The sequence below is a fragment of the Myotis yumanensis genome, unplaced genomic scaffold (assembly GCF_028538775.1).
Source record: "Myotis yumanensis isolate MYYU_CA2020_CCGP unplaced genomic scaffold, mMyoYum1.0.hap1 SCAF_21, whole genome shotgun sequence".
NCBI lineage: Eukaryota > Metazoa > Chordata > Mammalia > Chiroptera > Vespertilionidae > Myotis > Myotis yumanensis.
In genome coordinates, this window is record NW_027223772.1 from 7,880,176 (window position 1) to 8,168,533 (window position 288,358).

The 288,358-nt window shown below is 41.3% G+C and overlaps 1 pseudogene; it reads left to right on the forward strand.

Moving 5' to 3' along the window:
* Positions 1-167,971: 167,971 nt before the first annotated feature.
* On the forward strand, positions 167,972-168,677 carry LOC138998917 (glutamine amidotransferase-like class 1 domain-containing protein 1 pseudogene; annotated as a pseudogene).
* The last annotated feature ends 119,681 nt before the right edge of the window (positions 168,678-288,358 follow it).

Consider the following 288,358-nt stretch of genomic DNA (forward strand, 5'->3'; position numbering starts at 1 on the left):
GGCCTAAACCAGCAGTTGGACATCCCTCTCACAATCCTAGACCGCTGGCTCCTAATTGCTCACCTGCCTGCCTGCCTGCCTGGTCGCCCCTAACTGCGCCCCCTCCTGCTGGCCTGATTGCCCCTCACTGCCTCTGCATGCTGGCCTGATTGCCCCTAACTGCCCCCTCTGCCAGCCTGGTGGTCCCTAACTGCATCCCTCTGCCAGCCAGGTCACCCCAACTGCCCCCTTCCTGCTGGCCTGGGCATTCCTAACTGCACCCCCACTGGCCTGGTCACCCCTTACTTCCCTCCCCTGCCAGCCTAGTTGCCCCTCACTGACCCTGCCAGCTTGGTCACCCCACGCAGCCTGCTGTTCAGTCGTTGGTCATCCCTCTGCTGGCCTGGTCATAGGCAGCCATCTTGTGAGGGTATGATGGTCAATTTGAATATTACCTCTTTATTATATAGGACTCAAGGCCTTTTTTTTATCTGGTCCCTGTCCAACCTTTTTAACCACGTCTCCCAACAGATTATCTGGGTTCAAATCCTGGCTCCTGTCTCTACTAGCCATATGACTTCCTCAAGTCTCTAACTATCTCTCTGTACTTCATCCCTCTCCTGTAAGGGAGCAATCATAATAGCACCAATCTGCAGGCATGTGAAGATTACACATATTGAAGTAACCAAAGTGCTCATAGCAGTGCCTTGTATATCATCACCCCTATACAAATATATGTCATTACTACTAGCCTTTATTATCATTACATGATCACTCTTCCACAGGATTCTGTGGAATACACTATTTGAGAACTTCTTTTTCCATCCCTTCCTTTGTCCATGCTGTTCTTGACAGACAGGTAAATAGCACTCATTCTTCATGGTTTTTCCTGTAAATGTCTAGGAAGGCCTGAAGTCAATTTTTCCTGCCTCATTGAACTTTTATGTAAGTGAGGAAAGACAAATATACAAGAGGTTAATAACTACATATTTTATGTCTGGTGTTAATAAGTGTTATAGAGAAAAATAAGGGCTGCTTGGAAGGATCCACAACTGTGTTAAGGGCTTCTGTGTTCCAATAGTATTTTGTTCATCTGTTTAATGAATTATTTTGTTCTATTATTAGACTATAAGTTCCTGGGTTTAATTTGTTTCATATCCCCAAGGGATCGTCATTTTGCTGAACATATGAAAAGTATAGAAGGTACTTAATACACACATTAAATGTAAACATGAATGCATGCATGAAGTATGTGTGATATTTGTAATATAAATAAATATGTGTAATCTTGGCCTCATTTATATTTATAGTTTAGTTCAGCATACAAAACCTTGCAATTATATTATCATGATAATTTTTTCCTTATTGCAGAGATAGTAGAAATTTAAACTCACTTGTTGGCCTCACTCTGAAATACCTGACTTACAAATATCTTTTAGAGAACTACCACTGGGAACTCAACTTCATGTAAGGCTAGTAGAATTCCTCTGCATCATAGCTAGGATGCGTAGGAAGCTCTCTGCCATCAATAAGATGCCCTTGTCCTTTTTGTACATCAAGAATTTCAAAAAGCCCATTCCATACACTACAAGGACTTCTTTCAATGCATCAGAATCTACCCAAGTTCCATCTATAAGTGGTGCCCTGAAGCTGCTCCGTATGAGCTTTTTTTAGAAAAAGATGCTACATGTGATCACACTATTGTTATTATGTCTAATTCATCACATTATATGTGAAATGGGCTTTTTAAAGCTCTGCTGGGGCCATCACCACCTTTCACAATGCGGTTTCTGTGGAGTAATTTCTTCCAATTGTCAAACAGCCAATTTGCAAAAGGGTGTTTGGAATTCTGCCTGTTCATTAATTGGGCTTTTGTCTTGAAAACCTCCCTACTTCATTCAGTCCTTCATCCAATTCAACATCCAATCTATCTTCGGAGACTATCACAACACCCACAACAGAGCAGGCACTTAACAAAGGTAAATGAATGACAGAATAAGTCCTAGAGCACATTTAACATTGGAATGAAATATCGGAAGACTGGTTCTCACTTTCACAGTGTTAATAGCCAGGATTCCTTTAGTTAGCAATTATAGCAATTCTCTTTAAACTCATGTAGGCAAAAAAGAATACATTTATTTAAAGGCTCAAGTAACCATGGAAAGGGATGCAGTCATTTCTAAGGAATCAAGTGCCCCCGGGACTCTCTCTCTCCTGTCCTTGTGTCCATTTCTCCCTCTCTGTTGGCTTTGTTCTCTCAGACACGTGACTGTCAGCAAAACAAGGTTGGCCATTCCCTCCTTTTTTTGTTCCTAAGAAAGGGATCTGATTCACCCATCTTGGGTCATGCACTCATCTCAAGATCAATCATGGTAATTGGTCCTAAATAAACCGAATTGCTTTTTCTCTCCTAATTCCCCACCCTTCATTTCCAATTGTCTACTTAGGAAATGAATTAAAACTGAAAGATTAAAAGCTATAGGTTCACATCCAAACTCATCTCTTTTTCTCCATTATTTTCTTCTTTTTTAATCATCTATTAATAACACCATAATACTAATAGTCTCCTGGCCACCTGGACTTGAAATCTATCCCCTTGTCCCAAATTTAATTAGGTTCTAAGTCATTAGCTTTAGTTTTCACCAGGCCTTTCTGCATCTCTTCCCTCATTTTCCTTTCCATTCCTGCCTCTTTAATTTGAATGTACTTTATCCTTTTCCCAAACTAATGGAATAATAGCCTTCTAATTGGGCATTTTGCTCCCATTTTTTTGTTCTAAGCCAGACTTTCTCTTATTATGAGAACACCACTTCACAATAAAATTCAACATCAAATCTTGTTCCAATTGAGATCCTCTCAGTGGCTTCCAATGGCTACTGAATGCACAAGAGAAAGCAGGAGCCAAGGAGTGGGTAGGACACAAGACCTCAACACAATGCGTAGGAAGTCAATGGAGAAGAAAGTGTTAAAGAGGTCATGGTGGGCAGATGTCAAATGTGACAGGAAGGTGGAAAAAAAACAAAAAAAAAGATGACTCAATTCAAACCTTAAGTTTAGTTATTAAATAAAATGATAACTTATACATTTAATGGTAAAGAGACGCATTTGAGGGCAGTTCCCCTGGGGGCAATTTCACAAGAGACATGGTCTGAGTTAGTGAGTGGTAACAGGTACTGTGACCAGATGTAAACCATATGCCCAAGTACTTGACAGGGGGAAATTGGGCAACAACCATTTAAGGAGAGCCTACTGGGAGCAGGGGTGGGGGTAAGGGAAGAAACAAAGATGAGTGACAGCCAATCCTGCCCTCAAGAACTTTCCAGTCCACTGCGTCTCCTGGGGACTGGCCTCATGGGGGCTGTATATTTTCAAAGACCTCCTTTGCATCCGTTTTTAAGGTTCCCCACTTCCAATGTGGAAAACACTTATGATCCCTCTTCAAGATACTCTAGTGGTCTTCTAACTCGTCGCTGTTTGCACTGTCTGCAGAATTTATCTCCCAGTTCTTTCACTACGTGCTATTGCTTGTGCAGAGCAGAAGGAAGAGTTCAGGGTTTTGGACATTCTAATTGCTAAGATACCTTCAATTGACAAGCCAGACTATAAATCTATGTTTATTTTTTTCTTTTAAAAAAAATCAACCATTTAATGTCTCTGACCCGAGTTTTTTATATTGGGGTGCAAGTGAGTTTGAGGACCCTACCATTCATGTGTAACGTACCAAGTCTGACATGAGCCATAAGTGCTTTTCCAAGAGGCAGCAATGATGTCACACCCTCTCCTCAGTCAATAAGTCAAAGGGAAGCCACTGGCCTATCGGACATACACAACCAGGTAGAGACTGATGGTCAAAGTGCTAAATCCAAGACACAGTTTCAAGTCACAGGCAAGAGAAACAGGAGCGGATATTATAGATCCTCTGTTTAGAGAAGCTCTTGATGACAGGAACTGATTATCTGAGAGAAGTAAACATCTTGCAAGATTAAAAGCAAGCTCCCTGGTTCTCCAGGGCTCACATTCTAGGAAGGAAAGACCAGCGAGGCTAAATGTTGACAGCGATGGTGGGGAAGAACGGTTCAGTATACTAGTAATTCAGAATCTTTGGACCATGCTGTTTTTGCTTCACTTTAGTGGTTCATTACTGTTGGGGGCGAGTTCCCTGATTATTTGGGCATTCTGTCAGCTATTTCTTTGAGGTCAGCCTTTGGACTCATTGTATTTCTTCTATAAATTGTTATTGTGAGCGAATAGCAATAGGTTTTATAGGAATGCTGATGGATTTACTTAATTGTGGGTTCTGCTACTCCTTTATTTTTCATCCATGGAGCTTGGCAAGCAGACACCATTATTAGGGTCATTCCTTTGCCATTCAAGGTCTATTGTTACCATCATTCAAAAAGTAATACTTTAATAGTGGGTTCCTTCATCCTTCTAACCACGGTAGTTATCGGGTTTCAACAAATAAATTTGGGGCCCATCCTTTCTCTTACTTTCTCTCTTTTTTTCTTCCCTTCTTTACTTTCTTTCTTATCTTCCTTCCCTCCTCCCTGCCTTCCTGTCACAAATATTTATTGAGCACCTGCCTGGTGACACAAGGGTATCAAGATTTGCGTCAGGGCTAATCCCATAATTACTTTATTAAATCTCTTTGTACCTCCATTTCTCCCTTTCGAAAAGAAAGCCTTTCCCTTTTACCATCTCACAAGTTTATTGAAATGCTTTGAGGAGGATTCAGAGGTTTTGGAAGGAAACCAGTTCAGTGGCAATGGCCACGAAACCAGATATGTTTAGTTTAAATGGAGTGTCTGGAAATTGCTCAGAACAAGATTTCATTGGTTCATAAACTCTGAGAAATTTTTGTGAGAATGATGTCAGAAAACTCATAATGGACCTGAACATGGAAATAATTGACCAGCAGACTAAATCCAGGTAAACACAATTTACCTTTTAGAAAAAAAAAAATGCCAAGTACTATAACTGTATAAGTTCCTGATAGAAATAAACAGGCTCTAAATTCTTAAGAAAACAAATTTAGAAAATCACTGGTGGCACATGAATTTGGCCCTTAGCTCCAGCCAAGGATCTCTGTGGGAAAAGGATGGAGAACTGACTCCAGGTAACCTGAGGGGTCCCCACCTGACAGCCCCAGGGGGAATGGGGGTTGGGCTCATCAGCACAGAGGGATTGATAGCAAAACATCTTCTAAAGAAGCAATTTTTTATCCATTTCCAATTCCTTTTTTTTAAATCTTTATTGTTCAGATTACATTTGTTCCTCTTCCCCCCACCCCCATAACTCCTCTCCTCCCAGTTCCCGCCCCACCCTCCGCCCTCACTCCCAACCCACTGTCCACATCCATAGGTGCACGATTTTTGTCCAGTCTCTTTCCGCATCTCCCACTACCCTTTCCCCCCCAAGAATAGTCAGTCCATTCCCTTTCTAGGTCCCTGATTCATTATAATCACCAGTTCATTCTGTACATCAGATGATTTATTCACTTGATTCTTAGATTCGCTTGTTGATAGATGCATGTTTGTTGTTCACAATTTGTATCTTTACCTTTTTCTTCTTCCTCTTCTTAAAGGATACCTTTCAGCATTTCGTCTAATACTGGTTTAGTGGTGATGAACTCCTTTAGCTTTTCTTTATCTGTGAAGCTCTTTATCTGACCTTCAATTCTGAATGATAGCTTTGCTGGATAAAGTACTCTTGGTTGTAGGTTCTTGGTATTCAACACTTTGAATATTTCTTGCCATTCCCTTCTGGCCTGCAAAGTTTCTGTTGAAAAATCAGCTGACAGTCGTATGGGTATTCCCTTGTAGGTAATTGAGTCTCTTTCTCTTGCTGCTTTTAAGATTCTCTCTTTGTCTTTTGCTCTTGGCATTTTAATTATGATGTGTCTTGGTGTGGTCCTCTTTGGATTCCTTTTGTTTGGGGTTCTCTGTGCTTCTTGGACCTATAAGTCCATTTCTTTCACCAGGTGGGGGAAGTTTTCTGCCATTATTTCTTCAAATAGGTTTTCAATATCTTGCTCTCTCTCATCTTCTGGCACTCCTATAATTCTGATATTAGTGCACTTGAAGCTGTCCCAGAGGCTCCTTACACTATCTTCACACTTTCGGATTCTTTTTTCATTTTGCTTTTCCGGTTGGGTGTTTTTTGCTTCTTTGAATTTCAAATCTTTGGCTTGATTCTTGTGCTCCTCTGGTCTGCTATTGGGTATAATATTCTTTATTTCAGTCCGTGTATGCTTAATTTCTAGTTTCTTTATCATAGCATCGAGGGTCTCAGTAGTTTTCGTGAGGCTCTCCTCAAGTTTATTGCAAGCCCTCAAAATTGCGTTTTTTAGCTCTATATCCTCCATTTCTGTCATGTTTTTTTGTCTCCGCATTTTTTATGCTTTCTTGGTGCACCCACTTGTGGTCTTTGTGCACAGTCTTGTTCTAGTTAAGCCTTGATTGTTGTAGTTAATACTAGAGGGATTTGACCACCAGGCAGACTGGCTGTGGGAATCAGCTGTGGGAAAACTTCTGTCCTCTGGGGAGGTGCTAATCTAGCCTTTGCCTGAGGCAATCCAGCAAATGGCTCTGCGCAGGGCTTGGGCGGGGCAGGATCAACAGGGCAGGTGGAGGGAGCGGTTATGGCTGCTCTCAGTCCGTCCCCAGGGGCTCTGCCTCTCTGTCCCAGCAACCGCTGCAAACCTCGGAGGGACCGTAGCCAGACAGTCCTGCTTCTCCCGTTTGAGTCTGGGTCCCTAGAGACTCACCCGGATCTGGAGCTCAGAGTCTGAGACTCCCTCCTGATTGAAAACGACAACCGTGCCCTCAGCCACCAGCCCGCTTTGCACGCGCACCTCCGTTCCTTTAAATTTTCCACACTGCGCCTCCTCTGAGCCTCGGAATGCTGTTGTCTTTCCTTGTAGTTGAAGAGTCTCTCCTCAGCCAGCCTTCCTGTGGTTCTGGGTGATGTCCGTTCTGTCTTTTAGTTGTATTTTTGAAGTGGTTGTTTGCGGCAGCAGTCTCTGGTGTTTACCTATGCCGCCATCTTGGTCAGAATCTCCAATTCCTTTTTTATAGTTTTCCTACAGAAAGGACATTTTGATAAAAATTTGCAAAATGAAAAAACCTGGAAGCAAAGCATAGAGCACATACATTTAAAGAAGATTGAGATGTGTTTTGAGGAAAGGAATAAAACTAAAATTTAGAGAAAATGATCAAATTTGTGATCACATCAGTGAATTTAAAGTGAAATCTTATTTCACTCCTAGCCTATAGCCCAGAGATTCCAAAACGTTCTCAGTCCGTGGCAGCTTACTGTCACAGTAATGTTTTCATAGCATCTCTAGGCACACAGTTCCATGTATTAAATAGGTTGAAACTCTTTAATAAATGTGTAGCTACTTGAAAACTAATAACCATAATGTTTTTATTTCATTCTTAAATAATCATAGCACATTTTATTGGTGGGATGTGAGTACTTGTTAGTCACAACAAATTTTTCAAACTGGACTCCATCGCCTGCCTCGTTTCCTATTCCACATTATTCCACATCGCTATTATGTGTTTCTTGTCTCCCCCTCCCACCACCACCAATGTACCTAAACAAATTCCCAGCATAAAGTGAGTCCTCCATAAATGTTCACTAAATGAATCCATAGAAGCATTGGAATTGGAGAGAAATAGATTTCCATCTGGCTTTGCTATAAACCAACTATGTGACCTTGGATTTAACCTTTGAGTGTGGGTTTTTATTTCTGTAAAACAGAGATAAAAATGAATGACTACCTGGATTATTGTAATGATTAAATGAGTAATTAAAACAGCAGTGTCTGACATTTGTAACTTCTTAATAGGTAATATTTTTAAATATTTAAAATACTAAGTATTTAATTATTAAATTAGTATTTCAGTTTTCTTTCATTGTCAGAAAGTATTCTAGAAGGCGAACTTTTAAATCTGGCAATACATATCTATAGTCAAAATTCCAAAGGAAAATAGAGTATTAGAGTTAGATGTAAGGGAGGGATTCCTGGAAGGTCTTTTCTAGATGAGAATTCAGAAGTAAAAATAACAAAAAACCTAGTTCAAATCAGACGTATGCTTTTCAGCAGATTTTCTGCTGCTGAAACTCTCTGGTCTTCAGTTTCCTATTACGTGAGAAAAGATAATAATACTCTCAAAGGGTGCTATTAAGAAAAGTAGAAGAAGTAGTCTCCTTCATCCTTTCTAGAGAAGAGGCAGGAATGCTTGCCTGGTGGGATTCTGGGTCCCAAGGCTGGAGGCTTAGAGACTTCTCAGCACCATAAATTAGAGTGTGTGGGGACCATTGCTGAAGGTAGTATCCGGTGGGTTTCTTATTCTGTCAGAACATAGGCTGTCTTAAATTTGGCTATTTACCGGTCATAGTTTGGTTTGGAATACAGAAACCACTCTAAGTATTTCACACAGAAAATAATTTAATAGCAAGTATCAGAGACTCACAGAATAATTGGAGGGGGTGACAGCAACAGGAGAGTGAAGGTCAGGATGGCCCCTGCCAGCTCTCAGCCAGCTCAATGTACAACAATCACAGGGAACTGCCGTTGTTGAATCATAGGTGGACACCCCAAAACTACTGTCAATCCCACAGGCTGCTGTCTGCCGGAGGCCGCAGGCCTGCTCACCACTGCTGGAGAGGAAATACGGCTCCTCCTCCACCTTCCAAACATCACGAGGGACCCGGTCATTGATCAGAACAGAAGCCAGGACCCTGATGGCTGGGAACTATGGGAAAAGTAGTTGTCAGGCTTCTACAAGACTGGGGAGTAGGCAGGAGGGTGCAGGAATGCTCATGAGAAGTCAGCACCAAAGACGGAGGGCGAGGAAGGAAGGACACACCTAGATATGAAGACAAGCGTGTCCAGTGAAGGGACCCACGGGCAGAGCTAAGACAAAGCCTGCATCAGTTGGGGGCTGACTGGCAGCCTCATCTTCCCTTGAGGAACAAAACAGGGAACCATCGGTGGCAGTGCAGGTAGGTGCTGGACTCCTAGTTTCTGTTAGGGATCTCCCTCTTGCTATTCAATACTAAGGACACGAGGCCGAGGAAACCAGCACTGTTGTTTCTTCCCTTCCGGAACTCCCCCTTCTAGCTGGCCTGTGAGCACCTCCCTCATCCTCCAGCCATCCTTCCTTTGTGTCCTCTCTTCCTTCCACTTCTCGAGATGCACGAAAGCATGGAATCCATCCATACCTCGATGCACTGAGCTTTTCTTTTCCAATTCAAAGCAGGTTTCACCAACTTCTCCTCATCAGCTTGCCTTTGCCGGGCTAAAACCTTAAAGACAGGTTTGTCCTCCAGCTCCCTATAGTGCGCTTCATCTGGACTCAGTAGTAGATGTCAGATCTGAACGATCTTTTCTGCCGTGAGCCCGGAAAGAGTGGAACCATTTCTGTCAGATGCTTTTTTTTTTTAGCCTCTGTGCAATCTGACTGCTCTTCTTTTAGACAGAAATAAACTGGGATGGGAGAGAAGCCACCTGGTCAAAGTCACACAGACAACACATGGCATAACCGACTGGAAACCAGCTGCTCTAATGTGTCCAGCAACATGTGGTGAGGACAGAGGAGGGGCCCTCACGAATATTGGCGGTGAGCAAATCCCTTCCATTTCAAAGAGCCCTGTACACTCCAAGCATTAAAATCAGCATATTGCAGTCTGGAACGTATCCATTTGGAGTAATTATACCTTCTCCACAGTAATAGTTTCCTTTGCAATGTGGAGAGAATTAACTTTTTAAAATATCACGTTCAGTAATCCTGTAGGCATCATAGTCACTGAGTGCTTGTTGTCCGAGGCACTGATTGGCTGGCCAGACCTCTCATGTGGTCCTCTAAGTGGTGAGGACTACGGAGCACTGATTATGAGAGGAGAATGTTGCAGGCAAATTATGTGGTTTCACAAAACGAAAGCAGCAGGATCAGCCCAACTGCTTTTGTAAAGGGTCAATTCCTCCCTTTTGAAATTTGATTTTTGAGTTTCTATTGGGTTCCTGGATAGTTCTTTTCCACAAAATGAATACTTAGCTTAGCCAAGATTTTTTTTTCTACTTTTGCTTCATAGTACATTGTTTTTTCATGAAAAGTCATCAAATAATGTGCTCCCTGCCTCTTTTCCTCGGGGATGAATTGTCTTTTTCAGTTTAAATCTGGCAAACCTAAGGCTTCTCATTTAGCTCCTTTGGAAAGGGGCCAGAAGTGATGTTTTATAAATTCTTGCCACAGAGGCTGCTGCTCTCAGTCACTTTCCATTTTACGTCTGATCCCAGAGGGCACAGCCTACAGCAAGGAGTGCCTTGAGACGAGAGGGCACTCAACACCATTGTGGACCATCCACATCCTCTGCGGGAGGTAATTCCACTTTACTGATACGGGAATTTTGGACTGGAAAGTGCAGTGTTCCCCTGGGCAGGATGGCTTCCCGGGATTCTTTGTCTGTCGGAGTCCAAGAATGAAACCACAGGCAGAAGACGGTATAGCAAAGGTGGAAATGTATTGAAGAACAAGTGCAGACTCCCACGTGGGGAGGGGGAAAGGGTCCCACAGCACAGACTCCCCCATGGGGAGGAGGAAGAGTCCCACTGAGTTCCTTTTCCCCTCGGATTTATAAAGGCTACAGTTTTTGTGCTGGATATCCCCTCTGATTGGCCACTATTCCCCTTTGATTTGGTCACTATAGCAACTCCTGAGCTCAAAGGCCAAACTTCACATGGGACATGTGAGGCCTCCTTCTTTATTTTGTAAATATAGACCTTTGGCTACTCCCAGTTCCCTTATCTTATGGAAATGTAACTTCTGCTGGCTCCCTGATTCCTTGCCTTACGGAAATGTAACCTTTGTAGATCTGTAGCCCTGTGTTTCTTCCATGGACCCCCTTAATTTAAAAAATTCCCTAAATTTGCCTATTTCACCCCTAAAAATTCCTATGTCATTACAATATTACCATATATTTAAGGTCTGTAAAGCCTAATCCTTTTGCACATTCATGTTTAAACATTAAATAATAATTGCATTCCAAAGAAAGTCACCCTTAAAACACACAGTCTTGGGAGGGGGTAAGAATCTCTTTGGGAAAAAAAATGAGCAGAAACTGAAGGGAAATAGGAGGAAAAAGGATCTTGGAAACTATTTTCATTGACTCTGCAAGAGAATAGAACCCAATGGAATCCTGCTGATTTGCCCATAGGTAATTAGTGTCCTCTCATCCTCTCACAGAGTGCCTCGCTGGTGTTGAAGGAACATCCAAAAAGGAATTATAAAATGGGCTTAAAGTTTGCTATCTTTTCCATTTACAAATGTTAAAGAAATTAAGATGGGTTTTTACTGTGTTGCTAATATCCATCTACACTAATAAAAGAGAAACATGGTAATTAGCGTACGACCGCTACCATTCCCATTGGCTAATCAGCATATCCTTATGCAAATTAACTGTCAGCCAAGATGGCGGCCGGCAGCCAGGCAGCTGGAAGCGAACATGAGGCTTGCTTGCTCCAGTGACTGCAGACTCCAACATTCCCCGCCTGATTTGCTGGCCTCTGAGCTGGCAGTTTGAAACATTCTAACAAATATAGAAGGCCGGGATCTCAGAGCTGGAGTTATACATTGTTTCGATTATAGAACGCTCAGCAGTGGAAGCCTCAGAGCTAGAGCCAGAGCTAAAGCTGGCCCAGAATAAAATAAAAAAAAGAGAAAAAAAAGGAGCAGTTGGGAGCTTCAGTCAACAACCACCAGCCTGAAAGTAGCCCTCAGCCCCTCACCCAGACTGGCCAGGCACCCCAGTGGGGACCCCCACCCTGAAGGGGGTGTGACCAGCTGCAAACAGCCATCATCCCCTCATCCAGGCTGGCCAGGCACCCCAGTGGGGACCCCCACACTGATCCAGGACACCCTTCAGGGCAAACCAGCCGGCCCCCAGGCCTCTATCCTATATAGTAAAAGGGTAATATGCCTCCCAGCACCGGGATCAGCAGAGCCGCGAGGCCTCCTGGCACCAGGTCAGCGTGACAGGGGGCAGAGCCCAAACCCCCTGATCGCCCTGCAGCTCTGTGTATGACAGGGGGCGGGGCCACAACCTCCCTATCCGCCCTGCTCTGTTCGTGACAGGGGAAGGCACCCCAACCCCCTGATCAGCCCTGCTCTGTGCCTGATAGGGGGGAGCTCCCCAATCCCCTGATCGCCCTGCAGCTCTGTGTGTGACAGGGGAAGGCGCCCCAACCCCCTCCCCCCAGGCCCTGCTCTGTGTGTGACGGGGTAGAGCCATAACCTCCCCATTGGCCCTGCCCTGAGTGTGACAGTGGTGGCGCCCCAACCCCCTGATCAGCCCTGCTCTGTGGGTGATAGAGGGCGGCACCCCAACCCCCTGATCTGCCCTGCTCTGTGTATGACAGGGGGTGGTGCCCTAACTCCCCTATCAGCCCTACTCTGTGCGTGACAGGGGGGAGCTCCCCAATCCCCTGATGGGCCCTGCTCTGTGTGTGACAGGGTACGGAGCTGCAACCCCCCTGATTGGCCCTGCTCTGTGCGTGAAAGGGGGTGGCGCCGCAACCTCCCCATCGACCTTGCCTTGAGTGTGACAGGGGGCGGTGCCCCACCCCCCCAATCGGCCCCACCCTGAGCATGACTGAGGGTGGCATCACAACCTCCCAATCTGCCCTGCTCTGTGCATGACAGGGGGCGGCGCCCCAACTCCCCAATCAGCCCTGCTCTGAGCCCGACCAGGGGCTGCACCTAGGGATTGGGCCTGCCCTCTGCCACCCAGGAGCAGGCCTAAGCCAGCAGGTTGTTATCTCCTGAGGGGTCCCAGACTGCGAGAGGGCACAGGCCGGGCTGAGGGAACCCCCCCCCCCGAGTGCACAAATTTTTGTGCACCTGGCCTCTAGTCTATATATATAAAAGGCTAAGCGACCATCCAACCGTCCGACTGGCCGGTAGGTATGACGTGCACTGACCACCAGGGGGCAGATGCTCAACGCAGCAGCTGCTGAGCTGTGGTGATTTGGCAGCGGTGGTTCTCGGGTGATGCACCCCAGAACCAGAGAGGAGGGAGCCTGAGTCTGGGTGCGTCACCTGAGAACCACCGTCTTGCAATCCGGGACCCCTCAGGGGTGTTGGACAGCCGGTTTCAGCCCGATTCTTCACAGACCAGGCCAAGGGACCCCACCTGCTGGAGGGACCCTGCTCACTCTGCAGATGCCCTTTGAGCTGCAGGGCCACCCCAGGTGCGGCTGGCTGGGGAGGGACCGTGGGAGGTTGGTTTCAGGGTTTGTCCAGCCTGTCTCGCCCAGTCCCACCCCACAGGCCACCTTCTAATTAATTTCCTTTCAATGTGCACAAATCCATGCACTGGGGCACTAGTAGTAATATAAAATTGGGAGAAAATTTGGTCACAGTCTTAGAAGACACAGCCCTTTTCTCTATGGAAATACTTGTGTGTCCTATGAATTCCATCTACATAAACAAATATTTAACATTTATACTTAATGTTTTTATCAAAACTCCAGCATTTTAGTGAGATTTGTGAAAATATATATAGGAATAACAACCCTCTGTATCTACAAAATATAACTTAAAAATATGTTGCTCATTGAGTTTTTCTTTTATTAATAAAATACATATATGTTAATTTATGGAAAAATGGCATTATTAGAACAAGTTTGTAACTCTCAACCTCTCCACAACAAATGACTGAAATGAACAAAGAAATATTAAAATGAGGAAAATGATCTACTTGTTCACAATAATGAAAGCATTCTGTGATAATTATGTCAAAATGTTGAGGAGTAAATATTGCCACATAAAACAGACCTAAATAGTTTAAAATATATAAAAAAAATTGATGTTATATTATCTAAGTCAATACCAAAATCATCCTTTAGTTCCCATTATGTATAGAATAGAAATAAAAGAACATTTCCTTAACATGACGAAAGTTATCTGTCATCATACTTAATGAGGGTATTCTTTTTTTATATATGTCTTTTTTTTATTTCAGAGGTGAAGGGAGAGGGAGAGAGAGATAGAAACATCAATGATGAGAAAGAACCATTGATCGACTGCCTCCTGCATGTCCTGCACGAGGGATCAAGCCCACAACCCAGGCAAGTGCCCTGACTGGGAATAGAACCAGTGACCTCTTGGTTCATGGGTCAATGTTCAACCACTGAGCCACCCAGGCAGGGCTACTGAAGGTTATTCTTAAACATTTAACTAAATGTAGGGAAACAAAGCTAAAAAATAACGAAAACCACTAGTAAATGTTGTTCTGATAATATTACCCTAAACAAGAAGAATTTTAAAAGGAATAAAGAAATATAAATTTGGGGAAAAAATGATATTTATCAGATGATTCAGGAAAGATTACTAAACAATAACAACAAAACTATTGGAACTAAAAAGAATGTTTCATAAATACTTGTTCCAGAACAAACAGACAATACAAATAGCTCTCTCACATCTGAGTAATACCTACCTTTTCCATTGCAGCTTCACCGACAGTCCTGCATGAGGACTACAGAAAACCCTCCGGCAGATGTGCCTCACTGGATTACAAAACCCATTGCACTGGGAGAAGGACTAGAAACTGAGCATTTAGGAACAGGGAGGATATTTAAACTTCACATATCCTTTTCTATTATTTGAATATTTACTGTGTGTAAAGACAACATTTTCATTCAAGTTGTGTTTTCTATTCACAAATATAAATATATTTAACATAAAATATTTTAATTCCCTATGCACACCCCCCATTCGCTTTCAATATATTTCTGAACATAATTGATGCTTCCAGAAGATATTTCATGATCATACTTTGGCTTAACCTACACCTTTGTATATTATCATGATTCCCTGGGAAATGAGAATCATAATTTGAGAAACACAGCACTAATTTACTTTCAAAATGAGAGTTTCCTAATTCAAGTGCAGTTTATTGAAATATATAATTGGATCTTTGAAGAATTCCAAGTTTAATTAAAATAGGCATGCTTCTAGTTGTTTTCGTGCTACTCTTCGTTTGAGAGAGAAAATAAAAGTATTTTTGATCATTACAGAAGCCAGGTTAGAAACTTTGAGCCAGCCTGTTGAACAAAAGAAATAAAGAGACTTTAAAAATAATCTAGCCAATTATATCTTCAATTAATATCTTTCAATATTAGAATACCTCCTAAATACATAATTTAATTTCATGGACTGATGACTTTCTTGGAAATACAGCCTTGTATAGTGTGTAATTTTTAATAGTCAACTTCTTTACAGGATCAAAGATAACATTTTTTAAAAAGTTTAACCATTTTTTTGTTGTCCTACCATGTCATTCTAAAATTATAACATTTTGGTCTGCAACAGCATTTGGAATCACAGGCTTTAGAATTTTCATAGTCAGGAAAAAATGTTATTTTGGCTACAAGGTGTCTGTATATTATAATGTCAAGGAGAGTATAAATTTGTAAAATGAATATGCTTACTATCCTATCTAATAAAAGAGAAACATGGTAATTAGCCATACGGCCACTACCCTTCCCATTGGCTAATCAGTGAGATATGCAAATTAACTGCCAGCCAAGATGGCGGCCGGCAGCCAGGCAGCTTGAAGCGAACAGGGAGGCTTGCTTGCTTCAGTGACAGAGGAAGCCAAGCTTCCCCGCCTGCCTTGCCGGCCTCTGAGCTTGCAGTTTGAAACATTGTAACAAATATAGAAGCTAAACAAAACCCCAGAAACCGGCTTTAGTCAGCCAGGCTTCAGCCAGCAAGACCACGCAACATTGTTTTGAATACCGAAGGTAAACAAAGGCCAGAAACCTGCTTTCAGCAGCCGAGCCTCAGAGAGAAAGCCAGCTCTCAGCTCCAATGACAGGCATAGAAGGTAAATAAATGCCAGAATAAAAAAAGAAAAGAAAAAAAGGAGAGGTTTGGAGCTTCAGTCGCCCACCAGCCTGAAAATGGCCCTCAGCCCCTCACCCAGACTGGCCAGGCACCCCAGTGGGGACCCCCACCCTGAAGCAACAAGATGGCGGCTAATTTGCATACTGAAGGCAGGCAGCAGCAGGCAAGGCTGTCTGCAGTTTGGGACTCAGATCTGTGACCCTGCCAGGCGGGGGGCAGTGCTTGAGGCTGTCCGTGGTCCCGGGACCCGGATCTGTGACCTGGTGGGCAGGGGGGCAGCACGGGAGGCTGTCTGCAGTCCGGGACCCGAATCTGTGACCCTGCCGGGTGGGGGTCAGTGCTTGAGGCTGTCCATGGGACCAAGACATGGATCTGTGACCCTGCCAGGCGGGGGGCAGCGCTTGAGGCTGTGCATGGTCCTGGGACTCAGATCCGTGACCCTTCACGGCGGGGAGGCAGCCATCAGCGCCCAGGAGTGACTGCACAAGATCCGCCTCCTGACCCAGAAGGTGCAGGATCGCAGGGACAGCCACCGTGGCTGGCCAGACTGATGTCCTCCTGGCCACACCACAGGGGTTTGAGGATCTGCAAAGCCAGAGGCCTCTGGTGTGCACACCCCACCTGGCATGCAAACATCCCCCAGCACACTGTCACCCTCCCACACCTGCAACAGTTGCAAACCAAGGCGTGCACAAGTTCCCCCCGTCTCTCCACCGCACTTCCATCAACCCGGCATGCCTAACACCCCACAGGATGTGCACATGTCCCCTCTGATGTGCTCACGTCCTTTGGAGAGTGTCTGGGTGTTCTGGGTGCTGAGGGTCCGGCGCCTGTGAGATGACAGTGAGAGGGTCGAATGGTGATGCCCTGTTCCCACGGAGGCCAGTGCAGCTACGAGATCACCTCTGGGGGGTTAATGCAGGTGCTGAGGAAGGAGCAGGTGCAGACAGACACACCTGGTGGGCACAGGCGGCCCTCTCTGAGGTGCCTTCGGTCAGCGTTCAAGATCAAGAGCCCAGAGGCAGAAAGGAATTCCGTCCTCTCAGTGAAACACTGGGATAGTCGGGGCGACTGTAGAGGAGGAATGGCACTTTGGGTGCCAGCACCCATGAGTAAAGGCTGCCCTGACTGAGCCTTGCTTGCTTGGGGCCTAGCGCACTCCTGCCAGGCAGTGGGTGACAGGACGTGCTTTTCTGAATTAATGAGAGAAAACATTGATTCTCCTGCTGCCCACGAATGTGGAAAGTGAAGTGGGGAGACATGTGGGGAATGAGCAAGGGTCCCTGTCTGGGGGTTCCAAATCTGCTGTTGGTTTCTTTCACCACTGACTAGAGATATACAGGGTGTCCCCCCAAAATGTATACACACTTTGAATACCTACTAATTCCAATGGTTTTAAGCATAAGAAAGGAACAACAATGGAGATGTTATCTGTTAAAAGTGTGGGCACAAACAGATAGTTGGACATTCCCTGAGGGGTCTCAGATTGGAGAGGGTGAAGGCCAGACTGAGGGGCCCCTTCTCCCCCCCCCCCCCACCCCAATGCATGAATTTCATGCACCAGGCGACTAGTTCAACAATAATAGTCAGATTTCATATACCATTCTAACACTTTGAGGGATAAAACATGCTAAAAAAAATTATGGAGGATATGGATGACGAAAGCTAATCCAGCCAATAAACTCTATTAAACATTATAAATCACAAGGAGATTTGGAAAGTAACTTATTTTCTAATGCTCATTGTTAGGGTTGCCAAAGGAGGAACACAAAAAAGAAAAAAGGAGTAAAGGATTATGAATTTATTAGATCATCTGGAAAACCAGATTGGCTGAGCCCCAAAATGGCCCCAGCTCCCAGGGACTGAGAGTCGGAGATTTTAAAGGACTCTAGGCGGGCTTTTCTGGGCATAGAATTTTCTGGGCGGGTCCTGAGGGGAAAGATAATGGTCTTAGCAAGTGGAATGTGGTCCTAGGAAGTGCTAAGCAAAAAGGAATGTCTGTTGTGAAGTAGTCAGTTCCCAGGGAGGGGTTGTCCATTCAATTATTTGATCAGGCCTAACACCCATGGAGCATTTATAATCATAAACCACATACTAGGCAACAAAGAAACCTTCTATGATACCTGAGATCGAGGTATGTACCCTTGACCAGAATCAAACCCAGGACCCTCTGGTCCACAGGCTGATGTTCTATCCACTGAGCAAAACTGGCTAGGGCTTTTCTTTTCAGTTTTAACTCACAAGTACATCCCCAAATGCCATCAATTAGTTTTTAATTTTTTAAAATATATATGAATTTATGTATTCTTTAGTACTTGGATTCTTTATTTTATATTTTGTTTGTAAAATTTATTTGTGGTGCTGCATATTGCTCTAGCACATTTATTTTTATTGATTATACCATTGCAAAAATACCATTGTATGAAAAGTCTGCAAGTTAGTTATCCAGTTTTCTATTGATGGATTTGAGTTGTTTTGAGTTTTTAACAATGCTTCTAGGAACTTCTTTGTACATATTTCCTAACATATGGGCATATATTTCTCAAGGATGCACTCCTGAGATAGTAAAATTTCTCAGTTATAAAGTATGCATGTCTTTATATTTACAAGAAAATGCTCAACTATTTCCCAAAATGGTAATACCAATTTGCAGATTATCTAGCAGTGTATGAAAATTCCCAATGCTCTACATCCTAATTTTTAATGTTTGCCAATCTGGTGGCCATGGTTTTAAATTTGACTTCTTATTGAAGTTAAGCACTTTAACCTATGTTTATTTATCGTTTAGATCCCATTCAAATATTTGGTTCATATTTCTATTTTTTTTTACAACACGAATTTGTACATAAAACTTCTATGTGCAAGTCTTTTATTGGTCATATGTACTCTAAATATTTTTTCCCATTCTTTGGCTTGCATCTCTTTATGATATCTTCTGCTGATGAATTTTACAGTATTTTGATTTAGTATTTTCTTTAATATATAGACATTTTTGTCTTGTCTAAAATATTTTCTATATCTCCTAGATAATAAAGATAGTCTATATTATCTTCCAAAAGCTTATAGTTTGTATTTCCCATTTAGATCTGTATGTGCCCATTATTGATTTTGTGTATGGTGTAATATGCCCTCACTCCTTTTTTCCATATATATAACTACTCCAGCACCGTTTATTAAAAGGCTCTTATATACTTTACTAAATATGCATACTTTACTAAGTATGCCTGGGTCTATTTCTTGTTCCTTTATTCTGATGCATCTAGCTCTGCATTAATACCTCACTATCTTAAGTACTGTAGCATTATAATAAATCTTGAAAATTAATAGGGAAAGCCCTCCCACCTTGTCTAGGCTTTACTCTTACATTTAAATTGACATTTTGATTTGGATTGCAATAAACATAAATCATTTCATGAAATGAGACACCTATTAATAACTTTCATTTGTGTCTACCTTTTCTCTGGGGAATTACTTACTAGGAAAAAATTGCTCTCTATTTAATCTTATGCTTTAAAGACTCTCTATCAAAAAGGTATGTTAATTTTCTTGTTGATGTATTGCAAATCTGTGTTCTGAAACTTTTGATCCATTAAAGAAATAGGTTAGATTTTACACCGCTATTCTAATATTGACACTTTAACAATATTTGCCATATTTAAAATGAATTATTTTTATGTAATAATGATTTTAGTGAATTTTTCTTAATCGTTGATCTTGTAGGTTGGGGGGGGGGCAATTTATGTGCCAAGTTCTGCAGAATAAATTTAGTTCCTGATTTTTATATATATGAAATATTACACAAAACTGAGAATTGATGGAAACAACTTATTTGAAAGCTCAGAAAGCATATCTGAGTTAAGTAATGCAGGAATCTATAGCCTCCATTAATAGGTTTTAACATGCTTATAATATAAAATTTGGAAAGCATAGAGAAATGAGAACAAATAAAAAATCACCCAAAATGATTTCAGTGAATTAACAATTGTTAACATTATAATGACCTGAATTTCTTTATTGGTTTTATATGCAGCCAAATATCTCTATCTCTTATATGTCTATATATCTCAAAATCACATAAAAATATTTTTTCAATAACTGTCACCAGAGATCCTTTGTAGGTTTAAGAACAAATAATTTCTTATTTCATTTCTGTGTAATTTTCTTTGGAGCACAGGAAAAGATGAAAGACTATTCAATTCACTTTCGGAAACTAGAAAAACCTTGAAGCCAAACTATGACAATCAGCAGAAGTAAATAAACAGAGACAAAACTCATTAAGGAAGGTAGAAGGAAAATTTGTAAATGAAATAGCAGAATATAGATTTAAGCACATATTAAAAGACTAATTTACCAGCTCAAGTAGACTTCATCTCAGGGAAGTTATGATGTCTTAAAATGAGAAAATGTATAAATATATTTCACAATACCATCAAGTCAAATGGAAAAACAAGAAGGCTGAGAAAGGTGGCCAGATCTATTCCAAACAATTTCTACACGGAGCCTTTGGATTGATGAACAGAAAGCCAGGCCCCTGTCCCAGGGGAATCAGCAAACATGTCCAGAAACTAACCAAGCCCCATACTGGGCTGCCCATGCCCAGTCTCTTCTCCACTTCCTGTCATGACTGCTGGCCCAGAGCCGATGGGATAGATGTGTATAAAGCAGCTTGAACAGACAGGGAACCCCAGGAGAATATTTTTAGGTAAATACCATATCCAAACGATCTCTTCTTCTTTAAGGATGAGTAACAGAAATTGTAAAATGTTATACTCTGTGAGAGGAGATAAATGCAGCAATCAAGTAATATAAAAACATAGTTTTATAAAATATAAACTCTATAAAATAAGAGATTAAAGATGTCACAAGATAAAAAAGTATAAGATAAAAATCAAGGCTGGCTTAAAGAAGGATATAATTTTTAAAATTATATATAAGTATTAATTTGAATAACTTTAAGTTATGAAAAGTAATTTAGAACACTTTAAAGAAAAAGAAATTTAATTTTTATTTATGAAATATAATCACATTTTGGGGGTATTATATTACAATATTTTTGCTATGTATGTGTGAAGAAGACATGACTGTAAATATAATGAATATAAATACAAATATTTTTTTATTTTCACATATACTAATATGCCATTTAATGTAACATCGTTTAATGACTCGATAACAGCTTTTTGAAAAAAATTGAACAACATTTAATGTAAAGAAAACATTTTACTGAGAAAAACACTGTCTGTTAATACATACTTATAACATTTTCTTCTTTTGTAGCACAAAGTTTGAATCTAAACCTCCTTCCCATTCATGGTTTGGCCACAGACCATGGTGTAAGCATCTTAAAGGCACATCGCTTTTCCTCATTCCTGATCAGGTGCTTGAACTTTTGAGGTCTTTATGATCACTAATGCAATTTCAAGGCAAATTGAAGATATTGGAGTTTCAACTCCATTTCCATTCACTAAAAACCTAGTTCTCTCTCTCTCTCTCTCTCTCTCTCTCTCTCTCTTTCTCTCTCTCTCTCTCTCTCTCTCTCTCTCTTAATTGAGTAACAGTGCCAAATACTCTTGTGGAATCTTGAAAGTCTAATGGAAGATTTTGACAGATGTTTTCTGGCACCTGAGTAACATGTTTGAAAAATCCAGGATCCTTTCTTTCTAGCTTTATTGGAGTATAATAGACAAAGTTGTATATATTTAAAGTCCACAAGGTGACTATTTGATGTACATAAACTTTGTGAAATAATTAATACAATCAGGTTAATTAGTAGATCCATCCTTTTACATACTTACCTTTTGCATGTATGTGTGTGTGTGTGTGTGTGTGTGTGTGTGTTAGGAATACTTAAGATGTACTCAAAGCAAGTTTCAAGGATCCTTTTTAAAGTGACAATTTCTACTGCCTTTAATTGTATTACTGTCTGTGCAACAGGCTGTCTGCTATATGAACAATAACTTTTTAATGTTTTGTCTCACTGTAATATTTTGGAAGTTATTTTTATCAATCATTAAGAATCCATACTTAACTTTAAATATTTGAGATGCCACCAATGAATATAATTGAAGTGATAATCAAGTTCCCCTGAGACACCTCAAGGTTCCCATGTGGGCAGATGACAACCATGTGTCAGCTCACTCCTGGCTTGGTGGCTGCCAAAAATCTGTTGACAGCAACTGTTAAACACAGCATGATTTCAGAAATTTGGACAAATATTCACCTTTGAATGGAGTGTATATACTTCAAAAATAGAGTATATATGTACTTTCTATTTTTACGAAAGTGATGTCACAATGGGTATGCTTTTTCATTTTAAAGCTATTCATTGGAAGTGGCTTTCCATGCTATTAACTAATCTTTTCAAGCATTATGTTTAATAATCTACACCAATAAAAGAGAAACATGGTAATTAGCATACGACTGCTACCCTTCCCATTGGCTAATCAGCATATCCTTATGCAAATTAACTGTCAGCCAAGATGGCAGCCGGCAGCCATGCACTGAAGCGAGCAGGGAGGCTTGCTTGCTCCCGTGACGGCGAACTCCAACCTTCCCCACCTGACTTGCTGGCCTCTCAGTTGCAACTCTAAGCAACTATGTACTATGTTGCAAATAAGAAGCTAAACAAAACCCCAGAAACCAGCTTTCATTCAGCCGGGCTTCAGCCAGCCAGACCGCAACATTGTATCGATGTTTTCAGCAGCGAGGCCTCAGAGCTAAAGCTGGCCCAGAATAAGAAAAAAAGGAACGGTTGGGAGCTTCAGTCACCCGCTTCCAGAAAACAGCCCTCAGCCCCTCACCCAGACTGGCCAGGCACCCCAGTGGGGACCCCCACCCTGATCCAGGACACCCTTCAGGGCAAACCAGCCAGCCCCTACCCATGCACCAGGCCTCTATCCTATATAGTAAAAGGGTAATATGCCTCCCAGCACTGGGATCAGCATGACAGGGGAAGGCACCCCAACCCCCTGATCGGCCCTGCTCTGTGGGTGATAGAGAGTGGTGCCCCAACCCCCCTCTACGGGCCTTGCTCTGTGTATGACAGGATAGAGCCATAACCTCCCCATTGGCCCTGCCCTGAGTGTGACAAGGTGCAGCGCCCCAACCCCCTGATCCACCCTGCTCTGTGTGTGACAGGGGGCGGTGCCCCAGTTCCCCTATTGGCCCTACTCTGTGCATGACAGGGGGGAGCTCCCCAACCCCCTGATAGACCCTGCTCTGTGTGTGACATGGTACGGAGCCCCAACCCCCCTGATGGGCCCTGCTCTGTGAGTGACAGGGACCAGTGCCCCAACCCCATGATCGGCCCTGCTCTGTGAGTGACAGGGGGCAGCGCCCCAACCCCCTGATGGGCCCTGCTCTGTGCATAACAGGGGGTGGCGCCGCAACCTCCCCATCGACCCTGCCTTGAGTGTGACAGGGGGCGGTGCCCAACCCCCCAATCGGCCCTACCCTGAGCGTGACTGAGGGTGGCATCGCAACCTCCCGATCCACCCTGCTCTGTGCATGACAGGGGGCAGCGCCCCAACTCCCCAATCGGCCCTGCTCTGAGCCTGACCAGGGGCTGCACCTAGGGATTGGGCCTGCCCTCTGCCACCTGGGAGCACGCCTAAGCCAGCAGGTCATTATCTCCCGAGGGGTCCCAGACTGTGAGAGGGCACAGGCCAGGCTGGGGGACCCTCCCCCCCCCCCCCCGCGAGTGCACAAATTTTTGTGCATCGGGCCTCTAGTCTATATAATAAAAGCCTAAGAAACCATTACGGCAGAACGACCAGAATGACCGGTCACTATGATACGCACTGATCACCAGTGGGCAGACGCTCAACACAGGAGCTGCCCCTAGTGGTCAGTGCGCTCCCATAGGGGAAGCACTGCTCAGCCAGAAGCCGGGCTCATGGCTGGTGAGTGCAGTGGTGGTAGCAGGAGCCTCTCCCACCTCCACAGCAGCACTAAGGAGCAGTGAGCTGAGTGGTAAAGAGGAGCAAGCAAGCAGGAGATAAGGAGCGAGGGGTCCTGGACTGCTAGAGGGATGTCTGACTGCCAGCTTAGGCAGACATCCCCCAGGGGGTCCCGGACTGTAAGAGGGCGCAGGCCGGGCTGAGGGACCCCCACCCCCAGTGCACGAATTTCGTGCACCGGGCCTCTAGTGGAATAATATTCATTTTATGGTTATGTCATATTAAAAACACTTTTTGGTCATATTAGTTGTGTATCATTCTATGCTATTATAAATAACAGTGAACTGTATCTAAATCTTTGTGAATATCCAGGACACTTTCCTCAGTATAAATTACTAAGCTCTGGGTCACAGCATATACATGTCTTTGTAAAAAGTGTTAATACAACCCAGCCAGTTTTGCTCAGTGGTTAGGCATTAGCCCATGGACCAAAGGGTCAAAGGTTAAATCCCCAGCCCGGTCCAGGCCATGAGGGAGCTGAGGATTTAAAAAGATACATATGAATGAATGCCTAAATGCCCCACAGAAAAACTGTACCCTATCTTTCTCCTTCTCTTTCTTTTCCTTTTTCTTCCACTTTTCATCTAATTGCCACACAGCTCCAGCTTTGCCTCCTCTTAGAAGCCTTCCTTATGTTCCCTAAATGGTTAAGTGATCCTACTTCTGCTCCTCTGTAGCATAAGTTTTCTCACTCTGTGTATGTGTGTATTTATAAAAACCCTCATTCTAGCCCTAGCTGGTTTGGCTCAGTGGATAGAGCGTCAGACTGCAGACTGAAGAGTCCTGGGTTTGATTTCAGTCAAGGGCACATGCCCAGGCTGGGGGTTCAATCTCTAGTAGGGGGCATGCAGGAGGCAGGCAATCAATGATTCTCTCTCATCATTGATGCTTCTATCTCTCTCCCTCTCCCTTCGTTTCTGAAATCAATAAAAATATATTTTAAAAAATAATAAAAATAAAGACCTTCATTCTAAACAAAGCTTGAGGCCACATGGTGTGTTTAATTAATTGTTTGCGGTTTTGTGTCTTTATCTGGAGTCTGAACTACTGCTGGCAAAGTCCCTGGGTTACTCATCTTTGTATCCCCCGCACCCAATACAGTAATTTCCAGTGTTTGTTGAATGCATTCTGGAGGGAACAAATGACTGCTTTGGTTTGTTCTTTTTCCACTGTTATATAGTTTGTTTGTTTGTTTGTTTCTTTCTTTCTTTCTTTCTTTTTTTGTTTTTAAGTTTCCTGGGATCTTAAATGACCTGAACATATTAATTTCAAAAAGAAAGGATATGATTATATAGTTTTAAGCTTCTAAACTCATATTCCCTCAATTCAATACTGTAGTATGCTCTGATATTAATGTAACCACTGCTAACTGTCTAACTCAAACAGTCAGAAAGGAGAAACAAAGAGCTTATACACTTGCGTTGAGAAACTTTAACATTTATACTCGAAGATGCTGTTTTCCCCAAGCAAGCAGCCATGTATAAGAATTTACACAGGATTGAAGCTCACATCTCCAGCCCTTCTGCCGTAGTGAAATAGTCAGCACTTAAAATGTTACCATAAAAGCAGAGTGGCGGTGTGGAGGAATGGACTCCTTTCTTGCCTGTGCGTTGTGAGATGGCTAGGTTGCTGGTCCTTTGTCTGGGCAGGTGTCTCCAGCACGGAGTGTCGGGAGGCCTGGCAGGACTGGCAGCGCCTGACAGGCCCGCGTCTCAGACCTGCAGTTCCTGAGCAAATTGGTTCCAGAATCTCCCCGAACGAATCCCGAGGCCGAGACTCGAGGCAGCCGCGTCAGTTAGATTATTCTCCTCCAGCCCTAAGGCAGCCGGTTCTCTGGGGGCTCTCTGTTGACATGCTGCACAATTAGCCTCAAGTTTGAAAAGGTGAAGGAAGTGAATTTACTACATTTTTTTTTTTAAAAAAAGGATTTTCATCAGCATTCCTCATAGCAGCATCAGATTACGTGAATCTAAATCTAACCTTTTCCGTGTGGTAGCTACTGAATTTAGACGATACACTAAGTCCCATTTCTTCATCTGAAAATGGGCGTGACAATATGTACTCTTGGAACTGCTGTGTGAGTGAAATGAGGTAACCCACGTAAAGTTCTTAGGATGTCGCCTGGCTCGAATTCGGGCTCAAGACTGTGAACTTTCAAGGTAAAGAATTCTTTACATTGTGGCAACTGAGAATAATGACCTCTATGATCATTTGGAAAAATCGTTTTACATGCAAATCTGTCACCACTTAGGCCTAGCACATAATGTGTCTACATCTCAGTAGAGCCCTAGGCAATCCTTAGGGAATAAAAACAAATGTGCATTGAAATTCTGCCCACCTCAGCACTCTTAGTTTTATTTTATTATACATATGTGTAACATTTATGCAGCTATCTCTTTTTATTACCCAAGTAAAATATGTTCCTTATGAAAATTTGGAAGACACACAATATATCCAAGATCCAGATGTAAATAGATGACATTGATGTATTTATTCTTCTAGTCCTTTATGAATACATAAAATATATGCATATAAAATATAATTAAGATTATGCTATTCTTATTTTTATTTTTCATTGAATATATTTTGTGAAGAATTTTCAATATCTTTAAGTATCCTTCTAAAATTCTGACTAAACAAGAGTTTGTTTCAATAATCTAATGTTAGACATTTAAATTCTTCCTAATTTTAATCTGTTATAAATTATCTTCCACTGAATGTGCTTTCACACACATCTTTATTAAATAAATGGAATTAATGGTTCCTAAAGAAGCGTAAGATTTTTCTCTAATACATGCAGATTTACCTCTATAAGTATTTCTAATAAATTGTATTCTCAACAGTAAAATATAGGATATCAATTTTTTCTCACTTCTGCTAGAATTGGGTATTAACATGTAAACATTTTTTTGTCTTCAAATATAGGAGAGGCAAAATCATTTATACTGCTTTAAATATTTTTTAGATATTTTGTCAGGGTATATTACATTTATGCATTTTTTTTACTTAAAATATTTATTATGTGCCTATTTCATCTCAAATTTATTGCCAACAAAGTGTTTTATTTATGCATCCACTTATTTATGAGCATTTATTGAGGGCTTGCTTTTGTATTTTTCTTTTGTATTTTCCTTCCTGTGATATCCAATTTTCTGTTGTAAAAATTTTTATTGAGTTGTTTGATATTTCCATGAATGCTTTATAAAAATTCTTAATATAGAACACCAGTTCTTAATCTACCATTGAGTCTTCCATTATTTTTCCAGTTTAGTATGCCTGTTAAAAATAATTACTTATGAGTTAGTATTTTTATAAAGGAAATACATGTTTAATGAAGTTAACATAACTAATTGACTGACAATAGATTTGTGTTTCTTCTTTGTAATAAAACTCTATTGGGGAGGAGGAGGAGAAGCAGGGAGCTGAAAACTCCTATATAGCCATAAGCTTGGGTTTTTTTAAAAAAATAAAACTATATTATTATTATTATAGCTTTTTCCAGCACACATGTAGGAATTAGCCTAGTTTCTTCAATTTTGCTGGGCCCACTGTACGCCATTTTCATTTTGCAAAATTTATCCTCACACATACCTGGGATATAGGTTTGATTCCTGCCCTGATCAGGGTTCCTGCAGGAGGCAACCAATCGATGTGTCTCTGTCACTTAGATGTTTTTTTTTTCTCTCTCTCTCTTTCCTCCTTCCTCACTCCCACTTTCTCTCTAAAAACAAACAAACAAACAAACAAACAAACAAACAAAGAAAACAAAACACAAACAGCAATGGTAATAATATCCTTGGGTGAGGGCAGGAAACTATATTTCTTCCAATTAAATATTACTTTAAATCTGGCTAAAGAAAACATGGACTTCTGTGTTTCTGAAAAATAATTGTTGGACTTAACACAACTGAGTGTTAAGATTCCAGAGCTCTCAATTATTTGCTGGGTGACCTTGGGCCTGTAACTGTGGTTCAACTCTCACAGCTATAAAATACAGATAACATTTTGTTCACATACTATTTATTTGGCACATAGGTGAGATGATATAAAATGGTGATTAATGAATTAGAGCATGAAAATTATGCTAGAAGTTTCTATGCATACAGCCTGGATCAGAATATCAACTTGGAGCCCATTTTCTATGTCTTCGTCAAACAGTTCTCCCATCACTCTGACACGCAGCGCCCCGGGGAAGAGGTATGGACCGATTGGCATGGGGAGCCAGGAGCCTCTGGAAGGGAGGAAACGGAGATGCTGAGTCAGAGTGAGGGGGTCTGCTGGAGGAGGCCAGCTGAGGGGGAGGAGGCCTAAACTAAAGTGGCATTGGCGTGAAAACAGAAGGGCTGCAGACTGGTTCCAGCACTAAATCTGAGAGTGGGGCTGGGGTACCAGAAGCAGAGGAAGAATTGCATTTTGAGGAAGTGACTGTGAATGACTTTAGCTTTACCTCCAGAGACCCAGCTGACTTGGCATGAAATTTTCTATGTTCAGAAATGGTCTGTCTTCTCTCTAAGATCCATCATGTCAGGGCAGGAATGTGTACAAGCCCTGGGAGAGGGGAGGCACTGGGAGCCCAGTTTCCAGTGTATGGCTTTGAGTACAACCCTAACCCAGCGGTTCTCAACCTGTGGGTCGTGACCCCTTTGGCGGTCGAACAACCCTTTCACAGGGGTCGCCTAAGACCATTCTGCATATCAGATATTTACATTACGATTCATAACAGTAGCAACATTACAGTTATGAAGCAGCAACGAAAATAATCTTATGGTTGGGTCACAACATGAGGAACTGTATTTAAAGGGCCAGAAGGTTGAGGACCACTGCTAACCCTTGGGGACAAAGCTTGCTCCTGGCAGTAAAACTCTCCCACAGGGACAATTATGCAGATTATACTTTGCAACTTACAGAAAAATGCCCCTCAGAAGCCTCATGAGATGACTGATGTGTAGCTTTCAAAAGAACCCAGCTCGCTGCAGGCACAGCAACAGTCAATGGCAGCAGGAACGTTTGCTGAGCACAGCACTGAGGATTCTCTTCTTTAGTCTTTAAAACAACATCGTGCTGGATACACATACAGTGGAATCCTACTCAGCCACAAAAAAATAGGATCTGTTTCCATTGGTGACCACACGGATAGAGCTCGAGGGTATTATGCTAAGTAAAGTAAGTCACACAGAAAAGGACAAAAACTGTATGATTTCACTCACATGTGGAACATGAAACAAAAACAGTAACAAATAAAACAAACTCATTGATACAGACAACAGAATGGGGCTTACCAGAGGGTAAGGGGCGGGGGGCGGGAGGGGCGGGCGGAGGATAAGAGGAGGACGAACTGGGTAAAGTGGACCAAATATGTGGTAGCTGAAGGGAACTAGACTTTTGGTGGCGAGCACACAATAGAGTATACCGATACCAAATCATAATGTACACGTGAAATTTATGTTATTAACCTATGTAACCTCAATAAATGTAATAAAAAACACAAACAAAAAACCAGCATTATGAGATGGCACCGTTGTTCCCATTTTACGTACGAGCACACTGAGAGCCAGCCAGGTTGAAAGACTGGGAAGCAGGCCGGTCTCACATGTCGCCCTTGTGCTCTGCTGCCTCGATCTCCTGTATTGATCCTGCCTTTGACTTTCAGACAAGCCAATACGTGAACTGCGGCTATTCCCGGGGAAGATTTCTGCTGTAGAAATTTGTTTTCGCAACTGGCAGCAGCAGAACTCCCATCCCTAGGGGTCTGAGCTTCATATTCTATTCCAGGTTCTCAAAGCCTATCAGGTTTAAAAACAACCTGGGCTTCTCGCAGCGGTGCTCAGAGTAGCGTGCCTGCACTGAACACTCCAACACATTTGCAAATAGCACCGCGCAGGCGGTGTATCACTGAGCAGCACCCCCAGGCAGCTACTCGATGGGAAAACTTTGCTTTTAAAAGGCCGATAGACCACCGATGACTTGCTGTCAATAAGCTCTGTTATGTTCAGGGGCTTCTCTAACACAAAATCCAGGGCTTCGAATTGTTGAAACTATGCTTACGGTCTCCAGGGGTCCTACAAACGCAGTGTGGTGGTTACAGTTAGTGTAGATTGATTTGGCTGCCTTCGTTTTCAGCTTATGAAGTTTTCCTCATTCTAAAGAGCAAAATGTGAGGAGTCCTGTAAAGAGCAAAATGTGAGGAGTCTCTGGATTTGACTTGGTTTAACTCTGTCTCTTCAAGCCGAGCCATCATCTTTTCAACAGATATGCATGCCAACAAGCACAGACCTGCTGTCTATGTATGTCTATGTAGCAGCTCCTAGGAGCTTCTCCGTTCTGAGCAAATATGAATCTTGTAGCATAAAGTGAAGAGATTCTGTCTCAATGGACTATGCTGTGAAAAGCCGGAGAGAAATACCATTTTAGTTTAAGCACCAGACTATGAATTTTACTTTATTTGAACTTTGCTTAAAACCCCAAAGAATAAGACCTTTTGAATGTTTTAGTTAAGAAAACTATTAGAGAATTTTGCAGACACTGAACAGAAAGGTATTTGCTATTGAAGATACCCTAGAGTAAATAACGCAACATCTTCTAAAGCTCGGTACCCACAAAAGGAAACATTAGAATAGAAAGCAATAATGAGTAGAATATACTGTGATTGTCTGTATTTATCCGTGTTCAGGAAGGTAACGTTTGAGGAGGGTAGGAAGGCTGCCCTTGAGACCTTAATGATAAATAACAGGTGACCTATTTATATGAGAACTGTTGCACCATAAATAGGCTTGAATGCAATAATTTTTGCACTGCAGTGATTCTGACTCCACAGGATTCTTATGAGCATGCCACAGAGTAGCATCTTGGTGAGTCAGAAAAAAATGAATAGGTTCTTTGAGATAAAAAAAATTTCTCTGAGTATAAACTTCTGTGAGTCAAATAGAAATAAAAGCAAATCTGAAAGATTGGTGTATAGAACAAGAGGGCAGAGGCATTAAAATTTCAGAAATAACCTCACTGCAGTGGCGCCTGGGTATACTTGCTTTACAGAGATATAAATCATTATATTTCATGTTGAAAGAGAAAAGTATTTAATTACTGCTATTTATCATTGATGGGAGCATCTGTAATTCTGTGATACCTATGAGAGGTTGAAGTCTCCTTATAAATGATTATGATTATTAAGCACATGTTTTCTAGTGTAACCCAATGAGGAAGACGATTTTAGTGAGAAATTTGGCCAGCACACTCCTATGTGAGGCAATATAGACCTTCAACCTGGGACAGAATTTCTTGGGGAAGAGTCGCTGGACTTGCCCCTTTAGGTAAATGTAAAGTTCACACAGATGCCCTCCCTGGGAGAAAAGATGTGCTAGGATCTTTTATGAGCATTTCTACCTTTTCTCTATTTCCCTGGGCAGGCAAGGCTGTATAGGTGAGTAAATTTCTATCAGGACAAAAAAAAAGAATAAGATAAAGATTTGGATCATTTCTCTTGTGAGATTTAATTTTACCTTTTTCTGATGGTTGGTACATTACTAAATGGACAAGGAGGAAGTAGGAGGAACTATTGGGAAGCTCTTGCAATAGTTTAAGCAAGAGATAATGGTGCTTTGGAACATGCATTTAGTAATGAATATAGAAGATGAGGTCAGATTTGGGGTAGATTTTATTCCAAAAACTAAGAGAATTTACTGATAGAAATAGAGGAGATGAATGTAAGAGAGGAGGTAGTGAGAGAATTTTTAAGAGAACTCAATGGCTCTGGTTTGACCAAGTTAAATATGTGATATTCATTATTCATCTTAGTGGCCATTTATCATATTATCTGGCTGCTCAACCTTTTGACCACTGTTCTCATGCTTTTGCATTATTTTATTCTTGCAATCTCATCTCCAAAGGTAATAACTGAAAACTTACTTTCCCTGGCTCTACTGTATGCCAGGCATGTGACCTAAAATCCGGCCATCAAGTGCACCCACGGAGACTTGGACGTAGAAGAAGCAAACAGCGTGTGGACTCCATTTGTCTCTGTCTCTGTGAAGGAGCAACATCAGGTGTCTGGGAATCCAGTGCCCAGGCCCTGGGAATATGCTAAGATGCCTGCGTTCTGAGGCAGCGCAGTGGTTGTTGGAACAGGACCATGGAAGTGAGATTTGGTATTCTTCCAGTCCCTCAGCCTGACTTTCTACTATTCCTAGAAAGTCTATGAGCTATTTAAAATCCTTTAGTAAATTGTTTTAGCTGGAGTGGAGTCTATTGTTTGCAGCAAGAATGCACACGCGCGTGCGCGCACATATACACACACACACACACACACACACACACACCTGGCAGCAGCCCACATGGAGATGTCTAGCAATAGTTTGAAACTCAGAGGAGAGGCCAAGTTAGAGAAAAACATTTGAGGGCCATCAGTATATAATTGATATTTAGAGCCTATAGTTAGAATAATTCATGAAGAAAGAGACCATTTATAGAGAAAACAAGAAGTAGCTAGAGGTCATATCATTTAAAGAACTTAGAAGAGCCAGAAAAGAAAACTTAGAAGGAAAGGCAGTTGAAGTCAACTAACCCCTCCCCCCGCAAAAAAAGAACACCCACAAACAGCTGGATGTGGATGAAGCCCAGAGAAGAAAGTGTTTTAAAAATGACTAACATTCTGAGATTATGTGATAAGAAGGAAGAACACCTGTTGAGTAAAAGGAAAATGATGGACAAAAATGTGGCCCACACTATGGCTTAGTGTTCGCGTGGCTAAGAATGAAGGGTCTCCGGAATAAGTTATTGGAACATAGTGTCATGCTTTGGAACAAGGACTGATCATGTTTATGATCTAAAAGAACTAGAACCATGAAATTCAAGTCTGTAGTTCTAAGGGGTGCTGACATAACTCAGCACACCATTGCATCAGTGGACATGCATGCTCTGTCCTGTCCTTCAACAGAGCTTAGCAGCAACTCTGGTAGGTGTGATGGAAACCCTAGGGTTGGGGTACTGACCCAACTTCTCAGCTCCCCGCTATTGTCATTGCAAGCAGGACTAATCCCTTTAGAATGAAGCAGCTGCAAATTCCTAGATAAGTTGTGGTGGAATTAGAGACGAAGGTTGATTTAGTCTTAAGAAGGAGATGCTGAATATCCTGAAAATTAGGACAGAGGGCAACTATTTATCAAATAATTGTAAAATAACAATTATTATTATTGTAATAAAAATAGCAATTAGTTAAAAAAATAATTGTAAATGATGAGACCGTATGCATTTGTATCCCAAATTTATAAACTGAATAAAACTGGTTTTACTCAATTGTAAACTTCATAAGAAAAAACTTGAAAAGCACAGAGTTACTTAAATCAAAATGGAAATGTACAGATATTTTATCTGCTTCTATCCTGTCTTGGGTATAGTCAGTCTTTGTTCAAAGAAAAGCCACTCATTTTACTACTATAACCTAAGTAAAGAGCATAACCAGAGATCTGGAGTGTGAATCTGACCAGCAGGTCTGGTTCTGGCTCTGTGTTCACCTTCCCCAACCCTTCAGTGCTGGTAGCATGTGACTGAGGAGGGAGTGAGCACCCCCACCTCCTCAGTGCCTTCAGCTGCTGCACCCACATCTCTGTGAGTTCTTCTATCACAGCCACAAAACACCCACCTTTGCGTTTGGACATTGATTTTTCCTGAGTCACCAGTGTCAGGGCCGGGAGCAGGCTGCCCCAAGATATTCGATAATGGCATATTGATTGTTTTGAACTAAAATCACCGGAGAAGCAGCACAAGCAGGAAGAGCTCTCTGAGCCTCCTCTGTCTCTCCGAAAGCAGGAAATAAATCTCTGTGACAGGTGCCCTCCCTGCTCCTGAGGGCTCAGGGACAACCTGGTCCCAAGAGTTAGAAGAACCCGGAGTAGGAATCGTGTACAAACCTTGTAACACCTTTACTGACTTACTACCAAGCCCACACTTTCTTTAGCTTCCCCACTTACAAATACCCAAACCTGCTTAGATTCCTTTCTAATGAGCACTTCCTTGGTCCTGTCAATTTCTCACAAATGTATTGTTTCTGTGTTTACAAAGTATAAAAAGGTGCCTGATTCAATCATTTCTTTGAGCCTCATTTTAAGATCTGAGCACCATATTGTGATTCTCCCAGATGCATGTATTAAATTGGTTGGGTTTTTTTCTCTTGTTAATCTAGTCTTTTGTCAATTGTATTATAGCTAGTCCATCCCCAGCACCAGAAATGTGAACAGAGTTTGCTGTGAGGAGGGTGGAAGGTTCGGAGTGGGCCGGGATCATGCACCTATGACATGAGGCCATAATGTATCAAAAGAGATTTTTATTTTAGGCACCTAGGTGTAGGTGGGCTGAGTCCGACAAGAAATCAGCGGAGAGTGAAGGTGGGGGACAGGGTTTTATTAACTTCTGCTGGCTGCAAGCCGTTCTGCTGAAGTACTTGGTTCCAATGAGACATCTCTGGTGTTTCACCTCAGTGCTTCATCTCCAGCCAGGGAAATGCAGTCTTCAGTGAAATGAGAAATGTGCTCTGGAGACAGAGGGGAGCTGGCTTATGTAGACAGAAGTCCCTGCCCTGGGCCCTGATTGGTTCATTCTCATGCAGAGGAAGACTCAAAATACTTGCATATTGATTGGTCCTAAAAGCACTGTTCTGATTGGTCAGAATGGAGCTGTTCTGATAGGTCAATGGAGATGTTCTTGTGGGAGCAGCTCCTATTGAAGGGGGATAGTTTTGGTCCTATTGGTTGAAAGAGGATTCCAGGAATTCCTTTAGAAGGGCTGGCTCAGAGAGCAGAACACAGTGTAGGCAGGCGGTTCAATGCAGGAAGGAAGTAGTTCAATGCAGGCTTTTCCCTGAAGTTTGGTTTGCATGAGAGGCCCCAGTGTAGAAACAGCCTCTAGGCTCTGTTTATTGTTTGTTTTGTTTTGTTTTAATTTGAGCCTAGTTAGCCACCAGGAGTCCTTCTTGTAAGTATCTTCTTTCTCGGGGTCCACAGATTCATAGAACAGGTGTTAAATTTTATTTATAAATGAAATCAAATACTTGAAAATAAAACATTACTATATGAAAATCTGTAAAGATAAATGTTGAATCAATTGGACTTAGATGATCTCTTTGGGCTATATTTTCTTTTTGTGGGAATTGTTATAACTCAGTTAATTAATTATGCCTATGGTCCAAGTGATCAAATAAAAGATTTAACAGATGGATCTGATTAGTCTTAAATGAACTAGGCTAGCCTTTCTTTGGAGAAAAAAAATCATGTTTTTATAATTTTATATATATATATTTTATTGATTTTTTACAGAGAGGAAGGGAGAGAGATAGAAAGTTAGAAACATCGATGAGAGAGAAACATTGATCAGCTGCCTCCTGCACACTCCCCACTGGGGATGTGCCCACAACCAAGGTACATGCCCTTGACCAGAATCAAACCTGGGACCTTTCAGTCCGCAGGCTGACGCTCTATCCACTGAGCCAAACCGGTTTCGGCAAAATCACATTTTTAAAAATCATTTGAATTTCATGTGGCATAAGAAAGTGGGACTTATTTCCCATTAGTTAGTTAGTGATGGGGGTGAGGAGGGGTGAACCTGGCAGGTACATTTAGCTACAGATATTTAAGCTGCCAGTTGGAATTAGTACAGCTCCATATAGGTCAGGAAAACCATGAAGCACTTACAGACACGTCCTTGCAGTAAACAAAAACATAACAATACATAAAAAAGGAAGCACTCCTAACTCATGGTTTAGAAATGAAGTGCTAAAAAAGAGGTCATGTTACATTAAAGGCAGCAGAGAGGAAACACAGAGAACTAATAAGTTCAGCCTCAGGGCTGATCTGTCTTCAGTGTACGATTACAGGCAAGTTCAAGGGGGAAATGTGTTTTTATGGGGCATTCCTCTGGAGTGACATTCCCAAGATGGATGGTATCAATTCTAGTTATTCTGAGAGTAGTGCACTGCTGGCTGCCCTTATAGAGATAACCAATGACTCCCAACCTGAGTTCTGCACTTATAACTTATGAGACCTTAGATAAGCCATGTAAACTACAGGCACCTATAGAATAGTTACAAGGATCTGTCTCTTACAGGATTACTGTAATCATTTAATTAAATGCCATGAAGAAAATACTTACGATAATACCCAACTACTGTATTTGATAGACATTTATATTAATCTCCTATTGTTATGTGACAAACTACCACAAATTTAATGGCTTAAAATAACACCCATATATTAGCTCACAGCTCTGTAGGTCAGAAGTCCAGGCAGGCTTATCCAGCTCTCTGCTCAGGGTCTCTATAGCTTGGAATCCTCTTTCAAGCTCATTCCTTGTGGTCATCCTAGTTACTTTGCTGGCTCTTGGCTGGAGGTCACTCTCAGCTCCTAAAAATCCTTGCATGAGGCCCCTTCTTCAGTATTTTGACTTTCTATGACTTCACCTTCTTGATCAACCAGAAAAAATGTGTTATTAAATAGCTTGTGTGAGCAGATTAGTCCCACCTTGGTAATTTGCCTTTTGATTAACTCAAAGTCAACTCTAATTATCTTTGCAAAATTCCCTTTGCTAGGGAAGGTTTAAGTTCTCATCATATTCACAGTCCCAGGTATTAAGTTTGGAAATCTTGCAGGAACATTTTAGAACTCTGCCTATCACAACCTCAATGTTTCTTTGTCTCCCTCTCCTATTTCTAAGAGGAGCAGAGTCCTGTGTTGATTTTCCATCTTAATATTATTTGTAAAAATATCCACTGTCCACACAGTTCCTGCAAGATGTGGGAAATTTAGAGTTGGCATCTCAAAAATTCAGGCTGAAGGGTCAACTGATGGAACTGCTGAATCAAGAGGGATACTCATGTTCAAGTAACAATTGCTTTGGGATTAGTTAAAGTATCAAAATATCAAAGATAGAACACAGTGGAATTAGGGAGGGTGGATCTGGACCCCACTACGCCATTAAATCAGTAGATAAAATTAAAATGCTCTCAGGTGACCATGAGAAGTCAACAACGGAGATAGACACCCCCTCTTCTATGTTTGACCACAAAGCCCTAAATGTTGGAGGTTAGGACTTCTGGTAGCCAGCCATCTTTCCTACCACATGGAGGAGCCCAGGAGAATGATATTACCAGGCCCTTTACATGTATCTCCTCTGTTAATGCTATTTATCTTTGTGATAACCCTTTAAGATTTTACAAATCATAACGCAGAAGTCTCAAGAGGTAAAGAGTTATCTAAGATCTCAGGTTGATAAGGTGGCAAAGTTGGCTTTCAAACCTATTATTTGTCTCACTACAAAAACCCATTTTATTTAAAGAATGTTATGCCACCTTCCATATTGGTTACATGAAAATGAGTACCTCTCTTGAGTGAAATGTTATTTAAATACATATTTATTTACTGAACACACACAGACACGTGTATATGTGTAAATGCACATCTTTCCTCAACTTATTGGTTAAAAAATGCTTAAACAGATGAGTCTAGAGTCATAGAAATCCCAGAAATATTACATTGTTACATGATTGGCAGGAAAATTAATCAATCTTAACTCAACATAATTGGTTGAATTTTCATCTCTTGACTTGAGACCAATTGCTATTCAATCAGTGGCAATCCAAGCCTGTTCAGGTTTTACCTTTCATTTGCAAACCCAAGTTCTATGAATAACTTGAGTGAGTTATTAGAGAACATTATGCTTCATCGCTTATATCAGTTAAAGATTGGACTTGAGTAAAACTCTCCAGAGTAAAAATTTCCAGCAGTGAAGGTACTATAGCCATATAATATGGAACCAGAGAATAATATCTGAGAATTCTGGGTCTGCTAAAACCATGATGAAGAAGTGCTTCCTTGCTATCTTTAATAAAATACAGCAATGCTTCTTTGCCTGGAGTAATTTCATCAAGTAATCTTTTCTCCCACTAATCACAATGGCCTTGGGAAAATCTAGAATAAGCTCTAAGATATGTCTTATTCAATGCTGTATCCCTTGAGTAGTTTGGCAAATGTAAGCTTCTCAGTAAATACCTATTTATTGAATGGAATTCCAGGGAATTTTCTAGCTACATGTATAAAATATTCTAAAATTTAAACCTACCTCTAATGATTTCAAAATTATTAAACCTGCCTTTATAGTTCTGTGTTGAATAACTTGGTTCCCTGAGTTAGGAGAAGCTTTGCTCATTTTAATTTACTTTTGAAATAGTATGCCAAGGAAGAAACCATCATGTGCACACTATCTTCAACATGCTCAATAAACTGGCTTATTTGTCTTAGCTTTGTCTGTCAGAAGGTCCTCTTTCTCTAGAGTTTTGGTCACTTTTCTATATATTTCACCTTTGGCAGATTGTGGCTGTCAGGGAATTGAAGCATTTCATTGAAGTTGTCAAAATTATGTGGCTAGAGTTGTCTGTACTTTAATGGCTGTGTGCTATAGAGTGATAGCTTCCATTTTGTTTTTCATATTGGTCATTTCTATATCTTTTTTCCTGTCAATTCTACTAGCAATTTGTCAATATAAATTATCTTTTCCAAAAATGAGATTTGTGTTCATTGAGATTTTTATAATTTCACCTCTGTACAATTTTATTGATCTGATCTTATTGTTTCCTTCCTTCTAATTACTTTGGGATTAGTTTGCTCTCTCTGGAGATGGAAGCTTAGATTATTGATTTGAAATCTATCCTATTTTCTAATGTAAGCATTTAATGCTATATACTAATATTTTACTCTAAGCACATCTTTAGATGAATCCTACAAATTTTAATATCTTGTATTTTCATTCTTGTTCAGTTCAAAATCTTTATAATTTTCTTTGAGATTGCCTCTGTGACTCACTCATTAGACTCAGTTGACAGATGGTGTTAGTTCTTCTATATCCTCACTGAGTTTCTGTCTACCAGTTTCACCTGTTTCTGAGAGATGGATGTATTAAACTATATTTTGAATTCATCTATTTCTCTTTAAATATTTCCTTCTTTCTCCCTTGTTAATTTGCTTTGCTTTGAAGTCTACTTTTTTCTGATACTACTGTAGTTACTTTAGTCTCCTTTTCATTAATGGTTGCATAAAATATCTTTTGCTACATTTCTTTTTTACTTTTAATATACCCATGCATTATATTTGAAGTGATTTCTTATAGATAACATATAGTTGACTCATATTTTGTTTTTAATCATTTGTGACAATCCCTGTTTTTCAATTGATATGCTTAGACAGCTTGTACTTACTGTAATTATTGATATATTTTATAGGTCTTCCATTTTATTACTTGTTGGGTTGTCCCCTCTGTTTTTAATTCTATTTTTCCTTGACTTTTTAAAGATTATTTGAAGATTTTTACCATTTCTTTTCGTTTTTCTTTTAGTTTTTTCCTGTCTTGGTGTATTTTAGAGATTTTTTTCTAAAGATTTATATATATATATATATATATATATATATATATATATATATATATACCCAAGCAACCATTATGATGAAATGACTGGAATGATCAGAACGACTAGTCAACCAGTCGCTATGATGCGCACTGACCACCAAGGGGCAGATACTCAACGCAGGAGCTGCCCCCTGGTGGTCAGTGCGCTCCCACAAGGAGAGCACCACTCAGCCAGAAGTCAGGCTCATGGCTGGTGAGAGCAGCTGTGGTGGTGGGAGCCTCTCCTGACTCTGCGACAGCACTACTGAGTGGCAGCAGCAGGCACAGCAGGCTGGGATGAGCACAAGTGGCGTGGAACCCGGCCCCAGTTCTGGCTCCTCCCTGGCCGCCTGTCGCTTGGTACACTGCTACATCCCTCGGGGCATGTCCGACCACCAGTTTAGGCCCAATCCCTGCAGGACAGTTGGACATCCTCTGAAGGGTCCTGGATTGCAAGAGGATGCAGGCCGGGCTGAGGGACATCTCCCCACCCTCACTAGTGCAAGAATTTTGTGCATCGGGCCTCTAGTTTACTTATATTTTCACAGACTATTTAAAATGAATATTTCCTGCCTCAAACTCAATATAGAAAACTTACCACCATATAGGTCCTTGAGTTTCCTCCTTTTATGATGTGGTTGTCATGTGTATTACATCTTATATACATTAAAGTAAAAATACTACACAATGTTTTAATTTATGCTTTCAGCCATCATATATATTCTAAAGATCTTAAAGACATTAAGCACATATTCTTCAATTCTGTTACTCTTCCTTCATTTCTGAAGTTCAAAGTTTCCCTCTGATATGACTTCCCTGCTTATTAACAACTTCCTTTTGCATTTGTCTTAGAGCGGGTGTGCTGACGGTGAATTGTCTTAGTTTTACTTTTTAAACTTATTTCCACTGGATGTAGGATACTGTTGACAGTTGTTTTCTTTAAAGCCGATGTGCTGAGTGAGGGGCCTGAACATTCAGTGAGCTTCCTGAGTTGTTGGCTGTGTGGGCTGGAGCGGCCTGAGACATTGGTCCTGCAGCGAGATACTCCAAAGCCTCATTTAAAAAGTTTGGGTCCCCACGAAGCCCTCCTCAGGTTTACCAGGAGATCTGGTAGGAATGGGACTGATGGGCTTCTTTGTTTATAAAATCAGGTAAAAGAAGCAGAACTTTGAAAGCTTGGAGTCCTGCACCTGCTTATGGTCACCACTGACCAGCTGAACCTGGCGTGCACAGCAGGTGGAGCATGGGCCTAGCTGTAAACTTCAGCTCAGTTAGATGGAAACATGGGACACGCCATATATTAGAGAAGTACCATTTCCTTGGTGGCATTAATAAATAAGTATACTGGTAAAACTAAAACAAAACAAATAAAAAAAAACACTTGTCATTCAAATCACTGATTGAGTACATATAATATGCTATTTTTCTCTGACTGCTTTTATTAATTTGGGGGGAGGATGGAGAAAGGGGTTGTATTTGGTTTTTAGCAGTTTGATTATATGTCTAGGCACAGATTTCTGTAAGTTTATCATGTTCAGGTTTTACTGAACTTTAAGTACTTATAAGTTTATGTGTTTTACTTATAAGACATTACTTCTTTAAATATTTTTCTAAACCACCCTGATTATTTTCTTCTGGGATTCTGATGACATGAAAATTAGACCTTTCCACATCTTACCACAGTTCCCTCTGGAGGGAAGTTTTTTCATTTGTTAAAAAAATATATATTTTTGTCTTGGTCAAATTAGATAATTTCTATCCACCTAGGTTCAAAGTCAATGCTCTTCTTTCAGTCATCTCCATTCCGCTCTTCAATCCATCAAGTGCAACTTTAATTTCAGTTCTTGTATTGTTCAGTTCTAAAACTGCTGCTTTGTTCTGGCATATACCTTTTATTTCCAGCTAAAATGTTCTATCTTCCCATTTGTTTCAAGAGTGTTGTTCCTTAGCTCTTAAACTATGATTATCATGGCTGCATTGAAAGTCTTCCTATCATAATTCCAGCATTTGGTCATCTTGGATTGGTGTATGTTGTTTGTCTTTTTCCTTGTCAGTTGTTGAGATTTTCTTCATCCTGTATAAAATATCAAGTAATTTGTATTAAAATTATGCTATAGATTATTATATTAAATATAGTATATTTATAAATGCATGTCTTAAATATGTATTAAATATTATGCTATTAGATTAGTATATCTTGTTTAAATCCTATGGAAAATATTAATACTTTCCTTTGACTTAGCAGGCAATCAATTAAGTTAACTTGAGACCAAAAGTTCTAACCCACCTCTTGTGGTCTGTGATTCCAATTTCAATTCATTTTTTTACAGTCTGTGCAGTGTTATGTAAATCTATTTTGATTGTCCAGTCTGGGGTCTATGCAGTGTTCTACTTTGTATTGCTGTTACCAAAGCTTTGGTATTTGTTTATGGTCAGATGCATGCTCTTGGGAATTAGCCCTGTCCTTATATCTCTAATACTCTCTAGGTCCTAAAGGCTCAACTTCTAGGACTAATGGCTAAAATGTAGGGCTTTAATTTGCTTTTCTGCCATACATTCCAACAACTGAATATGCCTCCAAAACAAAACAGTGGGAAGATAGAGAAGACCAAAAACAGTGAGAGTCTTTTCAGCAATGGGCTTGGATGACTGCATGTCCAATGCAAAAGAATCAAGTTAGATCCCTACCTCACACTGTTTCTCTATGTGGTGATTAGGGGACAAGTTGTCTGGTTCATTGTCTCAAATATAAATATGCAAAAATATTTTGAACCTTCCAGTCTCCTACCTAGGCATGGAGGTGGAGTGGTGGTAAAATATGCTGACCTTCTAGGAGGTAGGTGCTTGAGAGGAGCTCAAGGCACCACCATTCTGTGTGAAGACATCCTGGAATTCCACCATGTGCTATGCACTGTGGCCCTGAACACTTTCATATTTTTCCTTTTTTTTTAGATGTGTTCCTTTAGTTATGAATTTTTCACCTTGGTTGTCTAGAACTTGTCCAGTAAATTTCTCCAGAGAGTAAAATTTTGGAGAAGAGAGTAATTACCTGGCTTTCAGAAGTAAGAGAGATCAGTGGTTCTAACTGCTTATCCTATATTGTTTTCAACCAATTTCCTTGTTTGATCCTTGACCTCTGGAGAACTTTGTGCCTCCGAGTCCTGGGCACAATGTTCAGGGGGTGAATATGCTCACTCATCATTAGTATTGCTATATGGAGACACTTAGGTTGGGTTCCCTGCCTTAATAAACCAGTTGTATTTTTTCATGTTCTTCCCAAGTAGAAGTTTTTGTGTGGTTTTTTTGTCTGGTTGTTTTTATTACTGTCTTATTTTCTTCAATATTTGTCTATATGGACTTAAAACTTTGTTTTCATTCCTGTGATATAATTTAGTGTGTTCTTTGGAGAGAAAGAAATTAAACAAGGTTTTTCAATATGTGTTGTTTAATGAGAAGTTTAATGTATTGTTTTATTTAAATGAATACAAGATAATTTAGTCAGAACTTATAGAAAACCAAAAAATGTCTTTGTCCTTTGTCTTAGACATTATCTTTCCAAGTTAGATAATGCAACTAAGAGAATAATGATAAAACCACCTTCTCTCAGGCCTCTGAGGAGGTCCATGGAATGAATGAGTCAATGAGAGATAAGTCCCTACATCTGATGCATTATTTTGGGTGAGATAGTCCTGTGAGAAAATGGCTCTGTTCTAATTGAAAAATTATGTGAGACTAAATCCATGAAAGGAATAAATTATGATTACAGATATGATTGCTAAAATTTGCATATCCTTTATGTTTGAAGGGCATCTTAGTACTCAACCTGACCCTTGGACTTTTCTTGGATAAGAGCCTTGGCGGGAACCCAGCACAAGTAATTTATGGTTTAAGAGTGGTGATTTATATCACATCCATCATCTTCTACCTCATTCCAAGGGAAGAATCCCCTGACCATGAGAGAATCCTGGCCCAGGACCAGGGAGCAGCGCTGGTGTGTAATACTCCAACAGCCACATGATAGAAGTGAGTTAGGTTAAAGTTAAAATAGGGCACCATTCATGCATTTGGTTGTTTTAGGAGCCATGTGCAACATACCAGCTGAAGCAATGCAAACTCTATGAGAAATCTCGATAGTTATTTCTGGTTGCCTTAAGCATCTCTGTTCTTCTAGTCCATTAACATGGAAATAGAGTTAATATGAGACTTGTTTGCAGGGGTTTAAACAAAGCATTTCACTTTCAGTCACCAAAATAGAGCTATTTTAAAGCTGTTCCCCAAGAGTAATGACAATGAAGGTCATGGGCTTCAGCAGGGAAATTAGCAAGTACAGTGATGTCTGCAGCAGGTTTGCAGAGCATTTGCCTCTGAGATAAAACCTTGATTTTTATTTTCAAGGATATCCTATAGTAGGCAAAGGTAATGCAATTATTCTCAGAGGAAGTACACAGTGATAGAACAATGGGAACACCTAAAAGGTGCCCTTAACCATTTTCATATAAAGGGAAGACTGAAAAGGCTCTGTTCATTCATTTATGTTGTCGTTATAAAAGGCCTTGGAAACTAAGGTTCATGAATGTAAATTGCTAGGGAAGCGTTGACATAATAGATGGAGGAGAAAATGTTCTTCAAAAAATGTTTCTACAAGCACAGCTTGGGTATAGAGTTCTTTGAAATGTGTGAATATTGGTGTTCAAATCTGAGTAGGAGATTTTTTTTTCTCTTGGGCATCTATTGGACATAAATGAGTATTAGACTCTGTACATCTTGATATTTTAGAACAGTACTATGTGTGTGATGTCAGTGGTGCCTGAGCATTTATAAATTTTGATCATCATATTTTACACAAATCGTATTCCAGATCTTACTTAATGTTGTTAAGATAGATTTCCAGGCAAAATGGACACAATTTAAAACATGATGGCAAATGTATAAAATTGTCTATTTTATTTTCTAAGTATCCATACCTTTTATTTAATTTTCTAGTTTATGTTGCAGGATGAATTAATGGGCCATATTTCCCAGAAATAAGTGGGAGTGGGGTTCTTGGGGTAATGCTGAAGTAAGCATTTTCAGAAGCCCCCATGGAAGGGAGGGATGTGGAAAAGGCTTTCTTGGCATTGGAGGAAATAGGCCTCTGTGATCCATCTTCAGCATAGTCAACTTTTATCAGAAACGGTTACTGAATTCCCCAGGGCAAAGGGAGAGGGTATAAAAGCAAAGAACTGTGTAGTGAGCCAGCATCAGGGTGGAAACCCCCGAGTCACCCAGGATGAAACACCTCGCACCCACCTCAACTAGATGGGGAGGTGGAGATAACTAGGAAAGGCCTCAGCCCATCTTTTTTTAATGGCCCGATGGGAGACAATCAGACCCAGATGATGTATGAGGAAAACTATTAACTCCATAGCACTCAGCCAGTGAGGAACCGGAGGAGGGACTCTCGCACCCCAGGGAGAAATAGCCTGTGATCGCTGCTCTGTGTGCACCTGTTCACCTGAACACCCACTCTTGCAAGAATGTATGAAAGGTCTCGTTTTTGCCATACTTCTGTCTCTGAGTCCGTTATTTGAATTCAGACAGGTGAGCATTTGTCACAGTGAAGTGACATTTCTCAGGTTCCAAAGTCCCCTGCCCCTACAGCCAGTCCTAGAAAAAGTGCAGCTGGGGCTCCAGCAGAGCCAGAGGCAAGGCCAGTGCCCAGAGCTTCCGTTCCATGTGGCAGCAGATGTGGTTCAGCATTCAGTCCAGATTCAGCCCATCAAGCTATTGTGAGGAGTCCCACAGGGTTGTGAGCCATGTGGGCACAGGAAAGCACAGCCCCAAGCAGCAGGAGCCCCAAGAGGACCTGGTGGGTGTGTGAGAGAGAGCAAGGGAACGCTCATTGTTTGGAAGTTTAAATATTTAGGTTTCATGTGCTTTCAGTGGCCACGCCCATCCTGGCCACTGACTTGTTTCCAGGTGTGATTGACAGGCAAGCAGGTAGGCACCTTCCCACATCACTAAGACCTTATTGGGCATGTGTCTATCTGGTCTTCCATTTCCTGTTAAATAATAACCAGGTTATTACAACAGCATGAATTATAATAAAATAACCACAGAAAAATATCTCAAATTCTGTACGTCAATTCTGTAGAAGCTTGATACCATTTTGTAGCAATGATTGTAAAAATAATCAGTTATAATCATTAATGTATTTTATCCTAAGTAATATTGACATGTATCATGCTCAAAAAGTAATATTTGCAATTGAGATTTAAAATATAATTGGAGTGAAATTTACTTTGTAATATGTCTATTGATTTTATATTTTAAAATATTGTAGCTGGAAAAAGTAGCTGATGATAGCGTTTACTTTACTGGGTTGTTATAACATTGAGCTGACTTAGTTCATTGAATAAAAGGGGACATCTGTAAGCCTTTCAACAACAAAGATAAATGTAAAAATAAATAAATAAAAATGCTTAAGACAGTGCCTGATGCATAGAAAATACTCAATAAATTATACTTATTATATTACATGTATTACATAATTTACAGTATATCTTAGCTTCAGTTATAGTTACAGTTGATTATAATTTTACATTCCACCCCTGAATTTTTTTGGTTCTTGTTCAACTTTCCTATACTTAGATTAAGATCTTAATCTTCATTTACAAGTCTAGAATGACATCTTTCATCCCAGTAAATACTTCTTCCACATTTACAAATGTTATGAATGCCTTAACAATTCCAAATGTTCTCTATAACTATGATCTGGTTGTTGGGCCCCACACAGAAAAATAAAAACTTACAGAAAATCACCAATTAAACCTATCACAAGAGTAAATGCATTTTTTTCAAGGAAATGTGTACGATAAACAGTGTTTTACAATATAGTTTTGCTTTAGCATTTTCTTTTCAGATTCTCTATTAAGAAAATGTTAAATCAAAAACAAATTTTGCTAATATGAGATTTTTCACACAAAATGTTTCTGATAAATATCAACAGGCATAGAAACTTATTCAAAGATTTATTATTAGATGTTTTATCCCCACATACAAAAGTAGAATGAGTCATACTCCTCAGACTTTGTTCCTATAAATGTCATAAGTAGTGACATTAGTGGAGACCAAATTGTCAAACCAAGGTCAAAGTGAATTTTGGATACAATAACACAATGACATCGTGATCTCCATTACTTTAGATTCTCTTAAACATTAACCCATTTCTCATTGACCTTCTCATTCAGTGGGAAACATAAAAGGCTGTGCTTAAGATTTTATCTGGGACTATTATCTATATGTATAAAAGGCTAACATGGAAACTGTCCCTTTGGGAATTTGACCAGGAGACCGGGAGTTCAATCGCTTGCTATGATGTGTGCTGGCCACCAGGGGGTGGCGAGGAGCTAAGGAAGGCCCTGGCCAGCAGCCGGAAGGAAGGCCCCAATAGGCCCTGATCACTGGCCAGGCATAGGGACCCTAAACATGCATGAATTTTGTGCACCAGGCCTCTAGTATTAAACCTAAAACTGTCTTAATTTACCTACATGTGGTGCTTCCTTTATAAAGTGTTAGTGAGTCCATGGTTCTGTAAGGAAGCCATAAACCATGTGACCTCAGTAATAAAAAGCTTTGATTTGGGGCTGCTGGTGAGAGAGAACATAGACATTTTCAAGTTTCAGAAATTCTTCTTTCAGGAGATTACAGGCTTAAAGGATCTCTTTGGAGAGGGGGTCCATTAAGTATAAAGCAGGACACAGATAAAGCTAAGATAAATGAGGTCCATTTTCCAGAAAGAGTGTACTGATAAGCTCAATAAGTTGTGAATACCTAGCCCAAGTTAAGATTCAAGTCCCTGCCGAGAATCAGATATAAGTCAGGAACGGAGGGAGCGCTCTATTGATAGAGGCCATGCACTCATGCAAGAGACTACTAGTAGGCTTGTAAATAAGCTCCCCAAAGACTCCTGCCAGACACACAGGATTTGGAATTAAGTCAGTGAGCCTACTTCTGAGTACTACTAACACAGTTGACATCATCTCTACCACTCCCCAATTGAGGTTGAACTGTTCAGATGCTACCAGATCTAGGCCATACCAACAGGTAAAGGTCTCTCCTCTCTCCAATGATCAGAGGAAAGGATCGACAGGTAGTAGGATTCCAAAGGCAAGCCCAAGTAGAGTCTGAATATTTTATTTTATTTTTTTAAAATATATTTTATTGATTTTTTTACAGAGAGGAAGGGAGAGGAATAGAGTTAGAAATGTCAATGAGAGAGAAACATCGATCAGCTGCTTCCTGCACACTCCCCACTGGGTATGTGCCTGCAACCAAGGTACATGCCCTTGACTGGAATCAAACCTGGGACCCTTGAGTCCTCAGGCCGATGTTCTATCCACTGAGCCAAACCGGTTAGGGCCAGAGTCTGAATATTTTAGAAGGTGCCTCATCAGAAAATGCTGAGTTTGGTTCCATGGTCTTAAATGCATCAGAAAGCACCTCCCTTCTCTTCTAGAATAAGGGATTCCAATGAATGTACTTCCTTTGAAGGCCTTCACATTATCTTGTGCAGGAACACTAAACTTGAGAGAACTTGATCTGACTTCCTGAATGGAACATGCTCCTCACCCCATCCTCACTGCCAGGAGGACGGAGACTAGTCCATTCTTCTGGGGTCGGCAACCTTTGTATTGTCCCCTACAGAACTTAACAACTGAGTTTAACTAGTTAACTGCAAAATAAAAAAATATACAACTGCTTCAGTCCAGAATTGCTCTAGTGTAGGTTTATCAAATTGTTAATTTAACTCCTATCTTCATCATCTAGTCCCGTCTTTTGGGGGAAAGTAAATAACGCTGCCAAATGCTGAGCATTCACAGTCTTGCTCTCCAGTGTATTTTCCCCAGGAATTGGGCTTCTTCCCCTATGCTTCTCTTATACTCAATAGAGTGTACTTTAACCAACCCTAAAAAGCAGAAATTGACACCCACATCCTCAAATCCCCTGGCTTTCGAATGGGCACATCTGAGTTTACTGAGTTTTGGCTGCATCTTGCCCTTTGTTTTAGGATTGCCTTCTGTGTTCCTGGGCTGGCTGCCTGGGTTAGTCTGTGTTGAGCAGATATTCTCCTCATCTTTATTCATATAGAAACCAGCATTTTGACCAGAGGAAGATTTACCTTGAGGCTAACTGAGCGTAAGCTTCGGGGCCTCTCACTCACCTGGTCCCTGTCAGAGCTGAGAACTGACAAGTGTTCTACATGGAAAAGGAACATTCTGATAGAATCAGACAGCATTTCTATGCAAGCAATTCTGGTCACTTTTCCAAAAAGATCTAAGAAGAAAGAGCAGAATCTCTAAGAACCCAGTTATTTCCTGTGATTCCTTTTCTTTTCTCAATAAATAGTCAAGTTCGTACCTAATTTTGTATTATTTTCTGCAAGAGTGTTCCCCCACCTCTGGCAAATAGCTTAAGCTTCAGGTCTCACAAACCCTGCATTCAGCCCTGCTTTTTGGCATTACCCTGTTATTTTTGCAGCCTGCAATGTTCTTGCCTTGTTCACTGGTGGGTGAGAGGTGGGAGGATGTCTCTTGGTGTTACTCAGTTCACACTTGGGAATATATTAGCTGTGCAAGAACTCACACTAATTGTCCAAACCTCCAATAGGTTTGTCCGGGACAGTCGCTGCCTCTCCTGCTCCATAATTGGCTCAGTGGTGACTTACATTTTCTTGTTGCTAACTTGCTTTTTTTCTTCTTCCTGGCCTATTTAGCTTTTTATTTCTTCCCCATAGAACACTCTTTGATGAGAAATGTTACAAGAAAATCGTTGTGACTCTCATAATCCATGAAACAATTAATTAAAATTCATGGAGCATTCCCTATAGCCACACCTTTCTATAGGAGAAGCTAGTTAGTTCCCCTGCATCAACAATTTCCATATCTTTATAACACAAGCTGCTTAAATATGCAGAGGCAGTCCCCCTTCTGGGCTCTGGTTCATCCCAAAACTGAATTCTCTGACTGACTTCTTCCATAAAAGACAAAAGCTGTCAAATTAGGTAAAAACAGAACCCAGCAATGTGCTGCTCACAAGAAAACTTGCTCCAGACCAAGTGATAAAGGATGGCTGAAAACAATGGGGTAAATCAAGAGATACCCAGCAAGTGTAAACACGGGAAAAGGCAAGAATGTCAACGCTTCATCAGAAAAGCTTAGATATGATTCAAGACAGTAAACCATGTAAAGAAGGATGTTCTTTTTAAAACTAGTTTTATATGTTTTTAATGATTTCAGAGAGAGGAAGGGAGAGGGAGAGAAAGAGAGAGAGAATCATAGGTCAGATCAGCTGCCTCCTGCACACTCCCTCTTGGGGATGGAGCCTGAAACCCGGGCATGTGCCCTGACCAGGAATCGAATCATGTCCTCCTGGTTCATAGGTCGATGTTCAAACACTGAGTCAAACCAGTCTTGCAAGAAGAATGTTCTTAAATTGAAATAGGCACAACTCATGTTTCTGTCACAATCTTAGCCCAGTATGCATCCGTATAGAAAATATATTCTGTATTACAAATGTAAGGGAAATTGATAAAAAACGAATTGCGTTATAAATCTCACGAAATTATTTGAAGGTTAAAGGCAAAAGCAAGTAAGGAAAGTGATAAACTATCATATGTGTGTGTACATCAAGCATGTCAAACTTGCGGCCCATGGGCCACATGCGGCCCACAACGAATATTTTTTGGCCCAGCCAATATAAAGGTATATAAGACACATTTTAATAAAAAATTCATAACTTAATTTTTACAATATTCTGTTATACAAAATTATTAATAATGAACTACAATGTTCACTAATGACTGATTACTATAATCATGTTGCATCCATTTCCCTTACGTGCCTTACATGCAGGCGCACCATTCTCTCCACTAATACTAGCAGCGAATATTTTAGCAGCCGATTGCCAAGTCGTTAATCTTGTACTGACTTGTTTGGTGTGAGCAACAGGAAATATTTTGCTTTCGGAGAACAAAAAAAATAGTCTTATTTGCTTTACGATTATTAATTTGTGCAGTTATTCAGTGTCTGGTAAGTTAACGTTCAAGAAAAATTATTCATTTTTATTAAAATGTTCTATTATTTTATGTTAACGATGACTCATTTATTTCAGCCCCTTGTATTCAGCATGTCTCTATAGAAATAAACTTACATTTCTATGAAAATTTAAGCTTTTGTTTTTTTGAAGCCCACTTAAACTTAAACCTTGTGTATTTGGCCCGTACGTATTAGCCTTTGAGTTTGACATGCTTGGTGTACATGTATCCATAAACACATGTACATGTATATGTATTATCCATTTTTCTTATACCCACTTATGAAAGAATATCATGTATTTGGTTGAAAAGAGAGTTTTACATTTTAAAATAGAGGTTTCTTAGGTAATATTCTCTGATAATAATCAAATCAAATCAAAACTACATTGTAATTATATTGCCAAAAGATCAATACCCTTACTATTCATGAATCAAAAAGAAAATGACAAAATATATAGAAACAAATACAGCAAAAGCTTCATTCAGAGGAAATGAATAGCTTTGCATACTAAAGAAGATAGACTGCAATATAAGTAAATTAGTACTAATTTTTAGAAATTAATACAAAACACAACAACAAAAGAAACCTTTAAGAGATCATAGGTAATGATAAGACATAAAATTAATGAAAAAGAAAAAATTGGTTGAAATAAACTATAAAGACAAATTTATAGTCTCTTTGAAAAGACAAATAAAATAGAAAAACTGCTATGAGCCTAATTAAGAAAAAAAAGGTAAAAAAAATGTAAGATTATAATAAGAAAGGAAACAAAACTATAGTTACAAGAAAACTAAGATGATAATAAGAAATCATCATATGGGATATTAGATAACAAATTCAAAAATGTAGGAAAAAATTTTTATTCAATTTGACCTGAATTCTAAATTTTAAAAAATAGAAAACTTTTTTTTTAAGAAATGAGATTTATAGATCTACCCTTCAAAAGGTACCAATACGCAGTGGTATTAATGTCCCATGAGTTCACAGGTGCTGAACAGATATTTTCATGATGTTTAAATTATTCTTGGCCTGAAAGAATAAAAGACCCTTATGTTACTCATGAAGCCAGCATATTTCTAATGCCAGAAACAATTTTATTTTTAAGGGAAAAAAATACCACTTATTTTCAATGGTACAAAAATGTTAGAAAGTGAATCTGGTAATATATTTTAAAAATACATAAAATTTATTCAAGAAGGATAAGATTGGTTTATTATCATAAAATGTATCAGAGATTAAATAAGAAAAGCTTATGGTTCTATCCATGCATACTGAATGTAATTTTATAAAATTTAACAGGCATTTAAATTTTTAAAAAACTGTAAAAAAAACAGTGCCACAAGTGGGTTATTTAAATATAGATTTTTTTCACCCAAACAAATTGCAAAACACTAATCTAGAACTAGTCAAGGATACATCCCAGAATTTCATTGCACTCTTTTCCTTGGTAGCTCAGTTTATTGTGATGGGTTAGCATTAATTGTAGGGTAAGGCACTTATAAATATCTTCTTTACCCCATCTTTATTAAAGATTACATTTTCTCACCGCGATTCTGGAACCTACTATACTTTTACGTAGATGAAACTTCTTTGTCTCTGAGCCTTGGAGGGTGATGTGGAAATTACTGAAATTCAATGAGTCGCAGTGTCTTTCTTTGGGGAAATGGGCTTCTGGGAGAACTGTCCCCATGAGTCATTTTCAGCAGTTGCTCCACCCATTTCTGTTGTACAGGTCGGAGACCAACCACTGCAGGGTTAGCATTTTTAGTAACAGGGTTCTGTGACTGCTCTCATGGACCCACACCGTGCTGCCCATTTGACTAAGTCAATTAAAGCACCTGCTGATACAGGGACATTGTGCAGTGCTTGAGAGAAGATGGGAGAAATCCACCACAGCAGCTCCTGGGTCCTCTAGAGTGCACCTCATCCTTTTCCAGAAGGCAGGGCTGCGATCCTGGCCGCAGGACAGCACCCTGAAAAGATGTTCCTGGGGGGGGGGAAGGGGTGGCAGTGCGGTGCTTCCTGTCTTCATGCCAACCACGATGTGCCCAGCTGGCTCACACTCTACTTCATCACAGACAATAGGGCGCAAATTTGAAATGTAAACCAATAGTTATGTCACCATGAAAAGACTGTTTTCAGTGCTAAGTTTAAAGGCTTCATTTGTTTAAGTCAATTACTTGGTGACCATCTGGAGGGAAACCTGTAGAAGCTGGAGAAAAACCAGATCCTTGAGGAGAGCCCAGGTTATCCTCAGGCTGCAGCTCTGTTAGGGAACCGGCTCACCAGACTCTGCTGTGAACTGGCCCAGCTGCATGATGGCTGGGGCCCAGGGCCACAAGAAATCAGGGCCCCAGTGATGAGTGCAGAAGGCAATATCCCCTTCCCTCCAAGGGATTGAAACCTCTGCTCAGAGAATGCTTGGTACTGGGATGGAGTGGACGAGAGGCTCTGCCAAACTACCAGCCAAGGGCCCACTGCACCGCTAGCCTGGTATGAAGACATTGCCCTCATGCCCTGCCCTGGGACAGCATGGCATACTCTCAATTCTGATGCTCCCCACATGTACACCCAAGTCTCCAAAGGGGAGGAGGATGCTGAAGAGACACAAGCCTACCCTTACCTATGTGAGTTGGTCAGTGCTCCTGGTAAAAACTGAAAGAGCCTCGAAAGAGGGAAGTGGAGCAAAGCCTGGATCAACGAAGGGCGGGGGGGGGGGAGGGCGAAGCAGGAAGCCAATAATCTATTATAAAGAGACTAGAGGCCCGGTGCACAGATTTGTGCACATTGAAAGAAAATTAATTAGCAGGTGGCCAGTGGGGTGGGACTGGGCCAGATGGGCAGGACACACCCTGGAGCCAACCTCCTGTAGTCTCTCCCTGGTCTGCCCTATCTGGGGCGGTGCCAGGGTTCTGAGGGCGTCTGCAGAGTAAGTGAAGTCCAATAGGTGGGATCCCTCAACCTGGCCTGAGGCAATCGGGCTGAAACCACCAGTCCGACATCCCCTGAGGGGTCCCGGAGTGCAAGACAGCAAAGTTGTAGCTCAGCAGCTCCTACTTTGAGCATCTGCTCCCTGGTGGTCAGTGTGTGTGTCATACCTACTGGCCAGTTGGCCATTTGGCCAGTTGGCCCATTGCTTAGCCTTTTTTATATATAGACTAGAGGCCCGGTGCACAAAAATTTGTGCACTCGGAAGGGGGGGTGGGGGGGCAATCCCTCAGCACAGCCTGTGCCCTCTCATAGTCTGGGACCCCTTGGGGAATGATGACCTGCTGGCTTAGGCCTGCTCCCTGGGGATTGGGCCTAAGCTGGCAGTCAAACATCCCTCTGGCAGCCCAGGAGCCCTCAGGGAATGTCCACATGCCAGCAGGGAGCAGGCCTAAGCTGCAGTCGGACATCCTTAGCACTGCTGAGGAGGCCGGAGAGGCTCCCACCACCACCGCTGTATTGGCAGCCATCAGCCTGGCTTGTGGCTGAGCAGAGCTCCCCCTGTGGGAGCATAGTGACAACCAGAGGGCAGCTCCTGCATTGAGCATCTGCCCCCTGGTGGTCAGTGTGTGTCATAGTGACCAGTCATTCCCAGTCGTTTTGCTGTTAGGGTCAATTTGCATATTAACCTTTTATTATATAGGAGTGCCTGGCCAGCCTGGGTGAGGGGCTGATGGTTGTTTGCAGGCTGGCCACAGCCCCTTCAGGGCAGGGGTCCCCCCTGGGGTGCCTATCCAGCCTGGGTGAGGGGCTGATGGCTGTTTGCAGGCTGGCCAAGCCCCCCAGCCACCCAAGCTCCCAGTCGAGGCTGGCTGGAAGCAGGTATCTGGGATTTATTTGTCTTCTATAATTGAAACTTTGTTGTCATGAGGGGAGGCCACAGCTGGCTCAGGGCTTGCGGAAAGCTTGGCTTCCTCCATCACCAGGGCAACCAAGCCTCCTGCTTGCTCCAGCTCTGTGGCTGCTGGCCGCCATCTTGGTTGGGTTAATTTGCATATAGTCACTCTGATTGGCTGGTTGGGTGTGGCTTAGGGTATAGCGAAGGTACAGTCAATTAGCATCTTTGTCTTTTATTAGTGTAGATGAGGAAACTTCAGGTGGCAAGACCATGTGTGAGCTGAGACTCCAAGCCTTTACATGTGTCCCACTGTCGCATTGAACTTTAATTACAAAACATAAATTCAAAGATAAAATTATTATGAAGTTCAAGATGGCAACTATAGAGCATTGAACCCCAAACATAAGCCCTTCTTAGCATAGAGACCTGTGCAACTGCACAGCAGACACATCATGCTGGCAAATGGGCAAGTTCCCTTAATATGGGAGATGGTTGTGTAAGTGAAACAACAACAAACTGAGAATAGGAGCCTTTAGCAGTGATTGGCTTGGTCATTAACTATGCTGTTACCCAGGATGTCATTGAACCTCCATTTCCCCATCTATAATAATAAAAGTGTAACATGCTAATTAGACCAGACATCCTCCTGGACGTCCTTCCAGACAAAGCCGGGGCAGCAAGGGAAGCCCAGGTCCCAGGTGCCTGCTGGTGGCTGGAGGGAAGCAAGGTGCCAGAGGGAAGCCGGTGCCAGCAGCTGGGGGAAGGAAGGCCTACTCTTGCATGAATTTTGTGCATCAGGCCTCTGATCTATAAAATAAGAAGCTTTTCAAGTTCTAGTGCACTAAATTGGAATCTCAAGGAGTGAGACCCAACAATCTATATTTTTACATAACTCCCAGTTCTTGCTACCCCAAGTGTGATACACAGACCAGCAGCGTTTGTATCCCCTGGAAAAGTGTTAGAAATGCAGAATATCACCCCAGAATTCAGTATTCATTTTCACAACATCCCCAAGTGATTTGAATGCACATTAAAGTTTGGGAAGCACTGATTTTCATGGTGAGCCAGGTATCAGAGCCGTCAATGTAGAATATCTCTAAGGCCTCATTCAGCGACCAACATTATAATTTTACACAACAACTAAACACCAACAGCAGTTAGTGCTTGCATTAGGGAATTAGGTAAATTCATTAAGAAGGGTCTTGCTTTCACTTATGTTTTAAGTCTGAAACGTGTGTTTGTTTAAATGGTTTTATTCTGTTTTCATTACAGTCCTTAGTGAATGTTTACTCATACTAATTGACTTAATCTTTCCACTGTGTTTAGGAAAAAAGAGGAAGGGATTTTATACTAATGTTTTTATCTACCAGTCTCTGCAATTTAAGCATAGTCCTCCCCTTAAACTTAAGGAGGTTCATTTACTAAAATAATAACTATGTTAATTTTAGGACAACTCTTTGCCAACATCGGACTTCAATTTCCTTTCAGTTTTTAGCTAGAACATGTATGTTATGTTCTTCAAAGCAAACAGATTGTATTAGATGAAATTTTTGCTGAAATTTTATCCTGTATCAATCTTTGAACAAATATGCTAATTTCCATGGAAACTGGAGATAAGACTGACCAATTTTCCATATTATGCATTTTATACTCAGAATCTTTTCAGACTGCAATGCATACTGACTATAGGAACCTCATAGTCCTACACATTCTTCCTAGCAGACCCTATATTATGTATTTTTCAGCATGAAAAATATCAGGAAGCAATTTTTTCTCTCATATGACTTGTGTTAATTTAAAGAACAAACATTTTTCTAAGTGACATTGACAAAAGGCATGAGATGATGAGTTTTCAGCCAGTCAGGTCTTAGCGTCTTAATTCTTTAATTTTGAAGCTTCTTGGAGTCTGAAATATTTCTCATAATAGATGTAAGGGGAAGATCATAAACAATTTGCTAAGCAGCATCACTTTGCATGAGTTATTGGCTCTGATTCCAGGGAGTATGGTGGAAGACTGGCTTACAATGGAATGGGTTCTGTTCTTTCCTGGTTCATGTTTAAGCATCTTCTTAGAGGATCTCAGATCTGCCATGTAGCTATCATAGCCCAGAAGTCTTCTAAAAATTTGAGTACATGTCCAATGGGTTGAAATAGTACCTTTTTGAACCTGTTCTCTCTCTCCTTACCTCAAATACAGATTATTGGGTATAGAGGAGTAGTAATTGGCAAAAGATTAGAGAGAGGGTCAAAAAGACCCTCTACCACTGCTTTTTGATATAAATGAATTGATGATTTTAAGGTCTGGAAGTTATTTCTCTCTATACTGCTAGAAAATACAAGTGGGAGCAGTATCACCCTTATCCCTAAACAGCCGGAGTCTCTGCCCCTCCCTGGCCATGATCGTGCCCCTTCTTCATGAAATAGAGCATCTACAGGACCAAATGGATGTGGCCCCTTACAGAGCTCACACGCCCGGGCCCCTTCCTTTTAGACCAGGCTTTAGATTCCTGGGCAACTGAAATTCCCACCCAGACTGTCCTGAGCCCAATTCCAGAGTCTGTGTGGGCCTGATTTGTTTGTTGTTCCTGTTTTTGCGGCGGATAGCAAAGTTTGTCTGTGCTCCCCCAAGCCAAGTGATGCCAAGGGGTAGCTGTTGGCAGGGAGGACTAGGATGGAGCATGCTACAGGGTCCAGAGTATCTACACCATCAGGCAAAAGACCCTTACGTTGCAAGACAGAGCCACGTGTGGGAAAAGAAGGATGGTGTGTGAGCTCCATCTTGGGGTGGAAATCCAAGGGGTCCAAGAGTTCTCCATTCAAAACTGACGCTGTGAAGGTAGATTTCTCAGGACACACGGATAGAATCTGGAACTTGAAAGTATCAAGTGTGTGTTTGAATTTCTGCGTGGCACCTGTTAGCTGAGTGACTTTGCTCTAGTTCTTCAACCTCTCGGAATCTGAGCTTCCTTGTTTCTAAAACGAGGATAATGATGCCTAGCACAGCAGGTTCATTTTACATAACAAGTGAATACGAGGTTTCAAATAAACACCTGCATGCAGGCTGTTCTGTGATGAACTATGTCTATATACCTCTCTGGAGAGACAGGTTCTTAGATTCTTAAGAAGCCATAGGTAATATTAAAACATATCTTGTATATCAACTAATCTTTCAATTTAAGACTTTTTTGAAGAGTTTACCTACTTAGAGGCACTAAGCTTCTCCTGGTTAAATTTCAGCTTTAGAACAAGGAGTAACTGCCATGACATAGCCTGATTGGACTTGCTCAGCCTTATTCTCCAAGCCAGTGGTTCTCAAAACATTTTGTCCTCGGGTCCCCTTTGTAACTCTTAAAAATTAATAAGGATCCCAGAAAGATTTTTTGTTTAGTTGGGCTGTATTTATCAATAATTACCATATTGAAATTAAAACTGAGGGAATTTTTTAAAAAACAATACAAGAGAACATCAAATAATTCCTCCTATTTTAGTGACTCATGGAACTCCATCTTTCGTCTCTCATATTCTGTGATGGATTTTAAATCCCAGTTTACCTGCTTATTACTGTTTCATGGACAGAGAAATCCCAAATAGAAGTTACATGGAGATTCACATGCTTCTCTTAACCTGAATCATCACACCTTTACTGAACACAAGTTTTTAAAATGTATCTTTTTATAAACATACTGAAATGTTAACTAACGATTGTACTGGACAATTCTTATCACATGTCAGAGCATTACCTTTCACTATTTACAGTGCTCACCTTTACACCTCTCCACTCTCTTTATTGATGAACACCTGTACTTCCACGGGCTTGATCTGCTATATTACTTACAGCTTATAGCTCCACCTAGTTCTGCTCCTCACATCCATCCCCCACTCCCTCCTCAAGTAGCCACTTGAATCATTGCTCTTAAAATGCATGCCTCTTGCCCTAACCGGTTTGGCTCAGTGGACAGAGCGTCGGCCTGCGGACTGAAGGGTCCCAGGTTCGATTCCGGTCAAGGGCATGTACCTTGGTTGTGGGCACATCCCCAGTTGGGGGTGTGCAGGAGGCAGTTGATCAATGTTTCTCTCTCATCGATGTTTCCAACTCTCTATCCCTCTCCCTTCCTCTCTGTAAAAAAATCAATAAAATATATTTTTAAAAAATGCATGCCTCTCCCAGCCAGTTATTTTTTCTACAAACTTTATTCTATCTACCTTTTAGGCTAGATGTGGTGAATTGTGCTTGTGTCTTCAAGGTTACACTTAACTGCATTTCAAAATCTTCATAGTTGTACTAGAGGCCCGATGCACGACATTCATGCACTGGGGGGGGGGGGCGGGGGGGGTCCCTCAGCCCGGCCTGTGCCTTTTAGCAGTCTGGGAGCCCTCGGGGGATGTCCCACTGACAACTTAGGCCTACTCCCCATGGGGTACGGGCCTAAGCGGCAGTCGGACATCCTTAGCGCTGCCCTGGAGGCAGAAGAGGCTCCCGCTACCACCGCTGTGCTTGCCAGCCATCAGCCTGGCTTGAGGCTGAGTGGCCCTCCCCCTGTGGGAGCGCACTGACTACCAGGGGCCAGCTCCTGCATTGAGCATCTTCCCCCTGGTGGTCAGTGCACATCATAGTGACTGGTCGTTCCACCATTCCATCAATATTACCCTTTTATTTTATAGGATAGTTTGATTAGAGCTGGCCCAAAAGAACCTGTCTGAGATTCAGAAGGTGGAATCTTCTAAATGAAAATAAAACAATGGGAACCATTACTATCATTGCTATCCATACAGACACTACCAATAAAGATACAGATTATCCTAACATTCCAATGGATTTAATAGGAAAGATACTGTAGATATCTACACTGCCTTCAGGATATTGCAGGAAATCAGTGTTCTCAGTGGATGTTATTTGCCTAAGTCATGTGTTTACCAAGCAGAAGTTCTCAGTTATTGTAGTCTTTACTAATTCCTGGTCCACCCAGGGTTCTATAGTAATAGCCAGCATGTGAGAATCTATTCAGGGACATACTGGAAGAGGAAGGCCTGGTACACACTGAAGGCAGTTTAGGAAGAAAGTTTTCTATCTGTGATCCAGTGAGAGGTGATACCACAGACTTCCGGGCAGGTTTATGCCTCCAATATGTGAGTAAATAATTACTAAAATTATCATAAATATTTAAACTATTATAGCCTTGAGAGTTACTAACTATCCTTAATGCTACATAATGTGAAATCAAAAAACTTCATAGGAAATTAAATGTGCTGAATATTTGTATAGTCTTTGTCTGACCTGAATCCTGCTGTTTATGCAAATGAAATGAGAAGATCGCTGTACTAAAGTCTTATTAAAATAATCTGTTAAAATAAGAAAACTTTCCACATTAATAAATACCATCAGCTTGTGTTATAAACTTACAATTGTCTGTAGAAGGTGCCTGATAGTAAATTAATTAAATCTCTGTTCCATTATGGTGTCAGCTAATGTGGAAACCCATTATTTATTTGGCACTAATTTAGCCCAGTGAATTAATTAGAAAGAGCATGGGAAAATAGACGCTTTGACATGAAAATCCAAACTAAGACAAAGAAGCAAGATCAACTAATTTATTTAATGAAGAGAGATAATGACACTATTTTCAAGGGGGCTTTTTCTCTTCTTGACCTTTGACAACAACACAGGCAGACAGCTGTGCAGAAGAGGTCAGGGAACCAGGGTGTGTTCTCAGGGCCTTTCCTGACATCACCTTCTCCATAACGCACTCTCGGAACCAAGTACATTTTCATCAATCCCTGACCCGGACTATGGGCTATCAGACATGTGGTCTCTGCGAGGGTTGGAAAGGAAAGATCCTGTTTGTGGCTGAAGCAACATTACTATTTTGTGAACAAAAATCAGCCTGGTCATACCTAGTGGCTACCTTAATTCCCAGACAGTGTGACCTAAAGAAAATAGTACTCAGGGCAATTACTGTTTCTGCCTGCCTCAAGGATCCAGGAAAGCCCAGAAAAATTAACAAGAAAAAGTTTTCAGTTCATCTCATTGGCCAACAGGGATGGTAGCATCAAACTGGAATTTGAAATATTTTCTTCTCTTTAAAAGTTTACCAGATTTGAATTTTCTATGGATCTTCATGAAAAGCCGAGATAAGTTCTGCTAACACGCAGCATGATCACCTCTTACTTAAAGTTCTAGCCAATCCAAAGGACGTGGTAAGTACTGACTAGATATCAGCCACTGGCCTGCAGGCTCCTCTTGGTGGGGAACTAAGAAACCCGCTCCTCTTCCTCAGGGAGCTGTCCGTGATTGAGGAAACACATACTCCCCTGGATCAACGCTCGGCACATAGGTAGCCACAGATTTTGGTTTTGGTAAATAATGTATAGGAACATGTAAGCAGGCCTAATTTAGATTGAGGCATTAGGGAATCCTTCTCTCAAGAAATTGCATTTACCTTAAAACTTGAAGAATCATTAAGGATTATCTCAGGTGCAGAAATTAAAGAGGAGACTTTTTAAAGAAGAAATGAGTTGTCTAAAGACTTTGAGGCTGTATTAAGGATATTTTAGAAAGTCCAGTAAATTCGTTGAGAAATGGAATTGGAACCATGGGCCAGGTGGGATCAAGGAGGCGTGTTAACATTTGTATTTTATCCTCAGGGCAAAGATAAATGGTCAGTGATTTTAAGGATGAAAATGGCATGATCAAATTAACTGTGGACGGAGCGGGGAGGGAGGGGAGGAGGAATGGAAAAAAGCACATAAGAGTTTTCAACTCAATTGTCACCTCAAGCCTCAGGCCAGCCATTTTCTCAGAGGCTTTTTTGGCGTCAATATTTCCTCCTATTTTAATACTTGGGTTTTCTCTATTTGTGGTGCGTGGCTTTTTAAAGCAAGAAATGGTCAGAAAGAAAGGTTCAAATATAGCTGCCCCCACATAGGCTTGGCAATTCCACAAGCACCACTTCGTATTTCACCCTTAGCGCGATGCGAAGGGGGATCCAGAAGAGAAGACTACAGGTTTGTTGTGTTTCGTTTTCTCTGAGGGAACAAAGATCTATTAACAACATGCTATTTGGCCCTGCCTGTTCTTTCTTCATGATAAATCACTGCAGCAAACACATAAATCAGATATTAATAGATTGAATGTATGCCAAGAAAGTAACTTTTTATTCTAGTGAAAAAAAATAATACAGCAAAGAGTTGGAGTCCAAGAAACAATTCCCTTTAGTGATAGACCTCCCACTGGTCACTGGAAGTTCTACCCAGTCGATTGCATATGATTGAGAAAATTAATGAGAGCTCATGTTTTCACTGAATTGAAAACACAAAACTTATCACCTGAGGAGTCTCACATAAAATTTCTTTCACAAGGAGGTTTTTTTGTTTAGTTTTCTATCTAAAAACCAGATTCAGGTCGTATAAGGAATTTCAACAATGGCTTTGAAAAAAAGGAGGAAATTAAATTTCTTTTGTAAGATGACACTTTTAAACTGCTTCTCAGTGTGCATTAATGCCCCCAATTTTTATGTCCATGATCCCTTAGTAATCTCTGATTAATGAGAACATAAGTTATCATTCAGAATGTGGATTTGGGAGGTAAAATTTATATGTAATTTCAATTAATGAAATTGCCTTCCTTTTTTCTCTGCATTTCTCTCATATGGTCTACAGTGACTAAAATTGTAGATTCCTTAGGTATTGGTTGGTTTCCCAGGGAGTCTTGGGCATTGATGCTTCTTCTTCTGATTAATTTGAGAAATAATATCTGATACTATTACCACTTAGAATCTGAAACATGGGGCAGAAGAAAGGGTGTGATTCCCCTGCCATACTGCATGTGAGTCTGGTGATGGAATGTAGTGAAGAAGCATGACTCAGACACCAAACCCCAGTGTCCCGGCAATGCACATGTTCATGTGCTCCTCTTCGTATGTCGTGTTCACTGAGCTAATATTTATTTAGTGCTACAACCGTGATAGATAGATTGGGAGACCCAGAGATAAATCAGATTCTACCCCTCATGAAGCTTACATTACAAGAGGAAATTTAATAGATGGTAATAAGATGCCATAAATAATTGTAAGTGATGTTGTATAAATAAGTGTTATGGGACTTAAGAGCAGGGGAGTAATTGCTTCTGGCTTAGGGAAACTAGCTAACAACATAAATAAGAAATTATTATATCAAAAGTGAAATTTGAATCAAATGTAAGATTTCAACCACGTGGTTGTTCTAGCAAAATGGTTCTCAATTTTTTGTTTTGTTGTCGTTCTCAGAAACACTTTACACTATTGTAAATTATGAGACCCCCCTATGAAGAACTTGTTTTTTAATCCTCGCCTGAGGGTACCTTATTACTGATTTTAGAGAAGGAGGGAGGAAGAGAAAGAGAAGGAGAGAGAAAAAAGTATCAGTGTGAGAGAGAAACAACAATTAGTTGCCTCCCTAACACACCTCCACCACAATTGAACCCACAGTCTAGGGATGTGCCCTGACCAGGAATCAAACCCAGCATATTTTGATGTATGTGATGATAGTCCAATAGCTGAGCCACCCAGCCAGGGCAGGAGCCGATTTTATATAGGCTATCTCTATTGGTGTTTTCCATATGAGAAACTGAAACAGAATTTTCAGAAAATATTTATTTACTGATTTATTTAAAAATCGACCCATTACATGCCAACATGATTAATAGTTTATTAAAAATATATCTTCTGTCCCTGGCCAGTGTGGCTCAGTTGGTTGGGCATTGCCCAGTGCATCGAAACCCCTGGTCAGAGTACATGCCAGGGTTGCAAGCTTGATCCCCAGTTGGGGGCATGCAGGAGGCAGCAGATCTATGTTTTGCTCTCACTTCAATGTTTCTTTCTCTCTCTCTCTCTCTCTCTCTAAAAATCAATAAAAATGTCTTTTAAAAAATATATCTTCTGAAACAAAAATTTAGAAGAATTACATTGTTTTACATTTTTTTGTAAATCTCTTTAATGTCTGAATTGAGAGAGACCGCTGAATTGCTATGTACGCTCTGCATTAAATCTGTCATGGTATATTGTTTCTGTTAAAGTAAATGATTTAAAAAACCCAGCTTCAAAATATATGTAGTTGGCAAAGGGAGGAATATTTTAACATCCTTTTCAGATCATTTGTATGTTGTTCTTCAATGCTACACAAAACCTCAACAAGTGACTATGGATATGTAAATTCCACAAACATTACTTATTCCTCAGCCACAAGAGAATAGTACATATCTCTAATATAGAAGAGAATGCAGGATGTTACTCAGTGGTACTCTCCAAGAGAAGCCAAAAGGAAGAGGAACATTGTCCATAAATGGCTAGAGGTGATTCAGAGGAATCTGCCTCTGAATTGAGTGCCTTCTCAACTTCATGCATGTGATATTTAGGTATCCTCCTTCTTTTAGCCTACTACATTGTGAAACAAATACACTAGAGGCCTGATGCACAAAATTTGTGCAAGAGTAGGCCTTTACAGCCCCAGCAGCTGCAGCCCCAGCTTTGTCCAGAAGGTCGACCTGACGGTTGTTTCGCTGTTCGGCCGTTAGGTCAATTTGCATATTACAAGTTTATTATTATAGATACGATCATCAGTTAACTCTGCTTAAAACTTTCAAATAGCTACCCCTGGCTTCACCATGGTTCACTTAAAAGATAAAGGCCATATTTCTCAACATAGCATGCAAGTCTGTCACCTAAATTCTTCTTCCTTCTCCATATTTGTCTGCTAACCCTCCAGGCTTTGCCACATGTGCAACAGCAAGCTCCTTCTGCTGCCTCTTCTCCTCCCCCTCCCAGCACCATGCTATTGCTCACCTGTGAATTTGTTCATGGATCTGTCCTTTATGTGGAGGTAATTCTCCAGGAACCTTAGACATTCAAGGGACACCATCTGCCGTGATATCCACACTGTCTGTCATCTGTCATTAAACTCACTATTTACAATGCATTGCCTGCCAGTGATTTATTTATTTGGCTCTATCTGCCACTGCAGTATGAATGTCTTGGGGACAGAGAATGTGTAGTAGGAATGTTTATACTCTAATGCCTGGAACAAAAGTTGGGCACATAGTAGGCACAAAAACTGTTTGTGGAAATAATGCACCATTTTCCTTTTTAGAGTTTGTTTTCAATGCTCATATTTGACTGACTTTATACACTGCCCTTCTAATATGACAAGTGCTTCTTCAGTCAGGAACCAAATGATTACGGAGACAAATCGCCGTGTGGATAGCTGCAAATATAAAGAACTTGTCAGTAAACGCCATAGCACTGTAGTGCTTGTTTTACTGTCAGAAATGGCTTCCTGACATAAAATGATCAACACCTCTGTTTGCAGTGCAGAAGAGAATGATTCATACTTCTTGTTATTATACTAATGCACGGGGAAAGCAATAAAAATTCCAAGAAGCCATAACATGCTCACAATATCATAACTTTCTCTCATTACCCAGAAGTTAATGGATCATTACTCCTGATATGTATTGATTCAGGCTGACAGCATTGGAGTTTACATTCACTGTCATTCATATCGTTTGGTCAAATAACTGTTATAACCACCTTAGTGCAGTCACCTACGGAACTACTCTAGACTCTGTGCAAACACTGTACATTTTACTCCATGCTGATTGCACACTTGCTCTGTCCAAGGTGCTGAGAGTGGAAAGAACTGAGGCTCTTGTCTAAAGCCCAACAGTTTCACTGTGCTAAACGCTGTACAATTAAGCACTACTCATTTCATCTTCACAACAAACATGTGAGGGACTTGGTGTTATCACACTCATTTTATAGATTAAAACGCGGAGGCTCTGCGGGGTTGACCCTGATCACCATTGCTATGCAGGGGACACAAATGTCCCCAAGCACATGTCTGGGTCACAGCCCTCACCTGCCCTTGCTGGTCGCTTGGAGGCCACTGCTGCCCCATCTGTTTAATCCCTCTGCTGAGCTCTCCAGAGACTGCTGAGCTGCCGAAGGTGCAAGACACCAGATTGCCTGATTCTCTGCTCTCACCTGTGAGCTGTCCCTTGGTCACTCCCACAGGCATCATCACTGCTCCTGTGCCGGTGCTGAATGTGGGTTGCTTCCACCTATTCAATTCTGTGGAAGATGTCTTCTTTCTGTGTAATGCTGATTCTCTTATGCTCATGACCGTCCTGTTCACCCACCTGACTGCATCAGCTAGCACTAATTTACTCTAATGTCAACCGCCCACTATTGGTCTTCATTTCCCTCTAGAATCCAAGACCCTCTCATCTACAGTACAAAACAAACCCTCTCTGGACACCGTTAGCTATTCCTATTCCTCATTTCCTTCCCAGTCAAGATACCTGAGTGCACTCAACGTCTCCACTTCACCCCTCACTCAGCTCGAAAATCATAGAAGTCTGCTGCGGTTCCACCCACCTGTGCTTTTGTTCAGGCCCCCAATTGGTGTGGCTGCTAAGTGAAAGGACTCCCCAGGTCCTTATTTCCCTTAGATCTTATGCAGCCTCAATACTACTGATTACTTTTTTATTGAAACTCTTGCTTCCCCGGGTTCCTCCTCCCATGCTCATGCTGTGGCCAACATGCTCTTTTGGTCTTGCCATCTGAACATGATGTGTATTATACACCACCAGCCTCTACTCCCAGGTCTTTGCTGGGCTGACTCTCTTCCTACTTTTGATCTTCCAGACAATTCGTTTCCCTAGATCATTTATTTAGTTGGCCTTTCTCCAGTCCTCCCCTCTCATCTCTGAATGTTCTCAAGTGTCACAGGCCTGGCATTCATTCTCCTCTCTTTGCTCATTCAACAGCAATTTTTCTGCTCAAAGGAACTTTTTCATAATAACCAGCGAGAGGTGGTTTTCCATGACGCCTCCAAAATTAACCACATTTAAAACTTTCCTACTCAATACTCCTCAGTATTTATTCAGCCTTTGTCTTACACAGATTATTACACTAAAGCTATTTCAAGTATCGTGTGCTGTCTGGGTTGGGCCATGCATCTCTAACAGAGAACCTGTCAGATTTGGTGTGGTTTTAGCACTTGGAAAAAGGCATTGACATGAGATGTCTATGATAATGATAGTGATTTATCATAATAACCAACCATGCTCCCAAGTGACCAGATGACTGTTTGTCTATAACTCTCTTGTGAGTATGGGCCCAATTTTTCAGTCACAGTCATGTTCAAAATAAGAGTCAGCTAGAGAGGAACAGGAATAATAATACATGTTCATACCTTCTCTTCTTAATTCATAATGAAAATAGCAGAGATGGCCCACGGTTGCTGACTTTGGAAGCATTCATGAGTTTATCACCTAAAAACAAACCATGAAAAAATTTATGTTTCTCATTTCCACTTAATATTTCACCTTCCCCTCCCCTTCCTCTCCTTTCTATCCCTCTTTCTCCGGAGGAAGAGTTCTTTTTAAATTTTACTTTATTCCCTTTAAAATTTTTAAGTAAAACTACTTCCCATTGTTATGTCTATATAGCTCAGAATTTTAAAAAATACAACATGAAAGACAGTAAAAAGTCTCCCTCCTGCCCAGAGCCACTGTTACACCATCCATCCCCAGAGACAAGTAATCCCACTAGTTTCTAAGTCTCTTCCCAGCAGGCGCAAGCACTAAACTCCCTGGTGTCTCCCCAGAGACAGGAGCTCTCTGGAAACCACTGATGATTTTTCCCTTCACACAGTGGAGTGGTCTGTGCTCCTCTTAGCTGCTCCATCCCGGCCATAAGAGGACACACATGAGGTTATACCCAACCTCTTTAGGAATGCCCTCCAGGCTCCACCGCCTTAACTTTTCTTCTGCACCTACTTGCTTAGCCTTGGTGGCCAGTTTTTCATCCTCTGAGTATAGCCCCTGTAGACTAATGCTTGCTTTAAGATGGGGGGTTGGCTCTTTATTTTGGCTTTGATCTCTGGCTCCTGACTTTTATATCTCTCTTGGCTCCCAGCTCTGCAGTTCACAGGCAATTTTGACACTCCTCCATGCTCAGTTCTAACTCCTGAGACCCCCTCCCAGTCTAGGGTCCTATATATTCACTTCACTAGGAATAATAGCCTTTGGGCCTTAAAGGCCAAGTCCAGGTAGGTGACCTTGAAAATATCATCTTGTGCCTACCTTTTTTTTTTTTTATTTCAGAAAACGCAGGCTTTCTTCTTCCACCCATGCCTTTGTTCCATCTTGTTTTCTTGTATTTTCTTTCTTGTTCATGCCTATCTCTTACCAGAAATCTCATCCCATCTGGACTAATTAATTTAGGTTCCTCTCACATGTGCACATGTTAATTAAACAGAGGTTACAGTCATCATGTTATGGATTCTTCCCTCAGTGGAAAGAAATCTCTATTTTTAAATATATTTGTATCAATTTCAGAGAGGAAGGGAGAGGGAAAGAGAGATAGAAACATCAATGATGAGAGAGAATCATTGATTGGCTGCCTCCTGCACACCTCCCTGCTGGGGATCGGCTCATAACCTGGGCATATACCCTGGATTGAAATAGAACCTGGGACCCTTCAGTCCACAGGCTGACGCTCTATCCATTGAGCCAAACCAGCCAGGGTGAAACCTCTATCTCTTTATCCAATAACTGGCTAGCACGCCCCTGTGACCTCCACCAGAAACAGAAGCTTCGTCAGTCACATCAACAACATGCATGTCAGGAGCACTCACCTGTACCTCAGATTCTCTTACTGTCAGTATTTGGGAGCAAAGACACCGCAAAGATCGTGTCAAGTAGCTGATGCACTGTGAGCTCACACACAAAAGTATCCTTTCAGTTAAACTTTTTATGTCAAGCAAAAGAGTAGGTGGGCTTACCAGGGTTTTCATAAGCTAGGACCACCAGCTCACAGAGTTGGGGACCTTTGCAGTATTAAACAAAAAGGTTGATGGTAGTAAAGCAGTGCTCTCTGGGCAAATAACGAATGTCAAGTAAGTAACTAGAAAGTGAAACTGACCATGCCCTCCTTGTGAAGTGAATTAAGTTGATTACTATTAAAATACTCTTGTCATATAGTCAGGCAGCATTGGCTGTCTCTCTGAGAAAATTATAATTCACTTTTATAAGACAGCCATAAAATACCTCTTGTTTGTTAGGATGGAAGTATGGGTGCTTTGAATTTTTTAACAATTAAACTACGCGATGTTAGAAAATTGGCTTCTTTTTTATTTGTGGGGCTACGGAATCTTATGTTTATGAGTTAGATCTAAAGGCTTATTACAAAGCTAAAAATGTACCCATAATTTACTATCATATGCATAGCTGGAATGAATGACTTTATATTCTACAGTATACATTCCACAGTATAAATTTTGTCTGTGACTTGAGTTGCCAAGATAATCAAAAAATTATCTATATTAAATGTCTGATGAAATGCAAGCTGAAGTCTTCTTGTGAAGGGTTTGATCATAGTTCCTTTAAACTTTGAATCAGAAGGGAATAAGTAATAATAACCTTCAACAGAAAATACCTACTGAATACCCTCGATGTGTAAGTCACTCTAGAAAACACTAAGGGTAAAATATATATAAAGCACTAAAAGGTGTGGGATCTAGTTGGAGACCTTAGATGTAATGTCCCCATTGCCCCTCACAGGTGACGATGCCCTCAGAGAGGAGACTGACCAAGAACACAAAAACTCTGCAGAGTGGCACTGAAGGCCCGAGTGAGGTGGGAAACCTAAATGTGGTATAATGTATAGTATAGTTTTTTTTCTTCTTTTAAATATGTTTTTATTGATTTTTAGAGAGAGAAGAAGGGAGAGGGATAGAGAGAAACATTGATGAGAGAGAAACATCGATCGGCTGCCTTTCATATGTCCCTATTGGGGATTGAGCCTGCAACCAGGGCATGTTCCCTCTTGCTTCATGGGTTAATGCTCAACCACTGAGCCACACTAGTGGGCACCATAGTATTATTTAATTTTATCTAGGATCACGTGAAGCCCAAGTGTCAGAGTATAGAAATCAAGTTCTATAAAAAACAAAAATAAATTTGTTATATAAATTTCCTGATATTATAAAGATACTTTAGTGCCATCTTTTAAAAATTTCTATAGCTGTAGGAACACAAGTAAAGCAGTAGGTGAAATTTGGGAAAGAATATAGGAACAAGGATTCTTCTTTCTTTCCCATTTGACTGATAGGCTATTTACTAGTAAACCAGATTTCTCAACATAGCTTGTCTTCTCATCTGTAAAATGGGAATAATCTTTGCTTGCTTTTTCAGAACACAATGGAATAAACAATTGAGATGACTATTTGAAGACATGTTGTTACCTACCTAATAGTAAGACATTTCCTTTTTGTGCTGATTTTTTCTATGATTAGAAAGCTTGTTGAATTTATCTCTGTAGTCATCTTAACACTGGTTAAAAAATGCATATAAATTCCACTCCTAGCTATATTTCCAAAAGAATTGAAAACATATGTTTATGTGTACACACATAAAAATGTATATTAAATGTATACTAATGAACATAAAAGCATTATTAATAATAGCCCAACAGTGGGAACAACTCTAATTTTTATCAACTGATAAATCAACAAAAATGTGGTATATTCATGCAATAATTGTTATTCAGTTATATCAAGGAAGGAAGTAACGATTTATAGTACAACATCCTTGAAAGCATTATGATAAATTAAAGAAACAGTTAAAAAGACCACATATTGTGCTATTTCATTCATATGAAATGTCCAAAATAGACAAATTCACAGATACAGAAAGACAAGTAGTTGCCAAGGAATGAGGAGGGAGGGAAAGAATAGGAGGGACTGCTAATCAGAATGGAGTTTCTTATTGGGGTGATGGAAGTGTTCTGCAATTAGCGGTGATGGCTGGACAAAACTGTTAAAATGAAAATCCATTGAAATGTACACACTGTGGATGAACTTTGTGATATGTGAATTCTTTCTTAGTAAAGCTTTTTTAATGCATACAAACCACCTTTTCAAAAAAAACCACACACACACACACACACACAAAAGAATACTTGCCATTTCAGTGACATGAAGGGTAATACTTTCAGCAATAAACCAAAAAGTGTTTTACTAAGCAATTTAGCTGTTACATTTGTACTTGAATTTCAAAACTCATCATCTCAGATGCAGAAACAAGCCTAAAGAACTCAGGTAGGTTCACTCGGTCATTAGTCAACACAGGAAGGAACCAACCCTGTACTTTGTTTCACATTTTCTTAATCCAACCTTCTCAAGAAGTTTGAGAATTATTTTTATTTCCAATCTCAACTGCTCAGTAGCCTTTATAGACCCATATTTCCCAGGTTTTCCTGTTACCAAGGGCTGATTTTGACAAGGTTAAAATTTGGATCGAGTCAATACAAAATGTAGATTAAGGTGCTAATTTTGAAAGAGCAGGTCCTTGTGAATGGAACAACTCAATAATAATAGAGCACTTCAAGCATTCCAGGCATTCGTCTAAGTGTTTTCCTTAGACTAATTCATGTAGTGCTCTAAGATAGATATTGTTTTAAACCTGTTTAAAAAATGAGGACATCAAAACAAAGAGAAGATAAATGGCTTGTCCAAGGTCATCCATCTAGTAAGTGGCTAGGCTGGACTTCAAGTTCAGGTGGGTTTGGAGCTTGAAATCTGAGCTCTCAATCACCATTCTATATACCTCTTACATAAGAAGCAGTTTCTGCCCTCAAGTAAATCCCATTTAGCTGGGGACACATAATGTGTCTAGTAGGAGAGAGGAAAACACTTCAAAGAGCCAAATTGGGAGTTTAAATAACCAACGTTTTAAAGGCCTTTTTATTCCTTCCTAAGAACTTTCAAGAATATGATCTTATTTGATTTTTTAAACATATTTCTACAAGACACAAAAGGACTTCATGACTTATTCACTGCCACAAAACAGCTTACCTCTGCAGCACTAACTAACATGATCCACATCTTCATCTTAACTTTATGTGCCTCAGGAATGTGAGCACAACGTTAGCAAAAATGACTCAAGGAGTTCTGCGCTAGCTTGCATTTCAGTTCTCAGAATTCCAAGAATTCAACCTACATTCTGTCCTGCACAGAATGAAACTGGGGGTGGCTGGCAAGTGTGTTGGAAGTGAGGTATGGTGAGCTTTGGAAGAGTCAAGTAAATGGAATTGTGGGGAGCCGTCACGGCCATGGCATACTCAGGCCCAGGGCACCTTATGTGCCATGCCAGCTCAGCCTGGTTCAGTGACGCTGAGTGGGGGTGGTGAAAGGCTTAGAAAAGACAGACAAGAGAATGAAAGCTGGGTTTCAGTGAGACGCTGCCCTCTCTGATGGAAAGAGACAGCAACCACAAGCTGTGTCTTTATTTTATAGCAGATGCCACGAGGCAAAGTAGGGGCATGATCAATATGTTTACAACATTCTCGTGGGTTTCAACCCTACTCAACTACATGCACCTGAACTATATCACTCAGGCATGTGGGGCCATGTGTTCAGACCACAGGCTCAAGCTCACAACTATATCTGTTGGCTATAATTGTGCTGGGAGGGCTCTGCCATCCAAGCTGGGACTTGCATGTGGCAATGAGAGGACTGTGCCCTCTCAGTAGTCCAAGGCTTGAATCTGTCCAAAACACTCTGGCGACACCCCACATGGAATGACTGAGAGAACCAAAGTAGGAGGACTGTGCCTGGTAGGTAGGCCTAAAAGTGGGGATTTCACAATGAGTGCAAGCCAAGCTCTCAGGGCAGTGGCCTGGCAGGAAGAAAAAGAGCAGGACGAAGTCCAGGGAGGATTGGATGAACATCAGGAGGGCTGTGACACTGTGGGCAGAAAATGCAGGCTTCGGGCTTTGCTCTTTGATCCGAAATCAGCGTAGATGATGCTGTGAAGTTTTGTTTAGATGCGATTAACATTTAAAACACTAGTCCTTTAGCAAAAAATAATACCTTCCCTAGTGTGGGTGGGCCTCAACCAGTCAGCTGAAGGCCTCAAGAGCAAAGATGAAGGTTCCCCAAAGAAGAAAAAAGTCTCCTAAAGGCTGCGACATAGAAACCCTGCCTGAGTTTCCGGCCTGCTGCCGGGAGGAAGTCAGACTCAGGACTTCAAAGTCAAGTCAGTGAATCTCCAGGCTTTCAGCTTGCCTACAGGTGTCAGACTTGCCAGCCCCGAAAATCACACGAGCCAGTTTCTTGAATTTATCTCCCTGTCCCTCTCTCTCTCTGCCTAGATAGTTTGATATAGGCAGATAGGTGTATATATATTGATAGATCTTACTATTTCTCTGGAGGACTAATAGAACTTACTAAAACTCATGATCTCACAGATATTATTTAATACTAGAGGCCTGGTGCACAGGATTCGTGCACTGGTGGGGGGCGTGGCCTGCAGGGATCAGCCCGCTGTGGAAGCACCGCTCATCCCTGTCAGCTGAGCGGTGCTCCCACTGTGGGAGCACACTGACCACCAGGGGGCAGCTCATGCATTGAGCATCTGCCCCCTGGTGGTCAGTGCACATCATAGTGACTGGTCAACCGGTCGTTCCGCCGTTCAGTCGCTGGGTTTTTATTATATAGGATTTCTGAGCTTCTATTTCCTAATTCAAAAAATCAGCATAAAAATAACACACATAGGATTCACATAGGGTATGATAAGTACTTATGATAGTGCTTGGCACAGTAATACTCAATAAATAATAGTTGTAATTATTTTGATATAACTAAATCAGGCTTTGCTGATTTATTCAGGTGAGCTTTTAACTCAGGTGGTATTGACCAGAAGGACATTATAAGTATTTTAAAACTCTGCCTATTTTTTCTTATGAAATACATTATCTTAGTTCACTTAATTCAATGGGAAATTCACATGGTCATCTTTTATGTGTCGGCCCTATGGTGCCAACTGGTACAAACATGAATCAGATACGTGTGTCATCACAGACACAGACAAGCTAATAACTCTATTAGAGTTTCACGTACAGTTCTATGCGACGAAAGATGGGAGCAGCTCATTCTGTGAGAGCTCAGATGGTGGCGGAGAAGGGAAGTGCGAGGAAAAGCTATAGAATAGACACACCATTCGAGCTGGGTCTTAAAGGAAGAGTTGGGGCTGGGCACACCATGTGGTCATGGTGGTGGCAGCAGAGGCAGGAGGCCTTTTTTGATAGAAAACATGATTTTCCACTTATTGTGGATAAAACCAGGCCTAAACACCCCCAATGAAGGGCCAGCGTCATTCCCGCCAGCTTGCTAATTGAAAGACCATCGTGTACTCATATTGCAGATAGGTGGGCAGGAAGGAAACAGGAAAGCAAGGGCTGTGATACCCAGGGCCTTCGTGAGAGGAGGAAGCTAAGAGTGTACCTTTTGTTTGGCTCAAGTTGTCAGGCTGAAGCACCTGGGAGATTAGGGCTGAGGGATATTTAGACAGACAAAAGCCCACGTCCCCAGGACTTTGGCAACCACTGGAATTCCCTTCTGGGACGTGAGGGTAGTTCCCAAGTTGAAAAAAAACCCAGAGGAAGCTGGAGGTGTCATCACACTTCCCCGGAAGGCAGTTTGAAACAGTGCAATGCGTTTCAGAGCCTCCCTAGAACAGAATAAAAATAAAGAGGGCTGCAATTTAAATGTTAATATCTCATCACCTTTTATGTTTGGGAAAAGGGGGTGGTGGCAGATAATGTAGCAATAAACCTAGGTCCTGACTGCCCTGACTCACACATGGGAGGCAGCCTCCCAAATGCCTCTCCCTGCCACTTGGCAACATCAAAGCAGAGGTGGCGGGCCTGGGGGCTCCCGGTTAGAGCCCAGATTGCAGCTTGAAAAGAAACACCCTCTGTAAAGGGAGGCTGGTGCCTCTGCGGTGCCCAGGAGGGCAGGGCTGGTGAGGCAGCTGGAGGACATCTGGCATTTCCTGGCCACATGCAACGCAATGAAGCTGTTACTGAGGACAGAACCACTCCATCCGCGCAGCTAATTAAATTCTCAAGGACTCACTACAGCAACTCCAGAGGCTCCTAGACCGCTTCTCAGTCGTAGTTTGAGCAATTCCAATGCTGCTGAGTGGCTAGAGAGCACTAAAGCCCACACCAGAGTTTGCGCAGGCTGCATCAGAACCCTGGAGGACGGTCAAGGTTAGGGAGTGTGAGCAAGGGACCAGGACCACTGCTGCTGTATGCGCTGTGTGTGTGTGTGCAACAAGGTGTGATTAGCATTACTAGTGCTGTCACCAGTATTCCTTCATTCTTTGTAAGGGTTACTTACTGAATGCCAGGCGCAGTTCCAAATATTTTACAGGAATTTACCTCATTGAATCCTCACAGGACTGAAACGTAAACTACAGGATGTGGCAAAAATAGGTTTAAAGTTGTTCCTATGGAAAATAAGACAGTAATTCTTGAATAACAATACAAGAATAAACTGGGTTTCCCGTACTCACAACTGTAAAACTACCTTTGCTCACCCTGTATATTATAGGTCCGATTATTCACCACATTTTTCAGATGAAGAAACTAAGACATGAAGATGCCCAAGATCAAACAGCTGATCAGCAGTGGAGTCAGAATTTGAACCCAGGCCCTCTGGCCTCAGAGTCTAAGCTACTATCACTGCTAATCTCTGCTTCCTCCATCCCAGGCAGGAGACCTGGAGAGTGTGCATAAGGATAGAAATGTCTACCCTAATATCTCCTTTAAATATTGCCAAAAATTCATGTCCTCTCTAATTTGTGACGTTAATGCTGCCTTGGTAAGGGGCACACTCTGTCATTCCCTAAGGAAAACTAAACCTCAGGGAGCACTTACAGAGTGACTTAGCTAACATGTCAACAGCCAGTGGAGAACTGGATGTCGGAGGAGCTTCGCCTGGGCTAAATGGTCAGCATTGGCAAAGTAGCAGAGAACTGGTCGGCGTTACCAAAGTCAAGTTTATTGCTTAGTTCACAGGTGTTTTTTTGTTTGTTTGTTTGTTTTCGTTTTTTAAAAATTTATTTTATTAATATTTTGTTTGTACAAATCAATTATTTTTTAATTTAAATTCTTTATTGTTTAAAGTATTACATGAGTCTCCTTTTGCCCCCACTGACCTCTCCCTGGCTGCTCCCACCCCCCAGCACATGCCAGCGCCCCCTTACTGTCTGAGTCCATTGTTATGCTCATATGTATGCATACAAGTCCTTTGGTTGATCTCTTATCCCCTCACCTCCCACCTTCCCTCATAGGTTGGACAGTCTGATTGACGCTTCTATGACTCTGGTTCTATTTTTGTTCATCAGTTTATGTTGTTCATTATACTCCACAAATGAGTGACATCATGTGATATTTGTCTTTCTCTGACTGGCTTATTTCACTTAGCATAATGCTCTCCAGTTCCATCCATGCTGTTGCAAATGGTAAGAATTCCTTCTTTTTTACTGCAGCATAGTATTCCATTGTGTAGATATGCCACAGTTTTTTTAATCCACTCATCTGCTGATGGGCACTTAGGCTGTTAATTCAGTTTTGTCAGGAGTCACCAGGGCAGGCTTCTGAAATGTTCTGCCCTATTTTATTCCATTTTTTTTGCATGATCTATATTATGCTACAAGGCTTCAGATATGTACTCACAGCAAGGCTTTATAGGCATAACATGCTGTACCTTTTCTCAATACAGGTAAGCAATACAGGCCTTTTTGACTATTATAAAGAAATGTCCAATGATACAGCCCAAATCAACTTTATGTTTATGTCGCTCTCCTCTGTTTCTGAGTTTATTTTACATGTATGCTCTGTATGAATCATGTTGGTGTTTAATCATCTATTGTTTTGACCTATAATGCTATTATTTTATGTTTGTATCCCCCACGTTTGCCTTATGTGAGACCTGGGTATTCAGTACATTTTTTAATCCTCTCTTCTCTGTTTAGGAAATTCTGCACCCAATGTTATCACGCTGTGCATATTTGTTAAGAAGATATTACAAAATTTCTTATTTAGTCTATTGAGTATTCTACTTTAAGAGATTTCCTAGTGTTTAATGGTTATGTGTTCTCAGAATCATATTTTCTGGGAAAAGCTTATAGAACAAGGGGATAATTTCCCCCCGCCCCCAAGTTTAAAAGAAATCACCAGTAAATCTATACATTTTAGGTATTTGGGGACAGGGGAATAGATGTGACAGAATACTTTCATTTTTCCTAAATTATAAATCTACTGAGATTTTTCTACTTGAGTCAATGTGATACTTTATATTATATGTGTTAGTTAAACTTTGAGATTTATGAAACTAAATTTGAAATGGGAAAAGACATACTCCTATTTCAATTGACTTTTTATATATTATTGTTAATTTTCTTGTTTTAAATTTTATAAATTTGTGTTTTACCCTCTATGGACTTAATAATTTTTAAAAATTGAACTTTGCTTCACCTACACTCATGATAACTTTCAGGAATATAACAAACTTTGCCACTAGCTGAATGCTCTCAATGCACAGGTAGGAATCTACTGAGTATCTCTAAATGGCTAGTAGTGCATTTCTATAAACTCTCAAGTGTCACGCCTCTCACATCTGGTGGAAACCTCACTGCTCGCAGACCATGGAGTAGCCGCTGCTAGCAGGATGCAGAGCAATCAGAGGCCCGGAGGATCCTGGAAGTACTTTGTCTTGCATCCTTGTTTAGGAAACTCTCTGCCACTTCCCATAGCCTGTGTGTTATAGAAACTTTACTCTTTTAAGCATATCTTTTGTCATACTTCTGTCAAATCATAGCTCTATAGAACTGCTTGCTCAGTGTCTCAGGCACTCATTCTTGCTCTCCCTCTCTTTCTCTCTCTCTCTCTCTCTCTCTCTCTCACACACACACACACACACACACACACACACACACACACACAGTTGTATTACTCAGTTCAGGCTGCTTTATCAAGATACCACAGACTGGGTAGCCTGAACAATAGAAATTAGTTTTCTAACAGTTCTGGAGGTTAGAAGCTCAAGATCAAGGTGCCAGTAGTGCTGATTGCTAGTGGGACGTTTCTTTCAGCTCACAGGTGGCACCTTCCCCTGGTGTCCTCTGTTTGTATGGGAATATCTGATGTCTCTTCCTCTTCTTAGGAGGACACTATTCCTATCAGATACAACCCTACCTGTGTGGCCTAATTAAACTTAATTGCATCCTTTGAAAGCTCCTCTCTAATGCATTCAGGTAGGGCTTCAAAGTATAAATTTGGAAGGGAACACATTCAATCCATAACACACATGCATGTACGCACACAAATGGCTTGCGTGCGCTATGGTGTGAAATCACCGTTGCCTATAAACCAGAGCTGAGTGGTCAGTAAAGGCCCAGCACTCAAGAAATACATTTCAATACAATTTCTGTATGTAAATTATCAAAGCTACCTTTTTGGAACTAGAAAGAGATGTGCCCTGAAATGCCTAGATAACATAATTTTCATGAACCATCTTCTTACAGTTAAAGGGGATTTCTGCATGCAATTGGCTCATGATTACATGAAAGGGCTCTTAAGACAAGTTGTCACTACCAGAGATAGCTGCTTGGAGTCTTAGCTTGTATCATCCATTCCATAGGAATTACTTTCATAATTATAATGCCCACATAGAGCTGATGCAAAATAAACTGCACTGACTTTTCTTTAGGGGCTCGGAGGTCAAAAACAATGCAATGGTATCATGCTATTGACTAAAAGGAGAGGGTTGGAGGGTTAATGTCTTTCAAGAATTTAACTTAATAACTTTCCAGTGTGGAACCATGAGAATATGTGCCCAGAGAATCAACATCTGAGAACAGCATGAGATAAAGACCTTAAGAAAGGAAGAAATGTATTATCAGTTTAAGGTTACAAGCTTTTGGGATGAAAATGCCCTTTTGACATAACATCTCCCCAGATGAAATTTTTTTTACAGACAGAAAAATGAATGGTATTTTATTAAATACAGCATGTCTGACTCAGAGATGTATGCAAATTGCATTGGAAATGAGATCAATATGTATTTCCAAAATATACTGATTGTAACAAACACAAAGTGGTTATGGGCTTTCAACCAGCTAAAAGGAAAGAAAAAAAGCTGTATATGGAATATTAGCAAGTAACTTAAAAGTATTGTGGAATAAACCATTTTAATATTTGGTTTATCAGTGAAAGTCTTGAAATTGATGGTATTTGGCTCACTAAATGAGGTAAGCAAACATATTTTAACATAATGCTGGAAGTATGTTTTTCCTCTGAGTTGGTTAAGGTTTTTTGAGTTACCTCATAGTTTAATTATTTATAAAATATAAACAAGACCATCTCTACAGATAAATCATTTTATAAACTATATACTGGTATGCATAAACAAAATTCCACAGCCCTACTGCTATGATTCATACATCTATCCATTCATTCACCCCTGAACCAACTTGGAGTATGTGGATGCCCAGATACATAATTTTTACCCATCAGACCTTTATAGTTGGGACATAGATGCAGTGGATGGTTGGCAAGAGAGAAAATGAAAAGATAAGCAAAGGCAAGATCTGTAAGATATTCTAAGCTGTTTAGACTTTGTCCTGGAGACACTAGAAAGCTATTCAGATATTAAGGAAGAGGTGATACAATCAAAATTACATTAATAAAAAAGCACTCTGGCTGCTCTGTGAAGGATTGGAAGGGAGCAAGAGTGGAAAGCTGACTAGACAGGTGACACATGTCTCTTATCATGTGAGACTAACTGAGACAAGTGTGGCCATAGATATAAAGAGAATTTGACAGAACTGGGAAATAGTATCTAGAGAACCTGGTAGTTGATTAAATATGTGGGATGACTCAGAGGAGTCAAAAGTAACATGAATAAGCTTAAAGAAGCTCTTGGTCACTTCACTTATGTTTGCGTGATGAAGGTGAGGTCTTCTCTAAAGGGGGAGAGGAAGGGGAGGGGTTGGAGGTTTAAAATAAAGAATCAGGAAGTTCTAACTACAGAAAACTAGAAAAGACTGCTGGCAGCTCTGAGGGTCCAACTGAGGGTTAAAACAGCCAAAATAAAACAGTTTGGAGAGGTAAAAAAGATAAGCAAGGCAACAATATGCAATGTGAATACAAAGCAAAAGGAAGTAAGGGAGACTATTAATATCAGATGAGGTAGAAATTACATAAACATGAGCAAGAGGTCTCTTTTAAATTTTCAAATAAAAGTCACCATTCATAATCTAAAAACATAAAACTAAAGCACTTTGATCAATTTTCCCAATACGCTCATGCTAGGCATGGCTTTCATGTGACTTTGCCAGCCAGCAAAATCACTAGCATCCATTAATCTTAAATATATCATTCCTGTTCATTTCTACATGTCGGCTCTAAGGGAGAGGTTGAGTTTACAGGAATCATATATTTTAGAGTATTTACACAATCAGAACATACAGATTTTTTAAAGTATAAATTGCCAAACCATATGTGAGAACTCTGAAACACCATAGAAGAAATTTTAATGAAACATAGGAGTTCACAGAAATTAGCAAGAGACCGATACCGGAATGCTGATACTCATTTACATGATGCCTATCAACGGAGAACATTGAAGAGAATAATTTGAAAACAAATAATAGATAATAGTACTTGACCACTTGCTAGGGCAAGACTGTAAGATTTTATATGTTTAACCCACTGAATCTGTACAAAGTTTATATAAGGAGCTACTATGGTTATCAACACTGAACACAGGAGGCATATGAAGCTCAGACCAGTTATGTAACTCACCAGGGAACAGCACAGACAGAGCTGAGCTGACATGTGTCCTAAGCCTCTGTAAGGACTCATTCACTCACAGTGAGCTGTCCTAGGCCCAATCAAACATCAATGCAGATATTTGCATTGGATCAAGTGAGGGTATTACTGGCCTCAGAAAATGGGTGGGAATCTGTTCCTTTCCTTCTGTTTTCTGTTAACTCTTCTTTACAGGTTTAAGAAGATTCTTCAGTGAAGTCAATGTGGGCATGAAGATTTTCCTTAGGAGTTTTTAAGTGACAAATTCAGTTTCATTCACAGCTATGAGATGGCCCCAGTTATTGCGATCATCTTGATTTTCAGGAGTTTGCAGATTTTAAAGAATTGTTGTATTTGTTTTTAAGTTGTTGCATTTATGAAGATTAATGTTTCTAGTATTCCCTCACTATTCCTTTAATGGCTATAAGATTTGTACTGATATCCTCTGGTTCACTTCTGATTGGTGATTTGTGTCTTTTCTCTTTATCTTTGTGACCTTACACCTCGTATCAAATTTATCAGGTTTGTTTGTCTTTTGGAGAAACAATTTTTAGTTTCAGTTATTTTCTCTATTACCTTATTGTTTTTAATTTTATTGATTTCTACTCTTATTTTTATTATTTCTCTCCTACTACTTACTTTAGGTTTATTTTGTCCTTTTTCTAGTTTCTTAAGCTAGAAATGTAGATGACTGATTTGAGGCTTTTTCTCTTTTCTAATGTAAATGGTTAGTGCTATAAATTGCCCTCTCAGCACAGATTATGCTGCAACCCACAAAATTTGATGTTATATATATATATTTTTATTTCTATGTATTTTTTTAATTCATTGAAGACTTCCTCTTTGATTCATGGATTGTTTCAAGTGTTTTGTTTAATTTCCAAGTGTTTTGTTGATATTCTTGTTGTCTTTCTGTTATTGATTTCTAGTTTTATTCCATTCTGGTCCGAGAACATACTCTGTATGGTAAATATTCCACCTGTCATAACTTAGAATGACAATAATGCATTTAATGGATGTGGAGCTCCAGAGAAAAAATGCCAGAAAACAGAATAATAGTCCGATAGTTTGGTTAATATTGGCTATATTTGATAAGGACATTTGAAGAAGAGAGAAGCGTAGAAAAGAATTGACTGTCTTACAACCAGAAATGAAAAGAGACAGGAAAGTTCAGAAACTTTCTCATTTCTAATGGGTAAAGGATAAAACTGAGTAGGCATGTGGGCAACAAAGGCTGATTACTATTCAGCCTTGAGGCAAGAATCAAATTAACCATGGGGCCAGCTATCTGTCTCTAAAATCTCTAAATAGATTAAGCTGTCAAAGAAGAAGGAAGCAATTAAGGTTTTGGCTCAGTAAATCCTTTCAACTGGATAAAATGACTTGCAGAGCCATAGTAGAAAACACAAATAAACCACAATTCCTTTTCCCACAAACCCAGAGACAATTAAATTTCTTTGGGACGCAGCACCAAAGGCAGCTGCTACCTATTGGAGGCAATTAGCCTTGCATCTAAATCAGTGGTTCTCATCCTTGGCTGCACATTAGAATCACCTGGGAATCTTTTAAAATCCTGATTTCTGGGCCCCACCCTCCTGAAATTCTGTTTCTTTGTTACTAATGTTGTGGCCCCACCCCATAACAAAGAAACAGAATTTCTGGAGGATGAGGCCCAGAAATCAGGATTTTAAAAAGATTCCCAGGTGATTCTAATGTGCAGCCAAGGTTGAGAACCACTGATCTAAATGGAACCTGCCGTTCTGAGTAGTTTGTTTATGGTACTTCAACAGGTGATTTGGGAACTTTAATTTTTTTTTTTCTGCTTCTTACATTTTATAATGGATGGTGCCAAAACCTTCAGTCTCATCATTTCTTCCCACATTCAGTGTTGTAGAAAGGACTGCAGGGAAACAAAAAATGAACATGAAATAAAGGACAGTGAGTGGAAAAGAGTGAAGAGCTACAATATAAATGCAAAAGAGTTGCTGTTTCAGAAAAAAAAGGAGGAGATAGCCTGGGAGAACTGCCTGGACGTGTTGCAGATAAGCTGCCAGGTGGCACAGGAGAACAATCAGCCGGGCGCTCAGAGGAATCAGAAAAGGACCCTTTATTGCAGATGCACAGAGCGGTGACTCAGGGAGGTCAGTCTCCAAAGCCTGAGCGTCGAATGTGGGGGGAGCTTTCCCTTTGATCCCCTTCGTTTCTTTGTCTCCCAAATATGGACCAGGATTCGGGACTTTTCGTGGACTTTGCAGCCCCCGTGGGTCGGAATGGGGGAAGTGAGATTATGACCAATGGCCCCGCTGGCGCCAGCAGTTCTCTCTTGTGGGGGCGGTGCATGGTTGATGACCCTTGTGAAATGGAAGGATTCTGGGAAGCAGGCTCTGCAAGGCTGGACAAATGATAAGAATGGGCTTCAATATGTACTATCAAGAATGTGTGGCCGAATACTGGTTGCTGGGCGCAGATCAGATTGCTATCCCATCCCCACCCCCAGTTGCCTTATATTCCCCTTCAGAAGTAGTTTTCATATCTCCACAGGGAGGAGAGAAACCATTAGGAAATGGTGGGGCCTTTGTATAAAGAGACTTCAAACTTTGCCAGAGATGTGTTGGCTGAGGATGGGAGAAGACAAGGACAGTTGAGAGTGACAAATGGGAGAGGAAGGGATGGGAAAGGAAGCAAAAGCAGAGCCAGAGGAAGGCACTGAGCACCATGTTGCCATTGGTTTTGGATTTCCTTTCCTTCGTTCAACAGCCCGTCACCTGTGCACAGCCCAATGCCCAAGAGTCCTGGACATTTTAAGTCCTTGAGCAGAGTACCTACTTCCTAGCTCAGGAATATTTAGAACTAAAGTGAAAAATAGAGAGTGAGTGTTCTCCAAGCAGAACAAAATCATTCATGAACAAGAGTATGAATCATGTAATGAAAGTTATAATTATCTTCCTGTATGAAAAGCACTCATGATCCAACTGATGCTATTAATTAATATTACCAAATTGTGTAATTAGTAGTAATTTTTATACTGTAAAAACTTAGAATCATAGAAAATTTGTATTCTTTCCTATTAGATATATTATTAATTGTATAATCTCTAAAAATTCTATCTTTAGCTACTAAACCTCATCATTCCCAAATGATATCAAATACCCTTAAAAGGAGCAATGGCAGATAAACTTAATTTTCAGCTTAAAAACAAGATAAGTATTCATAATAAAGGATGAATAAATACCCTTGTTAAATTGATCTAATGCTTGTCATCCAATGTTAAGCCTGTCAATGTTCAACTAAAGGGGCAAACATATGGTTACTGATATAGATGATAGATAGATGATAGATAGATAGATAGACTTTTAATATACTATGCATTTCATTTCATCTCAAAGTCAGAAAAATCATCATTCTTGCTTGCAGATCAAATAATTTTGGTCTATCATGAAAATTGAAACTGTTATTTTATAAACAGAAAAATGCATCAAAAATTTAAGGCGGTAATATATACTTAGAGTAATATTTGTTAATGTATCATAAGTGTTATTCAATAAAATATGAAATATCTAATATTACATATTTATTAGCATAAATCACACCAACTGATGCTTTCTCATTCTTAATTATCATACAAGCAATATAATCCAATTGATGGGACATAATTCAAATATGAAAAAAATGTCATTCACCTAATCAATACTGTAGATGGCTTTTTCTTCAAACCTTAGTAGATATGACAATGACATGATTCACATATCCAAGAGGGTAATTAAACTGCCACATTTTAAAATCAAATTTAGGAAAAAACCAATTTAAAACCTCAATTTCCAGAAAAGACTGAATGGCTTAACACACTGAATGTGCTGAAATATTCAGAAAGTCAAGTTCTACAGGAAAGGAAGGTGTATTTGTTTCCCATGGTTGCTATGACACGTTACCACAAACTTACTGGCTTAAAACAACACAAAATTATTATCTTACATGTTTGGCATTCAGAAATCTGAAGTGGTTCTTATAAGGCTGCAATCAAATTGTGTTTGTTTTTATCTTTTATAAAAGATACCCCAGTTCCTAGACCATAAAAGGAGATGACTAAATGAATATAAACCTGGAGGATACTAGGAATCACTTGAAAACCAAAAATCACAGGGTTCTTTCTGATGCCATTTTTCTTGGCTAAAAGGAAGGCTGTTAGAAGATAACATAAACGAGAGAATGAGCAGTTTAAAATCAGAACTGTGAGACTGTGCTGAACGATTTCATGCCCTGGTCTCAGTAGCACTCCTGAGTTAGTCATAAGTAGCTTCATTAGATCATATGGCCAATCACAAGTACCATGAATATTTCTTCCACACTAGTCAGGGTGGATGGGTGTTTCCAGGTGTGAGCTCAGCCTCTTCACTTCAGGCACATCTTGCTCCTTCCTAAAATATCAGTATTTCCGAGGGTACACACCACCCTCAGTGAATGGTGCATCTTTCTCTTACATGTGGAAATATTTAAGCATTTATAGGCAGCTGGTGCTTCTGGCTAGGAATTTCACACCTCATTTTGAAGCATGGCTTTCTTGCCATGAAGTTATTAAAATACAAGGGAGGTATGTGGAAGAATTAGTGGACCAAACTGCGGATGCCGGGGCTGACCAGCAGCCCCTGAACTATGGATGAGGAGATTACTCTGTGGAAGAGAAGGCTAAGGGACGGGCTGACTGAAGGTGCCGGGCAGCCTTGATTGCTTGCCTCATTAGGCTTTTATTACAGTTTTTATCTTTAGATACAATCAGTAGGGTGAGTAATCTTGGGAGGACGCATGTGTTTACATTGTCCTCTAGGCGAGGGCATCCAGGGATTAGGCATAAGGATTCCAGTAAACACCTGGGATACAGGCTTGCTTGGAAAGGTCAAGGAATAATTAGGGGTGCTACCTTCGGCACTCCCCTAAGTCTCCCCTAAGTCAGAATTCCAATAAATAAGGCAGGCGGCCTTCCACACACTTCCCTTTTATCAGAATGTCCTCCTTACAGACTTTACAATCAAGTCACATGTTTCCCAACATGCTGATGGCTTGTGTCTGTCTCCCTGAGATTATTATTCCTTGATGTTCAAAAACAAGTGTTAGAGATCTGCCTTCCCAGAGCACACAAGGACAATGGTGTGACTACAGCAAGTGCCAACAAAGGTTTGGTGAATGAGTACACACAAAAGTAGGCATTGTTTATTTACATGTTGATTTATTTATATTTCTCTTGCTATGACTGACTCTTATATCACAGATTAAAACAGTAACATTGCTGAGTCACTAAGTGGACCTTTTCTTCTTTATAATCCACATATATAAACTTCAGGGGCTTTGAGGAATGGACAAGCCAGTACCTGATGTCCTCAGCCTGAAAAATTCATACCTAGAAAATCATGGGATTAGATTGAAGGATCTGCTGCCCAGGTCCTGAATACCAGAATTATGTTAGAGTCATTATCCCCATAAGCAGCCAACTGTTTTCTTCTCTGAGGACATCCCTAGAATGTGCATACTTTACAGTCACTCCCAAGTCTGAGTGTAGGATTGGAAATCTAAAACAAACAAACAACGAAAATAAAAACCCAGGGCATGGGCCTTTAGCCAAGTAAAACCTAACCAGCAAGCAATAGCAAAGAGAGTGAATGATCATGAAAGGCATTTATATTTATCTTATTTGACCTGCAAGGGACAGAATTTATTGTAGGAAACCCACGGACATCTGACAACAGTTTATCTAGAGGACCAGGTGGGTATTAAAGCCTTTGGGATCTATATTTCCAGAGTGATACCTGGTTGATTAACTCCATGGCCACTACTACTTATTATCCGTGAACTTACACATTTCCTAGAGCAGAGGTAAGGTTCCATAGGAAGTGGGGAGTGGAGGTGGTCTCATTGAATCAGCACCTATTTGGTGGAATAAATGGACGTTTTCAGAATGTCCACCAGTTTCTCCACTAACAAGACAAAGAGCACCAATTCTATCGGCAAGTCTGCTTTGGATACACCAAAATGAAAACAGGGTAACTACAACTCTCCTAGGTCCTTGTTTCACAGATCACACTACATCCCACTTGAGTCTGCTCAAGACCTTGGTGCTAACTGTAGAGAATTACAAACATATATTTAGGACTCAGTTACTTTTTGGCTTTACAAAAAAGTTCTAATAATGAAGATTAAACAGTGCTAAAGTGATCTGAATTTTTTGGGGGAAAATAGCTATATAAATGTATTGCAACCATTAAACCACAGCAGACAATCACTACTTTGAGTACAAGCAATATACCACTATGATTAATGTGTTTATTCTTTAACCTACAAATCAGAATAGATGTGCTAATTCCACAAGAGTAATTCCTACAATAATAGGAACTGGTAGATGGTTTTACCCCTTCAGTGACTAAAATAATAAAATTGTATTACCATCACTAAAATGAAGCATTTTTATTTACCCAATGTAAGGATGTTTCTCATTTCTACCTGAATTACTGGTTTTCAACGAGAAAATTCCCATCTAACACTTGACCGTGCTAAAGTTCTTGAAAATAAAAGCAGGCAATGCCTTTGTTATAAAGTGTATTTATGAGCTTCTTCAAATGCAAAGATGTTTATATCAGGCTTTCCACTTAGCATAACTTTAAATTGCAACCTGGTTCTGGAATAATGGCCAATATCTCTCCTCAACTACAATCTCACTTTCCTTCAAGGAAATTCTCAAGAATCTGTGATAATCTAGTTTTGCTGTTTCTCCTCTTATGGGTTGTCCCAAAATCTTAGTGCATTTATATATGTTTGAAATTTTCCATTAATGATTTAAATATATAAAAAATTAGGTAAAGATATATTATTTATAAACACTTGAGAATGTAAAAGTGGTCTTACAGATCCTGTGAGAGAAAACCCTTACTGTTTCTATCATAAAATTGTGTATATGCAGCTTATAAAAATCTTGTTCTTTTTAGGCAAATATTTACCGACTCAAGCATATTGTTTAAATAGAAACTATTTCAGATTTTAGTTTGTGAAAACAAGTTCCTTCCACCAAAGACTATGTGTGGTCTCACAATATATGATTATGAAAGATGCTTTCATCTCGATATTTTATTTTCATAACCTTTAATTAAACTGCGTGTCATAAAGTCTGAACCCTTTCGGTTTTACACTAGAGTTATCTTTTCTTTATAAATCTTCTTAACTGATTTCATTTTTATACCTACAATAAAAAGCAATGCAAATTGAAAAATGCAATGTCCATCTTGGTGAGCCCGGGATAGCTAGTAATTTGCTTGGTAAGTGAAGCAAAACATTTAATGACTTACCAGATTTTATATTGTGACATAAATTTTATTAGATTTGAATAATAATGGTGGGCAAATCACTTCCTAAGACTTTTTTTTTATCATAGTAAAGGAGCCATGATAATCCTTCATTGATTCAAAAATGGTATCTATTTGTCACTTTTGACAGAAAGCTAAGTCAAGTTAGGGTGTATGTAATGAGCTTCCCCTAACCATCTTGAATGTCTGTATTAGGGAGGGGGAAAGTGGAGGAAAAACATGTCAGTGAATAGTTAAGGAGGGTGACAAGAAGTTCGAAGGATTGTTTAAAAAAGTACAATGGAGGGCAATGTATTGTGTTGAGTACAAGCCAAATGTATTTATGTATAAGCATACATTAATGTAAAGTTCCACGGGCTTTAGATGAAGAAAACTATAAAATGTACTCTAAGGTATGAATTAGATATACCTATACAGGGAAAGTAGACCTTGTTTGTGGACAAGAATATTAAATATTGTAAAGATGCCATTCATCTCAAAATACTTTAATAGTTTAATCTGAAACATAGTATATTTATACAATAACAAAACGGAGGAGGGAACATCATGCCAAATATTTATGAAATAGTATGATTTAATAAGTATATAATTGGTTATCTCTATAAAAGAAAAAATGTCTAGGTCTTCATTAAAGAGTTCTTTGTGGAAGAAATAAGCCATAAGAATAGTGGAAAACTATAGCTGCAAAGAAACTAATTTCTAAATTTAAGAGTAATGGAAAATTATGAAAAAATGGTTAATATGAATATTATAATCTTCAGAATATTAAAAACACCCCAAGAAAACTAAGGAGAAAGTGAGAAAATACCTATAGGGTACAAAGGGTCCTTACCTTAATATAGAAAATGCTTATCCAAATTAAGAATATGGCTAAAATTTCAATAGATAAATTGGCAAAGTAGTTAAAAATTTATCTACAATATTTGAAATAGTAATGGCTAAGAATATGTTGAACTTGTAATAATTTTAAAAAACTAATTGAGTCGTAGCCAGTTTGGCTCGGTGGATGGAGCATTGGCCTGCGGACTGAAGGGTCCCAGGTTTGATTCCGGTCAAGGGCATGTACCTGGGTTGCGGGCACATCCCCAGTGGGGGGTGTGCAGGAGGCAGCTGATCGATGTTTCTCTCTCATTGATGTTTCTAACTCTCTATCCTCTCCCTTCCTCTCTGTAAAAAATCAATAATAATATATATATATATATATATATATATATATATATATATATACTAATTGAAATAGCATTAGTGAGCCATATTTTAAGGAAACTGACTTTCTATTGAGATAGTTAAAGGAAAAAGGTTTTAAATCTATAGTTTTTACAAGGGCTTCAGATGTGAAGTGATTGGAAGTCAGAGCACATCCACATATTTTACCTCATGTAGACATCGCCGTACTTGCCCCAGGGCTCTGCATACTCTGCCTCACTCACTTATGTGGTAGATATTATTGAGCGTTTATTGTATCTACCAGAAAAGGAGCAAACAAAATGCAGGTGGATCCCTTCACAGAAACATAATGGACAGGAATGAACTAGGATAAATGGAGGAGTTACGGGAAGCTCAGTGAGAAAACGATTTTCAAAGGAAGACTAGAAGGAGATGAGGAGTCAATCCATGTAGAGGTAATTCTGGGAAAAGCATGCCCAATAGAGAACAAAGAAAGTATCAATCAATGCCCTGAGGCCATCACTATCTTTTATGAAATTTCCCAAGTGCTCCAATCCTTCAACCAGGATTAAGACTGCAAGGGTACCATTTTCAAGAGACTGGCCTTAGTCTGACACAGCTGAAAACACTTTGAAAGAAATGCAAAGAAGTAGATTGTCTGAATATTTCCACAACCCAAGCATAATCAGGACTGATTTTATGGTTCAAAGGGACAAGTGTTACACCTTTTGCCATTTCTTCCATGTCCCATAAAGACATTTTTTAAATGGAGGAACATGAAATCAGTTTTTATTTAACCTAAGGTTTAGAAAACCTCAGCCAGATCATTCACCAAGTCAACATCATAATAACATGGTCTTGGTCCTAAAAATATATTACCCTATAAATAAATGCTATCACATACAAACCTGATGCATATAGTGCTTGTGTTCAGTATGAGTATCAGTGATGGGCATATCACTGTGGGTATCCTCTCACATACCAGTAGGTAGACAAGGAGGCGATGTGTGGACAGAAAGAAACGTGGGTCAATGACAGTCACGTCCCTGCTACAATTCAATGGCCTCTTCGTGAAGTGGTCTTGATAGAATATCAGTTTTAGAAAACACTTCCAAAACTTAAGCAAACAGCAAAACTAGACATTTCCCTTTGAATTGTGTCTACTTTGCATTTGAACCACAGGTCAGGAGTGTGACATGATAGATTCGAACTGAGCCCTGGGGCCGTTCCTCTAACCCTAGTCCCTGTCCTGCGCAAAATAACGGGGACACTGGGGTGGCCCATTGCTGACCGCCTATTTCACTGCCTAATTAGGAAGGTCACACATGAAAATACTCCCATCTCTGCCCTCTTTTAACTACATGATTATTATATTAATTCCATTTAGTTTATTTAAATCCATGGCACATGTTGAAGATCTTATAGCATTTTATATCTATCTTGCAGTTCAGCCACAAAATTAATTACTAAAAGGTCAGCCTGGTGCTAGGTTTCATTAATTTAATTATGAATTGCTTTTCTATTCACTATTGAGTGACTAAAATAATGCAATGTAGAATAATGTTATATAATAGCAAAATCATTATTAAAGCCATAATTCAATAAAGTGTGCTTGTTCTACTATTCTCCTTCTCGCCAGCTTTATTTCACTGCAGAGTAAAAAAATAAAGATAATACCTGACATTATTTTCATGACCCTCTAAACATCAGCAGGTACACAAAACACAAAAATTAGAGAAAACTTTTTATTATCTTGAAAATCCAGTCAGTTAAACTAACATCTAAATCTCAAATCAAAAGTTTTGCCATTTTTCTGAATGATCTAACCCAAACATTCTACATAAGTCAATTTCCTCATTGTAGCTGTCCTCCTTGGAAATATAAGTATAAATGTGTGCAAAGAATAAACAGTTACAGCATTTTATTATTCAACCAAGTTGTTCCTATTTTTTGTGACTTCTTTGTGGTGTAAGCCCAGTAGATTAGGTCTTTTTGTCAGCTACCAAAATCCTTAGAAATGCAAATATTAGATTATGATGTAGATCTCTCTCTCTCTCTCTCTCTCTCTCTCTCTCTCTCTCTCTCCTGTATCTATACCCTGTATCTATATGGTAGCCCACCTTTATCCACAGTTTTACTTTTCATAGTTTTAATTACTGGCAGTCAATCACAATCTGAAAATATTACATGGAAAATTTCAGAAATAAACAATTCACAAATATTAAATTGTGCACTGTTCCGAGTAGTATGATGAAATCTGCCACAGTCCTGCTCTGTTCCACCTGGGATGTGACTCATCTTTTTGTCCAGCAGATACACACAGAGAGATGAGTCACGTCCAGGTCCTGCCCACTCGTCACTTAGAAGCCACCACAGTGATCAGATCAGCTGTCATGATATTGCAATGCTTGTATTCAGGTAACCCTTATTTTACCAAATAATGACTCCAAAGCAAAATAGCTGGGATACTGGCAACTCCGATAAGCCAAAGAGAATCTGTTTCCTTGAAATGAAAAGATGAAAGTTCTCATATTAATCAGAAAAGAAAAAAAAATTGAATACTAAGGTTGTTAAGTTCTATAGTAAGAAAGAATCTGCTGCCTGACTGGCGTGGCTCAGTGGTTGAGCATTGTTCTATGAACCAGGAGGTCACAGTTCAATTCCCAGTCAGGGCACATGCCTGGATTGTGGGCTCTACCCCCAGTGTGGGGCATGCAGGAGGCAGCCAATCAATGATTCTCTCTCATCATTCATGTTTCTATCTCTCTCTCTCCCTTTCTCTCTGAAATCAATAAAGATGTTGCTGTTTTTGTTTTTTTAAAGAATGAATCTGCTATCTGTGAAATTGAGCTAGTTTTCTGTTGGACCTCAAACTGTACTAGTAAAAGTTACAGGCACAGTGCATGATAAGTGCTTAGCTAAGCAGGAACAGACATTACATTTGTGGAATGAAGAGATAAACGGAAAACATGTTCTGATTGACAGCACGTGTTGAGCCTGAATACGGACACTTCAGTACGGGATTCCCTGAAGGAGTGATGCCACATCATTGACTGCAAGTAAGGACAGTTCCACAGACCCAGGGATAGACTTGGCATTGTATCATCTCACATCATCATAAGAAGAAGGGCGTGTACAGTACAATAACATATTTTGAGAAACAGAGAGCACATTCACATTACTTTTATTACATCATTTCTTATGTGTTCTTTCTACTTTATTATTGTTGTTGTGAAGTTCTAATCATGCCTAATTTATAAATTAAATGTTGTCATAGATATGCATGTATAGGGAAAAACATAGTGTATATATAGGGTTTGGTACTATGTGCATCCACCAGGGTCCTGAAGCATATGCTCCTGAGATAAGGGGGGAACACTACTGTATCTCTATAAATCAATAACCCCCCTAAAATATATATAAAATTGCCTTTGGTTGTTATAAAGCTACAAGGAATTTCTGGAATGAGAAGCACATGTGAAGTTGTTTGAAGAGGAAAACTACTTCCAAGGTGTGGCAAGGGGAAGTCCGGTTGACTCAAAATGTGGGAGCAAATTCCAGAGAGCTTCAACTGTGGGAATGGCAGGAACCTGGCACAGGTGCCAGTGGGCAACTGGCTTCGAAGCTGTGACAGGAACATTTACACAGGTCAAAGCCGCCTCCAACTCTCTCTCCTTTGGGTCAAGTGACAATAAGCAAAGATATCTGCCATTAGGCATGGGTCCTGAGTGTGGAGACAAAGGTAACAAAAAGAACACAGAGTCCCAGGTGCCTGGTGACACCAGAAAGAACTGAGAACACCCATGCCAGGAGGCCAGTAAGTGGCACGCACTGGGCAGCAAGCACATTATTACCGGACTGGGTTGACTGGAGAAGAAAAGTCACCTGAGTGACAAATCAAGAATAAAAAAGCCGCAAGTAAAATGGTTTTCTCTGAGCCTTGCTGAGCTGTTACTCTGAAACCAGAACCAGGGTGGAGAAAGAACTTGGGGAAGCTGCAACTGACAGCATAGGTCCTGGAGAGGCAAGTGGTGTTTGTCACGTGTCCACTTCACTAATCCTGAGTGAACTTGTTGTTGGGTAAGACCCAAGATTCATGTGATTCTTCTTTCACGATCAGATCTTTGAAATGAATCTCCGTGTCCTGTCCTTGAAACCTGACAACAGTTCCCATCTGTCAGAAGAGGAAACAGGCAAACAGCTAATGAGTGGTAGGCCAGTGCTCCGAAACACGCATTCCTAGCCCGGAATTGCTGCCTGGAAACATTTCGAAGCCAAACAAGATCTACACAAGTTAGTAGCCAAAAAGGAAGATATTTGAGGAGTTTTTTTGAAATGACATTGATTTTTCTCTGCTGAGAATGAGTGAGATGGAGTAAGGAGAGGACTCAGGCCGAGTTTTAACTACTGAAGAGCTATCCTAGGAAATTAGAAAGTCAATAAAAGTTATGTTAAGGTGAGCTGCAAGCCAATAAACATTTGGACTCCAAATAGATTTTCTTTATTCAGGCTTTTCTTATCAGATTCAAGTTAATATATCTTCAATTTGTTCTAGCTAAAAAATTCTTTGATGCTTTGAGTAGCAAAACAAATATTTTCTTGTAAGATTGTGATTTATTTAGTTCTTGTGAGGATGTTAAGCTTTTATATTCTCTGATATATTCTTATGTGTCTGCATGAATGACCTTGAAAGGACTGAAAAGTCCTTGAGCTGCAGCACTTCTCAGTTAGTGTGTACATTCAAATAGGTTGTTTGACCTTGACTAGTGCCTGGGTTTTTTTTGTCACATAACAGGCTCTAGGATTTTGCATTTAGAATATTTCCCTTCAGCAATTCAGAAATGTACAGATGTTTTCTATTTCTCCACTTTCAGGGCTTACTGAGATCTATTTAGAGATCAAAGATGTGGATTATCTGATTAGTAAGAAAAGACCTATTAATAATTAAAATAGATTTATTTAAAACAAGAATAACCATAAACCCTATTACTTTTAGGAGCCTGTGTTTGATTACATACCTGATGAAGGAAAACTATATTATGTACCTTTTTCAATGGATTGGTAAACAAATTATACTATTGTTGTAGTAATTAGCAAATATATTAAAACATAGATTTACTTTTTGGCATTTAATTTAAGCACATTTTATTTTTAGTTACCATTATATTTTCAAACTAAGATATCTTTTCAAAATGAGATATTATACCCTGCTATTATTTGAGAACATCTAAATATATATATATATATATATATACACGCACACACACACACACACACACACACACACACACTGTGCAGATGAGGAAAGCAAAGCAGAAAAGATTTACTTCAGCCCAAATAGCATGTTTAGGTCATCATCACTCTTACTTACATTTCTAAATTGAAGTAAATTTCATTTATTTAGGCAGCATTTATAATATAGCACTTTGAAGATAAACAAATGCCATGATCATTTTCCAAAGAGGAGGCAAATTGGTTTTCTAAATAGAAACAGCCCAACATGCCAGTCACGGCATCTTGTTTTTGACTTTGCTGCTGATAGAGTGTAAGTCCCCAGAGTCCATGATAATGTTTGAAGTGTTGGAACACATTTTTTCCATTAATTCTCTGGTATATCACCACCCACATCAGATATGCTTTCCTGCAGTTTGCGGTGAGCTGTACCCGATGAATTTAAATAGCTCCGGGCTTGTTGTCCTTCCTGAGAATATCACACATCTCACTCCTACTAATTGAAATTGTGAGGTGAGGGCAATCATTCCCTCTCCCGATACTTTGTGCTTAAATATCCAATCGTTATGAATAAATAGGCTGCCGTGTACCACATGCTGTGTCTCCCAGCAATCACAAAAAATGAGGCATGGGGAGGGGTGGGGGTTGTTTGGTTAAGTGCAGGCGTAAAGCCAATTAAACTGGATCAACCTACAGAATCACAAGATTTAAAATATCTTATGTAAATACTTAGGAAAAGAAGATAAGGCTGTACCCTCTTAATGACTGTATTCATTAATTTAACAAATATTTATCAAGCAAGTACTTTGTCAACACTGATCCAGGCAAAGCATCAGGGAAGCAAAGAGAAAACCGTCCCTATCTTCATGTGGCTTACATTAAACTAAATATATTAGACTAGTGGCCGAGTGCATGAATTCATGCACATTGAAAGGGAATTAATTAGAAGAAATATTTTAATATCGCTATTCGCCTTCTCTTTAATAGAAGTGTCAGAGATTAAAGAAAATTAGTAAAATGTATATGAAAATAATATATAAATTTATTAATAAACAATAGCAACATGATATAACAATAAAGACATGATATAAAAACAACAAAAACAGGATATAAAAACAACATTGATACAAACAATGGCTAATAAATTGATTAAACTTACTCTAATATCTCCCTGTACACCACATTAAAAGTAAAAACACTTTCAAAGTGCTTGACTAATTTCCCTTGTGATGAAGTATTTACAACTTTAATGTCACATGTTCTTCAAACTTGAGAGAAAGCAACATATAACTGACCGTGTCCAAAAACGGGTTCAGGTATGAAAATGCCTACTCTATCTAGAGTTTGTCCTTGTGATTTATTAATTGTCATCGCAAAAGCTGGCATCACGAGAAACTGTCTTCGAATTAATTTAAATGGGAGGCCAGTGTCAGTCAGGGACAAATTAATTCTTGGAATCAGAACAACCTCTCCTTCCGCAGATCCTGTTAATACTTCAGCTTTGATTATGTTAAGTCGCAATCTTTTGATAATCAATCTAGTACCATTTACTATTAAGATTTCTCAGTAGCATGATGATTGCACCTACTTTCAATTTTAATTTGTGACACGGCATTCCCAAAGGAGTAATACAATTAAGAAATTCAATGGGAAAATTTTCCTTTTCGGTATCATTCATTGAATTGATCCAATCATCACTCAAATAGATGTGAAAATCTCCATCAAATATATCCAAAATTTCTTCATTTAATTTATGAGCATGCTCATTTTTAGGACAAAGAATTGCACGTTTAGATGTATATTTAATATTATCTATAGATATACTATTTTCAAAGGCAGCTTCAATAATAGATCTGTTACAAATCATTTCATGGGGGATTTCAATAATATCCATTCATAATTGAAAACTGCTATCAAGTTTGCCATCCCCAGGTTTTATTATCCATCCACTATAAGCAGAATCATCTGATCTCATATTTGCTTTAACAGACAACTCTCTGAAACATCCCCAAACACTACAGTACTTTAAACTCTTTGTACTATGGCTGATCGCATAGCATGTGGCATAACACTGAGACATTGTCAAAAAGCCCCTCCAAGAAGGAGAACTTTCCCACCAAATGCAACATTCAAATTCATAATTTCTCTTAGTAATCTATCTATGGCATTTATAGCATTACTGGATGCCATGGTGCATTCATCAATAATGAGAACTTGAGCCTTTTTAATGGTTTTAGCAACTTCACTCTTTATATCGAGTCTAGAAATTGAAGTTTCATTTAATGGAATTGGTAATTTGTATTGGGAATGAAAGGTTCTTCCACCGAGAAGTGAATTTGCAGCAATCCCTGTAGATGCTGTGGGTAAAACAGTACCACCATGACCTCTAATATAATGTATTAAAACTTTATAAAGATATGTTTTTCCACTACCACCTGGACCATCCAAGAAAAAGTATTTGGGGTGTACAGTTTGATCTTCGGTGGTGGAAGTTATAGTCTGAAAGGCTGCCAACTGTTCATCGTTCAGAGAATTTATCAAAACCTCTGCCTGTTGTCACTCGTAAGAGTCATCACATGTAGTTGTATTTGTTAATAAAGGATAGTGTGGAAGTTGGAAATGCGAACATTTCATTCCATGCAATGTGAATATTTCTTGAGTTTTGTTAAGAGCATGCATTTCACAGTTCACACAGGCACCTTCTCTTTGGTATAATTTCCAACAAGAATCTTCAATAAAATGAGATTTATTCTCACCCCATAATTTGTCTGCATCAGAAGGACATCCAAACACGGTCTGGGGTTCAGGTGAAAGGGAATCTGGGCTGTCAGGGTGCGGAGAGCAAGCTGACCAGTGGCCGATTCCATGAGGAACAGGGCTCCCACCTCCCTGTTGTCAGGGTCTGGGGTGTGGGTGCCGACAGCAAGGTCTGGGTCAGTGCTCATCATAGCTACTGCTGGTTGTCTGGTCATTGGTTGTTCTGGTTGTTATGCCATAAAGGTCACTGGGCTTCTATTATATAGGATATTTAAGTTACATATAAAGTAATAGAGGTAGAAATAGAGTAGAAAAAATAGACGTCTGTCTATGGAGAAAAATGAGTCAGGACTTGATCTAAGGGCAGGTGAACATTAGGAAAGGGGCTGGGAAGGGCCGTGCAGAAAGGGTGACATCTGAATAAAGCCTGAAGTGAATCACATGGAATAGCAGAGGAGGAGGGTTCAAGAAAATGATAAAGGCCCTGAAGCAAGTGTGTGCCTGGGTTGTTCAAGAAACCACAAGGAGAGGAACTGTATTCAAGGAAACTGAGTCAGAGAAGAGACTGATAGGAGGTACGGCCAACCAAGTAGGAGCAGCTTTGCACGTGGGGCCTGCAGACCATTTTAAGGACCTGGACTTTTATGGTAATAGAGACAGAAAATCATTGGGAGCTTCTGGGCAATCGTTCGACAGGGTCTGTCTTGAATTTTAATAAAACTACTCTGACTTTGTGTTAAAAAATAGATTTTTAAAAAGAGCTAGGTAGGAGCAAGGGAGAACAGTGGTGGGGCCTGCTCTTCCTGTCTTGTGCCCCAAAGGGTGACCTGCATGACATATTGAAATGGGAAAATTGGACTAGAACAGGGGTGGGCAAACTTTTTGACTCGAGGGCCACAATGGGTTCTTAAACTGGACCGGAGGGCCGGAACAAAAGCATGGATGGAGTGTTTGTGTGAACTAATATAAATTCAAAGTAAACATCATTACATAAAAGAGTACGGTCTTTTTATTTTTTATTTTTTAGTTTTATTCATTTCAAACGGGCCGGATCCGGCCCGCGGGCCGTAGTTTGCCCACGGCTGGACTAGAATGTGTGGTGTTCCCCTGGGCAGGATGACTTGCTGGGCTCTTTGTTCATTAGAGTCAAAGAATGAAACCATGGACAGAAGATGGTATAACAAAGGTAGACATTTATTCAAGAACAAGTACAGACTCCCACATGGGGAGGGGAAGAGTCCCACTGAGTCCCTTTTGCCCCAGTTTATAAAGGCTGCAGTTTTTGTGCCTCAATATCCCCTCTGATTGACCACTATTCCCCTTTGATTTGGTCACCAAAGCAACTCCTGAGCTCAAAGGTCAAACCTCACATGGGACATATGAGGCCCTCCTCCCTTATTGTTTTCCTATTCCCTTTGGGCTTTCTTCCTCCGTCTTTATTTTGTAAATATAGACCTTCTGCTGTTTCCAGCTCCCTTAACTTATGGAAATGTAACCTTTTGCAGCTCTGTAGCCCTGTGCTTTTCCATGGATCCCTTAATTTTCTAAAATTTCCTAAACCTGCCTATTTCACCCCTAAAAACTCCTTTCAATATTAACCACTAACTGGCTCTTTGGTTCCAGCTTGTATGGAGTTCAACTAATGGGAGACATTTACAGGGGAGTAGAATTTATGTCTATATTACCTTCTCCTCCTGCTGTTTCAGGTGCTGCTGGTTGTCTGTGTCCATCCACCAGGGCCAGAGTTCCTGCCAGAGACCCTCTCCATTTAGCGACTCCTCCTATTTCCTGTAACAACCGCTTGGGTTAGGATGGTCATGTGCTCCTGCCAGGCTAACACTGGGGAATCGCACTCTTCCTTGTTGATTTCCTGATCTCTGCTCGCACCTTTGTAAATAGCTTTTTAAAAATTAAATCCTTCTTAATTATTCATATTTGCCATCTGTTTTCTGCTTGGAATTGCCTGTCATCAGTAAAGGAGGCCCTGCCATATTCTAAAGAGATCCGATGGTGACTTGTTCCTGGGTGATAGCACTGGACGTGGTGAGAAGTGTTTGAATGATGGACATGTTTTGAATCAGAACCTGCTGCATTTACTAATGAATATAATGTGTGGTGATGTGTACAAACACCAAGATTTTCATGCCTAGATTTTTGGCCTGAGGAACTTTAATAACCATTTGATACCATTTGGATATACTCTCTTGAAATTTGGGGGAGAAAGCTGAGCTACAGATATAACATTGGAAGTTATCAGTATAGAGATGATTTTTATGCCTTGATGTAGGATGAGATTACTGAGGGAGTGAGTCTAGACAGAAAAGAGAACAGATGCAAAGACTGAGTCCTGGAACAGCCTGATAGTTAGAGACTAGGTAAATGAAGAGAAATCTGAAAAGGGGGGAAAAAGAATTGCACAGAGGTTAAAGGCATTCCAGAAGGTTATGACATTCCTGAATCCAGGTTATTAAGAAACCACAGGCAACAATGAATAGACTGTTCAGTACATTTCTGAAAAACTAATGCTGCCTTTTAATGTAAAATTATAACATTTTAAAATATACATATACAAGAGGCCCAGTGCACGAAATTTTTGCACTTGGGGGGATCCCTCCACGCAATCCAGGAGCCCTTGGGGGATGTCTGACTAACGGCTGAGGCCTAAGGTTCCTGCCACCACCACTGCACTCACCAGCCGTGAGCCCAGCTTCTGGATGAGTGATGCTCCCCCTGTCGGACCACACTGACCACCAGGGGGCAGCTCCTGCATTGAGCGTCTGTCCCCTGGTGGTCAGTGCACATCATAGCGACTGGTTGTTCCACCGTTTGGTTGACTTGCATATCAGCTTTTTATTATATAGGATATATGTGAATTAAAGGTTTAGCAAATGGATATTTTAAAACTAAAATCCACAAGTAATAATGGCATTTTAATTACATGTATTTCAACTGTCCTCACTCACCTGAGACTGTGAAAATCTCACAGGTAGTGTGTATCTAGACATATTTGAATCTTCACAGTTTAATACCTGCAGTGACACCTACAGGAAAAACTTATGAATTTAATGGTATAAAGGGGGGGAGGTGCTGCCCATTAGCCCCAGACGAGTTAAACAGTGAGGAACAAGAAAGGCCCCTTGGAGCCCATATGAGTTTAGGAAACATATTTGCATCTATTGCAATTAATTTAGAAAAGAATTTCAGGTAAGCATAGCAACTGTAGACTATTTTGTATGGCTTTAAAATTCCCAACTGTCCACGTCATTAAAAATATCTATTTAAAAAAACTAGTAATTAATTTACCTAAGTAAAAAAAATTAATAAACTTACTTTCTTGAATTTTAATCGCTACATAAATGTTTTGTCTCATTGGAAATTTCACTTTTTATGAAGTTATTAATTAATATTTCAAAATGCTCATGTGTGCCACATATCTGTAATTAAATTATTTTGCAGAATGACTATCGCTGTGTAAAAGATTGGCTTCAAAACTTAATTCAATGCTAGATCAGTGAAGTCTCTTCCTCAGGGGCTGGGCATGCACAGCTAGCAGGGATCATCAGAGGCAGAGAAGAAAACTTATATCACTCGATGACACTAGTGTTAATCATCTGCACAAGTGCCAAGGTGACTAATCAAACACCGAATATGCACAGTCCTACGTGAAGGTTTTGACTGTTAATTTCCAGTGTTAAGAATGCCGTTCTCCAGGGCACCACTTTAATTGCATTTAATTTTACTGGAAATTTGAGAGAATACCTGAGATTTTCTGATTACCCTTTTCATTATATTATCTGGTACCCATTTCTCCATAGAATTACAGTTTCCATGAGTTTTAGCTCTACCATTTTTAGGCTTCTAAAATTATTTACTTTTACTATTAATAGTTAATGTAATTAATTGACATTTTAAAAATTATTTTTTTGTTCAGGGCTGCTCTTTATTTCTCTTACTTTTCCTGTAGCCAGTATTTTTGCTAGTAAAAAAAAAAAATCTTAATCTTCAGATGTCTAGAAAATTCTCTATTTTAACTTAATTGTTGAGTTACAGTTTATCTATACTAATAAAAGAGAAACATGCAAATTAACCATCCCTCCAAGATGCCCACAAGCCATGCCCACCAGCCAATGAGGAGCGAGTATGCAAATATACCCAACAAAGATGGTGGGTTAATTTGCATACACAGGCACCAGGCAGCTGGGGGTAGAGCAGATACTTCTCCCGTGTCACCATGGCGACACAGGGGAAGTTCCAGCCCTGCTGCTGCTTGTGCGCACACAGGCACTGGGAATCCGGGTGTGGGGCAGCACGCAGACGCCGGGGAGCAGGAATCTGGTTGGGGCTTCCCCCATGGCGTCATGGTGATGTAGGGGAAGCTCCCGCCTGGCTGGCTTGAGCACACAGAAGTCGGGGAGACGGGTTTGGGGAGGGACCTTCCCCTGCATCACCATGGCAACACTGGGAAAGTTCCCGCCCTGTGGCTGCTTGCATGCTCTCTCGCTGGCGCAGGGGGAAGCCAGGGACAGGGTGGAACGCTCGAACACCAGGGAAGCTCCTGCTGGGCCAGCGCATGCACAGGCTCCAGGGAACCAGGGCAGCGCCCTGGAAGCCGGGAGTGGGGCCTGGACCTTCCCCCGACCCACTGGAGTGCATGTGCAGGCACAAGCGGAAGTTTTTGCTCCACAGCCGCTTGCGCGCATGCCAGCACCAAAAGGCCTGTGTCCCTGGGACAGGCTTCCTTGTGAGCCAGGCCAACCCAAGCCTGTAGGCCAGCACCTAGGCCTGGAGCAGCTGGGGTCCTGGAATATGACAGAGGGTGCACATTGGGCTGAGGGGCTCCCCCCCACCTCACTGTGCACAAATTTTGTGCACCAGGCCCCTAGTATAAGTATAAAACTATAGAGATCATATATCCTTAGCTTTTTTTTGACTGACTTATTTCTCTTAGAATAACGTTCTCAAGGTCTTCCAGTCTTGAATGTTGTTGGCTTCCATAAGACAGTACAGCCTCACTGCTTGGGGGTGGAGTTTGTTTTGCCCTCACCATAATGGTGACTCCTGACCTCCATGGGGTCCCTCCTGGGGATCAGTCACAGAGGGAAACAGCAATTCTACTGCAACAGCTCTTGATAATGTGCTCCTGGACCCAACTCCAAGGGCAACAGGAGGTGAGTTTGGGGAGTCCAAGCAGTGGCAGGGCTCTGTGGTTCTGTTTTTTTGTCTGAAACACCACCACCAGCTTGACAGTGCAGAGGCCCATGGCAGAGCCCCAAGTTCTGTCAGGTGTCTGCTGACTCAGACACTGTTCACTCTCTCATCACTCCCTGCTCGCTCTGCTGGGCTGCCCCCCGAAGGTCTATGTTCCTCCCAGCCTCCTAAGGGAAATGCCTGCTACTTCTGGCGTTCTCCCCTCTCCCAGCTGATCCATGAGCTCCTGATGCAGGGATTCCTCTGTGGCCATCTGTGCTTTCCTTCCTTCTCAGCTCCCTGTTTATTCCTGGTTGCCCGCCTTTAGTTTTTTCAATTCATGGAACTCTCAGGTCTGTATCTGTGTTCAGCAGGGGTTTCTTTGTTCAATTATAGATGGCTAACTTGTTGAAATCTCAGGAGGAGAGGAAGATGTACCCTTATGCTGCCATTCCTCTGACGTCACTCTGTGTGATAATTTTTAAGCATTCTTTTTCTTCATCCTTGATATTATTGTCTACTTTTATGTTTAAACCATTCTTCATATTTTTTGTCTTAAGTAATATGAGGAATTTCTATACTTTTAAAGATATTCTGAAGCTCCATTAAAATCTGTCTTGTTAAACATTTGTTTATTCTACCTGTAGATTTATTTTATTATTTTATTTTTATTTATTTTATTTTATTAATTAAATCTTTATTGTTCAGATTATTACAGGTGTTCCTCTTTTTTCCGCCCCCATAGCTCTCCTCCACCCAGTTCCCACCCCACCCTCTGCCCTTACCCCTCCCACTGTCCTCATCCATAGGTGTACAATTTTTGTCCAGTCTCTTCCTGCACCCCCACACCCCTTTCCCCCCAAGAATTGTCAGTCCATTCCCTTCCTATGCCCCTGGTTCTATTATAGTCATCAGTTTACTCTGTTCATCCGATTTTTTATTCACTTGATTTTTAGATTCACTTGTTGATAGGTATGTATTTGCTGTTCACAATTTTTATCTTTACCTTTTTCTTCTTCCTCTTCTTAAAGAATACCTTTCAGAATTTCATATAATGCTAGTTTGGTGGTGATGAACTCCTTTAGCTTTTTCTTATCTGTGAAGCTCTTTATCTGACCTTCAATTCTGAATGATTGCTTTGCTAGGTAAAGTAATCTTGGTTGTAGGTTCTTGCTATTCATCACTTTGAATAATTCTTGCCACTCTCTTCTGGCCTGCATAGTTTCTGTTTAGAAATCAGCTGACAGTCGTATGGGTGCTCCCTTGTAGGTAACCTACTGTTTTTCTCTTGCTGCTTTTAAGATTCTCTCTTTGTCTTTTGCTCTTGGCATTTTAATTATGATGTGTCTTGGTGTGGTCCTCTTTGGATTCCTTTTGTTTGGGGTTCTCTGTGCTTCCTGGACTTATAAGTCTATTTCTTTCACCAGGTAGGGGAAGTTTTCTGTCATTATTTTTTCAAATAGGTTTTCAATATCTTGCCCTCTCTCTTCTTCTGGCACCCCTATAATTCTGATGTTGGTACACTTGAAGTTGTCCCAGAGGCTCCTTACACTATCTTCATAATTTTTGGATTCTTTTTTCTTTTTGCTTTTCCGGTTGGGTATTTTTTGTTTCTTCGTATTTCAAATCTTTGACTTGATTCTTGGGATCCTCTTGTCTGCTGTTGGATCCCTGTGTATTATTCTTTATTTCAGTCAGTGTATGCTTAATTTCTAGTTGGTCTTTTTTCATATCCTCTAGGGTCTCACTAAATTTATCGGCGGTTTCCAGAAAATTCTTGAAAAACCTTATAACCATGGCTTTGAACTCTATATCCAGTAGTTTGCTTTCCTCCATTTCTGTCATTTGTGACCTGTTTCTTTGTCTCTGCATTTTTTATGCTTCCCTGTGTTGGTAGAGTGGCTTTGTGTGCTAGGTGTCCTATAGGGCCCAGTGGCTCAGCCTCCCCAATTACTTGAGGTGGACACTCTTGGTGCACCCCCTTGTGGTCTTTGTGCACAGTCTTGTTGTAGTTAAGCCTTGATTGTTGTAGGTATCACTGGGAAGAACTGACCTCCAGGCCAATTGGCTGTGAGAATCAGCTGTGTCTGCAGTGGGATAACTTCTGTGCTGAAGACACCCTTCTGGGGCAAGACTTTCTTCAGTGGGGCTTTGGTGCTCTCTGAGTCTGCCTGCTGAGTGTGTTCCTTATGGATCTGAGGAGTTATAATCTGGATGGTCCCATTCTGACCACTGGGTACACTGGCTCTTGGATCTAAGGAGGTGCTAATTTAGCCTCTACCTGAGGATACTCAGCAGGAGCTATGAAGACATCTGCGGATTCCCCTTCCTTTTTTGGGGGTTTGGAGGTGCCCAGATGAGGCCCAGCTGTGAAGCAATGCAAGCTACTGTGGGGCCTTGGGCCTTCTATTGGAAGTTCTGGGTCTGTCTGGCCCAGCTGCAATTTGTTAGGTCATTTTCAGATTGCAAAGGGCCAGGGCATTCATATGCAAAAGCTTCTGCAGCAGCCTGGGTGGGGCAGGGTCTAAGAATCAACAGGGTGGAGCAAGCAGCTATGGCTAATCCTCAGCCCTGCCCTAAGGGGCCCCGAGTCTCAGTGTCCTGGTAATTGCTGCAAGCACCTCTGAGTGAAAGCAGCCCTCAAGTTCTGAGTTCTGCCTGCTGCCAGACAGTCCAGTTTCTCTCCGTATGAGTCCTAGGTCCGCAGAGACTTCCCGGAACTGGAGTTCAGAGCAGTCAGGAGCTTGTGATTCCTTCCCGATTCAAAAAGACAGCCGTGTCCTCAGGTGCCAGCCCCTTTCTGCGCACGCTCATGCCTCCATATCTCTGCACTTTACTTCTGCAGCTCCTCTGAGTCTCAGTGTGCTTTTCTCTTTCCTTCTAGTTGTAGAATTTCCATTCAGCCAGCCTTCCTGTAGTTCTGGATGATGTCCGTTTTGTCTTTTCATTGTATTTTTGAAGTTGTTGTTGGAGGCAGCAATTTCTAGTGTTTACTTATGCCGCCATCTTGGTTTCTCCCCTATTCTATCTGTAGATTTAAGTGTATATTTTTCCCTAAGAACTTTGGTCTTTCCTGAATTCTTGAAAAGTCTCATACTCTTTTTCCTTAATTTTTTATTTGTTTGTTTGTTTGTTTTTGGTTAATCCTCACCCAAGAAATTCTTTTTCATTGATTTTTAGAGAAAGTGGAAGGAAGGAATGGGGAGAGACAGAGAGTAAGAAACACTGATGTTAGAGAAACAAGTCGATTAATTGCCTCCTGCATGTGCCCCAACCTGGACCAGGATGGAGCCTGCAACCAAGGTATGTGTCCTTGACCGGAATCGAATCCAGGACCCGTCAGTCCACAGAGTGATGCTCTATCCACTGAGCCAAACCTACCAGGGCCTTAATGCTTTTATTTTAATCAAATATACACAGTCACTCCAGTATTAAACCTCATATGATTATACAAGGATTCCTGTGAAAACTAACAGTTGCTCTCAATGACCTATTCTTCTTTTCCAAAGGAAACTGCCTTCCCCTCTTTTAGCAGATTATTTTAGTATTTGCCTCTACATCTTGTAATATTTCTAATTGATGCCTTCAGTTTCAAGCATTATCAATATTGGCTTGTCACTTGTCACTATAGAGGGTGACAATTTAGCCTTCCTTCCTCCATTTGCTGTCATCACTCATATACACATAACCTGATGTGACAGACACACCCTAAGATAACCCACTCTGATCAGACCCTTATGTAATATCCTCCCCAAGTGTAGGGAGAACCTGAGACTGCATCTAGGCCACAGCACATACATGACAAAAAAGAAGGATTTTTATTGATGTGATTAAGGGCCCAAATCAGTTGAATTCGAGTTTATTAAAAGGAAGAATATCCTTGATGATTGGTTTAATCAGGCAAAATCCCTTAAAAGAGGGGCCAAGGCAGACCCTGAAAGACATATAAGTTCTTCATTGACCATGAAGAAGCAAGTCACCATGCTTTCTAAATGCACAAGGAAATGAGCTCTTCCAAAACTCTGAAGGAATTGAAAGTGGGTCTTTCCTTAGATGACATGCAGCCTGGCCTACACCTTGACTAAAACCTTCTAAGACCCCAACCAAGGGACACTTCTGACCCATGGAAACTGTGAGCTAATAATGAATATTCTTTGAAGACACTAAATGTACGATACTTTGTGCTGAACTATAGAAAACCCATATTCCTTCCTTTATTAAACTCCCAAATAGTTTGGGTCTCATTAATATTGAGGATTCATATAATTATAACATGCAAGTGCTTTTTATAACTATGCCACCTTTTCTTACTGCAGAGGAGCTAATCATTGCTCCCCTTTCTCATTTGTACTTTATTCTTACTTAATTATTTTTCTTTTTTGCTATGTTTTTTTTAGTTGTCTAATTTTCCTTTTACGAAATAAAATACATTAAGTATTTTATCAGTTTCATTGTCCTGGATGTTTTCCAGAGATTTTTTATTTGATCCAATCAGAATTGATTTATCTCTAATCCTAACACATGGCTATCATGCTGTTTCCTCTGTTCATGATCAACTAGAAGATTCCCTGGCTTATTTCATGTGTTGCATATGCTGTTTTCTAAATCACATGTACTCCTCTTTCTTAGCTTACTACCTTGTTGGGTGAATCATGTCTTCACATGCTTTGTACATTTATTCTACCTATTAAATTCATTGAAATTTTGGCTGGGTATATAATTATAGTTAGAAATAATCTCTCTTTAGAATGGTAAAACCTAAATTGCTTAGCTACCTTTCAGTTTTGATACTGGGAAGAACAAAGCGATTTTGATTCATATTCTATATGTAGCCTACTTTTATTTTCCCACCCTGTAGAAAAACTAATGAGACATAAATCATTAAATATTTGAAATCTGAATTTACACACAATATTTTCTTACTACAAAAAAAAAACAAACCCTGCTTGTCTCTTATTGAAAATCACCTATATACAGATTTTCAATTTCTTTAAATCTGAGTGAAGTACTTAGACTATATATTACTAAGCTTACCAACAGGTAAGTTTAAAAAGTGCTTAATAGAATTTTGGGCTCTAGGAGTCACAATTAAAATAAAAATGTCTCTTGAGTCCAGGGAAAGAGAAAATGAGTCTCAATATTTATAGAAGTGCAAATAGAACAATACCATGGAAAATTTAAGTCACAGTCTATATTTGTCAAAAATAAATTAATAAACCACACAACTTTACTAAAGAGAACTTATGGAAATATCTCAATGTTATGGCTCATTCTTCCATTTTGTTTCTGAGATCTTAAATACATTCTAGTGAGAGGAAAAATTATCGTTTAGTTAACATCTTAAAAACAATAAAAATGGCCATTGAATGTTTAAGGTTTATTTCCTCCAAAACAGAGAATTAAATAAGACAAAAAAGAAAGTGTTTTAGTACTAGTAGTCACAGGGATATCAAATACAGCATGCGGGATATAGTCAATATATGTGAGGACGGGCGGGTAATGGAAATATTGGGTGAACACTTTATAAAGTTGATGATTGTCTAACCATTATGTTGTACAGCTGAAATGAACACAAAATAATATTAAATATAAACTGTAATTGAGAAATAAAAATAGAGGTAATTGTTCATTAGAAAAAGCATAGGAATACCAAGTATGCATACCATAATTTGGAAAAGTATTTAACTCAATAAAAATGCAGCAAAATTGTTGTACGATTATAAGGACATATACATATATTTCTTTTTTTTCTTTAAAAAATATTTTTATTGATTTCAGAGAGGAAGGAAGAGTGCAGAGAGATAGAAATATCAATGATGAAAGAGAATCATTGATTCGTTGCCTCCTGCACACCCCAAAGTGGGGATTGGGCTCACAACCCAGGCATGTGCCCTGACTGGGAATCAAACCCGGGACCCTTCAGTCTGCAGGCTGATGCTCTGTCCACTGAACCATGCCAGTCAAGCTATATACATATATTTCTATATAATTTTTAACTATGGAGAAGAGAGATGAGATCGATCCATTTTCCTTTACAATTCTGACACCTAACTACCCTATGAAAGTGTTTGTAGGACTAGTTAATACTCATAACTGTGGATCAAGGGAGCTGTCAGAAATTGGCATTGGGGAGAGCTGGAGAGTAATATTTTTTCATTTGTATAATTATCATCACTCTAAACTCAAGGACCTGTTTATGTGACCTAAAGAGATAAGCGTTCATAAACAAACTAGAGATCTTTGAATAACAAGTGAAAACATCTTAATTTTGAACATATGTTTCATGGGGCAATGATTACATTGGGTCATACTTAATTATGTTCTGTATCTAAAATATTGTTTGTTATATAATTGAAGCAAAATGGATATTTGTAGAAAAAATCATTTCAATAATATCAGACCTGATAGAATTAACTTTCAAGTTTAGCTGGAATGACAATCAGATAGGGGCCATAGAATAAAGTTGTTGTTTGTTTTTTCCGTTTTGTTTTGTCTTTTAATTTAGTCAACTTCTACCTTAAACCTGTTGTATAAAACCAAAAATAGCTTTTATACTACAGTAAAACAAAATCAACTGGAAAAACAGAACACAAAGAGCAAACTGAGAAAGTATCCTATCTAATAATAGACAAATATGGTAATTAACCATACCTCTGACATGCTTCCCATTGGCTAATCAGCGCGATATGCAAATTAACTGCCAACCAAAATGGTGGCCGGTAGCCAGGCAGCTGAAGAGAATAGGAGGCTTGTTTGCTCCAGTGAAGGAGGAATCCAAGGTTCCCCACCTGCTGCTGCTGGGCTCTGAGCTTGCACTCTAAGCAACTATGTTGCAATTATAGAAGCTAAACAATTCCCATGCTTTCAGCCAGCCAGCCGAGCTGAAGCTGCAACAGTGTTTCAATTAAAGAACCCAAACAAACCCAGATACCTGCTTTCAGTAGCCAAGGTCTCAGAGCTGGAGCTGAGCCTCAGAGCTAAAGCTGGCTCCCAGTTCCAGTGACAGCCATAGAAGGTAAATAAATACCAGAATAAAAGATAAAAAGGAGAGGTTGGGAGCTTCAGTCGCCCACCAGCCTGAAAACAGCCCTCAGCCCCTCACCCAGACTGGCCAGGCACCCCAGTGGGGACCCCCACCCTGAAGGGGGTGTGACCAGCTGCAAACAGCCATCATCCCCTCATCCAGGCTGGCCAGGCACCCAAGCGGGACCCCCACCCTGATCCAGGACACCCTTCAGGGCAAACCAGCCGGCCCCCACCCATGCACCAGGCCTCTATCCTATATAGTAAAAGGGTAATATGCCTCCCAGCACTGGGATCAGCAGAGACGCGAGGCCTCACACCTCGGGATCAGCGGAGCCGCGAGGCCTCCCAGCACTGGGATCAGCGGAGCTGTGAGGCCTCTTGGCACCAGGATCAGTGGAGCCTCCCAGCACCCGGATCAGGGGAGCATCAAGGCCTCCCAGCACTGGGATCAGCGGAGCAGCGAGGCCTCCTAGCACCTGGATCAGCTGAGAGCAGCGAGGTCTCACTGCCCCAGTATAAAGCGGAGCCACGAGGCCTCCCAGCACTGGGATCAGCAGAGCTGCGAGGCCTCCTGGTCCCTTTAGCAGCATGACAGGGGGCAGCGCCCAAATCCCCTGATCGCCCTGCGGCTCTGTGTGTGACAGGTGGCGGGGCCACAACCTCTCTATCTGCCCTGCTCTGTTCATGACAGGGGAAGGCACCCCATCCCCCTGATCCACTCTGCTCTGTGCCTGATAGGGGGGAGCTCCCCAACCCCCTGATCAGCCCTGCTCTGTGTGTGACAGGGGGCGGTGCCCCAACTCCCCTATCAGCCCTACTCTGTGCATGACAGGGGGGGAGCTCCCCAACCCCCTGATCGGCCCTGCTCTGTGTGTGACAGGGGGTGGCATCGAAACCTCCCGATCCACCCTGCTCTGTGCATGATAGGGGGTGGCGCCCCAACTCCCAAATCGGCCCTGCTCTGAGTCCAACCATGGGCTAAACTTAGGGATTGGGCCTGCCCTCTGCCACCCGGGAGTGGGCCTAAGCCAGCAGGTCATTATCTCCCGAGGGGTCCCAGATTGTGAGAGGGCACAAGTGGGGCTGAGGGACACCCCCCCCCGCCAGTGCACAAATTTTTGTGCACTGGGCCTCTAGTTCTATATAATAAAAGGCTAATATGCAAATCAACCGAATGGCAGAACAGCCGGTTGCTATGACGCACACTGACCACCAAGGAGAAGACACTCAAAGTAGGAGCTGCCTCCAGCCCGCAGGTCCCAACCGGGAGGGAGGTGGGAGGTGGGGGGCAGGGTTGGCAAACAGGCAGCACCATGCCAGCCAAGGAAGGTACCAGTAGGGGCCCCCTAATTGTCCTTCCAGTCACCCTGCGGAGGAAGGCGACTGGCGGTGGAGGGCGGGGTCAGTGGGTGGGTGGTGCCAGGCCAGCCAAGGTGGGTTCCAACGGGGGCCCTCTCGATTGCCCCACCAGTTGCCCCACACATCGGCCCTGATTGCCAGCCAGGCCTTGAGACCCTACCTGTGCATGAATTTCATGCACCGGGCCTCTAGTCTATATATATAAAAGCCTAATATGCTAATTGTCCCTCCGACCATTTGACTGTTCAACTGGTCACTATGATGTTCACTGACCACTAGGGGACAGATGCTCCAACCAGTAGGTTAGCTTGCTGCTGGGGTCCGGCAGATGGAGACTGGGTGAGACAGGCTGAACACACCCTGGAGCCCTTCCGTGGTCCCTCCCTGGCCCTGATCATGCACTGGTGGGGTCCCTCAGCCTGGTCTGTGCCATCTTGCAATCCAGGACCCCTTGGAGGATGTCGGAGAACCGATTTCGGCCTGATCCCCACAAGCCTCTAGTTTGTAATAAAATGATGTTTACATACCAAAATCAAAATACAAGAAATAAAATAGCAGGATGAAGATGGCTGTCTTAATAACAAAATGCACAAAGACTGGGGACACATAATTCATAAAAAAATAAAAATAAAAAGGATGTTTAGTATTATTGGTAATCAAATCAATTTTGAAATATTTTTCACATATATCAAATAGGCAAAAATGAAAAAGCCTCTAGTGGCAGGGTCAGAAAGAAAAGGCAATGCCATCTACTGGTCTTAAGAGAATGAACTTGTGTATCTCTATGGGCAAATTGAGAAATCATTTTAAATACATCCAATATATAAGCTGACTAAAAAACTGGATTAAAAACTAGTGATGCGGTAAAGAAGCATTTTTTAAATCATAAAAAATAAAAACAAATACTTCAGAAATAAATTTATGAAAGTCATGATCCAAATATAAAACAAACCACAACAAGCATGACTTAGTGACATTGTACGACTACATTTGACTATAATTCAAGATTCTTCTTTGAGCTTCACAGGTTTTGTGGCTTATAATTATATTTTGCGGTTTTTATTGTTCAGAGTCCAATCATAATATGAGTTTCTAATTGTGACTGATATTTACATAATTACATTGCTGTTCATTATTTATCAAATCTGAGATGAACTCTGAAGGCAACTCCTAGGAGAATTATTTACCATAATAGAACAACATGTAAGAGTTATAAACTCTGATAGCAGAATAATGATATAGCTGAGAGAAACTGTCAGGAGAGTGCAGGAGGTTAAGATAAAAACCGTTTCTCCTTATTTTGCATAATGAGAAGCCAATAGTTAGGGCTCAAAGTTGACTAAACACTGTATCAGTTAATAATGTGCTGAAGTATCAATTACAGGAAAACAAGGGTTAAGAGTAATGAAAATATGCCTTGGCTGGTGTGGCACAATGGTATAATGTTGCCCAATCACCACAGGATTGCAGGTTCAATTCCAAGTCAAGGGCATGTACCTGGGTTGCAGGTTCGTTCCCAGGCCTTCTGGGGTGCATGCGGGAGGCAACCAATCCATGTGTCTCTCTCACATCAATGTTTCTCTCTCTCTCCCTCTCCCTCTCTTTCCATTTCTCTCTCTCTGCCCCTCCCTGCCTTCCACTCTCTCTAAAAATCAATAGAAAAATATCCTCCCATGAAGATTAACAAAACAAAAACAAATGAGTAATGAGAGAATACATGTGAGTGTGTCTGCCTCAGTCCTGAGCTGGTACACTTTTGTCTACAATGTCATGGTGGGAGCTATCTTTCTTCTCTTCCAGGCCACAGAATGGCTGCTCCTCCCAGCTTTATGTCTATATTCCAGACAGGAAGAAGGGGACACAGCCAAAGCTGAATAGAAAGTGGGTATCGAATAAGTGTTGATTAATAATATCTGCCATAGTGAGGAAAATAATATTTAGTAGGTAATTTAAAGTCTTCAAAGTATTATTGCTAACAACACTCAGAAGATGGATGCATAGCTAAACTGAGCTAAAATACCTCATTATTTGTGGTAGGGAGTAAAAAATAATCTCCTAGATTGAAATATTGTGAAATACAAAAAGTAACCATAAAAATTAAAAACAGAATCTGAGGCACTTTCTCCTTAGAAATGGAGATGGAGTGTTGGAGAGTTTTGCTGTTTATCCCATTAGTTCATTCCACAGACACTGATTGGTTCACTCTTATGTCCAAGGGACTTCCCCAATTACTGGGGAAGCTCCAAGGATGAGACGACAATGTCCTTCCCTTCGTTTATACTCTGAAGCAAGTAAGACCAAAAAACTCCATATAATCTCAGACAGTGCCAATGGGATAAAAAGATAGAAAGAGATACATTAGGCATGATTTAAAATGGAGATAGTAAAGCTCTCTCGGAAGTGACTGCTGAGTAGAAATGGGAATGAAGTACAGAAGTGAGCCTTGTGGAAAAATTCAGCTATAGGGAGAAGTTGACAAGTCTGTTGCACCTCAGAGTATGGGACAATATTTGCTCAATGTTTGAAAATCCAGAGAGCTGATTCCCAACTACTCTGCCAGGAACGAATGAGGTTCTAGTTTTCCTGTTATAGATCAAGCCTGTCAGAAAAGCACTGATCAACTTTATCCAGGGCCATGAAACATCCTGTGGCAGGGCTGATCTTGAAATCATTGCGTTAATACAATTTCCGAGGACCTAAAACAATGTCCATTCCAATGTCCTGTAGTCCAGGCTGTAGCTGACAACAGAATTCAGCGTTTACCCAGGCATCATGCAACTCTAGCTAAGAATAAGCAGAAGCACAGACTGGCGAGAATAATTTAGGATTTTAGTCTGGCCTAAAGTTTTGGACTTTGGACTTCTACTCATAAGGGCAAGACAGTTTTATTTCAGATTTCAGATTTTGGGAATTATAATCTTTACCCTCAGTTTGGAAAGAGATGCTATTTTTGAACTTGAGTTTCTTCTAGGGGATTTAATGAATGCCAAGGACAAATTTGGAGTGACTGTTATTGTGTTATGTTGGTGACAGCATCTATGTGTTTCATCATAGCAGTCATTCTCAATGTAGAACTTCTTATATGATACAGTGGACAGCATGTATATATTTTGGATGAGACATAGAATAAAGTATAACATTTCAGCCTATGACTCATGGACATGGATTTAATAACATATTCTTCTGAACCACGCCAGAGAATTGCTGGAACCACTACTCTCTGAGTGGTCTGAACCACTGCTCAAAGGCCTGGGAGGAATGAGCCAAAGGAGCAGTGGTTGGTATTGAGGGAGCGATCTCATCAAGTTGGGAAGTAGACTGTCCTGGGACTGAGGATTGCCCACCCCTGGAAGGGAGATGGGCAATGGCCCCACTCTGCCTAACAATGTCTTTGTGATTCAGGCCAATAGGCTAAACTGTGGTCGGCAAACTGTGGTTCTTTGGCCCCTTGAGTGTGGCTCTTCCACAAAATACCACATGCGGGCATGCACATAAAGTGCGATTGAAATTTCATGGCCCATGTGGAGAAGTCGGTATTTTGTGGGAGAGCTGGTGTTTTGTGGAAGAGCCACACTCAAGGGGCCCAAAAGCCGCATGTGGCTCGCCAGCCGCTGTTTGCCGAGCCGCAGTTTGCCGACCACTGGAAGAGAACACAATGTTGGGGAGTGTTGGAATGGAAAGCTTCTCTCATCAAGGGAGCGGAATTGTGGCGACATTCCTGCTCTTGCACGGCCCTTGACTCTATCATGACTGGGAAGTAAGGAAAGAATAAACTAGGTGTATTTGCCAGAGCACTTCTCATTTCTCTCCTAAATCCACCAAAGACCTTCTATCTTTCATTTCTCCTGCAACCGGTCCCTCTGGTCTTCCTTGGCCCAGGGATTTCACAATTTGATTTTTGTTTTCATCTGCAGCGTACAATATTTATAAATAAGTGAATTTATTGTAATGCAAGGTAGTTTACAGCAGTACACAGTGTTTAGAACTCAAAGATGTAAACAACTTTCTCAAGTCACAAAGTGGTAGAGCAGAGATTTAAATCTGATCCTGTCACCTACACTGACACAGAAAGAGCCGGTTCTCCTGCAGGAAGCTTTCCGAACAAGGGACATGCTGTCCAGAACTCTCTTCTGCGATGTCTACCTACCACTAGCAGAGCAAAGCCTTGTCTTCCATTTTAAATAGAGAGGAGAATTTTCTGAAGTGGCTAATATATATATACTAGAGGCCCAGTGCACAAAATTTGTGCATGGGTAGGGTCCCTAGGCCTGGCCGGCAATCAGGACTGATTGGGGCCTTCTGGCTGCTGGCCAGGGCCTTCCTTCCCCTGGCTGCCGGCCTGGGCTTTCCTTCATTCTGTGCTGCCCCCTGATGGTCAGCACACATCATAGCATAGCAAGCGGTTGAACTCCCGGTCAGTTGAACTCCTGTGGGGACAATTTGCATATTAGCCTTTTATTATATAGGATGAAGTATCATATGTACAGGAAAACTAGGGCAGGTTTATATTAATAAGTCTCTTGAGGACTCACAAGACATTATGTAGGATTCCTAGGTCAGAATTTGAGTTCATATTCTGTAATGTGTTGGCTCAGGGAGGGCCTCATGATAAACTGATGAGAGACAGGCTAGGTTCCCAACAAACATGCTTGAATTCCTTCCCTGAAATGTTGGGTTCCTCTCTGCTCCCTGAGGAGGATAAGCCTATCCTGCTCCATTGCGACCCTCCCCACTTTCATCAAGACATCCTTGGTCCTCTGCAATATTCCCAAACCCATACTTCAAACATGTCATAATCTTAATTCTAGAAAAATGGTGTAAAAATTATGTAAAAACTTGTAAAAGTTATGTAATTGTGCTCTTTTCCTTCGTGCTTAAAAATAGACATAAGTGTTTATGGGAATTTAATTTCTTTTACATTTTATAACCTGATTCTGTGTATTACTATGCAGAAATCAGAGAATATGTATGGAAATAAACGAGATGAGATACATCTTCAACACTTCAAAGAGCCTATTGCCTATGGCAAAGTTAAGGCAAGTCCAACTGTAATATAAGTGGCATAATATGTAAAATATCTTGAAAAAATATAAATCAAATGCTATAAGAAATCAAAGAAGTAAAATGTGCATGCTATTATAGGAATTAGTAAATAATGTTTTTGATATTTGTCACTAGCCTAGTTAGGTAAATAAGATTTCAATAAGCAGAAGCAAAAAGAGAAAAATCTTAGTGAGAAAAAACCATGAAGATAAAAGTAAAAAAAGGGAAAGTAAAATATGTGTTTGTAAAACCTTTTAATGTGGTTGAAGTGTGTGTATGTGTGTATGTGTGTGTGTGTGTGTGTGTGTGTGTGTGTGTGTGTAAGAGAAATACAAAACCAATGGAAGTCTATGAAAAGTTTTTGTGTAGGAAAATGAAAGCTTTTGGGGTTGAGGTTAAGGAGAGATTTCCACACACTGAAAATATTACATTTTCCAGCCAAATGTGGCCATGTGCCCAAGTTCTGGACAAGGAAATTTAAGCAGAAGTGTGAATATCTCCTTAGAAAGGAGAGCAGTCCTATTTCATCCCCTTCCTCCTTCCTGCTGCCAGGAACACAGATACAGTGATATTTGCAGAGCCATAGAGGGTGTGATTTGACCTTGAGAATACATAGGAACTAAGGAATAAAATAACGATCCTAGTTTTTAGATGCTGTGGATCTCACACAATCTGAACCTTGAGTTCCTACTTTTGGATTATTCTTAAAGATGAATAAATTTCTACTTTTTTCACACCATTGTTGTTGGTGGGTTTTTATTTGGGAAGGTGGGTTCTTGTTATCAGCATCTGAAGCAAATCCATGCTAATGAGATGAGTACTTAGGAAAGTCAAGTGGGAGAATATAGCTATTTTACCACCAATCTGAAATTTAGAAAACTCAGCAGGAAAAAATTGTACTTTAGAAATGTCAGAATATAACAGAAGGAAAATACTTACGCTGTCCATCAAAAAGAACATAACTAGGGGCTAGAAAAATTGAAAAAAAATATATGGTATTTAATATTAGGGTCAAAATCTATTAAATTTATTTCCAATGTCTATATGAGTTGATCAGCTTTGTTCACTGCTAAATGTATCTGACTTCCATTCTCCCACCCCACTGATTTTGTTAACGTTGTGCATTTCTTTACAGTGAAATATGAAAATGATGAAAAACAACTATTTTAAAAGAGCAACATTTTGTTAACAGAAAAAGTATTTCAGTGGCATCTTCGCTGCCGTCACTATTTTCATTTGCAAATGTCATAGCCTCTTAGCTTGAGGAAGAACAAGTGGAAGGGAGGAAATGGAAAGAAAAGACTCTGCCCGCAAAGCCTGTGAAACACACTGCCCAACCCACACTCACCCTCGCGTGGCAGATACAGAGAACACTGTCCCTTTCTCTTGTCCTGCAAAAGCACGGGGGATTTATTCCAAGTACTTTATTCACCAGACAGAGCACACACCTAGGAGTGAGGTTTAGAGTCCTAGCAGGATCCAAGACCAGAGATAAATAAACATCACAGCCTCCACCCAAACAGTCGCTCTTCTTTCTGGGTGAGTGTGAATTGAAGCACTTTACGAGTAACAGTTTGACATCTGTGACTTCAGAGTCTGTGTGTAATTGACAGTGAAAGAACAGTGAATAACCTGTATCATTTAGGAAGATGCCCATTTTCTATAAGTTCATATAGAAGTATTTTCCTGGTGCTTCCTTTCCTTGATCTCTTTGATAAATTTGACAGCACTGGCTCCTTTTCCATCACTTTTTCTTTTCTTATCTCTGATGGAACGATCCTTCTCTACTTTCATTTTCTTTCCTAACATTGCAACTGCAACTCTGTCTCCTCCGCCCACCTTCTAATTGTAGCTCATTCTTTCATTAAGCCCTCCCTCTTAAGGTTTAACCTAGACACCTCCTTTCATCTTTCTACCTAAACTCACTTGGTTCTTTGGAAATTTCATCTAGTCCCATGGTTTCAGCACTGGCATTTACATGAGTGATAGACACTCTAACGCCTACTGCAGGTAATACTCTAATACCTGTCACAGCTCTTGCCTCTTCTGTATACTATGATCTTGTATCTCCACCTGCCTGCACAGAACACTCCATGGAGACTCACCAACACTGATTCCTTAACATGCGCAGTTTCCCAAATGTGTACACCCCTTGACCCACTATTTCAGGTAATGGCAACAGTAGCTCTTCAGTCATTCAGGCAAAGGATGCTGCTGTTCAAAAACCTTCTGTAACTTTCCATTGGAAAAAAAATCTTGAAATACTATTTAATATTCACATCTGCCCCAATATTATCAATTTTATGTCTAATTTATGCCATTAAAGATTCCATGCACTACAAAACTGAATACTGCTTCCCTGGCCACCCTGTGTTCAGTTTCCATTGTTCTATTAAGAGGGCTCTCCTCCCATCTCCATTTGCCAAAATATCCATTAGTATTCACATGATGTCAAATGCTCCCTTTACTAACATTGCATAAACAGAAGTAAAACTCTTCCCATTCTTCTTTTGTGCCATTTAACACTATTTTCATAATTATATCTTGAGTGCATGTCTTCTCTTTTCACTACATGGCCGGACAATAAGTTTTATAAGACTGGATTTATATTTTATTCATGTTCAATTCCTTTTTTCTGCAGCTCCCATTAAGGAACCATACATACAATTAATCAATCTGTATTGAATGAATAAGTTAGTGATTGAGTAGAATGAATTAAACAAATTAGAAAAAAATCAGCATGAAGTGCTCCAATGAGAGTGTTGAAAAATGTTCCATCTTATCCAAAATACATCAGACAAAAGATAAACAGAGAGTTATGAGATTTGGGTATCATGAGTCATATTGAAAAAATATTTCTAAACTACTTCTTCAAAACTAGATATTCCCCACTAATGCTAATTTTCTACATGGTCATGTCTAAACTAGAGGCCTGATGTACAAAATTTGTGCACTGGGGAGGTAGGAGGGTCCTTCAGCCCACCCTGACCCCCTCACAGTCCAGAAGCCCTCAGAGGATGTCCTACTGATGGCTTAGGCCCATTCCCTGAGGGCCTAAGCCATCAGTAGGCCTCCCTCTGCAGGAGGCAATCTGGCTGATCAGGGGAAGGCACTGCTCCCATCACCCCACTGCTGCTGCCACTGCTGGCCGCTACAGCTGCCAAGGTATTTTCATCAACACGGATTCCAGTCCCTTCTCCACAAAAAAAATGACAACTTTCTTTAGGCATTTTCAAGATGTGTCTTTCATAGGCTATGCCATTTATTTATTTATTTATTTATTTATTTATTTTTATTCTCACCTGAGGATATTTTCCCATTGATTTTTAGAGAGTGTGGAAGAGAGAAGGAAAGACAGAGAGAAACATCAATGTGAGAGGGACACTGCAATTGGTTTCTTCCTGCATGAGCCCTGACCTGGGCCCAGGCCAGGGAGGAGCCTGCAACCTAGGTACATGACTTTGACCAGAATCGAACCAGGACCCTGCGGATGGCAGGCCAAGGCTCTATCCACTGAGCCAAACTGGCTAGGCCAGGATATGATATTTCTTAGGCCCTCCAGCAGTGAATCTTCATTTTTTTTCTCCAGGAGTGAAGTGGAAAAACCCTAGATCACCTTCTTAGATTCTTATTAAGCAAGTTACCAAGAACACTGTGAGTAGCGTACAAGGAGCTTAGCCAATGAGCAGTCAGAAAAGGTGTTTCCTCTGCAGCTCACGCATAGAGGTGGGACTGCTGGCGAGGGCCTGCCCTCGGCCACAAGCGGGCTCTCTCCCTCTCCCTCTCCTTCTCCCTCTCCTTCTCCCTCTTCTTCTCCTCCTCCCACTCCCTCCGGCCCACTCTCTCTAAAAAACAGTGAAAAAATATCCTCTGGTGAGTATTAAAAAACAAAACAAAACAAAACAAAACACAGAACAACAGGCCTCCTCCTTGGAGATGCTGAATATGTAGGCCTGAAAGAGAATTCTTGGCTCTGTGAAGATCCCTACATGAATTTTATTAACAATATTCGGAAAGTTAGCCTAAGCCACACCAATGATTCAAGTTTGTGCTTTTCTGTGTTCCAGGGAAGAATCAAATGATCTTTTGTTTTATTGTGTCAAAACAAAATTTTGGATGTGTTAAATACATAATTCTTATTCAAATACATAAGAGCAGATGCAAAAGTTCTGTTTAATTCAGTGAAGAGACTGGCAGGATGATAATGCTGTTCAAAGGAGATTGCCAAAGAGGAAAGCCTGAAGTAAAACTGCGAAATTAGATACTATCTGGCTAATGTCCAATAGGACAATAAAACCATCACTTTTTGAATTGGTGTGTTTTCTAGACAGAAATTAGTTACATCTTTAAAAGCCTAAAAATTCTTTTCATCTTCTCACTTTGCTGATCATTATATTTAATGTTCCAGGGCCGTAAAATGTCAAAATATATGGAACTTACTTAATTGTAAATACTGTGTCATAGAGTTATGTGTTCCACAGAAAAGGAAATGATCATTCTGTGGGCCTCTAATGCCTCCATTATACTGAAGGGACCTGCTGTCAAAGTTTTACTCCGGGCCTGCGATCGGCCCGGGAGGCTCTGGGCAGGCCCAACTTTGCCTCTCAGGGCCCGTGATCGGCCAGGGAGGCTGTGAGCAGGCTTGCCTTCTCCTCTTTGTCTGTGCTCGGCTGCAGAGGCTGCAGGCAAGCCCTCTGTCCCTGTCCATATCCACTCAGGGCCTCACTTGCAAGCGCAACCTCCCCCTATCCAGTCATGACCCGTTACGGCATTCTGAGCTAATTTGCATATTACCTCATATATATATCTCCAAGAAAATATAAGGTTCTTTAATATTCATATTATCATAAAAGCAAAAGATAGATAGCATTCAGTTAGGATCACAGCATGCAGTAAAACCATCTCACAGTCTAATGTAACTAGTTACTGTCACAGCCCAATGATATCATAAAACATGGCTGCCTTGTTCACCATTGGCTCCCGTAGTGCCTTGCACAGTGTCTCACACATAGTAAGTAATAAGTGCATACACACCACATAATATCACTTTAAGTAAGGAGTAAAATGACTTCTGATTCTCTACTCCTGTTCCCCAACAAAACAGCCATTATAACAATTTTTCACAATTATGTTTTCATATGCTTATATACTTCATTTCTACATGCTTTTTCTTTCCCTCTCTCTTCTTCATCCCATAGAAATGTTTTAGGCACATGAAACAATGTTATTCATCTAGAAAATAAAGTTTATTGAATGGATGAATGAAGTTAAATGTGTTTGAATCTGGCTTTGACTTTTAATTACACTGATATATCTGAGATGAATTTTAACATTCTAACATTTGCCTTTCTTTGAAAGACTTCTATTTCAAGTGTTGAAATTAAATTTCCTTGAAGGAAACATACACAACTCATTGCATAAGCATGTAAAATGTAATATACTTTCAAAGTATCTCTTCTCCAGTCGTGGATGGATATAAGCTCTGCCTTTATGAGCATCGCTCACATGGGATTGAGTACGACACAGATTGTAATGCTTCATTTCTTCACCTCCCTTCCATTTCCCCACTCAGAGCAATTTTAATTATAGGAGCCATGTTGACTTCTCTGAGGAGAAATATACATTTCAGTGTGTCAACTGCTCTAGCAGAAACGTGATTGTTTCTTGTTCCTTCTTTAACATTTCTGGTTCCCTGTCATGTATTTTTAAAGATTTGACAGTCCTATTGCTTCAGGCTGATCTGTAGGGCTGCTGTTTATACTCCTTTTGCTTCTGAATATCCAAGAATTCAGTGACAGACCTTGGCTCAAATGTGGTAACTTTCTATAGCAAACCAATTTAATAGTTTTGAAATATCCTTCACTTTCAATTTCCAACTGGAATAATAATTTGAAATGCCAGAATAAACTAAGAAGATTGACCACCCATAAGATTTTATGCAACCTTCTTGTAGCAGATACAAAATGGGAAAATGATAAATCCTTGTGGGGTTAATTTTGTGTGTCAACTTCACTGGGCAACGGGGTGCCAAATATTTGGTCAAACATTGTTCTAGGTATATCCATAAGGGTGTTTTTGAATAAGATTAATATCTGAATAGTTAGACAGAGTAGAAGACAAAGGCTGACCACTTCCTCCCATAGTGAGAATTCTTCTTCTGGACTTCACCTGGGACACTGGCCTTCAGACTTGCACAGAAACATTGGCTCTTTTTGAGTCTCAAGCTGGTGGCTTTTGGACTGAACCCACACCATCAGCTTTCCTGGTTCCCAGGCCTTCATACTCGGATTGGAACTACATGATAGCTCTCCTGGGTCTTCAGCTTGCCAACTGCAGATCTTAGAACTTGTCAGCTTCCATCACTACATGAATTAATTTCTTACAATAAGGGTCTCTATCTCTGTCTTTCTCTCTCCATCCTATTGGTAGCAAAGTCCTCTTTTCTTCTCTAGATATTTCTGTTCCAAATTTTAAGGTCCTAAATATGTGAAACATTATTAAATCCTATAAGTAAAATAGTACAGTGTAGTCTTTCGTCACAAATAAAAACTGTCAGACTCATGAATGAGTTAGATAGACCTAAAACAGATCACCTTACCTATAGGAACTAGACCATATGAAAAATAATAATCTTAAGAGATTATGGATTATTCAGTAATTGTTTTGGGGTCCAATATCAAGTTAAATAAGAGACTGCACTAAGTTTATAAAAGTACACATACGTGTGTGTGTGTGTGTGTGTGTGTGTGTGTGTGTAATGTAGCATTGGGTATAATTAAGGATAGAAAATATTTAGCTAGGCCTGAGACATCATAGGACCTGTTAAATGTGAAAATGCAATCACAGAAAAATTGACTCATAGACTTGAATTTGGAATTATGAAAGTTTAATATTTTTCTATCATAAAGCACCATAGACCTGAAGTAAGCAAATAGGAAAACATGATACACAAGAGCTAAATAGCCTTAAAATATGTAGAGTTTAAATAAATAATATAGAAAACTCTTAACTATTCAGTATAAAAGTGTTCCAAAGATCATCATGATAAATTTAAGTGTTAAACGTGTGAAAACATACTAGTTTCTTACTTATTACAACTAACATTAAAGCTTTCACTCCTTACTGTCCTATTTTTTTGTTTTCTTTTTCTTCTTTCTTTGTACTTTTGTTTACACATTTTCAGCATTGAACATGCATTACTTTTTATGATTAAAATCATAAATTATAAAGATTGATACATTTGACTAAAATGTTAAAGTCTTTCTTCTTCAATTGACAGCATAAAAAAGTGAAAAACAAGGCAAAACTGAAAATATTTAAAACACTTGTAGACAAATATCATATTTTTAGAAAATATAAAGAATTCCAAAACAATAGAAGAAAAACAGAGAAAGAGACCAAAGACAAGAAAAGAAATTTCACAAAAGAGGGAAATTTTATTTTGACTCGACTGGCAAAGATTAAACTTCTGACAATGCTGCATTTCGGTAAGGATATGAAATTAACAGAATTCTTAGTCACTGTGGGAATGTTAATTGTTTCAATAACTCTTGTTAGTCAAATTAGAGTTATCTTGTATGTAAAGTTTCAAACTGTGCCTATGCTATCACCTATCAACTCCACCCTTAGAAATCTCTTCAGATGAACAAGAAAGCATGTACAAGAGAGAGCATAACAACTACACTTGTGATAGAAAAATACTAGAAACCAGCTGAATAATCATAGAAAGGACAATAAATAAAATGTTATGGTATGTTCACACAATAGAATAAAAAAGAAGTGAAAATTAGTACACTAGTATACATGTGAACATTGAAACATCTCAGAAAACACCTATGGTAGACTGAAAAAGCCAAATACAAATACCATATGATCTCACATGTGGAATCTAATGAACAAGATAAACTGATGAACAAAATAGATCCAGAGGCATGGATACATGGAACAAACTGACAGATCTCAGAGGGGAGGAAGGTAGGGGGCACTGGATAAAAGAAGGGGAAGATATTAGTCAAAGAACATATATGCACAGCCCATGGACACAAACAGTGTGGTGAAGGCCAAGAGAAAGGGGGGATGCTGGTTGGAGGTGGGTAAAGTGGGGGCAGGGGTGCAATGGAGGACATCTGTAACAGTGTCAACAACAAAAATAAAATTAAAAAAATAAATGAAGTACTTATGCATGATATATCATGATAAACCCTGGAAAAAGTACATAAAGTTAATAAAAGCAATGTAAATATTTTTAAAAAGCTAATACCGAAGAATTCATATAGTTTAATACCATTTATCTGGAGTTCATAACAACATTAATATTATGCTTATATTAAATATGTAAATTTGGAGAATCAAGGGCATGATAGACATACATTCAAAATAGCGTTTACTCTTGAGAGAGGGAGGGAGGCAGGAAAGGACAAGAAACAGCATAGAAAGGGTTACAATTTCATTGGTAATATTCTTTTCTTTAAACTTGATAGAGGGTACACAGATGTTTATCATTTTTTAAATATATCATCTAATTCAGCATATATCCTTTTTAAAACTGTGATTATTTCATAATTTAAATGTACACACAACAAAGACACGAAGAAAATTATTCTACTTACACAAAGCAAGAAGATTAACCTAATGATAAAGATAGATGGAAGCTACTTTGATGTCTGTAGATTAAAAAGGAGATATGGGAAACTTTTATGAAAGAAACAAGAAATCTGTTGGATAAAAAGTTCTTTTTCATGCTCTGAATTTATTCCACTTTAGTAAAAATTTTACTATCATACATAATTTAATAGATAATCTAATAATCACAATTAACAAGTTCAGAGATACATTGCTTTTACATTAAAAATCAGTTTATTTTTGCCATAACCTGTTTGGCTCAGTGGATAGAGCATCGGCCTGCGGACTGAAGGGTCCCAGGTTCGATTCTGGTCAAGGGCATGTACCTTGGTTACGGGCACATCCCCAGTAGGGGGTGTGCAGGAGGCAGCTGATTGATGTTTCTCTCTCATCGATGTTTCTAACTCTCTATCCCTCTCCCTTCCTCTCTGTAAAAAAAAATCAATAAAATATCTTTAAAAATGAATTTAAAAAATCAGTTTATTTTAATAGCCAGTAGTTTTATTCCATTCTGCAGCCCAATAGTAAAGTGCATCATTGTTTTGCTTCCTGGGTCCCATTATTGAAGTCTGATTTAGTTCCTTAAAATTCAAATTCATACATCCCAGCAGAATCATTACTTTATTTATGTCGTTTGAGATTATTTATAGTGAGTACACTTCTCTGCTGTTTTCTAAGCTCTTTAAATCACATTTGATATTTCTAATTCCAGGGTCCCGGGTTCGATTCCAGTCAAGGACATGTACCTGGGTTGTGGGTATATCCCCAGTAGGAGATGTGCAGGAGGCAGCTGATCAATGTTTCTCTCTCATCGATGTTTCTAACTCTCTATCTCTCTCCCTTCCTCTCTGTGAAAAATCAATAAAATATTTTTTTTTAAAAAGAATTTTTCAAAGAAAACCATCTTATTTAATAAAGAGGCAATATACAAATTGACCTTCATGCCCTCACAAGATGGCTGCCTACAACCAAGCTGGCAGGGGGGTAGTGAGGGATGACCAAATGACTGAACAGCAGGCTACATGGGGCGACCAGGCTGACAGGGGTGCTCTGAAGGAAACCAAGCCAGCAGGGGGGACAACTGGGAGTGACCAGGCCAGCAAGGGGGGCAGTTGGGGGCAACCAGGATGGCAAGGGGGGCAGTTAGGAGCAACCTGGCCAGCAGTGGGGGGCAGTTAGGGGCAATCAGGCTGGCAAGAGGGTCAGTTAGGGTCGACCAGGCAGGCAGGTAAGCGATTAGGAGCCAGCGGTCCAGGATTGTGAGAGGGATGTCCAACTACCAGTTTAGGCCCGATCCCTGGGGGCAGTCAGACAACCCCTGAGGGTTCCCAGATTGAAGAGGGTGCAGGCTGGGCTGAGGGGACCCCCCATCCCATGCACAAATTTCGTGCACTGAGCCTCTAGTCTAATCTATAATAATAAAAGTATAATATGCTAATTAGACCAGATGTCCTTTCCGACAAAGCCGGGGCTGCGAGGGAAGCCCAGGTCCTAGGTGCCAAAGGGAAGCTGTGCTGGCAGCCAGGGGAAGGAAGGCCTACTCTTGCATGAATTTTGTGCATCAGGCCTCTAGTATTATATAAAGTCCTCAGTTTAACTTTGAAATTCTTTACTGCAGAAATTCTCAGGATGAGCAAACTATCATGTGAGATTTTAAATAGAGTTTATAATTACAGTTGATCTTTGGGAGGTAAAAACCTATATTATGTTTCACATGTGTTTCCTAGAATAAAACTTTCTTCACATGTGAATAAACACTGAACATCATATTCAACCTCCTATGTACCATTTTTATGTGAGTTGAGTTCTGAGCTTGCAGCTAGGTGCTCAGGTACATTTGATATGCGTGCATGGCCATGCACCACATGGACCTGCATGGCTTTCCCTTGAGCACAGGCTCTGCAGGCTGCTGGCAGCCCTCTGGGAGGGGTTTGGTCCAGAGTCTGGAGCATTGCTGATCTTTCCCCCCAGGTGCTTTCTTCAATGGAGAGCCACCATAATAGTCTCAGGCATGAGAACAAATAACAGGACACACAAAGGTAGAATCATTCCCTTGCTGTTTTACGAAGGCAGTGGTTCTTAACTATGATACAGATGAAATAATCTATGGTGCCCTGGCTAGTTTGGCTCAGTGGACAGATTGTTGGGCAGTGGACGGAAGGGTCCCAGGTTCGATTCTGGTCAAGGGCACATGCCTAGGTTGCAGGCTTGATCCTCAGTAGGGGACGTGCAGGAGGCAGATAATCAATGATTCTCTCTCATTATTGATGTGTGGTTTTTTTTCCTCTCTCTCTCCCTCTCCCTTCCTCTCTGAGATCAATAAAAACATTTAGGAAAACCAATCTATGGTATTTCTGAAAAATACTGAAGCCCAGATGCCAGTTCTAGAGGTTTAATTACTCTGGGATGTAGCAGAGGTGATGGTAATTTTAAAGTATTCCAGTGAGTCTAAGGGCAAACAGGGTAGAAAACTACATATCTAAGGTGTGAAGAAACAATGTGTATATTACTACCACACAGATTATTTAGAAATGTGTTTTTTTCAATAGCAATGGCAAAAAAAGATGCTTTTCTTTTTTTTAAATTTTGTTTTATTGCTCAAGGTATTACAAAGAGCATCACATATGTCTCCTTTTTTTTGCCCCTTGACCTTCCCCCAGCCTCCCCTAACCGCTAGTGTCTTGTGTCCATTGGTTATGCTTATATGCATGCATACAAGTCCTTTGGTTGATCTCTTTACCCCCTCTCCCCCACAACTCTCCCTGTCCTTCCCACTGCAGTTTGACAATCTGTTTGAGGCAGCTCTGCCTCTATATCTATTATTGTTCATAAGTTTATAGTGGTCTTTATTATCCATGAATGAGTGAGATCATGTGGTATTTTTCCTTCATTGACTGGCTTATTACACTTAGCATAATGCTCTCCAGTTCCATCCATGCTGTGGCAAATGGCAAGAATTCCTTCTTTTTTATAGCAGCATAGTATTCCATCGTGTAGATGTACCACAGTTTTCTAATCCATTCATCTGCTGATAGGCACTTAGGGAATTTTCAAATCTTAGCTATGGTAAATTGTGCTGCTATGAACATAGGGATGCAGATATCCTTTCTGATTGGTGTTTCTGGCTTCTTGGGATATATTTCTAGAGGTGGGACCACTGGGTCAAATGGGAGTTCCATTTTTAACTTTTTGAGGAAACTCCATACTGTCTTCCATAGTGGCTGCACCAGTCTGCATTCCCACCAGCAGTGCACGAGTGTTCTTTTTTCTCCTCATCCTCTCCAGCACTTGTCATTTGTTGATTTGTTGATGATAGCCATTCTGACAGGTGTGAGATGGTACCTCATTGTTGTTTTGATTTGCATCTCTCCAATGATTAGTGACTTTGAGCATGTTTTTATATGTCTCTTGGCTTTCTGAATGTCCTCTTTTGAAAAGTGTCTATTTAGGTTCTTTGCCCATTTTTTTATTGGATTGTTTGTCTTTTTCTTGTTAAGTAGTATGAGTTCCCTATAAATGTTGGAGATTAAACCCTTATCAGTGATAATATTGGCAAATATGTTCTCCCATGCAGTGGGCTTTCTTGTTGTTTTGTTGATGGTTTCTTTTGCTGTGCAGAAGCTTTTTATTTTGATGTAGTCCCATTTGTTTATTTTCTCTTTAGTTTCCAATGTCCTAGGAGGAGTATCAGTGAAGAAATTGCTCCGGCATATGTCTGAGATTTTGTTGCCCTTGGATTTCTCTAGTATTTTTATGGTTTCCTGTCTTACATTTAAGTCCTTTATCCATTTTGAGTTTATTTTTGTGTATGGTGTAAGTTGGTGGTCTAGTTACATTTTTTAATGCATGTATCTGTCCAATTTTCCCCAACACCATTTATTAAAGAGCCTATATTGAATCCATTGCAGGTTCTTGCCTCCTTTGTCAAATATTAATTCAGCACATTGGTTCGGGTCAATTTCTGGGTTCTCTACTCTATTTCATTGATCTATATGTCTGTTCTTGTGCCAGTACCAGGCAGTTTTGAGAACAGTGGCTTTGTAATACAGCTTGATATCTGGTAATAAGATCCCACCTACTTTGTACTTCTTTCTCAGGATCGCTGCACCTATTCGGGTTCTTTTTTTATTCCAGATGAATTTTTGGAGAGTTCATTCTAGGTCTGTGAAATATGCTGTTGGTATTTTAATGAGGAGTGCATTGAATTTATAGATTGCTTTGGGTAGTATGGACATTTTAATGATGTTGATTCTACCAATCCATGAACATGGTATGTTCTTCCTCTTCCTCTATCTCTTTCTTCAGTGTCCTGTAGTTTTCCCCATTTAGGTTTTTTACCACCTAAGTTAAGTTTATTTGTAGGTATCTTAAATTTTGTGGTGCGATGGAAAATGGGATTGCTTTTTTAGTCTCTCTTTCTGTAAGTTCTCTTTCTGTAAGTATAGAAATGCCATAGATTTCTTGGCATTAATTTTGTATCCTGCTATGTTGCCAAATTCATTTACTAAGTCTAATAGTTTTCTGATGGAGTCTTTAGGGTTTTTTATGTACAATATTATGTCATCTGTGCATAAGGACAGTTTTACTTCTTCTTTTCCAATTTGGATGCCTTTTATTTCTTCTTCTTGTCTAATTGAAATGGCTAATACTTCCAGTCCTAAGTCGAACAGGAGTGGCATCCCTGTCTTGTTCCTGTTCTTAGGGGAAATGGTTTTAGTTTTTGCCAATTGAACATGATGTTGGTTGTGGGTTTGTCCTACATGGCTTTTATTATGTTGAGGTATGATCCTCCTATTACCACCTTGCTGAGAGTTTTTATTCAAAATGGGTGTTGGGAGCTGCTGAGTGGCTGTCCTCCTCATCCCTCTAGCCCCCCAGGGAGGCCGCCCTCAGCCAGGACACTGTGGGAGCTGCAGGAGGAAGGTAACATGACTTTGGGAACGGAAGTTGGATGACGCAGGGAACTGCACCTCTCTGTGTGGAGCACACGTTATGAACCCCTTCTGGAGCAGGTCTGCAAGCTCTGGATGCAAATAATCTGACAGTGAAGAGAAGACAGTGACCGGGGCCGGGAAGACCAGCCCTCCACGCACGGCTCCAAAGAAACAGCTGCCTTCTGTTCCCAAGAATGCTTTGCCCATCAGGAAGCCCAAGTCTCCTGCACCAGCAGCACAGTCAACCAATGGCACCCACGCTTCCTACGGACCCTTCTACCTGGAGTGCTCTCTCCTTGCAGAATTCACCTTGCTGGTGAAGCAGAAGCTGCCGAGGGTCTGCTCTCAGCCTCAATCTCTCTGCTGGAGCCTGAGATAAGTGTCGCCTGCAGAAGGCATTTTGTGTGCTGGCCCTTTAAGAGGACACCTGATTTTTCACTAGACCTCCAGTACCTCCCTGGTGGATGAAATCTCCACTGATTTTTACAGGCAGTTGCTATGCTGCTGCCTCTTCCTAGGTCTGGTGCTCTGGAATGAGGGGCTCAGTGAGGGATTGAGACACCTCATTCCTCAGGGGATACCTTTGTAAATGACATATTCCCGAAGGTCCTCTACTGCCACACAAGGGTGTGGGGCCCGCCCTTTTCAGGTGTCTTTCCTAACACCCTGGGTTTGGCTGTGTCTCTAACCCTTGGTTATAAGGCTTATGTCCAACTAGTCTTCCTTTTCTTGTTAAGGTTGCTTGTTATTTAGCTGGCATTCACCTTTGGTCCTGGGAGGAGATGAGTGTACCTTCCACCTACTCCTAGCCATCATGCATCCCCGACCATCTGTGTATCTCCTGTGGTGAGGTGACTGTCCAGATCTTATGCCCATTTTAAAATTTTTTTTCTATATTTCCTAATTGTTCAGGATAAAGAGTTGTTGCTGTTGTTTTTTAATGCATTTGGATACAGCTTCTTTGCCATATCCTGTCTTGAAAACACTTTCCCAGAATCTGTGGCTCATGTGCAAATCGGTGAGAAGACTCATGCCCATGAAAATGTCCTCCTCTGAACTTTCTACCGTTCCCTCATCATCAGAGGCTTTAAAATTTTAAAAACTAAACAGTGTACTTTACTCCATAGATGAGTGATACAAGTATAACATTGAAAATATGACATTAATATTATTAGAACTATCAAAGTCATACATGCATGACACAAAAAATCAACTCAAGGAGTAGATAGATTTGGAAGTCCCACCCCAGAGGTGACTTGACCATCACTTGTGGACTAGTGTGTATATCTCACTTCCGCCCCTCTCATGTCTGTCACAGGCAGAGTCATAGGCACATATGTAAGCTGCCAGGGTTCAGGAAATTTGGAGAAGGCTGTGCGTAGATTAAATGGGAGTCCAGAGACAAAATATAATTTTGAAAGGCATATGGGGGTCAGAGGAGCCTAGTTTAAAGGAAACTAAGATCTCCTCATCTCAGGACCCCATGCTTTTTATTAACACAGATTGTCCTGAGGCGAGGCAGAGATATACCCTTCAAAGGGTCAGGGTTCCATATACAGAGTTCATTGTCATTTTGGGGAGAATTAGCCTACAGCTGTTCAGGAGTTTGGCCCGTAGGAGGCAATAACATGTACATTAAGATGCCCTGAGTTGTCTGGCAGCAAATGATCAATGTAACGTATCCTATTCAGGTTTGGGGAAATGCCATCAGCCATTCCCAGATTCAGCCCTGCTGTCATGCTAGAATTGGCTTCCGGCATGTCTGCCTGTTGAAATCAGATGTAAGGGGTTTAATGGGTGAGATGCTCAATGCAGACAGTTGGTCCATGTGTCTCATGTGAGAGGACCCCTGAAGTCTTCATCTGTTGACACGTAGAGACCCCTGCACCGAATTGAGCACCTGCTCAGCTTCCCTTGTCCACGTGGACCAAGATTGGTGGTCCCATCCCCTCTCCATAGACCTCAGAGCTTTTCTGAATTCCGGCCTATTTCATCAATGCTCTGACGGGGAGTCTCAAGAACACATCTCTGAACAAATTGTGCAACAATTTCTGTGGGGGAACCACGCAGGGGGAACCCTGCCAGTGCAGGTGTGCCCCTGGGGGACTTTGGCAGGTCCTGCACACTGTTCTCCCAGAGGAGGGGCTTTCCCCTTCCTCCCCAGGGCATCTGCTGGGGTCTCTGCTGCCTCACTTTGTCCCCAGGGCTGGTCCCCACCAGCCCAGAAGCCTGATCGGGGTGGTGGGGCATCTCTGGCGTGTAGAGGCCTGTGCACTGCCTCTCATGTTGGAAGTGCATGTGCTTGCCCTTTGTCCCTTTAGAAAACACCAAACTTTGAGAGTTTTCTGCACCACAGGGCTGACACACCTGGGCATAGTGTTGTGTGGAATGCTTTCCAGCTTGTGATATGTCTTCCAAGATTTCTGCATTTTCCTAGTTGTTTTGGGCACAGGAAGAGACAGCCATTGCCTGACTGGCTTCTGGCCCTGGGGTCACACTTAGCGCAGTGGTCTCTACCCTGAGGTGATGCACATGCTTACTGAAAGGGCTTTCTTTCCTCCATCTAATCTCTAATCCATCTATGAATTCCCTTTTAATAGCAAAAATGTTATTTCAGATAAAAACAGATAAACATGTGAGCTGACACAAAGAGCTCTTATTGTGAAATTCCTTTTCTCAGGAATAGGTAAGGGGCAGAGACAGGAATCAGATCAGGGGCAAGAGGAGTGGGGAGTGAGTTCTGTTTCTGCAGGGTCTCCTTTTGGGATGATGGGACATCCTGCAACTAGGCAGTGGTGATGCTCACACAGCATCATGACTGTCCTTCATGCCCAGGAATTTAAAAATATGAACAGTAACATTTAAAATATGAACAGTAACCATTTGAAATATATTTATTTATTACTTACCATGGATTATACAATGGGAAAATTAAGACTAAAAACATAAATAAGAAATTAATAAAAGAAGATCCCAAATAAAAAAAATAGAAACATAACCCAAATCACACAATTGAGAACAAATAAACTAAGTAAATAAAAAATAAAAAAGAAATTATCAAGAAACTGTGATGATGAAAGACGGTTTTCCCTTGGGATAGGGCGAACACATTTAAAAAGCGGGGCTCCAGGGAGGGTTCTTCATCCACTGGTGGTGCGTCCTCTGTTTCCTCTGGGGCCGACCCTGACTTGCCTGACTGGGCTGGTGCTGGAGTTGGGAGAGGAGAGAAGATCACCCACGTGCCTGTATTTCCATCTGTCGCCCAAAGACAGAACACTGGGCACATTTCAGGACCCACCACAGGATGTGCTCCCCACCCGCAGTCCAACAGATACGTGGTCTGAGGCTGGTCTTTGCTACTGGCCAGGCTCTGGGGGTGCTCTGGAAACAATCCCTCCCCAGAAACTCGCCTGCACTCCCCCCACCCATTTCTTCCCTACTCCCCCACCCCCCACCTCCTCACCCTTCTGCTCTGCCTCATTGGGCTCTGCCTCATTGGGCTCTGCCTCATTGGGCTCTCCCTCGATGGGCTCCAGGTCTTCCCTCCTGGTGTTGATCATTGCCATGCTGGTGTTCTGACTGACAGGCTTTGAGTTTAGAGGTTTGCGGATCCTGGGCTGCTCCGGTGGAGGAGTCCTCCTCGATCCACCCACGGGCCCTGGGTCCCCAGGGCCCCCAGTGGCCATATTCTCTTCAGGCCTCTCCTGGCCCTCGGTGGACTGGCCCACCGTCCAATCAAGGGGCCAGGGGTCTTCCTCCACCACCAGATGCTCCACATTGACCTGGGAGTAGCTCTGCAATGACAGTGACCAGCAGCAGGTCAGGAGGCCTCAAGCCTGGCCCCAGTCCCTGTTGCTGCTTCTGCCCCCTGGCCCTTCTGCTCCCGGATCAGGCCCAGCCCTGTGTCTGCACAGACCTCCACCCAGGGGAAATGAGAGTCACCTCCAGGGGTCAGGATAGACCTCGGGCAGAGGGCGCCGCTCACACTCCACGTCCACCCAGCCAGCCTTGACCTGGGGGGCAAACATGACTGGTCCTGACCCCCCAACCCAACCTGTCCTTATTCCGGGCAGGCCCTTCCCACCAACACACACACACACACACACACACACACAGGAGGAGGGGCAGGGCTGCTCAGGTGGGATCAGAGTGGTGGTCTGGCCTGAAAACAACTGCCCTAAGCCTCCCTGTGTTACCGCCGCATCCCGCCGAGCAAAGGGCCACAGGCGTCGTCTGGGCTGGGCCCGGATCCAGCGGCGGGCACGTCTAAACACACTCTCATCGCTGCCTCTCTTGAGGCCTTGGCCTCGGCACACGGGGAGACAACAGCAAAACATGCTGTCCTCTCCACTGTCTCTGTCCGAGTGAGACGGGAAGGGGCAGTTATAGAATGTGGTGCGTGGTTACCATTGTTCTGTCAGGCTCCATCGTCAGGAAGTGAGGTCACTGCTCATGTCTGAGGAGATGCTCAGGGTAGGGGACCCAGAGGTGACCTCACTTCCTGACACCAGAGCCCAACAGAACAATGGTAACCACGCACCACATTCTATAACTGCCCCTTCCCGTCTCACTCGGACAGAGACAGTGGAGAGGACACAATGTTTTCATGTTGCCTCCCCGTGTGCCGAGGTCGAGGCCTCAAGAGAGGCAGCGATGAGAGTGTGTTTAGACGTGCCCGCCGCTGGATCCGGGCCCAGCCCAGACGACGCCTGTGGCCCTTTGCCCGGCGGGATGCGCAGGTAACACAGGGAGGCTTAGGGCAGTTTTTTTCAGGCCAGGCCACCACTCTGATGCCACCTGAGCAGCCCTGCCCCTCCTCCTGTGTGTGTGTGTGTGTGTGTGTGTGTGTGTGTGTGTGTTGGTGGGAAGGGCCTGCCCGGAATAGGAACAGGTTGGGTTGGAGGGTCAGGACCAGTCATGTTTGCACCCCAGGTCAAGGCTGGCTGGGTGGATGTTGAGTGTGAGCGGCGCCCTCTGCCCGAGGTCTATCCTGGGCCCTGGAGGTGACTCTCATTTCCCCTGGGTGGAGGTCTGTGCAGACACAGGGCTGGGTGTGATCCGGGAGCAGAAGGTCCAGGGGGCAGAAGCAGCAGCAGGGACTGGGGCCAGGCTTGAGGCCTCCTGACCTGTTGCTGGTCACTGTCATTGCAGAGCTACTCCCAGGTCAATGTGGAGCATCTGGTGGTGGAGGAAGACCCCTGGCCCCTTGATTGGACGGTGGGCCACTCCACCGAGGGCCAGGAGATGCCTGAAGAGAGTGTGGCCACCGGAGGGTCTGGGGACCCAGGGCCTGTGGATGGATGCAGGAGGACTCCACTACTTGAGCAGCCCAGGATCCGCAAACCTCTAACCTCGAAGCGGCTCAGTCTCAACACCTGGATGGCAATATTTAACACCAGGAGGGAATACCTGGAGACCATTGAGGAAGAGCCCAATGAGGCAGAGCCCAAGGGTGAGGAGGTGGGGGAGGGGTGTAGGGAAGAAATGGGTGGGGGGAGTGCAGGTGAGTTTCTGGGGAGGGATTGTTTCCAGAGAACCCCCAGAGCCTGGCCAGTAGCAAAGACCGGCCTCAGACCACATATCTGTTGGACTGCGGGTGGGGAGCACATCCTGTGGTGGGTCCTGAAATGTGCCCAGTGTTCTGTCTTTGGGTGACAGATGGAAATACAGGCACCTGGGTGATCTTCTCCCCTCTCCCCAATCCAGCACCGGCCCAGGAGGTAGATATGGCTCCTCCTTTACCAGCTGATTCACAACATGAGGAGCAGGATGCAGAGCCGGAGGTGTGTCCTCCTCCTGAGCTTTCACCACCTCCAGCAGCCTCTCCAGCTACAGCTGTAGAGTCAGGACATGAGGAGCAGGATGCAGAGCCGGAGGTGTGTCCTCCTCCTGAGCTTTCACCACCTCCAGCAGCCTCTCCAGCTACAGCTGTAGAGTCAGGGCCGGCCGCAGACAAACCTGAGTCCCCACCACCAGTGGATGAAGAACCCTCCCTGGAGCCCATGGAGGTTCCTGCCTCGGAGGAGGAGCTGCCTGTGGAGGGCCCAGCTCAAGGACTGATTTTTGAATGTGCTGTTCCTGTCCCAAGGGAAAACCATGTTTCACCCTCACTCTTTGATTTCTTCCTTTTAGTTTTTTTTTTATTTAGTTTATATGTTCTCAATTGTGTGATTTGGGTTATCTTTTTACTTTTTTTATTTGTGGTCTTTCTTTATTTTATTATTTGTGTTTTTAGTCTTCATAATTCCATTGTGTAATTCATTTTAAGTAATAAATACATGTAATTTAAATGGTTATTGTTCATATTTTAAATGTTATTTTTCACATTTTAAATTCCTGGGCATGAAGGACAGTCATGATGCTGTGTAAGCATCACCACTGCCTAGTTTCAGGATGTCCCATCATCCCAAAAGGAGACCCTGCAGAAACAGAACTCACTCCCCACTCCTCTTGCCCCTGATCTGATTCCTGTTTCTGCCCCTTACCTATTCCCTAGGAAAGGAATCTCATAATAAGTGCTGTTTGTGTCAGCTCACATGTTTGTCTGTTTTTATCTGAAATAACATTTTTGCTATTAAAAGGGAATTTGTAGACGGATTAATGATTAGATGGAGGAAAGAAAGCCCTTTCAGTAAGCATGTGCATCACCTCAGGGTAGAGACCACTGCGCTAAGTGTGACCCCAGGGCCAGAAGCCAGTCAGGCAATGGCTGTCTCTTCCTGTGCCCAAAACAACTAGAAAAATGCAGAAATCTGGGAAGACAAACCACAAGCTGGACAGCATTCCACACAACGCTAGGCCCAGGTGTGTCAGCCCTGTGGTGCAGAAAACTCTCCAAGGTTGGTGTTTTCTAAAGGGACAAAGGGCAAACACATGCACTTCCAACATGAGAGGCAGTGCACAGGCCTCTACATGCCACAGATGCCCCACCACCCTGATCAGGCTTCTGTGCTGGTGGGAACCAGCCCTGGGGACAAAGTGAGGCAGCAGAGACCCCAGCAGATGCCCTGGGGAGGAAGGGGAAAGCTCCTCCTCTGGGAGAACAGTGTGCAGGACCTGCCAAAGTCCCCCAGGGGCACACCTGCACTGGCAGGGTTCCCCCTGCGTGGTTCCCCCACAGAAATTGTTGCACAATTGTTCAGAGATGTGTTCTTGAGACTCCCTGTCAGAGCATTGATGAAATAGGCTGGAATTCAGAAAAGCTCTGAGGTCTATGGAGAGGGGATGGGACCACCAATCTTGGTCCACGTGGACAAGGGAAGCTGAGCAGGTGCTCAATTCAGTACAGGGGTCTTTATGTGTCAACAGATGAAGACTTCAGGGGTCCTCTCACATGAGACACATGGACCAACTGCATGGAGCATCCCACCTACTAAACCCCTTACATCTGATTTCAACAGGCAGACATGCCGGAAGCCAATTCCAGCATGACAGCAGGGCTGAATCTGGGAATGGCTGATGGCATTTCCCCAAACCTGAATAGGATACGTTACATTGATCATTTGCTGCCAGACAACTCAGGGCATCTTAATGTACATGTTATTGCCTCCTACGGGCCAAACTCCTGAACAGCTGTAGGCTAATTCTCCCCAAAATGACAATGAACTCTGTATATGGAACCCTGACCCTTTGAAGGGTATATCTCTGCCTCGCCTCAGGACAATCTGTGTTAATAAAAAGCATGGGGTCCTGAGATGAGGAGATCTTAGTTTCCTTTAAACTAGGCTCCTCTGACCCCCATATGCCTTTCAAAATTATATTTTGTCTCTGGACTCCCATTTAATCTACGCACAGCCTTCTCCAAATTTCCTGAACCCTGGCAGCTTACATATGTGCCTATGACTCTGCCTGTGACAGACATGAGAGGGGCGGAAGTGAGATATACACACTAGTCCACAAGTGATGGTCAAGTCACCTCTGGGGTGGGACTTCCAAATCTATCTACTCCTTGAGTTGATTTTTTGTGTCATGCATGTATGACTTTGATAGTTCTAATAATATTAATGTCATATTTTCAATGTTATACTTGTATCACTCATCTATGGAGTAAAGTACACTGTTTAGTTTTTAAAATTTTAAAGCCTCTGATGATGAGGGAACGGTAGAAAGTTCAGAGGAGGACATTTTCATGGGCATGAGTCTTCTCACCGATTTGCACATGAGCCACAGATTCTGGGAAAGTGTTTTCAAGACAGGATATGGCAAAGAAGCTGTATCCAAATGCATTAAAAAAAACCTCTTAATCCTCAACATACAGAAAATTTAAAAAAAAAAACCCACAATTTTTATAATGGGCATAAGATCTGGACAATTGCCTCACCACAGAAGATACACAGATGGTAGGGGATGCATGATGGCTAGGAGTAGGTGGAAGGTACTCATCTCCTCCCAGGACCAAAGGTGAATGCCAGCTAAATAATAGAACAAGCAACCTAAACAAGCAAATGAACATAAGCCTTATAACCAAGGGTTAGAGACAAAGCTACACCCAGGGTGGTAGGAAAGAGAACTGAAAAGGGCTGGCCCCACACCCTTGTGTGGCAGTAGAGAACCTTCAGGAATATTTCAGTTGCAAAGATATCCCCTGTGGAATGAGGTGTCTCAATCCCTCGCTGGGCTCCTCATTCCAGAGCACCACACCTGGGAAGAGGCAGCGGCATAAAAACTTCCTGTAAAAATCAGTGGGGATTTCATATTTGTATCTTCTTCCATTTCTTTCTTCATTTTCTTATATTTTCCCAAGTATAGGTCTTTTTTTAAAATTTTGTTTTATTGCTTAAAGTATTACAAAGAGCATCAAATATGTCTCCTTTTTTTCCCCTTGACTTTTCTCCTGCCTCCCCAACCTCCCAGTGTCCTGTGTCCATTGGTTATGCTTATATGCATGCATGCAAGTCCTTTGGTTGATCTCTTACCCATCCCCCCCCCCCCCCCCCCCCCGCAACTCTCCCTGTCCTTCCTTCTGTACTTTGACAGTCTGTTCAATGCTGTTCTGACTCTGTATTTATTTTTGTTCATCAGTTTATAATGTTTTTCATTATCCATAAATGAGTGAGATCATGTGGTATTTATCTTTCTCTGACTGGCTTATGTCATTTAGCATAATGCTCTCCAGTTCCATCCATGCTGTTGCAAATGGCAAGAATTCTTCCTTTTTTACCACAGCATAGCATTCCATCGTGTAGCTGTACCACAGTTTTTTAATCCACTCATCTGCTGATGGGCACTTAGGCTGTTTCCAAATCTTAGCTATGTTCAATTGTGCTGCTATGAACATATGGGTGCATATATCTTTTCTGATTGGTGTTTCTGGCTTCTTGGGATATATTTCTAGAAGTGGGACCACTGGGTCAAATGGGAGTTCCATTTTTAACTTTTTGAGGAAACTCCATACTGTCTTCCATAGTGGCTGCACCAGTCTGCATTCCCACCAGCAGTGCACGAGTGTTCCTTTTTCTCCTCATCCTCTCCAGCACTTGTCGTTTGCTGATTTGTTGATGATAGCCATTCTGACAGGTGTGAGTTGGTACCTCATTGTTGTTTTGATTTGCATCTTTCTGATGATTAGTGACTTTGATCATGTTTTCATATGTCTCTTGGCTTTCTGAATGTCCTCTTTTGAAAAGTGTCTATTTAGATTCTTTGCCCATTTTTTTATTGGATTGTTTGTCTTTTTCTTGTTAAGTAGTATGAGTTCCCTATAAATGTTGGAGATTAAACCCTTATCAGTGATAATATTGGCAAATATGTTCTCCCATGCAGTGGGCTTTCTTGTTGTTTTGTTGATGGTTTCTTTTGCTGTGCAGAAGCTTTTTATTTTGATGTAGTCCCATTTGTTTATTTTCTCTTTAGTTTCCAATGCCCTAAGAGCAGTATCAGTGAAGAAATTGCTTTGACATATGTCTAAGATGTTGTTGCCTTTGGATTCTGCTTGTATTTTTATGGTTTTCTGTCTTACATTTAAGTCCTTTATCCATTTGGGGTTTATTTTTGTGTACGGTGTAAGTTGGTGATCTAGTTTCATTTTTTTATTTTTTTCAAGTATCTGTCCAATTTTCCCAACACCATTTATTCAAGAGACTGTCTTGACTCCATTGTATGTTCTTGCCTCCTTTGTCAAATATTAATTGAGCATATTGGTTCGGGTCGATTTCTGGGTTTTCTATTTTATTCCATTGATCTATATGTTCTTGTTCCAGTACCAGGCAGTTTTGAGAACAGTGGCTTTGTAATACAGCTTGGTATCTGGTATTGAGATCCCTCCTACTTTGTTCTCCTTTCACAGGAACACAGCAGCTATTCAGGGTCTTTTTTTATTCCAGATGAATTTTTGGAATGTTCGTTCTAGGTCTGTGAAATATGCCGCTGGTATTTTAATGGGAATTGCATAGAATTTATAGATAGCTTTGGGTAGTATGGATATTTTCATGATGCTGATTCTACCAATCCATGAGGATGGTATGTTCTTCCATCTGTTTATGTCTTCCTCTATCTCTGTTTTCAGTGTCCTGTAGTTTTCTGTGTTTAGGTCTTTTACCTCCTAATTAAGTTTATTCCTAGGAATTTTTATTTTTTTGGTGCAATGGTAAATGGGATTTCTTTTTTAGTCTCTCTTTTTGTAAGTTCTCCATTGGCGTACAGAGATGCCATAGATTTCTTGGTGTTAGTTTTGTATCTTGCTACTTTGCCAAATTCATTTATTAAGTCTGTTTTTTTATGTAGTCCTTAGGGTTTTTTATTGTACAATATTATGTCATCTGTGAATAAGGACAGTTTTACTTCTTCTTTTCCAATTTGGATGCCTTTTATGTCTTCTTCTTGTCTAATTGCAATGGCTAATACTTGCAGTAATAAGTCAAACAGGAGTGGTGAGAGTGGGCATCCCTGTCTTGTTCCTGTTCTTAGGGGAAATGGTGTCAGTTTTTGCCCATTGAGTATGATGTTGTCTGTGGGTTTTTCATATATGGCTTTAATTATGTCGAGGTATGATCCTTCTATTCCCACCTTGCTGAGAGTTTTTATCAAAAATGGGTGTTGCTGTAACCAGTTTGGCTCAGTGGATAGAGCGTCGGCCTGTGGACTGAAAGGTCCCAGGTTCGATTCCTGTCAAGCGCATGTACCTTGGTTGTGGGCACATCCTCGGTGGGGGCGGGGGGGGGGGGGTTGTGGGAGGCGGCTGATCGATGTTTCTATCTCATCGATGTTTCTAACTCTCTATCCCTCTCCCTTCCTCTCTGTAAAAAATCAATAAAATATATTTTTTAAAAACAATGGGTGTTAGATTTTGTCAAATGCTTTTTCTGTATCAGTTGATATGACCATGTGGTTTTTTCTCTCAATTTGTTTTTGTGATGTATCACATTTGTTGATTTGTGGATATTGTACCATCCTTGCATTCCTGGGATTAATCCTACTTGGTCAGTCATGGTGTATGATCTTTCTGATATACTGCTGGATCCGATTTGCTAGGATTTTGGCATCTATGTTCATGAGGGATATTGGCCTGTAATTCTCTTTCATTGTGTTGTCTTTATCTGGTTTTGGTATGAGGATGATGCTGACTTCATAGAACGAGCTGGGACGTGTTCCTTCCTCTTGAATTTTTTGGAATAGTCTGAGGAGGATAGGTTTTAGTTCTTCCTTGAATGTTTGGTAAATCTCCCCTAGGAAGCCGTCTGGCCCCGGGCTTTTGTTTGCTGGAAGCTTTTTGATGACTGCTTCAATTTCTTCCATAGTTATTGGTCTATTGAGATTTTTAGATTCTTCCTGATTTAGTTTTGGAAGGTTGTATTTTTCTAGGAATATGTCCATTTTCCCTGGTTCAAATTCAGTGCTGCCCCCCTGCGTGGGCATGGGGTCTGGTCGCAGGGAACAAATTCAGTGCAGCCTCTCTGCTAGGGTGCAGGGTCTGGTCGTGGCAAACAAACTCCCCTGGTCTGCACCCCCAGGCTCAAATTTAGTGCTGTCTTCCTGTGTGGGCACAGGACCCGGTCGCAGAAAACAGTCTCCCCAACAATGTGCACCCAGGCCCAAACTCAGCACAGTCTCCCTGCCTGGGCATGGAGCCCAGTCGCAAGAAACAAATTCCCTGAGTTTGTGCACATCCAGATTCAAACTCAGCCCTGTCTCCCTGCCCTGCGTAGGCACGGGATCTGATCCCAGAAAACAGTCTCCCCAAGAATACGCACCCAGGCTCAAATTCAGCACAGTCTCCCAGCCCTGTGTGGGTGTGGGATCTGGTCACAGAAAACAGTCTCCCCAAGAATACGCACCCAGGCTCAAATTCAGCACAGTCTCCCAGCCCTGTGTGGGTGTGGGATCTGGTCACAGAAAACAGTCTCCCCAAGAATGTGCACCTAGGCTCAAATTCAGCACAGTCTCCCTGCCCACGGAGCCTGGTTGCGGGAAACAAACTTCCCATGTCAGACACCAAGGCTCAAAGTCAGGCAGAGCTGCTGCTGCTGAGTGTGTGCAGAAAGCCCTATTGTGCAGCCCGGGTCTGGCAGTTCCTATGCCGCTGCTTTGGGGGTTATGGGGGAGGGGGATTGGCTTTGTGACTCACAGAAATCTGCGGCCGGGGTGCCTGGAGTCTTGGTGTCCCTGGGTCTGCAGCTGTGGTAGCAGGTCTTCTACCAGAGCGGCTGTAGGGTTCTGGTTTGCTACCGAGACCAGACTGGGTGGTGGTGAGGCTAGGATCCTAGTCTCAAGCAGTTCTGTTCTTCAAGATGGCGTGGTCTCTGCACCGCTGGTGTCCTTCTTGGAGTGTTTGAGTCAGCGGGGTTTTGCCATCTGAGACTGCCCAGATTGGCAGCCCCTTGAAAGACCTGCAGGATCTAACTGTTCCTATTTAACTCACACACACACACATCCACACACTCCTCTATAGCTCCCTCACTCTCTCACACACTCCCCCTCCCTACCTTCCTGCTGGTTGCCATTTTTCCGGATCAAAAAAGATGCTTTTCTAAGAAGATATTAAATCAACTTCTGTGCATAGACTTATAAATCATTGCTATTAATATAGAACATTGGCATGATCTGTTCAATAGAGGAATATGGCCATTTTCAACATGGCAAATTCATTTGTTGAAGTTATTACACATAAATATGCCATTCTTACGAAGTCATCTCAGGAAGTTCCATGTCCATGGTATTACTGATTGAAATACTAAATGGGGGAGGGGGGAAGGGGAGATTACCAGTTACATTTAGTGGCTGGTTCTTCAGGCTCATATCTAGTCAAATATAAAACAGTAAATTAATTCTTCTAAGAAATTCTTGCTACTCAGCAGGAAAATATTTTTTCAAGCTCTCTTCAACTCTCTGTGGGCTTGAAAGTTCTGAAAATCCAAGGATAGGACATGTTCGAGGTTAGAACGGCCACTAACAGAACATAGAAACTCCTTCCATGACAACACTGTAGCGTAAGCCCTGACCATTCGCCTATGTTTCCAAAAGAGTATTTTCAGAAGGAGAAGGCAAAGGAGAAACGAGGCATGTAAAAGAAAGGCAACAATGAATAAAACAATAAAAGGAGATATGGCTGAGCTTGGATCTTTAGGTAGAAAGGGCCCCCTCTGAGTGCAGAGCATGAATATTGATAGAAATTGTGCACTTGCACATATCTTAGGGAATATCCTGAGTTACACTCACAAGAGAAATCCCATAAGGTTGCATAAGGATGAATAAAATATGTATCTACAAAGGAAAGGAAATTAAGCTGTCTTTTTATGCCTCACCTGCAAGATTAATGCTAGAAAATAGTGGAGCAATGTTACCGAGTTCTGCATGAACAGGATTGTGGCCATGAGGTTATACCCAGGCAAATTTGTCCGTGCACCTGGGCAAAAAGAAAGGCATGGTCAGACACATCAGGATTCATAAAATACAGCACTCACTCAATTCTTTGAAAACATTTCTTGAGAGAGTACCCTGGGGGAACAAAAAATACCAGCATCGTTCTCCGTCGGATATTTTGAAACTCTTAAAAGAGAAACACAAACTCTTATGAATTGGAATGGGGAAAGGTCTACAATTTATTAAGGAAAGGGGTTGATGTTAAAATAGTAAGTCCTGCCCTAGCTGGTTTGGCTCAATGGATAGCGCGTCAGCCTGCGGACTCAAGGGTCCCAGGTTCGATTCCGGCCAAGGGCACATGCCTGGGTTGCGGCTCGATCCCCAGTGGGGGGTGTGCAGGAGGCAGCCAATCAATGATTCTCTCTCATCATTGATGTTTCTCTCTCTCTCTCCCTCTCCCTTCTCTAAAAATCAATAAAATATATTTTTAAAAAATAAAATAAAATAGTAAGTCCATTAGGCTTCATTTTGGAGATATAGATGAAACAGATACCATTTGTATTCTGAAGATGGGTATAGTCAGTGCTTCTATTTTTCAAAAGGAAAGGAAGATAATAGAGAGAAATGTCAGACACATTGGCTGGCACGTGCCGTGTGTTTTAAATCGCATCCCGCCTGAGTATTAATGAGTAGGTTTCATATCTGCTCAGCCTGGGAGAGTAGCTCTGAGATTCCTGAGGAAGCCTGGGTCAGGGAAGCCATTGCTTGGTCCAGCCTGGATTCCCAGAGCTCCGATTATTTGGGTTTAGAGACAATTCTCCCACCACATGTGCTTTTGTTGGCATCTTTGTACATCTCTCCCTCCCTCTCACGGACCTTGTAGGAAGGGTGGTTGAGCTTGAATCCAGCATTCAGACATGACCAAGACCCTCTCCAACACTGTTACAGCATCATCCCAGTGCCATGATATGACAGCACCCTGACCTAGGCCAGACAGAGCCCGCTCCACATTCCACACTGGTGGGAAAGAAGTCTCAGCCCCATTCGAAATGTGTTCACCTTGAGTTATTTTCAAACCAGCAAACAATGCTGAAAAGATTGGTCATCAATTAAAGGTACAAGTGAGACTCTACGTAGGTTCTTATCTTTGTAATTTTTCATTCGAGCAAGACTAAAGTGATGATCAAATGTCATCTTCATAGAACTGAAAACCAGCCATGTCATAGGCCTCACTGCATTTCACCCTCACCCTTGCAACTTCTGACTATGAGATACCAATTATTGGCCCATTTATAGCTGCTTTGCCAATTCTTTCAGAATTTAGTTGCATATAAGTAATAACATAAAAATAAAAAAATCTATGAATATGAAGAAATTCATTGCATTTTATTTCTAATAATGAAAGCGAGATTAAAAAGGCAGGTCAGCCAACAATCCAGGGCACCCTAAATCCACCTCCACCTGCTGGCCGCTGCTAGGCTTAGTCACTGAAGGAGCCTGTGAACTCAACTTTTAACTCAAGGCCAACAAGCAGTTGATTATAGTCTTTGCAACTTTATTAGGGGGAGAAGTGTGCCCTTACATTTGTTGGAAACATGCTGATCTAGACGACCTTCTGTTAGTTTTCACTTAAAAACAGCAAAGTCACCTTTTGCTCCACATGACACTCTACAAGCCGCCTGTGAGGAGCAAGCCCCTGAGGGTCCGGACACCATGAGACCCCGCACTTGCCCAGTGAGGAGCAGCTGCTCTGAGGTCACTGCTTCCTTGGCCCTGCCCCAGGGCCAGAGTATTTCCTTAAACACAACCAGGCCATCTTCCCTTCAAATGTAACCTCCCCTACAACGACCCAGACGGTAAAGTAGGCTGAGCCAAGTGACAGACACACTGGAAGTCTATGATGCAGACTTAGAAGGAGAGAGGATCCATTCTAATCCAAGCATTGGAAGAGATGGGGCATGACTGGTGAGGCTGGGGAGGGGGAGGGAGTGGGGACGCTGATAAAACCTTGGAAGACATTAACATTAGTGATAAGCCTTTAAAGATGCATGAGCTTTCGCTATGTTGAGAAAAAACAAATTTCCATTTTCCTGAAGGCTTGGAGTTCACGGGGTTGGGGGAAAGGTAGATAGTGACTATATGTGAAGTGAACTATGGGAAAGGGCACCACTGCTTGATACTGTCACCACAACCACCACCTCATGTCGGAAATCCAGCCCAAGATGTAGAGGTAAAAATAATAAAATGTGAAGTACAGCCACAGAAAGACACATATGTGACATTTCAGTATCTAAAGTAGATTGCAATGTAATGTTTGGAAAACCTGAATTAAAGGGAAGGTACTAAATTGCTCTCAAAACATAGCAAACTGGGGGATAAGGACACACATGTAATACCTTAATTAACAAAGAAAATTTAAAACAAAAACAAAAGCAACCACACATAGCAGGCATAAGTGGCAATGCTTGCTTTGCTCACTGCCAGACTTGCCAAATGCAGCGGGTATTTTGAGAATTTTTCACCCAACACAAGTGAAGAGAAAGGAGTACAATGTTGGCCCCTGGGGAGCTCAGGTTTACAAGACAAGCAGTTTCTCAATATAAAATAAACTCTCATTAATAGTTCATGTACTCAAATCAACATTTATTCATGCTGGGTGCTATTAAGATACGTTTGGCAAATGGAAAAGGGGCATATTGTAACAGGAATATATTATGTCTTTATTTGGTAGCATTATTTTTTAAGTATACTTTTTTATTAAATATTTTTACAAAGAATTACAAAGTTCAAAAAAAGATACAAGTACAGTATAAGCAACATTTTTTCCTCAACCTTTTGAGAGTAGGTTGCCAACCTGATTCTCTAGTTCCCAGAAACTTGGGTCTGTATTTCCTGCAAAGACATTCTTCTATATGCCAACAATATAATCAACAAAATCAGAAAACTAGTCCAAACATATCACTGCCATCAGACCCCATTCAAAGTGTGTCCAGTGTTGCAATAATATTATTTAATGAATATTAGTTTATTATGTCAGTTTTAGGTGTACAACATAATGATTCAATAGTTACATATATTATAAAATGATCACAGTAAATGTGGCTAATATTCATCACCACACATTTTTTTCTGCCCTGGTAACTTTTAAGATCTAATCACTTAGGAACTTTCCAGTATACAGTACAATACACATTATTCAATATGTAGTTGCCATGCTATACATCACATTGCCATGACTTTGTATATAATTGGAAATTTGTACCTTTCAAACCCCTTCATGCAGATCTCACTCCCTGCTTTTGGCAAATACGAGTTAGTTTTTTGTATCTATGAGTTCATTTTTTGTGTTTTTTTTGTTGGTTTTTTTTTTTGAATTCTACATATAAGTGACATCATATGGTATTTGTCATTCTTTGTCCAATTTATTTCACTTAACATAATATACCCAAGGTCCATTCACGTTGTCACAAATGGCAGGATTTCCTTCTGTTTATGACTGAATAATATTCTATATATAACTCCCTTATCCATTCATCCATCAAGAGACACCTAGGTCACTTTAATACCTTGTTTATTGTAAACGATGCTGCAATGAACATGAGGATGCAGGTATCTTTTCCAGTTAGCCTTTTCATTTCTTTCAGGTAAATAATTAGAAGTGGAATTGCTGAGTCATATGGCAATTCCATTTTTTTATTTTTTGAGGAGCATCCATACAGTTTTCCATAGTGGCTGTACCAATTTACATTCTCTTGTTTCTTCATATTCTCTCCAACACTTGTTACTTCTTGTCTTTTTTATAATGGCCAGTCTAACAGGAAAGAGGTGCTTATCTTTGTGATTTTGACTTGCATTTCCCTGATAGTTAATGATATTGAGCACCTTTTCATGAAACGTTTAGGCATCTGTCTTTTTTGGAAAAACGTCTATTCAGATTATCTGCTTAATCCCACTGTTTGTGTTTTGTTTGTTTGTTTTGCTATTGAGTTACAGATTAATCATATTACACAACAGAATGTTTCTATATCTTGAATTAGATATAAAGCTCATATTTATTAGATAACTGTCAATTACACCGTCAATTTCACATTAGGAAGACTTAGACCTATATTTATGGCTAAATTGAAGTTATTTCAATGTCAAGTTAGCAGTTGATAAATTATGCATTATTTAATTTCCTTTTTACAGATTTTGCAAATAAATTACATGCCTCATCATATATATATATATATATATATGTATATATACATACATATATATGTATATATATATATATATATTGTTTATCATGTTATAAAGCATTAACTTATGGATTGAGTTCATAAATAATTCTTTTCCAGTATGCATCCTTTCTTCTCAGTAGCTAAATATACAAAATCAATTTGCTGAAATAAATTGTCCATTAAGGATACCTCTTGACTTAATTTACATGCTTCTAGTATTGTCATGAGTTCTCTCTCAAGTGTGTATGGTTTTTAGATGTAACTAAGCATCAGGCAGTTGTGCTATGTTGGTGTATAATATATTTCAGCTCATGTTCTTCTGCTCACTCCTCACCTCACGTTTATAGACTCACCTTGATGCCTGAGCAGAGCACTTTTATTCTCAAGCATGGTTCTAATTCTCTGTCCAAAGCTACAGGTAATTCTTGTAATACTACAGGCCTAGTGCACAAAAATTTGTGCACTCGGGGGGGTGGGGGGGGTGGGGGGGGTGGGGGTTGTCCCTCAGCCCGGCCTGAGCCCATTTTCAGTCCAGAACCCCTTGGGGGATGTCCACCTGTCAACTTAGGCCCACTCCCCAGGGGATCAGGCCTGAGCTTGCAGTCAGACACCCTTCTGGCAACCAGGGAGCCCTCGGGGGATGTCTGACTAAAGGCTTAGGCCCCCAAGAAATTGGGTCTAAACCATTAGTTGGACATTCTTAGTGCTGCTACGGAGGTGGGAGAGGCTCTTGCCACCACCTCTGCGCTGGCCAGCCATGAGCCAGCTTCTGGCTGAGTGGCACTCCCCATATGGAAGTGCACTGACCACCAGGGGGCAGCTCCTGCATTGAGCATCTGCCCCTGGTGGCCAGTGCACATCATAGCAACCGGTCATTCTGCCGTTAAGTCAATTTGCATATTAGCCTTTTATTATTATTACTAGAGGCCTGTTGCACGAAGAGATTTGTGCAATAGGCCTTTCTTTCCCCTGGCTGCTGACACCGGTTTGCCTCCGGCACCCGGGGCCCAGGCCTTTGCTCTGGCTGAGTTCTGGCCAGAGCTGGCCCAGGAAATGTCAGGCCTCGCTTCTCCACCGGCCCCGGAAACGTCAGGCTTCACTCCACCACTTGGAGCCTATGTATGCAAATTAACCGCCATCTTTGTTGGCGGTTAATTTGCATATCGTGCTGATTAGCCAATGGGAGGCATAGCGAAGGTATGGTCAATTACCATGTTTGTCTATTATTAGATAGGATATAGGATGTCCCTATGTCCCCCTTTTTGCCCCCTCTACCCAGCTCTTGCCTCCCACTTCTCTCTGGCCATCACCATACTGTTGTCTGTGTCCATGGGTTGTGCATATCTTTTCTTTGGCTAATCCCTTCTTTAAATTCACTTCTCTAAATTTTTATTTTCAGATAAGTGCTTATAACTGCACTATTATATATTTTCTATTATATCATTTAGAATTAAGATATTTTTTAATTGAACCCTTGTAAATTTTAGCACAATTTAATAAATTATGCTAGAAGCAATTAGATTTTTCATGTAATACAGATACATTTAAATTAATAAGTTATTAATTTTTAATTTTTTTAATATTTTAATTTGAAATAATCTCATACATGTAAAAAAAAACTATAAAATACTACAGCATATGATATTTACCCTTCACCCAATTTCTTAGGTGTTAATAATTTAAACATAACCATTATACAACTAATAAAATTTGAAATATATTTTTCTTATAATCTCTTTAATGTTACTTAATCCATTTACTTTGTTTTTGTTAATCTTCACCCAAGGATATTTTTCCATTGAATTTTAGAGAGAGTGCAGGGAAAGGGAGAGACACATTGATTGGTTGCCTCCTGCACATGCTCTGTTAGGGACTGGGGATCAAGCCAGCAACTGAGGTAACTGCCCTTGACTGGAATCTAACCTGGGACCCTTCAGTCCACGGGCTAATGCTCTATCCACTGAGCAAAACAGGCTGCAGCTTAATTCATTTACTTTTAATCTATATGTGTCTTTATATTTAAAGTGGGTTTTTGTTTTTTATTCACCCTCATAATCTCTCTTTTAATTGGTGCATTTATGCCACTGACTTTCAGAGAGCTTACTGTTAAGAGTTACTACCATATCAGGCGGCTTTTGGGGCTTCTGTGGCTGGCCTGCGGCCCAGGATCGGATCCGATCATGGGCGGCAGGCAGGCAGGCAGCTTCTGGGGCTTCCAGGGCCAGCCTGCGGCCCGGGATTGGATCTGATCAGATCACAGGTGGCAGGCAAGCGGCTTCTGTGGGCTTCGGAGCCCTGGGCTGGGAGCATAAGCGCACGCACCACCAGGAACTGATCCTACGCGCACTGCGGGCTTTGGAGCCCTGGGCTGGGAGCAAAAGCGCGCACCACCAAGAACTGATCCTATGCGCACTGTGGGCTTTGGAGCCCTGGGCTGGGAGCATAAGCGCACACAGCTCCAGGAACTAATCCTGTGCGCACTGCTGGCATTGGAGCCCTGGGCTGGGAGCAATTGCGCAAACGGGAGTTTGTCCGCCTAGCACAGGCCCAGGGACCCTGTTTCTCAGGGCAGGAGGCAGCACCAAGCACCTGTGACTTGACTGTGTTTCTTATCACCTGCGCCTGAGATCCTGATTTCCTGTGCATTCATACTAAGAGCCAGTGAACCCAATTCCTGGTGCAAGGGCACACAGGGACCCTGATTCTCAAGGTGAGGTCGCACGAAGCAACAGAGACTCTGATACTGGACTCTTGGGGAACTCTGACTCCTGGCGCAAGCTAGGGGGCTCTGCTCTGGTTTTCAACACGCTCCAGGGGGGCCTCTATTTCAGCACAGTGCAGCCAGGGTCCCTAATTCTAAGGGCACGTGCGAAGCCACATTGAGTGTTGGCAACACTGACACAGAGTGAGCCTGGTTCCGACCAACCAACAACAACCACACATCTTAGTGTCAGAGCTCTTCAGTGACACTAGGGTGGTGGGAGCCTCCCACTGCACACGGCCCAGGCCCACGCAACTCGACTTTTGAACCATCAGGAGATAATCAGAATGAAGAGACGACACAACACCCAGAGGAAAGATAATGAGGAATCACCAAGAAAGGAAATTAATGAAGTTGAAGCGTGCAACATGACAGAAAAAGAATTCAGAATAATGGTTGTACAATTCATTCACCGGATGGATGAGAAAATCAACAACCTATGCAAGAATCAGGAAGAAATGAAAAGTGATATAGCTACAATCAAAAACACCATGGAAAGTTTCAACAGCAGACTAGAAGAAGCAGAAGACCGAATTAGTGAGTTAGAAGATAAGGCAGAGAAACAAGCTCAATCTGAACAGCAACTGGAGAAAAAAATTAAAAAACAGGAGGAGAGCCTAAGGGAGCTTCGGGACAACATGAAACGAAGTAACATACGCATAATAGGGCTGCAAGAAGGACAAGAAGAGCAGCAAGGATTAGAAAATCTATTTGAAGAAATAATGACAGAAAACTTCCCAGATATGGGGAAGAAAAAAGTTACACAAGTACAGAGAGTCCCAGGCAAGATGAACCCCAAAAGACCGACACCAAGACACGTCATAATAAGGATGGCAAATGTACAAGACAAAGAGAGAATCTTAAAGGCTGCAAGAGAGAAACAGAGAGTTACCTACAAAGGATCCCCCATCAGATTATCAAACGATTTCTCAACAGAAACACATCAGGCCAGAAAAGAATGGACGGAAATTTACAAAGTGATGCAAAGCAAAGGACTGAATCCAAGAATACTCTATCCAGCAAGGCTATCATTCAAAATTGAAGGGGAAATAAGAAGCTTCACAGACAAAAAAAGGCTAAGGGAGTTCATCACCACCAAGCCAGCAATGCAAGAAATGCTAAAGGGACTGGTGTAAAAAGAAGAAATAAAAAGCCCAGAAAGAAAGCAGCCACAAAAAAATAGAAATGGCTACAAACAAGTACCTTTCAATAATAACTTTAAATGTAAATGGACTAAATGGTCCAATCAAAAGACATCGAGTGGCTGAATGGATAAAAAAACATGACCCATACATTTGCTGTCTACAAGAGACCCACCTCATTAGAAGGGACTCACACAGACTGAAAGTGAAGGGATGGAAAAATATCTTTCAGGCAAATGGAAATGAAAAAAAAGCTGGGGTAGCAATACTTATATCCGACAAAATAGACCTCAAAGTGAAGGCCATAACAAGAGATAAGGAAGGCCACTTCATAATATTAAAGGGATCAATACAACAAGAGGATATAACCCTGATAAACATATATGCACCCAATGCAGGAGCACCCACATACATAAGAAAACTCCTGGAAGATATCAGGGGAGAGATCGACAACAATACAATCATAGTAGGGGACTTTAATACACCACTGACATCACTGGATAAATCCGCTAGACAAAAACTCAGCAAAGAAACAGCAATCCTAAATGACTCACTAGATCAGATGGACTTAATTGACATCTTCAGAACACTTCACCCCAAAGCCATGGAATATACATTCCTCTCAGGTGCTCATGGGACATATTCAAAAACAGACCACATATTGGGTCACAAACAAAGTCTCCACAAATTCAAGAAGATTGAAATCATAAAAAGCATCTTCTCAGACCACGATGGCATAATGTTAGAAATAAACTACAGTAAAAACAACCCCAAATACTCAAATACTTGGAAGCTGAATAGCATGTTATTAAATATTGATTGGGTTACCAATGACATCAAAGAAGAAATTAAAAACATCCTGGACACTAATGACAATGAAAACACAACAATCCAAAACCTATGGGACACAATGAAAGCAGTCCTGAGAGGGAAGTTTATAGCTCTACAGGCGTATCTTAAAAAGCAAGAAAAAATGGTAGTTAATCATCTAACTCTACAACTCAAAGAATTAGAAAGAGAGCAACAAGAAAACCCCAGAGTGAGCAGAAGAAAGGAGATAATAAAGATTAGAGCAGAAATCAATGAAATAGAGACAAAAAAATACAATACAGAAAATCAATGAAACCAAGAGCTGGTTCTTTGAAAGGATAAACAAGATTGACAACCTCTAGCCAGGCTCACCAAGAAGCAAAGAGAGAGGTCCCAAATAAACCAAATCAGAAATGATAGAGGCGAAATAACAACGGACCCCACAGAAATACAAATGATTGTTAAACAATACTACGGACAGCTCTACTCCAACAAACTAGACAACCTGGAGGAAATGGACAAATTCCTAGAAAAATACAACATTCCAAAACTCAATCAGGAAGAATCTAAAAATCTCAATAGGCCAATAACTATGGAAGAAATTAAAGCAGTTATCAAAAAGCTTCCAGCAAACAAAAGCCCAGACGGCTTCTCAGGGGAGTTTTACCAAACTTTCAAGGAAGAACTAAAGCCTATCCTCCTCAGATTACTACAAAAAGTTCAAGAGGATGGAACACTTCCAAACACATTCTATGAAGCTAGCATCACCCTAATACCAAAACCAGGTAAAGACAACACAATGAAAGAGAATTACAGGCCAATATCCCTCATGAACATAGATGCCAAAATCCTCAACAAAATCTTAGCAAATCGAATCCAGCAGTACATCAGAAGGATCATACACCATGACCAAGTAGGATTTATCCCAGGGATGCAAGGATGGTACAACATCCGTAAATCAATAAACGTGATACATCACATAAACAAATTGAAAGAAAAAAACCACATGGTCATATCAATTGATGCAGAAAAAGCATTTGACAAAATCCAACACCCATTTTTGATAAAAACTCTCAGCAAGGTGGGAATAGAAGGATCATACCTCAACATAATAAAAGCCATATATGACAGGCCCACAGCCAACATCATACTCAATGGACAAAAACTAACACCATTTCCCCTAAGAACAGGAACAAGACAGGGATGCCCACTCTCACCACTCCTGTTCAACATAGTCCTGGAAGTATTAGCCATTGCAATTAGACAAGAAGAAGAAATAAAAGGCATCCAAATTGGAAAAGAGGAAGTAAAACTGTCCTTATTTGCAGATGACATGATATTATACATACAAAACCCTAGAGACTCCATCAAAAAACTACTAGACTTAATACATGAATTTGGCAATGTAGCAGGATACAAAATTAACCCCAAGAAATCCGAGGCATTTCTGTACACCAATAGTGAACTTTCAGAAAGAGAGATTATAAAAACAATCCCATTTACCATCACACCAAAAAAATTAAGATACCTAGGAATAAACTTAACTAAAGAGGTAAAAGACCTCTACTCAGAAAACTACAGGACGTTGAAAAAAGAGATAGAGGAAGACATAAAGAGATGGAAGAACATACCATGTTCTTGGATTGGTAGAATCAACATCATTAAAATGTCCATACTACCCAAAGCAATCTATAAATTCAACGCACTTCCCATTAAAATACCAATGGCCTTCTTCAAAGATCTAGAACGAACTGTCCAAAAATTCATCTGGAATAAAAAAAGACCCCGAATAGCTGCAGCGATCCTGAGAAAAAACAAAGTAGGTGGGATCTCAATGCCAGGTATCAAGCTGTATTACAAAGCCACTGTTCTCAAAACTGCCTGGTACTGGCACAAGAACAGACATATAGATCAATGGAATAGAATAGAGAGCCCAGAAATTAGCCCGAACCAATATGCTCAATTAATTTTTGACAAAGGAGGCATGAACATACAATGGAGCCAAGATAGTCTCTTCAATAAATGGTGTTGGGAAAATTGGACAGATATATGCAAGAAAATGAAACTAGACCACCAACTTACACCATACACAAGAATAAACTCAAAATGGATAAAGGACTTAAATGTACGACAGGAAACCATAAAAATTCTAGAAGAATCCAAAGGCAACAAAATCTCAGACATATGCCAAAGCAATTTCTTCACTGATACAGCTCCTAGGGCAAGTTGAAACTAAAGAGAAAATGAACAAATGGGACTACATCAAAATAAAAAGCTTCTGCACAGCAAAAGAAACCATCAACAAAACAACAAGAAAACCCACTTCATGGGAAAACATATTTGCCAACGTCATATCTGATAAGGGCTTAATCTCCAAAATTTATAGGGAACTCATACAACTTAACAAAAAGAAGATAAACAATCCAATCAAAAAATGGGCAAAGGATCTAAATAGACACCTTTCAAAAGAGGACATTCAGAAAGCCAAGAGACATATGAAAACATGCTCAAAGTCACTAATCATCCGAGAGATGCAAATCAAAACAACAATGAGGTACCATCTCACACCTGTCAGAATGGCTATCATCAACAAATCAACAAACGACAAGTGCTGGAGAGGATGTGGAGAAAAAGGAACACTTGTGCACTGCTGGTGGGAATGCCGACTGGTGCAGCCACTATGGAAGACAGTATGGAGTTTCCTCAAAAAATTGGAAATGGAACTCCCATTTGACCCTGTGATCCCACTTCTAGGAATATATCCCAAGAAACCAGAAACACCAATCAGAAAGGATATATGCACCCAGATGTTCATAGCAGCACAATTCACCATAGCTAAGATCTGGAAACAGCCTAAGTGCCCATCAGTAGATGAATGGATTAGAAAACTGTGGTACATCTACACGATGGAATACTATGCTGCTGTAACAAAGAAGGAACTCTTACCATTTGCCACAGCATGGATGGAACTGGAGAGCATTATGCTAAGTGAAACAAGCCAGTCATTGAAGGAGAAATACCACATGATCTCACTCATTCATGGATAATAAAGGCCATTACAAACTTTTGAACAATAATAGATACAGAGGCAGAGCTGCCTCAAACTGATTGTCAAACTGCAGTGGGTAGGCCAGGGAGGGTTGGGGGACAGGAGGGAGGGGAGTAAGAGATCAACCGAAGGACTTGTATGCATCCATATAAGCATAACTAATGGACATAAGACACTGGGGGGTAAGGGAGGGCAGGGGTTTGTCAAGGGCGGGTGGGAAAAAAGGACACTTATGTAATACCCTTTGTAATACTTTTAGCGAAAAATAAAAAAAAGAAAAAAAAAAGAAAAAAAAAGAAAACCAACTGAATGAATTCACAAAGTCCTGGACAGTAATTAATCCAAGAGGAGAGGACTATGGACAGAGCCTATGGAGGACTTCAGAAATACAGTGGTGTTTATATTGGTGTTGGTTGTATGCATATCATTCTACACTGTACATGCATGTCACATACACTCTCTCTATAGGTCATGTTTTCCAGTGGGGAAAAATGCACAAGATAAACACTGTTCTATCAGGCATTGCTTTGGATATTCTGGGAAAGGCACGATTAAAAACGTGCTTTTTTTCTGACTTGCTAGGAATTAACACTATTCATTTGTAAAGGTTGTAAAAATACCCAATAAATTCACAGGAAGCCTCAGTAGACCTTTCTCTGAAAGGCCTGTGAATAACCTCAAAATGGTCCTATTGCCATGCAGTGCCCTGAAGGCTTTCGGCTTCCGAGACTCACAAGTCCCAGAGGCAGTGGCCTGAGTGACAACATTACCTGCATTTAGCAGTAATGGTGTGAGCTTTCATTTTAAGCTGTGCTGTTTCCATCCAGCACAACCCACCTGTCACAGAAATCGGTTCATGATTGCGTGATGGAAATACCATGTGGCGTGACTCTGATAGCTCTCGTGGGCTTATTAAATAATGAACATCCTGCTTTATGTCCATCGTGACTCTGCCTTCCAAAGCCCCGTCCCTCTCTGGAAAGGGCTTCCTGGGAGAGGATTCCAACTCAGACTTATTCCTTTGTATTTCTTCCACTCTTCAAATTCTGAAAATGTATACTAACGGGGCTCTTTTTCTAAAAAGCATGATCTAGACAGAGTTCAGATACAGCACTGCTATGATAGATTTTATGAACTTGTAAGTACTTTATAGATTCAAATGATGTTGAGTTATGCTTTATCCAGTATTGTGGTGAGAGTTCTAAAAGCCATAATTTAAAAAATTTACAAATCAGGATTAGTCTTTCTGTCACATTGAAACATTATCTATAATTATAAAAGGGTAATGCTTCCGTACATCATTCCTGATAAAGCCAGGGCCTGAGGGAAGCCATCCCCAGTCCTGAGTGCCTACAGCAGCTGAAGGGAAGCCAGCCCAGGTCCCAGGTGCTGGAGGGAAGCTGGTGCCAGCAGCAGGGAAAGGCAGGCCTACTCTTGCATGAATTTTCATGCATCGGGCCTCCAGTATCAAATAAAGCTAAACATGCTAGATATGTTTGGTTGATATTAAAAGACATTATTGCTTTCTCTCAGGATTGTTTTAGTGGCTTAATTACAATAAAATAGAATAATTAGAGAGAAATTGTATGCACCCTACAATTCCCAAAGCCTTCTTTCTGCCTGTTAGTCAGATAATGAGTATTAATAGCAATAACTGATCCATTCTGAGTGCCCACACATCTGCACACCTTACATTTTTCTTTTTAATTTTGCTGCAGATGGAAGGTGAACCTCGGCAGGCACTGTTTCTTTGCTTTAAAGAGCACTAATTAGCTTTTGGTGAACCCGATTGCAAATAAAACAAAGCAATTCCATAGTAACAGGGAGGCTTACACATTTCTTTCTCCTTTTTTTTTAGCTTTATGGACTGGAGTGCAGTCTTTTTTTTATTGTTAATCCTCACCCAAGGATATTTTTCCCATTGCTTTTCAGAGTGGAACAGAGGAAAGGAGGGAGGTAGGGAGAGAGACATGGATGTGAGACCATGCTCACACCAGCAGCGACTGAACCTGCAATCCAAGGTACATGCCCTTGACCTGGAGTCGAACCTGTGACCCTTCAGTGCTGGGGCCGATGCTCTAACCACTTAGCGACACCGGCCAGGCAGTAAGTGCAGCCTTTCCAACAAATGTAGCCAAAGCTTTGTGTTTCTGTTTGTTTTTGTGGACATGTGTTCAGTGCTTAAGATCCTTACAAAAGGTGTTTGGTTACACTTTAGACATGGCGGGATTGCCAGGCAGTAAGTGGAAACCATGTAAGCAGGTGGAATACCCATGAAGGCTGAATGTACAATATTTAATTCTTACTAGTGTATGAGGAGTGCATACAATGTGCTGGGGTCTGTGTGGGTTCTGGAAATAGGGTGGAGTTCTGTGCATATCCTAGCCCAGTGGTCAGCAAACTCATTAGTCAACAGAGCCAAATATCAATAGTACAATGACTGAAATTTCTTTTGAGAGCCAAATTTTTTAAACTTAAACTATATAGGTAGGTACATTGTTATTAACCTACCTATATAGTTTAAGTACTGTTGATATTTGGCGCCTCCCCAGCGCTGCATATCCTGCGGCCCACCTGTGCCGCGTCTCCCGTCGCCCGACCGACCGACCAACTGACCGACACCCCCCACTTCTTCTAATGCCACTTCCTCAAAATAGACTTGCCCAGGCAGAAAACTGACTTCTGCGCATGGGCCACGAAGTTTCAATTGCACTGTACGTGCACGCCCGCATGTGGTGTTTTGTGGAAGAGCCACACTCAAGGGGCCAAAGAGCCACATGTGGCTCGGGAGCCACGGTTTGCCAACCACTGGGCCCTAGCCCATCACCTTTGCTATTGTAAAGCTTATAAAAAATTGCAGGAGCTCTTCCAGGAGGTGACAAAGGAACTCCTCTGGTCAGAGAAACCAGAAGAGGCCTCGCTGGAGACGAATAGCTCAGGGATGGGCCGACCAAACACGGGCTAAGGCGGCAGAAGAGACTTTGGAGAAGGGAGTGATGTGCACACACGTGTGCAGAGAAAAAACGTGCTCGGCTCCAGGGGCGGGGAGGACTCTGCTGTGGCTGGAACGCAGGGGGAGGCGTGTGTGGAGGGAGGTTGGCCTGGAGGGGAGACAAGCCAGGCAGGCAAGTCCTTGGAGGCCATAATGTGCCTCTTGGGGGGAAATGCTCATTCTCAGGGGAACTAACCGAAATTCAAGCCAAAGGAAAATGAAGTATGTGCTGTTGTGTGTCCAGCACACTCAGTTGTGGGAAAAAGAAACGTTGGCAAATACCTTTGTCCATGATAACTTCCACACTAGTCCCACCCACCTTCTCTCCACAGGTGGATCTCAAGGTTCAAACTAATATTTTAAACTAATTAGTTAAACTAATAGTGTTCAAATGTCAGTTTGCTGGGGGGTGTGGCCATCAGTAAGCTTGCCTCGCCTCGCTAAGTCTCCGTTTCCTCGTTTCCTCGTCTGTAAATCTGACACGGACACGTCCCCTTCTGAGAACTGTGACAGCCCAGCCCGTGGTGCACAGCTGGCACGTGGGCAGTTATGCCCTCAACAGTTTCCTCTCAGCCTCCCTCAACTAACTCCTGCTTGTGCCAGAGACAGGAGGTGTGTTGTGTGAGATGAGGGTCACTTTGTATCCAATCAGACAAGGGAAAGGCCCGGAGCCAACAGCCAGCCAGCCCTCCCTACCACCCCAGCCTCTTCTTCAAGCACTGAGAGCATCAGAGGGTTCTCTCTGCTGACGAAGCAAGAATATCGGGTCAGCCACCCCCGATGCTGAGCCCACACTTCCCCTTTGCTGCCAGCAAAGGACAACGCAGGAAGAATACAAGGTAACAACTCAGCCGCCTTTGTTCTGATCTTACAATCGAAGGACCGTATAATTTCTCATTCAGTTAAGGACAACTTTGAGCACAAAGGGAACACTATTAAAAATAAATCCAGGACATGTCTAGCCAGCGTGGCTCAGGGTTGAGCATCAGTCAACCCAGGGACCTGGTGGTCACAGTTCCATTCCTGGTGGGGGCACATGCCTCGGTTGCGGGCTGGATCCCAAGTGGGGAGCGTGCAGGAGGCAGCCAATCGATGATTCTCTCTCATCATTGGTGTTTCTATCTCTTTACCCCTTGCTCTTCCTCCCTCTGAAATCAATAAAAACATATTTAAAAAAATAAGTCCAGGACAACAGAGGAAAACTGTCACTCCAGCTATAATACAAATAACACATATAAAAAGAACTGATAGTGAGATTCGCCTTGTGCCCATCAATTGTGGCCAAGAGAGTGGAGAAGTGGTTATTAAAATGCCAGTGATTTCTTGCTTTCCAGATTTTGCCCCAGGTATCATTAATAATTAGGTAATATAAAAGTCAAAATATACCAGGCAGATGCAAATCTAAGGATAATTTCTACTCTGGTTTTATACTTCCATCAGTCTGACCTAAAATAGTACATTTACCTTTCCTTATGATGGACTCTGGTGTCCAATAAATGTTATGGGTCATTAGGTCCTAACATCAGATGTTAGTGAATATTGTTATGGCTACTGTCCTTTGACACTTTTTTAAAAACAGAAAAATAATTTTCATTTTATGTTCATCTGTAGGACTTTATTTCTTTAAAATGTGGAATTAATTTTATATTGGATTTTTTTTTCAAATATGATATTTAATAGCAATTTCCTCATGCAACAAGTGTTTATTAAGTGCTATGGCAGATGCTGTGTTATATGTGGGGTGAGCAAAAGATTCCGTCCAGACTCTGGGGGAAACTCTGGCTTCCTGGAGCAGGCAGAAAAGTGTCTGCCATCACAGCACATATTGACACTGTGATTGAGAAAGTATGAGAGCTCTGAGCTCTAACCCAGCCTCGTAGTTATCGGCATAATGCGATGTCTGTGTTCTGAATAAGATTTAGTTCTGAAAAATAGAGTGGGTGAAGATTATATTGAGAGCAACAGGAGAAGTATGTGCACACGTATAGAGAGAGCATGAGATTCACAGGATTTCTTACCAGAAAAATGCCATAGGTTTGGAGGATGCAGAGATTAGGGGCTACCCATCCAGCTGGATGAAGAGTGAGGACCCTGAGCCCTGGCCAACTTCTTGCTCAGATACCTTCATATGAGCAGCCTAGAGTTTCAGGGGACAATCGCATTCCTTGCGTAGTGTCTCTGAAACTCTACCATGCAACTGATAGGAAGTATCACGGAAATTGGAAAAAGGTATAATCAAAGCATCAATCAAACACAACTTGTAAAACACCTGGAAAGGAACTGTCTGACTTAATTGACAATGTTCTGCATGAATTAATGAAAACAGAGGTTCTGCCTAGAAGCCTTAATTAATATGTATGATCTGGAAAAGTGTTGCATTCTAAAAAGTTTGTCTATTGTAAAACACCATCGTTAAGGCACAATGGCCCACTTTATGTCTAAATACACAAACATCCATTTGTTCCCCATATACATTACACTCTATAGAATAAACATCATGCTATAATACAGAACATACACTGCAATTACCCTTTTCTTCTGCAAAAATCACATGGGATAAATAGCACTTACTAAGTTCCACAAAGATATTTGGCAAGGGACAGGCCCAAGTAGACCAGTGTCACCTTGACGTCTTCTGAGTTTCAGTTTTCTTATTTATAACATGGGAAATTTTAACTTAATAATATTTGCCTTTCTTCTACTTTCAAAAATCCAAACTATATGGGTTTAAATGAAAAAGAAATAAGATTTATCTATACATATAAATGTATGGGGAAACATTAGAATTTTTATTTCATCCAAAGGTAAATGTCTATATATATATATAAAATAAATAAAATAAATATTAATTGAAACTCTAAGTAGATATGTGATAAAACTAGTAATTTTGCTTTCAGATTGATATCCTATATAATAAAAGCCTAATATGCAAATCAACCGAACAGCAGAACAACTGCTGGAACGACCACCAGGGGACACTGACCACCAGGGGACAGACGCTCAATGAGGAGCTGCCCCCAGCCCTCAGGCCAGCCAAGGCGAGTAGCAGGCAGACACCCCCCAAGGAGTCCTTAGCACTGACGTGGAGCTCCCGCCACCACTGCTGTGCGCCAGCCATTAGCCCATCTTCTGGCAAAGCACCACTCAGCCAGAAGCCAGGCTCACTGCTCCTTAGCACCACCTCGGAGGCAGGAGAGGCTCCCACCAACACTGCTACACTTGCCACCCATGAGCTTGGCTTCTGACTGAGTGGCACTCCCCTTGTGGGAGCACACTGACCATGAGGGGGAAGCTCCTGCATTGATCATAAGCCCCCTGATGGTCAATACACACCATAGTGACCAGTCATTCCACCTTTCAGTTGATTTGCATATCAGGGTTTTAGTATACAGGATTTCTTAGATTTTAACTAACATTATTTATTGAACACTTGCTGTGTGCCAGACACTACCTTAAATACTAGAAATAAAATAAAAACTAAAATAATCATATTCCTTTTCCTCCTAGAACTTGCATTCTAGAAGGATAAGTAGATGTGAAATGCATAAACATGGGAGTGCACACACTATATGCTATCAAGGAGAAGTAGAGTTCAGAGATTGATGGGTGAGGAAAACTGGAAGGTAGATCATTCAAAGTATGAGCAAACTCCCTGGGGAAAGTAGGGGGGAGTGTAGGAAGGGTCGGAGTGGCTGGGCTGCAGCAGCAGGAGAGGGGAGGGCTGGGCGAGCAGGCGGACAATAGGCAGGGACCACATCACCCAGATCTGGGAGGACACACCAGGAATGTGGTTTTTATCGTCTACACAATGGGACTTCTGTCAAGAGTATTCCGTAAGGGAATTTCATGATGCCTTTTGGCATTAAAAGGAATTGCTTTGGCTCTGGAGCTGAGCAAGGACTGAGGACGCGGTGAAGCACAGTGGACAGAATATTTAGGAACTGCTAAGCTCCCTGCTGGGAGTTCATGCTGACTTGCCAGGAGGTTGGCAGTGAGGATGAGGAAAAAGCTGAAGATCTGACATGCAGAGCAGGATAAAAAGATAAGTATTCACATAAAGTGACCTTCAGCTTGCATGGTCTGATATAATATTTTCTCCCCTCTTATTCTTTTCTATTTTTAATGCCATTCAGATAAGAGTAGAGAAAAATTTTGCATTTTTCCCTGAAAAGAGAAAAGAAAGGATACACACACAAATGCACATCACTTAACCAAAATATGGAAGCAAATAAAATGTTCCTGCTTTTCACTTTAAATCCTTCCATGGAATATAGTTTATCTCTCTCTTCCTTCTCTCTCTCTCTCTCTCAGATAAATAGGCATGTATTACAGCTTCTCATAATTAAAAATCATTAAAATAATGTTTCCATCAATTACAAAACATTTTTGAAAACTAATATTAAAAGCTCTTAGTATTTAGCTTTGCATGAAACCAAAAGTCTTTCCCTTCTTCTTGATTTCTCTACAGCATTTGTAACATTAACACTTTAGTAGGTGCTGTTAGCAAAGTATCTGACATTATTCATTTTTTAAATAGTAACAGCAATATTGGCCAACCACTAATTGTTGTCATGATATAGGCCAGCCATGTTGGGAAAATAGCCAAAGGCCCTTCCCCCAGAAACCTGTCGTGCCGCCTCCAAGCCGGGAAGGCACAACATGGGACATTGTTTCATGTTTCTGGAAAAAGGTTTGGCATTCCATGCATTTCCCACACAACACGTGAAGGAGAAGTATTCTGCTAGATTGTTATTTAAAAATAAGTTTATGAATGAATATGTATAATTCATCTTTCAAGTGTGATTTAACAAACTATAAGTGTACCATATATTTAAAACTAATATGGAAACTAAGCAGTCTGTTCTCCATGGAAAAGAAAATGTCTCCCTCCATATATTTTGCAAGATATCTAAATCTAGGTCTGTAAACACTTCTGACATTTTAATATCTCGAAGTCCATCAATTATGTCTAGACTGTTTTTCTTAAAATAATCATACTATCCTGAGTTATCCTGTGCATAGGTGGTTAATCTTTATATTTTAATTGCAACTTAACCATATATTTTAATCTATTATCTCACATTTAAAGACATTTGATATATTTTATTTAAAGGGAGAACTGGAGTCAGCTAGTTTCTCCATTATAGATCTCCAGTTTTGATTTAACATCTTCCTTCAGAATATTAAAGATAAATCCTGTCACCCTGTTACCTAGGATCCTATGAGATGTTAAGATATTGTATTCAAGCCCCAGCCAGTTTGGTTCAGTGGGTATAGAGTCAGCCTGAGGACCAAAGGGGCCCAGGTTTGATTCTGGTCAAGGGCACGTACCTCGGTTGCAGACTCCTCCCTGGCCCACACCCTGGTCAGGACTCATGCAGGAGGCAATCAATCGATGTGTTTCTCTCACATTGATGTTTCTGTCTTTCCCTCTCTCTCCCACTCTCCCTAGCCATCAATGGAAAAATATCTTCAGGTGAGGATTAACAAAAAATAAAATTGTATTCAAGTACAAAAGACTTACAAAGTGAACACCTGCATGTAATCACTACGAAGATCAAGGCTATTACTAGCAGCCAAAAAGCCCACCTTCTTCATCACCCAAATCATTAACAGCCCTACAGCAGTTACCATTATTTGGGCTTCCATTAACGTAGAATTATATTGTGTATTTTTAAGTATGTCATCAATATCATTGTACAATATGTATTCATTGGCTTTCTTCCTTCAACATTAAGCTTATGAGACTCAGTCATCTTGTTTGTGGCAGTAACTCATTTGTTCTCAATGCTGTATATTATTCCATTGCATGAATCCACCAACTTTTGTATGTCCATTTTACTGTTAAATAATCTTTAGCTATTTCCAGTTAGAGATTATTAACATATATGCTATGACAATTCTTGTACATGTTTTTGGTGCACATGTGTGTGCATTTGTTCCTCTTGGGTGTTTATAGTTAAGAAGTGAAATTGTTGGATCAAATGGTAAGCGCATGTTCACTTTTATTAGATAAACAATTTTCCAAGCAGTTCTATGATTTTACCCCCACCAGCAGTGTATGAGGGCTCCAGTGGTTGTACAACCTCATCAACTCTTAGTATTATCAGTCTTTTATTTTAGCATTCTGTTGCATATATAATAGTATCTCATTTGGACACTGAAGTTTTAACTTCCATTTCCCTGAACAACAATAAGGTTGAGCACATATTGTTTGCTCACTGGCAATCTTTATGGATGTGTGTGAAAGAGTACAATTTGTTAACTGAGCTATCTTTTTCCCCCATTAAGTTGTAGGATATCTTTATGTATTCTGGATACAAGGCCCTTGCAGATATACATTTTACAAATGTCCTTTCCCAATCAATAATTAGTATATTCACTTTCTTAATATAATCCTTATATGAACAACCATTTTTAATTTAGTTTAAATCTGATATTTCAATTTTATCCATTCTCATTAGGGTTTTTAGTATTTTATAAAGAAATTTTTGCCCACTGCAAGGTAATAATCCACCAGAAATAGATTTCCATGTATGCTACAAAGCAGGGACCAAGAGTCAGTTTTTCTTCAAATGGATATTCAACCCAGCACCATTATTGAAAAGCCCGTCTACTTTCCACCAGACTAGGAGTGTCAATTTTTTAAAGTATACAACCTATGCCAAAACTGGTTTGGCTCAGTGGATAGAGCGTCGGCCTGCGGACTCAAGGGTCCCAGGTTCAATTCCGGTCAAGGGCATGTACCTGGGTTGCGGGCACATCCCCAGTAGATGTGCAGGAGGTGGCTGGTCGATGTTTCTTTCTCATTGATGTTTCTAACTCTCTATCTCTCTCCCTTCCTCTCTGTAAAAAATCAACAAAATATTTAAAAAAAATAAATAAAGTATACAACCTGAACATATGCACGACCCCTATCACTGACCAAACCATCACCATAATCAAGGTAATAAACATATCCATCATCTCCAAAAGTTTCCTCCTGCCAAACCTTTTTTTGGTAAAAACACTTGAGATGTACTCTCTTAACAAATTTTTCAGTGCACATACAGTATTGTAAACTACAGGTATTATATCGGACATCAGAACTCTAGAATCTACTTATCTTGCATTACTTATATTTTATACCAGCCGAGGGCAAACTACGGCCCTCGGGCCGGATCCGGCCCGTTTGAAATGAATAAAACTAAAAAAAAAAAAAGACCGTACCCTTTTATGTAATGATGTTTACTTTGAATTTATATTAGTTCACATAAACACTCCATCCATGCTTTTGTTCCGGCCCTCCGGTCCAGTTTAAGAACCCATTGTGGCCCTCGAGTCAAAAAGTTTGCCCACCCCTGCTTTATACCCATTGAACAATAACTCCATATTTCCTTCTCCCCCTAGCCCTTTGACACCACCATTCACTCTCTGCTTCTATGAGTTCAACTATTTCAGATACTTGTTATAAGTGGAATCATACTATATTTATCTTTCTGCTATCGGCTTATTTCACTTAACATAATGTCCTCCAGGTTCATCAATGTTATCACATATGGCAAAAGTTCCCTCTCATTTAAGGCTCAATAGTATCCCATGTATGCACCACATTTTCTTTACCTGTCATTGGACATTTAGGTTGTTTCCACTTATTAGCTATTGTGAATAACATTACAATGAACATCGTGAGGATGAATATCTCTTTGAGATCCTAATTTTAACTTTTAGGGAATATATATAATTTGAAGGATTGCTATACATGTGGTAATTCTTTTTTAACTTTTTGGGAAAATGCATACTATTTTTCCAGAGTGTCTATACCATTATACTTTCCCATCAATGGTGCACAGGGTTCCAATTTCTCTACATCCTCATTAACACACAATTTACATTGTATATAGCTCTCCATCCTTTTAACCTTTACTGTTCGCTTATCTTTAAGTTGGGTGTCGTATAAGCAAAATTATAGATATGTGTGTGTTTTTTGTCCACTGATAAGCTATGTCTTTTAATTGGAATATTTAGTCTTTTGACATTGCCATATCAATATATTTGGATTTAAATCTAGCATGTTATAGTTATTTTATAGGTTCTTTGTTTCTTTTTACTCTTTTATTGTTTTCTTCAGAAATAATCATAATTTTTATACTAGAGGCCCGATGCATGAAATTCATGCAAGGGGCTCAGCCCTCACAGCCCGGGCTGCCTCGGCCCTTGCAGCCCCAACTTCATCAAGAAGGTCGTCCGGAAGGTCATCCAGATGGTCGTTCCGCCATCTGGTCTAATTAGCATATTAGCCCTGACTGGTTTGGCTCAGTGGATAGAGCGTTGGCCTACGGACTCAACAGTCCCAGGTTCGATTCCGGTCAAGGGCATGTACCTTGGTTGCAGGCACATACCCAGTAGGGAGTGTGCAGGAGGCAGCTGATCGATGTTTCTGTCTCATTGATGTTTCTAACTCTCTCTTCCTCTCCAGTCCCCTCTGTAAAAAATCAATAAAATATATTTTTTAAAAAAGATAATTAGCATATTAGCTCTTTATTATATAGGATTCTAGTTTTCTCCTTGATTAGCTTGCTTATTTATTATTCTTTTAATGATATCTTTCGGATTAAAATGTGCTTCCTTGACTTATGTTCTGGTTTTCAACTTTACCTACTTGGGTTTTTTTCTGTAATTAGTCGAAAACAAATCAGAAGTATGTGGGTTCATCATATTTCTATTCCCAGAAGCCTCATATTGATTCTGATTTCAGCTAGAAAGGGTTTTTTTCTCATGCTCTTCATATCCCTTTGGTTGTCAATCACCTCCATATTTTTTCACACACCTCTTCCTCTTATTCTTGCAGTAACAAGATCAGTTCAGTTTCCTGGTGTTTTCCATTTCAATGATCAGAAAGTTGCTTTCCTCCTTGTCTCTCCCACTCACTTCACATCTCTACCCTCTCCTTGGCTTTGAAAAGGGATGGTAAGAAATGCCCTCATAAAAAATGTGTGTACCTCACAATGTTCTTGTGAAGATCAAATATGTGAAAATGCATCAACAGGGATTAAATTTGATACAAAGATAATAAATGTGTTTTTTTACTTATTTTTACCATATCCACTCTATATAACAAAGCACTCACTTGAGACTGTCCTGCTCCCTGCTGTGGCTCAGGCAGGTGCAGGCGTGTTTAACAAGCTGGTGAGACAGACTTGTCGGAAGTGTGTTACAGGGCTGAGGTGCTGCCTGAGGACACTTTTCAGTTCTATCAGTTCCTGGGCTTCAAACATATCTGGGCATGTCTGGCAGATTGAGGGGTCTGTAGGCAGAAACATGAACACTCTTTTCAGGAAAATGCATCCTACATAAGAAGTAGCCTGGCACAAGGAGCTTTACCCAATTCAAAGCTTCGGTTCTTGGTGGGGAGTAAGGATTTTGACCCTCATATGCTGGTAGTGATTCAAACACCCTTCATCCTGACCCTCCAGGGTTCTGTCCCTAGGAAGGCAAAGGTTTTAAGTAAAAACAATTCCTCTCGTGAGGGAACTGCAATTTAAAGACAAAAGAACAAGATGGAAGAGGAGGAGAGGGGGATGAAGAAGAGGAAGCGGTGTTGTTAAATTACCTAGCAATTTAACAAAAACATTCACCTACAGAGAAGGAACAGGCAATATCAGATGTTACATCCAATACTCGAAATCTCCCTTCCCAAGACCTAGCTGTCTCCTATCAGTCTTTCTCATTGTTACAGAGCAATCTTTTTTACTCAAAACTCTAAATGTTTTACTCCCCTGTTCAATATGCACATATGACTCACCATTTCCTGCTGAAATCATTTTCCAATTATTTAGCATAGCATACAATGCCCATCATAATCTGTCCCAGGCAATATTTTAACTCATAAAATCAGTATGATATTGAGAAAGATGGGAAACATGACATAATACTAAGCATAAAAACTATATTTTACCCTATGATATATTAGAATTTGATAAAATATATTTCAACTTACATAGGGCCTAAATACCTTTCTTGGGCTTTATTTGTGTGTGTTTTGTTTTTTGTTTGTGTTTTGGGGTTGTTGAATTCAAAATTGATATTATGCTGACATGGCAAACCACACATTTAGTCACAAATATTGGGACATTCAATTCACAGGAGACTTTGGCAAAATAATACTAGCATGATTGTTGTTCATTTTTCATCCTTGACACAATTTGTTGTGAAAGTGACCTTTACACATTGCAGTTTTTACCAGGAGACGCAAAATTGTTTCCACCTTGTGCAAAGCCCACTGAATCTTATTATGATGATGACATGATAAAGGACTGAGAGTTAAAATGTCCTTTATCTTTGTCACTTTATTTTCCTCCTCAAGTTAATATTTCCATTTTTAGAAAAATGTACTGTTCTTGTTTTGTTTGCTTTTTTAAAATAAGATCTTTGCTGAATCCCATTATTATTATTACTATTTTAGGTATATAAAGTCCTCAAAGTATAATGTTTTCATAATGGGAGAAAAAAATAATTTTCCCTCTACCATACTAGGTTTTTTAGTGTGATCTCTACGCCCCGCCAATAAGAGACAGATTAATAGGTGAAAACAAACAAGTTGAAGGACATGCATGCGTCCTTTATGCAAGGGACATACCCAGGAGACTGAGTAACTCCCTGAGACGGCCTTTATGGGAGGAACAACCTTTCCTCTACCCTCCTATGTTCCTTCAGTGGGAGTGTCAGCCCAGGCCTTCCTCCACTGCTTCCCATTGGCCAGCGCTGCCCTCGGCCTGCAGGTGGCCACGGGGTGGGGCGGGGGGGGGGGGGGGGGGGGGTGACCCTGGACTCGGTGGGCGTGAGTGAGCGCAATGCATGCTGGGTGCGGGCCTTCCGCCCAAGGCCTAGGCCAGCCCCTGAAGCTCGGGTCCACCGACGGTGCCCGATGCCGTGCCCTCCTGACTCCCAGCGGCCCGGGCCCTGGCTGACCTGGCCACAGTGGTCTCTGGCCGGAACCCTGCGGCACTTCCACTCGGAGAGCAAGCCCATCTGCGCTGCTGGCCGCGGGGTCGCCGCCCTGGGCCGCGCCACCCACGAGGACCGACCGGGTCGTGGGTGTCCCACGGCGACAGCGTGACCAGGCCCTCTGTGACCGAGCTAGTCGGGGCCCCCGGCGTTGCCCGCCCGCCTCCGTTGCTCGCGGAGGCCTTAGTGAAGGACGCAGGCGCCGGCTTCAGTGCCGGCGAGCCTGGCGCGGTGCACGAGGCGATGGACCGCCACCTCCTCACGGGCCAGCACGCGGGCTCCACTGTGCCCGCCGCCTCCGTGCAGAACCGAGCTTCCTCCGCGGCGGCCGGAAGTGACGCGTCCCCGCGGAGCCAGCCTTCCTGCCAGTGATGTCACCACCTCCCGAGGCCCCGGTCCCCAGAGGCGGAGGGACTCGGGCCTCCAGGCCGGGCCTCTGACAGCGCTGGAGGCTGACTTCCCCGACCAGGCCTGTGGGACTTGGGGGGGAGGGGGGGCCTCCAGGCGGCAGCCTGAGGGGTGTCGGGTCTTGGCTGCGGCCAAGGGTGTTGCACTGTGCCCGGTGGGGCTCGGGGTCCATGTGGAGCATCCACAGGGAGTTGGTACCCAGAGAATCAGCTGGGCAGTGATGGCGAACCTTTTGAGCTCAGCGTGTCAGCATTTTGAAAAACCCTAACTTAACTCTGGTGCCGTGTCACATATAGAAACTTTCTGATATTTGCAACCATAGTAAAACAAAGACTTATATTTTTGACATTTATTTTATATATTTAAATGCCATTTAACAAAGAAAAAATCAACCAAGAAATGAGTTCGCGTGTCCCAGGTTCGCCATCACTGCTGGGGCTTTCCAGGGTGGAGTCGCGCCCCTCTGGTCTTCCTGGACCAGCGCTGGGTGGGTGTCGCCCTCGGCCTGTCCCTGGCACCCAGGGCGGGGAGTGGAGGCCGGCCCTCCTGGGAGCCAGGGTGACCACGCCGCCCCGCAGTGACAGGCAGGGGTCCCGGAGTCGGAGCCTGTGTGGTGAGGGCCGGGCCCAGGCCCGTCTGCTGCCCCCCAGCCCCCCTGGGTGGGGGGGGGGATTCAGTGGGGGGGGGGGGGGGGCGGGGGGGCGCTGGCGGGAGCTTGGTCAGCACTTTGACTTGGGTCCCAGGTGAAGGGGCATCAATCTTGTGGTCGCAGCTCCAGGCCCCCAAACTTGCCCCGACGTTAACCTTTGCCTCGTTCATGGGTTCAGGATGGCAGTGACCCCACGTCAGGCCCGGGGGACCTCAGGGCAGACGGCAGTGGCACCGCATCCCTGACATGGAAACACTGTTGACCTTTGACCTTCAAACACAGCCCAGGGGCTGCTGAGACAGCGCTGCACAGGCCCCTCCTGCGGCTGCTCCGAGGGTGTCAGGGTGGACGTAGCAAACAGGAGCTCCCTTGGAAGGAGGCCCTGCACAGGCCTCTGCGGGGGACGCCGGGCGGCTGTCCGATGGCTCCCTCCCATCACAGCCCGGCCACCCTCAGGCTTCCCCGGGTGCCTGGCTGGGCTGTGGCCGGTGGTTGGGGTCCCCTCTGGAGCTGCGTCTGCTGCTTCCAGCCCCTGGGAACCTGCAAGCCAGTCCCCAGGCCCGGCGCTTCCTCCCGGCCCCGAACCAGCTCGCACTCCGCACTCCTGTGGGCATTTCCCGGAAGGCCACTCGGCCTGGTGTCAGCCCCAGTCCCAGGTGCCACCACATGGTGACGGGTGTCTGCACAAACCCTGACAGACCCACCTCAAGGGCATTGTCTGTGTTCCCCGTAAAACTGACCGTTCCTGCTGAGGGTTCTGACCGGCCACGTCTACTCTGCTCAGGTTGGGGCATCCCCTGGGCCAAGGCTCTGCTCCCTGCAGCTCGGGCCTGAGTGAGGGGTGGGAGGAGGAACCAGAAAGCCCTGGGAGGGGGTGGGGGGCAGGTTTGGAGCCTGGCTTCCCCTGCCCTTGCCTCTGGGGTTCCCCACTCGCCCAGGACATCTGCAGCAGTTCTCAGGAATGAATGGACACAGACTGGCCCCATGCATGGCATCTTGTTAAAGGGCAGCGTGATCGCCATGTGGTGGGACATTTGCCGTGAAAGAATGAAGTCCTGCCCAGCCAGCGTGGCTCAGTGGGTTCAGTTCCCGGTGGGGGCACATGCCTGGGTGGTGGGCTCAATCTTGTATGGGGCGTGCAGGAGGCAGCCGATCAATGATTCTGTCATTGGTGATGTTTCAGTCTCTTCCTCTCCCTTCTTCTCTGAAATCAATAAAAATGTCTTTTAAAAAAATCAAATAAGATAAAAAAAAATAAAAAGACAGTAGTAGTAAGAATATGGCTATGCGTAAGAATATGCCTCAGCCTTCTTCATTGATAAGTTTCTAGAGATTTGATCATCCTACTCTTCTTGGTACTGAGAGGAAGACACCCTTACCAATAGAGATCTCCCTTATAAATGCAAGTGTCTTTTACTAAAAGTTAACTTCTGTTTTCATTTCTTAAAAAATAATCTGCCTATAAGAACCCTTATGTCAAAGAGACACATTTTGGGGTGGCAAATTCTGTTCCTCTTCAATAATTTTCAAATGTGACTATGAAGTTTATTTTATGTTATTAATACTATAGAAAATAATGTGTTTTTTTCCACCAAAGATGTTACTTTTTATAAAAAGTGTTTATCACCCTGGTCTGTGTGGTTCCGTTGGTTGGGTTCAGTCATTCTGGGCACTGAAAGGTTGTTGATTCAATTCCTGGTCAGAGCTCAGGCCTGGTTTGTGGGCTCTATTCCTGATAGGGGGCATGTAGGAGGCAACCAATTGATATTTAATTCTCACATCGATGTTTCTCTCTCTCCTTCTCCCTTCCCCTCTCTCTAAAAATCATGTTTTTTTAAAAAAGTGTTTATCATATTGACTAACACTCATTTTTAATCCTTTTCATGTATCTACAAGCTTTTACTTGTTAGGTATTTTTCCCATTACATTAAGCTTAATTTCATAAGAAAAAGGTTTCTTCAACATTCCAAGAATGTTTGCTTATAAATATAATGCTTCTGCATAAACTAAAGGTTATCTATAAATAAATCTAAGAACAAATTTCAAGGCCCATCTCTAAGTGATATGTTGGTCATGATTTTTCTGTCTGTTTGAAAGAGAGAGAATCATAATGGAAATTAAGCCAGCAGAATGGTGAGAATGGAAGAAGGGACCACAGGGCTAGGCAACTCCAGGATCCCCAGAAAGGTACCTGAAAGCCTCCCATTTCCCTTAGGGAGCTCCTAGTGACCACTGCTAAGGACCCATCACCTCCCATTTTCTAACTCTTCAGACAGCTCCCACCCCCCAGACCCTTCCTTTTGCAAAAATTCCACCTTCTCCAGCCTGATCCTTATCACTTCTCTACCTTGAACTTCTCTCTCCTCCCATCTAAAGAGTAATGGGATAATCTTCCTGCATCCTCCTCCCTGCAAACGTTCCTCCTGTGATACATGGGCATGCCTAGCTGAGAACTCTGTCACAGATAAAACAGTTATTTAGCCACGTAGTTACTGAGTGACAAAGTAATTACTTAAGCACATAGTTATTGAGTGTGATGTGATGACATCGAGCTGCAGCCTGAGGATAAAACAGAAAGAAAACCACAGGTGTTCAACAGTTCAGTGGGGCAGAGAAACATTAATTAAATTACAAGAAACAAGGTAAAAGCAGGGCTTGCTAATTGTCCTCCAATATAATTTCTTTTGTCTTCCATGATAAACGAGTTTGTGTCTGAGCAGAATAAACACTATATTTTCCAGACTCACATTGTTTCACTGTAAAGGAACATCTGTCCTCCTCTTCTTTCCCCTTCCTGAGGGCCAGCGTGTGGATGTGATGTGATGCTGGGGGGGTGTGGGGGGGGCATAGGAGGGTTCTGTGCCTGGGATGCTTGAGTAACTGTTGCAGCCAAAGGTAAACTGAGCATGACTAGGGGTGCCATCGCAACCTCCTAATCTGCCCTGCTCTGTGCATGACAGGGGGCGGTACCCCAACTCCCCAATCAGCCCTGCTCTGAGCCCGACCAGGGGCTGCACCTAGGGATTGGGCCAGCCCTCTGCCACCCAGGAGCAGGCCTAAGCCAGCAGGTCGTTATCTCCCGAGGGGTCCCAGACTGCAAGAGGGCAGAGGCCGGGCTGAGGGACCCCCCATTCCCCCCCGAGTGCACAAATTTTTGTGCACCGGGCCTCTAGTATATACATATACATATATATTCATATGTAATTAGTATGCATTTTCAGGCTGTACTAAATACCATGAAACATGGAAATGAGGACTAAGGAAGGTGTCCTCCATTCAGTTATTTAAAAATAAAAACTAGCAACTGCCTATGAAGTGCCAGGTGCTGTCCTAGGTGATAGACATGCACAATGAACAAAACAAAGTTCCTGTCTTCACAGAGCTTACATTTTAGTGCATAAGAAGGCAATCAATTCATCAATGGATACAAATATAATAACTAGAGATAATGCTGCAAAGAAAAACCAAATCATAAGAGGAGAAAGAGCAAGACAGGCTGTAATTTGCAATAGGGAGGTCAAGGAAGACCTCTCAGAGGTGGTGTGCCCTTGGGCAGCACCTGGATGCAGTGAGAAGGAGCGTGGTGACCACTGGGAAAATGGTGTCCAGGAAGAGGGAAGAGGGAAAAGGGAAGAGGCGGTGCACAGACTGCTATAGGCAGGGAGGTTGAAAGGTGAGAGGAACAACAAAAGGGCCAGTGTGACCACTTGCAATAATGCAGCAAATTCAACTGCACTGAGCACATTATGTTTTGTTGGTACCACTCCTTGGCACCAAAGTTTTGTTACCTTGAAAATGGTTGCTTAGAGAAACAGAAGAATACCGTATAGAAGAATATTTTATATTGAGTTTAAATAAATTAAAAATTTTAAATGATGATAGATTGCATGGCATGTTGCCAGTGTTATTACACTCTACACATAACATTGAGCCATAGGTTAAATGAAGTGTGTCACTCAACATGAAAGCACCTTGAGCATCTACCTTGTGTGTTTCCTTCCTCCAGATCTTTCCAAGTTTTAGTGCTTTAGTCATGAAAACAAGAAGCACTTTCCTTTCAAATGCTGTAGAGGATAAGTCAATATTTAGCAGAAAACACAGGATTCATAATGCAGTTTCAAGGGTTCTCACACACTCAGTTTCTTGGGACAAGAGGTTCCAGCCAAAGCAGTGGTGAAGCCAGAGTCCGTATTACTCCAGGGGTCGTAGGAGTGGGATACACTTGAGCTTTCTCCTCTTTCTGGCCACCCTGCTCTCTCACTTCCCCTCTATTCCCACTTCCAGTAAACTGCAATAAATTAAAGAATTTCCAGATAACAAAAAAAAGAGCTTTAGCAGAAATATTTGGCTTCATTTGACATTCACAAAATTAAAAATAGTGCATGGATTTTTTAAAATTAGATTTCTAACATAATTTTTACCAAATGTGTTTACAAGTGTTCTCTGTAAGATGTTTCTTCAACTGTTCTGTCTAGAGCAAAAACTGAGGATATAGTAACTGTATGCAATATTGCTGCCAGCACTTCAAACCCTTCCTCTCTCAGAAAGCACCAGAGCATCCCTGAACATTGTATGGAAGACTCTTACAAAATATATGGGTAATTCAAACCACAGCTCACATTATACCATGGCAGTGCTTCTGTAAGAAACATAATTATGATAAACTAGAGGCCCGGTGCATGAATTCATGCATTTGTGGGGTCTGACCAGCTGGCCCCCAATCAGGGGCATGGCCAGCTGGGGGGAGGGGCGACAGGAGGTTGGAGGGGACCTATCGGGGCCCCCATCGGGCCGTTTGGCCGCCACAATGTGCATCATAGCAACTGGTCATTCAGGTCATTGCAGTCATTCCGTTGTTCTGGTTGCTTGGCTTATATACAGTATCCTATATAATAAAGAGGTAATATGCAAATTGACCATCACTCCAACACACAAGATGGCTGCTCCCATGTGGTCAAAGATGACCTGCAGGGGAGGGCAGTTGTGGGTGATCAGGCCTGCAGTGGAGGGCAATTGGGGGGAACCAGGCCTGCAGGGGAGGGCAGTTGGGGGCAACCAGGCTGGCAGAGGAGGGCAGTTGGGGGGGGGGGGGGGACCCAGGCCTGCAGGGGAGGGCAGTTGGGGGCAACCAGACCAGCAGGGGAGGGAAGTTAGGGGTGACTGGGCCAGCAGGGGAGCAGTTAGGCATCGATCAGGCTGGCAGGGGAGTGGTTAGGGGGTGATCAGCCTGGCAGGCAGAAGTGGTTAGGGGCAATCAGGCAGGCAGGCAGGTGAGCAGTTGGAAGCCAGCAGTCCTGGATTGTGAGAGGGGTCCCAGATTGGAGAGGGTGCAGACTGGGCTGAGGGACACCCCCCCCCCATGCATGAATTTTGTGCACTGGGCCTCTAGTATATAGATAATAAAGAAAAGGTGCTTAGTCTTTAAACAATAGGAAAATTTTTAGAAATAAAAGTTGCAAAAATTAATATTGTTTCATCTTAAAAAACTGACACAAATGGAGCCATTTTAAAATAGAACTAGGGCAACCAATCCAGAGGAACTCCTGGCAAGAAGTCTTCGTCCTTGAACCTTTGGAATGTTTGAAGTGGGAAAAATAACTTTGGACTGGGCCAAACCAGCGTTAGATTTCAAACAACTGCTTGCAAAGCTAACCGGAAAGCAGATACTCTGTAAACTAAAGACATACTTTAGAATTAGCACCACCATATATAGCTAAACAATAACAGCATATTTGCATCTAAAGAAATTCCTTTCTTATATTTATATCATTATTTTTTCCCCTTTCTCATAAAGGCTCCTTATCTTCACCTCATAATTAGAGCAATACTGGGGTTTCTGCCTGAATCAATCTTCCTGAATTGATATTCTTTATGATTTCAAATTAAAAAGCCTTGTGCCTTTCATTTTGCCTTATTATTTCTAAGGTTAATAATGGATTAAAACATATCGGTGAACTAATTGGCCTTGGGGATTTATTTTTCAATAAACCGGCAATATTCCCAGTTCATTCTGGCAGCTGGCTCAGTTCCTTTCAACTTCTCACTAAAATACTCAAAGACAGAAAAAATACCAATATCCCAAACCACAAAGAAAAATATAACTATCAGCCAGTCCAACACTATAATCTTGGAGGGATTCACAACAATTGCAAGGCTGATAGGACTAGGTTTAGAAAAGCAATTCAGATTTCAGCAAATGACATACACTGGTTTCAATTTATGGGGAAATAAAAGGACTACCTAAAAATACAGGCAGCAAAATATTTGTCCTTCCCAACTACCTATGCTTCTCACCAGGAAACTAGAAACTGTGTCAATCAGAAAATCATACAACTGTTCTGTACCTTTCAGGTGCCAAAGGGATGGAAAGCCACCCATGCCTTGCCCCTATATGTCTACATTCAGGATAAGATTACAAATCCCAGGTAACAGTCAGACCACGGAATCAGTAAGGACTCTGTGGACTGGTAAAAACTCAGAGAATTTTGATAATTATACCCATGTGTATAGCACTTTAATCACCACCTCTAATAAAGATCAGAAAGGAAGAAGTAGTGTCTTTATTCACAAATTACATTGCCAGGTGTAATTTACACATTCTACCAAAAAAAAGCACGTACCAATAAGTGAATTTTCCAATGTAACTGAACAAAAAATGAACACACAAAGCAATTGTATTTCTATAGAATACTAATTGTTTAAAATGACATTTTATTTATAATAGCAGCTCCAAAACATAAATTTTAACAAAATGTGCAAGAACTCAATGCTGAAAACTATATACTATTAAGGAAAATTTGAAATTTAATAAATGCAAAGTTATATCATGTTAATGGATGAAAAGACTCAATATTGCTAAGATATCAATTCTCCCTAAATCAGATCTACAGATTTAATGCAACCCTGATCAAAACACAATAGGACTTTTTATCAATACCATCAACCCAATGATAAATTTATATGGAAATAGAAAGTACCTGGAATAGCCAGTCACATGAGGAAAAAAGTTAAATATTACTAAAAATTTTGTGTTTCTCATGCAGCACTATTGTGGAAACAGGTAACTCTATGAAATTCATAAGGAAAAGGGGTGTGGCCAAATACGTAAAATTGCTTTTAGGGCAGAATGAAATATGGCAAGCAAAGGTCAAAGGAGAATAAAAAGAATGAAGAATAGTAAGAAAACCATTATAGGAACATGAAAAATAGCATAGCATGTTCTATACAGGCAAAAAATTGTTTAAAAAATTACTTATAGTCCTGACCAGGTAGCTCAGTAGGTTAAAGCATTCTTCTGATACACCAAGGTTGGGGTTCAATTCCCGGTCAGGGCACATAAAAGAATCAACCAATGAATGCATAAATAAGTGGAGAAAAAAAAAAATCAATGTTTCCCTCTCTCTCTCTCTCTCTCCCTTCTTTTCCTCCCTCCTCTCTCTAAAATCAATAAATAAAAATTTAAAAAATCAATATATAAAAATAAAATATTACCTATAATAACTTGAAAGACAATAAATATACTTAATTCATGACATTGAGCAAGCAGGTGTGCAGGTGAAATGCTAAACGCGTTTGCTGGTTTATTCTAGCCACATGCGGTAGGGTGCTGCAAGAGAGAATAAAGCTCAGATAAAACTGGCCTGCATTTTGAGAAACTGTGAAAGCTCATAAATTTTGGCACTGCTGCATTGAAAAGTAAAACTGACATCTACAGTCTCTATATCTCTGTATACCTATGATCTCTGACCTATATATTCTTTGTTTCTTTCTCATAACCTTCCTTTATTTTATGTACATAACACTGACCATAGATACATTTGACTTAGATTCCCACAGGTTAGCCCTAATTTGAGCCATTAAAAATGTGGTGATAAATTATTGAAAGAACAAAAGATGTCCAGAAGTTAATATGCAAAGTTCCAGTTTTTGTTAAAAATCTTATAGAAGACATTACCAGATGACATACATCATAGTATTTCTTTTTTAAAATTTTAATTTTCAACTACAGTTGACATTCAATATTATATCAGTTTCTGGTGTACAGCATAGTGTTAGACTTTTATATAAGTAACAAAGTGATCCCCCCCCAATAATTCTAGGACCCAACATATAGTTATTGTAATGTTTTTTACTATATTTCCTATGCTTTACATCCCATGACATGTTGTAACTGTCAATTGTACTTCCTAATCCCTTCACATTTTTTACCCCGCCTTCCACCCCACTCCAGTCTGGCCACTATCAGTTTGTTCTCTGTGTCTATTCATCTTAGTATTTCAATGGTGACCTCTGAATGACTGGTGGTAAATGGAGGCATTTATTTTTATTTTTTTGCTTACTGCATTTTCATGCTCTTAAATATAAATATGCGTTTGTTCAGTAGGCAGCAAAACAACAATGAAAAAGAAAGTCAGGTTTTTAGGGTTTTTTAAATATGTTTTTATTGATTTAGAGAGAGAGGGAAGGATAAGGGGAGAGAAAAAAATCAATCAGTTGCCTCTCATAGCACCCCAACTGGGGAACGAACCTCCAACTTGGGCGTGCGCCCTAATAGGGAATTGAACCAAGGACCTTTAGGTGCATGGGACGATGCTCAACCGAGCACCACTTGCCAGATCAAGAACGTCAGATTTTCATTGAAAAAAGAAGAAATTTTGAAGAATTAAAATCTTAAATAATGCCACTGTTTTTCCTGTCGCCCAGCTATACATTGTGAAAAGTGATTTTCTATGCAAAAAGAAAAACAAAACAGGAAAAAAGGAAAACAATGATGAAAGCACTACCTGGCATGTATTAATTAGACTATAATTGCAGATTGCCAACAGGGACTATTAAATATACAAATTGTTTCTCACTAAAGTCACTACTGTGTTTTCTAAGATAACACCTGAATAATAAATTTCCAAGATGAAGATGGCCAGTTAACGTTCAACCACATTTATTTTCATATTTGAATCAGCCAAATTGCCCACAGCATATTGTTCTGGGACTATAATCAACATGGAGCAATTGTTACTATGTTAGATTGAATCCCTGCTGCATAGAATCATTCTTAAAAATAAACAAGAACATCATTCTCTATCTTAAGTCTACTGTCAATGTTTCCAAAATTATTATCCAAAATCATTAGAGTATATTTATCCTCATAGTGATTTTGTAAAAATGTAATTAGAACAAATTCTCACTGCAAAATCTGAAAATTTTATGCTTAAATTCTCAAATCCATGACCACAAGCCGAGCAGCTGATACATATATATATATATTAGAGAGGAAGGAAGAGGGAAATAGAAACATCAATGATGAGCGTGGGCCTGTGGACTGAAGGGTCCCAGGTTCAATTCTGGTCAGGGGCACATGCCAGGAGCCTGCAACCCTGGCGTGTGCCCCTGACCAGAATTGAACCTGGGACCCTTCAGTCCACAGGCCCACGCTCTATCCACTGAGCCAAATCGGCTAGGGCAGCAGCTGATACCTTTTGACTGAGTAAAATATCAGAATCAGCCCGAGCACCAAATACCATGAAGATGATGGCACTATTGCCTGCTAAAATGGGCGGGCCGTGTGGGGAGAGAAAGAAAGCAAAGAAAAAGTAAAATGCCAGCTATCTATCACATTACAGGCTCGGGCTTCCTTAGTATGAAGATTCCATGATCAAACAGTCTGGTTTTAGATTCAGCTAAGAAACTCTCATCTGCTGAGCTCCCACCATGTGCAGTGCATGGAAGTAAGTGCTGCTGGGAAACGGCTGCAGGATGGTGGCTGCCCCGGGGAATGACATTTCATGCTACCTGCACTCCAGTGGTGGGAGCACAGAGGCAGTGCAAGAGCAGAGCCCCCAGGAGGAGGACCATGCTCTACCAGTGCTGTGTTAGGCTCAGCAGGGTAAAGCCACAGCACTGAAGATGAATTAGGGACTCTTACAAACAGCCCTTAGATTTGGATTCTGCTAACACAGAGAATTTTGTTAGAAAATGTTTCCTAAATAGTCAAAGCTTATGGCCTTGATTTCCTAAATTTTCAACAACTGTGACTTCAGTTTTCACCACTTCACTCTGTAAATGTGGCAAGACAAGTTGTTAAGGTTTTCAGTATTCTTTACATTTGGAGGCAGCAAGCAGTAAATCCTAAGGCAAGTCCTTTAAGATCTTTGAGTTTTAGTTTGCTGACCATTAAAATGTGAATGATGGAAAAAAAATCTTAATTTAACAAGTTTTAGAAAGAATCAAGCTAGAACCAAAAATCACATTACAAAATGCATTTTAAATTTCATTTTCTTTTTTATGAATAATATTTCCAATAACTGCCTAATTGCCATGTAATGAGGAATTACGTTGTTCTATGTCTATATCTCCACGAAAACTGAGGCTCACACACCCAAAAAGACATTTTCTACTGACAATATTAGAAGATAGACAATTTATTTCTATGTTTACATGTGTTTAAGTGAAGTGTATTAAACAGATATAATTTTATAATTACATCTTTTTTTTTTTTTTACAATGGCAAGCTAGTGGAAAGACCTTTTCATGCAGAGAAATAATTTTCTAATTCAAAGTTTTTCTGGTCTCAATATCAGTTGGGCTATTTATCTGTGTTGAACTCACAACTTCAGTTTGTTTCACTAGAATTTTATATTTTACTAGAGGCCCGGTGCACAAAAATTTGTGCACTTGGGGGTGAAGGGGGGGGTCCCTCAGCCAAGCCTGTGCCCTCTCGCAGTCTGGGACCCCTCGGGGGATGTCCACTTGCCAGCGGGGAGCAGGCCTAAGCTGCAGTTGGACATCTGTAGCGCTGCTAAGGAGGTGGGAGAGGCTCCCACCACCACCGCTGTGCCGGCAGCCTTCAGCCTGGCTTGTTGCTCAGTAGAGCTCCCCCTGTGGGAGTGCACTGACCACCAGAGGGCAGCTCCTGCATTGAGTATTTGCCTCCTGGTGGTCAGTGTGTGTCATAGTGACCAGTCATTCCCAGTCGTTCTGCTGTTAGGTTCAATTTGCATATTACCCTTTTATTATATAGGAAGATTACTGTAGTCTTGTGTTGTCTGATGGCATGCCTGACTGTATGAAACATTAGTGTGAATTGAATTTAATTAATCAATTTACGCTTTAAGTGATCTAGATTGCCTCATAATTTACTTCATAAACTTATTTTTTAATTCATCTATGTGCAAGCTCAAACATTGATATGCTGGTTTTCTTAAAGGGGATGTATTGGGGCACAAAGGTGAAACTGATAAGAGCACATCAGTGTTTGGTACTCTTTGGACAATATATTCCTTTTACAATTAAAGTTACATGCATACGGAAAAACATTGTTATGTTATCTATTTAGGGGGAAATAATTTACCATTTTAATCAGAAATGTCAATGGCATAGGATTTTATAGTGGTTAGTGAAATTTCAAATTCAAGTATTTTTTGTTATGAATATCTGTGTACTACTCAACTCTGTTTTTGTGCAAGGAAAGTAGGATTTATTTTTGCAGATGACATCATAGAAAACTAACTGCTTTCAGAGAACAGGTGATCCACTAAGCTGTGAATTAGTGAAAATTCACAAGTAAGCATTTTCCAAGTCATGTGGGCTCTTATAGTCCTTGCTTTGTTGATATTCTTCATTACCTTTATTATCAATTTTCATGTGATAGTTAAGGCAGCAAGTAAAAATAGACTATTCAGAATAAAGCGGAAAATGATCTTTCAAATAAATTAAAGGCTCAGTCTATGAGATTCTTAGATTATGAAATAGAGGGTTAAATGAATGGCATATTGTATTTAGACAATGCCTCCTGTTTTCAAATCATCTTTTTATTTAATCTTTGATTAAAAGATCACAAGATCTCTATACATGCATGGGACTATTCATATGAAACTATCTTCCTATAAGGAAACCTCATTAAATTATAACTTCTAAATATAATGCTGAGGGGGTTATACTAGCTTCCAATTCAGTTGGAGAATTGCTAGTTTAAAATACAATTAATGAAACATAAACTATAATACTGGATATGATAATGCCAATGCTTTGAGTAATTAAAAGACTATTTCCAAGCGGATACTGAAGAATGTCTATGCTGCAACAAGACTGAACAGGGGAGAAGTACTCTGGCTGATGGACTATTCTAGTTCATTATAATTATGTGAATTGTAACTTATCCTATCTAATAAAAGACAAAAAGGGTAATTAACCGTACCTTTGCTATGCTTCCCATTGGCTAATCAGGGTGATATGCAAATTAACTGCCAAGAAAGATGGCAGTTAACAACCAACAAAGATGGCAGTTAATTTGCATATGTAGGCGCCAAGTGACGGAGCAAAGCCGGCTGGCCCCGGGCAGGAGCAGCAAGCGAAGGCCGGCGTGGCAAGCGAAGAGCAAAGAGGGAAGCCCGCTGCGCTGGCCTCCACCATGCCCCCGGGGCCCGGGCCCCTCCCAGCAAAGAGTGAAAGCCTGGCTTCCAGGCACCGGAGGAAAACTGGTGCCAGTAGCCAGGGGAAGGGGCCCCCGAGGGGCCCCAGACTGCAAGAAGGCACAGGCCAGGTTGAGGGACCCACCTGAGTGCACAAATTTTTGTGCACCGGGCCTCTAGTAGCATATAAAGTGATATAAAACCATCCTGCTGTATTTATTTTGTGCCTCTACTGATCAAATACTATCACCTGATAGAAGTAATTGTTTTTAATGCAAAGAATATATATAGATCAACAAATACAGGTCTTTTAGGCTGCCATTTCTCCAAATAGCAATTATTCTACTTATATTCTGTTTTATAAAGGGGCCTATTATTCATTTGTTAACATAGATCAGTTACCCCCTCCAAGAGAAAATGTCATCCTGGTGAGCTAATGTTAAATTAATTAAATTAATAAAGTTAAATTAATGAAAAATTAAACCTAATATTGTTGGAACCTTGATGAATACTCACTCTTCCTCTGCTGCATTCCCTGGACCCTGTGCAAAAAGAGTGGAATGTCTTATAAATTAAAATAGTTTTCTATATATAAATTATATAAAGGTTTAAATAATTAGCAAGGAAACTTCAGACATTTAAATTTAGTTTTTCTTATTCACTCTAATTTTTTTCTTTTTTTATTTTGAGGAAAATATAAATGTTTTGAAAATAACTTAGGACATAATGTTTAACACAAGACTACATTTATTTTTTAAAGATACTGTTACAATTAGAGACTATTTAATATTCCTTTATTATTTTTGTCTCTTTATTCAAGTAAAATATAAAACTATTTCCAGAATTTTTTCATATCTTTCTCCCTGAAAGAGTGGACAACTTAGTGAATACCAATTCATCCTGAGATCAAAGTAAAATGTTATCCTTTAAAATCATGTTAACAGACAACTTTTGCTATGCTTGAGTGAAACTGGCAAATATTGTGTAATCAATTTTTCCTTGTATTTCCATGAGTGGCTTTACAGCACCCAGGGCATATTTCTCAAATTTCTTTTAGTTACAAGTAAAATAAACCTAAATTCAGTTCACTGAGGCAAAAATAAAAGAATATATTGACTCATAACCAATAGGGAGGGAAAGTAAAAATTTAGCTCTCAAAAACAATTGATACATGAAACAACAAAAAACAGACATGAAAACAATCAGGTCTCTCTCTCTCTCTCTCTCTCACCCCCCCCCCCCCCCCACACACACACACACACACACATTTTTTTTCTCTCTACCTAATGACTTTTTTTTTCAGACTCACTTTTCAACACAACTACAGTGACATATGGTTCAATTCTGTCCATCCGTAAGTGAAGGAGTTTTCACTTCCAGCTCCATCTTGAAAAAAAAATGATAGATAGACTTTGATGGTCCCGGCTGAAGTCATTTACTCCTCCATCATTGGACCACTTACTGTAACTGAGGAGTGTTATTTTTGGTTCAACTTAACTAGGTGCCTGTATCTTGAAAAAGTCTAGAAAAGCATAAATCTAGATGTTCTTATAAAAGACCAATGTTGGGGTGAGGAAGTGTTTCTCCAACAGAAATGAAATATAGCAGAAAAATGGCAAGCAACTATTTATGTCAACTACGGGGGTGCATGAGAGAGGCAGTAAGAAAACATTTGTCCATGAACAAGTGGGTATGAAGGAATGATGACTATCACTGTCTTACTGTTATATTTTTAGTCTTGTTAACTTAATGAGGAAACTCAGTAACATCTTCCTTTCAAAAACATTTTTGGTGATAGTTATTATCTGTACTGGGGATAGCAGCAAACAAAGAAAACATCAGTAAGATTATCTTAATTTGGGCGATTCCCATTTATCATCTAAGGATTGCTAAGCTTTACAACCAATGCCACAGATATACAAAAAAATATTAAACAATATTATGAATAAGTATATGCCAACAAATCAGACAACTTAGAAGAAAAATGGATGAATTTCTAGAAATATGCAACCTTAAAGACTGTATCTGGGAGAAATAAAGAATCTGTTTAGACTGATTACTAACAATGAAACTGATCAGTAATTAAAAACAAACAAACAAACAAAAAACTCCCAACAAACAAAAATCCAGAATCAGATGGCTTCGTGTAAGTAACTACCAAATAGTTAAAGAAGAATTAATACCTATGATTCTCAAACTATTCCAAAAATTTGAAGAGGAAGAAACACTACCAAACTCACTCTATAAAACCAGCATTACACTAATACCATAACCAGACAAAGACATTACAAACAAATAAAACCACAGGATAATATCTCTAATGAACATAGACGCAAAAATTATCAGCAAAGTATTGCAAACTAGATATCAACGATACATCAAAAGGATTATATCCCGTAATCAAATGTTATTTATTCCAGGGATGCAAGGATGGTTCAATATCTGCAAATCAATCAATGTGATATATCACATCAATAAAATACAGGATAAAAACCATACAATCATTTCAAAAGATGCAGAAACAGCATTTGACAAAATTCAACATTATTTTATGATAAAACTCTTAAAAGCATGGGTATAGAGGGCACATACCTCAATATGACAAAAACTGTATGGCAAACCCATAGTTAATATCATACTCAATGGTAAAAAGCTGAAAGCTTTTTCACTAAAATCAGGAATAAGACAAGGATGCCCACTCTTACCACTTTAATTCAACACTGTTGAAAGTTGTACCCACAGCAATCAGACAATAAAAATAAATATATGGGGGGGGAGGGAAGAAGACATATGGACTACTATTTGTAATACTTTAAACAATAAAAATAAAATTAAAAAATAAATAAATAAAAGGCATCAAATTGAAAAGGGAGTGGTAAACCTGTCACTATTTGCAGTTAACATAATACTGTATATAAAAAACCCTCAAGAATTCACCAAAAAAAAAAAAAAAAATGATTAGAACTAGCAAGTGAATTCACTAAAACTGCAGGATACAAATTAATATACAGAAATCTGTTGCATTTCTATACACTAACAATGAAGGATCAGGAAGGAAATGATCCCATTTACAATTGAATCAAAAAAATCACAAAATATCTAGTAATAAAGTTAACCAGGGAGCTGAAAGTCCTGTACTTTGAAAACTATGAAACATTGAAGAAAGAAGTTTAAGAGAAAACAAATAAATGGAAGGATACACCATGTTCATGAACTGGAAAAATTTTTATTGTTAACATGTCCATACCACCTAAAGCAATATACAGATTAAATGCAACCCCTATTAAAATACCAATGGCACCCTTCCCAGAACTAGAACTAATCCTAAAATTTGCATAAAACTGGAAGAGATCCCAAATAGCCAAAGCAAGCTTATGAAAGAACAAATAATATTCAGGGGTGAACTTGCTTTCAATCTTTAAAAATATTTACTAAAATATCCCCAAGGTAATCATTCGGCCTTCCTTCAATCACTTCTCAAAGGCGTTAATTCTTTGTCATATAAAACTATGTGCAGTTGCCTTAAAGCTTCATTTTCCCCACTTCTTTCCCCAGTGAAGCTCTGTTTCCTGGTGGCAGAAAAGACCCCTGACTGCCCCAGGGAGGTGGTACATGTATTACTCAGTACGCCTGTGCGGCGTTCATCTCATGACACGTTGACGTGATTATTTGTCTATCTTTCCTTTCTCAGGTTATAAAATTCGTATAATAATAGAGATTAGGTTATATCTGTTTTTGTAAATCTAGACACTAACACACTCTCCGACAAGTGGTCAAGCTTAATGCAAAGATTTTGAAGGACGGCTGAATGCTTGCACTCCATTATGCTTCCGCTACCTCATTGTTTTATTCACCAAGAATAATGTTTTTTAATCTTTATTATTGAGAGTATTCCAGGTGTTCCCGTTTTTTTCACCCAGTGCCCCCTCCCACCCAGTTCTCATTCCACCCCAGGCCTTCACTACCCTATTGTCTGTGTCCATAGGCAATGCATATATACATATAAATTATTTGGTTAGTCTCTTCCCACCCCCCTCATCCCTTCCCTCTGAGATTCGTCAGTCTGTTCCATGTTTACATCCCACTGGTTCTATTCTATTTCTCAGTTTATTTTGTTCATTAGATTCCACAGATAAGTGCTGAATCATGTGATATTTGTCTTTCTCTGACTGGCTTACTTCACTTAGCATAATAATCTCCAGGTCCCTCCATGCTGTCTCAAAAGCTAATAGACCCTTCTTTTTTACAGCTGTATAGTATTCCATTACGTAAATGTACCACATCTTTTTATCCACTCATCTACTGATGGGTTTCCAGATCTTAGCTATTTTTTAATGCAATTTGTTTGATTGACCTAATATTTCCAAGCATCGAAATCATGATTTTATGCAAACTACACTAAAAAAAATTATTTTCCTCTTATAACTATTTAAAATTGTATACACATATTTAAATTAAGTATGTATTATATCAAATATATAAAAATACATTCTAAGTTAGGAATTGTCCGGTAATGTCACCAATAGTGTCTCCACAATTCTGCTAAATGCAGAACAGTGAGGTTTCCCTAAAGCTAGCTTATACTTGGCTTCAGAAATAGTGATTTTAGTTGTATCCCAGAATCCTAAGAACCTATAATAATTTCCACAAGTAAATTCATGTCCTGGTCCAGGAAGGATGCCTATGAGTTTGAAAATCTCTTAAAAAATTAATAGCAGTGTGTGTGCATTTGTATGATTATATTTGAATCTTGTCTATGTTTGGAAAGGAGGTTCACCGAAAAAATGTGATAGCATTTTGCTGTGGAATATAAAACAGAACACAGGGCCTCGAAGACTGACACTTGCATTTGACCCAGTTGGAAGTGTTTCTATTAGAAGTAAAATATTGTGGCACAGTAAATGGAAAAGCAAATTATAAAAGGAGGACTTCTTTTAAAGTAAGCTGAATTGGATTTGACTTAAGTAAGAGTTTTGGGACAAAGATTAATGCCAGTTTTTGAAGAGTGCTATGTCATAGTTCTATTAAAACTCTTCTACTGAGTGTTTTCATGGTCTATAAAATAAAAAATACAATTCTTAGTTGTTATTAATGGACTTTTAAAAAGCATGCCATTATGAGGGGAAAGCAGCTGGCAGAATGCGTTTTCAGAAATAAATACTGTACTGGGAAGCGTAAGGTAAGAGATGGGTAAATATATTCTGACCTTAGAAATATATATACCTAGCCCTTTTTCTAAAGTTAAAGTGGCAACAAACATATATTTAAAGATATTTTTCTCCTTCCGTGTAATAAATTATTTGGAATTTCTGAGGTCATGGTGAACAAAGGTGAATATGTAGAAATAAATACACAATGCCATTTGAATAAATAATTTATCTAATAGAAAAGCAAAATAAATTGGGACACATTTACATTCTAAGAAAAAAACTTGAAATAATTTTTTAGCAACTAAAAAGGCAAATAAAAATTAACAATAATGTTCAAATTAGATTGAAAAAGATTATCATTTTAAGCTATATAAATTTCAAGTCACTATATTGTACACCTGAAACTCATATAATACTGTATTTCAATTCTACTTTAAAAAATAAGTTTTCATAATATACAATGACTTTTTTATTCTTTAATTAATATAAATTTATTTCTGTGGGTCTTCATTCACAAGGAGTCTGTTGCTTTTTTTTTTTTTAGAGACCACGTTTTTCTTGTTCAGTATGCTAATCCTAGATTGGAAAATAGGGTCTGCTATAATATAGGGCTCCCAAACACACACAAATAAATGAATAAATAAACATAATGATTGTCTCAAAAGTGGGTTGAGTAATCTTCTTTGCAGATCTGCTGATAAAAACCAAACTTCAGAGGTGAACATGCCTCCTACGGTTAATCATCTATCTAAAGCTAACACAGCTGAAATCCAAGGTGCCCTCTGACCTCAGGATGGAGCAAACTCCGAAAGCTTCCTATGTACAGGGACAAAGTCATGGTGCAAAGGAAGGACATCCAGAGTGCTAGAGCCATCTCTGTTGCTTTGACACAGCCTCTCACAGTAGCAGAGCAGAAGGTTAGATGTGCTACAGTTCTCACCTCTGCCCATATGGATATGTGCAAAGTTGCCAGGGAGCCCTGGAAGAGCTGTTTCCCTGCAACAGTAGCCACTCCACAGTTTTCCCTCGAACTGATTTTCAAGCCTGATTGCTGTCCTTGGCCCCACACCGCTCTCTCATTCCATGCTGCTTACCCGGCTTGGGTGCAAAGGACCATACTCTTAACTAGATCCTCTACATGGATGGGTTGCAATGGCCATTTAAAACCTCTCTCAGGTATATCTCATTTTTAGGGCCTAGAGGCAGTCAGCTTTTCCAACCTTGCAAAACCTCACATTTGTAGATTGCTAAATTCTCTTTTGTTTTGGCTTGCAAACAAACCAATTCTACCCGGAGCTTGTTGTCTTTCTTATAATACCTAATCATATGCAGCCAGTACCAACATGTGCTGTTAACATTCTATTTTACCCCCTTCCCTCCACCTCAGCAGACTCAGTAGGTCTGTTTTACTTTCCACGTTACTGAAGACAACAGTTTAAATGTTTTGCCACAGCAAAGACTATTTAAGATTACTAGTCTCCTTTTAAATTATAAATTCTTTACTTATACAAATTCATTCATTGATAGCACTGAAAAACAAATATAAAACCCTCAAAAATCTATTTTTAGTTTATTTTTTAATTTTGAGAAATCTTATCTATGTAGCAAAATGTAACAAGAAATACTCATACTCTCACCACCTCTATTTTAAAAATAACAGTTTTGCCATATTTGTTTCCTGTGTTTTTCCATTCTACAAATAGATAAATATAAAGTCCCCTTTAATCTTTCTGCAAGCAGGGTCTGGAGTGTCTGGTTCTAGGTGAAGAAGTGCCAAAGAAATAGGGGGGTGGCCCTGAATGCCAGGGAGGTGAGGGGAAAGTTAATCCCTGAACTCCTTCTTCTGAGAGTTACATGGGGGTGCATCACATCTATTCCCCATTTTCAGGAAATCTTCATTAACCGCAACTCCCATAACCATTTTCACCCTTTGCTAAGGGATAGCTGTTCAAGCAAACTTTAATGTGCATCACAATCACCTGGAGGACCTGTGCCAACACAGAATGCTGGCATCTGCCCTCAGAGTTCCTAACTCTGCAGGCCTGAGGTCAGGCCTAAGAATTTTGATTTCCAACACATTCCTAGGTGAGGCTGAGGCATCTGCTCCAGGTACTACACTAGATGGAGAACCACTGCTCTAGCTAATGCCTCTCTGCCCATGTGGAGACACAGATGGAAGAACTTGTCACTTGCAAGGTTGACTCCCCTCCTATTCAAATCCAGCTGGCTAAAAGCTGAGAGTGCTTTCATTGTCCTCATCTTCATTAGCAGCAAGGCCCCAGTGCAGACCTTCCTGCAGAGATGGGCAGGCAGCATGTGACAAGGAGCAGTGTGGTTGGTCAGGAGGGGCCCAGGGTTCCAGTCAGGTCACCTCTTCTCAAGCCTGGCTACACCCGTTTCCTGACTGTGTGGCCCTGGTCAAGTGACACAGTCACTGAGCCTCACTTTCCCCGTCTACATACTATGGGACAGTGATGCCCACATACTAGAGCAACAGTTCTCAACCTGTGGGTCGCGACCCCTTTGGGGGTCGAACATATATAATTACATATTGTTTTTGTGATGAATCACTATGCTTTAATTATGTTCAATTTGTAACAATGAAAATACATCCTGCATATCAGATATTTACATTACGATTCATAACAGTAGCAAAATTACAGTTATGAAGTAGCAACGAAAATAATTTTATGGTTGGGGGTCACCACAATATGAGAAACTGTATTAAAGGGTCAAGGCATTAGGAAGGTTGAGAACCACTGTACTAGAGGATTGCTGAGAAAAGTAAACAGAAATAGTGCAAGCAGGAGTCCTTTATGGACACTACTAGTAAAGTACCCTATGAATAGTCATTATTGTTACAGCTTCATGACAGATTTGTTCCCTAACAATTAACTGTAGCATCCTTTTTTGTTTTTTTAAACTCTGACAACTTTATTTTTAAGGCTTTCCTCGCCCTGTCCGCAACAACAACACCAGGTCTTTACATTGAGCCCTAATGTTACTGATTCTGACTCACTTGGCTTGGGTATATTCACATACTTAGGCCCAAGCTGCTCATTGCTTGCTATCTTTAGTTGCTAAAAAGAAAAACAATAAAGGAACATGGTATTAAACTCTCACATTACTCAATCCAAAATCATGAGCTTTTCAATCTCAAGCTTAAAATAAGAAACACTATCTAAGCGGTCTGCCATTCGAACAGACTTGTTCATCATGAACACGCCAAGATTTTGCTGTCCCGTTTTACCTCCTCTCCCCCAGTCTTCTCCATTTGAACTTTAGTTTCCATCCCAGATCTCCCCTAGACTCAGGGAGTTACAGAGAAAGGTGATATGCTCATTGAAGGGAGAAAGAGGGGAGAGGGCCATTGGCAATCTTGGCAAAGACTTCTTTGCACTTGCTGTGCAATCTAGTCATCCAGACATCTTTCTTCCCTCCAGCCCTCTTGGCTGTGGTAAGCAGTGATTATATTCTTGTTAAATTGTAGGGAAAAGAGCCCTGTCCATGGGCTCTGGAGTCTGTGGATATAAGAACCTACAAACCTGTAGAGAATTTTTGTAAAAATTTATTGCCAAACAGGATACACCTGGAAGCAAGATTTCAATAGACTGAGATACATGCTTTGGAGACTAGAGACTAACAGTTTGCAGTTGCTTTTAGGCATTTGAGATTGGATGTGAGGAAGATTGCTTGAAGGTGGGAGAAAGCAAGGCCCCAGCCAAATTACAGGATAGTTAAGATTCACACTTTATAAGGAGGGCTCTGAAAGGGTGGGCACTACTGGGAGGAGGAGACTGAAGGGGGCCGTTTCAAAGGTGTGTTACCCTTGATGCGCAGAAACGACGGACAGGGCTTCCTTAAGGTAAAGATAAGTCTTTTACTAAAGTTCTATGCCTGGGGCTTGACTACCATCATACCTGCCCAGGTAGGAATTTATGATTAGATCACTCTGTGAGGTTACTTTCCATAGAACCCCTATTTTCATCCACAAGTCAGGACTGAAAGACAAGCACCATATGACTTCGCTCATATGTGGAATTTAATGAACAAACTGAACTAACAAGCAAAATAGAGACAGACTCATGGATAGCAGGCAGTCAGGGCTGGTGGTGGGGGTGGTAGAGGGTAGTGGAGGGATTCAACAGACAATTAAATGGACACGGACAACAGTGGTGATTGGGGGTGGGGGTGGATGGGGGTGGAAGCATAGGGGGGATAAATGGTGATGGAAAATAAAAGAAATGCAGAAAGATAAAAAGACTTGGCTTACATCTGAACTCTACCACTTAACTGTGACCTCGGACACATCATCTAACTTCTCTAAGCCTCAGCTTTTACATCTGTGAAATGAAAATACCACTGTTTGCCTCGTAGAGTTGTTTTGGGTGGTGATATATGGTTTCTCACAAACTGCCTGGCCCACGGCAGGTATAAAATATTTACCGAGCTGGGGCTGGTTTGCCTCAGTGGATAGAGCTGGGCCTAGGGACTGAAGGGTCCTGGGTTCGATTCTGGTCAAGGGCACATGCCCAGGTTGCAGGTTGGATCCCCAATGGGGGGGCGTGCAGGAGGCAGCCAGTCAATCATTCTTTCTCATCATTGATGTTTCTCCCTCTCCCTCTCCGAAATCAATAAAAATACATTTTAAAAATAAATATATACCGAGGAGACGCTCTTTCCCCTGGCTTTAAGCTTTACATTTCCTTGTTTTAGGGCCTCCCCTAAGGTACTTCGGCCCAGCGGCCCCATCCGGAGCTGCGGCCCTTTGGCGCCTTAATCCGCCGCGGCCCCACCCCCTGAGCCGAGGGTGCTGGGCCGACTCCCGCCGGGGCCGGGGCCGCCCTCCGAAGCCCCAGGGCACCCGGCCCCAGTCCCCCTGAATCCCAAAGTCGGCTGGTACACCCATCTCTCCCGCTGCCCGTCACCCCGGTGGACGACTCCACCCCTCCCGCAGCTGCCTGTTGCTCTTTTTAAACATGTTTAAAAAATAGTTTTTGATTCACTTATTAATGTTTAATAATTAAAAGCATTGAACTGCTAATTGTCCCTTAAACAGTTTGGACAAGAACACATATATTTTCATATGTGGAATATTATGTTCATATTCCCAAAGATCATGCAAACCATTCTAAATTCTACTTTCAACTTATAATTGTTTAGAAAAATATTTCCTATTTCCAATGAGATTTTAGTTTCTTCTTTTATTTGTGTTCTTAAACTTTATGATTATTGTCAACTTTTACCATTTCATTGTCATAAAATGCAGCATATACTTTTTAAAATTTGCTATATTTTTATTATGGTTCAGTATCTCATCAATTCATTAAAAATTCTCTAAGATAAATGTATTTTATTTATCTTGCACATAGCATTTGACAAATATATACTAACACACATGTTCAGATGTCAGTCTCAGATTCTCTAAATGTTGTTTTTCTTCTATTTTTATGCTACTCAATCTGTCAACAACTGAAGCATAAGAGAAGTCTCTTATTACTCTGTCACTTTTCAAAATATATATCTCACAGTCACCGGATTTGCCAATGGAATCAACAAATGTTCACCAATTTTAGTCACTCTGTATACAAATTAAGTTCAAAATGGGAATTCCTTTTGGCCAATTTCATGTCCCTGGGCTAAAGGAGTCTCATCATTGAATTAAACCCCCCAGATGGCAGCCAATGAGGAAGTGCAATTCCCCACAAGGTGTCAGAGCACTGTTGGAAAGGAGAAATTGACAGAGAGTAGACACAAAAAGGGGGCTCCCACAACATCCGATGCCGCAAACAATCCCTTCTGTTCTTTGAAGAATGAGATGAGGAATCCCTTACCGTCATAGGAGTTACCTAGAGAAAATATACATGACACATTTTCCTGGAAGCATAATTTTAATATCTGTCAGACACATAACTTTTTATCAGTGGAACAAACATGATATTTGCATGGATTTTCAAAATAAAACCTTTACAAAGCACTTCCCTGTTTGTCATCAGTCATGAGACCAGAGCGCAAGCCCTAAGACCTCCCAGGTAGAAGTTCCTTCTCTCCTGCTACACGTTTAACAGGTTTCTCATTTTTCTTTGTTAAATGGCATTTACATATATAAGATAAATATCAAAAATATAAGTCTTTGTTTTACTATAGTTGCAAATGTAAAAATAAAAATTTCTATATGTGACATGGCACCAGAGTTAAGTTAGGGTTTTTCAAAATGCTGACACGCCGAGCTCAAAAGGTTCGCCATCACTGGTATATGTATTAAATATATTGTAGGATATATTATCTATATGTATGTATATATATATAGATAATATATATACATACATATAGATAATATATGTATATTTATATATATATATTTATATATATATGGCATAGCACAAAAACAAAATCTGGAATATAGTTACTATTATGGTAGAATATAAAGTTCCCAGACATCAACACTGAATTTTTCTAGCCAGTATCTTATGCCATTGCTTCTACCATCACACCATTCTAATATATGTAGTCTGGCAGCTCCAATGGCCCATTGCTGGCTCAGGTCACCACCCATCCCTGCTCCAGACTCATCATCTACTACTTGGCTAAGACACCTGCCATGCCTGGCATGTTCCTCCACCCAACCCACAGCACCAGAGCCACAGCCGCTTCATTCAGGATGGCTGCTGTCACTCCGCGATAAAAAGGAGGTATGGAAGCGAACATGTCTCCCTGCATGGAGCTCCTTAAGATTACAGCCTGCATGATGGTTGCTGGACCCTGAGGTGTTTGGATTTCTGAATATTCTGCCAGGTTGTATTCATAATGAGAAATGGCTGGATGCTTTGGAAAGGTTTTTCCAGAAACTGACTCTGAGACAGGTAATATTCTCATACTGAAGGTTTAATGAAAAGTATACTAGGTACAACACCTGCAGTGGTGTGCCGGAACCAATTTATGCCAACTTGCAAGAAGCAATTATGTGCCTGGCCGGCGAGGCTCAGTTGTTGAGCATCGATCTATGAACCAGAAGGTCACAGTTCAATTCCCGGTCAGGGCACATGCCCAGGTTGCAGACTCAATCTCCAGTATGGGACATGCAGGAGGCAGACGATCAATTTTTCTCTCTCATCATTGATGTTTCTATTTCTCTCTCCCTCTCCTTTCCTCTCTGAAATAGATAAAAATATTTTTTTAAAAAAAGCAATTATGTGCTGAGTTCAATGATATCAGGTGGGTAGTTTCAAATTAGCCATGGGAATCTACATCTTGGTAATTGGAAAAGGCAGCAAATAAGAGCTTTTTCCCTTCTGGAGATTCCATTGTTAAACACTTACCAGCATACCACTGTCTGAAAGAGAGGAGGAAAGTTAGGACTAGACAGAGGAAAAAGCTGAACTGCCTTGTCTTGGCCTTGCCTACCATGATAACTCTTACTCCACAGTCCAAGCAACCAAAGTGTTGGTTGTGCCAAATATAAAGTATATCTATTCCTATTTTATATTCAGGGACTGGGTAATGACCACTAGTCCATGGGCCCTAGTGGGCACTCTTTGACAAGCTTAGGGCCAGAACTTTACTTGTTACCTGGCCCAACTATGCTCTGATGCTAACCAGGAAATCATGATGACACTTTGGGTGCCCAGGTATCAATGTCAGCTGAGACCGGTAGTTGTTGAACTACCTAAGTGTTCCCCTTTCCCAAGTAAATAAAGAATTATCTGCTATTAAAATAGCATCAGAACAACTCCAGGGTACCAGCATTGATGTATCTATTTCAGGTCCAGGAAGTCTATTAGGGACTCTGATCTCTTTATCCCTTCTCACCTATAAGGAAGTGAAGAAAGAGAAATTAAACAAGGAGAAAATGAACTAAGATGTATTGCAACAGAGGCCTCAGCCAATCCCACAGAGATCAGATATAACCTTGACGAAGGCAGCTACCTTCTGCTGAGGGCAACTTCCAGAGAGGGACTCGCCGCAAAATATCTGTTGCCGGTAGTGTTCCCAGGAAGCAGACTCAACTGTGAGGCATCGGCGGCCAATATTTTGGTAGCTGGGGAAGGTCCTGAAGTAAGCAGTTTCGGCAGCATTCTACAGTGTTTATTTCACTGAATCAGTTTAAAATAAGAAGTTCTACACTATCTGCAGAACCATTCTACAAAAATATGGAAGATTTGAGTGAAGCCTAGCACAGCAATTTCCTTCCCTCAGACTACATCCTCTTTCATCAATTCTATGATTCTTTGTTGAAATTTTGAATCATAGCATCCTTGCAAAGGCTTCCAGAGATATTTGTATATGCATGAACATTGACCAATATCACTTGGGCTTGCTTATTTGCTTTCCAAAGTGTTTCTCAACTAACACATAATATGAGTTAATTCAGAAATATCTGAAAGATGAGGACAGTTTTCCAGTCCCATACAACCTATGCCGATGATGCTTATCACTGGAACACCATGTGATTTCAAGTAATATTGAAGATATTTTTCTCTTTAGTAGATATTCAACTTACAAAATAGGTAGGGTGCAGTCAGCAGGAGGAAAGAAATAATTCTCTCATTAGGATAACTAGGCAGTTAGGGGAAGACCTTCACATATGGTTCATGTTTTTAAATAGTTTCAGAGGCACAGTTACATGGCACTGGCAACTGGCAAGAAGTTAGATTTGTTTGTACATGCTTCAGGGAGAAGAAAGATTATGGAGGGTACTTCCACGGCACCCAGTGTGATGGGAATTGATGAAAAACTGAATGACATCCTAAAAAATAACTTTTCTGGAACCCATACTCAGGTCTGTGTAACTGGCCATGCTGAGAGAGGAGTGAGCTAATAGGTTTCAGGGTGATTTTCTATCCAAATAAGCTTGCAATTGCTTAAGCAATTAACGAGCTTTCTGAACTGGTTCCAGATTATAGGAAAACATTGTAATGTGTAATACACTCATGTGGGAAGTCTTAAAAATCATCTCTGTGATTGTCAAGTGATGAAGCCATAATCACAAAGCTGGTGTCCCTCAACCTCCTGACTCAGAGGCTCCTGTGCATCCAAATTCTCATCAATTGCATTCCTTTCAGAGATCTACATCACAAACTAGGGGGCCGGGGGGCCTTTTATGCATACTGGCAAGATATGATGTCCTAATGTGAATCTATACTGATGCTTGACTTCATTACAAGGTTCACTTCTCCACCTAGATTTACAGGAAAAGGAGTGACGTAGGTAGTACATGGGGAAGACAGAGCCCAGGCAAATCTAACTCCTAAAAGAGCTGATTGAGGGAGAAACCAAGATGGCGGCATAGGTAAACACCGGAGTTTGCTGCCTCGAACAACCACTTTAAAAATACAACTAAAAGACGGAACGGACATCACCCAGAACCACAAGAAGGCTGGCTGAGGAGAGACTCTTCAACTAGAAGGAAAAACAACAGCATTACGAGGCCCAGAGGAGGCGCAGTGTGGAAAATTTAAAGGTACGGTGGTGCGGCAGTGCGCGCGCAAAGCGGGCTGGTGGCTGAGGGCGCGGTTGTTGTTTTCAATCAGGAGTGAGTCTCAGACTCTGGGCTACAGATCCAGGCGAGTCTCTAGGGACCCAGACTCAAACGGGAGAAGCGGGACTGTCTGGCTACGGTCCCTCCGAGGTTTGCAGCGGTTGTGGGGACAGAGAGGCAGAGCCCCTGGAGACGGACTGAGAGCAGCCATAGCTACTCCCTCCCCCCGCCCTGTTGAGCCCGCCCCGCCCAGGCCCTGCGCAGAGCCATTTGTCGATCGCCTCAGGCAAAGGCTGGATTAGCGCCTCCCCAGAAGACAGACGTTTTCCGCACAGCTGATTCCTACAGCCAGTCGGCCTGGTGGTCAAATCCCTCTAGTGTTAACTACAACAATTAAGGCTTGGCTAGAACAAGACTGCGCACAGAGACCACAAGGGGGTGCACCAAGAAAGCATAGAAGATGCGGAGACAAAAAAACATGACAGAAATGGAGGATATGGAGCTAAGAATCGCAATTTTGAGGGCTTGCCATAAATTTGTGCAGAGCCTCACGAAAACTAATGAGACCCTCGATGCTACGATAAAGAAATTAGAAAGTAAGCATACACGGACTGAAATAAAGAATATTATACCCAATAGCAGACCAGAGGAGCTCAAGAATCAAACCAAAGATTCGACAAAAAACACCCAATTGGAAAAGCAAAATGAAAAAAGAATCCGAAAGTGTGAAGATAGTGTAAGGAGCCTCTGGGACAGCTTTAAGCGGACTAATATCAGAATTATTGGAGTGCCAGAAGATGAGAGACAGCAAGATATTGAAAACCTATTTCAAGAAATAATGGCAGAAAACTTCCCCCACCTGGAGAAAGAAATGGACTTACAGGTTCAAGAAGCGCAGAGAACCCCAAACAAAAGGAATCCAAAGAGGACCACACCAAGACACATCATCATTAAAATGCCAAGAGCAAAAGACAAAGAGAAAATCTTAAAAGCAGCAAGAGAAAGAGGCTCAATTACCTACAAGGGAATACCCATACGACTGTCAGCTGATTTCTCAACAGAAACTTTGCAGGCCAGAAGGGAATGGCAAGAAATATTCAAAGTGCTGAATACCAAGAACCTACAACCAAGACTACTTTATCCAGCAAAGCTATCATTCAGAATTGAAGGTCAGATAAAGAGCTTCACAGATAAGGAAAAGCTAAAGGAGTTCACTACCGCCAAACCAGTATTATATGAATGCTGAAAGGTATCCTTTAAGAAGAGGAAGAAGAAGAAAAAGGTAAAGATACAAATTATGAACAACAAATATGCATCTATCAACAAATGAATCTAAGAATCAAGTGAATAAATAACCTGATGTACAGAATGAACTGGTGATTATAATAGAATCAGGGACATAGAAAGGGAATGGACTAACTATTCTTGGGGGGAAAAGGGGTGTGGGAGATGCGGGAAGTGACTGGACAAAAATCATGCACCTATGGATGAACACAGTGGGTGGGGAGTAAGGGTGGAGGGTGGGGTGGGAGCTGGAAGGAGGGGAGTTATGGGGGGAAAAAAGAGGAACAAATGTAATAATCTGAACAATAAAGATTTAAAAAAAAAAAAAAAGTAAAGAAAAAAAAAAAAAAAGAGCTGATTGAATTCAAGGAGCCCAGATTTGTAAAACCAGAGCCAATAGCCTCACGTGTTGCAAGGAATCCATCTGTGCTGGAGGTGACTGCCTGTTGATGGTACTAGCATTTGTAGATTTGGTGAATATACTCAGGACAATTAAGATTTCCTCTTTACTAAAGACCAAAAGAAGCTGGATGCCCATTTTTGCTCATTAACAACAGCTTAAAATTAGGTGGAAAAGGTATGACTTTAAGATGACTTAGACAAAAATGCAAGTATTTTTATTCATCCTAGTATTGAGGATGGCCCAGGGTGCACACTCTCTATTTTTCTTCTTTGGCCATTAACATTTCTATTTATGAATGAAATAATATAGAGTTTGATTTTTCCTTTTTCCCTTTGCACTTTGGGCATAAAGAATGAAACATTGATACTGCTTGGAACCTGATCAGTATTCTGCCTCCTAGTAAAGCTATTAGCCCCTGGCACACTGACACTATGCATTGTAGTAGAAAGCCAGCCCTAGAGTATTTTATGTTAAGGTGGGACAGAGGTTGAGTTGGGAGATAAACTTCCATGGGCATATTTTATGATACTTTGACATACAAAATATTAAGAGGTGTGTCATTACCCTTAGGGGTGACAGATAAACTTTCTAAAAGAAAATTAAGAGAAAAATATTGCCACGCAGCCCTTAGTGATGTAAATCACACTGTACCAAGTTTCTATCTCAAAATATTGTTTCCCATTGTTAATGCTCCAATATTTCAGAGTTAGTCTTGATATAATAGTCACACACATATAAAGTGTTGATAATCACATTGTAATGCTTTCTCTAAATATTTGAGAAGACACTGTTGATAATCACCACCTGCCAAAGATACACTCATTTCTCATTTTAGCTCTGTCACTTTTGCCTTGTGCTTGTAGTCCAGGGACAGGAGTTATTTTGGGTTTCTAATAATCGGAGGATATGAGCAGCTAGTAAGCCATAGCAATATCCTAGGAAGAACAGTTTTATCTCCTATGAAGACTTCAGGACTTCACTGGGTGGGAGGTGGAGGGTAGTGTACAAATATTTAATACTTTTTTCTGTGCTAAAAATTAATAGACCTTCTGGAACTATAATTATAACTGTACAATTCTGTACCAGGTCAACTTCCAGGAAGGTAGACCCAGGACCTATGAAAAGAAAAGCTATTTGTTCTCTGGAACCACCAATCCTTTGATATCTTATTTTCTCTTCTTCTGGACCATTTTTTTATGTTCACTTCTGTCTTAATTCAGCTTAGATTCTTTATTTCATTATGTAGGACACTGTTTTATCAATATACTCAAACATTTTTTCTAATTATTCATCTATTACAACTGGCTGATAAACCCATGTCCTGGATCAATCCAGCTATTAGTTTCTCCAGGATTACATCTAAAATCCTGAAAACTGCTCAAGATAATTGTACAAATTGTCCTACTAGACATATACTGACTCTCATTGTGGTTTCCATACCCTTAACTAATATTTTAATGTTTTCTAAAGCTCTTGTTCCCAACAATGCATTTTAAATTATTTCCTCGGACTTATTGTCCAGTTCATGAATTCTTTTTTCAGCTGTATCTAGTTTACTGCTAAAACTTTGCATTCAGAATATTTTTAATATGCAGACTTTTCAATATGTGGACCTTTTCAAAATTTCCAATTCTCTTTATACATTTTTAATTTCTATCTTATGACTTCTCTTTGAATAGTTTAAATAAACTTCTTGTAAACTCTCTTTCTGTTATTTCTAGTTCTAGCCATCTAAATTGTTCCACTTGCTGGATCTGTGACTCTCTCCCACTTTGGTTGGTTTGTATGATTTGAACACTTTCACTATGAGCTCATCTTCAACCTATTTTTCTGTACTAGAGGCCTTTTGCATGAAGAGAGGCCTTTTGCAATAGGCCTTCCTTTCCCCTGGCTGCTGGCACCGGTTTTCCTCCGGCACCCAACACCGAGGCCTTCGCTCTGGCCGGGCTCCAGCTGGAGCGGGCCCCATGGCCGTGAGGCCTTCGCTGCTCCACAGGACCTGCAGCCGTGAGGCTTTGCTCCACCGCTTGGAGCCTATGTATGCAAATTAACCACCGTCTTTGTTAGGTTAATTTGCATACTCTCCTGATTGGCTGGTTAACATAGCGAAGGTACAGTCAATTTACATGTTTTTCTATTATTAGATAAGATTTCTTTTGAGGGAAGTCAAATATGCCTTTGACTGTGGACATGTCTGAGACGGCAGTTCTTTGCTCAACACTGCAAGCCCCAGGTATTTTGCTGGCTCTTAATTTCTTGATCCCTCATATGCACCTCATATGACACAATTATGAAGTTTTCATTTTTTAAAGGTATTTTCTCCCATAGAAAATAAAACAAAAGGTAAGATTTCCTGCAGCCTCCTAGAGGCTGTGGATGGAACTTTTCTTGTGTTAATTTCAGGGGTGGGGCAGCCCTTGATGATTCTGGTTTTAGGCAAGAAGCTTAGCACTAGTTCCCTATGTATTTGAGATCTGTGGCTGAATACTTTTCCTTGTGTGGTCATCTAAAACACAGAACCAAGCTGTGAAGACCTCAGTATACTAGTATATTTTAGTAGCCCTATGGGAATGTTGGCAGAAGCCCCCAATCACAGCTCTGATATTAGATGTTTGCTTCATTTTTGTTTCAAGATGATTTCTTTCTCCAGGTTTTGAGCTTGGTTATGTTTTCAAATGTTTTTTGGTTTATTTTAGCCAGCATTCACTTGTGTATAGAACTGTTTCTATTTGACATATGTCTTGTAAAATCTAAAACTTAATCTTCATGACATTTTAATTAGGATTGAACTAGAATTATAAAACAGAGTGAGAATAGATATTTCTCACATCAAAAGAATGTCACAGGTCTGCATTTACTCAGTATTTCTTACATGCTCTCAATATTCCAACAAGGCTTTGAGGTTTTGTTTATGCCAAAACATAAACATCTGTCATTAAGTTTATTTTTTATTTTTTTTATTTTTGTCCCTGATATTTTTTAAAAATCTTTATTGTTGAAAGTATTACATAGGTCTTCCTTTTCCCCCATTAACCTCTTCCATCCCACTCTCACCCATCCCCTGAGGCCCTCACCACCCTATTGTCCACAGGTTATGCATATATGCATACAGGTTCATTGGTTGATCTCTTCCCACCCACTCTCCTCTGCCTTCCCTCTGAGGTTCAGTCCTGAGAATTTTTTAAACTATATTTCCTGACTGCTTACTGATGAAATATAAATATTTATGCCCTGACCAGTTTGGCTCAGTGGATAGAGCATCAGCCTGCGGACTGAAAGGTCCCAGGTTCGATTCCGGTCAAGAGCATGTACCTTGGTTGTGGGCACATCCCCAGTGGGAGGTGCACAGGAGGCAGCTGATCGATGTTTCTCTCTCATCGATGTTTCTAGCTCTCTATCCCTCTCCCTTTCTCTATGTAAAAAATCAATAAAATATATATTTTTAAAATGAAAATAAATAAATAAATATTTATATTATTTTAGTAAACTCTCCATTATTAGATATATGTATTAATCCATTAGGAGGCCATTATATTAATCTAGTTGCAAGATGTACCTTGAAATAGAAGTAAATTAAGAAAAGTTCATATTTAGGAGATACTTTTAAATTATTATTAGCAGGACTTGGAGTGGAGAGTATAGAGGTGCTGAAAATGACATCCATATTCTTCCTTGTTGGAGATGGAGGTGCCATTGACTGAGAGGGAGAAGACTGGTGAAGGAGCGGTTGTGGAGTGAGGATGGAAAGCTTAGGATATGAAGATGTGAAGTTTGTAAACTTATGCTAAAAACTCTTTTTATTAAATAGTTTACTGTGCCATTGAAGGAAGATATTTTTGGAGTAAGGTACAGCTTCATGGGAACTTGTGAGCCACTAGAACGTCTCTGAGTAACTAGAGAGGACAGGAATAAAGTCTAATAAGACCAAGAGTGAGACAAGACATCCGAACGTCCCCTCCCAGAGGAATGGTGATGAGGCAGGAGGTCAACAGCAGCTTCTTTTCATGCACTTGGAGGGGGGATATTGGGATGACATGTAGAAGACTCCATTTCCAAGTCTGACTCATCACAATATTAGTCTTTATTGATGAAAATATAAAATGTATCTTTCTGTATTGAAAACAAACAAAACAAGCGACATCACAGAAATAAAACGTCTATTTGCTTAAACAGAACAGTCTGCATCAATTTGGCAATGGAGAAACATTTCCTGCTCGGGAGCACTCCCGCATCTTTATCCTGGAGTCATCAGCGCAGTCATTAGCGCCGCAGTGTAGCTGTGGGCGCTTTGTGTACCAGGGGGATGGCTGTGATGGAGTGTTCGGAGATCGCTGGGGGCACTGCTTGTCCAACATTGTGCATGTCCCTAACGAGAGGAGTGATATCATTGCCAGACAATATGTGTGAGAGACTAATAAGCCAGGGAGAGCTATTACCAGAGCCAATGAGCCACCTACGCTACAGCATGACTGATGTGTAGTCTACATTCTCCCCTGCCTTCCTCTGCAACCTGGATTCATGTGCAGACACACTCTGTCAGTCTTCTTATGGAAACCATCCTGGAATGTCAGCCTCTCAAACCTCAGAGCTGGCTTCTTTCCAGGCTATATAAGTATATAAAGTTGCACCAAAAAACAACCCACAGAAACATAAACAATTCCATCAAGGAGGGAAAAAAGCCGGATTGCTACACTAATTTCTTTATTGCCTTTTCCCCTCCACTCCTAAAAATAGTCAGAGGAACCCTAGCTTCAGGGACCTTATAATCATCTCTGTTCTAATAGAAAGATAAGGTGGAAAAAATGGATAGAAGAAATATTTCCCCAATATTTCTTCCTTTATGGAATGTAAGAACGTTCATAAAAGAAGAATGTCTTAATTAGTTAATGCTACAATCTTATATTGATGTCCTACCCCTAATGAGGCTTTTCTATCCGTAGGTGAAAAAACATGAGAAGAATCGCATCTGCAGTCAAGCTTAGGTATTATGGCCAGCCATTAACAAACTTGGGGTACTCAGTACTTCTGTATTCAGCCTCTTTTTTCCAGACCATTTCTTATTTCCCATTACTCTTTCCTCCTTTTAGTCTTCTACCTTCAAAGTTTTCTGTCAGGAAAATCCTTGACAACATTCAATGACCTATATAAATAGCCTATTTAAAACAACTAAATAGAACAGAGAATAATCCTTATGGTAATAAAATATTATTTTATTTATAAAAAGGCTACAATATTATGCACAGTAGTGAAAATCTAAAACAATACCAAGAATGGCTGGTATCAATATTTTTAATAATTTTTTTAAGTCTGCTACTTTACTCAAGCAGCTGAGAGACTAAACATAACAGAACACCACGTTCCCATGAAATATGTAGAAAGGTAATGGGGACACCAAAAACAAAATCATGATTCTTGAGCTATAGCACTTTTTAATCACATTTAGGCCATTGTAACTTAATTTCCTAAAATATAATACATCTATCTTCTTCTTTAAAAAAAAAAAAGAAAAATAAAAAAAGAAGAATCTGTCCCCCTCTCCTTCAAGGGCATGTTTCAAAGCAAAAATGTTGGAATGGGCAATAAAAGATGACTCTTGTTGGATTGATCTCTTTATCATTATGAAATGCCCTTTGTCTCTTTTTAGAGCCCTTGTTTTAAAGTCTATTTTATCTTTTTATAAATATCTTTTCCATTCCTTTACTTTCAGTTTGTTTGTGTCTTCCGATTTGAAGTGGGTCTCTTGTAGATAACATTTAAATGGGCCTTGGTTTTTTGTTCATTCAGCCACGTTGTGTCTTTTGATTGGAGCATTTGGCCCATTTACATTTAAAGTAATTATTGATAGGTACAATTATTGCCATTTTATTAACTGTTTATGATTGGTTTTGTAGTTCTTCTCTGATCCTTTCTGCTTTTCTTAGTCTCTTCACTTGTATAGTGATGTCTTTCTATAGCAGTGATTGTCAACCAGTGTATCACGGCAGGCACAGTGGTGTGCTGCCAGAATTTTTAAAACATGCAATACCTGACTATTTAGTCAGGGGCACTGACCTCTTCTCCCTTAGGTTGTCAAATAAAAAATGACAACAGCCATCTGGTATGAATGAATCAAATGATGCCTATTTTTTTCAGATTGGCAAAAGAAATATATTTTTGTGTGTGCTGCAGAATTCTAGTAATGAGTTTACGTGTGCCATGAGATGAAAAACAGTTGAAAATCACTATCCTATGGTTTGGTGCTTCAATTCTTTTCTCCTTATTTCTTGTAAAAAATGAGGAGATGACTTGCTCCTGTTTCAGGTGGATAGTGTGTGACGACTTCCAGAAGTAACTCCACTTCTTAATTCCTTTGCATCTCATGAAATCTGATCATAAACATCCATTGGCCTTCCCAGGGTTCTGGAGAGAACATCCCTCCTCTTGTACATGAAGTTGGGCAACAGGTAAATTCAGTCTTCATCATGAAGCAGGACTGGATGGCTACTTTCTGCTAAATAGACATCTATATTAATAAAAGGATAATATGCAAATTGGTCACGACACCCTCACAGTCATGACTGGATATGCTAATTAGTCATGACCGGTATGCAAATTGACCATCACTCCAACACAATAATAAGAGGAGGATATGCTAATTATCCCTGATATGCTAGTCAGTCACAACCAGTATGCAAGATGGCTGCCCCTATGTGGTCAAAGATGGCCTGCAGGGGAAGGCACTTAGGGGTGACCAGGCCAGCAGGAGAAGGCAGTTGTGGGCAATTAGGCCTACAGGGGAGGGCAGTTAGGGGTGACCAGGCCTGCAGGAGAGGGCAGTTGGGGGCGACCGGGTCTGTAGAGGAGGACAATTGGGGGCAACCAGGCCAGCAGGGGAGAGCAGTTGAGGGTGACCAGGCCAGCAGGGAAGGGCAGTTGGGGGGTTACCGGGCCAGCAGGGGAGGGCAGTTGGGGGCAACCGGGCTGGCAGGGGAACAGTTAGGCATCAATCAGACTGGCAGGGGAGTGGTCAGGGGGTTATCAGGCTGGCAGGCAGAAGTGGTTAGGGGCAATCAGGCAGGCAGGCAGGCAGTCAAATGGTTGGGAGCCAGCAGTCCTAGATTGTGAGAGGGATGTCCAACTGCCCGTTTAAGCCCAATCCTACAGGGACCGGACCCAAACAGGCAGTCAGACATCTTTCAAGGGGTCTCAGATTGGAGAGGGCACAGGCTGGGCTGAGGGACACCTCCCCCCACCCCCAGTGCATGAATTTCGTGCACCGGGCCTCTAGTATTCCTATAAGAAGTGCAGCTTTACTGAAGTAATCTAATAACTCTGGACATCATTTTTCTTTATTATAAAATGGGGACAAAAATATCTGTCTTGTCTATTGCACAGAATTTTCTAAGGATAAAGTGATGTAGGGCATGTGAAAGAGCTCCCTGACATTTCCAGAGGTGGGAAGGCTATGAGGGTAAGCACCTCAATCTTGAGCAAAAATACTGTCTTGCCAAGGCTGGTTTGGCTCAATGGATAGAGCGTTGGCCTGTGAACTGAAGGGTCCCAAGTTCGCTTCTGGTCAAGGGCACGTGCCTGGGTTGCAGGCTTAATCCCCAGTGGGGGGCCATGCAGGAAGCAGCCAATCAATGATTCTCTCTCATCAATGATGTTTCTATCTCTCTCTCTCCCTCCCCCTTCCTCTCTAAAATCAATAAAAATATTTCAAAAAAAAATACTCTGTCTCTTCCTGGTATGTTTTTTCCCTCTTCCATTCAGTTTTCCCATGGGAGGTGTGTGGAATTTTTGAGTTTAGGACTAAAGGAAAGCTTTCATTTTCTATTCCTATCAATGTTTTTCATAAGAGACAATTTTAAATACATAGCAGACTCCTCTCTTGCCTGAATATATGAATACTTAAATCTCTCTACAAGATATCTGAAAAATTTCTATGTGATTTTTAAAAATAGAAATAATGTTAGCAGTAGTTTCATATCATATTCTGAAAAAAATAGAGGAGCAAATTACCCACCCCTGGTGCTATGGATGTAGAATTGTCTAAATTATTCAAACAAAACATAGAACCTATGCTTGCACTGACTTCTGAATGATTCTCTTTGATGAGTTACTTCCCAATAGTGGGCACTCTGCTCTCATCTTCACTACCCTTCATTTCTCAGACTTTTCTATTATACAGTTGTTTTTATACCATGGAATTGTCAAAGCCCTAGTTGACTTCTCAACAACCAGAATCTGTTTTTACTGGCTTTACCAAGAAAGTTAGTGCTATTCATTCACTCAATTATTAAAGCACATTTATTGATCCCTTTGTGTACTAGAAGAATGCTAAATACATAAGAAATGGAGATTGAAAGCCACAGTTCTTGCATTCAAGGATGTCACCACTAAGTTGGTACATACAATTAAGGAGACAAGTACTATATAAATATACAATACAATGAGAGAGAGAGAAAGAGAGAGAGAGAGAGAGAGAGAGAGAGAGAGAGAACACATAATTACAGAAGCACAGATAAAAGATTCCTAACTCAGATATGCCCTCATTGGAGGCTATTGGCCTAGGTAGGCTGTAGGGAGGCTAAAAGCAGGGTATTATATCTGATTGATTTATTTCAATTATAATTAAGTTTTATAATATTCTGCTTAAAAATAGTTTCCAAGATCTTTTTGCTAACTTAATCTTAGACTTATGTTGTTAAGTAATATTCATTAAATATCTAGATTATTTCAAAGTAAGATTAAATACTGAAACATTGATTACTAAGTATAAATTTAAGTTTGCTTTAACATCTCATTTTATATGGTACAGAAAGACCAGGTATTTGAGTATGTTAATAAACAAATTCTCTTTACCACACTGAGAAACTGTGCTAAAAGATAGCAAATCCCGATAGAATATGTGAAATGATATGTTCATAAATAAGCTTTGCTAGTTTTCTATAAAATGCTGGCATATGATGCACAGTTCACAATTATTTCTTAGTTTTCTCTTTAAAATGAAAGTTATTTATAGTTACAAACTATAATCAATGTGTGTAAATGAAACTATTAGAAGCAGTAAGGTTGAAGGGAAACAACTTTGTGTGCAGAGTATGCAAGTTATGTAGGAAGTCTTTTTGTTAAGGAAAAAGAGAATAATTTTATCCTAAAATAAAGTCAACTGGTTGTTCCAGAATGAGAAAGATCAAGTTGTAAGATAAAGCCATAATGGATGTGAAAAGCTGTAGAAGTTTTGCAGAAGTGGAATTTAATTTCTAGTGGTCAAATCTGGCTAAGATTTAATAGGCTCTTAAAAATGAACTTTAGTGTTGATAGTATATTGATTGCAAATGTTGAGGAGGAAAATTTTTTCTCTATCCTTTTAAGTTCTTTTGTCTGCTCTAACAATCAGGTTGACGTAAGACACATTAGCAGGAGAAAAACAAAATAAAGTTCAGTAATATGTCTACTTCCAGTATACATGGGACACACCCAGGGAAACTGATTAGCTCTCTGAAATGGCAGAAGCTAAGACAAAAGATGTCAGGGATAGAGAGTAAGTTATGGGAAAAGCACAGAAAACAAGCATAAGGTTATGAAGACTTAAGTCCTTTCCTTCTCCATTGATAAGAGCTTCTACATCAGCGGTTCTCAACCTGTGGGTCGCGAAACCTTTGGGGGTCGAATGACTCTTTCACAGGAGTCGCTTAAGACCATCGGAAAACACATATATAATTACATACTGTTTTTGTGATTAATCACTATGCTTTAATTATGTTCAATTTGTAACAATGAAATTGGGGGTCACCACAACATGAGGAACTGTATTAAAGGGTCGCGGCATTAGGAAGGTTGAGAACCACTGTTCTACATAGAGTTAGTGCTATCCCCTTCCTGGTAAAGTGAAGGGACACCCTTAACAAATGAAGATTTCTCTTATAAATGTAAATGTCCTCAGATGATGTATTATTGAATTGGACACCTGAAACCTGTATAAGTTTATTAACCAACGTCATCCCAATAAATTCAATAAAAAAGAAATAAAGTATACCCATATCATATTGGGAAAAAAAGAGTAAATAAATACCTCCATTGAAAATAAATAAATGTAAATGTATTTCACAAATGGGTAACTTTACCTCTATTTTAGACATTCTCTTATTTTTGTTTCTTAAAAATAATCAGCCTAAAATATTCCTTAATGCAAGAAGGCATATTTTGGTGTGCTTCCTGACAAAAACTAGTTTTATTTTGTTTTCTCTCTGGAAAATGACAAAATTTTCTTGGATTATTGGCCAGTTCTTAAGTGGTTATAAAAGATTTTCTTTACCATTTGAATGATGGACTTAGAGTCTAGGTCCTACACAGTAAGGCTTTTTTATCAGAATAATTTCCTGTGCTTTATATTGACTTTACAATGTCCTCTATTAGGTAGAAGAACTGAGTCTTCTTACTTTTAAAAGATCTAATGATTTTTTTAGTTATGTTACCTCTTATATTTACTTTTGAAAACTTTTATTGTCACTTCAGCTAAATATGCAGCCAAACATTGTTTCTCAACTACTTATGAGCGATCTAACTAGGTATTCAAACTCCTGACGACATATGATATTTGCCTCCTTAGAAATCAGTCCTAAATATCTCTTACACCTAAAACCATATGTGGTATTTCCCAAAAAGCCCTTGAAAAGTCACAAAGGATCTTTCACCACATAAAAAAAAGAGATGCAAAATTAATTAGGTTTTTTGGATATGTTGAATTGCATGGCAAGCAATGTCAATGAGAAAAGATACTTGACCTCCTCTAGGTTATATTTGCATGGGAAAATGTTAATATTGACAAAAAGAAAATTCAGAGATGTCCTAAATTAAATTGCAGCCAACAAGAGGGGACAAGAGGGTGAGGGAAAGATACAAGAAGGGGATAATCAGTTCACAAGTCCTGGGCAAAACCAACAAAACACTGCTTACATTCCTGTGGGTGTTGGAACTTTGAATTAACTTCCGGGTGACCTTTTCCATGTTATCTAACAGAGAATAGCCAGGTGCCCCTGACCCCAGGAGCTTCAACTTCTTACTTACAGATGTACGTTCCAGACTGTGGCCCACAACCAACCTAAAGCAGCAAGCACTTCTTCCTCACAGACTCTGCAACTGTCCCAGAACTGGCTGCTAGGCCCCTGCCCAAAGGAGCCAGGCCAAGAGATGTGAGAGTTTAAGAGATTGTATTACCTTCTCTCACAGAGGCTGAGACCAGTGTGTGGGTGTCAGCAGGGCAGAGTAGGGGGAGCGGGATATTTGTGTCTCTTGCAAAGGTCAGTCAGAGTAGCTGGTGGGACCAGGTGCAGGTGGGGGCCAGGTGCAGGAGGCCTGGAAACTGGGTGAGGTGGTTTACTGGAAGCTAAACCCAAGGCCATTAATCATGAAACCTACAATGAGAATAACAGGAAAATCCCCGGAGGGGCAAGAGCCCCCAGCAAGGCATACTGGAGCTCCCAGGGAGCAGGGAGAGCCCTGAGCAGAGCATACTGGGGTGCAAGAATGTGCCTAACACTGGCCAAACTGAGGACAACTGTCCTGAAGCAAAATCTCAAGGGATTGAGAAAATGCTCCAGAGAATGGCAGTTTTCCACTTATTTAGCACATTACAATCAAAGCAGGAGGTGTAAAAGGGTCACAAAATTCCACTGGTGATAGATTAGACAGGCTGGAGAAAGCAAAGAGGGGGCATCTCTGGGGTTGGATAAAAAGTAAAACAAATAGATACTTTTACTTTGGTGGGTGCAGGATAGTTAACAGGTAACAATTAACGTGATTAACAATAACCATGAGGGGTTTCCTGGTCTCCGTCTGGTGGGAGATCGTGCCCTGAGGGGTTCAGAGAATGGAAATTACCCTGACATTCCAAAAGTGTGTTATTGTAGATTCAAAAAGTCAACAGACAGGCCCAGTTAAGATAAAGATTGACCTTTGTCAAGGAAGATACTGGCCTAGGACATGACTACCACTCTGACTGGCTTTTCCTTGGGTAGTTTTAATTTCAGACCATGCTTTGTGATGACTTTAGGATTCTGAGTTTGTAAGGCAGCCATGCAGGCCCCCCTGAGCCTGTCAGGTTTAGTATGTGGCCCCTTTTTCATCGGTAGAACTGATGAAGAACGATTGTGTGTTTTGTTTGGAATATTACTGCTGCTTTAATGTTATATTTCCTGGATATAAGGAACCCCTTGTTGCCTTTCTTTATGCTGTCACTCAAAATAATTTAGTAGATTATGCTTTTGTAAATAGAAATGAGACATTTATGTTTTTCTCCTAGAGCCCCATAGAATTTAGAAACTTTTGGGTATTCTTTTCATGACAATATGATTATCTGTACAGGTTCAGTAAGAATCTGCCCTCCTTATAACAAAACATAATTAGAAATATTGATTCTATACCCAAGGCTTATATTGAAATGTCATATTAGAGGATAATGTGTATAGAATCAGATAGTGAGAGGAATTAGCTTGACACGCAGGCAGACAGGGCAGGGGCCCAGTGGGAAACAAAGGCAGGTGGAACATAGGCAGGGGCAGACACGGCAGTTTGAGCAGCCTAACCATAGGCACCAACCAAGCAGAAATAATAGGATGTTTCTGGACTCAAAGGGGGAGGCAAGTGAGACGAGGGAGGGTCTGCAACAAGAAGGTGGCGCATAGGAACTGGGAAAGTTCAGGTCCGTTGCTGGGCAAGAACAATTGAGGGACTCCGTCAGGTGACGACAGGGATAGACACAGAAGCAGGCTTGTAGCAAATGTATACCCCTGGACTGCAAGGGTTCACGGGAAGCCCATTCTTGGGACCCCTCCTCAGGCGGGGAGTCTGAATCTGCTTGTAATAAGTTTTCCACACTTTTGCTTAAAAATTCTGGTCCGAGGAGCTCATTCTTCAGCATCACGAGACACGACCCCAGGAAAAACCCTATGCTCACCTTTCCGGTTACCAACAGGATCAGACAGTTTTAAGGAACTAAGGTCAACTTTATGGCGCTAGTGCTTACAAAGCCCTCCTGAAAAAAATCAGCCTGGTGCCTGGCTTATAGGGGCCCAGCCTCACAGGTGAGTAAGGAAAGTCTCTCCTGGAGGGCCCAGCAATCAGGATATGTTGGACACCTCAGAGAGCAGAATCCACCCAACTCTCTAAGCACTGCAGGTAAACCTGCTGACAAGTTCTTGGCTCAGCATCCTGGCCTCAAGAAGCTGTTACAGGTCCAATCTAAAATTCCTTATAAAAAAACTCCCAACAAAGCAAACTTTAAAAGACTTCTGTGGTTAATGACTATTCTTGCTGTACCTGTGTAAATTATCAGGCCAAATCTAATGAGTCCAAACTTATTGTGTGATTGAAGAGAGCCTTACTTTGCTTGTGATTGATCAAATATGAGGCAATTGTAGAGAGACATTTTGTATTTCAAGAAAGCGCTATAGCACAGCCTTGCGGGTTATCGGATTCTGGTCCTGCTCATTGTCTTTGGGCTGGTTATCACCTCTTTGTAAACTTCATGGTGTTTTTACCCACCTGTTAGTCACACTAAATCCTGTCCTCTTGCACAAGCTGTCAGCCCTTACCAAATTTAAAATGTTTGCAATTTACTTCAACATCTGATTATAAGCGCCCAAAAAACAATTCCAATTTTTCTCCTCCCCCCCACTCCCCCAGACTTGGCGTCAAGGCAACTAACACCTGCCCAGGTCCTCACGGAGACCCTAGACTGTCTTGTAGCTGGCATCCCCCTGCCCCCAGGATCTAAAGAAACCCCTAAGCTGAGGCTAGACGATCTGATATAAACCTCAAAGGACTCATCACTGCTGCAGATGACATCAGAACAACCTCGGTGGCTGGAGCTGCAGCCGTGAGGGCCACTCAGGAAGCTCACTGCAACTGCCTCATCCTCCATGCTCTGCTTTGGAAAATGTCCATGACTGTAGACTATCTTATCAAATCTCTCATGTCTTTGCCAAAAACATGCAGACTGAAAACTGGGAAATCTTTCAGATTGCTACTGCCATCCACACTGCCCCATCTAAAGATGCTTTGAGCTCAATGTCTAGGAGTCGTGTGGACTGGGTTTAATGATAGCTCCTGCATTCATCTGTGTTCTACTTTTTATTTCCACAGAAATCCCCTCATTAAATGCCAGATTGCTCACGCCATCCGGCAAATATCCTCTACTGCCAAGTCTCAGGAGTTGGAGTTCAACCAGTCCCTCAATCACAGAAATCTGCAAGTTACATGGGCTAGCATTCTTAAGCTGTTCAACGGAATGGCTGGTTCCCTGGAGTGAAAGGAAGTACTGACTAAGACTGTGGCAGGAGAGTAAGAAGCTAGGAAAATTCCTGGGCAAGTGGAATGGGGGAACAGAGACAAGAAAATTAAACAAGGCCAAACAGTTTGGGCAGCTTGCAGCCAGCTTGTGAATCACAAGACCGTATCTTCCCCAACCAAGGACACTTGAGAGTCAATAAATGGTTTATACCTCTCCTCCCTAACCAGGGAATATACAGCCTAAATCATCGCTGTCTGGGATGACCTAAGATCCTTCAACCCCAGCTCTTTGTTACAATGAAGTAGAGGTCAGACATAATCGTGATCTCCCACAACTATTGCAATCTTTGCTTTAACAGTGGCTACCATGACCTATTAAGAATTGCCCAATTGTTACTAGTAAAACAGACCAAATGGATTAAGCCAATTCATAGCACCCTGTACAACACTGGATAAGTTTGAGCTCAGTCTACTCCTCACTCTTTCAATCATATATATTACCATGGGACTTTTGTAAAGATTAAAATCACTAATGTTGGTAAAAACCTATCACATTGTCCAAAGAACCTGATGATCTAAAAACTGCTCATGTGTCTCCTTCCTAACTTATCTCCTTAGCTGATCACTTGGCTAACACACTGCAAGGTGATTTGTTTTATATGTCATAGATATCAGATACTTCTTTTAAGAGCTTGCACATGATCTGCAGTAGTCTTTTTTTTTTTCTTTTCTGTTCATGAATGAATTTCAGACAAAAGTAGAGCTCACACCTCCCACTAGTCAAGGGAGCCCGATTTGCAGGTACCATTTTGGCAGAAGGTAGGTAGAGCAGCTGAAATAACTAGAAATGTGGAGAGTGAGCAGATGTAGCAGAAGAGCTCAGATGAAGCAGGGATTTACACTGCTCCACAATCCTACCAGAGCCTTTCCCCAGATTAGAATCTCCCAAAGGCTCACTTCCACTTCAGGCGGGGCGAGGCGGGGGGGGGGGGGGGGGGGGGGGGCTGTGGCAGGCTGTCATCTCTCTCCAGAGCAGCAGCTGCAGGCAATCTCCCTGGAAGCTGCTTTCTCTGACCACATTCGCTTTGCATCCATGTATTGTTTTAGGCTAATAACCTACAACCCTGTTTTATACAACATTTTCAGCAACTGCAATCTTTGGGGGAATGTATCACTTTCCTAAATTAATGTTCTCCCTTTATTAATACTTGTTCTCTCATATTGGGAAATGTGAAGAGTAAGTGCCCTTATCATTGGTCTCATTCATCTGTTAAGTATCTAGGGGCCAGTGCTTCAATCAATACATGCCATCTTTCAGAATTAAATTGCCCTCAGTTAGGAAGCCAGAAAAAAACATCTTTAGATGATGAAATACTTTTGTGTTTATCTCAGTTTCCTTCATTTAATTGTTTTTGGAACAAGTACACATTTTTTTCCTAATTTAAATACTACCTGTCAAGGTTGGTAATCAGCCTAAGGCTGCCTGTATAAAAGGGGTAGGGAGAGTAGTTCCTAATTTTAAAATAGTGTCAATCTGAAGCATGTTTTTTAAATTTGGTAAATTTAAACGTATTAAGTATGGAAGAGACAGCCTATCTAAATATCGCCTGTGATGATTGATTGGATTAAAGAAATGATTTGTCTTATCAAAGCTCAGATCATTGCTCACCTTCAGAAAGAGGGGCATCCCCAGGGGAGCATGGGCCATGAAGAGACTCATGGTCTTTCACCCCACTGAGTAGGGTGTTCAATTCCCCCAGCCACGAAGATTCAGACAGATTGCTGCTCTTGTTGATTGGAGCCTATTGTATTGTTTGGGTGTGGGAAAAAATGAATTCTTTTAGAGAAGTACAACTTCACATTGTCAGGGGTCAGCCAACTGAGTTAGTTTGCCCAAACCGTCCCACTCTTAGCATTTAAAATCCTGCATCCTAGGAACTCTTCACCAGGCAAACCTGAGTTGGTCCACTTAGCATTGCACCTTCTCCTTTGGTCCTTTTTCATTTTTGCACCTTTATGGTGAACTATGATAATGTAACTGCTAGACCAATAGTTTACTCAATTTTTTTTGCTATAAGCAACATTTCAAGGTGAACTATCCATGGGCCTGTTAACTTAGTGGTGTTAGCAATGCCCACCTGGGTAACCATAGCAGTTATTTTAAGAGAGAACTTAATATGGAGAATTGCTCACCAGTAAGAGATTGTACATACAGACAGATAATAGCCAGTCTGTCTGTATGACAATGGACGTCTGACCCACAATCTCTGCAGACATCAGCCAAGTATGGTTAGGATTTGGTCAATGAACAACCAACTTCTCTATTTTTTGCCTCTGCTACCTACTCTGGACCAATTGGAGAAAGCCAAATATGCCCTCAGCACCAATCACATGAGATGTCCCACTTCTGGTTAAACCACTTGCAGATTCTTCATGCCAGTATCTTCCAGTTGGGACATACCTGAGCCCTCCTTTATTTTTTCTTTTTCACTATAAAGTTTCCCAACTCACATACTTGCATTCAAGTCTGTCCTGAAGATTCAGATACATACAAGTGATGGTGGATGACTCTGAGCTAACAGCCTCCATTTGTTCTCATCTGAATGGTCTTTGCCTATTTCCACACTGTTAGGTCGGAGAGAGCCCAGGATCGGATACATGCAGACATGTGATGAGATAATGGACTCCCTCTGGCATGTCTAACAGATCAGCATGCCAGACACAGATACTGGCTTCTCCCTGAATCAACACCGACCCCCACACAGATACTGACTCATTCCTGAATACCTGGCTGACCCCCCTGCAGCTGAAACTTCCTCAACTGAATACCTCAGCTCATGTTCCCGCCCCTCACCCAACCGCAGTATAAAAAAAGCGCCCCCCTCCCTGTTGGTGTGAATCCACGTGCCTTGTCTTTGGGGGTACGTGGGTCTCCTGGGATGCAGAAATAAACTTTTTCCTTTCCTTTCTTTTCTGATTCACTGGACTCTCTATTTCTTGCGCCACCTCCTGAGCCACCTAACCTAACACACACCAAGTGCTGGTTGTCTGAAAAGCCAATACAGGAGGATTTAAGTTATCACAGAGGACGTGACTGCAGAAAGAGCTACCTAGCAGTCCCAGGGCTGGGAGAACAAAGGAAAGAGGTTAAATCATTAAAACCTAGATGCTTGGAGAGGACCTTCCTCATTGACCTGTGATGATAATGTGCCATGAACATAATACTCTACACCATAGGTTCAAACACAGGCACACACACATAATACTAACATCATAAAATAATCTATATATATATAAAAGCCTAAGCGACCGTACTGATTGGAACAACCAAATGACTGGTCGCTATGATGTGCACTGACCACCAGGGGGCAGATGCTCAATGTAGGGTCAGTGCACTCCCACAGCCAACCTCCTGCAGCTGGACAAACTCCTGTGGTCGCTACCCCTGTCCAGCAGGCCCCAGCCAGCAGCCGGAAGGCCCCTATTTGCCCTGATTGCTGCCAAGCCTAGTGACCCCACCTGTGCACTAATTTCATGCACTGGGCTTCTAGTCATCCTATATAATAAAAGGGTAATATGCAAATAGACCAAACAGAAGAACAACTGAGCAACCAATCAAAGTGTAATATGCTAATGATATGCTAAAGCTGCTCAACCGCTCACTATGACATGCACTGACGGCCAGGGGTCAGATGCTTCAACCGGTAGGTTAGCTTGCTGCTGGGGTCTGGCTGATGGGCTGGACACACACTGGAGCCCTCCTGTAGTTCCTCCCTGGCCCGATTGTGTATTGGTGGGGTCCCTCAGTCTGGCCTGCACCCTCTCACAATCCAGGACCTCTTGGGGGATGTCGGAGAGCCAGTTTCAGCTTGATCCCACAAGCCACTCCCCTTGGGACGGCGCCAGATGCAGGGCTCATAGCTGGTGAGCACGGCTGCACAGCACAAGCCTCTTCCAATCGTGACTGATTGGGCACAAGCCCACGGCGGGCACAGTGAGGCCGAGATGAGTAGGAGCAGCAGGTAGGAGCTGCAGGCGGCGTTGGACTGTGGGTTTCAGCCCGATCCCTGCAGGCGACCCAGAGGGACCCCACCCATGCACAAATTCATGCAATGGGCCTCTAGAACTATAATAATAGTGGAATTAATGTTCCTTACTGAGGGCCCACTCTGTATTAGGCCACTTAAAATCTACAGCATGTATTAGTAGTTCAAAGTATGGTTCAAAAAACCCTAGGATTCTCAACACCCCTTTCAGGAACTCTGCAAAGTCAAAACCAATTTCATAATGTTAAGAAATTATATCTTGGTTCATTGTGTTGTCATTTGTATTGATGATGTAAGATTAATCATTGAAAATATTGATGACACTTAGCACGAATCAAGGAATAATCACATTCTTCACAGCCATGCACTTGTAAGAAAATAAATAAATAATAAATAAATGCCTCACTTAAGATTGTTATTAATGAAGCAATAAAAATATTAACTTCATTAAATTCTACCACTTGGTGCTCATCTTTTTAATATTCTTTATGATTAAATGAAAAGTACACACAACACTGCATGTGGAGGTATTATGATTGTCTGGAGGCAAAGCACTGTGTGAATATTTAAGTTGTCAGTTGCACTTGCCATGTTTTTCATGGAACACCATTTTACTTGAAAGAACAGCTGACAAACAAACAATGGTCTTCAGATTTGGGTAACTGGAGATATTTTCTTGCAAATGAACAAAGTAAACCTGTCACTTTAATAAAAACAACTAACAATATTTGTAGCCACGGGTAAAATTTGAACTTTCCAGCAAAAATTCAAATTTTGAGGACTTGTATTTACTATATGAGTTTAACAGCTTTCCAATACTTAAAGACTTTTTTGATCCAATATGTAGTGAGTTTAACAAGTATGATTTATTTTAATATCCTATGATAAAATGTATCAATATTTGGAAGATCTACATAACTCAGTAAACCAATATATTCCAATTGACCCATGCACAAGGCATAAAATCAGACATGGGTTAAATGCCATTCAAAGTGTAAATGAAGCCAATGGATTTTAATATTACAGAGTACAGAATGTTCACTTGTATGTTTTTAAGAGTCCAGATTTCAAATAGCCTTTTATGACTTACTGCTGGTTGAGTTAGGGTGGAATATCAAAGGAGAATATTGACAATTATCTGAAAAGGCTATAAGAGTATTCTCTTTTCCAACTAAATATGTGTGCTAGACTACATTTGTTTCATGTACTTCAATCAACACAGCATACTGCAGCAGATAAAATGTAGAGTGTGTATGACAATCCAGCTGTTGTAAAGATATTAAAGGGTCTAGAAAGATATAAAACAATGCTTCTCCCTAAAGTTGTTTTGAAAAACATAGTTATTTTAATTAAAAATATGTTATTTGTGTTAACATGTAATGGATTTATTGTTGCTGTTTTTAATAAATTAATACGTGAATGTTATAAAATAGTTCTGTTTTAATTTCTAATACAGTAAATATCAGTAAATATAACTCATATAAAGAAAAAGCTTTTTTAAGTGCTCAGTAATTTTTAAGAGTTCAAAGAGTTTTAGGTAAAAAATGTTTGAGAACTGCTACTTTATTTTTTTTTAGCGTCTTACTTCTTTTTTTTATTGTTTTATTGCTTAAAAAATTACAAAGAGTATTATATATGTCTCGTTTTTCACCCCTTGAGCCTCCCCTAGCCTCCAATGCCTCCCAGTGTCTTGTGTCCATTGGTTATGCTCCTATGCATGCATACAAGCCCTTCGGTTGATCTCTAACACCCCACCTCTCCCATGCCCCAACCCTCCCCAGCCTTCCCACTGTAGTTTGACAGTCTGTTCGATATTGTTCTGCCTCTGTATCTATTTCTGTTCAACAGTTTAAAATGGTCTTAATTATCCATAAATGAGTGAGATCATGTGGTATTTTTCTTTCATTCACTGGCTTATTTCACTTACACATAATGCTCTCCATTTCTATCCATGCTGTCGCAAATAGTAAGAGTTCCTTGTTTTTTACAGCAGCATAGTATTCCATCGTGTAGATGTACCACAGTTTTCTGATCCGTTCTTCTGCTGATGGGCAGTTAGGCTGTTTCCAGATCTTAGCTATGGTCGATTGTGCTGCTATGAACATAGGGATGCATATATCTTTTCTGATTGGTGTTTCTCATTATTTGGGATATATTCCTAGAAGTGGGATCACTGGGTCAAATAGGAGTTCCATTTTTAACTTTTTGAGGAAACTCCATACTGTCTTCCATAGTGGCTGCACCAGTCTGCATTCCCACCAGCAGGGCACGAGTGTTCCTTTTTCTCCCCATCCTCTCCAGCACTTGTCCTTTGTTGATTTGTTGATGATAGCCATTCTGACAGGTGTGAGTTGGTACCTCATTGTTGTTTTGATTTGCATTTCTTGGATGATTAGTGACTTTGAGCATGTTTTCATATGCTTCTTGGCTTTCTGAATGTCCTCTTTTGAAAGGTGTCTATTTAGGTCTTTTGCCCATTTTTGAATGGATTCTTTATCTTCCTTCTGTTAAGTTGTATGAATTCCCTATATATGTTGGAGATTAAACTCTTATGGGTGATAACATTGGCAAATATGTTCTCCCATGCACTGGGCTTTCTTGTTGTTTTGTTGATGGTTTCTTTTGCTGTACAGAAGCTTTTTATTTTGATGTAGTCCCATTTGTTTATATTCTCTTTAGTTTCCAATGCCCTAAGAGCAGTATCAGTGAAGAAATTGATTTGGCATGTCTGAGATTTTGTTGCCTTTGGATTCCGCTAGTATTTTTATGGTTTCCCGTCTTATATTTAAGTCCTTTATCCATTTTGAGTTTATTTTTGTGTATGGTGTAAGTTGGTGGTCTAGTTTCATTTTTTTGCACGCATCTGTCCAATTTTCCCAACACCATTTGTTTAAGAGACTATATTGCCTCCACTGTATGTTCTTGCCTCCTTTGTCAAATATTAATTGAGCATATTTTTCAGGTCGATTTCTGGTTCGGGTTGATTGGTTTCTCTCTATTCTATTCCATTAATCTATATACCTGTTCTTGTGCCAGTACCAGGCAGTTTTGAGAACAGTGGCTTTGTAATACAGCTTGATATCTGGTATTGAGATCCCACCTACTTTGTTCCTCCTTCTCAGGATTGCTGCAGAGATTTGGGGTCTGTTTTTATTCCAGATGAATTTTTGGAGAGTTGGTTCTAGATCTGTGAAATATGCCATTGGTATTTTAATGGGAAGTGCATTGAATTTAGAGATTGCTTTGGGTAGTATGGACATTTTAATGATGTTCATTCTACCAATCCAAGAACATGGTATGTTCTTCCATCTGTTTATGTCTTCATCTATCATTTTTTTCAACGCCCTGTAGTTTTCTGCGTAGAAGTCTTTTACCTCTTTAGTTAAGTTTATTCCTAGGTGTCTTAATTTTCTTTGGTATGATGGTAAATGGAATTGCTTTTTTAGTCTCTCTTTCTATAGGTTCATTATTGGTGTATAGAAAGGCATCGATTTCTTGGCATTAATTTTATATCCTGCTACTTTCCCAAATTCATTTATTAAGTCTAATAGAAGAAATAAAAGGCATCCAAATTGGAAAAGAAGAAATAAAACTGCCCTTATTCACAGATGACCTGCTATTGTACAATCAAAAATGCTAAGGACTCCATCAAAATACTATTAGACTTAATAAATGAATTTGCAAAGTAGCAGGATACAAAATTAATGCCAAGAAATCTATGGCATTTCTTTATACCAATAGATAACTTACAGAAAGAGAGACTAAAAAAGCAATGCCATTTACTATCGCACCAAAAAAATTAAGGTAACTAGGAATAAACTTAACTTAGGAGGTAAAAGACCTAAACGTGGAAAACTACAGGACATTGAAAACAGAGATAGAGGAAGACATAAACAGTTGGAAGAATATACCATCCTCATGGATTGGTAAAATCAACATCATGAAAATATCCATAATACCCAGAGCAATCTATAAATTCTATGCAATTTCCATTACAATACCAACGGCATATTTCACAGACCTAGAACGAACTTTCCAAAAATTCATCTGGAATAAAAAAAGACCCCGAATAGCTCCTGCGTTCCTGAGAAAGAAGAACAGACTAGGAGGGATCTCAATACCAGATATCAAGCTGTATTACAAAGCCACTGTTCTCAAAACTGCCTGGTACTTGCACAAAAACAGACATATAGATAAATGGAATAGAATAAAAAAACCCAGAAATCGACCCAAACCAATATGCTCAATTAATATTTGACAAAGGAGGCAAGAACATACAATGGAGTCAAGACAGTCTCTTGAATAAATGGTGGTGGGAATATTGGACAGATACTTGCAAAAAAATAAATAAATGAAACTAGACCACCAACATACACCATACACAAAAATAAACTCAAAATGGATGAAGGACTTAAATGTAAGACAGAAAACCATAAAAATACTAGCGGAATCCAAAGACAACAAAATCTTACACATATGCCGAAGCAATTTCATCACTGATACTCCTCTTAGGGCATTGGAAACTAAAGAGAAAATAAACAAATGGGACATCAAAATAAAAAGCTTCTGCACAGCAAAAGAAACCACCAACAAAACAACAAGAAAGCCCACTGCACGGGAGAACATATTTTCCAATGTTATCACCCATAAGGGTTTTAATCTCCAACATTTATAGGGAACTCATACTACTTAACAAAAGAAAGATAAACAATCCAATCAAGAATGGGCAAAGAATCTAAATAGACACTTTTCAAAAGAGGACATTCAGAAAGCCAAGAGACATATGAAAACATGCTCAAAGTCACTAATCATCAGAAAGATGCAAATCAAAACAACAATGAGGTACCATCTCACACCTGTCAGAATGGCTATCATCAACAAATCAACAAAGGACAAGTGCTGGAGAGGATGGGGAGAAAAAGGAACACTCGTGCCCTGCTGGTGGGAATGCAGACTGGTGCAGCCACTATGGAAGACAGTATGGAGTTTCCTCAAAAAGTTAAAAATGGAACTCCCATTTGACCCAGTGATCCCACTTCTAGGAATATATCCCAAGAAGCCAAAAACACCAATCAGAAAAGATATATGCATCCCTATGTTCATAGCAGCACAATTCACCATAGCTAAGATCTGGAAACAGCCTAAGTGCCCATCAGCAGATGAGTGGATTAAAAAACTGTGGTACAGCTAAACAATGGAATACTACACTGCAGGAAAAAAGAAGGAATTCTTGCCATTTGCCACAGCATGGATGGAACTGGAGAGCATTATGCTAAGTGAAATAAGCCAGTCAGAGAAAGATAAATACCACATGATCTCACTCATTTATGGATAATGAAGAACATTATAAACTGATGAACAAAAATAATCACAGAGGCAGAGCAGCATCGAACAGACTGTCAAACTACAGCGGGAAGGACAGGGAGAGTTGGGTGGGGGATGGGTAAGAGATCAACCAAAGGACTTACATGCATGCATATAAGCGTAACCAATGGACACAAGACACTGGGAGGTTTTGGAGGCTGGGGAAAAGTCAAGGGGGAAAAAAGGACACATATGTGATGCTCTTTGTAATACGTTAAGCAATAAAACACAATTTTTTTTAAAGAAACCTATACTAGGGAAATTATAAGAAAATGAAGAAAGAAATGGAAGAAGATACAAATATGAAATCCCCACTGATTTTTACAGGAAGTTGCTATGCCGCTGCCTCTTCCCAGGTCTGGTGCTCTGGAATGAGGAGCCCAGTGAGGGATTGAGACACCTCATTCCTCAGGGGCTACCTTTCCAACTGAAATATTCCCGAAGGTTCTCTACTGCCACACAAGGGTGTGGGGCCAGCCCTTTTCAGGTCTCTTTCTTACCACCTTGGGTTTGGCTTTGTCTCTAACCCTTGGTTATAAGTCTTATGTCCAACTAGTCTTCCTTTGATTGTTCAGGTTGCTTGTCCTATCATTTAGCTGTCATTCACCTTTGGTCCTGGGAGGAGATGAGTGTACCTTCCACCTACTCCTACCCATCATGCATCCCCTACCATCTGTGTATCTTCTGTGGTGAGGTGACTGTCCAGGTCTCATGCCCATTTTAAATTTTTTTTTAATTTTCTATATGTTGAGGATTAAGAGGTGTTTTTTTTTTTAATGTATTTGGATACTGGTCTTTGCCATATCCTGTCTTGAAAACACTTTCCCAGAATCTGTGGCCCATGTGCAAATCGGTGAGAAGACTCATGCCCATGAAAATGTCCTCCTCTGAACTTTCTACCGTTCCCTCATCATCAGAGGCTTAAAAATTTTAAAAACTAAACAGTGTACTTTACTCCATAGATGAGTGATACAAGTATAACATTGAAAATATGACATTAATATTATTAGAACTATCAAAGTCATACATGCATGACACAAAAAATCAACTCAAGGAGTAGATAGATTTGGAAGTCCCACCCCAGAGGTGACTTGACCATCACTTGTGGACTAGTGTGTATATCTCACTTCTGCCCCTCTCATGTCTGTCACAGGAAGAGTCATAGGCACATATGTAAGCTGCCAGGGTTCAGGAAATTTGGAGAAGGCTGTGCGTAGATTAAATGGGAGTCCAGAGACAAAATATAATTTTGAAAGGAATATGGGGATCAGAGGAGCCTAGTTTAAAGGAAACTAAGATCTCCTCATCTCAGGACCCCATGCTTTTTATTAACACAGATTGTCCTGAGGCGAGGCAGAGATATTCACTTCAAAGGGTCAGGGTTCCATATACAGAGTTCATTGTCATATTGGGGAGAATTAGCCTACAGCTGTTCAGGAGTTTGGCCCGTAGGAGGCAATAACATGTACATTAAGATGCCCTGAGTTGTCTGGCAGCAAATGATCAATGTAACGTATCCTATTCAGGTTTGGGGAAATGCCATCAACCATTCCAGGATTCAGCCCTGCTGTCATGCTAGAATTGGCTTCCGGCATGTCTGCCTGTTGAAATCAGATGTAAGGGGTTTAGTGGGTGGGATGCTCCATGCAGACAGTTGGTCCATGTGTCTCATGTGAGAGGGCCCCTGAAGTCTTCATCTGTTGACACGTAGAGACCCCTGCACCGAATTGAGCACCTGATCAGCTTCCCTTGTCCACGTGGACCAAGATTGGTGGTCCCATCCCCTCTCCATAGACCTCAGAGCTTTTCTGAATTCCGGCCTATTTCATCAATGCTCTAACAGGGAGTCTCAAGAACACATCTCTGAACAAGTGTGCAACGATTTCTGTGGGGGAACCACGCAGGGGGAACCCTGCCAGTGCAGGTGTGCCCCTGGGGGACTTTGGCAGGTCCTGCACACTGTTCTCCCAGAGGAGGGGCTTTCCCCTTCCTCCCCAGGGCATCTGCTGGGGTCTCTGCTGCCTCACTTTGTCCCCAGGGCTGGTCCCCACCAGCCCAGAAGCCTGATCGGGCTGGTGGGGCATCTCTGGCATGTAGAGGCCTGTGCACTGCCTCTCATGTTGGAAGTGCATGTGCTTGCCCTTTGTCCCTTTAGAAAACACCAAACTTTGAGAGTTTTCTGCACCACAGGGCTGAAACACCTGGGCATAGTGTTGTGTGGAATGCTTTCCAGCTTGTGATATGTCTTCCAAGATTTCTGCATTTTTCTAGTTGTTTTGGGCACAGGAAGAGACAGCCATTGCCTGACTGGCTTCTGGCCCTGGGGTCACACTTAGCGCAGTGGTCTCTACGCTGAGGTGATGCACATGCTTACTGAAAGGGCTTTCATTCCTCCATCTAATCTCTAATCCATCTATGAATTCCCATTTAATAGCAAAAATGTTATTTCAGATAAAAACAGATAAACATGTGAGCTGACACAAAGAGCTCTTATTGTGAAATTCCTTTTCTCGGGAATAGGTAAGGGGCAGAGACAGGAATCAGATCAGGGGCAGGAGGAGTGGGGAGTGAGTTCTGTTGCTGCAGGGTCTCCTTTTGGGATGATGGGATATCCTGAAACTAGACAGTGGTGATGCATACACAGCATCATGACTGTCCTTCATGCCCAGGAATTTAAAATATGAAAAATAACATTTAAAATATGAACAATTACCATTTAAAGTATATTTATTTATTATTACAATGTATTATATAATGGAATAATGAAAACTAAAGACAGAAATAAAAATAATAATAAAATCAAAAGCTCAAATAAGAAAAATGAATACACAACAGAAATCAAACAATGGAGAACACATTGAAAAAACGGCCCTTGAGCTGGGCCCTCCACAGGCAGCTCCTTCTCCAAGGCAGGAATCTGCATGGGCTCCAGGGAGGGTTCTTCCTCCAGCCCCGGTGGGGCCTCAGTTGCATCTGGGGCCGGCCCTGTCTCCTCAGCTGAAGCTGGAGCAGCTGCTGGAGGTAGTGAAAGCTCAGGAGGAAGACACACCTCCAGCTCTGCATCCTGCTCTTCATGTTGTGAATCAGATGTTTCAGGAACCACATCCACCTCCTGGGCTGGTGCTGGAGTCAGAGGAGGAGAAAAGATCACCCAGGTGCCTGCATTTCCATCTGTTCCTCCCAACTGAGAACACAGCTAGCGCCTAGGGCCCACCAAAGGATGTGCTCCACACTGGCAGTCAAGCAGAGGCGTGGTCTTAGGAGGTTTTTGCTACTGGCCAGGCTCTGGGGGTTCTCTGGAAACAACCCCACCCCAGAAACTCGCCTGCACACCCCCCATCCATTTTTTCCCTACAACCCCCCCACCTCCTCACCCTTGGGCTCTGCCTCGATGGTCTCCAGCTCTTCACTCCTGGTTTTGGAAATTGCCATGCTGGTGTTCTGACTGAGTGGCTTTGAGTTTAGAGGTTTGTGGAGCCTGGGTGGCTTCGCTGGAGGAATCCTGCTGCATCCACCCACGGGTCCTGGGTCCCCAGGCCCCCCGGTGGCCACACACTCTTCAGGCCTCTCCTGGCCCTCGGTGCTGTGGCCCACCGTCCAATCAAGGGGCCAGGGGTCTTCCTCCACCACCAGATGCTCCACATTGACCTGGGAGTAGCTCTGCAATGACAGTGACCAGCAACAGGTCAGGAGGCCTCAAGCCTGGCCCCAGTCCCTGCTGCTGCTTCTGCCCCCTGGACCTTCTGCTCCCAGATCAGGCCCAGCCCTGTGTCTGCACAGACCTCCACCCAGGGGAAATGAGAGTCACCTCCAGGGCCCAGGATAGACCTCGGGCAGAGGGCGCCGCTCACACTCCACGTCCACCCAGCCAGCCTTGACCTGGGCTGCAAACATGACTGGTCCTGACCCCCCAACCCAACCTGTTCCTAATCCAGGCAGGCACTCCCCACCAACACAGACACACACACACACACACACACGGCGGGGACAGGCCTGCTCAGGTGGGATCAGAGTGGTGGCCTGTCCTGAAAACAACTCCCCTAAGCCTCCCTGTGTTACCGCCGCATCCCGCCGGGCAAAGGGCCACAGGCGTCGTCTGGGCTGGGCCCGGATCCAGCGGCGGGCACGTCTAAACACACTCTCATCGCTGCCTCTCTTGAGGCCTCGGCCTCGGCACACGGGGAGACAACAGCAAAACATGCTGTCCTCTCCACTGTCTCTGTCCGAGTGAGACGGGAAGGGGCAGTTATAGAATGTGGTGCGTGGTTACCATTGTTCTGTCGGGCTCCATAGTCAGGAAGTGAGGTCACTGCTCATGTCTGAGGAGATGCTCAGGGTAGGGGACCCTCAGGTGATCTCACTTCCTGACGATGGAGCCCAACAGAACAATGGTAACCACGCACCACATTCTATAACTGCCCCTTCCCGTCTCACTCGGACAGAGACAGTGGAGAGGACAGCATGTTTTGCTGTTGTCTCCCCGTGTGCCGAGGCCAAGGCCTCAAGCGAGGCAGCGATGAGAGTGTGTTTAGACGTGCCCGCCGCTGGATCCGGGCCCAGCCCAGACGACGCCTGTGGCCCTTTGCCCGGCGGGATGCGGCGGTAACACAGGGAGGCTTAGGGGAGTTGTTTTCAGGACAGGCCACCACTCTGATCCCACCTGAGCAGACCTGTCCCCGCCGTGTGTGTGTGTGTGTGTGTGTCTGTGTTGGTGGGGAGTGCCTGCCTGGATTAGGAACAGGTTGGGTTGGGGGGTCAGGACCAGTCATGTTTGCAGCCCAGGTCAAGGCTGGCTGGGTGGACGTGGAGTGTGAGCGGCGCCCTCTGCCCGAGGTCTATCCTGGGCCCTGGGGGTGACTCTCATTTCCCCTGGGTGGAGGTCTGTGCAGACACAGGGCTGGGCCTGATCTGGGAGCAGAAGGTCCAGGGGGCAGAAGCAGCAGCAGGGACTGGGGCCAGGCTTGAGGCCTCCTGACCTGTTGCTGGTCACTGTCATTGCAGAGCTACTCCCAGGTCAATGTGGAGCATCTGGTGGTGGAGGAAGACCCCTGGCCCCTTGATTGGACGGTGGGCCACAGCACCGAGGGCCAGGAGAGGCCTGAAGAGTGTGTGGCCACCGGGGGGCCTGGGGACCCAGGACCCGTGGGTGGATGCAGCAGGATTCCTCCAGCGAAGCCACCCAGGCTCCACAAACCTCTAAACTCAAAGCCACTCAGTCAGAACACCAGCATGGCAATTTCCAAAACCAGGAGTGAAGAGCTGGAGACCATCGAGGCAGAGCCCAAGGGTGAGGAGGTGGGGGGGTTGTAGGGAAAAAATGGATGGGGGGTGTGCAGGCGAGTTTCTGGGGTGGGGTTGTTTCCAGAGAACCCCCAGAGCCTGGCCAGTAGCAAAAACCTCCTAAGACCACGCCTCTGCTTGACTGCCAGTGTGGAGCACATCCTTTGGTGGGCCCTAGGCGCTAGCTGTGTTCTCAGTTGGGAGGAACAGATGGAAATGCAGGCACCTGGGTGATCTTTTCTCCTCCTCTGACTCCAGCACCAGCCCAGGAGGTGGATGTGGTTCCTGAAACATCTGATTCACAACATGAAGAGCAGGATGCAGAGCTGGAGGTGTGTCTTCCTCCTGAGCTTTCACTACCTCCAGCAGCTGCTCCAGCTTCAGCTGAGGAGACAGGGCCGGCCCCAGATGCAACTGAGGCCCCACCGGGGCTGGAGGAAGAACCCTCCCTGGAGCCCATGCAGATTCCTGCCTTGGAGAAGGAGCTGCCTGTGGAGGGCCCAGCTCAAGGGCCGTTTTTTCAATGTGTTCTCCATTGTTTGATTTCTGTTGTGTATTCATTTTTCTTATTTGAGCTTTTGATTTTATTATTATTTTTATTTCTGTCTTTAGTTTTCATTATTCCATTATATAATACATTGTAATAATAAATAAATATACTTTAAATGGTAATTGTTCATATTTTAAATGTTATTTTTCATATTTTAAATTCCTGGGCATGAAGGACAGTCATGATGCTGTGTATGCATCACCACTGTCTAGTTTCAGGATATCCCATCATCCCAAAAGGAGACCCTGCAGCAACAGAACTCACTCCCCACTCCTCCTGCCCCTGATCTGATTCCTGTCTCTGCCCCTTACCTATTCCCGAGAAAAGGAATTTCACAATAAGAGCTCTTTGTGTCAGCTCACATGTTTATCTGTTTTTATCTGAAATAACATTTTTGCTATTAAAAGGGAATTCATAGATGGATTAGAGATTAGATGGAGGAATGAAAGCCCTTTCAGTAAGCATGTGCATCACCTCAGCGTAGAGACCACTGCGCTAAGTGTGACCCCAGGGCCAGAAGCCAGTCAGGCAATGGCTGTCTCTTCCTGTGCCCAAAACAACTAGAAAAATGCAGAAATCTTGGAAGACATATCACAAGCTGGAAAGCATTCCACACAACACTATGCCCAGGTGTTTCAGCCCTGTGGTGCAGAAAACTCTCAAAGTTTGGTGTTTTCTAAAGGGACAAAGGGCAAGCACATGCACTTCCAACATGAGAGGCAGTGCACAGGCCTCTACATGCCAGAGATGCCCCACCAGCCCGATCAGGCTTCTGGGCTGGTGGGGACCAGCCCTGGGGACAAAGTGAGGCAGCAGAGACCCCAGCAGATGCCCTGGGGAGGAAGGGGAAAGCCCCTCCTCTGGGAGAACAGTGTGCAGGACCTGCCAAAGTCCCCCAGGGGCACACCTGCACTGGCAGGGTTCCCCCTGCGTGGTTCCCCCACAGAAATCGTTGCACACTTGTTCAGAGATGTGTTCTTGAGACTCCCTGTTAGAGCATTGATGAAATAGGCCGGAATTCAGAAAAGCTCTGAGGTCTATGGAGAGGGGATGGGACCACCAATCTTGGTCCACGTGGACAAGGGAAGCTGATCAGGTGCTCAATTCGGTGCAGGGGTCTCTACGTGTCAACAGATGAAGACTTCAGGGGCCCTCTCACATGAGACACATGGACCAACTGTCTGCATGGAGCATCCCACCCACTAAACCCCTTACATCTGATTTCAACAGGCAGACATGCCGGAAGCCAATTCTAGCATGACAGCAGGGCTGAATCCTGGAATGGTTGATGGCATTTCCCCAAACCTGAATAGGATACGTTACATTGATCATTTGCTGCCAGACAACTCAGGGCATCTTAATGTACATGTTATTGCCTCCTACGGGCCAAACTCCTGAACAGCTGTAGGCTAATTCTCCCCAATATGACAATGAACTCTGTATATGGAACCCTGACCCTTTGAAGTGAATATCTCTGCCTCGCCTCAGGACAATCTGTGTTAATAAAAAGCATGGGGTCCTGAGATGAGGAGATCTTAGTTTCCTTTAAACTAGGCTCCTCTGATCCCCATATTCCTTTCAAAATTATATTTTGTCTCTGGACTCCCATTTAATCTACGCACAGCCTTCTCCAAATTTCCTGAACCCTGGCAGCTTACATATGTGCCTATGACTCTTCCTGTGACAGACATGAGAGTGGCTGGGAAGAGGCAGCAGCAAAACAACTGCCTGTAAAAATCGGTGGGGATTTCATATTTGTATCTTCTTCCATTTCTTTCTTCATTTTCTGATAATTTCCCAAGTATAGGACTTTTTAAAAAAATTTTTGTTTTATTTCTTTATTTTTGTTCATCAGTTTAAAATGTGCTTCATTATCCATAAATGAGTGAGATCGTGTGGTATTTATCTTTCTCTGATTGACTTATTTCACTTAGCATAATGCTCTCCAGTTCCATCCATGCTGTTGCAAATGGCAAGAATTCCTTCTTGTTTCCGCAGTGTAGTATTCCATTGTGTAGCTGTACCACAGTTTTTTAATCCACTCATCTGCTGATGGGCACTTAGGCTGTTTCCAGATCTTAGCTATGGTGAATTGTGCTGCTATGAACATAGGGATGCATATATCTTTTCTGATTGGTGTTTTTGGCTTCTTGGGATATATTCCTAGAAGTGGGATCACTGGGTCAAATGGGAGTTCCATTTTTAACTTTTTGAGGAAACTCCATACTGTCTTCCATAGTGGCTGCACCAGTCTGCATTCCCACCAGCAGGGCACGAGTGTTCCTTTTTCTCCCCATCCTCTCCAGCACTTGTCCTTTGTTGATTTGTTGATGATAGCCATTCTGACAGGTGTGAGATGGTACCTCATTGTTGTTTTGATTTGCATCTTTCTGATGATTAGTGACTTTGATCATGTTTTCATATGTCTCTTGGCTTTCTGAATGTCCTCTTTTGAAAAGTGTCTATTTACGTTCTTTGCCCATTCTTGATTGGATTGTTTATCTTTCTTTTGTTAAGTAGTATGAGTTCCCTATAAATGTTGGAGATTAAAACCCTTATGGGTGATAACATTGGAAAATATGTTCTCCCGTGCAGTGGGCTTTCTTGTTGTTTTGTTGGTGGTTTCTTTTGCTGTGCAGAAGCTTTTTATTTTGATGTCGTCCCATTTGTTTATATTCTCTTTAGTTTCCAATGCCCTAAGAGGAGTATCAGTGATGAAATTGCTTCGGCATATGTGTAAGATTTTGTTGTCTTTGGATTCCGCTAGTATTTTTATGGTTTTCTGTCTTACATTTAAGTCCTTCATCCATTTTGAGTTTATTTTTGTGTATGGTGTAAGTTGGTGGTCTAGTTCCATTTATTTATTTTTTTGCAAGTATCTGTCCAATTTTCCCACCACCATTTATTCAAGAGACTGTCTTGACTCCATTGTATGTTCTTGCCTCCTTTGTCAAATATTAATTGAGCATATTGGTTTGGGTTGATTTCTGGGTTTTTTATTTTATTCCATTGATCTATATGTCTGTTTTTGTGCCAGTACCAGGCAGTTTTGAGAACAGTGGCTTTGTAATACATCTTGATATCTGGTATTGAGATCCCTCCTAGTTTTTTCTTCTTTCTCAGGAACGCAGCAGCTATTCGGGGTCTTTTTTTATTCCAGATGAATTTTTGGAAAGTTCGTTCTAGGTCTGTGAAATATGCCCTTGGCATTTTAATGGAAATTGCATAGAATTTATAGATTGCTTTGGGTAGTATGGATATTTTCATGATGTTGATTCTACCAATCCATGAGGATGGTATGTTCTTCCATCTTTTTATGTCTTCCTCTATCTCTGTTTTCAGTGTCCTGTAGTTTTCCACATTTAGGTATTTCACCTCCTTAGTTAAGTTTATTCCTATGTATCTTAATTTTTTTGGTGCAGTAGTAAATGGCATTGCTTTTTTAGCCTCTCTTTATGTAAGTTACCTATTGGTTTACAGAAATGCCATAGATTTCTTGGAGTCAATTTTGTATCGTGCCTCTTTGCCAAATTCATTTATTAAGTCTAATAGTTTGTTTTTTAAAATATATTTTATTGATTTTTTGCAGAGAGAAAGGGAGAGAGATAGAGAGCTAGAAACATCGATGAGAGAGAAACATCAATCAGCTGCCTCCTGCACATCCCCTACTGGGGATGTGCCCACAACCAAGGTACATTCCCTTGACCGGAATCGAACATGGGACCTTTCAGTCCGCAGGCTGATGCTCTGTTCACTGAGCCAAACAGGTTACAGCAAAGTCTAATAGTTTTTTGATGGAGTCCTTAGCGTTTTTGATTGTACAATAGCATGTCATCTGTGAATAAGGACAGTTTTACTTCTTCTTTTCCAATTGGGATGCCTTTTCTTCTTCTTGTCTAATTGTAATGGGTAATCCTTCTAGTACTAAGTTGAACAGGAGTGGTGAGAGTGGGCATCCCTGTCTTGTTCCTGTTCTTAGGGGAAATGGTGTTAGTTTTTTCCCATTGAGTATGATGTTGGCTGTGGGCCTGTCATATATGGCTTTTATTATGTTGAGGTATGATCCTTCTATTCCCACCTTGCTGAGAGTTTTTATCAAAAATGGGTGTTGGGTTTTGTCAAATGCTTTGTCTGCATCAATTGATATGACCATGTGGTTTTTTTCTCTCAATTTGTTTACGTGATATATCACGTTTATTGAGTTGCGGATATTGTACCAACCTTGCATCCTTGGGATAAATCCTACTTGGTCATGGTGTATGATCTTTCTGATGTAGTGCTGGATCCTATTTGCTAAGATTTTGTTGAGGATTTTGGCATCTATGTTCATGAGGGATATTGGCCTGTAATTCTCTTTCATTGTGTTGTGTGGTTTTGGTATTAGGGTGATGCTGGCTTCATAGAATGAGCTGGGAAGTGTTAATTCCTCTTGAATTTTTTGTAGAAGTCTGAGGAGGATAGGTTTTAGTTCTTCCTTGAAAGTTTGGTAAAACTCCCCTGAGAAGCCGTCTGGTCCTGGGCTTTTGTTTGCTGGGAGCTTTTTGATGACTGCTTCAATTTCTTCCATAGTTATTGGCCTATTGAGATTTTTAGATTCTTCCTGATTGAGTTTTGGAATGTTGTATTTTTCTAGGGATATGTCCGTTTCCTCCAGATTGTCTAGTTTGTTGAAGTAGAGCTGTCCATAGTATTTTTTAACAATCATTTGTATTTCTGTGGAGTCTGTTGTTATTTCGCCTCTATCATCTCTGATTTTGTTTATTTGGGTCCTCTCTTTGCTTCTTGGTGAGCCTGGCTAGAGGTTCATCAACCTTATTTATCCTTTCAAAGAACCAGCTCTTGATTTCATTGATTTTATTCATTGATTTTTTTAGTCTCTATGTCGTGTATTTCTGCTCTGATCTTTATTATCTCCTTCCTTCTGCTCACTCTGGGCTTTTCTTTTTTCTCTCTTTCTAATTCTTTGATATGTAGACTTAGATGATTTACTAACATTTTTTCATCTTTTTTGAGGTAGGCCTGAAGGGCTATAAACTTCCCTCTCAGGGCTGCTTTCATTGTGTCCCATAGGTTTTGGATTGTCGTATTTTCATTGTCATTAGTTTCCAGGATGTTTTTAATTTCTTCTTTGATCTCATTGGTAACCCAATCAATATTTAATAACATGCTATTCAGCTTCCAAGTGTTTGAGTATTTTGGGTTGTTTTTATTGTAGTTTATTTCTAATATTATGCCCTTGTGTCTGAGAAGATGGTTGGTATGATTTCAATCTTCTTGAAATTGGAGATACTTTGCTTGTGACCCAATATGTGGTCTATTTTTTAATATGTCCCATGAGCACCTGAGAGGAATGTACATTCCATGGCTTTGGGGTGAAGTGTTCTGAAGATGTCAATTAAGTCCATCTGATCTAGTGAGTCATTTATGATTGCTGTTTCTTTACTGATTTTTTTTCTAGAAGATTTATCCAGTGATGTCAGTGGTGTATTAAAGTCCCCTACTATGATTGTATTGTTGTCAATCTCTCCCTTGATGTCTTCCAGAAGTTTTTTTTATGTATTTGGGTGCTCCTGCATTGGGTGCATATATGTTTATCAGGGTTATATCTTCTCGTTGTATCGATCCCTTTAGTATTATGAAGTGGCCTTCCTTATCTCTTGTTATGGCCTTCATTTTGGTGTCTATTTTGTCTGATATAAGTATTGCTACTCCAGCTTTTTTTTTCATTTCCATTTGCCTGAAAGATATTTTTCCATCCCTTCCCTTTCAGTCTGTGTGAGTCCCTTATTCTGAGGTGGGTCTCTTGTAGACAGAAAATATATGGGTCATGTTGTTTTATACATTCAGCCACTCAATGTCTTTTGATTGGAGCATTTAGTCCATTTACGCTTAAAGTTATTATTGAAAGGTACTTGATTGTAGCCATTTCTATTTTTTGTGCCTGTTTTCTTTCTGAGCTTTTTATTTCTTCTTTTTATACCAATCCCTTTAGCATTTCTTGCATTGCTGGCTTGGTGGTGATAAACTCCCTTAACCTTTTTTTGTCTGTGAAACTTCTTATTCCCCCTTCAATTTTGAATGATAGCCTTGCTGGATAGAGTATTCTTGGACTCAGTCCCTTGCTTTGCAACACTTTGTAAATTTCCGTGCATTCTTTTCTGGCCTGATGTGTTTCTGTTGAGAGAACATTTGATAATCTAATGGGAGATCCCTTGTATGTAACTTTCCGTCTCTCTCTTGTAGCTTGTAAGATTCTCTCTTTGTCCTGAACATTTGCCATGGTAATTATGGTGTGTCTTGGCATGGGTCTTTTTGGGTTCATCTTATTTGGGACTCTCTGTGCTTGTGTGTCTTTTTTCTTCCCCACCTCAGGGAAGTTTTCTGATATAATAGGTTTTCTAACCCTTGTTCCTCTTTCTTTTGTTCTGGCACCCCTATTATTCATATATTGTTTCATTTCATGTTGTCCCAAAGCTCCCTTAGGCTCTCCTCCTGTCTTTTAATTTTTTTCTCCAATTGCAGTTCAGTTTTGGGTGTGTTTTGTTTCCCTGTCTTCTAATTCTCTAATTTGGTCCTCCACTTCTCCTAGTCTGCTGTTGAAACTTTCAATGGTGTTTTTTATTGCAGCTATATCACTCTTCATTTCTTCTTGGTTCTTACATAAGTTATTGATTTTTTCATCCATTTCTTTTTGATTTTTACATAAGTTGTTGATTTTTTCATCTGTTTCTTCTTGATTCTTGCATAAGTTGTTGATTTTTTCCTCCATCTGGTTTATGCACTCTAGGACCCTTAATCTGAATTCTTTTTCTGACATGTTTCATGCCTCTGTTTCACCTAGTCGCTTTTCTGGCGAGTGTCATGTGTGTTTCCTTCCACATCCTGCGTGGATCAGGGTTCAGGATCTGAAAAGAGGAGCCGCACACAAATGAGAGAAAAATTACATGAGATATTGGGGGACCAGGCAGGCAAGTCCAGAAGGACTTCCACTGATGCTCAGGCCTCTTGAATATTTTATTGATCTGGAGTAGCCCTTAGGGTAAGGAGGTTTCAATGACACACGGATTAGCTCATCAGCAGACAATTTCCAGAAATAGGCAAAGTATTTAATCAACAATAATCAACAAGGATTTACATAAATATCTAAGGAATTAAATGAACTAAGGTAGGGATGATGCTTCACCTATCATTATCTAGATTAACTGGGTAGTGCACAGCCTGACCTTTGTTTGGGCTTTAAAGGTTACTAACTTTTGGGGGTCTCTGTCTATACTCAGCTAGTGAAGACAATAAATGGACTCCGGCATCTCCCCCTTATTTTTTCTTTAAAAAAATCAAGTATTTGTAGACTAGAAATATAAGAACAAGTCTCGATTTTAATGTCCAACAGTTTTGAGTCTAAGTTTTAGTGTCCGACAGTTCATGTGTACATTCCAGCAATGAAATGTTGGTTCTGGATGGTGGACAAATGCAGGTCCGGTCCTCTCTGGTTTGGTCCTGGGCACCCTGCAATGACACACAGCTGCTGACTGTTAGCATGGTAAGGCATCTTCACCATCTCCATCTCTGAATTGTCTCTCCTGTCTTTGTGGCTGGAGCAATTTGGCCAGTTTCTCTCTGGGGTCTGTTGTTGCAGGATTCCACATGGCCTTGGAGCTGTTCTCTGAAAGTATACAAACGTATTTACAACCAAAGGTTAATAAAGGAAACCTTACTTGGGGTTTTTTCTTTAAAATGATCTTCCCCTGGCTTACACTGGCCTTCACTTCCAGATTACCTGTTGGGCACCAGATGTCGTTTGTGTTTCCTTCCACATCCTGCGTGGATCAGGGTTCGGGATCTGAAAAGAGGAGCCACACACAAATGAGAGAAAAATGACATGAGATATTGGGGGATCAGGCAGGCAAGTCCAGAAGGACTTCCACTGATGCTCAGACCGCTCCAATCTTATATTGACCTGGAGTAGCCCTTAGGGTAAGGAGGTTTCAATGACACACAGATTAGCTCATCAGCAGACAATTTCCAGAAATAGGCAAAGTATCTAATCAACAATAATCAACAAGGATTTACATAAGTATCTAAGGCATTAAATGAACTAAGGTAGGGATGATGCTTCAGCTACCATTATCTAGATTAACTTGGTAGTGCACAACCTGACCTTTGTTTGGGCTTCAAAGTTTACTAACTTTTGGGGGTCTCTGTCTATACTCAGCTAATGAAGACAATAAGTGGACTCCGGCGACGAATCCTCCTCTTCTTTCCTTTGGGGGTTTCTTTGTCTACCAATGTTTGATCTCACTGACAGATCTAGATATTGAGTTATTCAGGGGCTGCTCCTTGGGTGGTAGTGGCTCCTCGGGCTGTGGTTGCTCCTCAGGCAGTTGTGGTAGCAGTTGCTCCTCAGTTGGCAGCAGCTCCTCTGGTGGGTGCTGTTCACAGCCATGGTGGTTCCTCTCGCTGGTGGGGGGAGGCTTCTCACACAGCTGCTGTTCCTCAGACAGAGGGTGTGCTGATCACAAGGCTGCTGTTCCTTGGATGGGGGTGGGCTACTCATGCAGCTGCTACTCCTTGAAGTGGGGCGGACTGCTCACGTGGCTGCTGTTCCTTGAATGGGGGCTGGCTGCATGCTGCTGTTGTTCCTCTGATGTGGTGGGCTGCTTTTGGGGCTACTGCTCTTAGGACTTGGACAGGTTGATTGCAAGTCTGCTGCTCCTTGGATGGGGGTGGGCTGCTTGCACGGCTGCTGCTCTTTGAATGGGATTGAACAGCACGCATTGCTGCTCCTCCTCTCCAGGTGTCTGGTTATGTGGCTTGCTTTCTAGCACTTTAGCCAGATAGGATCAAATTCACCTTAACAAGACATGACACAAGGGGAACAAAGCATGAATGTACTTGCGACACCGATAACCCCAATATAAGTGACCACCTGAGAAAATAGAATTAGAGGAGAGAAAAGAGAGTACAAATGAGATCTAAAAGAGAGAGAGAGTGAGCTCGAGAGAGAGAGAGAAGAAAAAAAAAGATAGGAGAGAAAAGAAAAAGGAGAATATATATATATATATATATATATATATATATAGAGAGAGAGAGAGAGAGAGAGAGAGAGAGAACACCACAGAACCAATAGATAAACCAAACAAATACAAACATCAAACACCCAGTAAATAGCGTGGGGGCAGAATCTGTAGAGGCTGAGCAGATATACAGGAAATAAGGTTAAGAATTGGATAAGTATGGGGAGGACCTCACTTCAGTATAGCAGAGGTAGAAAAGGGATGAGTGGATAAGAAGAGACAGAAAGGGAACAAAATAATATATTTACAAAAAAAATTGATTTTAAAAAATGGTATAAAAATAGAAAATAACAAGTAAAAATAAAATAAAATTGAATGATGAAAAAATAATGTGAAAAGAAGTAGAAAATAAAGCAACAAACAAAAAAGGAGAACAAAGAAAAAAGCAAAAAAAAGAGCAACAAACAAAAAAAAGGAAACAAAGAAAAAATTTTTAAAAAGCTAATAAAATAATAATAAAAAAATAAAAATGAAAAATTGAAATGTCATTCTTTTGGTTGGCTTAAGATCCCAGTTTTCTGGAATGTCTGTGATTTTTTTTTTCTGTTGCTGGAACTGAAGGCCCCACTATAGGCCAGACCCTGTTAACTCCCAGGGACTAATAAAATTTGTTTAATCTTTCATACCGTTCAGGGTGGAATCTGGGTGTGGCTGTATTCCTTGCCTGGGGGCTGGAGGGAGGAGTTATATCCTCAGGAGAAAATGGCTGCCCAAGTCCTGGACTCAGACATGACTCAGCACTCAATTTGCTGCCACCTCTCCTGGACCCCCTTCTCTCCCCAGCCTCTTCCCAGATTCCACTCGTCCACACCTTCTCCTGCTCCTCAACACGGGTGAGTGTCTGTATCCGAAATGTCCTATGAACAGGGTTCAGTGAAAACAAACAAACAAATGCCGGCCGCGGAAAAGAGAAAGACTGAGTCTCGGTAAGCTCCTCTCTTACCAACACTGCATGGTCTGGTCAGCGCTTCAGGCTGCCCCCTCTGGACTCAGTCCTCCGTAATTATGGAACCCAGATCTCAAATCCCCAGTCAGGGGACCTCAAATCAACAGTCTTTCAGATTTCCTTTCCCCAGTCAGAGGCTGTGCCTGTCCCAAGGGACTCGGCTGGGTGCCACACAGTTTCCCTCTGACCCTCTGAGCTCAGAGATCTGGCAAACTTTCCTGCCCAGAACCCTGGTTTTTACCTTTCCAGGGGAACTCTGCCCTTCCCAGCTGCCAACTGTCTCACCAGCTGAGTCTGCTTCGCCAATTCGGGGTGGATGTTATCTGTTTCAGCTGCTCATTCTATTTGCTCCGGGACAAGCCTTGGGACGCGTCTGCCTATTCCATCGCCATCTTGTCTCTACTTTAGATATATTATCTCATTTTATCTTCACTCATTCTTTGAAATGCAGACTATTATTATATCTTCAAATGAGCTATTGGAGACTCAAATAAGATAAATAACTGCTGAATGCAACTCAGCCAGTTAGTAGGCACCAAAGCTTATATAATTAGTCATTGGATGTGTGCACAGCAGTCAAAAACAGTACAAAACAGCCAGACATGGCAAAACAGGAAGAAAGAACAGGATACCAGGCACCGGATAGTTGATCAAGTGATAGTGGATCAAGTAAGAAAGTGAAGTTTATAGAATACATCTTTTTGTTACCAGCTCCACAGAAATTTCGCATGCCCTGAAATTCTGTTGGAGAATCCTGTAACCATTCAAAGAGATATCCAATATCCTGCTGGCTTTTGTGAGGGCTACAGTGCATTTGGCTGGGACATTCCAGTGATGGTTACCTACCTGGAGCTTCTAAACACTATAAGTTGTCTGCAAAGATTTGTCACCAAATGACGTAGATCCTTAGGATGATACACAACATTTTGCCTTCCTCAATAAATGCCTAGGGAATGAAGGATAGTAGGGGCCTATTTCCATTGAGTACCTGTGGTCTGAATGTGTCATCCATTACATTTCACTTATTCCTCACAACAGCCCCTGGAAGGTAAGAGGTTTCCTCATGTTGAAAATAGAACCAAGAATAAGGCATAAAGAGGTGACTTGCTCTTGGGAGGAAGATGAGCGAGTGCAAAGCAGGCCTTCCCCTCCAAAGTCTGGGTCCTAGAGGGAAGCCAGATTCTGAAAATGAGAGGTTAAAGGGACAAACCAGCAGCTCACTTATCAGAACTGGAACAGTCAAGACCTGATTACCTACACAGGCACCTCCATTTAAATCCACAAAGATTTGATTTAAGTGATATCCTAAAGGCTGCAGCCAGATGTTTCCAGTTGTGGGAAGTGTAGAGGTAAAGAGACCAAGATCTAAGCAAGACCTGACATGAGAGTCATTATTTAAAGACATTATCTTTAAATATTATTAGCATCCTAATGTGCTCATCTCCCTACTCTCGCCTGAGTTGAATTTTTAATGTATTCAATTTGCGTTATTCATAATTCCAGATTTCTGTATTTCCTGACAGCTAGCTAACTAAAGATTGTAAGGGAGGCTAACATTCCACTGTATTTGAGTGTGTGTTGTCTAAAATATTTTCATGTCATTGAACATTCACATGATGTTTTTCCTAATTATATGTTTATAAGTTGTAACATTTGTGTGTTTATGTAACATCGGTACATTAAAGATAATTTGTGCTTCTTTCCATGAACATGTGGTATAGTCAGGAATGGGTGTTTTTCCATGAATGGGAGCCATTAGACCACTTTTTCTCTATTCCTGGCAGAAGGATAGATATTTGCCTGATTTCGGGATAAACTTGTAGTCTTACTCAAAGAAAATACCTTTTTCAGGTTGTTCCTTATGCCATCACCACACGTTCCCACAAGAAAGCTAGATGCTCTGGTAGGTCACTGCCAGCCTTGTGACCTTGATCAATGTCCAGAGTTCATCATCCTGGGACCACACTCCCCATGATATAATTCTTATATAAGAGACCAAACCAGAAAATATGTTAGATTCGAGGTGCTGAGATTTAATCCTGCATCATTGGTACACTGTTAGAGCCATAAAAAAGGTTTTTGTAAAAGATTTTTTATAAAATGTTAAATAGGATTAACTTGATAAATAGGACAGAATGGGCTAAATAAGGGAGGAACGGTAGAGCTGAAGTTGTGATGATAGAATTGAGATGATTCTCTTCATCTTCGACATGTCTGTTATTCTCTTGCAATGTTTCTGCCAAGGGTGCTTCTACAGTCCCCCTGTTCTGTGTGGTGTCCCCTGTCCTCGAAGATCTGATGTAAGAGTTGTCTCTTTCATGGCAATAATCGTAAGTGAGTCATTTCCTCCTCAGAACTAAAGCTGCTGAGTTTGTTTTATGGTGTCACTTACATGTTGCTGGTGCAATGGGTGTTTGTGTTCAGGCCTTCTCTCCTTTGTTGGAGGGAACCTCCTCTACTCTGGCTTCCTAACTTCAAGAAGCACATGTTACGGTCTGTCTTGCAAGCCTCTGTTCTGTAGAGACTGGCCACTGTGCTCTATAGGAATTGCCTGGGCTTTTTCAAGTTGTCTATGATTGGCTAAAACTAAATCTGGGATACAACATAAAAAAAAAAAACCACACTATTTCCATACAACTAAGTTATAGTCTCCAAAACCCCTTCTAATAACAAGTTTGAATGTTTATCTCATTCTCTATCATTCCTTTGCCTCTAACTGAGTGAGGAAAGAAACTGCTGGAAACTTCCCTTGATTGTCCTAGCTCAAGGACGATGAGAAACAGACAGAGTGGACCTTGAGTAATAAAGTAACATCTGGAGGTTGAGGCAGCGGCTGCAGCCCTTAAGAAGACGGTCTCTTTTGGTTTGAGCAGCGTGGACTGTGCCATGTAACTGGAAGTGGTTTTCTCCTTTGGTTTGGTTTTGCTTGTTTTTTTGTTTTTAACTGATATACTCTGAATGGTCAGCTTCAAGATTTAGCCTTTAGCAAGTGATTACCACATGGCATTTGAACCTTGTCAGGTCATCAAAGTTGATGACAGCTTCAACACAGGTAAGTGGCTCTTTTAAAAAGGCTGAGCTGAAGGCACCAGGCCGAAGAAACACCCAGAAATCTGCCATGTGGACTTCAGACGGAGGCTGCTGCAATCTGACCCTAAATTCCACACGTGTGACTTAGACTCACGTTGAGGACAACGTTGTGCTGGTGTGAACCTTCCTAAAGCACCAATGGATGGGCAAAATTATCCTATTTTACTGCTTCACGGACAGAACTGTTTGCAGTGGTGTTCTACAGAGTATGAGTGAGGGTCCAGCTGTAATACCATGTCTAGGTAGACAGTAAGAGATTGGTCTCAAGTCCCAAATTCCATTCTTCATTCAGAAATCAGAAGGCAATTATCCTGAATCTTGCCTTTAGGCCCAAGAACCACCCCACCATTTGGTTTGAAATTGGCTCTAGACAGTTTCAAATTAGGCTTCACCTGAAGAAGAAGAAGAATAGAGTTCACTAATTATCAAATAAAAAGACATAGATTCCTTGTTATAAAGAAAATATGGCCACTGCTTAGATTGTTTCAATCTTCCTATTAGAGTAGGAACAATTAAGGAATGAATATAAAATAAAGAAAAGCATACTGGTTAAGCAGAAGCAAGAGAGAATTGCTTAGGAGGAGAGTTGAGATGTGAGCCGACAGACTAAACAGACATGGAACAAATCAGAATTAAAGGTCAGAATAGATGGACAAAAAAGGTTCTAACTGCTTTGGAGAAAGTATTCAAAATAGAAAACATTTTATCTCAGTGGTTCTCAAACTGCTGGCATTAGAATTATTGGAAGACTGCACTTCGGGCCAAATGAATCAGAATCTCTGTGGGTAGGACCCATCACCAGTGTTTTTAAAGCTCCTAGGTGGTGCCAACATGCAGAGAAGTTTCAGAAACAATGTTTAAGCAGGAGACTGTTTGTTTTAATTGTTACTAAATCAGAAAGAGCGCCTAGCACTGAAGTCTAGCAGAGGAGGAGAGGAAGGATGTCAGAGAGCAACCTGGAATGACTCCTCCAGAGGGAACCAGAGTCCAGGAAATGATTAAGAAGCATCCTGTGAGAGCCACAGAACAGTGGAGATCTGTAAATCAGCAGTGTAAAATTCTCAAAGCATTCCTGAGTAAACTACAATGAGAAACAATTATTAAAGATAGAGTGACAAAATTAGGACCATGCCTCAAATGTTTATGACATTAGGAGACTAAGAAGAAGTACATTGAAATGGAAGCCATGAGCCCTAGCTAGTTTGGTTCAGTGGATAGAGCATCAACCTGCAGACTGAAGGGGTCCCTGGTTTGATTCTGGTCAAGGACACATGCCTAGGTTGCAGGCTTGATCCCCAGTAGGGGACATGCAGGAGGCAGCCAATCAATGATTCTCCTTCATCATTGATGTTTCTATTTCTCTTTTCCTCTCCCTTCCTCTCTGAAATCAATAACGATATGTTAAAATAAGTAAATAAAAATAAAATGGAAACCATGAAGGACAATCAAGTTCTAGGTTAGCTGTTAGATGATGGGAGAGCAATACCTCCTGGGATTGCATAAACCAGAAAAATGAAGGCAAAAAGATGTCAGACAATTAAAAATTTGGGCAGAAGCCAAAACTCCTTGATTTCATATCTGTTGCTTGGGAGACCTACAAGATTGAATCTAGCAGATTATGTGTTGAAGATATTTCTTCTATGGGAAGAGAAAGGATTTATCTGGTAGGTAAAATTGTAATAATCAGCTGGATATACAAAACTTCCTTCTTGAGAATCCACTGTGTAGGAAGCACAGCTGGAGATCTGCTCTTCTGTACCTATGATTTACGGGGCCACCCTCCCTGCAGGGAATGGGGGAGACTGTGCTGTGGAGGGCACATCCACCTAATCCCAATGTTGCTTCACAGCTAAGCCACATTCTTCAGCTACTCTATCATACCAGAGCTGGTTTTTTATCTTACCTTTGCATCAATTTTTGTGTCTCTCCCTCTTCATTCAGAACTTGATTTGGGAAAAGGTTTATTAAATATTGACCTGAAAATCCTGATATTCTCTAGTCTTTACCAGATTGTAATTTCCTCCATGGTAGAGACCCTCATATTTGTATTGGCAACAGTGCCTCACACACTGTCTTACCCATTAAAGTGCCTCTACAAATACCTGTGAAATGAGGAATAGTGCTGGTCTTTCCCCACCTTTCCACCCTGACTTAAGAATTATATAGTAGTCTCTGCCCAGCCAGCATTGCTCAGCGGTTGAGTGACAACCTATGAACCAGGGGGTCACTGTTCGATGGCAGGTCAGGGCACATGCCCGGGTTCCGTGCTCGATCCCTAGTGTGGGGGGTGCAGGAGGCAGCCGATCGATGTTTCTCTCTCGTCACTGATGTTTCTTTACCTCCCTCTCCCTTCCTCTCTGAAACCAATAAAAATATATTTAAAAAAATTATAGTCTCTGTACATGAGTAACTACTAGCACTCACTTCTTACTAAGGTGGAGCTTTCTGAGGGAAGAGAGAAGGAACTCAGCATTTCCCCTCCAGCTAGAGCTGATTTCTCCTTCAGCTCTGACAGCAGTTGCTGGTGGCTTCTGTTCCAGAAGCACCACCTCTCTTTAAGCGTCAAGGTCCAGGGAAAGCATGAAGTCGCTATCAGGCCTTGGCGCTGAAACCGAGGGTCCTGATTTAACTTATTCTGATGTCATGTGGAGTCCTCGCACACTATTCAGTTTCTTCACAGCATAGCCTCAGCCTCAGCCCTCTCCCTAACTAGTCATTAACCCCCTGAGCAGCCAGACACATTGGCCGTGCCTTGACTGAGGGTCACAAGGTATGGTTTCTGTTCAGCTAAAGATAATAGCTTGACCTACATTATGTTTCAGATCCTGAGCCCTAACGTGGAATGACCCCTGGCTTCTTCTCCATGAAACCAGACAGAGGAATTGGGGAGATCTTCAGAGCTGTCCTCAAGACCTGAAGAAATGATGAATCACTTCACCTCCAACCAATCACCCTCCAGCATGACCCTAAACCCCTATCCCACGGTGTCTTGTGATTTTGTCCTATATAATGTGTGACCTACAGGCATCAGGAAGTCCGGCTTTTGAGCATTAGCTTCCCATTCTCCTGGGTGGCACCATTCATGGTGAAATAGCCAATCTTTCTCCATATAGTTCTGGGGGGTTAATGTTTGCCCTGCCAGTGCCAGGTGGACAAACTCTTTCTGTTTGGTAATAGAGCTCAGCCTAACATCTGGCCAGTTCGCCAGCAATGAAACCAGGGGAATGTGGGGCAGAACCTGAGGCAGAATTCATAGCTAAATATAAAAAGTTTACATCTACAGCATATCCTTTGGGCAACTTCATCTCAGCCAGATCAGGAATTTAATATATTTCATATCCCAAAATGAGACATCCCCTCATATCCTCTCTTTAGAGCTGGCTTATATATTAACTTTTTTTTTTACAAATCTATTTATTTTACTTTATTTTTACTGTTGACGCTATTACAGAAGTCCCCATAACCACTTCTCCTCCCTTCACCTAGTTCCCTCCCCCCTTCCCCCTGGCCAACACCACACTGTTGTCTATGTCTATGGGTTATGCATATAAGGTCTTCTTAAGGGATTAGCCAGATTATATATATATATATATATATATATATATATATATATATATTATATGTACTAGAGGCCCAGTGCACAAAAATTTGTGCACTCGGGGGGTCCCTCAGCCTCTCAGCCTGGCCTGTGCCCTCTTACAGTCTGGGACTCCTCGGGGGATGTCCACCTGCTGGCTTAGGCCCACTCCCCAGGGGATCGGACCTAAGCTGGCAGTCAGACATCCCTCTGGCAGCCTGGCAGCCCTCCGGGGTAGTCCACTTGCCAGCAGGGAGCAGGCCTAAGCTGCAATCAGACATCCTTAGCACTGCTGAGGAGGCGGGAGAGGCTCCCACCACCACCACTGTGCTGGCAGCCGTCAGCCTGGCTTGTGGCTGAGCAGAGCTCCCCCTGTGGGAGCACACTGATCACCAGGGGGCAGCTCCTGCATTGAGCATCTGCCCCCTGGTGGTCAGTGTGTGTCATAGTGACCAGTCATTCCCAGTCGTTCCGTGGTTAGGGTCAATTTGCATATTATCCTTTTATTATATAGGATAGAGGCCTGGTGCACGGGTGGGGGCCAGCTGGTTTGCCCTGAAGAGTGTCCTGAATCAGGGTGGGGGAGTCCTGCTGGGGTGCCTGGCCAGCCTGGGTGAGGGGCTGATGGCCGTTTTCAGGCTAGCCATGGCCACAGGCTGGAAGCAGGTATATGGGATTTATCTTCTATAATTGAAACTTTGTAGCCTTGAGCGGAGCTCAGGGCCAGCAGGGCAGGTGGGAAGCTTGGCTTCCTCCATTGCCAGGGGCAACCCAAGCCTCCTGCTCCCTCCAGCTCTGTGGCCACCGCCATCTTAATTGGGTTAATTTGCATATTTGCTCCTGATTGGCTGGTGGGCGTGGCTGTGAGCGTGGCTTATAGGTGTAGCAGAGGTATGGTCAATTTGCATGTTTTTCTTTTATTAGATTAGATTATCATTTTTATAATCAAACCCTACCTTCTTCATCCAACTTCCACAATAATTAGGTGACATATTCTCTTTCTAGAATTTAAATTACTTAATGTTTTTAACAGGAGTTGTAGCACTACAGAATTAAGAACCCATGGGTAGTATCTAAGGGCCTTCCTTAGCCTCATTTTTAAAAGGATGGGTGTTATGAGAGACTATTATATGTAGATTCCTTAAAATCCAATGTGTAGATAAATTCTGCCTGTTCAGGATAGTGCCATAAATAATTTTCCCAGGCATTGTCTAAGAGTATTAAAGAGCATTCAGTAGTATGTCAATGCTGGCTACCCCAAGCCTAATTCCAGAGAGGTTACAAATCTCTCTTCCAGTTCATCCTGCTTGGAATACCTTCAGGATGTGACACCCATCCCTGAATAAAATGGAAACATTCTACCGAACAAAAGTCCAGATTATCTCTTTTTGTTACATATTCTTTATTATTCTCTATTCTAAGGCCTAAGCACTTTTTCTTTTTTCCACATTCTTTGGCTAAACCTCAATTTCAAAATATGTTTAAAAAGCAGTCTCACCCTGTTTCTCATATATGCAAATTAATTTCCCTGTTACTTTTTAGAATTGTAGATTAATTTATGTTTCAGACACTAGATCCTTGTTACTCTGTTTTAGCCGAAGCTCGGCGTCATCAACCCAGAACTGCCAAGGCCTTTGATGGTCAGCACATTGATTACTCACTTAATGACAAGTTTTATTCCTGAATTTTAATCGGGCCTATTCTGATTTTTAATTGCTTTAAAAAATGAGATATTTTAAAGGAATCTATATATATTTGGCATAATCATAAATAATTTTAAAAAGAAAACTCTCATTCTGGAGACATCTGAAAGGCTCGTCAGTTAAAGTAAATAGGGCAGGGTACTTGCAGGATTGAATTGCATTATTTCACACCGGATTGGGGCAATTAATAAACTACACCGTAGTTAACATCAAAAGCACAATGCATTTTACATTTGTCTCTTAAATTACTAAAATTATTTAATTATAAAGCCAACTTCTCTCACTGCAGAAACATACTTCCCGTGTGTCACGCTATTCTTCTTTGGCTACTGAATTTTGATGTTTTCTTCCCCTATTGATATTGAATAACAATGGGCCCTTCAAATGACTTCATTCTGTTATGGTCAGAAGCCCTCCAGCTCTATGCAGCTTTTACCGATTGTCAGATACCACCTTGTACCATAAATCAATACGTCAAGAGAAGCATCTTCTTCACTCTGGAAACTAAAAGAGGAATCTCAGGTGAGTACCCTGCCGCTCAGGCATTGCCACTTCTATTTCTCTTTTGCTTGAACTTCCATTTATGTTGGAAAAGGCTTGTTGGTAAGACTAGCAAAGGTAAGGAGCAATTGGACAAATATAGACAGAAAAGCATTGCTTTTGAACTGCAGTCTATTCTTCCCACATACTCAAGTAGCAAAAACTAGCTTGAAGAACTCTTATTTCTACTCGGCAACCCCACTCTACTTCACAAATGTGGCTTCAGTTACAGAGAGAGTCGCTGTCAGGTTTGGGAAGGAGAGAGAGTATTGCATTTGATAAAATCCATATTCACCTGGAAATTGTTCCATTATTGATATTTTAATTGTAAAAAATATTAAACACATCAAAAGTACAGAAAGTAGCGTAATAAACACCTTTGTCTATCTTCCAAGAACATAAACACTGTATTATTTTGTTTCAGATTTTAAACTAAGTAAAACATTACAGATGCAGCTGGAGTTCCAGTTGAAAATGGCCCAAATTCAATTTTTCTCTCTCTCCCCAGTAGCAACTGTTAACACTGTTTAAGCAGTTTTTATATTGTAACTACTTATTATATATCCATGAGCATATTGTATTATAATATGAGTTTATCAAATTGACGTGAATGGTATCATGCAATATGCATTGCACTGCAGTTTGCTTTCATTCTTACTGTTTTAAAATCATATGTATATCACTACATATGGATCTCATTCATTTTTAACTACACCATTTAAATACACCATTGTATAAAAATACCACAAACCATTCATCTAAATGATAGCTATTAAATTTGTTTCCAATTGTTTATTTTTGCATAATTGTAATTATGACATATTAGAACTTATTTCAGACTAGAGGCCCGAAGCACGAACTTCGTGCAAGAGTAGGCCTTCTTTCCCCCGGCTGCCGGCACCAGCTTCCCTCTGGCACACGGGACCTGGGCTTCCCTCACAGCCCTGGCTAATCTGAAAGGTCCGGAAGGACATCCGGTCTAATTAGCATATTATGCTTTGATTATTATAGATTCCTCCCTATCTTGTCCTATCACCTTGCTTTTATACTCTCAAATATGTTGTTACTTTTAAATTTAAGGTCATATTCATTTATTTATTATTTTTATAATTTCTGTTTGGTTTTCTTTATGTAAACTTTTTCTTTTTTCATAATGTCCTGTTCTTACTTTATGGTTTCTTTCCTTCTTTCATCTCTGATCATTCTTTAAAAATTTTAAAGTCTTGTTCAGACTGCTCATTATTGGAAAATCTTGGGCTGTTTATACATCCGTTTATTACTTGCATTAACTTTCTCAGGGTGACTTGTTTCCTCAATCATTTGATACTTCTTGACCTCTTATTGAGAATTGTTTTCCTCATAAGGGATAACTTCATAGGGAAGTTCCATATTTGTTCCCCTTGGGTCTTCAGCATCCTTCCACAGTTCCATAATACATTAGGCTTCAGTTTCAGCTCATTTTTATGGCTAGAGTTCCTCTTGGTGTCTGAAAATGGGATTTTTCTTATTTACCTTTGAGGTTTAGTCTATATTAATGTTTCTTCTTGTTGTGTATTTCATTCAACACTTCTGTGTTTGGAAGAATTGTGGAGGTGTGTCCCCTCCTCTAAGTGAATGCTTCCAAATCCTTCCTCTGAGCTCTCTGAGTCCTACCACCACCCCTGCGCCCACAGAACATTCCTTTGCTTATAACGTAAAAGGAATATTTCCTATTGTAATAAATGAAATTTTTAGAGCTTTATGTTTCCCTTTTTATCTCTGTTTAAATATCATTTTGTAACCAAATACAGGTTTAGCTGCTTGCAGCCACCAAAACCCAATTCATGAGACAGGTGCTGGTGAGAAGCGAGCAATTTATTCAAGTGCTGGCCGCCTGAGAGGATGGGGGACTCTCATCCTAAAGCCCATCTTAACATCTCAGTGCACACAGGTGTTCTTATTAGGAGGGAAAGGGGGAGCAGAAAAAAGAAGCCAGGAGGGAAGGGGCTGAACGCTCTCTACGTATCAGTTAGCTCAGCCCATTCCCATGGTTATCTCGAAACTGATCAAGCAGAAGTCTGTTTTTTGTGGTTGAGAGTCAGCAAGTCTGCCAGAGCCAGAACATCAGTTGCTGGAGTCAGCCTCCTTCCCTGAACTTAGCTCCTGGAACTCTTTCTTTTTTAATCCTCACCCAAGGACATATTTTTATTTTGATTTGAGAGAGAGAAACATCAATGTGAGAGAGAAACATTGATTGGTTGCCTCCCATACACACCCCATCTGGGGATCAAACCTGCAACCTAAGTTTATGCTCTGACTGGGAATCTTTTTGGTGTGTGGGAAGATGCTCCAACTAACTGAGCCACCTTGCCAGGGCTAATTCCTGGGACTCTTATACAAATATGCAGCTTATCCATGGTTACATGTTAGTTAACAATTCATCTTTTATAAAAATAATTTTAACAGAAACAATATTATAAGAATGGAGAGGTGGGTTACAACATTCTTTATTTATGTAATTTATTTTTCCTCTATAATCTGAAATCCTTTTCCACATTTCATTCCTGGCAAAACTCACTGACAGGTAAAACTAAGGCTCTATAAAATGTGTATGGTTTCATTCATAAATTTAACTTATATGAACATTTTATTTGAAAGCAACTTTAGAAATATTGCTTTCTAACCTTGTTTCATCTGTATATTTTATTATTGTTCTTCTCCTACGATTGTGTCCTTTCATGAAAGCTAAAGCAGTCTTTGTAAAAAACTTGTAGAAATATAAATCTTGTGAAAATTTCAAGGAATGAGTTGAATCTAAATATGTAACAAGTAGATTATCCTGAGTCTTTAAACTAAAGCATTATAAGAAACAGATATATACTCCCAATTTGAGCTACTGGGAAAGAGTATAACCTTACTAAGCCAGTTACATATCCTATATAATAAAAGCCTAATATGCGAATTGTCCCCTCAACGTTCGACCAGGAGTTCGACCGACTGGGAGTTCGACCACTCGCTATGACGTGCACTAACCACCAGGGGATGGCGCAGAACCTGGTGGGCATTGGTGACGTGGTGCTGGCAGCAGGCAGCAGTGGAGTCGCTGCCAGTCCCGGTGAGCCCCAGTGAGAGCAGGACCTCAGCAGGATAGAGCAGGTAAGCGGGCAGCGCCAGGCCAAGGCGGGTGCAAGCAGGGGCTCCATCGCCCTGCCAATCACTCTGCAGATGGTGACCAGCGGCTGCAACAGGGGGCAGGGTCACCGCCCTGTTCCCAGGCACTGAGGGAGCCGGGCGGGGGTCCTGGCCCCAACCAATTGCCCCGGAGGTGGGATGGTGGAGCAGGTGAGGAGCTGACACCAGGCCAAGGCGGGGTGCCAGGCAGGGCTGCAAGGCTGCATGGCTCCAAGGCTGGGGGCATGAGCTGGGGCCCAATCTCCACAGGACACCCCAAGGGACTGTCCCCATGTGTGAATTCAAGAACTGGGCCTCTAGTTATTTGATAACTGTCTTAAAACCAGGCAAAACGAAAAATATACTGTCATTCCTCCTCCTGCTAACATTAAATGACATTCAGGAAATTATCACATTACTTTCCTATGACTGGTAATATCAGTTATTTACCAGTTTGACTTAAGACTTCAAAAACTATATGATTAAACAAATCTAAATCTATTTTAACTAAAATAAAAATTAAACTTCCAGAATAAGTTGGCCTCTATTATACTTTTTTTTCTATAATTTGAACCCTCCTGAAAGATTAACAACACAGAATTGGGAAACGCTCACCCAAATATTTGCTATGGCCTCACTGAGAGATATCAGTTAAGTGGCAGAGCCAGGAGTTAGACGCAATTTTAACAAATTCTAAACTCTGTGTACTTTCCACTTTACTGTTCTCCCCACATTAAAGATTGTCGTGGTCTGGCATGCGTTAATGTAAGGGCCTCTGTCCCAGAAGTCAAGAGATTTATGTCCAAGCCTGGACGCCACCACTCCCATTCTCCCCATCCTGGGTGTCTCAGTGAGAAATAATAAAGAAGCCCTGATCGCTGTCAGGGGACCCTGCCTGACACAGTTAGACACTGGCGTTTCCCCTGTTGAACATAAACACATCATAGAGCACAACAGCAGCCAAGGTCACTCTGCAATTGTGATGAGAACAACACAAGATCAACTTGTAATTACAGCTGATCCTGCAGAGAAATAAGAACTATATGCCAACCACCCAGCTGTCATGAATAGCAAATGCTTTTTTCCCAATTACAACTTTACCCCACTCTGTTTCTCCTGTATCCAAGGTACAAAGAATTGATTCCCAGCATAGGATAACTCCAGTTCCCTGATAGCACCCACCACAGCAGATTCCAGCTCCCCAGACCTCTCCCTCAAGTCCCCTAACATAAAGCCAGACTCTATAACAAATCTTGCTACACCCTCTTATTTTGATGCCCACATTTACCATGGGGTCAGTCTCATTGTTGCATCAAGTAATAAACCCAACTTCTTGTGAGTTAAAGTGTCTCTGGGGGTGTCTGATGGAAGGCACCAGCATTGGTAAGTCACACAGTTCTCCGGAATGTTATAGTCTACCCATCTACAAAAAGAGGCCATTGGGCTAATCACAGTCTGAGGGCCATTCCAGTTCTGTCATGCCATAACCACAGGAGTCTGCTGTTTTTACCCCTCTCTTCCTATTTTATATGATATTCACCAAATTCCTGAGAAACTGCAATAAGGATTATTTCTATTTTTCACAGGAGAAGATTTACAATAATTAGCACAAGCACTGAGGTAAGAGGCAATTCTGCAGTGATCTTAAGAGAGAATGATTAAGAGTAATGTTGTTATATAACCTATGCGACTTTGAAGTCAGAAGTACCAGACCCAGATTCACCCTGTAAATAATCCTATAATCATATACACAGACTTTATAATCTTTTCCTTCCTCTGGGGATTTAACCATTTTACAGATATTAAAGCATGGAAGTACATTTTTTTGGCATGACAACTTATTAATTAAATGTGATTAAAAGCAACTCAGTGATTAAGCTTTGTTCATTGAGCTATAATCATAAAGTCAGTAAATGCATAATTTAATTCTATTTCTGGTACACATGATATGGAAGTTATGCATCATAATAATCATTTGGATTAGAAATCATTTTCTACTTTTTGTTGAAATTTGGCTGAATGGATCATTTGGATTTAATAAGTTTGATTAGAGAATGAAGATTATTCTCTTTGTAACTGGGAAAAAATTTATTTAAATTCCAATGAAGAAAGGTATGAGGAAATGGTAGTGAGGGGAAGAGGTCCATGTAGAATATCAAAGGCAAATGGACTACCAGACCAACAAAGAGCATGAACAAAGATAGAGCAGCAACATTGTTAATGGAAAGTATCTGCAAAGAAAACTACCTGTAGGAAGGATCTTATTCGTGATAAAGGGCTATCCATTAAGATGACCTTTTTGAATTAAGGAAACAAAACCATTCTTTAGAAAATTACTAAAACAATGGGGAAGAAAAATATTGGTAAAACAGTAGTGATGGATGCCCTAACCAGTTTGGCTCAGTGGATAGAGCATCAGCCTATGGACTGAAGGGTCCCAGGTTCAATTCCAGTCAAGGGCATGAACCTTGATTGCGGGCACATCCCCAGTAGGGGGTGTGCAGGAGGCAGCTGATCAATGTTTCTAACTCTCTATCCCTCTCCCTTCCTCTCTGTAAAAAAATCAATAAAATATATTTTTAAAAAGACAAAAACAGTAGTGATGGAATAACTAAAGCATTCTTAGAAAGTATTTATTTCATCATATCAAATAATATTTTAAAGGAAAAATTCAATTTTTCTGCCAAATGTACTTGCTATTGATTGTTTGAAGGTGCTTTCTTTATTTTATTAAACAGGTGCATCCTGTGGGCAGCTGTGGGACAGTGCAATCAAACCTGGGTAATCCTTCCAGAGCTACTTACTCTTTTGCAGACCATTACCTCTTCCTGGTCATCAATAAAACGGATCTTATGTAGCCAAACTGCCACCCAACATCACTCTAAAAGATTGTTCAGGAAATGTTATTTTACAGAGACCACCGATGGCCATCTACCTACAGGACATACTAACTCCTCATCTTGGAGATGTTCTAGATCAGCGGTTCTCAACCTGTGGGTCTCGACCCCTTTGGGAGTCAAACGACCATTGGAAAACACATATATAATTACATATTGTTCTGTGATTAATCACTATGCTTTAATTATGTTCAATTTGTAACAATGAAATTGGGGGTCACCACAACATGAGGAACTGTATTAAAGGGTCGCAGCATTAGGAAGGTTGAGAACCACTGTTCTAGATTGTGTAGCTTTATCAATTTGGAGTTCCAGAAAATAATAGATATCAGCTTAACCCTTTAAAAGGAGTTTATTTGGGTTACGGTCACATTACACCTTCATCTTCTGAATATTTGCAAGTACACATATTGAGAAATTTCCTTAGTTATTCAAGTTCCTTAACATGAGAATCAGTGTGGTAAATTCCTGTGGGAATTTAGCATTTCTATTGCTATGTCTTCAGATTCACCAATCTTTCTCTTCTGCAATGTTAAAACTGCAGTTAATCCATCTAGTGTAGTTTTATTTTAGATAATGTATATTTCATCTTTAAAAGTTGAATCTTTTTTTTTTTGCTTTTGTATCTCCCTTTAACTTTCTCATGTTTTTAATCTTTCTTCTTGAGCATATATATTTATAATAAATATTTAACATCCTTATCTTTTGATTCTATCATTCTTGTAATTTATTTATTTATTTATTTTAATATATTTTATTGATTTTTTACAGAGAGGAAGGGATAGGGATAGAGAGTTAGAAACATCGATGAGAGAGAAACATCGATCAGCTGCCACCTGCACACCTCCTACTGGGGATGTGCCCGCAACCAAGGTACATGCCCTTGACCGGAATTGAACCTGGGACCCTTGAGTCCGCAGGTGGACGCTCTATCCATTGAGCGAAATCGGTCAGGGCCATTCTTGTAATTTAGATGTATGTTTCAATTGAATGATTTTTCTTCTGAGTATGAATGAATTTTTCCAGTTTCTTTGCACATCTTGTAATTTTTTATTTAATTCCAGACATTATGAATTGCATGTTGTTAGACTGGAGATTTTTTGTTGTTGTTTGTATAACTTTAAATATTTGGGGGGCTTTGTTCAGGAGTTATATTACTTGGAACCTGTTTGATTCCTTTGAGGTTGATTTTAATTTTCTTAGAGTGGATCCAATTATCTATAGTCAACATTTTGCCATACTACTGAGCCAATACCTTTCTGAGAACTCTTCTCAATACTTCATGTGTTAGATCATCTTTCATTCTATGCTAAAAATGGGATTCTATACTGAAGGCTAATAGAAAAACAAATGATTCTGCATATGTTACATGTATTACCTCATTTAGTCCTTAAAACAATCTTATAATGTAAGAATTTTTACAGATGATGAAACAGGTACCAAGACATTAAGGTTATGCAACTACTAAGAAGCAAAGCTATAATTTGAACAAAAGCAATCTAGTTACAAAGTTTGTATTTTTAATTGCTATGTTATTTGTTGTCATTATTATTTATTTATTTTATTATTATTTTTTTAATCCTCACCTGAGGATATTTTTCCATTGATTTTTAGAGAATGGAAGAGAGAGGGAAAGACAAAGAGAAACATCAATGTGAAACACATCAATTGGTTGCCTCCTGCATGAGCCAGGATCAGGGCCCAGGCCAGGGAGGAGCCTGCAACCAAGGTATATGCCCTTGACTGGAATCAAATCCGGGACCCTTTGGTCCATAGCCCAACACTCTATCCACTGGGTCAAATCAGCTAGGGCTGTTGTTGTCATTATTATTAATGGGAGGCAGAGGATGCTAGAGTAAACTTATAAGTTGATATGCAGCAGTCACGAACTGGTGGTCCGTGGACCACTGGTGGTCCGTGAGTTCCAAAAGGTTGATGACCACTGTATTAGAGTATACACAGTAATATGTTCTAGTAGGGGAAATGGGACAAGGCTCAACCTATAAGCAGGCAGCATATGAAGACATAGTTAAGTAAGCAAATAAACATGTACCCACAATGATGACAAGGTTGGAGAATTATGAAGACCAAGATGGGACTCTCTAAGACTGAGATTCTTTCCAATAATCCAAGATCTCTTAATGTTCTACATTCTTTTTTTTCTTTTTTTTTTTTAATATATTTTATTGATTTTTTACAGAGAGGAAGGGAGAGAGATAGAGAGTTAGAAACATCGATGAGAGAGAAACATCGATCAGCTGCCTCCTGCACATCTCCTACTGGGGATGTGCCCACAACCCAGGTACGTGCCCTTGACTGGAATCGAACCTGGGACCCTTCAGTCCGCAGGCCGATGCTCCATCCACTGAGCCAAACCGGTTTCGGCATGTTCTACATTCTTCACTTTAGAAATGCTTCTGCCCAAGCTAAATATCTATGTATATAAAAGCCAAGTGACTGGAATGACCAGAATGACTGGTTGCTATGACATGCACTGCGGCAGCCAACCAGCCAGATTGGGGCCCTGAAGGGCCCCCCCCAACTGCTCATGGCCCCTCCCCCCACCTGCTCCACCCCCCAATCAGCCCCCCTGACCCTGATCAGGGGCGGGGCCAGCAGCCAACCTCCTGTATCCCCTTCCTCCCACTGCCCTGCCCCAATCAGCCCCCATTGGGGCAGGCCGGCTGGACCCCACTTGTGCACAAATTTGTGCACCAGGCCTCTAGTCAAATAATAATTGACAGGTTGAAACCTTTTTGGTCCACAGTAGGAACATAGAAGTTTGGTTATCCTCACTCTGAAATAGATGAGAAAAATGAAAATAAAGCTCCACAATATCATAAAAAAAACAACCCTTTCAAGTGGAATAAAGAAAAATAAACAAAAAAACACCACTTAGAAAATAACTAGAACTCATGCATCCTGATCCAACTCTCTGCAATGTACTTTGGGATGAATGATGGCCACAAAACTGATAATACAGGTAAGATATTTTAAAAATCATAACACTAAGAATATTTGATGACGAGAATCAGCATATCTGACATTTGTGTTACACTTTAGAGTTTCCAGGGGGCTCCATCTGATGTGATCACCAAACCAAAACTCTCTTTGATCAATGGAACAGTTATGATTTTTCCTGTTTAACAAATTAGGTGCCAAGATGTCCCTGCAAGATGTCCCTGCAAGTAGACTGGACTTCTGACATTGTATTTCTGTCCTCTGTTGTTATGGGTTGACTCAGTGAGATAGACCACCGACTCAGAATTTAAATTTAAGAGCCTTTATTAAGCTGGCCAGCTGACTACAGTTATAGCGCCCTGCCGAAGCAGAGGCTGAACTGCAGCCCAGACTACAGGAGTTACATTTTATTATTAAATTTTGTGGAGACCCAGAGAAAAATGTGTCTTTCAAATTATGGGCCCCCCAATATGGAGGAAACTCTCTTTATTTATACTTTTTCCAGTCTTTTGTCTCCCAAATTTGGAATGATGCTTCCGGGCCTTCTGAGAAAGAAGGCCTGCGTGCTGGGAAGGGGCCATGAGACCATATCTCAAGGCCTGGCAAGATGTCAGTACCTTCCTATCTATGTGTTTTAGGAACAGACAGCACAGCATGACCCGTCTGGCCGAAGTGCCAGATATGCAGCCCAGTACAGTGTGATGTCTGTGCCACACTGTTGGAGATGCCCACCATGAGACTTAGATGAATAAAGTACAAAGATTGTGGGCCTTCTGACCATTCCAGACTTTCTTTTCCCTTAGATATTAATTTGATGTCTCTCAAAAACATAGAACATTTCATGTATTTTAGACTTGAACATAGCTTTTAAAGTTCAAAGCTTAGATAACTTCCACATGAGTGGTTTTTTAAAAATTTGTTTTGAAGGTGAATTTGATGGTTTTGATTTGAGAATCATGGTGAGTTACTGACAAATAGACTCTGAAGTGCCGACACACAGATCAGACACAAGCACTGGGTGTACTTCTGCTTGTGCATATCCTCCATGAGCAAGTTTGGAAATTCCAGCCAGTGTTTGCTGTGTTACAAAAAAAATAATAAAATAAAATAAAATAAAATAATCAAAATTGTAGCGGCTTACAACAATAAATACTTATTTATTTATCTCTTAGATCTGAGACTAACCTGGGAAAGTTCTGCTTGAGGACGCAGGTCAGATTAAGGTCAACTCCATGCATTTCTCATTTTCCTTGGAGCAACAGCTACCTAGGATATGTTCCTCTCAGAAAAAAAACTGAAGGAAGTGTATGTGACAGGAGCAGAAACACTCATATCTTTAAGGCCTCTTCTCAGAACGGGACATTGTCCCAAAGCCAGTCGATGGGGAAGGATCCCCACACCCTCTGGGGACATTTTCTGCAAAGTCACACGACAAAGGCTGTGGGTGTGTAATGGTAACACAAGGAGGGAGTAAGGAAATGGGAACATCAATGCAGTTTACCACACTATTTTATATTTTATTTCGCAAAGCAAGTAGGTATTGGCAATGACAATGCATATCAGGGACAAAAAGGAAATGCTAACTTACTCCTGCTGCTGCTTCTATTTAGGAATAATGAGGCTCAATTATTAAGCTTGCAGACCGCACTAGTAGCAGCATCATAGGTACTATGATTGTGTCATTTCATAAGTTAGACTTACTTTGTGCTAATATCTCTTCTGGAGTTTTAAAGAAAATTGCACAGTTTGAACAATAGTGAATTTCAGGCAAAAGTCATTTGGTGGCACAACTAGTGAAATTTAACATTCATGCTAAAACAGAATTGGCTATAAAGTCTGAGCCCGAATGAAATCTGGTCTGCTATATGTTCCACACTCGGCATTGGGTGTTCTGAAGTCATATTTATCAACTCATTTATCTCAGAATAAATCCCACATCGTCTACTTCCACCCAGGCACCAAACCGATATACTCATGCAATGAGATTCACACACAAAAGAGTAAAAAAAAGGGGGGGGGGGCGGGGAGGCACACCAATTTGGACTAATCTAACCTTCTGCTTAAAATAAATAAATAAATTAATAAATTAATTAATTAATAAATAACTACAACAAAAATCTAAAAATTAAAAATTGACCTCTTATTTCTACATAACGAAGTGTAAGATTTTGCTATCGTGTTTACGTTAGGATATTGATGCTAAAGATAATTTTCCACATTGGGTCCCAGAAAGTGTCTAACTGGCGTGAACTCCCCCATTGACTGTGGAAACACTAGGAGAGACCCAAGGTCTGCAGGTTGCCGGAAGCCCTAGTTTGCTAAGAGAACGCACAGGAACAGTCATACTTCAGGCAAGATTGACAGACCAGCTCTGCATGGTGTCCCCAGTAGAAGCCTTGAGAGGAATGATCTGTTTGTTGTTGTTGTTGTTTTATCTAAGAGATGAAAATTATTCCTACAGCCACATCTAGGTGCAGGGCCTCGTCATCTGCTGTCTGAATTATTGCCGTTTCCTCCTGCCTACCTCCCCCTACCCTCCCGCCCCACCCCCCCAGCTGATCTCTCCCCTCCCCTTCTCCTGTGTTGTTCTCATGCTTTGAATCACCTTTGTCTCTAAAACACAGATCTGATGGTCATGTCATTAGACATGCGGACAGTTAACTGGGATGCTGCCCTCCCCTGCTGGCCCTCTCACTCACTCTGCTGCACTAACTTCCTCCCAGCATTAAGAGCCTTCAACATCTCACCTGTTTTCTTCCAACCTACATTCCAGCCTCCTCTTCCTTTAATGTCTTCGTATACCCAGGGCCTCATGCAAATTGGACAGCTTACTCTTCTCCAGTTTTCTCCTGAACATGGAGCCCTTTGACCACGCTGCCTCCTCCCTGGGATGCTCTTTATTCCCCATCTGAACCTGGCACAATTATACTCGCCCTCCAGTAGCCTTTCAGTCCCTAAGATCCTGGAGTGTTGTAGCAGGCTCCTGCAACATCTCCAGCATTTTCCTTCCCTCTGTCCTACTCTACTCTAATCTCTCCCTGAGATCGTCTCGAAATTCAAATGTTATTCTTTTTTAAAAAATATATTTTATTGATTTTTTTACAGAGAGGAAGGGAGAGGGATAGAGAGTTAGAAACATCGATGTGAGAGAAACATCGATCAGCTGCCTCCTGCACACGCCCCACTGGGGATGCGCCGGCAACCAAGGTACATGCCCTTGACTGGAATAGAACCTGGGACCCTTCAGTCTGCAGGCTGATGCTCTATCCACTGAGCCAAACCAGTTAGGGCTCAAACGTTATTCTTGCTTATAATTCTTCAGTGGCTCTTCAGCCCTATGGTAACAAGCGCAAACCCCTTTACATAGTGAATAAAACCCTTCCTCATCTCTCCTGCCCCCACCCCTTCTATGCAGCCTATAATTTTGAACTCCTTGCAGTTTCCAACTCCTTGCAGGACACACTTTCTGCCTACTCAGCAGTCTCACGTGGAGCACCTTCTTCCTGGCACCCTCTGCCTTGCTGGTGAACTCCTTCCTTCTGAGACCAGCTCAAAGCACTCTCTTTAAGATGCTGACCTTAAGCTTCCACCTGGGATAAGTCCGTTACTCTCCCAGCCCTGCTCCCATAATCCCCACTTCATACCTCCAGGTCCCTCTGTCTAGTATTCTACTCTGACAAGCTGTGTATTTGTTATGCCTCCGTGGTTGAATTGTGAGCCCTGGTAGGGCTCCCCCGTGTATAATAAAGCCAGTAAATGCAATAGGTTACAGAAGGTACCACATGAGAAGTGAAGATAAAATGCTACGGAGTCCCTAGGGAAGAAGAGCAATCTCCAGAGGGAGGGGCCCGCTCATTCACCCATTCATTCATGTGTCCACTCGTTGCCTAAATAGACCCTGTGTGTATGCCCAGCTCTCAGATCCAAAAGCACCTTATTCCCCTCAGGGCTCGTGCTGGGGACACCATGCAGCAGCTGTTCTGTCAATCTCGCCTGAAATATGACTGTTCCTGTGCGTTCTCTTAGCAGATTAGGGCTTCCAGGCAACCTGCAGGTCTTGGATTTCTCCTAGTTTTTTCTATAGTCAATGATGTGCTCAAGCCAGTCATAGCCAAGGCCACACTTGGCCTAAAGATACTCTGGTGGGAAGGCAGCTCTTGCCTGCCTCCTACAGGCAGACTTCAAGCTAGCAGACCTCCATTTTGAGCTCTACTCTGTCCTAGAGACAGAAAAGCTGGAACTCCGGGGAAGCCTGATGACCCTGCATCCAGCTCTCTAACTGCCTACTATTGCCAGGCCAATGGGCCCAGGAAAGGCTTTGCAGCAATGCCCACCCTCCCCCGGACACCACAGCACAGCCTGCACTGCCTTCCGGTCTCCCCACTGGGGCATTGGCTCCAGGGCATCTGGTTGTAGCACAAGCACAGCTTTCTATTCAACACCCATTTCTTTCCTAGAATCACAGTGATTTCAGGTACCTCACCTCCAGACATCACTGCCGATGACAGTTACGGATGATGCACTTAATCCAAAATGGTGTGTGCACACAGATGCAAACTATGTGAAAGACCAAAAATAACCGGCCCCCCTCCCCGAATTTTCACAGGCAGCTTGCTCCAGACACTAACAACTGACACACATGGGAGGCAGAACAGAGCAAAGCACTTCTGAGTCAGGGGACCTGGATTCAAGCCCTGGCCCTACCACTTTCTCACTGTGTGATGGTGGGGGAGTTGCTGAACCCTCAGCCCCCAGTTTGCTCATCTATAAAGTGGGATATTATTAATTTTATATGTGAGGTCTTTTGTAAGAAATAAATGGTGTTTTTAAACACATTGGCTGGCACATGATTGTCAACAAATGTTTATTCTTACATTGTTGCTGCTGCTGCAAATTATCTACAGAACAATATTCTTTAAATTGTCCTGCCTTTTCATCCCACAGGCAGACACATTGGGTTCAAAGCATGAAAAAAAGTGCCTGGAATGTAGGCCACTGACGATCATATAGTGAGTGGTCAACAAATGACTGTTCAATCCTTGATCAATTCCTTCGTTCCATTGCAGTCAGTTCAAATATTTTCAGACTAATAAAGAGGGAAAGAGATGTTAACAATACAAAAATTGTGATAATCAAAAAATAATGTATACTGGCCTTATAGCAGAGTGTTCTATACACCTTTTATAGGAGAATCTGTCCAATGTTTATAAAACTCAAGTGGAAGTGATCCTTTCACTCAATCAGCAAGTGCTGGCTGAGACTGTGTCTCTCACCAGGCACTCTCTGGCCTCTCTGTGATGCCGAGGAGAGTACCAGCCCTCCCCTGCCCTCTGCCCTCAGAGAGCTCACATTCCAACGGTGGCACCCTGGCCAGTGCTGCTCAGTGGGTTGGGGTGTCCCATGCACCAAGGGTAATGGGTTTGATTCTCATTCAAGGCACGTACTCAGGTTGCAGGTTCAATCCCTCAGTCTGGACGTGTATGGGAGGCAACAGATCAATGTTTTTCTCTTCTCTCTCTCTCTCTCTTTCCCTTCCTCTCTCTCTAAAAAAAAGAACAAACCATATCCTCAGGTGAGGATTAAAAAAAAAATTTAAGCTGGCAACTAGGGCTGCTTCATGGCTTTTGTGTGCCTCTTCCTCTATAAAAATAGATTAAAAGTTATACTCTATGGCTATATTGTCATAAGAATAAATTATTAATATTACATATTAAAACAATTCTTTGACCTGGAAATTCATTTTTTGTCTTTTGATTTTAAAATAAGTTAAAACATTTTTGTGGATCCATAAGAGTATTCTGAACCCTACATAACCTACTTACTGCACCTAAAGGAGAGGATGATGACAAAGTAAAGTGAATATGGGAACAAAATATTCAAAATGGCTCTTTTTTGCTGAACTGTTTGAAGGCAAATTGCAGACATCATGACATTTCACATCAGAATACTTCCGCAGGCATCTCCTGAATAAGGCTGTTCTCCTATGTATTCACATATCAGTGTCATACCTCAAAAAATTAACGCCAATCCATAACACTACAGTATTTTGCTGACATTATAGCAGTTTCTGAGTCTGACATCATATAATTTTAGTAAGCTACTTATATTTATACTTCTATTTTGAAACAAAATTATATCATCTAATTTATCCACTCACATTATTTGCCACATTTATCTCTGGAGGACATCTACCTGTGTCCAAATACTCTCATGTGTAATACCTGAAATGGTTTTTGTGCTGAAAAGTGACGCTTTCTTGAGACGCTAAGTTCTCTCTCCTGCATTCTCTCATTGGCACCCCCATGATAATTTTTTCTTTCTCCCCAAAATCTTTAGCCCATATTTCTTTTCAGAAGGTTTCTCTTTGTTTCACGAATCTAGTTGCCTAGACTGAAATGTTATGAAAGAGAAATGTCATGTTTCACTCGCTGGATGTCATTTGATAAGGTGTGGTAGTTACTGAAGTCAGCAGCAGATCTCAATCTTATCTCTACTCACTGTCATAGCCCCAGTGTGTCCTGCAGAACAGACAGCGCATAAACTCAGAGCAAACCTTCAGCGTAAATGTGTGGTGAAGTCAGGTTGAAAGAATAGCTGGAGTTGTTATCAGCACCAGACAGCCTTCAATAGCAATCCTGACACATCTACCGAAACAATCTTAACCCCTCTGAGCCCAGGTCCCAGCTGAAAAATAGGGAGGGTGACAACACTGCTGTGAGATTCAATGAAAGAACCCGAGTAAAGCACCTACCCCCTAAACAGGTGATAGCAAGTGCCAGGGAATCTGAAAAAAACAAAAAACAAAAAAAAAACAAAAAAAAACAAAAAAAAAACAACAACAACAAAAGACAAAATCACATAAAACTAAATCGACCTTATTTTATAAATAAAATCGAAATTTGACTTGGGTTATTTCTTATAAATGCCTCTGAAAATCAAAAAAGGCACTTCAGTCATCTTCCTAAAAGTGATAGGAGATCATCACTTCAACCAACCCCCTGCCCAGTTAGAAGTCCGACCCTCCAACAGCAGCTTTTAAAGAATGCATAGGCTTCCTTGAGGGGAGATTGAGAGATGGGAGTATTGGTCTGCTCCCTCTATGCTAAGCCCTGGGGCATAGCCACTGGGAGTCTTCCTGAGCCCATTAAGAACTGTTTTTACAAACTCAGAGACACAGGCAACAAAAGGGCAGTTGCCAGATGAGAAGTGGGTTGGAGGGAGGATGGAGAGGTTAAAGGCGGTCAAATATATGGTGATGGAAGGAGACTGACTTTGGGTGGTGAGCACACAGTGGCATATACAGATGTTGTATTATAAAGTCGTACACCTGAAAGCAATGTTATTAACCAATGGTACCCCAATAAATTTAATTTAAAAAATAAAACTTTTTGTTTGCTTCAGCCTTGTGGGTCTCGTGGACACAGACCCTGTTGGCTTTGTGAGCGAGGTGTTTGCGAGGGGGGGTGGGGGAGGGGGGGGCATTTCTCAGGTGGAAGTCTTAAAGTTGGGGCACTAGATATTGGGTCCAAAACCCTTCCCTCCTAAGGGAGAAACTGGCAGCTGAGAGTTTCCCTCCCAACTGTGTGTCCTGGACCAGGGAGGGGTGTATGGCGAGAGTATGGCTCAGCCCTCCCTACCCATGGATGTGGGTGTTTTCTCATACCCCATGTGTACCAGCTGCTCAGCTCACTTCTGGATTTCTTTCAGGAAGAATTACTGCCTGTGCAGCTGTAGATTTGGTGTTCCCAGGGAGGCGGGATGTTCAGGGGCCTCCTATGTTGCCATCTTTGACAGGAAGTCTCCCCCTTTTTATTTCTTAAAATCAATAGTGTTGATCTCTGACCTTTAAGAGAGGAAGTACTTGACCAACTTTTCCCTTCCACAGCAATTACTTCCTTAACTCTAGCTGGCATCAGGCTTACAGGATCTCTATTTATTAATTCTGACAACTTCAAGTGAATCTACATTTCGTCCAATAAAAACTTCAATTAAAAAATGCATGGCTAGTCACAGAGTTCATTCATCAAAGTCAATCACCCTAATAGCATCATATATACCAGTCGTATGATGAAATTTATGCTACAGCTCTTACACAGTTCACTCCACCTCACTTATTTTTGGGGTATGCAGTTGACTGTTTAACAACTCAGGGGGTGGGGGACTGACATTCTGCATAGTCAAAAATCTGCATGTAACTCAATCAGCCCTACACACACACACACACACACACACACACAGATTCCCAACCGCTAGCTGACCCTTAAATAACGGGTTTCAGCTGCTTGGTCGATTGAATGGCGAGATTGATTGAACTGCGTGGGTCGATTTTTAAAAAAAAATCCATGTATATGTGGATCAAACACGAATTGTTCAAGGGTCACCTGTATTTATAGTTAGGCTGCTCATTAAGTAACACTATTCAGTTCTTCAGCTCTTAATTTTTGGTGTTTCTCGCACCAGTATTGTTCTTTATTGCTAGTGGTAAGGATACCGTTGTAACTAACCCAGTTATCAACTAAAGGAAAGGAGCAAAGGCGAGGCCAAATATTATGGACATGCCATTTGTGCAGCTTTGCCAGGAAGCTGCAGTTTAGACTCATGCCCAGTAAAGTCTGGGTGAGATAGGAAAGGTACTTGCTTATCAGTCACATCTGGGATCAGGTCATTGACCAGAGTAAGTGATGATGAAACAATAACAAAGAGATAAAAGTACTGCTGTTGGAGAAATGCCTGGATGGTCTTTCTCCGTTGCTATTTACAGAGAGATTCTGGGTAGTTTCTGGCCACAGCAAGCAAAGGAAGACTGGAGAGCGCTAAGCTCCTAAACAAGGGCGTTTGCTCTCTTGCTCACTCTTGACTCCTGTCTTGTGGAGCTCTCACACGCCTACCTTCGCTCACAGGACCCCACACACAGTAGTTTACCTGATGCTCCCCTGGACCCAGCTCCTCCATGGTGCGGGAAGCTCTGGACACTGGCTTTGCTTCTAACTCTGCTGAATCCCTAGCTGTGCCTCTTCCAGGACCGGATTAAGAGAAATGGGACTTTGCAAACCCAGGGATGTAATTCCACAAAAATAAAGCTTTCTACCACATCTCTTCTTCCCATGGGGGCATCCAGAGATGCTTATTCCAGCGGTACCCCAAGAACCCCACTCCGACTAGCAACGGAGAAAGTCCTCCATGCATTTCTCCAATAACAGTACTTTTATCTCATTGTTATTGTTTCATTGGAAAACAAATTTAAAATATGTAATAAGATAGTTTTCCAAACAGAGAAAAAATAATAAAATAGCTTACTAGAAATAAACACAAAAATTCTTGCCCGGGGCACTTGGTCATTTGTTTTAATAGTGCCAGGCACTATACTAGGTACTGAAAACACAGTAGTAAATTAAACCAAGTCCCTGCCTTCTTGGAGGTGACAGTCAACTGGTTTGAAAAGATAAACAGATGAATAAGTATGTGACACAATGTCATGTAATACTACTAAGTGCCATAAAGAATATGCATCTGAGTAATTTTTTTAAATATATTTATTGATTAAGATATTACATATGTGTCCTTATCCCCACGTTACCCCCTACCCCCCCACTCATGTCCTCACCCCTCCCCCCCCCCCCCCCCCCCCGTTGTCCGTGTCCATTGGTTAGGCCTATATGCTTGCATATAAGTCCTTTGGTTGATCTTTCCCCCTTACCCCTACCCTCCCTCACCTTCCCTCCAAGGCCCAACAGTCCAATCAATGCCTCTCCATCTCTGGATCAGTCCCTGTTCATCAGTTTATGTTGTTCATTATATTCCACAAATGAGTGAGATCATGTGGTATTTATCCTTCTCTGATTGGCTTATTTCACTTAGCATAATGCTCTCCAGTTCCATCCATGCTGTGGCAAATGGTAAGAGTTCCTTTTTCTTCTTCCTCTTCTTAAAGAATACCTTTCAGCATTTCATATAATGCTGGTTTGGTGGTGATGAACTCCTTTAGCTTTTTCTAATCTGTGAAGCTCTTTATCTGACCTTCAATTCTGAATGATAGCTTTGCTGGATAAAGTAATCTTGGTTGTAGGTTCTTGCTACTCATCACTTTGAATATTTCTTGCCACTCTCTTCTGGCCTGCATGGTTTCTGTTGAGAAATCAGCTGACAGTCGTATGGGTACTCCCTTGTAGGTAACTGACTTTTTTTCTCTTGCTGCTTTTAAGATTGTCTCTTTGTCTTTTGCTCTTGGCATTTTAATTATGATGTGTCTTGGTGTGGTCCTCTTTGGGTTCCTTTTGTCTGGGGTTCTCTGCGCTTCCTGGACTTGTAAGTCTATTTCTTTCACCAGGTAGGGGAAGTTTTCTGTCATTATTTCTTCAAATAGATTTTCAATATCTTGCCCTCTCTCTTCTTCTGGCACCCCTATAATTCTGATGTTGGTACGCTTGAAGTTGTCCCAGAGGCTCCTTACACTATCTTTATATTTTTGGATTCTTTGCATCTGAGTAATTTTGATAGAAAATGATGGGGACACATGTAAACAGGGTGATGGTCCTAGATAGGTTGGCTGAAAAGATGACACTTGAGCAGAGATTTTCATTTCATGATAGGTAATAACTGGCATATAGTTCATAGTCATCAAGACAAAACAAATGCTGATGCTTCTAACACAGATGCTTATTAAGTCTTGATTCCCATAGAGTTAATAGAAAAATCAGTGCTCAACAAAATTTCAATATCTTTCAATCCAAAGGCTGAGACATTTTGGTTACAAAATAAAAAAAAGGTCAAATACTAAATTCATTCTCCTTTCCTTTTATATTTTTTAAAGCTTGTCTAGATGTAAAACGAAAAAAAAATAATACCATTTTAATGAACATTGCAATTAAGAGATGTGTCCCAGGAAACTAACATCCTTTGAGCTGACGTGAAGTTGGCCTCTTCCTGATTTGAGGTCAATAAAGTTACACTGTGTGTGTCCCAGGGAAAATCCCTGCAGGTAAAATCATTTGACTTGCTCTGACTCCCCCTATACTCCTAAGAAGCTCAATCTGCCCATTAGAGCAGCTACTCCTTTTCAATTAACTCTCTTTCAGACTTGATCATTGTCCTTGTCTTCACTTATCAAACGGTGCTCCCTGTGGAGACAGGCAGCTGGTTATTCTGAGCTAACTCAAATAACCCTTATTGAAATAACCACCTCCCTTGTGCAAATCCATCTATTCCCTTTACCTTGATGGCCCGTCAGCCATGCCTGGGTGCCATTTCTGAATCCCAAATGGCAGGCCTCCTGCTACCCAGCCGCCTTACAACACTGCACCGTCAGCCCGGGGTGCTGTTTGCAAAATGCAAGCTGGGTGTAGAGATTTTGAGCCATTTGCTTTTTTAAAAGTTCAGTTCCATTCAGGAAATGTTAATTGAGCAAATATTATAGGTTCTAGGGAAACAGGTGTAGGATGCTAGGATGGCTTTGCCTAAAATGTTTCCTTGGAGACAACCGGGCATGTTCTGGGGTAGTTTCTGGTATCTAGGACAACACAATGTCAGATCAAGGTTTTCATAGCGCTGAGAGAGGATAAGAGCTCTTGAGAACTGATAAAATCTGGGTTGAGCATGAACAGCTATGGAGGAAAGTAGGAGTTAACATTTGTTGCTCAATATGGAAAACTGTCTGAAATGAAACAAGAGGGGCCAGTTGTGGGAGCCAGAAGTCACAGTGCAGCTCCAAAAACCTTCCCCAGCCCCTCCTATTGTCTCCCGCCCTGCAAGGTTTCTCTCCATGCTCCTCCTGGAATGTGAATGAGCTGCTCTCTCTGGACTTTAGAAGTAACCTACCTGGCCTGGAAATTCACACTCACACCGGGATTGAAGAGCAAATGGGGCCAAACAAACAGCCCCTGATGGGATTTGTGTCAGTATTATTTCTGAGAACATTGGTCTCTATTAATGTGAGGCTTGAACTGGACGTAGCAAGATGTTGGGCCTGTCATGAGCAGTGAGGAGCTAGTGACCCAGGCAAGATGACTGTCTCCTATTGTTCCTTTGTTACTCATAGAAATGAATGGGGACTATTTAATTCTCATATATATAGACTTAGTGTAATAGGTCCTAAAATGAATTGGTAGACCCCATGGTACATGCTCATGTACCTTGGGAAAAGGATGACCAACCTTCATTGACAATTCATTAAAGGGCCCACAGGTTTGGAATCGCATATAGCCTCCTCCCCTAAGTAGACAGAGAATTAAAATCAGGAAATACGAGTCAAGAGTCAAATGATAGGTAATGTCTGAATATCCAAGAGCTTATAACGAGGGCCGAGGGAGACAGAGTCCCCGGAACCTTGATGAGGAAGCTTATTGCTAAAGCTGTGAGTATTGCTTCAGAGCTGCAATCACCAGCCAGCGTGAAGGGGGACTTTAAAAGTTGGGAAGAACTGCAGAATTCCTACAGGAACCTAAAAGTCTAGATGTAATAAATAGACCATGCCGATTGACATACCCTTGCCCCGCTAGGGAATGTAACAGAAGAATCCTACTTTTAGAACTTGGAAAGATTATGTAATCTGGTTACCAAATCAGTAGAAATTTGAACATTTGTTCATTTCCTAAATAAAATCCCTCCTTCTGACTAATTATAGCTAAAGATTTTTTTAGATAGAGATTCCAGGCTGTAGTAAGAGTGGTGTCTGTCCTCTTGAATTTACCTAATCAATCCCCGCACCTTAGCCTGAGTAATTGTTCTGTAACACAAAGGGATTCTTGTCATTCTTGTTATGACAATCATTCAATATTTTCTCATTGTAATGAATAGCAAGTTCGGAATCTTTAACTTGGCTTATGAAGCCTAAACATTTCTCTGTCCAGCTTCTTCTTTATCATTATCAATACATAGCCATCCTGTACATAAGCAGAACATTTTTTCCTTGAGTGGGTCAGGCTTTCTCATTTCAGATTATTCTCTCTGCCTAGTTCTCCCAGCCCTTCACTAAACTAACTCCTCTCCATCCTTCAGGTTGCAACTTAGAGTCTACTTTCCTTAGCCGTCAAATTGCATTATGACCTATCCAATGTGCTCCCACAGAATATCATACTCATTCTGTGGCACTTATCATCTGTATTATTATTGCTACTTTACCCATGACCCCTCACCAGCCTATAAATTTCTTGTGGAAAGATACTGCATCTTGTTTATCTTTACATTCCCAGCATAATAGGATCTCTTGAATGATGCCATAAATGTATGGGAATAGCATTATCACCAAGAGGCAAGAGACCTGCACTCAAGTCCATCCCTTACTATTTAACCTTGATTTTTAAGCCAATTATAAACTCTCTGTAGAAGAGAATGTAGAAGTAGAAATGTGATCTATGCTCTGCACAAAACCAGGTGGCTGGGCTACACAATGCCCTTGCGGTCCTATCAAAACACTTCAATCAGCCCTAGCTGGTTTGGCTCAGTGGATAGAGCATCGGCCTGCTGACTGAAGGGTCCTGGGGTCGATTCCTATCAAGGGCACATGCCTGGGTTGTGGGGTCTATCCCCAGTAGGGGATGTGCAAGAGGCAACCAATCAATGATTCTCTGTCATCATTGATATTTCTATCTCTCTTTCCCTCTCCTTTCCTCTCCGAAATCATTTTAAAAATATTTTTTTAAAAACCACTACAATCAATAGTTCCATATGCAAAAGATTGCAAGGTACAATGGGTTGCTATAAAATGCATAAAAAAACAAGCACCCCTCGGCACTCTGAAGAAGAAATATGAATGGTCTCCATAAATGCACAGATCCAAAAAAATTTCTGTTCCGATTGTTATGGGAAGGAGGGAATTAACTAAAAGGCCCAGCATAGAAACATGAATTCTTGGCCAGATTATGCTCCAGCTCGGCTCTCTAAAAATCAAGTGTTATTAAAAACTAGCTTTAATTAGGCAGGGCTACAATCTTTGTTGATTGGAATTTACTTATTAATTTTCAGCATAGCTTCCAGTTTTCTTTCTGGCTGTTAATTGGGCCCTGCTCCTTCAGTGAAAAATGCCCACTTGTGCAAAATTGGAGCATTTCCCTGCACTAACCTCCATTCACCTCCCCTGTGTAGGTAAGGGCAGGATCCTCTCCGTTCTCGCAGAGCCTTGGCCCTGTTCTTGCTGGCATGCAAATGTGGAGTGTGATCCATCATGTTTTATTGAATAGAGTCGCTGAGAGAAAGGAAAAAGGAAATTGTTGTGAATTAAATGTCCTTGTCTCTTCAGGCAAGGAGATAAAAGTTCTGATTGATTGCTGAGATGGCTGGAAAGGGAAGTATTAACGCAAAACAATGGTTTTGTTATGTTTCTGTCCTCTGGGGTGTTGCCAATGGTAGTGGAAATTTTATTCCTGAAACAGATTAGAGAGGGACTGTCTCCTTTGCCAGAACAAGCAAGTTGGGTGAAGTGAGGAAGCAGGTGAAGAACGGAGGAGGAGGCCTGGAGAGCGACATTCCAGTCCTGGCCCTGCTGTGTTCTTGGCCTTGAACAAGTGCTTCACTGCCCTGACCTCAAAGTCCATAAGGTTTGTAGTTTTGGCTACATATGAGGTCTAATGTCTCTTCACTGCCTGTAACATATACAATTCTTTCTCCTAAATTAAGCCACACAGTGGACACCAGCCTCTGGAGCAGCGGTTCTCAACCTGTGGGTCGCAACCCCTTTGGCGATCGAATGACCCTTTCACAGGGGTCGCCTAAGACCATCCTGCATATCAGATATTTACATTACGATTCATAACAGTAGCAACATTACAGTTACGAAGTAGCAACGAAAATAATTTTATGGTTGGGTCACAACATGAGGAACTGTATTTAAAGGGCCAGAAGGTTGAGAACCACTGCTCTGGAGGGTGCTACTGACCCGCTCCGCCCTCTAGAATCATGAATAAAATTATCAGAGATTTCACAAGTTCTGCCATTTCTCTTCAACAATATATAAATAAATCATTCTACTAAGACTTATCTTGTAACGAAAGAAAGTACACCTGTTAATGACTCTATACAATGGATTAAACCTGACAATTTATCAGAATTAACTTACGCCTAATTATGTACATAATGAGCTATTTGCAATATGCAGTACAGTTTTGGTGTTTCCTTTGAAGGAAGCTTCTACTTCCTCCTCATTTAAAAAAAAATGGGGAAAATCCTTAGTTCAGAGCAAATTATGAAAATAGCACAGTCATGCTCTGGTCCTGACCCTCTCTTTGCTCCTTACTGATTCCGCAGCTTTCCCTGATTTGATGAACCCCTCCTTTCACATGGCTCCATTTCCCAGCTTGTACACAGAGATGTTGGCTCACTGATGCTGTAAGGTCCTTACAGAGAATTCCCAGTACTTGACTACAGCTGCCAGGAGTTCAGAATTTAAGTATCTTTCATCTACCACATTTATTTTTTTATTTTATTTTGTATTAAATGCATTGGGGTGGCATTGTTGAATAAGATCATACAGCTTTCAAGCATGCATTTCTATGATACATGATCTGTATATGGCATTGAGTGCCCACCACCCAAAGTCAAATCATCTTCTGTCACCATATATTTGGCCCCCTTTGCCCTCTGCAACCCACCCCACCCCTTTCCCTCTGGTCACCACCATACTGCTCTCTCAAAGACACAGATTACATTTCTTACCCTGCCTCAAAACTGCTATCCAGATCCAGTGTGGTTTCTTCTGCACTAGCACCCAAGATAGTTACTCAGCAATGGCTGCTTCATCTCACTCTGTGGCTCCTGCTCTGGGGTGTGTGTGTGTGTGTGTGTGTGTGTGTGTGTGTGTGTGATGAGAGAGAGAGATGCAAGGAAAAGCTATTAAGAGATAACTACCAAATCGTACAGCTCAAAATAGAGTATGTTGAATCTCAGACGATGCCCAATACTACCCACTGGGTCAGAACTCAAATCCCATACAAGGCCAGATTTTAAAATGAAATTTAGATTTTGGTCCTCAAACAGAAGCCAGGCCACATTTCAGAACTCACTCCAGTAGGACATGCACTCTTAACATGGTTGTGAAATTTCCTTTTATCTTATATGTGTTTCAGTTTTTTGTTAAGTATCTGATTCTTAAACATGGGTACAATTTGCAGCCTACAAAACTTGGACGATAATTCTGTTTGAATCAGAAGACATGCTGACTTGACTATTGCTTTTGTTCAAAAGAAATCACTTCATAATTTATACACTGTAGTATCCATATCTCAACACCTGGTCTCGTGCACACTGGTTTTCTCTCCTGCTCTGATTAATTTTATTTACAAGTTGTTTCTGGCTGCAGGAAGTCAAGAATAGAAAGATGAAATCTGTTGTCAAGGGTAAAATGATGAAGTCAAATCTTTCCCCTCACTAAAATGACTCTCCCGTAATAACCAATGATCATTCTCTCTAGCCACCGGGGCATAGCCACACACACAGTGTGAGCAATGCCCTAGCAGAGTAAATTAACAAATGTAACTCAAATGAACTTCACTTGTTAGAGTGTAGAGTTAATGAGCCTGAAACATGTGAGATTAGTCTAGGAAAGTGGGCTTGGGCAGGCTCCAGAGCAGCGGAGTGCATCCCAAGCCCTGGCAAATCTAGGCCATTTGTCACAGGAAGGAGCAGGAGCAAGATGGGGAGCCAGTAACACCCCTCATCTTTGGAGGAAAGGCAACTACAAATGGGTAGGCAGAGGCTCCAAAGATAGCATGGCCAGACGCTTTGTGGAACGGGGAGAAGCATTTTCAGATGTACCGAGTGGATTTGGAAGACACATGGATTTATATTTGTAAAATTATATTTGTACTTACAGTATAGGCTTCATATTAAACACACATTTAGTCATAATAGCCTTACTTTTTTATAATTCAGTCTGAAAGTGCATTAGGTTTTGTCCTATCTACTTTTAAATGTTTAAAAGGGGAAAATACAATTAGGAGGAAAATGCTGCCCTACTTAATTCTCTCAGAATAAAACTTTAAGTCCTTGACCAGCCCCTGAAGTCAGACCACCTGGTGGCAGCGACTGACTGTCCTGATCCCTGAGGCCAAGTGCATTTCTTGGACTCGGGTAAGTAACGTCGCCTTCCTGTACTTCAGTGTCTTCTGCTGAAAGTGGGAATGAAAATAGTACCTACCTCCTAGGGGAAGCTTGCGATGTGCCTGGTACTTAATGCATTTCTGTTGTTATTTCAAAAGATACATTATTCTCCAAAAGAAATGAACTTAGATTTCTACCTTATACCATACAAAAAATAATAATAATTGGATTAAAGGTTTAAAAGTTAACAATGAAGATTTTAAAAATCCCTAACAAAGGGTACAAGGTTTCTGTTATACAAGAAGAAGCCCTGGAGAATCAGCAGCCTGGCAAGGTGTAGTAGACATGCTGTGTTATATACGCAAAACCTGCTACGAGGGTAGACTTTGCTGTGTGTTGTGTTTGTTTTTTTTATTTTCTTCACAAAAGGGTGACAAAAATACAAAATAAAGAGCACGAGAGAAAACTTTTGGAGGGGATGGATATGTTTATGGCATAGATTGTGACCATTTCATGTGTGGATACTTATCTCCAAATTCATTACATTTTATACATTAAGTATGTGTAGCTTTTTATCTCAATTATACCTTAATAAAGTGGTCTCCAAAAGGATGAAGGAAAATATACAATCCTGAGGAGAAGCTTGTGTAAGCAGGACAGCAAAGCTGGGTCATGGCAGACATAACTAACAGATTCAAATTTATAAAGATTTAAACCATCTAGAATGGAAAAGTAGTTTCCATAAAGCAACTGAAAAAGTAAAAGGAAAATTGTATTTTAAAATATTTGGACATATGAGACAAAAAATATATTAATGTACTTAACATATTTAAAAGCTTAGGAATTAAGTAAAGGCTTCCCAATGGGAAAATGTAGGAAGAGTACATGAACTGGCTACTCAACAAGGGAAGTGATATATGTTTCTTGTTTAAGTCCTCACCTCACGAATGAGCAAAGTCATGAAAATTAAAACAGTATCGAGACTGTTAATACTCAGGGTGGTGTCAGCGATGAGATGTGAACCTGGGAAAGATCGGGGAGAAGGGGAGCTGGATCCAGAATAAGGCAATAAGATGGAAGATGTGGAGAATGGGATCAACAGGAAGAGGAAGAGGGCAGGAATCGGGGGGAAAAGTCCGGCATCATTGACCTGGGGGAACCCTAAGGGCCCTTTGGGTCTTGACATGAAATAGACCTGGATCTGAATATTTCCTGTCACCCCTCACACAGCCTTGGCAAGCTACTGGCTTTTATGAGTCTTCATTTCTTCTTCTGTAACTTAAAGTACAGTGGTAAAGATTGAACAAAACCATGTATTTGGCTCAGTAACTCCATCTCCACTGCACTGGGCCTCCAGGTTTAATAAACATGTTTTTCCTGATGCAACTCTCCCTCCTGCTGTTGGTTATGCTGAGACCACCCTGTCCAGGAAGAGCAGATGGGCCTCCTTCCTCCCCATTCCCCACCCCCCACCCCCGCCCCCCCACTCCCATTCCCCACCCCCATCCCCCATGGATGAAACAGTCAGCAAGGCTGGATCCGATGCACGCTCCATCCCAGGTGAAAAGCAGAACGGACATGAGGAGTGTTCAGATCCGTCTGCCCTGGACTCCAGACCCCAGCACAAGCCCTCTGACCAGGGCGTGAAGCAAGTGCAGTCGGTTTGCTAATGGCTTTCCTCCCGCGGAGAGCAGGATGGGTTCCCTGCTCACTTCATGAATTTGGAGATAACTATCCACACATGAAATGGTCACAATCTATGCTGTAAACATATCCATCCCCTCCAAAAATGTTCTCTTGTGCTCGGTCGTGCTCTTTATTTTGTATTTTTATCACTCTTTTGTGAAAAACAAGACAAAAAACCCTATTGAAATCTCATTTACGGATTTCAATTAAGTTATTTTTGTAGGGCTTTATGTTTGGTTCTTTTTAATACCTTTTTATGTATTTTATGTGCATTTCTTAAGTGTCAGGGGATACTCTCTCTTGCTGCTAAAGCATTCAGAAACCCTCAATATCCCAGAGACAGAACGAAGGTTGTGGCAGTAAGGACGTAAATAATAAATATGTCCATAAAGACATAAATAAAATGTTTCATGGGAATAGACGACAAAAACAAAAAATGTATGAAAGAGAAAAGCGGAGGGAGAGAGGAAGACAGAACTAGCGGCCTCAGGTTGCAAACGAGGGAGGGTTTCTCCGGCAAAGACCGCCACCTAGTGGAATTGCAACCGCGCTGTCCCTCGGCCTCAGCCTCTCCTGCAAGGTGGCCAGAGGGAGAGGAGGGAGCTGGCCTGCGGGCCTTCTAAGCAGAATAAAAAGCAGGTGAATAAATGTTGGTGCATCAGTAGATTCTACATCTTGACCGCGCAGGAGCCTTGTTTATTTGAACACTGTGCACCCGGGACTTTCACCTGCGTTAGTCGGCGCGCTGCTGCTTCTCAGCTGCAGGTGAGTGCTGTTTATGGGGCAAAACCCAGCCATAGTTCATGTGAGCAAATGAAAGAAACAGAACCTCTTGTAATAAAATGAACAATAAATATAAACACTAGTGCCTTATCCTACATAAGCCTAGGGACCTTTTTTCAACACATTTAAGTTAGTTCCTCAAAAAAAGAGTATGTATATATAATTGAAATTTTTGAATAAAATAACCATTGACATGTTTTTAAATGACCAAATCGGTTTAAATTCTATTAAATTTTAAGAGGTTAATTCTATCCAGCAAAACGATCATGTCAATGGGAACAAAAATGTGTTCATATTAAATGTTTTCTCTAATCTATCAAACATAAGTCAAATCATCTGTATAAAGAATGTATCCTTAACTCCATGCCCCCATACTACTTTGCTGACTAAAGCAAGGATTACTCTATTATATGACAAAAATTTCTTTAAATACCAAAAGCAACTTTGTGTTTCTAAGCCTTTGCATAGCCTTTTTATGTGACAGAGAAAAAAGCAAATAAGACTTGTCTGTTCTTTTTACTCCTGCCCTGGAAAAAAATTCGAAATGCTTATATTCACTTTAATCCCATTTTCTACCTCTAGGCTCCAGATGCAGCTCTCACTTGCGGATCTCAAAGGTTTGCATCATGTTTTAAAGCAGAGCACCATGCGTTTCTGGTCTGCGAGGTGAATATCTGAATCCAGCCATGTTAGCACACAGATGGGATGACCATCCAGATTCTTGCAAAGAGAACAGGGAAACTTCCAAGAGGGTACTTCCTCTCCAAGGTTGATGTTAAGTAAAAGTTCATTGAATAAAACTAGTACATATATCCCCAAAAGTAAAAAAAAAAAAAAAAAAAAAAAAAAAAGTTAATAGTAAAATTCTCATTTGGATACCCAATCTAAAAAGCTTCACAAGAAACAAAACATAGCTCCAGCCCCTTAAATACACCATTTACCTTAATTAGAGGATCTCTCCACCTTCTTATTGAGGAGGACCTACAGGTATCTCAAAATCCCACATTTTCCTTTGATGAATAAATATGTACCACAAATCATATGTACTTGTCCCAAGTAGATCCTGGGAAAGGATCTGGGGTGTTTATCTAAGGAGTCCCTTGAGATAAACTTCAACCGTGCAGGTATGGGACATTCAAGTAGTTGCTAGTGAAGAGGCTACTCTACGCAAGCAGGACCAAGGGGGCAGGCTTAGGACCAAAAAGAGACCAGAAGCTTTCATTTAACGTTTAAGTGTACGCAAAATAATTCAATTAACTGCCGGAGGAATTACACCACATGAAACATATGCAGTTGCAAGTCACACAGCACTTTATTACACAATTCCTGGTGCTGCGGGTACAGGCTTAAGTGGGATCCCAGTGGTGCTGTCCTCGGGGGTCTGGCAGCTAGGCTGGTCTGGTCCGGATGCAGGGGTCCGGACGCAGGGGGCTGGTGTTCCTCACCCGAGAGCTCGGTCGCGTCTCGATCGATCGGGAGGTACTGACCGTTATTCTGTTATCTGGCAGAGAGAGGAGCGTGGAGCAGGGGCGCTCGCCAAACTGACAAGAGGACGTGCCTTTGTGGCTGTCTTGACAGGCGAGCACCAGACTGGTCGGGACCCCCACTTTTAAAGCCTGTACCCCATTTTCAGCCGTCCAGGTGGCTATAAATGAATTACATCAATGCACACGTTTATCTCAAACAGGGCAAGGGGCTACAAGTGGTTATCTTGGGAGAGTACATCACTAACTCAAATGGTTATTTTGACAAGTCACTCTGAGTTATTTACTGAAGTTCAAATCCTTATCTATGAGGGACACATGCTTCAGGGCAGTGGGGAATGTGTTCTTAATATCACACTTTAAGTTTCAAGGAAAGTTAGTTCAAACATTTTAAAACCTTCTTAGACATTTTTTAGGCATCCTCAAAGCATTTTTAAACATTTCTATATATTACTACAACAGTACTCCTCATTGAAGAATAAGGGTTTAAGTCATTCCCCAGAAATTCTTTTTGCCATCTTCATGTGATGTTAAGTTCAAGAACCCCTGTGGCTAGTGGCAAATGGAGAGCCCCTTTTCGAACGGCACAGGGACAGGTTTGGATTCGGGGCCAGCCCCAGCCCTGCTCTGCTCCAGAAGCAGGGGAGTGGGTGACAGGGCTGAGCACTGGGGTGGGAGCACGGCCTCCTCCCCCGCCACCCCCAGCTCACAGACAGCACTGGGCAAGCTCCACTTCCCTTAATCCTTTGGGGCCGTCCACTCTCATGCATCAGATCCTCGCCTCTGGCAATGGCAGCGTCTGTCCAAGAAAAGAAAAAATTCAGTCTGTCACAGTAGAGTGGGAAGCAAATGCATTTACAAGTTTCAAGGTTACCTTAGCAACTTCTATGCATTTTGCAAACATATAAGGAGAAAAGCCTTTCTCCACAATGACATGACCCGAAAACTTTGAAGAATTCATGACAGGCCGACATGGGAAAAATACACCTTGCCCTAACATTAACTGCTGGAAGGAAAGTAAGTAGGCAGATTTCTAAGTAATTAGGCCTCCTATAGAAATGTGAAACTCTGTGTGCAAGTCCCGTGCTTTAAAACAAGGAACGAAGCACGGTAGGCCTGCTGTGTTCTGTTTCAAACGTGTCCTCGGTCTCTAAAAGATCCCCTGGGTGTCCATTTTCATTGTGTCTTTAGTGCTTTGCTAATGGCTTTTCAAAACTTTCCAAGGGCAGAACAGTGAGGCTTCAAGATAGAAACAGGGTGGTTCTCACCCAGGGCTGAGCATCTGTAAGAGCTAATTACATTCTATCCCACTCAGGATGGCCCGCCAGCTGCTCCTGATCTAAGTTTCCCAGATTTCTGGGCAAGAAAAAGAGATCAGCTGCAGCTGCCCATTCTCCTGCCATTTCCCAACCAGCACCGCACACAGGCCCGGAACATAGTGACAGATGGATGGCTTGTCCCCTGGCCCTCAAACTCCTTGATTCCACAGACCAGAAAAACAGATGTACTTGTTGGTTATGAGGGTCTGAGAGATCAAGTGTGAAGTGGAATAAGTAACCTCTTAGAAACATCAATGATGAGAGAAAATCATTGATTGGCTGCCTCCTGTACTCACCTTCCCCGCACCGCCCCCCCCCTCGCACTTTGGATCCAGCTGGCAACCCGAGCATGTGCCCTGACCAGAAATCAAACCATGGCCTTCTGGTTCATAGGTCAACACTCAACCACTGAGCCATGCTGGTTGGGCAACACAGCATCTCTGAACACTCAGTTCCTGGCACCTACAGGTCATTGCTTTCCGATAACTGAGCCCCCTCCTCCATCTGTGTCCCAGGATCCACACGCACACATGTGTTGTTTGCAGCCCGTTCCTCCCACTGTACTTGAAGCTCTTCATGATTGGGAACAGATCTCTCCGTCTTTTTAACCCTGAGACCCTAGCATGAGGCCTGGCACACTGAAGGGCTCAATATATGTGAACAGATGAGTTGAGTGAATTAATTACCACTTAGTTCAGAACTGAAGTTTAAAACAAAGTTTACAAGTCAAATTTGTTTTCTTTCAAATATAGGGGAATATACAGGGAATTATCAGGGTAGCAAAAACCCCTATTAAAGAGACCTTTTTTATTCAAAGACAACCCTTGCTGACCACATCATTATCCAATGTGAGGGGTGTTTGAGGTGATTTTTTCTGGGTGGGGCATTGAGTCCATTAAAATGGAAATTACCCAGTCCCCGCGGGGTAGCTCAATGGTTACAGCATCCTCCTGGTTCACCAAGGTTGAGAGTTCAATCTCCAGTCAGGGTGCATACAAGAATCAGCCAATGAATGCATAAATAAGTGTAACAATAAATCTCTCTCTTTCTCTCTTCCTCTCTCTCTCTCTTCCTCTCTCTCTCTCTCTCTCTCTCTCTTTCCCTCCCTCCTTCCTTCCCTTCTTCCTTTCCTCCCTCTCTGAAATCAATAAATACAATTTTTAAAAAGTTTTTTTTTAATGGAAATCACTCAGGATAAACATCCTCAGAGATATGAATTCCCACTTGGGGCAAGAAAGATCCTACTGATCTACTTTGTCTCTTCATAACTGCTGGAAGGATGTCCCTTCTAGAAGAAAGAAGTTTGGGGGTGGGAGGACAGCAGGTTTGATAAAGTCTTCCCCAAGAACAAGGGCAAATCTACCGGGATTCTAGTTACTTTTCCAGAAGGGAATTACAAAGCATCAGTGAAGCATCAGTGCTGTCTCCTATTTTTGTTTCACATTTTGAATAATATTAAAATGCATACAGTCAAGAGCCCCTGGGTTTGTCATCTAGGAAGCACAGTGTATGGCGATTAAGGGCCACTCTTGCTGTGGGTCGCCTTTAGCTGTCGAGTCAGATACGATTAGAAAAGATGGAAAAGAGAGCTCATTTTCTGAGGCCAGCTGCAAGGGAGGAAAGTAAATGTAATCAACTTCATTCATCTAGCTAGCTTATCTCCCGATTGGCACCACACCAAGCCTATGCCGCAAAGTTAACAAGGTTTCCCATGTTCTGGCTTCAGAATCCAAGCTTTGGGGAATTAACTAATTTGTCTTCAGTGAAACAGCTAGTAAACAATAGGATAGTGACTGAAAGCCAGTGTTCAAAGGCTCCCATCCCATATTCTTTCCTCTTCCAGGGGTGGGCAAACTTTTTGACTCGAGGGCCACAGTGGGTTCCTAAACTGGACCGGAGGGCCGGAACAAAAGCATGGATGGAGTGTTTGTGTGAACTAATATAAATTCAAAGTAAATATAATTACATAAAAGGGTATGGTCTTTTTTGTTTAGTTTTATTCATTTCAAACGGGCCGGATTCGGCCCACGGGCCGTAGTTTGCCCACGGCTGTCTTAGACCATGCATGAGGTGTTGGCCTAGACTTTAATTCACCTTTCCTGTATTTTAATGAGCACGTGTGAGCATCACCCATGTGCCAGGAGGCTCTTTGCCACTGGGTTGCTACCCTGGAGGATCCAGCACCCAGAATGATTTGAGAATATTTTTTCAGCTGATAGTTTTTCTGATATTATCTAAAAATTTTTCCATCCACATCCCTGTTACAAGAGAACAAATATTCTACCACAAACAAAATCGATTCTGTCAAGTGTAGGAACGGAAAGCTAATGGAACACTTGAGTTAATGATGCTTCCAACAGTACGGCCTATTTGGTATCTTATTTTATGGTAAAAACTGTGCCCAAAAAATATGCTCACTGGTCTCAGACGTCCCTGCGTGGAACACAGCACCTGAGGGCCTGAGATTTTAAAACCTAAATGATACCCATATGAAAGTTCAAAACTTCAGTTAACTACTGAGGGGCTTCCACATGTCGGCCTCCTCCATCCCCACTATGTGAATGCAATGGCGGTTGGCAATTTAACGAGCCAGGTGCTGCCTGTGATGCCTTTTGCATATTGTCCCCATTAATTGCTTCACCAGCCCTGTGACCTAGGTATTCATATATCCGATCTGTAATTATCTAACATATAATTGGCACTCATCATGTGGCAGGCATTGTGCAAAGCATGTAACATAGCTTTTATCATTCAGTCACTCAATAACTATGTACTGACAGTTTATTATAGTCCAGGGACTATAACCTATCCTATATAATAAAATACTAATATGGGGAAATTATCTCCTAGACCGGGAGTTTGACTGGGAGTTTGACCAGGGGGCGAGGCCTGCTGGCCCAAGGCCCCTCCCCCCAGCTGGCCAAGCCTTCGATCACCCCCCCACCCTGATGGGGGACAGGGACAGCCCACCAACTGCCCACAGCCCCTCCCCCTGGCCAGCCCTGCCCAATCGGCCCCAATCAGGGCAGGCCAGCTGGACCCCACCCGTGCACGAATTCATGCACTGGGCCTCTAGTAAGGGTATAAGAGCAAGCAAACCAAATACACAGGGTACTATCCTCATGGAGCTTGCTTTCCAGGTGGGTGGGGACTGGAGTTAGATACACTGTGGGAACAGGACATGCAGAAGTGATTGGATGTCACCTGTGAGATTAGGTTATAAAAAGACAGTCTCTCTCTCTCTCTCTCTCTCTCTCTCTCTCCTCCCGCTGTCATCATTGACTCTGGGAAAGTCAGCTACCACATCATGAGAACTCTTGCAGCCTATGGACAGACACTAACTGACACGACACAGCACCAAGGCCGGCCCCAACCTTGTGGGTGAACTTGGAAGCAGATCTTCCCCCAGGTAAGCCTTGAGATAACTTCAGCCCCAACCAACAGCTGGATGCAACCCCTTGAGAGACTCATAGGTCTGACCCACAGGAACTGTGATATACTACATATTTATTTCTTTAAGCTGCCGAGTTAGGGGTGATGTGTTACACAGTGATGGATAACTAATGCGATCACAATGCTAATGGTTCCTGGAGTTGTGCAGTGTGGCACACTGTTCCCACCTGCATTGCTTTTCTATTACTATTTCAGACTTATTATTATTATTATTAAATATATTTTATTGATTTTTTACAGAGAGGAAGGGAGAGATACAGAGAGCCAGAAACATCGATGAGAGAGAAACATCGATCAGCTGCCTCCTGCATATCCCCCACTGGGAATGTGCCCGCAACCCAGGTACATGCCCTTGACCGGAATCGAACCTGGGACCCTTCAGTCCAAAGGCCGACGCTCTATCCACTGAGCCAAACTGGTTCTGGCTTAGACTTATTATTAAAGTTAAACTGTAACCACTTTCTCAGGAAGTACCCCCATTCTCTGTCTACTGACTTCACATCCCTCATCCACAGGCGAAGAGGTGCTCCACCTCCATCCACCTCAAACTCAATGGATTGGTTCTGGCTTGTTCCATCTTAATATCCCTGGATGCTCCCAGGATACGGTACTGATGGTCAGTGTTCAGAGGAAGAACGTAATCAGAAACCGGGGGGGATCTTTACCCACATACAGATCCCTGAGCCCCGACGCTTCGGAGGCTAATGCAATAGGTGCTCAGTGGAGTCCGGGAAGCTGTATTTTTAAAGAAATCCCAGGCCATTCTGGGGCATGGCCAGGCTTTGTAAACTCTGGCTCAGTGTGTGTCCCTGGCTTGCTGTGGAAACAAGGCGATAACTGGACCCAGAAGCTAGGTTTCCTGTGTCCCCTTCAGATCTGCCTCTCACATGCAACGCATGCTTTCTATTTTGCCTCTACTCATTTTCTTGAAGGCAGTAACTGAATGATCTTTGCTGAGTGTCTGCAAAAATGCAGCAATAATTATGTATTGAAATTACAGATGAGGCACTGTGTACTTCTAGAAAACTGGGATTCAGCTTGATGTAAGTTAGGACTCAACATATAAATTCATTTTCTGTGATCTCACTTTCGCAGTAACACATTTAATTGGCATCGTCTCTGACTCTGGAGAACGTGGAGAGAACCTCGATAAATTAATAAAGGACAGCTTTAGGTTTATCAGCAATCGAGGCTGCAGAAGTAATAGCTAAAGGAAATATAGCAAAGCAAAACTAGGGCCATTTATTCTGCTGGAGTTAAATTCTGGGAAACAGGGCAGTCAGCAAAATGCCAGAGTCGAAGACGCCACTGCAGAGGGTTTCTGGTCAGAATAAAGGAGATGGCACTGTTCTAATTAACAGGGCGACGGATGCTAAAAATGACCTTAAAGGGGAACTTAAAAGGTATTTTAATGAGTTCTTGGCAGGGACTGCTGATGAGCCTTTTTTCATAAGTGAAGAGAAATGTCTCAAAATTAACCAAGGCTTATGATCATCATATTGGAATCATATTTCAGGCAAGTAAAACCCTTCCCTGGAAGTTGAGCAAAAGGCCCAGTAGGACTGCTAATCAAGCTTGCATCTTCTTCTCATAACTCTGAGAGGCAGATTCCTGAAGGCTAATTATTATGGCATTGCCTCCTCTTAACCTTCTTTCTGAGAAATTGCCACTGATTTAAATACACACACACATGCCACATGCACTCACACCCCCCTTCTACACACCCCCCACACCACTACTCCAAGTTTAGGCATCCACCTAATTCCCCTCCTCCCCTCCCCAATCTTTCTTCAGACTCTTCCCCAATTCCAGTCCCTTAAAATCTATTCAAACATCCACAGTTTTAAAGCCTTCACTTGTACTAGACTTCTAGTTTAACATAATATTTGCTGCTAATTTTCTAAAATGTCTCTGTAGATGGACAAAAACAGCCTACATTCTAGCTTGCAAGCCAATGTCCACAACCAACTGGCCCAGCTCCCTGCGAGCGTGGACTCACCCAGTCAGGTCACAGTGGCTCCCTCCTTCATGCTGTATGAAGGACCCACTGCCTTGTCTTTCTTCAGCCTCTTCCCCCTGCTTTTTGTGTTCTAAGAATTACTCGAACCTTCCGTTTCACTCTTCCATCTCATCCAGAACTGATGTGGCATTCTCCCTAATGTTATACTTATTCACAAAGAAAAAATTTTTTAAAGCTTGTGAGCTCAGCAAAAGCCCACAAGAATTAACAAAGGATTATTATCAATAAATTAATAATAATAAATAAGAATTGATGTGTTTATTAAATAAAGGATTGACCTCTGGCTCATTTCTCTAAAATTGTAATGTAGGTCTTGGTTTCCTCTGGGACCACTTACTGGTTTGTCTGGAAAATCTATGTTGATGTTCAAAGTTGTCTTGGGAGGGGAAAAAGACACTATGTCAGCTTGGTCCGTGCAAAATTGGCTCTGATCATCTGTAATAAGCGTTCTGTCTTCTGGGAAAACTTGAAGATTAACAGCAAGAATGCAACAGGAGTGCCCAGCTGGTGTGGCTCAGTGGATGAGCATTGAACCATGAACCAGGAGGTCTCGATTCAATTCCCAGTCAGGGCACATGCCAGATTTGAGGGCTCAATCCCCAGTAGGGGGGTGTGCAGGAGGCAGCCAATCAATGATTCTCTCTTAGTATTGATGTTTCTATCTCTTTATCCCTTTCCCTTCCTCTCTCTGAAAATCAATAAAAACATCTTTAAAAATGCAGTAGAAGTTTTTGTTTTAGAGCTACATAACTGTAACCCATGAACTGTGAGCAAAACCTTCTGTAGCTCAATAGCTTTGCCATGTGGGGAGTAAAGGATTCAAGGAAAATCCCTCGTTTAGGATTCCTTGGAGAATTCTATCAGTCTGGGGTCTCGGTCTAGGCTCTGGATGGAAGCTGAGATGAGAAGCGCTGACAGAGACTATGTCAAAACAATAAACACAAAGTGCCTTTCAACGCAGAGTGTGGCTCCTTGGACCAGTGGTATCCTGGAAGCTTGTTAGAAATGCAGAGTCACATGCCCCACCTTAGACATTCTGAATCATAATCTACTTTTTAAACAAGATCCACAGTGTTTCAGAGGTCTGCCCTGAGGGATCTTCTCTAACTTGGGGTTACAAAAGGTGGGGCAGTGGGATCATTAACTTCAGCTTTGCACCCTCCTAGTTGCTCCTCCTCCCAACTCTCCTGGGCTGTAGGGGTTACTCATTGAGGTAGGGGCTGGGGTGTTTCCAAAGATCAAGTGTCTGGACCCCAAATTCTAGCAGCAGCCACACAAACTTGGCAGGGGAAGGGTCCTGAATTCTGATAAACTAATGTTAGAGACAAGGCTCAGACTTCTTAGAGTCCCATATTAGTCAACTAGAGGCCCAGTGCATGAATTCGTGCATGGGTGGGGTCCCTCGGCCTGGCCGGCAATCAGGGCCAATTGGGGCCATCTCACCCAGTCCCGATAGGGCCAATGGTGGCCAGCTGGCAGGGGAGGGTCCACAGGAGGGCTCCAGGGCTCTTGCCCAGTCCCAATCATCAGACTCCAGCAGCAAGCTAACCTACCAGTTGGAGCATCTCTACCCTGGTGGTCAGTGCACGTCATAGCGACTGGTCGACCAATCGGTCGGGCACTTAGCATATTATGTTTTTATTATATAGGATACTTTGAGTTGCAGTAGTAGAAAACCCAACTCAAACTAGATTATACAAATAAGGGAACTTATCAGTTCATGTAACTAAAGTCTAGACACAGCTGTGTCTGTGTATTTAAACAACATTATAGAAAGCTGCCCACCCTTTTCAACATCTGTTTTCTTCTCCGTTGGCTTTTTCTCTCAAAGGCTTGTGCCCTAGCACAGCTCCCAGTGCCATGTCTACCTCTTCTCAGCTCCAAGACCAGAGAAAAAGAGAAGGTTTCTCTCCCAGCAGTTTCCTAAAAGTCTAGAACTGAGGTTGATTGGCTTTGTTTTCTCTACTTTGAGTCACATGCTCTATTCCTGAACCAATCACAGTGGAGAAGTGGATGTAGCTCTCAGTCATAAGCCAACTCTTAGAACCAAGGATGAGGTCAAATCCAAACCCATACATTGACCAAAAGTATGGGAGAGGTGCTACCCCTTAGGAAAATTAGGGAGCTGATGTCTGAGGAACGGAAGGTTGACTCTGAGTTAAAAAAGAAAAACAACTGTTCACTAAGGCACCTTTCAGGTGAAATCTACATCTGCTCTCTCCCCACACTGATGTGCTTTCTCCAGAAGCAACAACAGGGCAGTTTATTAAAGTAACGGCAGTAAAGCTGCAGGGCAAAGAATCAGACCCGCCCCCAAGTGTATTTCCCTTGTCTTTTTGGGGATGTTCACTGTTCCATTAAAATATCTACAATATAATAAATTCAAAATACATTTAAAGCCCTGTGAATTGGTAGCCCTACTTGCTTATTTTTTCAGAGTGACAAAGCTTGACCTGACTACCTAATGACTTAGGAGAGGTGAAAATCATTAGCCAGTGAAAATATAGAAGAAAAATTATTGTAATGGTGATTAGAACTCTGGACGAGGCTGTGACATTTGTACATCTTGTCCCAAACAGTCTCCAGTGCTACTTCCTATGACTAACAGGTAGGTTTTAGTTTTGGTCAAAGTCTCCAATGGTCTGTAATGCCTCTGGGAAGTGTGTCTTTCCCTCAAGGCAGCATTGATCTCTCTCTGTAGCTGAAAACTCTGGATACAGAGCCGTGGACCGCATTTGGAGATGCTCAATTTTGTTCCCCCTACTCAACTCTCAAGTGAACTATTCTGTACAAATCTACTTTAATTATGTATTAACTTCAGTATTATTACATGCAGTACACAAGTGCTACTCATTAAAAGTTAATCTGGATTCTATGGGTTTTATTTAGTATTCATTATAAGGTCGCGTCCACTTTTTTAAAAGGCCTCCAGATAAACGTGTTGCTCTACATAACCAAGAGGTGATTCACTAGAAATAGAAACACCTTAATAAGAATTCTACCTGCCTTTTCCCTTCCCTCCTCTTTTTAGCAGCTTCATTCACAACCATCACTAATGACCTGGCAGCAGGAGGACCTGGCAAGGACTGGTTATGGGCAGCATTTGAGGACTCTGCTGTTCTAGGTGGCTGTTGGACTTGGACCGCTGAAATTCTATGCTCATTTCACTAGTAAAAGAAAATATTTTACTCCCTTGTCTTCAGCAGCCCTTCTCGGAAGATTCTGCAGCAGGGATGCCTTTGTTTAGATGTTGACAAGAAGTCCTAGAACTCTATTGCTCCATGTCTATTGCAGTACTTTCCCATGATGATAGGAGCAGAGCATAATAATAATAATGCTTACATTGTGTGCAGGGAGAATCAGATGGAATTGCAAAAACAGAAATCTGGAGCTGTTTTCTTCTGAATCTGAAAATAATAGCTAACACATAAGGGGACCAGTTACTAAGCACATATTTTATTTAATCCCAAGGGGAGCACTACACTTACTCTCACAATAAAGTTTGCGTTATTTTCATAATACCTTAGGGGGGTTTCTACACACGTTCACAATCGATGAGCAATACTTTAACGAAACAAAACCCTCACCCTGAATTCACGATGCCAAACAATTTACAGAGCAAACTCTATAATTTTTGCAGCACCGCTGTGGTCTATTCTGACAGTATCAAATCAACATTTTAAAAACTAAGTTAAAGAATACATACTGGCTTGGCATTATTTTCTTAATATAGGAATTGATGCTTCACTTCAGGCTATTTCATGAAAATACCAGCTTAAAACTAAAACTGACTCAAAGAGAAGTTTTACAAAATAATGCTCGTGGCTGTCTCTCAGTGAGCCACATGCGAACAGGTTTCCACACTACCTTTTCTTTGACTTTCTCCTGGGCTCTAGCTAGCAAACAAGTAGAAGAAGTAAAAACATGTGCTAAGCTAATGCATTAGTTGAACTATTAATGCAAGTACAGAAACCAACTTCAGCCAAAATAAGCAGAAAATAAAATGTGTGGTGGATGGTAGGTGGGATGATACAGGACATTGCCAGAAATCAAAGGCAGGGAGCATCCAGGCTTGGGAAAGTCATGAGAATAGGAATGGGGCGTGGGTCAGGAACCTCTTCTTTGTTTTTTTATCTGTGACACTTTCCACTCTGTTTGCTGACCATTTTTTTTCTGTTTCTCATCCACATGACAGAAAGTGGTCCCTCATATCTCCCAACTCTAAATGGTACATGTTGGCCAAACAGGAAACTATGCTTTCTCCCTCTTTCTCGGTGCCAGTTTCAAATTCTCGAGGTAAATAATGTGAGAGGCCCAGCTGGAATCAGATGTCCTCCTCTAGACTATTCAACTGGGACTGGGCGGTGGGGTCAAACAGGACAAATGGCTCTAGGACCCATCAAAGCAGGTTGGAAGACAGATGCCAAAAAAGGGGGTGACTGAAATGGGTGGATGCCCCGAAGGATATTTTGTTGGTAGTAAGATATCGGCTCTAGCTGGATAGGCAGATATAAGGAATTGGCTCACACAATTATTGAGGCTGAGAAGTCCCAAGATCTGCAATCAGCAAGCTGGGGACTCAGAAGGGCCGATGGTTCAGTTCCAGTGCAAGGCAGGATGGTGTACGTTCCCGGCCAAGGGCAGGGAAAGACCAGGGCCCCAGCCCAATAGTCAGCAGGGGAAGTTCCCTCTTACTCAGCCTTTTTATTCTGTTCAGGTCTTCAGCTGATTGAATGCACCCCACCCACATTAGGAAAAGCAATTTGCTTTACTCAATCTACCAATTCAAACGTTAATCTCACCGGAAACAGCTCATAGACACACTCAGAACAGTGCTTGTCCAGATGTCTGGGCAGCCCGTGGCCCAGGCAAGTTGACACATAACATTAATCATCACCACAAACAACACAGTCTATTATGGGATCTGACCATATAGCATAATTAGAATATTCACTGGATATTTTCACTTCCTATGCAATATAAATAATGTCAACAACACAATTTATTAATATAAAATTAATTGCTCTCTTCTTGGAAGGAAAGTGAAAT